Raw genomic sequence first — 209958 nt, 5'->3', positions numbered from 1 at the left:
CAGGCTGGGCCACCAAGGATGGCTGTGCTCTGCACGGTGACATCTGACTCAGGTGGCAAGTGGGGCATTAGCCCTAGCCCACACTGCCCTGCCCCAGTGCGATGCTGTGTCTGCTTGGAGGGCATGCACTAAGCGGGCTGGGACTTGCTCTGCCTCCAGGACACCCGGCGCTGGGAGAGAAGCAGCCAGCTGGGAGCCAGCGTGGCCTCCTCTACCCCTATCCTGATGCCCCCAGAGGCATGGGTGACCCACTCATCAATTCCTTTCATTCATATACACTGAGTGGCAGACACTGGGCTGAGGGTACAAAGATATAGGACACAGGTGGAGACATCGCCCTCCAGATCAGGGAGAGGAGGGCCCATGAGGTGACGCGGGCCACCTAGTGCCTAAGAGAGAGTTGGGCCAGGTGGGGCTTCCTGGAGGGGTGACCATGGCCTAATTCTTGAGAACAGGACGGAGCCAGGTATACCTAAGGGAGAAAGAGGACAGTTGCAGAGAAGGAACAGCACTGAGCATGGAAAGAAGAGTCCAGCCCCTTCCAGAAAGGGCAGACAGGCCATGATGGCTGGAGAGAGCTGCGGACAGGCAAGAGAAGGGGGCAGAGCCAAAGAGCGGGCCCGATGGCATTGAGCCTGTGTGTCAGGAAGGGGCCTGGCATCAGCCTGAAGGCAAAAGAAGCTGAAGATTCTTCAGCAGGAAAGGGACACATTTTGATCTGCATTTCCGGTCCGCTCACTCTGCAGTCAGCAGGGCGGAAGTCAGGAGACCGGAAACAGGAGGCTGGTAAGGGCGAGATGGTAAGAATTCAGAAGGAAGCTGGTGGGGGTCAGAGCTAAGGCTGTCGGGGGAGGCTGGGAGCCTTCAGGAGGCAGAGCTGCCGGCAGGACTGAGTGGCTGGCAGAACGCGGGCCAGGGGAGGAGTCACAGAAGATGTGACGGTCTAGAGGGTGCCATTCACGGAGGCAGGGCACCCAGAAGGACTAGCACGTGGACTGAAAAGTGGGGGAGTTTATCAGTCGGATTCTCCTGAGAAGTGGAACCAGTAGGGTGTGTGTGTGTGTGTGTATGCATGTGTATGATATACACGTATCATATACCTGTGAGTGTGCATATATACAGACAGACATATATATGATTTATTTCAGGGAACTGACTTACTAGTGGGAGCTGGCTGTTTTTCTGTAGGCAAGCAGGCAAGCTGGCAAGCTGGGGACGCAGGCAAGAGCTAATGCTGCAGTTTGAGGGTAGAATTTCTTCCTCAAGAAAACCTCAGTTGTGCTTTTAAAGTAATTCAACTGCTTAGATGAGGCCCACCCACATTATGGAGGGTTACTCTCTTTATTTAAAGTCACCTGATTGTAGATATTAATTTAGCTGCATCTACAAAATACCCTAAGAGCAATACCTTGTGTTTGAATATCTGGGTACTACAGCCTAGCCACATTGGCACACATAACTGAGCCTCATCGCAGGAGGGGGTTGGATGTCATGTAGGGAATGTGAAAGGCCCATGGGCATCCACATGAAGACTTCGGTGACCCAGTGCAGGTCTGAGTCCCATGTCCAAGGACCTTTCTAGGTCCTCATCACCTCTGACCATGCATGACTAGCTGGCCTCCCTGCCTCCAGGTCTGCATCAGCTCTGTGCATTCCACCTTCCCACCACTCCAAAGTGGACGGACTCAAAAATACCCATCTCGGCCGGCCTCTTGCCCACTCAGACCCCTCCAACACTTCCCCACTGTCCCAGGAGAAAGCCCCACGGGGCTCCTAAGGCTTTTGTGGGCTGACCCGGCCTTCCTTCCCCTGCAGCCTCAGCCCTTCCTTTTGCCTTCAACCACTGACATGCCAAGTCCCGCCCAAACTCATTGGGCCCTGGGCCACCTTTGCACAAGCTGCTGCTTCTCCCTGGACATGTCCTCCTTACCTCTTTCCAGTCTGTGCCACGTATCCCCAGTCCTCCTGGTGAGCTCAGAGTCTTCCCTCAGGACTCAGTCAAAACATCTCTGTTCCTGAGCCTCACCAGGCCAAGGAGGGTACCCCTCCATGACACTTTGTGCAACCTTGGAAGACAGCACTTATCAGACTGTATTTGATTATTTTTACATGTCATTACATTGTGAGCTCTTCAAGAGTACTCTAGCTGCATGTCTAGAGTGCATACCTTGTGTAGAGTATATGCCATGTGTGCTTACCATGTCTTATTCACCTCAGTATCCCCAGTACTTGGTACAGTGCTAGGTACAAGAAGTGCCCTATATTTGCTTGTTAAATGGGCAGACAGACAAATGGATAAGTGGGTGAATGGATGGAGGGATGCAATAATTTTCTAACAATATCTGGCTGTTATTTATTGAGCACTTCTTTTCTTCCAGGCACTGTGCTAGGGGCCTTAAGTCCCGAATCAAACTAGGTTCTCAGTTGCAGGCAGCAGAAGTGGACTGGAGCCACCATGAGCAGAAAAAGGCTTCACCAGAAGGCAATCAGGTGTATCACAGAATCAAAGGCTAAAAAAGCTGACTCAGAAAGGGGCAGAAACCACGGGGGTCTAGCCAGCAGAGTCATGTCAAGGTCACACCTCAGGAACTGCCTGACCGTTGCCATCAGCTTGCCATCGTTGGTATCTCCTACAACGGACACTCCCTCCAAGGATGCTAGAACCTGGGCTTCCCACTGCCCCCTTCCCCATGGTCCGACACACGTTCGTCACCTTGTCTGATACATACAACCTTTGGAGCCACATAGTCTCACTTCCATTTCACAGATGAGGAAATTGAGGCTTAGAGAGGTCTAAGGTCACACAGCCAATCAATAGAGTGGGTGGAACTGGATCAATATCTGTCTGACTCCAGAGCCCACTGCCTTCCACTCTGCACTCACTGTCTCCTTCCGGGGGCACCACTCCCTGTTCTTCTGTAAAAACATCTCCCTGGGTAGTGTGACACAGCAGCCTTGAAATTCTAATGTGCTAGCTTTTTTGCAATAGTTATTTGGGATATGTTTTTGGCCCTAAAAAATTGTGGTGGGGAATATAAAGATGGCAAAGTCAGCACAAGAAGGCTAAGTAGTTAGAAAGTGGGTCTGTGTGCTGATGTGACTCGATAGAAGCTGTTTCCAAGAGGTTAGACGTCAGACATAGAGGGATCCTGGGAAACAGCGTTCTGGCCCAGGCTCAGGGAGGCTGCAGAGTCTGGCCAAGGACTCCCAGCATCCTCACCTGCCCTGGTTCCCAAGTTCCACAGCTGCCAATCGGGTACCCTAGATAGGCTTAGTAAACAACACACACGGGCCACTGCTTTGCAGCCCAGCCCATGCCCAGAGTCACTCCTTCCCCCGACCAGGACAATCTGGTCTTGCCAGGACCAAAAGATGCCCCTGCCAGGGACACCCTTCTCAGACCCAGTGGAGTCCAGGGCAGAATTCCAGGCAGGAAAGCCAAGCACCCAGTCCTAGTCCCAGCTCTACTTTCACTGCTCTGTGACCTTGGCCCAATCAGTTGACCTTTCTGAGCTTCAATTTTCTCCATGACTCTTATCTCTCTCAGCTGGCCCTCCCCTCCCACCCTCCCACCTCGCACTTTGGCCAAATTGTTTCATAAAAAAAGAACTCAGGGTTCTCTTTGGAGAGACCACATCAATGCAGGGCATTATTAACATCATTACTATTAAATATTAATAAGGACATTAGCATTGTCTATTACAAGCCTGAAAAAGAAACTCCAAGAGCCCTGGGTTGAAATGGCTCAGAGAATAATTAGGCCCCTCCAAGCCACAGACCCCCTCCAGGCCCCCAAGTGAAATTAGGAAGGCAGATGTGGACAGTGTTGAGACGCCCCTGCCAGCACCCCCTGCTCAGTGTGACTTGGCCGCACGCAAATCATGTCCCTTCCAGTCCCCAGTACCCCATGCCAGGAGTGCGCTCCCCACCTCCTCTCTAGCCAGGCCCAGTTCCAGGTATACACCCCCCACCCACCAAAACCTTCACCCAAGCAGCTCCCTCTTCGCCATCTGAACTGTGGCCATAGTGACGCTCCTCCCTTCACTCACCCAGTTGGCAAACATTCTCTACTACGCACCAGGCTCTAAGCAGGGGTGGGGTGGGGAGGGGGTTGCAGCTGGGAAAATAGAGACATAAATGAGATAATCCCTGTTTTCAGAAACTGCACAGTTGAGGGACTAATAATCAGTATTTTGTATGGCACTTGGCCCTACAAAAGATGCTTTAAAAAGCATTGTTTAATCCACGTGTCCTCACAACCATCCTATATAGGAGTAGTATTGTTCCCATTTTACTTATGAGAAAATAGATTCTCAGAGCAATTGAGTGTCCTTCAGTGACCTGCCTAGTGTCACTCAGCTAGGAGTGACAGAGCCGAGACCGAGTCCGGTTCTTGGAGTGCAGATCCAAGGCCCCAGCAACCCTTGCGGCAAAGAAGGGCTTGGCCCCTTAGCCACCCGCCCTTGTGTTACCGATGGGGAGGCTGAACCTCACACAGGCCCAAAGAGAAGTACTGACCTTATTGGGCACCTACCATGCGCTCGGCACTGTACTGGGTACTTCCTGTATTAATTCTCATTGAGATTTGTGACTTAATCCCCATTTTCCAGATGAGGATCCCGGGGCTCTGAGGAGGCAAGTGGCTTGACAGTGACCACATGCTCCTAAAGTGGCAGAACTGAGTGTCAAACTGGTCTGATGTCAGAGCCTCGTCACTCTGCCCCAAAGCTGCAGATGGACAGTCCTGTTACCACTATCACACTGCTTCTGGAAAGGCTGCAGGTACAACGAAAATGGACCATACTTTATGGCTCTTGAGTCCCCCACTCTTCTAGGCAGAGAAGCTGTTTCAGAAACATGGTCTCCTGGGAACCTCTAGAAGAAGGCCTGAAGTCTGAAGCCAGAGGTAAATACGCTGCTGGCTGGAGAGGTCAGGAAACCCTATGTGAGGCTCTAGGTTAATAAGGAAAGAGACCTCAGTGCCAGCCGAGCCCTGTGGCTCCAGCAGGGTCTCAGCTCCCCTCCACTTGTCCCCCGGGGCTGGGCCCCAGACCCCTCCTTGACCGTGTAGAGATCCACGGACTCCTTTGGTATTGATCTGGTGGGGCTGCAAGAGGAGGGAGCAGATGGTCTGGAAGGGTTGGGTGGCCCTCGAGGTGCCTCTGGGGGTGCCCCCTCAGGGGTCACCAAATGTTTACAGGCAAATTAGTGACCCGTTTGATTAGCCACCTGATCGTCTTGCATTGGCCCCTCTCTGCCCTGTCTGGGAGTCTGTGGGCACTGGGCTGGGAGTGGAGTGGCTGCTCTGGACAGCACGGAGACATCCTGATGAGCCTCAGTGGGGAGAGATGCCCTTACAGCCAGCTGCACCGAGGGCGCCGGGGTCTGGCAGGCGCCAAATAAGACGGAACTGTCCAGTCCCCTACTTTGCTCACCCCAGAGGGCAGCCAGCAGGAGACAGTGGTCAAACCATGAACACTGGAGCCAGACCAGCAGTTTCTTCTTCACGAGTTTATAGTTTACTTTGAGCAAATTCTCTATCTCTCTGAGAATCATCTGTAAAATGGGAATAATAATAATAACACACACCCCATGGGCAGACAGTTCAGGTAAAACACTTGGCACAGCTCCTCACACTTGAAGACACTCAAATTATTATTAATAATGAATAATAGTATTATAAAATCTTTGTTTTTATAATGGACTCCACAGGCAAAACAGCCTGTATCCCCAAATGCTCACCCCACTCTCTCTTCGGGAACAGGAGCACCTTAGAAGCTGGCAGAGAGGATCCCCAGTCACCCCCCAAATCCACCTGTGCCAGGCTCAGCTGAGAGCTTCAGGTAGGTGAGGAGATGAACCTTTGAGAAATGTCTCCCCAAATCGAGGTCTAGGTTAGTAAGTACTCCTGTTTGTAAGTGTTTAGTAAGTACTCTTGCTGCGTCTGCTGGCGCCCACCTGGGTGGAGCAGGCAGGTTGCAGAGGAATCTGAGTGCATCTTTGAGAGCCAAGTCACCTGTGCTAGTGGGGAGGGAGACATGGCCCTCCCCAAGGACCCAGCCCCCACCGAAAGCGCAGCAGCTGTCCTAAAATAGACACACAGACAGCCATCTCGATCTAAAGCAATCCTTGCAAGCATTTCCACACCCTTGGTCCCTGAGTCAGCCAGTCCCCCAGCCAGTCAGTCCGATGGCAGCAGGCATGCCAGCCGCTTCCTGCTTGGAACTCGAGCCCCCCTCTCTTTAGAGCCTGAGCCCATCTGGGTGCGTCAGAGGGCAGGGTCACCTCAGAAGCTCAGGGCCAGTGTGCCAGCTCCAGGGACACATGCACACACGCAGACAGACAAGCTAATGTGGGCAGAGGCAGGAAAAGCGAGGATGTACTGGAAGGGACTTGCACAGTATTCCAAGTTATCCAAGACATCGTCAGCACCATCAGATGCCTCTTTATCAGGAACAAAGAAGACTGTCTCAGAGTTGGGAAAGCCCTCGTGGGGGTGGGGAGCGCAGGATGGGCAGGGAGAGCATATGGGACCCGGGCAGGCGCTCTGCGCCTAGGAGGCTAGGCAGCAGATGTCCCCTGCCTTCGCTGGCCCTCTCATCCTTCCCAGGTCTGTCCGAGCCCCTCCACTCAGGAAGACACGGAGCCGCACACCAGGTTTGACAGGTATGGCCATTTAAAACTGAGGTTGGCCTGACCCTGCCAGCTGTTTCAGCATCTGGACCCCTCACTGGTGTTGCCTGTGCGAGCTGGACAGCAGGCGGACCAGAGGGGGCTGAGCCAACAGTGACAGCCGATGAGGCAGCCACTGCTGCAGATGGCTGGGCCCTCCGCCTCCCAGCCCCAGCCTTCCTGGGCACACCCGCCACATGGCAGGAGCGGGCAAGAGAGATGTGTCACTGACCTGCCTGAGCACCTGGAATCTCACAGCTGGTGGGGCCTTGGCCATCTTTAACCCCTTCAGGTTACCAGTGAGGCTCAGAGAGGGCAGGGCACTTAGCCGAGCACACAGAGCCAATCAACAGAGCCCAGATTACCCTTCAAGCATTCAGACCCCAGTCTAGTGAGCTTCTCACGACATCATACAGCTGGTTGACTACAGATGGGTGTGGATTCACAAGTACTGATGTGCAAAGGTGTCCAAGAGCCATAATACAGTTTAAAAAATATTTTGCACATCATAATGTATTGTGTGATCCCATTTTCCTAAAATAATAACCTATGTAATTATATACATGAAAATAAGAAACCTGGAGGCATGGAACTCAAATTTGTTAAAGGACTTTCATTATCTGTTTTTAAATTTCCTCTGATGTCTGGACATTTTGACCCGAAGTTCACATCACTTTAACAAGCAAGAGAAACAATAAAGATGAACATGTGGGGTAGGCAACAGAAGTGCCCACCCCCTCAGTCCCACCTGCCCTGCACAGCAAGCAGGGGATTTCTAATTTGGGTGCCTTCCTCTGATAGGAGGTTTCTGGGGAAACAGGGGGTTTGTTTCCGCGGTTCCGAGGGGCTAAGGAGCAAGTGCCGCTTGCGCCGCCTGCCCACCACACCCCTCTCCGGTCCTGCGGGCTCGGGGGCAGGGGCAGGCCGGCCGGACCGTCCGCGGAGCTGCCCATGCATCATGGAAGACGCAGGCGCCCTGGCTTGCTCTCTGGTCCTTAAATGACAGCAAATGAGGCAAAGCCAGGAGGGTGGGGACGGGAAGCGGGCGGGAGGGGGGCCGAAGGGAGCCGTCTCCAGGGCCCCCGGCGCTGGCTGAGGGCCGGAGCCAGCCAGTGAGCGGGGCCCGGGAGAGGGCGGAGCACATCGTGATGCAGAGATGCTGCAGTGGCTCCGGGCGCGCACACACACACGCCGCCGCGCCAGGGCGGCTGCAGGCGGCTGAGAGCGGGGAGGACGGGCGGGCATCCTGGGGGCCCGGGCCGGGCTGGCTCCGGCCCACCGCCGCGGGTAGCGTCCACCTGCCCCAGCCAGCACCCTTCGTTCACCCCAGGTAGGTGCCGACTGTTTCTGTCTCCCTCAGCCCAGGGTCTTCCCAGGCACCGTGGTGGGCAGGGGCTCCGGGCTGTTTCCTTGCAACTTGGGAGGGGGCTGGGGCAGCGCAGGAACCCCGGCTGTCCATAGCCAGTCAGACTCCTCACCCCAGCGCCACAGTGGCCACCAGACTCCAGGTCCCCTCCACCCTGTCTATGTGGGTGGCATCCTGCAGGGACCCCAGGAAGCCAGCCCCTATCAGTATGTCCAGGAATTCCAGCCGGCCACGGGCTGCAGTGCAATTGCCTACGGGGAGGGCAGCAGCCACAGGGGCGGCCCTGGGCCTCGAGTCCTGGCAGACGGTCCACAAGGCCGGGCCCAGAGCCTGACCTGCCCCTGCAAGCCCGTGGATGGAACTGAACCGGACTGAGGTTCCCCTGAGTCCGCCTTTGCAGGGTGACCTCTTGGCAAAGTGTTGCTTCAGTTTGACAGAGGGAGCGGCTGTGGAAGAGGTGGGGAAGGTGGAACACAAGTTTGGGCAAAGGCCTGTCCGGGAGTGGGGACAGAGGGAGGAGAAAAGAGGCGAGTGGCAGCCCCAAGGGTGAGAAGCTGGGACCCCCCGGGCTGAAGTTCCTTTTCTTCCCTTCCTCCCTCCCCAGCCTCACCTTCTCCCCAGTCCCTCCCCCTCATCCTCCCCGGTGGGAAGGAAGGATTGGCATGAAGTTGGGCTTTCCGGTGAGGAAAGGGCTTGAGGGGGGAGGGGGGAGGGGCACATTTAGGGGGTTGAGAAAGAGGGGGCAATCCCGCCCAGCTCCCTGGGGCTTAAACCATGGACCAGAGATGAGGGAAGCAGCCCCACATGGTGTCCGGCGCTGAATGCTGTCACCTTCTCCAGGAGGGGTTCCCACATCTGGAGCAGATGCGGGGTGACGTGGGACGGTGGCTTGGGTGGAGACAGTCCCGCTGTTCCCTGGGACTCTTCAGCTGCAGACCCCGGGAGGCTGAGCCTGGGCCCCAGGAGGAAGAGCTGTCGGTCAAGGTTGTTTGGAGGTTTGGGAATCCAGACAGGCAGGGATGGGGTGGGCTGAGTGCCCCCGGCCCCAGCCCCGGAGAAAGGAAGGGTGGGTTTCCCGGCACCAAGACAGCTGCCCTCGGCTTCCCCCTTCCCTCTCCTTTCAGCCTGGCCCCCCGAGGCCCCCAAGCTCCCTTCCCAGCCCAGCCAGCATCCTCACTCCTCCGCTCAGAGGAGGTGGGAGGAGGAATGACTGAAGCCCTTCCCTGGGCTCCCCACCTCCTTCACGGCACCAGCCTTGGCCTCCAGTCCTAGCCTCTAACCAGAGAGCCCCTCAGTCCCCTGAGCTCCCAAGTCTCTGCCTCCCACTCCCACTCACAGGGATCGCATCAGCCATTGGAGATCAAGGGCAGGAGAGGGTGGGCCACCTGTGGGGGAGGCCAGTGTGACCATGGCTCCTGGCCCGGAGCAGGAGGTGGTGCCTGAATCTTGGCTTAGGGAGGGTGGAGTTCTGTCCTTAGGGACAGAAGCATTTATGCCCCTCCCTGGGGTGCCCCACCAGTTAGCCCCTTCCTAGCCAGGCTGCAGAACCACTCAAGCAGACTTCTGCCTCAAGGGCAAAGTTCTTCCTGATTTCCCATGGCATCTGTCAGGGGTCCTCAGCCAGCAAAGGGGAGCCAGGGTGTGAGACAGAGGCAAAGGGTCCCTGAGGCCGGGACATCAAAGGTACCAAAAATCCACTGTTGCTGGCACTCACCAGGAGCCCAGGAGATGCGTCCCCTGCTGTTTGTCCGGGCTGGCTCTGTCTCACCCCGCCCTTCCTCTACTCCCCGGGGGCCAAGCTCTTCCCGGGCACTCCCTTTCCTGGTCTAATGCACTCTCCAGCTTCAGCCTCAGCCTACACCTATATACCACTTACCCTGCCAGATCTCACTCCTTATGCAACGCCATTCCAGCACCTTCTCTGCCAGCAGTGGTTCAAATAGAGACACTGTGGAATGGGCCTCTCAGGCACAGTGTTCAACAGGATGCCTGATATGTTGTCTCTGACTGGTCCAACCTACTCAGGAGCAGGTGCACAGACAGGGTGCCCCCAAGGCAATCCTCCCGGCTCTAAGGCTTCGAGGATGCATGTCCGCCATGCCCACCCCCAGAAACTCCTCAAGCCAAATGTTTGTGGGAAAGTGCATCTCAAAGACAATCTTTAAGCCTGAGAGTAGGTGGTATTTGTATCTGGGGAGGGATTCCTAGGGCAGAACCAGGGGGCTGAGCAAGAGATGGTTGATACCCAGAGAAAGAAGAACCACAGCAAAGAGCATGCCAGTGAAGCAGGAGAGATTGAAGTTAGATTGCAGGAAGCACTTCCTCACTAGGAAGATGAGCCCTGAGGAGGTGGGGCGATCTCCTTTCCAGTGACCCTGATTGGGTGTGGACGACTGGGCTCTAGTCCAAGGTTAGGGACAGACTTGCCTGGAGGCAGAGGTTGGGCTGGACGACTGCAAATTCCCTCCAGCTTCAGGTTATCCCCGGTCAAATAGTAAGAGTGGAGGTGACTCTTACCCTCAGAAGGCAGACATGCTTTTCATTTCCTCCTGCACGTTGGCCACCTCTCACATCCTAATCTAGACCAACCCACCCCCTGCCTGGGCCAACCCACCCCCTGCCTGGGCCTGGCCCGCCTGGGACATTCATGGGAGTTTCCGCGGCTCTGCAACCATCCTGGAGCAAAGAGGTCCTTCCTCCACTTTAATGCGTTCTTCTGCTACAAGATGAGCCCATGTTTCCTTATTTACTCGAAGTTGCAAACAAAAGCAAAGGGGTGTATGTCCTCACCCCAAACTGACCACACGGTCCCAGGGCCTGTGCAGGTCCAAGCGCACCTCTAGTGAGCCACCCCACCCCCAGCTCCGCAGGGCACCCATCCGGACGAAACCGCTGGGTCTTCCCCGGCTCTGTCCCACATCCTCTCCCTGTCCGCCAGCCTCAAGGACCAAGAGGCTCCGCACACTGTGTCTGGCCGGAGGCAGCCGCCCTGCAGCACAGCCTGAGAGGTGCAGTTTATTCTGGGCCCCAGAGCAGAAAGGAGCCTGTGGGGAGGAGCAGGTTCAAACCCACCCTCACCAGGCTTGGCTCTGAGCCAGCCTGCCAGACCCGGGGTTGGGGGCAGTCTCCTCCCTGCAGATGATGGGACATGCAGGAAACGGTCCTCTAACTTCTTCCTGATCTGGTTCTTCAGACCAAGTTGAAATTGTTTGTTCTTAGTCCTGGCATCTCTGAAAGGGGCCCTCCCTCCAAAGCCCCCCCTCATTCTGCCCCATAGCACACAGGCAGGCGAGCAGGAACACGGAGGGTCTGCGTGTGGTCCCTTACCCAGGGCTCTCCCCTTCTGTTCACGCCCCTCTCCCGGGGCTCTCCCCAGCGGAGGGGCCAGGAGGGCTGCAGGTCAGGGCCATCCCCCACCCACCCCGGGTGCTGAAAGCTCTGTCAGATCCTGGGCCGGGAGTCACGGCTCTCCCCAGAGGGCACAGCAGTGCCAGCGCTGGGGCCCCAGGACCAGCTGCAAATACAAAGAGTCTGCAGAGGAAGCTGAGGGGTGGGGGGTGGGAAGGGAGGGAGCACACCGAGGGGGCTGGGAGAGACCCAGCTGCAGGGCTTCCCTGCCCCCCCCCCCAGTCCCTGTCCCTGTGGAGCCCGAGGAGGCCTGTAACCCACCCAAACCTGCCCTGAGGACCTCTTCCAGCTCAGGGCACTTCCTCACCGAGGCCTTTCACCCACAGCCCCCTCCCCCTGCCAGCTCTGGTCCCACCTGGCCCAGGGTCCCACCAGGCCACCACAGACCCCTGGGGTGGCTCAGACCTTCCTGGAGGACAGTGATCCTGTCCCAGGTGGCAATTCCCTCGGTAGGCAGAGTCCCCTCCCGTCTTGCAGGCAGGATGTGGAGGCGATCCAGAAAGACTGCCTGCTGGGGTGGGCACCCAGGCGTGTGTCCCAGCCAGGTGCTCTTCTGAACACGTGGTGCCTGGGGTGACGCTGGGTGTTCTTGTGCCCTCGTCTGGGCGGCATGCCTGTTGGAGCCTCCTGTGCCCACTGCCCCTGGAGGGCCTAAAAGGAAGAATACAACTGCCAGGGACACTGGGTGTTGGTCAGTGTCCTGAACATGAGGGTGTGGCGGAACGTCGTGACTGTGCAGGTGAGGCTGACTCACAGCCGGGCACCGCGCCCCCCAGCGTGCTGGGATCCCACTCAAGGCTCAGGGAGGACCCTCAGCGATGCCTTCTGATCCTTCCCAGGCACTGCTTGTGGGCCTGGAATGGTGCAGACCGCACAAGAGTCCCGTGAGGTGGGTCAACCCTCCTCGTCCCCATTCTGCAGATGGGAGACTGAGGCTTAGAGAGGTTGAATAAGGAATGAAAGGTCTAGGTTATACTAGTGAGTTATGCAGGGTCACAGTAACTAGTAAGGGCCAGGCCAGTGGGCAGGAGAGCCCGCCTTGCTAACTGGTGCTCTTGCTGCAGGACAGAGGAGGGTGGGATCTGAGGGGCTCCTGAGTATTTGTGAGCTTGGGATAAATCACTCCGTCTCTGCCCTCAACTGGGCCCCAAACTCCCCCTTTTCCCAGCACCACCCATCTGGAAGTTGCCAGCTCCCTTAATCCTCAAATCCCCCTTATCCAGGGAGAAGGAGAGGCGGGTCCAGGCCCACGGACTGGGTGCCCCAGGTGCCAGCATTTAGGCAGTCTGGCTGGCTCCACACAGGAGTCCTCCGCCCAGAAAACCCTGCCGCGTGCTGGAGTCCAGCTCACAGCCTTCCATTCCCCAGCTGTCCCCCGGCCCCTTTGTTTCCTGGGCCCAGCAATTCCACCCACTCCCCCTGGTGCCCCTGAACCCCCAGGCAGCCCATTCCCATGTGCTGGTGCCTCTCTGGGCCAGCCCCTGACGGTGACAGTCTGTGCCCGTCTGCGCATGAAGTCTGGATTCAATTGAAGTTTCAGAGGAGTAGGGGGATTTCTTATCCATGATGTATGGTGATGACCATGGTGAGAGAAACACATTTGACCACAGCGGGATGTTGGTGAGTGAGCCAGGGAGCCAGCCACCTCGTGGGTCACAGGGAAATAATGCATGGGCTGCACCCTCACACCCTTCGGCAGGCAGGGACACACACACACACACAGGCATACACACAAAGACCAGACATATACACAAGGACACTCACACCACACACAGACATGATATCACCTGCTGGTGGGCAGCCCACCACAGCTGCTGGGCCTCCATGTGCTTTGCTCTGGCACACTCGGGCTTAGTGCCTGGAGCCCAGGCTGCACCTGAGCTGGCACCCGGCCCCTCATAAGCTCCCAGGACTGGCAGGCAGACTGGACAGGAAGCAAATGATGACTGAGCACCTCCTCTGTGCCAAACTCCAGGAGATGCAGCCTAGCCCCAAGGGGCACTTTCAAATGTTCTGGAGCTATGAACCCTCTGTTTACAGGGAGCCTCCTGGGGAAGTCCAGTAGACACAGCAGATAGAAGGGGAGCTGCTCTGGGTGAGGCAAAGAGCCCCAGACTTCCTCCAACCCCACCGCGACCCCAAGTCAAAGCCAAACAGCCTCAAGTCTTCCCCACAGGGCACTCCATGACCTCACAGAACATGCAGGACAGCTCTGTGAAGTGGGACATGATCTTGATCTCTGCTTGGCAGATGAGAAACCTGAGTTTCCTCTAGGGAGCAACTTGTCCAGGCTCATAAGGCCATTAGGAGATGAAGTCCAAGCCGCCATCCCCCGTCTGTGGGTCCACAGCGCCCCCGGCTCCCTGTGGGAGGGGCTTCCCTGTGTTTGTGTAGCATCCAGGGCCATAATTCTGCATTCCCCCAAGACCAAACATCCTGCTAGAGACCCAAGTGTGTGAGAGTGTGTGTGAAGGTGTGTGTGACAGCATGTGTAAAAGCGCATAAGGAAGTACATGAGAGTCAGAGACAGTGTGTATGTGTGTGCATGTGTAAAAGAGAGAGCATGCCTGAGTGCATGAGTGGGAGAGTGAGTGGTGAGCAGTGAGGGAGTGAGTGGTGAGCAGTGTGGGTGTGAGTGGTGTGCGGTGTGGGTGTGAGTGGTGTGCAGTGAGGGAGTGAGTGGTGTGCAGTGAGGGAGTGAGTGGTGAGCAGTGTGGGTGTGAGTGGTGTGCAGTGTGGGTGTGAGTGGCGTGTAGTGAGGGAGTGAGTGGTGAGCAGTGTGGGTGTGTGAGTCCGAATTTGCCCGGGGTTGCCCGGGTGGACCCTGTGGACGGGGCAGCCAATCAGGTGTGAGTTGAGCCCCCATGAGCGCATGCATCCATGTGCACCATGGTGTGCGTCCCAGCTCCCAGAGGCGCATCATCACCGCTGTGCTCGGTCACCTAAATGAGACAGACAAGAAACACCTATTCCTCGCTGGACCCTTTGCCAGGCACGGGTGGTCCCGAGAGGGAGGAGTCGGGGTCTCTGAGGGGGCAGCTCACGACCTTCTGCAGTGGCAGATGCGCCTGGAGGGCAGGGTGCCCAGGGCCTGGAGGGCCTTGCCTGGGAGGGGTGCTGCAGGGGACCCAGGGGGTCACATGAGCAAAGGCACAGTGATGGGCTGTTGAGGGAGTCGGGGAGGCCAGAAGCGCCAGATTTTGGGGTTTACATGTGAAAGCGAAAGGGGCAAGGACAGGGAGAGGCAGGCAGCTGTGGGGGGGTGGCACCATCTGTTTAAATACCACTACCCCCACCCCCACCCAACACCCCGCTAAGCCCCTCCCGCCCCAACAGGCCCTGGGGCCACTCCTGCCCCTGCCTCCCACAGGGCCTTCCGGTGCCAGCTGCCGCTGCAGAGGAGGCAGAAAAAGGTTGTGGGGTGACCAGCTGTTGAGGTGTGGAGCAGGAGGGCGGGTGGAGGAGCAGAACCCCTAGTCGGGCTGGCTGGCTCCCTGTGGCACCTCTGATGGGGAGCCCTGGGGACCCAGTGACTCAGCCTCAGCCCTGAGATTCCACACTCCCCCCAGAACTCAGAAAGTCTGCCCAGAGTGGGGGAGCAGGTGGGCAGGCTGGCCCTGCCCTCAGCTCTCAGGATGAAGCCCCCTCTCTCAGACTGATGCAGGGGGCTCTGACCTGCTCTCCGTGCCGTGACCCCCCAGGGCACAGGCTCCCCGGAGCTCCACGCCTCTGCTCGCCTCTGTCCCAGGGAGTCTCCTCTAGGAGCTTGCAGCCCAGGGGCCTGTCTGGCCCATTAGCCCGTCTGGTAGGGGAGCACTGCTAATGGGGCCAAGGCTATGGCTGCACCGCGCTACAGAGGTGCCCTACCTGGGGCCCGGTGAGAGGGTGTGGATGAACCCGGAAACTCCTCCTCCCTGCTGGAAAAACAAGGCTGGCCCTGGGAGAACGGCCTCCCAGAGGGGCGCATTCCCCCGACCCAGGCAGCTGTTGGGGAGGGACGGGGGAGAATGGATCCCAGTTGGTAGAGGAAGATGTTTCCCGTTGTTCCCCAAGCCCTGCGCACCCGGGCCTTCCACCGAGGGCCCTTACTGAGTGGGCAGGAGGGTTCTTGCCTCCAGTTAGTCACTCACTCCCTGAGCAGCACCCTGCTGGCTGCAGGGGAAGTGGGGAGGGCGCCAGGCAGAGCCATTCTCCCAGGGGGCCCGAGGAGGCACTCAGCCCTCGGAAGAGCTCCTTGGTAATGGCCGAGCCGGGGGCCCAGGGGAGGGTGATGCTGGAGCGATTCTGGCCTCGCCCCAGGCTGTACAGCCCCAGGGACCCAGGCTGCCTGGAACCGGGAGGGGGGCTCCTCGGCTGAGAACCTCCCTCCCCCGCAGCGCCCACCCTTGCCCCTGCCCTGTCTCCGCAGGTCCTCAGCCTCCCCCTTCCTCCTGCTACTGGGCTGAGCCTCCTCTCCTCCGCACCCCGTCGGCCTGGGAAGCCCGCCATGGGGCCGCCCGCCAGGCGGAGGTCACACGTGCTGCTGCTGCTCGCTGTGGCCCTCGCCTCCTCTCCAGGTAAGCCGCTGGGCCCCACGCCCCCGGGCCCCACATCCTGGCGGCAGTGGTTTCATGAGAGCATCACTATTATTTCAGCGACGGCGACGGATCGTGACTCCGCACTGGCGTAGCACTTTGCGTTTCTGAGGCCGTGTCCTCGCTACAATTTTTCCATTTGTGGGTCTCACCTTCCCTTTGAAGTTAGGAGGACAGGGAATGAGGCTTTGCCATATTGTAGATGAAAGACAGAGGAGTCTAGACGAGAGGGTGAGTGGTTTGCCCTGGGCCACAGAGCAAGAGCCATGCTACCAGCCTCTAAGCTGCGCTGTCCAGTAGGGTAGCCGGAGTCACACGGGACTAGGAAAACTGAGGTTAAGAAGGATCTGGAAACCAGTTCCTCAGCGGCACGAGCCACCTCTGGGGCTGCCGGCCTTGGTGGACAGCCGGCCTTGGTGGGCAGCACTGCTCTAGCCCCCCGAGAGGAGACGGGGGTCAGCACCACACCCCTCGGGGAGGGCTCCTCGGGCCACGCCGCAGCCTAGCAAACAGGCTGAGTGCGGAGCAGGACCTGGGAGAGGGAACGCAGAGCCGGGGCTGGGGAACCGGCAGCAGGGACCCCCGCAGAGCCTCACCACCGCCCGGGTGGCGGGTGGGAAGGGGGAAGAGGAAGCCTGGCAGAGGAGATGCTGAGGAGAGGGCAGGGCAGGTGGCAGGGCAGGCGAGGGGCCCGGCTAGCGGGACCCTGGAGTGTGCCGGGAGGCGGCACCGGAGACCCAGCCTGACCGAGAGCTGGAGAGAGGCCTCCAGCCTGCTGCCCTGGGGGACGTGCTGGGGGACCCCAGCCCAGGTCCTGGGCTTTTCTCCCTGGGATCTCCGCAGGAGGAGAGGGCGGCCTCCGCCGTCCCAGGGCTTGGGCACCTCAGGTGCCACCGCCCCACCCCACAGCCCCAGCAGGCCGGGCTGCAGCCGGCACATTTAGGCTTGTGTCTCACCAGGGAAGGACTCCACTGGCATACTTTCAGATGGTCTCACTATGTTCTGACTGCCTCCCATCCTGTACCCAAGTCAGGGAGGCCGCTGGGAAATCGGGCTGGCCCAGAGGCAGGTGGGGGGAGCCTCCCAGCCCCCCACCTCCAGGCCTAGCTCGCTGCGCCAGGCCCACCGGGTGCGGGGAGCTGCTGGCGGCGGGGATTCCAGGCTGCGTGGAGCTAGAGACAGGCCCCCAGAGAGAGCAGAGCAGAGCCAGGCTGGCCCACATTGCTCCCCCTCAGGGCCAGTTCAGTGCTGGGCATGCCACCCAGGCAGGGTCCACAGAGCCAGGGGTGCGGGAAGGTCAGGGGAGGTGGCACCTGGTGGCCGTCCAGAGCCCTCTGCTCCCCGTGCTCGCTGGTGGCACATCTTCGGACTCCTGGCACCCCAGGGTAAGGATTCCCTTCACACTCCCATCCCTCTGACCCCTCCCTCTGCAAGGTGCCCAATGTCTGTGTCAGGGGAGCAGACTTGCCAGAACAGGGAATCAGGACAGAATCAGAGAGGAGGCGGAACAAGGACAACAGGAGGGGGTGGCTTTGCCTGAGACTGTGCGTGTGTGTATGTGTGTGTGTGTGTGTGTGTGGTGAGTGGGGTGGGTGTGAGGATGTTTGAGAAGGTGGAGGTGTGCGAGTTGTTGCAGGGACGGGGGCCACATTTTGGGGGTGACGGTACGCAGCACGGCGCCGTGGCCCTCAAGCTCAGCTGCCTGCAGAATGCCCCCAGGGCATTTTACAATGTGGAGTCTGGGCCTCACTTCTAGGGATTGTGATTCAATACCTCCAGGGCTTCTGATGGTTCCGATGGGAAGCTGAGGTCAAGAATCATGGTTAAGGACACCGGCCAGGGTCCAGAGCCTAGATCCGCTCCTTTCTGTGTAAATGGGGGCGAGTTATCCAACCTGCCGCAGTCTTTTTCCATGTTAGTCAAACAAGCAAATGGCAATACTTATCTTGTGAGGCGCTTATGGGAAGGAAATTCAGAGCACGGTGTCCTTGCAAGAGGAAGCACGCAGTAACAGCACCCACTCTCGGTATCATGAACGCACAGATATGTATAAGTAAGTACACGTGGACATCCATAGCTGCATGTGCGTGGGAACGGACGCGTGTGTAAAACTGTGTACTGGCTTAGAGAGGTATGTGCTATGGATGTGTAATGTGAGTGAGTGTGAGGAAGTGTGTGCAGGGCAGAGGTGGGGAAGCAGGCATACGTGGACGTTGAGGTGGGTGTGCATATGGCCGAATGCAGAGGAGAGAGCATTTTCAGGAAGAAAATCAGCTCCCAAAGCACTAGGGCACCCCAGGTCCACTCGACCACCTGCCGCCCCCCGCCCAGACGCAGTTACTGGAAGCTGCTATTGTACAAGGTCATCCCCAGCAGCCTGGCTGCCTCCACCACACTTGCCTTCTTCCCTTCGCCTCCTGGCAGTCCCAGCTGGGGCGGGGGTCCCTACCCCCCACCCCCACCATCATTAATTTAGGATTAAGCGGGGCTTTCCAGCCAAGATGATGTATGGCTTCCCCCTTCTCCGAGGCCTGAGGCAGCAATGAGGGACTGTGATGGGTGGTGGGGAGGAAGATGGGGGACCATTTCAGGGAGCCCTGCCTCCTTCCCCGCTCTGAAAGCTGTGTAACAGCTGCCCCCATTCCCCGGGGTCCAGGCCGGGCCTCAGCTGTGGCATAGGGGCCCACTCCTACCCCTGGGATAGGGCAGCAGCTGGGCGTGCTGGGAGAGAAGGCTAATTGGTTAATGGGGATACCACCACCCAGGACCCACCGAGGAGGGCCTGAATTCAGCTGCACTGAGGGGTAGGAGCCAATTAGGGGTGGCCTGGCTCTTGCCTGACACCACAAAGGCCAAGTGTACCCTGCCACGGAGGTCAGCCAGTACAGTCCCTCCCCACCCCTGTGGAATGGCAGCTGAAACACTGCCCTCCACGCCTCGGCCCCCTGCCCTGGTGCGGGTGGACAGCGGTGCAGAGAGAGGCACCTGCCCCGGGAGGGGCCAGGCATGGAAACCGTTCACCCGTGTGCTACCCATTTACTGAGCAAATTCAGGAGACCGAGGTCTAAACCTGTGCGCACCACAGACTTGCCCTGTGACTGCGGGCAGGTCATTCCCTTTCAGGGCCTCTCTTTCTTGAATTGTTTTACTGGAATTGTGTGAAAATGTCTTCAAAACAACCTGCACGCCATCCATCCACCATAAAGCCTTCTTTCTTCCCCTAATCCCACCCCACCTTGCGCTCGGGTCCAGCAGACATCTGCTGAACGCACAGCCTGTGCCAGGCTGACGGCTGCTGTGGACCCTGCCAGGTGAGTTCAGTCCTTCCATTTCACAGGTGAAGGCGTTGAGGCTAAGAAGGGCTCTTTCTGTAGCTGCTAATTAGAGGTCCAGAGCCACAGCCCTTTCCGTGGGCCCAGAAGGAGCTCCAAGCTCCGGGGACGCGTGCTCTCCCCACCTTTCCAGCCAGCGCCTTCCCATGCCCCTTTCACACGCATCTCACACCCCGCTGAGCAGCTTTCCCTGCGGCTCCCCTGCCAGCCCCAGAGAAGGGTCAGCTCCTCCACCCGAGGGCCCCCTGCACCCTGAACCCGAGCTGCTCCTTGGCTCCTCCCACCTTGTTCCTTCAGTTTCCTGCCTCCCTCCCTAGACTGCAAGCTCCTCCTTGAGGAAGAGGGGCTGTGTCTCCACAACACAGTACAACACAGTCCCTGGCCCAGTGCTGGGTACACAGCAGGTGCTCAATACCTGAATGTCGGATGGGTGGTTGACTGAACCGACGTGATCAGACGGGGCCTGCCCGACCTATTGAAACTCAAACTTTAATTAATTAAAATTGCAAAAATTAAAACTTTGGTTCTTCATCTGCACTAGCCCCACTTCGGGGGCTCAGTGTCCAGCAGCTAGTGGCTACCATACTGGTCAGTGCTGGAAGTGGAAACTTTCTACCATCCAGAAAGTTCCACTGGAGAGCACTGCCCTAGAAGCCAGGCTCCAGCTGGCTGCCAGGCCCTGAGGTCTCTGGTGGTGCCCCCCATCTGCAGCTCGGAGCTCAGCCCGGGGATCCCTGGCCACCTTTGGGCCTGTCTTTGAAGACCAGCCCCTTGGTCTGCTATTCCCAGAGGGGTCCACAGAGGAGAAGGTGACGCTGGCATGCCGTGCCAGAGCCAGCCCTCCTGCCACCTACAGGTGAGACCCCCACGGTGGGTGCTGGGAAGCCCTGGGCAGCCACACAGTTTTCCTCACATCAGCCCTGTTGCCAAGCTGGGCCCAGCCGGGCAGGCCTCAGGAGGGCCCACCTCCTCCACTCCCGCTGCAGGTGGAAGATGAACGGCACGGAGATGAAGCTGGAGCCAGGTTCCCGCCACCAGCTGGTGGGGGGCAACCTGGTGATCATGAACCCCACCAAGGCGCAGGACGCCGGCGTCTACCAGTGCCTGGTCTCCAACCCAGCGGGCACCGTTGTCAGCAGGGAGGCCGTCCTCCGCTTTGGCTGTGAGGCCCTGGGGATGGGGGCAGGGTGGGAGAAGATGTCCAGAAAGGGCGGGTGACTCCCTCCTGTGGAGGCTGGTGCCCGAGTGCCCGCCTCCTCCTCCAGTTCTGCAGGAATTCTCCAAGGAGGAGCGAGACCCGGTGAAAACGCACGAGGGCTGGGGGGTGATGTTACCCTGTGACCCACCTGCCCACTACCCAGGTGAGCCGGGCCCCTGACCCATGCTTAGACAAAGGGCACAAGAGGGGCTTCTGACCACTCAGCAGAGGAGGGATGGAGTGCAGGTGGTGAGCGACCCTTGGAAGCTCTGGTCCCTGTGTCCCCGGCTCTAGCCCCAGGCCCTGCCCATCCCTTCAGACGGAGAGGTCCCCGAGGACAGGGGCTGTGTCCCCAGCAGACAGCACACCTCGAGGGCAGGAATGAAGTCCCACTCCCCTGAAGGTCTCCTCTCAGGCCCGGCTCAAGGCCTGGGGGCTCTCAGCACAGGGTCTGCACATCCCCACCATGTGGTGGACCCCCTAGAGCTGCCCCATTAGCTCAGCACCGCAGGGTTTCCTCAAACTTCCCATGTCCTAGGCTTGTCCTACCGCTGGCTCCTCAACGAGTTCCCCAACTTCATCCCCACGGACGGGCGTCACTTCGTGTCCCAGACCACAGGAAACCTGTACATTGCCCGCACCAATGCCTCAGACCTGGGCAACTACTCCTGCCTGGCCACCAGCCACATGGACTTCTCCACCAAGAGTGTCTTCAGCAAGTTTGCTCAGCTCAACCTGGCTGCCGAAGGTCAGGGTCAGCGGGCACGGTGGGGAGGAGAGAGCCAAGGGCCAGTGAGCACTGGGGAAAGAGGTTGTGCCCTTGGAGGCTGTAAAAATCAGTGTGCTGTAAGGCTTCAGACCCTTCCCCCAGGCCTCCAAAGGGAAAGGGGGCCGAGGAAGGGCCACGCTGAGCTGTGCTGAGATTCCAAACACACCAGTGCTTGACCTGGATCCTTGTACCTGATCTGCAAAATCCCTCTCTCCCCAGATCCCAGGCTCTTTGCACCCAGCATCAAGGCCCGGTTCCCGGCAGAGACCTACGCGCTGGTGGGGCAGCAGGTCACCCTGGAGTGCTTTGCCTTTGGGAAGTGAGTGGTAGAGGAGGGAGGGAGCAGGCCAGGACACAGCCTCTCGGCCCCTCAAGGGCAAGGGTGGCCTCGAGGAGAGGATAGGCAGAGGCAGAGTCGGTCACCCTGATGGCCCTCAGAGGGTCTAGCAGAGCCCTCTGTCAATGCATGCTTGCAGAATGAATGAAAGAATGTAATTCCCATGTTGGCGCCTCTGCCCTCAAATATCTCCTACAGTTACCCAGGATGCTCCCTGCTTTGCAAAAGAGTGTTGGGCTTCCAGAAAAGCCTTATTTCAAGCACATATAAGAGTAACACATTAACCCTTTAGGACTCATTGCTACCTCAGTCCATTTAGGTACACAGATTACTAATAACTAAAGCCCCTTCGGAAAGTCAAGGCAAGGGACCCGTAAAGACCCAGGCCGCAGGCCACTGCTGAAGAGGGCAGGCCCAGAAGAGGGTCAGAGGTCAGTACGGGGTGGAGACAGGGAGGGCAAGCCGCTTCAAGATACAGGACAGGCAGACCGATGCCACTAGTGAGCGCCACAATCGTTCCAGGGGAGGGGCAGGAGGGAGCCCCACTTCCCTGTCTGCTCTGACCCTACTTGGAAGAAGCCCTCCTTTCCCTGTGTCTCTCTTCCTCTGCTCCTTCCAGGCCTGGGACACCCCCTCCCCTCCCTCTCCACATCCCCACCTGCCCAGCATCCCAGGAGGGCCTCAGAGTCTGGGCGGAGGAGCTGCGGGCACAGGGGAGCCTGCCCAGCTTAGCCCAGCCCCTCTGGCTTTGTCTTCCCTGCCAGCCCTGTCCCCCAGATCAAGTGGCGCAAAGTGGATGGTTCTTTGTCCCCTCAGTGGGCCACAGCCGAGCCTACCCTGCAGATCCCCAGCGTCAGCTTCGAGGATGAGGGAACCTATGAGTGTGAGGCCGAGAACTCCAAGGGCCGCGACAGCGTCCAGGGCCGCATCATCGTGCAGGGTACAGAGCCCGGGACACCCTCTCCCCAGTCTTCACTCTTGTCCCCGAGGAAGCCGACTCAAAATTCAGGGAGGGCACTGGGCAGCCCCGTTAAGGTTTCTTGCCCCCGGCTGGCAGCAGTAGTGGCCAGCGCAGGGCTTCAGGCAGGGCTACAGAAAGCACACGGAAGGCTTTACAAAGATTCAAGACACAGAACAGCCACTGGTACAGCCACAAACTGCCAACTTTCTGGAGCCTGCTTCTCGCCGCAACTGCACCCCAACCTCATCCAGCAGTGCCGATCGCGCCCTCTGCCGTCCGACACGGGAACGGCAGCGCCCTGGGGCTGGAGGCGGCTCCCAGCTCCTTCCCAGCCTTTCTCTCCCTTGCTCCCCACAGCTCAGCCCGAGTGGCTCAAGGTCATCTCAGACAGAGAGGCTGACATTGGCTCCAGTCTGCGCTGGGGCTGTGCAGCCGCAGGCAAGCCCCGGCCCACAGTGCGCTGGCTGCGGAACGGGGAGCCTCTGGCCTCCCAGGTAGGCCCTGGAGCTTCCTCCCAAACACAACCGTCCTCTGCTTACCTGGTCCCCCCCCTTCCAGACATTCCCCCTGCACCACAGGCAGCCCCTTGAGGACAATGAGGGTGCCACAGGGTGGTTCTAGGTGCTTCTTTCCATCCCAGTGTCACATGGCCTCAGGCAAGTCACCTGGATAGAGCGCTGACTGGAGGGTTTAGGGACCTGGGTCCAGGCACAACTCACCACAGAAACACTGTGTGGTCCCCAGGGGGTCATCTCGCCCCTCTGGCTTCAGTGTGCTGATACGCAGGGAGGCTTGGGGCATCTGAGTCCTGGGGTTCCAGGCACCCCTGACATGGCACTGGGCATGTGAGCCCGTCCCCAAGGGAGGGGCAGCCTAGAATCTCCACTGCGCCCCACCCTCCGCGACCCCTCCACCGTGGGCTCTGGCAGTCCTGATCCCCCCGCCCGTCCTGGGCCGGGCTTTTCTGCACAGCCCCGGGTAGAGGTGCTGGCCGGGGACCTGCGTTTCTCCAAGCTGAGCCTGGACGACTCGGGCATGTACCAGTGCGTTGCGGAGAACAAGCATGGCACCATCTACGCCAGTGCTGAGCTGGCCGTGCAAGGTAAGGCCCTGGGAGGCCGAGGATGTCCCCAAGGACACATGGGTGGGGGTTTTTGTAAACACACAAACACTGCAGCATTTCTAAATACACATACCAGACTGGTAGCTCCCCTTGGTTTTCCTGACAGCTTCTGAGTAGAACTCAGGGCCTTAGAAAGCGACTGAGACACTGGACCACGAGCGCCCAGAGGACAGGGTCTCTGGCTTGTTCCTTTGGGGCGTGGATAAAGTGAATGCTTGCTGTGGTGAAAAAACAGGCGGCAGAGTCACTGGAAACCAAGTCAATTAGATTTATAGTTTAAACCAGCCCCCTGAGCTATGTGACCTTTGCAACTTACTTAATCTCTGTGTCTCCATTTCATGATTTATAAAATATGGGCAATAGTAGTCCTGCCCTCAGACAGCTGTCATGAGCAGTAAATGAGACAGAGGTGAAGCATAAAGGACCTGCCCAGTACGCAACCCTGTAAATGCCCAGGAACTCTCAGCTGGCGCTGGTGTTCTCAGCTCGTGACTTGAGCACGTGCAGTCTCAGTTTCCTCATCTGTAACACAGATAAAAAACCTAACTCATCAAGTTGTAGCAAGGCTTGACTAAGATTCATTCATTCACCCAATCTTTATTCAACATCCCCTAAGAAGCGAACACAAAGGATAAGGTGTGCTGCCTACAAGTATCTTATAATCCAGTGGAGAGAGAGAGAGAGAGAATCACGAAATCAAATAATTAAATAAAATAATCTCAGATAACCATTAATGATGCAGTGTAAAGGAAGTCCATTAGAGTGGCAGGATGCAGGTGAGCCAGTTAGATGTGCTGGGCAGCAAGTGACCTGAATGTTGAGAGGGAACCAGCCATGTGAAGGTCTGGGGGACTCCCAAGCAAAACATCTGGCAAGTGCAAAGGTCCTGAGGTGGGAAAAAACTTGGCATCCTCAAAGGGCAAAAAATGGCACAGGTGACTGGAGTATCCCAAGTGAGGGAGAGTGGAGCCAGGCATGGTAGGAGAGGTGGGGCCTTATTTATGTGCCCTCGTGAGGGCTGGACTTCATTCTGATTGCCTAATTGTTTGTAAGAAGATATTCCTGGCTGCTGAGTGGTGAAGAGATTGTGGAAACAAAGTACAAAAATGAGACCAATCAGGGGGCTTTCCAATGGTCCGGCAGGAGTTTTGGTGGCTTGGACCAGCGTGGTAGCAGTGGGGGCAATGAGAAGGGGCTGGATTCTGGATGTTTTGGGGCGGCGTGGCCAGGTGCCGCTCATGGGCTGGCTGCTGAGGGCATGTAAAGTGCTTAGCATGTGGCCAGGTGACGTCTTAATCAAGGGCAACGGGTACTGTTATGACTCCTGGGGTGTTCTCCTTTCCTTCCAGCGCTGGCCCCTGACTTCAGGCTGAACCCCGTAAGGCGTCTGATCCCCGCGGCTCGTGGGGGAGAGATCATGATCCCGTGTCAGCCCCGGGCAGCTCCCAAGGCCGTTGTGCTTTGGAGCAAAGGCACCGAGATTTTGGTCAACAGCAGCAGGTACGATCCCCACCGCACCCTGAGCGATTCCCGCGCGTCCTCGTCCGCCCTGGAGGTGAGCCCCTCCCCGTGAGGACAGTGTGGGTTGGCCAGACCTGCTCTCTCTGTGCTGCAGAGTGACTGTAACTCCAGATGGCACCTTGATCATAAGGAACATCAGTCGGTCAGATGAAGGCAAATACACCTGCTTTGCTGAGAACTTCATGGGAAAAGCCAACAGCACGGGCATCCTGTCTGTGCGAGGTGAGGGATGTGCTCTGGCTGAGGCTGGTTGGCCCAGCCACACAGGGTGCCAGCTCCCTCGCCATCCTGCTCGTGTGTTGCACCTTCCTCCTAGCTTGGCTTTGAGGCTGCCCCAGCATTTGGTTTCGCTTGGGACCACCCCCTATTCACCATCCAGAATCTGCTCCTGCGTCCCTCCCACACATTCTCGGGGCTGCCAGGAGGTCAGGGTCCTGCTGGCCCCACCACCTCTTCTTTCCTGGGGCTTAGGACAAACTCTCTCCCCTGCCCTGCTGCCCCTGTCTGGGCCTGTCTCCTCCCCCACCCGCCCAGGGCCTTGTTTCTCTTGGCAGATGCAACCAAGATCACTCTAGCCCCCTCGAGTGCCGACATCAACTTGGGAGACAGCCTGACGCTGCAGTGCCACGCCTCCCACGACCCCACCATGGACCTCACCTTCATCTGGACCCTGGATGGCTACCCCATCGACCTCGACAAGCCCGGGGGTCACTATCGGAGGGCCAACGTGGTAAGGGCTGAGGCCGGAGAACCCATGGCTCCCCCACCTCCTGGATGGACCCAAGATGTTCCCCTCCGCCCCCAAAGCCTTACCCCGTTCCCTCAGCAGCGCCGTGCCTGGGAAGCTCAACCCTGGATTGATAACTACCCTCCCCTGGTGGGCAGTCCCCTGAATTCTACCTGAAGTCCATGCATCAAGAAGAGGGTTATGGACAAACCTGGAATCCAGACACGCAGCAAGACTCACTCCCTGCTGCTAGTCTTACTGCCCTGCCCCCAGTGCCCATGACATCATTCACCGGGACCATCACTGACGGTCTTCCGTGATGAAGTCCTCAGTGGTACTAAGTGGGACGGAGCTGTCACCACCCACGGAACAAAGAGGAGCACTGAGATGCAGAGAGGTCCGGCCTGGTGTCTCATGGCCCATGGCACTAGCCAGGGCCGCTTCCTTTGACCACCCTGCTTCCTGTCCCCCGTGTGCAGAAGGAGACGGTTGGGGATCTAACCATACTGAGCGCCCAGCTGCACCATGGCGGGAAGTACACGTGCATGGCCCAGACGGTGGTAGACAGTGCATCCAAGGAGGCCACAGTCCTGGTCCGAGGTGATGGGGTTTCCCACCCCAACCCCACCCCTCGGAGGCCAGCTGGGCTAGTCTGACCTTCGTTCCCTAACTCCCCTCGTCTCCCTGAAAGCTGTGGGGAAGGGCTTCTGGCAGAGGAGTCCTGAGCTGAACTCATCCTATGGTTCTTCAAGGGCCCTAAATGAATGTCCTGCAAAGACAGTTTAAAAAATCCATTCCAAACACATCCCAAGACTGGAGAACTTCGCTGGGCCAGGAGTTTTCCAAGGCTAGTGCTGGGAAATCTGTACACATCTCTGCAAGGGCCACTGTGAGCCTCAACAGCCTTGGACCCATGTCCCCCAGCAGGAGCCTCCCCCGTCCTCCACTCCCGCCCCCAGTCCTTGCCTCCCACCAGGGTCTGTTCTCTGCGCCCTCTGCTGCTCCCTCTTGGCACTGCGCCAGCCCAAGCAGGCCTGGAGGAGGTTGGCTCCAACTTGAAGCTGCTCAGTTCTAACCCCGCTGTGCTCTGATCTCTTGGTGCAGGTCCTCCAGGCCCCCCGGGAGGCGTGGTGGTGAGGAATATTGGCAACACCACTGTCCAGTTGAGCTGGAGCCGTGGCTTCGACAACCACAGCCCCATTGCCAAGTACACCCTGCAAGCCCGCATCCCACCTGCAGGGCCGTGGAAGCAGGTTCGGACCAGTAAGTGTGAGACCCCTCCTGGGCCAGGACTGATAGGCCTGGCTGTACGCTGAAGGTGGGTGGCTGGGGGTCCGGAGGGCTGGGATGAGCCTGGAGCCTCAGAGGGACTCCCTTAGGCCCTCTACCTGCAGGGAGCTCCCAGGCCACAGGGGGGACATGGTCACGTGGCCAGCAGGGCTGGGAGGGACTGGAGGAGGAGGGGCCCAGTCTGTGCCCTGGAAGCAATAGAAAGACCATCGCTGGGGCTATGAACACTTTCCTGGGGGCGCAGGCCGCAAGCAGCATCACCAGAGGCTCCAGGGCAGGGAAATCTACTAGTTCCCTGGCCATTCTGAAAGTGGCATTTAGGACTCAGTACATGGCAGGTGCCACCACGAGGGCTGGACACACGGGTGATCAGGCCCAGGGCTGCCCTTTCCATCCAGACTGATGAACGGGGACCCCAACACTGACTCCCTGGTGCCTTGCAGATCCCACTAACATCGAGGGCAACGCGGAGACGGCCCAGGTGCTGGGCCTCACACCCTGGATGGACTACGAATTCCGGGTCTTAGCCAGCAACATCCTGGGCACTGGGGAGCCCAGCGGGCCCTCCAGTAAAATCCGGACCAAGGAAGCAGGTCAGAGTCCTGGGTGTCCCAAAGAGCAGGAACGTCAGGGCACAAACGCAGCCCTCCTTCAGGGAGCCCCGTGCAAGCAGCAGTTAGGCGGCGTTCTGGCCCTGCTCGCGTGCCGGGTTTCAGTCTCCTGCAGAAGAGCTGAGGGAGGCATGCCGGTCTGGCGGGAGCTGCTGCCCCACACAGCCTGTCGCAGTGGGATGAACACTCCCCACCTCCCCACCACCCCCAACCAACCCCTTACTTAAAGCCTGGGCCGACCTTACCACTGCATATGAATCTACAGTTATCTCAAAACCAAATTTTGGAGAAGGGCAGAGTCACATTGGCAGAGTCTGGACTTGAAGCCAGCCCCGTGGGGCGATGCCCTCCCTGGAAGCACATGAGCTTCCTGATCAGTTAGTTAGGCAGGGGTGTGTGCGTGTGTGGCAGGAGGCTAGCGGAGCAGCCAGGGTCTCTAGATCCTTCTTCAGCTTTTTTATTGGGAACAGGGGAACGGACAATCTGCCCAAACCCCCAGGCCAGGAAAGGCAGGTAGGAGTCAGAGCATGAGTGAGGAAGGGAGGGGAGGGAACCCAGCAGAGAGCGGGCAGTGCCCACCCTCTGAGCCTTTCACGGAGGAAGGCCCTGAATGAGAGCCCTGGGACCCCAGACCAGCGACTGGAAACAGGACCCTACCTCCCATCCCCTGGCCACCCAGGCCTGCCCCACTGGGTGTGTCACAGGGTCTGCCTTCCTGTACCCTTAAACATGGTTTCCTGTATGCCCAGGCTTTTTCTATGCCCAGGCTTTTCCTGGAATCATTCAGCATTTAATCTGTACTTCTCCCGAGTTAGGAATTCGAGAAAGAGCACTTCTTTTGACTGAACTTCTTAGAGAGATCAATGAAGGAGGGGAGTGATCCTCACTGTAGGGCCCCAGGAGCTGATAAGCACAAAGCACAATGCTCAGGAAAGACGACGGGCTTTGCAGGCAGAACAACTGAATTCAAATTGGAATGGCGCTATTTATTAGCTATGTGACCTTAGCACGTCACCTAACCACTCTGGGCCTGTCTTTACACTCTGAGAAGGTAATAGTAACACCCACCTCATAGGATCAAACAGGCAGTGTGTTCAAATGCCCCTTGCAAATTACAAGGGCCCAATCTATCGTCCTCAGACCCAAGTGATGAGTCTCCAGTTGTTGGATTCTCTGTAGAACTATTTTGACCCTCAGCCAAGTTACCCCCTGCCAAGCTTTATGATCTGATTAAAAACATTCTTGTTTTAATATCAGTCTTGTTGAATACTAGAGACAATGAGAATTAAATCTGCCACAAAAAGAAAATATAATAAAACACTCTGCAACCCAAAAGAAATATTTTTGCATTAACTGCAAAAACTGGATTATTCCCTTTAATTTAAAGCAAACTGGAATTGGTCTCTGTTAGTTTAAATGACAGGAGGAAAGAGGACAATCATTTATGGAGTATCTAATATGTATATATGCCAGATACCGCCTTGTAATTTTATTCTTCTTACAGCCCTTTGAGAGAAACAGTATTAACCTCATCCTGTGGAGAAGGGAATCTGAGCCTCAGAGAGGTTAACTGACTTGCCCAGGGCAACACAGCTAGTAAGTGGCAGAGGTGGGATTTGATCTCCAGTCTGCCTGACTCCGGAGCCCACATCCAGAGGGATGCTGGAGGGCAAAACCGGGGCCCATCTGAACAGGTGTCCCTGTCCCAGGATACTTTGCAGGCATCAGCATGGGGTTTTTGTCCCCTCACTGCCCATTAACAAGCCACGTCTGTGTCCCCTGGCCCTGACAGCTCCCACAGTGGCACCCTCAGGACTCGGTGGAGGTGGTGGGGCCCCTGGTGAGCTCATCGTCAGCTGGACGGTAAGCTGCAGGGACAGACAGAAACATGCCTCCGGTTCTCTGGGGAGGCCAAGCCCTGCCCCTCCTCCCCAGCCCCCCCAGTCCTGACTTCCCTCGGCACTTGAGCAGCAGGCAGGGAGGACCCAGACAGGGCCACTGCGCAGTCCCAACTTGGGGGCAGACAACATCCTCCCCTCCCCCGGCACCTGCTGCGGGCACCGAGTCTTGGGTCTGCCCCTCTCGGTGGCGGGTGGGTGGGGCCGAGGACGGGCAGGGAAACGCACCCGCGGCCCCTCGCCCACGCCCCACTCTTGCCCCCCAGCCCATGTCACGGGAGTACCAGAACGGAGACGGCTTCGGCTACCTGCTGTCCTTCCGCAGGCAGGGCGGCACTAGCTGGCACACCGCCCGGGTGCCCGGCGCCGACGCGCAGCACTTCGTCTACAGCAACGACAGTGTCCGGCCCTACACGCCCTTCGAGGTCAAGATTCGCAGCTACAACCGCCGTGGGGACGGGCCTGAGAGCCTCACTGCACTGGTGTATTCAGCTGAGGAAGGTGGGCCACCCCGGGCCCCTGCGCGTCCCACCCCGCCGCTCATCCACGGGGTATAGAAGGGGAAAGTGCTGCTTGCACCCCTGCTCATTCCGCAGCCGAGGGTCAGGAGGACCCCTGGGCCCCGAGCATTGGTCTCATTTCTGGTCCTTGCTACCCTGTCCTCCCCTCAGGCCTGGGGGAGGGAGAAGGGAGGCGCTCAGGGAAAAGAAGGGGGCCTGGGGGGTGCTCTGGGAACCCCTGCATGGCCTTCATCCTGGGCCTAGACTCTAAAAACCTAAGCAAGGGGAGTCCTGGTTGGTGGGATACGGGGAGGCTCTGGGAATCCAAACCCATTTTGTATTGGTCCCCAGAGCCCAGGGTGGCCCCTACCAAGGTCTGGGCCAAGGGGATCTCATCCTCAGAGATGAACGTGACCTGGGAACCTGTGCAGCAGGACACGAATGGTATCCTCCTGGGGTACGAGGTGAGCACCGACCTGGGGCTGGGCGGGGAAGGGGCGCAGGGGCTTCATGGCCGGGGCACTCACAGCTCTCTGGTCACCCTCCTGGAATCTCTCATTCACCAACCGCAAACAGCATGCAGTCTATGCGGCACTGGGGGTACAACTTTGCCCAGCCCCCATAGCGGCTGCCCTCCCTGTTGGAGGCCTGGACATAAGTGCATGGCTAGAGCCAGCACTGGAAGCCATGCCGGGCCAGGGGAGGAAGAGCAGGTTCTGGAAGAGGTGTGGCCTGTCCCTTCATGCCAGAGCCTGGCATCCTCGGGGCTGCAGGGGACACATGGCCCCTCTATGTACCAGTTGACTGTCCCGTCCCTGGAGAACTATAGGCCTGGCAGTTTCTGTCCTGAGCCGTGGCCCACGGAGGACCAAACACAGAGGTGCGTGTGCAACAGAGGGAGAGGGAGAGGGAGCATGTGGAGAGGAAAGAAGGAAAGCAGGGAATGCCATTGCCTGGAAGAGGGGCACCGGCGGGCCACTCATGCTGCTGTAGGTCCTTGCCTGCGGAGTTAGCTCTGGGGTTCAGCCCAGTAGGTCGGGCAGGCCCCACTGAGGAGATGACTCCAAACTCTGCCCTTGATTTGGAAGAATATTTCGCAAGTCTTCATATTATAATGACTATTAAAATGGGTTTGTATTTATGGGACAGCCATGGTAGGCTTGCCAGAGGTTGGTGGACAACCTCCCAAGCACAGATATGCATTTCATACCCTTAGCAGAGTCCCCAGGGGCGTCTGAGTCAGTGACACGGGGTTGGGCCCCAGCAGGCCGCGGCTAGGCTGAGCGTGCCGCCGTCCTCCCCACCCGTTCACACGCTCCCGCACTCAGCCTGGGTACTGAGCGCCCGGAAGGCAGAGCACCTCACACTGACTGGTCCCTGATCTCTTGGAGCTTGTGGTCTAGTGACCGGGTTCTGAGCCCCGAGACTGAGTCACGGGGACCACAGTGAGCAGGAGAGGAGCAATGTAGGTGGCCAGGGTCAGCACGACCCTGAGGTCCTGGCTTGACAAGTGACCCTAGGGTACCCCTGCCCCCTCCAGATCCGTTACTGGAAAGCCGGGGACAAAGAAGCAGCCGCGGACCGAGTGAGGACAGCGGGGCTGGACACCAGTGCCCGTGTCACTGGCCTGCATCCCAACACCAAGTACCATGTGACCGTGCGGGCCTACAACCGGGCAGGCACTGGGCCCGCCAGCCCTTCCACCAATGCCACAACCCTGAAGTCCCGTGCGTCTGTGGCATGGGGGTGGGGTGGGCTGGGTGAGGGGTGCCTCTAGAACCATTCTTTCCCCAAAGAGAAGACAAATGGGCTGGACAGAAACAAGGCAGCAAGCCTAATGAAAATAAGGGAGCAGAACTCATGGCCCAGAAGCACCTCTCTCTTCTCCAACCTTTCGGTTTCCATGTGGGTTGTTAACTTAGGCAGCTGTGACAGCATGTTCTGGGTGTAACTGCCATGGGCACCCATCTAGAAAAGGGTTGGCCAGAGACAAGGGAGTGGTGGTGAGGAAATGTGTGGAAGTCTCCCCAACTCTCTCCCTTCTCTGGCAGCTCCGCGGCGACCTCCTGGCAACATCTCCTGGACTTTCTCGAGCTCCAGTCTCAGTATTAAGTGGGACCCCGTGGTGCCTCTCCGAAATGAGTCTGCCGTCACTGGCTATAAGGTAAGGGAGGGATCAACCAGGCCTTGAATGGTAAGGGATGGTCCATCCGCATGTCCGGTGAACACAGGGGACTGCAGTTTATAGCAGGACGGACCTGAGTCAGACATAAGCAAGAAGTTTGTGATTGTGAGAGGCATGGAATACAACTGGTCCCCCAGGTAGTTTTAGCAGAGACTAAGAAAGGGGATAGACGGTGTTCCTGTAGAGAGGCAGGGTGCACGGGCTGGCGATGGACTGGCTGAGGTCTGCACACCCTTCTGGCCTGAGGAGTCTGGAAAAACCATTCAGCAGCCTCCAGCTTTCCCCACAATGAGGAAGGAGCTTGTTCAAGAGCCTGGGCCTGCTCAGTGGGAAACAGGAGAGGCCGGACCCCGTGGGCCCACAACCCATGGCTCCTCCCAGTGCCCTGAGCCGGGGAGGAGGAGAATCAGCTCTGGTGAGTTAACCCACCCAGCTAACCTCCTCCTGCAGATGCTCTACCAGAATGACCTACACCCAACTCCCACGCTCCACCTCACCAGCAAGAACTGGATAGAAATTGCAGTTCCAGAAGACATCGGCCATGCCCTGGTACAGATTCGGACCACAGGGCCAGGAGGGGACGGGGTCCCAGCAGAAGTCCACATCGTGAGGAATGGAGGTGCCGTCTCTCCCACCCCATCCCCCAGGGGTCAGGGTCCACCCCGATGCCTGATGGAGGCTCATTCCCACCCAAGCCAAGCCCAACCGAGCCAGGCCCCAGGGTAAAGGGGAAGGTAGGCAGAAACCAGCGGCAGGGCAGTCCTGGATCTGCCCTGGCACCCCTCCTCCCCAGCACCCCAACGCCCCTGGGAGGTGCGTGCTCTCCTTTCTCAGTGTTAGGGGTGAACACTGGTGACCAGCAAAAGGGAAGGTCCTGCAAAATGCCATAGGAGTAAGGCTGGGAACACCTCCCAGTTGTGCAGGCGGCCCTCTGGGAACATGCTTAGGAAAGTCCGCATCTGGTTGTGAGGCTGGGAGGGCCGGGCTCGTCCGAGGCGCAGCCGACTCAGCCCACACTTCTGCCTGCTGGTTTCAGGCACGAGCATGATGGTGGAGAACTCAGCAGTCGGCCCGGCCCCTCCTCCCGGCACCATCCTCCCCCACTCCCTGGCGATGCTGGTCCTCATAGGCTGCCTGGAGCTCTGATCTCGGCACCCCTCCCTCTGCCACAGCCGGACACCCACCTCCGATGGACACAGCCAGCTGGTCCCCGTCCCTTCCTGATGCCGAAGTGGCCCAACACTGTGCCTGAGAATGGCTGGTCTTCAATACCTACTTTACACAGTGCCCTTTTTGCAGGAGGTAGGGTATTTCATATTCTGCCACAGGACAGAGCCCATGCAAGGATTTTTTTCTTTAAATCAAGAGGCACAGGGCTAACTTCCATGATGAGATTGAGCCCTATGCCTGGGCCCTCTAGGGTGCCTAGATGCAAGGAAAGGCCAATGGGAAGGAGGAGGTTTGACCCTGTATGTGCACATCAGTGAAGAAGGCACCCTGGGACCGCAGACCCTGCCCCCTGCAAGCAGAGTCCTCGGCCTGGTGGGAACTCCAGACACAAGCAGGCTCAAGTGGGACGAAGCGCTAACCCAAGCATGCCCTGGTCTAAGGGGCGGCCAGACCCTGGAGCCAAGGACACTCCTGGTTTCTCAAGGGGCAGCCCGGCTGGACCCTGACATTGTCCTGGACGACTCCTTAGAGGCCCCTGCCACCTGCCAGGTGGCTGAGAATAAGTGTCCTGATGTCTGAGGCCAGGAGCCTGAGCCCCTGCAGCTTTGGGGGGGACAGCACTCCATGCTGCTGGGGGTGGGAGCTGAAAAGGCTTTGAGAAGCTGTGACACCTGGTGGAAAGGGGCGCCAGACTTGGCCTGAGGCACAGTCACAATCGAGGTGTCACCCTCATAGCCAACACTGCCAACCCGGCCCTGTCACCCCCAGAGTGACAGGAGCCACTATATGTGGCTGGGTGACTAAAGGGCTTGTCTTGGGGAGGTGCCCCACCCAAGACCCATCCCACAGTCTCCCCAGGATTGGCCAGGAGACAGGGTAGGGGTCTGCGCCTACTGCTTCCTCCAGCTTGGCCTGCAGGCCCCAGACTCCACCCTCCCGGCACTGACTCAAGCCAGGGGAGAAATGCAGCATTAATCCCGGGTCCCCAAGTCGGGAGTCTTCTGGGAATGGCAAAGGATAACTGGTCCTGCCTGCTCCCAGGAATAAGCTGGACCACCTGGCAGGACTCGTCTCCGGCTGCCTCTGACGGCTCTTTGGCATTTCCCAGAAGAAAAGGGGTTAATAAATGGGACCGCCTACCTTGGGCTCTGGGTATACCATCAGTCACAGAACGTCAGAGCTGAAAAATGCTTTAGAGCTCAGCTGGCCCAAGTCCTTCCCTTTACAGATGAGGCAACGGAGGTCAACAGCGTTAGGGATGTCCCAAGGTCACACAGCCTGTCCTACCTTCCTGTTCCAGGCTCTGTCCAGAAGGAGGCTGTGCTGAGCGGCCACAGCCCGTTAGGAAGGGCAGTGGGCTGTGAGCATTCTGCTCCAAGAGGTGCGGGTGGGTGCGTGCCCACGGGGTGAACAGCACGACTGGGTCCCAGCCCAAGACGTGGGCAGACTCTAGGAGACATTCCGTCCTGAGCCTAGTTTCTGTAGTTTACAGTTAGAGCTCTATTTTGTTATGATTTTTTAAACATTTAGGTCCTGCTCTATTTTCCTGGCAGGTTTACATTGTTTCCCATTCCAATTTTTAAAAAGGTAAGGTCACACTTCTCTCTGCCACCGCTGTGCCCACCACCGGCCCCGGGCCCGGGCCTCCCTCCCTGCAGCTGCCTCACCTACTCCTGTCCCTCCTCCCATGCCAGGTGCTGGCGGCTCAGCTAAGCCACTGTTCTCCCGTCAACGGGGATCCCCCACTTGGCCTGGCATCCACCCTGGGCCCCCATGGCTGTGACTTGGCCTGGACCAGCTCTAACAGGAAGGGGATGCTCAAAGTAGGACACCCTCTGGGGCTTAGGGGAAGGGGAAGGGGACAGGGGTCTAGACTAAATGTGGGACCAGAGTGGGCTGGTCTGGCACAGGACCTAACCAGGGAACTGGAGGCTGCTGTCCCCAAGTGTGCCGGAGGCAAAGATACTCCCAGCTAAGTCTCCCTTCTGATGAGGCCCATTAGCAAAGCAGAGGAAGGCAGAGCCTCTGGGAGGCCCAGGAAGGGCTTTTAACTAGGAAAACTCAGCCAGGAAAACCTAACCCGGGCAGGTAAGACCTGTTTGGAGGATACAGAACTGTCCTCAGGTGGATGTTCCTGCAGCCCGAGACCTCGGGTAGGGCACTCAGTGAGGGTTAGTAAGACAGCGGGGACCTGAGGACGTGCCAGCTTGTGAAATGGCAACAGCCTCTTGCTGAGCCTTGTGCAGGAGCTTGTGAGGAGGCAGAAGATGAGACCAGGGATACTCCCAGAGTCCCTTCCTGCCCAAGGGGACTCTGATTGTCATCTCTGGTCAGATGGGCTGAGGCTTGCTCCTGCTGTGATCATGACTCGACTTTGGGCCTCTCCTCTCGGTCACACCAAGCCCCAAGGGCCACAAAGGGGAAAGCCACCAAGTACTTTACCCACAGCTTAGTGGCCAGTAAGTGCCTTGAGGACTAGGGACAGAAACAGCCTGCACACCTGCTCAGGGCTGGGGAGACATGACAGTCTCTCCATTCTGTGCACACCTGGGCTCAGCCTCCAGGGCCCTCTGCCCCTGGCCTTGGCTCCCGGGTCCTCACTGCTCTGTCTGGATCTATACCTACCCTCGAGGGGAGGGCAGCTCTCAGACAGAGTCTCAGGGCCCAGCAAGGCCAGGTGATCTACTGTCATTCCAGGCACCGATGATATACACGGTGTCGGGGAACAAGAGGGGCACGGGGTGGGGGCGTCTTTCCCTTCGATTAAGTAACAGGAGACTGAGGTTAGGCACCAGAAAAAACAGTAATGAGACCCTGGAATAAGTAAGAGGCTTTTTTTGTTTTTTCAGGACGTTGAGTAATTTTGACAGCTGTTGCTCTGGGATCTAGGTTAGATGATGGCTGGGTGGCGGGGGAGAGAAGCTCTAAGGGTCCTTCCATGGTGGAGACTCTTAGAGTCAAGCGGTGCCCAGCACAGGAGTTGTCTGGGAGCTCCTGTCTGTTGTGGCCCTGGTCACAAAGGTGGAGGGCCAACCCCTGGGCCTTCTCTTCCTGGGATACACTGCCTCTTGGCAGGCCCAGGAGCCATGTACTCCACCCTGGGCAAGAGTCCAAGCTAAGAATGTTTCTCTCTCTTCATCTCTTCCCCAGCGGAAGGATGCTTTTCTCTTCCTGGTCTCAGGAGTGACCAACTGGGCTCCTCTGGGAGGGAAAACAGTATCCCCAATTCAGGTTTGAGGCCTGCGTGTGCTGTCCTGTTCCCCCGGGTCAGACCTAACCTAACCCGGACTGCGTCCCGGGGGTGAACAAAGTTGCCAGACAGGCTCCTGGAGTGACGGGCATTCATAAGGGACTCAAAGAGCTCCATGGAAATAGGTGCTGGTAGCCGTGGTCACAGGCTTTGGGAGGGCAGGAAAATAAGGGGAAACTGGAGGGGGAAAAAATGGGTCAGCTAGCTTGGGCCCAGGAAGCCCGGTGCCTTTCGATGGGGCATAGCCTGCCTTGTCCCCGGACTCCAACTTACCCACCACATTTAGGGTCTGCACAACAGAAAGGCTCACACTAGGCAAGGGCAAGGACTTCACTGGACACTGACTGGACCCACTTTTCGTTAAAACGGAACCCCTCCCACTGGCCTATTGTCTGTCTCTCTTGTACTTCTTGTAACTGTAGTTATTTATTGACTCTGGTAGCAACAGTTCTTAAATAAAGATGGCTGCTCAGCCTGCTGAGGCAGGGGGCACCAGCTGTGGGCGTTTCTGTCATGGGGCTAAGGCATGCCTCCTTGTCCTGCTCCCTAACCCAGGCTGTTATCCAAAACCTTCACTCTCCACAAGGTCAACTCTAAGGTAAAGTCACAACACACAGGCCACATTGCTTCATTCAGCCCTGGGAAGAGGGCAGATTAGGCAGAGACTGTAAGCAGGACCCAGGAGGCATTCTGCCGGAATGAGCTGGCATTTCCTGACATACCACGGGCTGTGCAGTGCCTGTGTGACGGTGCTTCTTAGTGTTCCCTGGTTTTCAGACACTTGAGGTACTCAACAGGACCACAGGGACACCTCCTCCCTGCAGACAGAGAGTGACCCTGCTGGACGAGAAGGTGCCTCTAGTCTCTGCTCACAGCAGCCAAAAAGATTTGAACTCTCAGCCACATTTCCCAGCAGCAACATTCTCTAATGCATTCAACAAACCTTCATCACGCCATCTGGTACGCAGAGGGATACACCTGCACAGCCCTGGAAGTGCTCTTCCCGTGCTGAGCAGGTAGGGCTCCGTGCTCACAGCCTTCCTCAGAGAAGAGGGAGACAAAGGCAAGCAGAGGCCCCACGACTCCGTGCTTAGCTGCGAGCCCAGGGCCTGCTCAGCACAAGGAGCCCAGGCTGACAGCAAGCCCCCAGAAGGGGCCAGCACGACAGCAGTGCGGCACCCAACAGGCTCATTCCTTCCCTTTGCACCCAAAGGGGCTGCTGGGAACCCAACTTTTAGTCCAGTCAGCATTTCCTTGATTACACACACAGAATTTAGTACAATCAACTGGGTTTTGGTCTTTTACTAACACACCTGAGGGTCGTTTGTTCTTTTCTATGTTCAATCCTTCTGTACCCTCAGAGTCAAAATCCAAGAGCCCAGGGCACAGAGGGGTATAATCCTAGAGCAGCACAACACTCCATCCCACGCTTGACTACTGGCTGTGACAGAAAGCTGGAGAAGTTATTTAGCTCTTCTTGGGTCTCGGCTTCTCAATCTGTAATATGGGAAACTGTACCCTTCAGTCCTCCTCCCTCCTCAGCAACATAATCTTCAGTTCATTAGATACAAAGACATTAACACGCTACGGTCTTTTAAAGTGTAGCAAGGTCTCTCCTGCTTCAGCAAATTGACCAGCACTGAACAAATGACTCCTTAGTAACACATCCTAACTCACATCCAGTCCTTCAGCTGGCGGAGCTCACACACAAGATCTCACCTGATCCTCACGATCACATTTCAGAGATGAGGACGACGGGTCAGTCAGCTCACTCCGCTGCACAGTCAACGGCAGAACTGGGAACAGAACCAAGTCTTCTGAAACCCATCCTCTCAGAGGTGGAGAGAATGGGGGACAGTGTGTGGAAAATCCTAGAACTTTTCAAAGAGGATGAGTAAAGGCTCCCTAAGCATGGGCCTACTATACCAGTGGTTCTCAACCTTTGCAATACATCCACCTTTGCATTATACCTATAAAACTTCTGAAAAACAAAGATACTTTGAATTAATGATTTACATAATCTAGGACACTGAAAGGGCCTAGAAGCAATTACTCCTCATGGCAATGAGTGCATTTAGCACCTAAATCTTGGGTTTCTAAATACTACTCCCCACACTAACAGGAACCAGAGTCCCTTGAAGAAACAGCAGATTCGGGTTTGGAAGAAATAAGGTCCAAATGTGGATCCGAGTCATCTTGCTGTTCTAGAAAGAAAGGACATGCTCAAAGTCAAATGGGACCACGTCAAAAGGACAAAAGAGCTGGCTTGAAGGGATGCCTACAGACCAAAACTGGGACAATTTGAACATGAAAAATATGATCACAGTTATGGATGACATATAATTCACTGAATAAAAGAAAATCCATTGAGACCTCAAGATTAAAGAGTAATAAGTACATCTTCTTTGTAGAAAAATGCTAGCTAATAAATCTAGAAATGATGAATTTAAAGACTCACCACTTTCCGATCCTCAACATACAGTGAGGCAAGGTTTAGGGATTCCAGAACGTTGATGAACAGTTTTTAGAAAAGCAGGTAATCCCAAAATATCACTCCACACACTACTAATTACAAAGGGGAAATATATATAACATTGGAGAGATCTAGCAGTCACCACCTCAAATGATCATGCTTGTCATCCACACTGGGTCACTCTGACATCGTGCACCTCCTGAGCTGATGCAGTAAGTATATGTCGTCATTTACACAGGGCTCTTGTCAAAAATGTGTAAAATCCATTCCTCAGGAACCTAATCAAGAGGAAATGACAAATCCAGACACTATCCAAGACAGCTGGCCTAGCTAAACTCTTCAATAAAATTGATGTTATGAAAACCAGCAACAATAACTGCAGGGATCTGTTCTAAAATAAGACTTAAGAGAAATAACCAAATATAGTATGTGAATCTTCATTTGATCCTGGGCCAAAAATGAGATTAAAAAGCTCTAAGATTTTAGAAATTGTGGAAACAAAATAGCAACCAAAGAAAAGAGAAGGGAATTGTTCTCTTAGGTGTGATGGACATTGAGTTACACAGAATTTCCTTATGGGAAGACGCGAATGTTTTAAGAATAAGGGGTCACGCGAATGTTTTAAGAATAAGGGGTCACAATGTCTGTGACTGGCTTTCAAGTGGCTCAATCAAATCAGTGTGTATTTAGAGAGAAATATAACTGCAGCAAAACATTCACAGCTGGTGAATCCTGTTAAATTGTCTCTGGGTGTTATCAAACCTTTCAACTTTTCTCTGGGTTTGAAACTTTCTAAAATTAGAAATAGAGGAAATAATATAAATCCATTGACCATAATTTAAACTGAAGTAGCATCCTCAGGGTTAGTAGTGTGTGGAGTGATATTTTGGGATTACTGGCTTTTCTAAAACCTGTTCACCAACGTTCTGGAATCCCTAATCCTTGCCTCATGATATGATGAGGATTGGAAAGTGGTGAGTCTTTAAACTCATCATTTCTAGATTTATTAGCTAGCATTTTTCTACAAAGAAGATGTACTTTTTACTCTTTAATCCCGAGGTCTCAATGGATTTTCTTTTATTCAGTGAATTATATGTCATCCATAACTGTGGTCATATTTTTCAGGTTTTGAAAAATAAGGTTGAATCTTATCTTTCAAAAGCTTATTCAGGTGATTCAGACACACAGCTAAAGAGATCCACTGGTCCAAGTCTCGGCTTCCATTCATCCTTCTGCAGCTAGAACAAAGTGAGGGGGTGAGACGTTCCCTTTCTCAACAGAATGAGCTCAGCTGGTGGCCAAGAGGCTTTCCCTTGCTGATTCCACAAGCCAATGATCTCAGTCTGAATGGCCTTTAGGGTCTTCAGATTAGATTTCCTAAGGAGGAAAGAAGGTGCTAGTCCTCTCTTAGGGGGACTCGACTGTTATATGAAGACAATACACTTGACCTTCCCAGGAACACCGGCTTCAGGGTGCCGGAAGGATGGGAGCAGGGTGCACGGCAACAAACTACTCAGGGGAGACCTACCACACAAAGGATCCAGTTTGCCAGCAATCAGTTTAAAACTGAACACAGAGGGTTCACCTGGGGTGTACAGGAGGGGCAGATAATTTATTAATATTTAGTGACTATTATATACCGAAGTCAGATGTCATCACGAACCACCTTGGCTTATGACCCTCTACAAAGCAAGTTGTTCAATGTCTGTTCTAAGATATTTGAAGAAAATAAAGCCAGACCAATTACGGGTCAATTTCAACAAATCTAGGAAAATTTTAACTGAACAGCAGAAAAGCTTAAGTCTCCATGCAGCTACTGTGGATCATTTTTATTGAAGAGGAAAAAAATGTCTTCACCAGAAAAGCTACTAATATCCTCTCACGTGATTATACTGCTCAGGAGACGAGAGATGGAGGTGGAGAGGGAGGCATACAAGCCGAAAATGAACGCGAGCTTGGAAGACAGAACTCTTCGCATGGGCAGGAGCAGGGAGGTGCCCACAGTCAGGCTCCCTGGGTACCTAGAGGGCAGGGAAGATGACGAAGAGGTCCGTCTAGGACACAGAGAAGGTACGGACTACTGCTCACAGTTGCCATGCTGCCGCCTCGCTCTACATCCCCCACTCGTTCTTTTGGCAGCAGCAGCCCTTCCTCTTGACCGATCCACAATCAGGCAGCCAGAACTCTGCCCTCAAAAGCTAGCTTGGCATCTTGGGCAGCCAGCTCAGCTTCCTGGGCAGCCAGTCCAGACCCCTGGGCGGCCAGCACTTCAGGAACAAGGCCTGCAAGGCCTTCAGGCGGGCACCGCCGCAGCTCGCCATCGGCCCGCTGCACAGGACAATGCCCACCAGCACACCACCAGCTACCCCACAGGCAATTCCTATTCCCAAGGCCAGAGGCACCTTCTTTCTCCATGGTGGGTGGTGAGGCCTGGAATAGTTGCCCAGATTTACTTCCAGGCCCTTATCTACTAGCTTCTGATCCTCAGTAAGGGACTGATGGAAATTCAGGCTCACTAGGTTAGGAGGAAGGACCCTCAGCCCAAAATAGAGCCTCTTGACAAGCCTCAAGTTCTTTAACAGCAGCACATCACACCGGTAGGTCCCAGAGTCATATTCCTGAGCAGATCGAAACTTCACAAAGTGGGACCTGGCACTGAAGGGTTTGAAGACCTCATCGTCAGTTGAGATGATGCCCCGAGCAAGTCGCCAGGTGAACCAGAAAGCTTCCTGCCCGACCTCCAGGGTGTCTGCACTCAAACAGCTCAGCTCCATTTCCTCCCCTACGAGAATGGTGAAATGGAGCATTCCACAGACCCAGTTGGTCAGACATTCCAAGCGCTGAGATTTACACTTCCTCCTCACTCCATCAGGGCCCACCTCGCAGACCGTCTCCTGCTTGTAGCCAAGGCCACAGGTGACAGTGCAGGGTGTGGCACTGACCACAACTTTCCCCACAGCCTGTTGTAGCTTCTCTGGGATGGCTAGGATGTTAGGTGAAGTCACCACCAAAGGCAGACAGGCAGCCAATACCAGGCTGCCAAGGAGGAAATCCATGGCCAAAGCCTTCATATGCCAGTGGGCATTTCACCACTGTTAGCCAGCACCCCAGTGTATTCCAGCTGAATCCTCCACGAGGGTGTAACTGAACTTCAAGGCAGGAGACCCTCCCAAGCTCACAGATGGCATGCACAGGTTGGAGATGAAACTGCAGCTCACACAGAAGTCCAGTCCTTATTGACAGGTGAGGCCCCAGCAGGGAAAAGAGTCACTCTGTGGCTGCGTCACTGCCTCTGCTGGTAACCACCTTCCCAGTCCTCATTCTTTTCACATCCTTTTAATGAATTTAAGTCCACCTCTTGGGAAGACAAAGATGACAAGGCTTCTGAAGCTGACGTGAATTTCCAAATGAGCTCAAATGCCTAGTGAAGCTATAGGTTCTTCCCACCCTTTCTCCTCCCCTCCAAATTGTGGGATCTAAAAGGTTACAAAAGCTCAGTTAAATCTGACCAAATAAGAAATCAAATACCAAGTGCAAAAAAAGAGGATTAACCTGAATTATTATAGACTTTAAATGCTCCTAATATAAAATAAGAACCCTGGATTGTGAGGCAAGTGACTTATCCTTCCTGAATTTCTATTTCCTCCTTTGTAAATGAAGACCTCCTTGCCTATTTCAGGAAGGTCACTTTGGGAATCAAATGATAAACTGCACATAAGAACACTTTGTAAAGTGTAAAACACTGGTCATGTGTAAGGAATTTTAAATAGAAAATTCATGAACACAAGGACCAAGATGCCCCTGAAGACTTCGAATGTTATCAGCAAGGAGGTAATACTAAATGCAGCTCCTCTCTCCCGTCCCCGTCTGGGCACTCTTCCTTCCCCAAGGTACCGGAGGTATCTTCTAGGGGAGAGAATATGCATCTCTCTCCCCCCGTCTGTCTCCCTACTCTCTTCACCCTACAGAACAGAGGGAGTCACTGTTCACTGAGTCAAGGTTGCTAAGAAACAGCTATGATGTCAGTGATGGATTCTCAGTCACATAAAAGATTCACAAGCAGACATGCATATTTGACAGTGATTAAAGTCAAAGACTTAAATACACTTCATGAAACATCTCATTCTTTAGGAGACAATGAGTACTCCATGGGTTTTAAAACTACCTCATCTAGTAAGAAAAGGCTAATAAAGAGCAATTTAACCATACTTACACTTTAAGGAAGACCCTTGGGAAGCTGGAACTTCCTGGCACGTTTCTGTAGCCTCCAGGACGCCTCCCAGCACTGTGGTCTCTCCACAGTAGTCACATACACATACTGAGCTAAAGGATTTGAAGAGAGGTAATTTCTAGATGATCTTTTTAACGTCAACTTTCTGTTTGCACCATCTATTTATGTCCTTGGCTACAGGCAGAAGTCTGGGCTACCTGACCACTCCTGACCCCGCCAGCTCTCTTTTTCCACTCAGAGAGAAAATCTAACAGCACAGTGAGTTTTCTGTTGTACAAAGCAGTGGCCAATGAGTACCAGACGTGATTAGTGTCTGCAAACAAACGTCTACACTGTTCTTTAATAAACATCCATTTTATTTACAAAGCGTTAAAGCTTCAGCAATAAGTACCCAAGGCTAAGTCTCATCTTGTACAAAACTACAGAACATTAAAAAAAGAAACAGTGGTTGGGGGAGATGACAAAAGGAAGAGAATATGCGTATCTTGTACAAATCAAGAATATCAAACTGAAATGGACAAAAGGTTTTAGGAGCTCAAAAAAATTCCAAAAGCATAAATAATTATTAGGAGATGCTGCCAGAGATAATTTGCCAGGCTGAAGCTGATTTTCTCAGTAGCCTGTTTAGGAGGTGCACACAGCATTAACACCCAAATGCACAGGGAGAGGGCACCAAGCTACTCTGCATGTGGAAGTAAGGCAGAAATGTTTGGATCACTCGGTTTGTACACTACTGCAGTGCACGGTACAGAGAGAAGTGGAAGGGAAGGTCTACAAAATAAAAACATGCCTAGTGGGCTGCCTACCAATCTCTACCACTGCTCTGCTAAGAAATAAGAGGTGAAATTCACAAACTCAGCCTTTGAGGAAACACTAATGGCATCTAAAAATACATCTTCCAGCCATCTCAGGGACAGCTCTTGTTTCAACTACTGAATATTTTGGTTCTGAAAGATGGAATAGGAGACAGAGGCTCTTACTGGTGGGTTCTACTTTTATTTCTACCCTAAAATCCAAGAGGTCACCAACATGTGTGGTTGTATCTCCAAAAACAGTGCTTAAACTCTCCTTTGCAAATGCAGTGAAAATGATGACCCAGTCACGCGCTCCCAGCCGACGGCTCTACTCGAGGGCTAGTGTGCCTTCTCCACACCTGGTCTCTTTACTCTGGATTTTCAGAGTTTCAAATACCTAATGTACACATCCATCCAATCTGCTACTTTTTAGATAAAGCAGAGCAAAAGTACAAAGTAAAAATTTTAAAAAATTTTTTAAAAACTAAGCAACCTTTCACAGAAAGGAAGTGACTGAAAACGGAGGAAAAGGATCATGGCGACAAGGGGAAAAATGTGTGACTGATGGGAGGGACAGATATCCTCAAGCAAGGATAAAACTATTTTTTTTCCTTGATCTTTGATTTGAACTATGTTGCTGCTTTGATTTTGGCTGGTTCCACTTCAGCCGTTGGAGGGATTCCCCTACCCCAGTAAAGAAGCAGCTTGGTGAGACACCCTGGTTTTTCTCCATCTCTGGAGGCCGGCACAGACAAAGCAATATGAACTAGTGATGATTCTTGGCTGGAGACGGATGAAACTAGCTCTGTCTTCAGAAGCCATGACTGATGAGAATGGACCAATACTTGAGGGAAACATGCACCGAGAGGAAAACACAGGAGATCCACAACCCCCTTATGGCCCAGCTTCTCGAGCAAAATGTGGTATGTTAGGGCAAGGGGGCCTTTCTTATCTTTCTTCCCTTTCTGAAAATGTGAACTCTTTTGAGCACTTTCTTTTCTGCCCCCACCTTTTGTGCACATATGGAACTACAGGAGTTTTCTACTGAGTTAGTTTACAATGGAAGAATATGCAACAGAAGGTTTCCTAGGACACTGGGACTAAATTTAAGGTAAGAGCAAGTCACTCAAGGACATGCACTGAGAACGAAGGCACACAGGGGACAGGAAATGACGGGTCCAATGACGCTGGGCGCACTGAAGCAGGAGGGGCCGAGTTCTCCAGCAACATAACTTAGCATTACGGTCGAAAGTCAAAACTCCCACTTGATGTCTTCACAAATCCTCATTCCTGAGAGTCTACTGGGACTTATCCTTGCAAGGCGGGGACGTATACTCTTCTTCCATAATTCATTTCTTCATTCAAACATAATACTCATTCCATCCACCTCCAGGGCAGGAGGCAGAGGCCTTTGTTTTAAATAAAAGTCAATCTCCAATGACTGACCACAATGTCCAGAGACCATGTGACGGCGAAGTAGGGAAGGACGCGGAACTTCCAGGGTCTTCACAACAGCTCTGAGATGGCTCCTCCTGCTGGAGATCAGACACAAAAAGATTTCTTTCAGCTCAGACCAGTTACAAGAACAGGAGTGCTGGTGGGTGCCCGACAATGCACACATGGGTAACAGCCTCCTTCTTTTCCGTCATAACCAACTCAATTCCCAATTAATCCTCAATGAAGCGACAAATAATCCACACCCCACCCCAATTTTCCACAGGACTGCCTCCAAGGGAAAAGAAGTCAAAACGATCAGAGTTCTACATATTTCCTAAGATGCTGACCATTCTCCAAGGTGTTAATAAATAATGCTTTACTATCCAAAAAGCGCAGGAAGCAGAGGAAAGGAAAAGCTAGGGTACCTCATCTTTCAATCTTTCATGTATTAGACAAAATAACCACTAGATGATTAACAATGAGACATTCCTTATATGACATTCTCATCACTTCAGAATCCAAGAAATGGTGAAATGTTCATGAAAACTACTGCTGACATTTCTATGTGCCAACAGCTGATCAACAAATAAAATCCTTAATAGTAAAATCAAATGCACACTTCCCTGATTATTCCACAGAAGCTCTTCGACCTCTGAGGGACATCCTTGAGTGGGCTGCTGTGGAATATTAACTAGGGAGTGGAGAAAGAGAACACGGTCAAGAACATCCTCCCAGATGCCATCTGGAATGAGGGAGAGCATGCCACTTGAAGGGAAAACGGTTCAGGAGCAATCGTTTAACTTGTGAAAGAAAAGTACCCACTTCAACTTTGCTTTTAACCTGATTTTTAAAGTAAAAGTTCAAGCACAGATGAAAACTGGCAGTAAAAATATGTTCCCATCTGCCTGAGAGCAAATGAGAAATTAGGAGATACAGACTCTCCTGAATGCTACATTGTTAAAAATCAAATTTAAACTTCATATACATAAGATTAAAAGTTTACTTAGTTTCTCAAATCACTCAAAATATAATAAAATCAAGCTCTCAAGTTGATTTTCTAAAAAATCTTGGTATAGAAGAATTTTCTCCACAGGACTTACTACCGTGCCGTCACCACTTTAAGGCTAATGTCACTAATTCTTCCTGCAGCTACCCAACCAATCCAGTTCTTTAAGTAAATATTCACTTTTAAAAATGAACACAACGTTGACATTTTAATCCTAAGTCATGGCAGGGAAAGTAGTTGGGTCACAAATCAAAAGCATTAATGATGCACACTCTCGAGATGACTCATGAGCTACATTCCACTGACTGACTGAGTCAGTCCATGTTTCTGTATCACCCTCATTCACGTGCAGGGACAAAAGCAAGAGCGACAGAAAAGAAAAAAGGCATTGTGAGGCATCAGGCCACAAACTAAAACAGGGCAGCAACATGCGAGCAAGCAAGACACAGAGACAGCGGCACAAGAGAAGACCTGCCCTGAGGACACACGCTAGACCGCTGCAACCTCAGAGAAAGAAATCTCAGACATATAAAATTCCGGAGAAAAATTCAGCTCACGATGAAGAGCTGTTAGTGGTACCTCCCAACAGCAGCCCAAGCCAAGGGAGCCGAAGAAAACACTGGACATTAATTTTTAAACATCACCTTAGTCCTCCAGTAAGATCACAGAGTGAGAAAGACTATGCAACTAGCCATGTGATTTTAGCAGGAATTCATACATTAATCTTTGAAAGACTTATCATTAAAAAAAGAGAAGGAGGGGGTGAAAAACCCTCCCTCACTAGCAAGCATTAAAAACCAGCACAGATCTCAGGTTTCAGAGGCCAGGGTGGGGGTGGCATCTGGAGAGCAGCGGCGCGGCCAAAGGCAGGGAAGCCTGCGCAGCGCCTGCCCGCACCCAGAACCAGGCCCACGCACACTCCTCCATGCCACCCCCCGAGGCCCTTAGACCCCCCGATGTGACAGAGCACAGCCCGTCATACCCGCGACTGCTGCCGCTCACTCTCGGGCAGGCCGCAAGCAGAACAACCGGGGCGCTGGCGGCTCTGCTCACACCACAGGCCTGCCCGCCAGAGAGTATCTAGTGTGGTAACTGGGGGGAATCTGATGATGGAGCGGTGGCAATCTGGCCTTCCTGAAAGGCTGCAGACTCAGGGGGACGCTCGTCTTGCTTCACTAGTGGGACACAGGCGGTGTCCTCAAGGGTGTGGGTCGCTGGTGCGATCCAATGTAAGGAGCCGTTTGGTAAGGGAGAATTCTGTCTAGCCCCGGACGCCAGATCGCTTCTGTAGGGTCTGTGCCTCCCCAGCGTTCCCTCACAATGCACCACCTCCTGTTGCAACATGCTGCACACGTATCAGCTTTGTCAGGGCTACTCAGGGCGGGCTAACTGAACAGTTTCTTCAGTGACTGGCCCACTGCAGACATTAGCAAATAGTTGTCATTTATCTAACTTGAACAGTAACACAGCCTATACCTGTAACCCTGCCTTCAAACAGTTTGGCTCTAAGGAAAAGAAGGGCATTTGTGGGGAGGGGAGTCCATAAAGCCTTGAATCTATACATACAACCCTCAGATTGAATTGATTTTTAGACGTTCAGCCTCAGGCATTAGGAATCGGGTTTCACTTAGTATCTTTAGTATCTGGTGGAAAATGTACAATGACTGCATGCTGCTTCTTACTGAAAATCTCCAAGGTGTGGAAGAATATGAGACTCAAACAAAGAGGTTTGACCCGAGTGGCCTTGGGAGGCCGTGTGAAAATAGACAGCACATGCCAAGCCAGCCTTTGCCTGCTCTGGGCCATCCACGCCGACACAGATTTGATAGGCTGTCCTGAAACGGAGACTTCCGGTGGAGTTGTCTGGGACATCCAGCCTCACCGCTCTCCCCCAGGCGTGCAGCCTTCACGAAGATCCCAGCCACACCACAGCTAGCCAGGAAAGCTGGATGCAGCCTGTCACAGCCGGTCTGGAACCACACCACAATGCCTCTTGAGTTTTTTTAACCATCCTGTTCCCCAGCACTCTCTGGAGTTTAAGCTGGCTGCTTCAGTTATGAAGACTTCCATTCAGGGAAAGGTCAAGAAACCAAGGCCAGAGAAGAAAGGTGAAAACGGGCAGGAGAAAGTATGAATTACAGGGGAAGTATGCAGCGCGCAGCATCACGAGAAACCGGGGGAATGTCTGCCGTAAGCCATGCAGCTGCTTTGTCTGTGCGTTGCCAGAAAATGCGGCATCACCCTGGCCCTATACATGTAAGTCTCCTCCAGTCCTTTTCAAGGGTGAAGAGGGTAAAACAGTTGCCTCATACTTTAGGTTGGCCAGCTCAAGTACCCAATAAAAACAATGTAGAAAATAAAAATCCAGTTTGAAGCCCCCTGTTATTCCACGATACAATCTAGCCTTTACTGAGGTCAGCACCACATTTAACCTTGTCAGCAAAGTGAGCAGGAACTATCCATTCTTGCTAGGAAGAGCTTTGAAACACTTACTTGTACAAATACTGAAATATGTATTTTACATACAGTTCAAAATTTCAGTTCAAACTGTATTCAGTATTTTGAGAATTTCAAGGGAAAAAAAGGCCCACTCCTTTAAGGCCGAGTAAACTTTCCACCATTTTGATTTTGACTTTCATTTAGAACTTCGGAATCGCAGTTGAGAAACACCGCCGCTGCTGTCCGCCGGGCTGTGAAAGCCAGCGGTGCTTCACGGCGCCGTTCACAGAAGCCCAGTTCCGGAAAGGCCGGAGATAGTTAGCGTCAGTGACCTTATCAACTAGAACTGAAGTTGAAATCACTGTATTATAAAGAGGAAAATGTGAATTTTTAAAACCTTTAAATGGTTTATTTACCATACATATACCTACTATTAAAAAACAAATGATAAATTACACACTGGATTCAAAGAAGCTGGGAGACAACATACTGGAGTAATTCAATGTTTGGCCACATTTTAAATTACCCTGAAGCATTTCAGCTCGCTGGGTCAGGGAAACCTGCTTCCACTTGAAACTGGTTTCTCCTGGCATCAGCTTGTGCAGGGAGTAGGTTATGGACCGTTTTTATTCACATTAGCCAGTGACTGACCTGCAGTCCTTGCTGGCAATGCTCACACAACTCTCCCAGGCTATTTACAAACACATACATGGCCTGAGGGGACTGAGTGTGGGGGTGGTGACTATTATCAGTGGCACACCATAAATACTGTTGTTGGGAAAAAATGCTGGTGCTCAGTGGTACGGTAGGCTGTGAGAAGTCTAAATCTAGCCAATTTGAGGCAGAATACTCCGAATGATGAGTAACCGAGTTTGCTCCAGCTTCTATGCAGAAAGGCATCCATAAGCACTGCCACAATGACCACCTGACTGGTGGTGCGCCGTGCACAAGGAATTCTGTTACACACTGTGTTCCCCATCCTCACATTTAAATTAAAATTTTAAAGCAAGCAGGGAAAAAAACCTGAATATAACCACTGATGTTTCATCAGTCCTGCCTGAATTTACTAACCTAGCCAAGAAAATTTACAATACTGTATTAACTAAAGCAGTGCTTGTATATAATACAAAGTTCCTAAAACCTAGCATCAATTGGATTCAGAAATGGACTCTATTACGATTTTCCAAACAATGGACCACTTAGCCTGGATTCAACAAAACTTGACAGTTATTCAAAACTGTTCGCCATCCCCTAATAAAAATCCATCATATAAAAGTGAAAAAAATCAGTAAGTTTCAAATGGCTTAGGTGCTAAGAAGCTACACAGATCCTGCAGTTTCTTTCTTTTGGTAATCTCCTACTTGAAAAAACACAACCATTTCCTTCCTTAACATGAATCCTTACTTAATGGTCCTATTAACAACTTCATTATTGCTTCTAGACTATTGGGAAAGACAAAGTCACACCTCTGGGATTCAAATGACTTGGAGAGAGAGAGAGAAAAGATGCTACTGCCAAACAGGCTGTACGGAGCAAGCTTATGTTACTGGTTATCTGTCTGGCTCTTTCACATGAGACACAACAAAACCACCTCGGAGCACATACAAAGAAATGAATTAAACCAGGGGTTCTTACCCTTTTCTGGGCTGTGGATTTGTACAGGCATCTAAGGAGAGCTATGGGCATCTTCCCCACAAAAATATTCATAAAATATTTTGGATGGGAATATAGATCCCTTGAAACCCATTTATGGACCCAAGGTTAAGAGCCACTGAATTAAGCCAAATCTGGGTTAGCCTGCTCTTGGCAGCAACTTAAAACTCAGAAAACATCTGCCACTGGGACAAAGGAGGGAAGAAAGGAATAACTGCTGCAGCTACACGGAGTCAGGGGCTGTACAAAGCAAGGCCACGAAGCAAGCCAGACAGCGCTCCCAATGTGTCCTTACCTGTCAAAGGCTGGCTGAGCTCCGCCTGCACTTTACCCTTCGCTGATCCTTCCAGAGGTAAACCTCTGTCCCCTTTGTAGAGTTTCGGTTTAAATGGAGAATCTTTCTCTTTACCTTTTGATCCTTTAGGCCGGCCGGCTTGCTTCTTCTTGGATTTGCCATCCCCCTTCACACCCAGTAGTGGATGGACTTCTGCAAAAGGACAGATAAGCATGGAACAGAACCCCAGACATCCACCCGTGTCTATGGCTCCAGCCAAGCACATGCCACCTTCCCAGGGGTAAAGAATGTTGTTCTGGGCCCAGATCCACTAATACAAAGAGAAAAGCTTGCTCTGTTTACTAGTTATAGAAGAGTGGCCATTAAACAATAGTTGCTTAGCCGAAGAGCGCACAGGGCCTTAGGTGACTCACAGGAAGCACAGCAGCTCTAAACTGAAAAGCTCTAGCTGAAAGACACACTGATCACATATCACACGAAGCCAGAAGAGAAATGCACATGCACGCCCTGGAATGTGAGAGCAGAAAGGAAGCGGGCTCTGGAGCTAGACAGGGTAAGAATCTGGACTCCACCACTTCCTGAGACCTCAGGCAAGTTACATGACCTCTGAGTCTAAATGTTCTCCTCTGTAGAAGAGGGATAATAAAACAACTTGCAGAATTGGTGTAAAAGTTAGGAATGATGTATAAACCACACAAAGGTGCCTGAACAGAGTAGGCATGTAGGCACAATGGGCAGCGTCAGGGAACTGCGTCGTTAAGTAACTAACTGATCTGTAGTGAGCTGAGAACGGGGGATGCCCAACAGTAAATGCACACACACACACACACACACACACACACACACCCCTATCCCCACCCACTCCAAGACATGTTAATAAAGGCTTCCACAAGTTAGACTGTAAAGCAGATAGAAGAATGAAAAGATTATCCAGGTATGACTTGTACTTTACCACCTAATAAAATCACTCTATAGGGGGAAAAAAAGAAGAATGGTAAAAGGAAACAAACTGTGCCAGACAACCGAAGACAAAGCTGTCCTTTCAGGCAATGTACAGAATTTCCCAACTTTAAAAGAAGTCAAAGCAGAGGAAATCACTCCAATGTAATAAAGCACTACAAAAAAAGACTCGTGGGAAAACTCCCTTAAGGTAAAATCACTCAAACAGGCAATTACCAACCGGGCAAGAGGATAATAAGCAGTGTCCACCACGCAGCAGAGAACATGCGGCTCTCACCATCACTTGGGACTCCTTGAAGCTCTATGTTGGTTGTTTTGGGTTTCTTCTTAGGTGGCTGGGGCCCGTCTGCGGAAGACTGCCTCTTCTTTTCTGACCCTGCCCCTTCATCCATCAGGGATGTTTGGACCGCATCCGGTGGGGGGCCATAAGGATTTTCTTCCGGATCTTCTACCTCAGGGGCAATGGGTAAATATAATAGAGCCTTTGAATCTTCCAGCTCTTCATCACTATGTGGAACAGGATCAGACAAGGGATTGGAAAAAAGAGGAGACAGTTGCTTAAACCATGAACCCTTCCTCTACGGCAGAATCACTTATATTTACCATAAGCAACAGATACGGTTCTAGAACTTTAAGAAATCCGAGACGAATAAAAGGAAATCAGATAATACGACTAATAAAATCAGCAGTAAGAAGAAATAGTAGAAATGAATTATTTCATTTTCTTAATACGTTCAATCAGGGGAGAAGAGAAGGGATGTCTAGTACAACAAAGAGTTTTCTCTTTGAGCTAACAAGCACATGGGACCGAAGGAACAGCCGGGGGAAGGACGTACTACACCACCAGAGACCAGAGAGGAGCGCCCCAAGGCCTAGCCTTCAGGGGAGCTCACCTGCTACAGAAGGCAGCGATAGGGTCCACGCTGGTCACGTCCACTTCCTCATCCTCTGCGGCATCAGCCCCTGCACAAGAAACACAGCAGAGGTGTGAGAAGAAGTGGCAAACTGCCTTTTACTTGCAGTTTAATGATCTTCATTAACTGAAATTCAGGAGAAACAGAGGAGGGAAATCACATGGCTCATTTTACTTAATCATTCAACAAACATTGCTGCATCTCCACCATCAGCTAGGCACTGGGGATTGAACGATGACCAGGAACATTGGGAACAGTTCCTCAGTAAAAGCTTTGTGGTCTAATTGGGGAAACAGATGTAAACAATTTCAATTCAATACAGTAAGTACTACAGCGAAGGTATGTGCAATGTGCAATGTGCTAAGGAGACAAGAAGGAGGAACAGCTTATGTGGAAGTTTGGGAAGGCTTCACAGAACATAATCAATAATACCAGCACAATCCAGAATTTGCTGCATCCCTGATGGTATTCTGAAAACACACGAGGTGTTTATATTCTCTAGTATCACAAAAGTGAGGACCCACACTTTCAAACTGGAAAGAACCAACTTCAACCCCAATTCCCTGGTTCACAGCACCATAAAGTGGCCCAGTAGTCAATGACCTTTGAACTCTTTATTGTAATGACACTGGAAGTCTAAATATAAATTATTTCACCACCTTCTTATAGACTTCATTGATTAACCTTTTCTTAATTCAGGACAATTTTAAACATGAGTGTCCTCTAAGTAAGTACGGGCATTCCTATACAAAACAGAAAGACTATTATTTACTTATTTACATTATTATTACATTATTATTATTATTATTACTTATTTACATTAATTACACACTGACTGTGCCAACTGGGCATACTACATAGTCACACACACGAACCCCTACTAGATATAAAGCCCTGTGTTAGACACCTTGGGGATAAAAAGTCAAATCTTTATTTTCAAGGAGCTTCCCATCTAAAAGTTCAGAAGACAGGACAGAAAAATAATAATGACTGTCATCATAATAGCAAATAACATCCGATGCTTGTCATGGCCTAGACACTATGCTGAATGCTTTACATGAATTACTGCATTTATTCCCCACAACCCTAAAACGGAGGTTCTATTATTTCCAGATGAGGAAATTCAAGTTTAAAGAGTCAGTATTTTGCCCAAAGCAAAAACAGTCTGACTCCCAAGTCCATGCTCTCTACCTCCACCTTACTGACAAAAGAGTGACAATACATGACACATGCAGAGTACCCAGCCCACGTGGGTACTTTGCTAGGTGCTGCACATAAACTAACCCTCCCTTAATTACCTGCAGTTAATTAAGAAATACAGAATGAATGTTAAGAAAGTCTTTGAACCCCGTAACAATGCCCACATAAGCCCTCAGTCAACAGCTTACACACTGAGATTCTCAAAACACTGTCAAAACTAAGCTTAAAGAAAAAAGTTACATTTTTGACTAAATGTTGAAATAAAATTTTAACACAGATTGAAGACAAACATAGAGTAAAGCAACCATCTGTCCTTTGGGAAATACCGTCTGAACTTAGGAAGTATTACCTGTCTGCTCAGGCTCACTCTTGTCTTCATCTTCAATGTCAAACTCTGATTCCCTTTCCTCATATTCTACATTTTCATCCAACTCTTTGAAGTCTGGTGCAAATGCACTCCAATTTTCCTATACAACAAAACATACTACTTAATCATATAAGACAGCAACGGCCTATACGCTAGACCTTAATGATATAAATGAAAGCTGTGAACATGAAAGAGACTTACAATTCTGAGATCAAATTTGGCAGGTAATAAAAATTAAGTATCTATAGATTTTTTCCTATGAAGAACTAGAATTCTTTGGTAAGTAACTGCCATCCTTAATCTTTTAAAGATGTAATTCTGTGGTAAAATAATTAAATTTTCTTATAAGTACACTGATTACAAGTATAATTAAAGCTGTTTAAAATAAAAGCAAACTCTTAAGACCGAAACTAAGCTGAAATTAAGAAAAACAAAAGCAAAATCGATCTCAGATAATAGAGAAATGTAACAGAAAGTACACTAGATCTTCTCCCAGAAAACAGAGCTAGGCAATCAGCTTTGGACCAACACCTTCCCATCAAAATAAAATAAACCTAGATGCACTGGATCTATTTGATGAGGTTCCAAAGAATCATGCAAAGAAAGTAAAGAAGGTAATTTCTATCTTCCTATTTGTAAGGTTCTTTGATAGAAACCTAGTTATCTGGTTTCAAAGCAATGAAGTCAGAAAAGTACTTACTACTTGATTTTGTGCCCAGATAGATACCACTCCACTAGAAATGGATGCTATGATGGGTCGAACAGGATGCCACTAAATTTAATGAGGAAAGAAAAAATTGGCTCTAAGAATGGATCCAAGATGTTCTGTATTACCTAAGCAACAGCAGCAACCTCTCATTCCACTCACAGCCACATCCAGGAGGAGCTCTCCTCTCGTCCCATGGAGAATCTTCACCAGGTTGCCAATGCTCTTCTCCCAGATATACAGGGCATGCTGCCGGGCTGAGCCTGCCACTATGTATTCCCCATCTCCTGAGAAACAGCATTTCTTCCACGGGGTCCTGAAGGACAGGCATTACCCAAGGAGAACTAGAACCGGAGTCCAGGTCATGAATTATCCCATTTTCTTCTAGGTTGTGACACATACCTATTCACCAAGTCCTGTAATTTCTGCATGGGCTCAGGCTCTCCATCTCTCCCACAGGTTAGAATTTCTCTGCCATCATAAACCCTGATTATTCGATCCGCTGTGTTAATTAAAAAGCAACTACAGGAAGGATAAAAATAGCAATGCCAGAGGTCAAATACCTGTTTCTGTTAACATTTGCTATTACTACCTGTTACTTTGAACAGTACTGTGAAACAACTAATAAACTGAGAGACTGTGTAAACATCTAAGTAACAAGCTAGATATATCTACTCACCATCTTCCAAACCAAAATATAATCTGAAGTGAGAATATGTTTTGTATTTCCTGTGTATCTCCGAACCTTACATGCACAATCACCAGTATTTGGTTGAGATCCAAGACCTCCATGCTGAAACCAGCTTGCTAAACTTACAAGCTTACAGTTAAACGTATATAAATACCTTATTTCTCTGACCTGTTTTATACACAATATATTCTTAATGAGCTAATCAGCTAAATATGTCATTATAAAATGTTCAACTCTTTATTGTAGTGACATTGGGAATCTAAAATATAAATTATTTCATCACCTTCTAACATAATTGACTGATTAATCTTTTCTTAATTCAAGACAATTCTGAACATGAGTGTCCTCTCTAAGTATGTATGGGCATTCCTATATGAAATTGAATGCCTATTACCCCTCTTACTGATGACCTATTTCTTCTTGTTTCTAGTTGGGTAACCAAACTTAACAGAAAAATGTCTGACATTAAACAGGTTTTATGTAAGTAAAGTGTACATTATGTGAATTCTGTGACATTAATTCTGATTACAAAACTAGCTCATCTTTCCCCAGTGCCCACCATGTGCCAGGCATTTTGTTCAAATCACATACCACTCAGATACCCTTTCTGTAGAGGAACTGACTGATAATCTCAGAGAAAAATGTGACTGCTGGCTCAAAGCAGTAAATTTATGACCTTCAGAACCAGCTACTGACAGTTTCTACTTACTATTTTTTAAGCAAACTTTTAAAAAAATCTAAGTATAACAAACACAAGAACTGTGAATCTCAAAATATTTTTGCATTCTCCTCACTTTTAAAACTGTCCCTAAAAAGACAAGGTCTCACCTCCCCTTCCGGGCAAACTCTATTGACTTAATGGCCGTGGTATTGCTTGTTCCAGTCGTTACTCTGAAGGAAGCAACAAGATCCTGAGAATCTGTTTTTAGGACCAAAATCTAAAGTTTAAAGGAGAAATAAAAGTGAGAATTCTGACAACTTCAGTAAATTAAATCTGGCTTCTCTTTCTAAAATTGGGCAGACACTGGATAACAATAGAAACATCTCTGTCCCCCTGTGTTCAACCTGATTAACTGCTATTGCCTTTCACCGCTTCATATAAAGGACAATGTCTTAATCTACTCCTAAAATATGTTTAGTGGTATTCACAATAGTCAAACAGTGATGTAGCCCAAGTGGCCATCAATGAAGGCAAGAACAGAACATGGCATAACATGCAATGGAACATTACTTCCTTTTCAGCCTTGAGAAGGCGGCTATTCTGACACATGCTGTGCGCTGAACCTCGAGGACGTGATGCTAAGTGAGATATGCCAGTTACAAAAAGGCAAATACTGTAGAGTCCGTTTATACGCAGTTCCCAGAGTAGCCAAATTCACAGATAGAAAGAATAGTGGTTGCCAGGAGCTAGGGGAGAGCAGGGAATAGGAAGTTAATATTTAATGGGTACAGTGTTTCAGTTTTGCAGGATGGAAAGAGTTCTGGAGATGGATGCACGATGTGAATGTAGTTAATGCCACCGAATTGTATGACTTAAGAATGGTTAAGATTGTAAATTTTATGTTGTGTGTATCTCACCAGAATTTTTAAAAAGTGCCACTCTCTAAAGTAGCCATATTATACTAGCCATGTGCCCCAGGGAAAAAAGAAAAGAATACCAAGGTCATTAAAGCGACTATAAGCTGTGCTCAAAAGGGACCTTACAGTTCACTTAACCTGACCTCTCCCTCCACAGACTGTAGGTCAAGCTGGCCTGACACGGTATTTCAGAACTAGGTTATCAGACATTTTCATCAGCCATATTTCATTTCACAATGACTTTTAAATTCTGTAATTTAGTAAGGCCCTTCATCAACAGCATCCAATAAAGGCCCTTTCACTCTTTTTGGGGCCAAGTAATCTCTGGGCACTCTAAATTCAAAGAACAGAATCACTATTAAGGGATGAGAGAAAAACAGACTACATTTGCCACAGGCAGGACACATGCTTATCCAGGGATAAAGACACTGCAAAGGCAGTAGAACAAGAGAACAGGACATGAACGGACACGCAGGATGCCTGGTGCTCACTCCCCTAGCTTCTAAGCTTCTAGGCTTACCTTGCCTTTTGCGTTTCCTGTATAGATATATTCCCCTCGCCTATCAAAAGATGCAACCACGTTCAAGTCGGAGTCATCGTCTACCGGCAGAACAACGTGTTTGGAATCTGAAAGGGTCAACATGACAGGAGCAGATTTCATGGGACACACGAGAACCTTGTTCCTGTTTAAAAATATGAATAGTACATTGGCTGTTGCTTTGGTATCAGAAGGCTGATGCTCGTGCCCTTTTCTCTGGTCACTATCCACTATCCTCATCAACTCTCCCAGTCACAGCAAATTTAAAATAGTGAAAAAGCCTAAAATCTAAATGTCCAATAATAAGGAAATGACTGTGAGTAAATGCATGGGATCCTAGCTAGGCAAAATAAAATGTAATCATTAAAAATAATTACAAATGTAGCAAGCTAGTAAAATATATAGGAGATAAAGTAAAAAAGCAAAATATTCATTAAAATTATGTAAAAAATACATATTTATGCATGTTTAGTATGCATGTATGTGCTTTGTGATCTCTATAACTCTATTTAACCAGCTTTACACTTAAAGAGAATTTGACTAAAGAAACGGAGAGAACTTGACCAGAGAAATGAAGACAGTTGTCTGGGTAACGGAATAGTGGATTAACTCTTTTTTCTTAAATGTAGCTGTAATGTTGAACTATTTTCCTCTACTAAAGAAATTCAAATAATCAGGGGGAAAAGCTCCAGATCATGGCCCAGCTATTACAGTTACCCCTACCTTTGCCCATTTCCAAAGTCTTAATATTGGCCAGTTTTTAATCATATGATACAAGGATACTCCTTACAAGACAGAAAGGTTTCATGTAGATGATTTGAAGAGATGTGTGCTTGTGCCTCCTAAACATTCAACTGAAACTGTCACGAGTCTGGACCTAATCCATAGAGAATTCAGACCCACCCCTGGGAAGAACAGCTCAGATTAAACATACTGATCGCGTGGATGATACTGGACTTTTAAGATGGGCGAAGGGAATCGAAACCTCTGGTCGCAGTCGCCCGAAAGAACATCCCACTGTGACACTATGTTGTCAGTGGAGGCGCTCACAAGCTTATGACCATCTCGACTCCAGCTGAGAAGAGAAGAAGGGTAACTCAGCACATGCTCTGCAGTCCAAGTGTGTTGCACCGCCCAGGGACAACAGTGCATGAGGTACACATATTGCCCTAGCTGCATGGTCAACAGTATTTCTTCGTTTTACACATACTTAAACCACAACGAGGTTTTCCCAACTAAGCAATAAATAAGCATGTTTTCATATAGTTTTGTTATCTAGCAACAAGACTTCATAATAAATAGTTTAAGATAACACTGTAAGTAGTTCTGTAAAACAAGATTCAACATTTTAGAGGAATCTATGATCACCTACCTACCCCTTAAGTGCTGATTTAATAAAAAATAGGTTTTTTTCTTGGGGGCAAGGAGGGAATATCTGAGCTTTCTGAGGTTGTCCTAGAAGTAAAACCATCACAGGTAAACAAAACAATTCAGATAAGTATCTGTTATTTAAAATAACTGAAAAAAATTACTTCCTTCTGCTGAGTACAACTAGCCACCCTGCTATCACATATAAACCAAACACAGAAAAGACTCTGAGAGAAGACAGGCCGGCTAGAGCAGACGGGTATGAGGAATCAGACACCACCGATTCCTCGTATTTTCCCGGACTGAGCGGTGCAGGACCCGACAACCCAGTAACACCAATGGGCACGCACACAAACGCCATAAGAAGGGCCTGCTTTCTCCAGCTAATGGACCAAGAAGGACAGCCCAGAGAGGAAGAAAACATTTAGGTAATACCCACTCTACTCCAGCAACCACCACAGAAAAAAACTGCAACTCCACCTCCATCCCAGTCAACAAGGTCTAAATAGAGTCTAGACTTTCACGCTTGCCCAATAATAGCAAGGCACCCATCCTCCGAACTGCAACGGTGTCAACGAAAGCTCTGGGGGAAGCCTGTTCACACCCAGCAGGCTGTCAGGAGTGTTAATGGTAAAGCAGAAACAAGGGATTTCCTTCCTTCTCAGCCAGGGTGCGATCAGTCTAGGAGGCGTAGCAGGGAACCTGACCTTTCAACAGCACCCAGCATAATGAAGCCAAGTGAGAAACTTGGACTTGCAACCCATCTGTAGTAACAAGTTTGCCCCCCACCCCAACCCCAGAGCAGTATCAGAGGAGGCCTGTTAAACAGGACATTTAAATGAGCTCTACTGTCTCGCAACACAAGATGCCCAAGTTTCAACTGAAAATCACTATCAACCCAAGAACAAAGAAAATCTCAACTTCAATGAGAAAAAACAATTAACAGATACTAACACAGAGCAGACATAAATGTTAGAATTATATGACGAGGATTGATGAAGCACAAAAATGTTTCAGTGAACAATTACAAACATGCTTTAAACAAATGAAGAAACCAGAACATCTCAGCAAAGAAAGTGAAGAAACAGAGAAGAAAAACTGAAATGCAAATTTTAAAAATGAAAAATAGCTAAAACAGAAAACACAACAAATGGGCTCAGCAGCCAATGGAGAAGAAAAAGGAAAGAATCAGCAAACTAGGAGACAGAATAATAAAAATGACCCAATCTGAGCAGCAAAGAAAAACACACTGAAAAAAATGAACAGAGCCTCAGGGACATGTGGGATTATAATAAAAGATCTAATAACACCATAGCATCAGAGTCCTGTTAGGAAAGAGGAGTGGGGCTTCAAAGTATCTAAGTAAATAATGGCTGAAATTTCCCCAAATTTATCAAAAGATATAAAACTTACAGATTCAAGATGCTGAGAGAACAGCAAAGAGGATGAGCTCAGGGAAATCTGCTCTAAGACACAGAGACAAAATTCTGAAAACTAAAGGGAAAAAACTCTTGAAAACAGCAGGAGAGAAATGAAACCCTATAAGCTTAACTTATAAATTAGGCACAGTTATAGGTTAAGAACAATAACTAATAATTAAATAGAATAGTTAGAACAATATATTGGAGTAAGAGTTACGGGGATGTGGTCTCTCAAAATAGCTTGTGCCGTACTCATCCTCCTCGTGACGACATGAGATAAATGCCTACATGACATGAATGAGGTAGGCACCGTGACACGTTAGACTATTACTAACCAAAAATACAGCAGGAGGATCATCCGCTTCCTCATGGCAGTTGACGGTGGGTACCTGAAACCATGGAAAGGGAAACTGTGGGCAAGGGGGGACCACTGAGGATAAACCAGGATGGAATTCTAAAAAAGTGTTCCAGCAAGGCAGGCAAAAAAAAAAAGGAAAAGAGAATTAAACAAACAAAAAGAAATCCTAAACCAATATTTATCCAATTTCTGCAACAAAGAAGACTTGCTACTGAGGAACTCAGGAAGCAACAGACCTCTAGGGTTAAGAACACAGGCTCAAGGTCAAGACTTATGCTGAAGCCAAGACATTACCACCTTCTAGCTGTGGGATCTTGGCAAGGTAATAACCTTTCTGAGCTTCAATATCCTCACCTGTAACATGGGAGTAATAACAGTACCTACCCAATGAAGACTTCAGGGAGAATTAAAATGGAGGGATTAAGTTCAAGTCTGCATACAAAGGACTCTGGTGCCTCCCCCACCAGGTCTAATAAATCCTGTGCGGAGGCGCTCAGCCCCCAGAAGGCAACCAGAGGATCCTTCCAGCGAATGGAAACTTAACAGGAAGAGGCTGCAGATACTGCAACTTGAGGGCTCACAACAAAAAAAGCCAGCAGTTCCCCCCTCTCAGCGGACGATGTTCCATCTACACCCTCGGTCCCTGTCTCAATGGGAGGGTAAGAGGATGAGCTGAAGTTCACACACACAGTCAGGAAGTCCACGGATGGTTCTGAAATCCCAAACAAGTAATACACACGTGCTATTTAGAAATACAAAGATAAATATCAGAGGAGACAGACAAAAAAAAATGAAAGTGGGAATGGAACAATACTGGCGTGGGGACAAACAAGGGCCAGTTTTTATTGTTCTTGTAAGCCTTTTAGCACAACCCGACTACAGAATGTCAGCTGACTCCACGTTTTCTTTAATCCCTTTTGTATTCTCTCTCTCTCTCTCTCACAACAAGCTTGTATGTGTTACAGAAGAGGGAAATCTAATTTTAAGGACTGTAGACAGGTGAAAATTAAGAGGGAGTCTCCCATTTTAAAAAATAATATATTCTTGAATTTCAAATTCCATTAGCTCAAGAATTAGGGATTTTCATAGCTTCTCACATCTGACAATTTTGCCTCTTTCCAAAAGACAGATGGGGCTTTACCAAGTCTAATGGCTTAGAGTCTTAAAGATCATTTAGTCATCCAGTGTTTAATTTCTTCTGTAGCATCACCAAGCAGAGGGCAGCAAGCCCAAGCCAACAGGCCCACTACTAAGCTCTTTCCTGAGCAGTCTACCCCATCCCTGGGCACCTCTGCTCGGAAGCTCTTCCCTCCTCTCCGCTCATATTTGTTTCCCTCTAACTTCTCTTCACTACCTACCAGTCCTGCTTCTACTCACTGAGCCAGTCTTTCTGTCTTACACACATCAACTTCTTACTAGTTGAAGACAGCTATCATACCTATCTAAATCTTTTGGTGAAACTTTCCTAGTCCTTAATATCTTCAATTATGACACAACAGTTAAAATGATATGAAGTTATATTCTAAAAACGGCTGAATTAAAGAAAAACATAAAATGCATGTAACTACTAACTGTAGCTATGATGTATACCTATATATACCAAAAATTAGGGAAAAGTTAAATAATTATGACACACATATATAATATTATATATACATGTATGTACACCTATTTATGACATTAATATATGTGTACTTATATTTTTATTTATTTATTTATCAACACAGAAAAAACATCCACTGTGTATATATGGAAAAGCAAGCTATAGAACAAAATATAAAGTATATATCCATTTTGTTTAAAAACATGTATGTGGATACACTGTGTACATTTTTATATAATTAGAGAAAAGGATATATCTACACCTTATAGATAAAAGATACATTCTATACAGTAACAGTAGTTATCTCAAGGAGTACACAAAGGGCATTTATTTTTTACTTTATGTACTCATACACTGGTTGAATTTTTTTACGTTTTTAATGATCAAGTTTTGTGGTAAAAAGTTTAAAGATGGTGGTGGGGAGGGGGAAAATCTTTTACTATTCAAATTCCTTTGACCTAGTAGAAACATATTTTTGAAAGTCTACTTTAATGAAAAATCACAGATTGAATGCCTACTGGACATGTCCACTAAGACATCCCCATCCATCCAACAATTATCTGAACACCTATTATTTACCAGGTACAATGCTGGAAACTGGGAATATAGCAATAAAATGGCAGGCAAGGGTCCTATATGACAGCATTTACCCATCTTGCTGGGAAGATACTCATGCAACAAATATTTGTAATAAAATATGAGACATGCAACCATGACTTCAAACTCACCATTTCCCCCTCCAATCTTACATCAGTATCTCCAGCCAAGCCAGAAACCTGAGGACCCCCCTACCTTCTCCGCCTTACTCACCACCCCCACCTAGTTAGCTTCTCTACCGTTTCTCCGTCTCATCCCTCAGCTGTCCCTGCTGCGACCATATCAACAGCTCTAGTCCACACCACCGCAATTCTTGTTCCTTCACTCACTGTCCCCTTCCATCTCTTTCCCACATGCTGCTTCAGAGATCCTTCTAAAATAAACAAAACTCATCAAGTCACTCTCCTTCCCAAGAATGTTTAATGGCTTCACAGAACCTACAAGATGAAGTTCAGATTCAGAGGCTGGCACCCGATGCCCTCCGTGAGGCTCTCAGCTCCCCGCGGCTCCTCCGGTGTCACATCGCCCACACCACAATGCAGCTCCCCGGAAGCTTCCTCCGCCTCTTCGGAGCTGATGTGCCTTTGCCCGTGAGGCGCCCTCTGTGGAATACAACTGGCAAACACCACCCGCCTCACGAGTCTGAGGTTGGAGGGGATCCCATCTATGAAACCTTTCCCGACCACTACTCCCCTCCGCTGAAACTGATCATTTCCTCCTTTTTGACTCCACTACATCTCAAATACAGTCTCGCTCTGGCCCCGCAGAGCTTTCGCACACGCACCTATACGCACAGGTACCTGCCCCTTCCTATCCTAGAATCTCTCCGGATCTGGTTTTGTGTTCCCGATGCCTACAATACCTGGTACATACATCATGTTCAGTTTTTGCTGAATATGTCACAGAAAACGCACAAGGACATTCACTAGACATAATGTAGCAGAGAAACAAAAACTGGTTAAGTAAATTATAGTTGATCAAAAGTTATACAGCCATAAAAAGGTTTTCAAAGGCTATGCAAGCAGGAAAATGTCTGGACAGTATCAGGGAGGAAAAAAGCAAAATACAAATTAAACACAGCACAATTACAAACTCACGCTTACTAAAAATTAGGTGTTGAAACATATCAAAATATTTATAGTTGTGTATTTGGGTGGTGGGACTGGAAGACACTACTTCTTTGTACTTTACTATATTTTCTGTAATTTTCTAAATGATTTTGTTTATTCTAATAAAAACTTTTTCTAATAGGTAGGAGTTCTAAAATTAGATTGTGAGATAGGTGCACAACTATGTGAATTTTATATACCTTAATAAAGCATTTAAAAATATATCTATTTAAATCCTTACTGTAAGAACACAACAATAAAAAAATAAATGAAATGCAAAGAAGCTGGAAGGGATCTAAGAGACCACCCAGGCTGGGGCTCTCATTTTCCATGTAGAGAAAAGTTTTGACCACAGCCACCCGCTGACGAGTGGCCGACCTGGCCTGGGATTCAGGCCTCTTCCCAATCCAGTGCTTTACAATACCACTGCTGTTTCTATTTAGACAAAAGGAAATGTATTAGTTCAATATGTCTAGATCTGATTAGGTGCTTTTTTTTGGCCCCGAGATCATTTAAAAGAAGTTAAGTGCTGCCCCAAAGTAAAGTTTTCTGAAGCAAACAGAGCAGTCTCAGAGAATAAGAAAGAAATCAACAGGAATTTATATTACACCAGATTTCATCTCAGTATATTTGGTAGAAAGTCTTATTAACTGTAATTCAATGAAGGAACAGTCACTAAAATTGCTGGAATTCAAGACCCTGGACAAGGCTGGACTAGATGACTTCCAAACTTCCTTCCTAACCAAGATTTTTTATTTTAAATGAAAGGTCAATTATCACAAACATTACTCAGCTGAGATCTGTGAAGATATCATTTCAGTACTGAAATACTCCCAGACAGAACACGATATAGGTCCATTACTACAATGATATTCTCCCTACAAAGGAGCTTCAAGGACAGCATGAGTTCAAGGTCTACATAAGCTACGAAAATTGTATTACAAATGACTGAACATTTGAAACTCTAAGGTTTAAATATCTAGTACAATGAGATGAGCAATTATAGTCACCATTCATCTCCCTAACTTAACTCATATTAAAGATACTAAGAGTAAAATTCCTTACCATAAAGAACAAACCGGATGGATGTGTGCACTGATTATTTTAGCAATGCCTCTTGTCAAGAAATCCCAGATGACAATTCGGCCATCGTTACAGCCAACTGCAAGCAGTGTGCCCCACCTGTTAAAGGTGCAAGTCAGGGCCATGCTGATACAATCCAAAGTTCCATCAGCTTCCTAAAAATTAAAACAAACACAAGAATATAGACAATAAAACCCAGGTATTCAAATTATTTCTCAAAGGTTCTCTATCTATTTCTCTTAAATTTAAATTATGATGCATACCAAAATAATCTGTGTGTTCTCATACCTATCAAACTATCCAAAATGAAGAAATATTTATAAAAGCAAACACAGAATTCTAGGAAACAGATGACATCAATCCCTTACATTAGCACTATAACTTTGTACATACTCTGGAAGGCAATCAGGCAACATGTAACAAGACTCATTAAGAATTATCCTACTGACACAATAATCACAGTTCTTGGAATTTATTCCAAGAAAATAAATGAAAACAAAATCCCTAGAACTGCCTACACATGTAACAAACATTAGCAAAGTCAAATAAATTATTTTATCTTAATATCAAGCCATTTAAAATAACCACAATGACTACACTGACATATATTCCAAGTATTACAAGATATGTTTATATTTTAAAAAAGTAAAGCATATTACTATAATTTGCAATCACAATATAGGTGGGCCATGGGGAAGGCGGTCCAGCACAAAGACAAGTAGTGACTCTATAGCATCTTACTACGCTGAGGGACAGTGACTACAACAGGGTGTGTGTGGGGGACCTGAAAGTATGGATGAATGTTGAAACCACAATGTTGCTCATGTGAAACCTTCTTTAGACTATATAAATACCTTAATTTTTAAAGAAGATTAAAAAGAAAAAAGTAGAGCATATTTGTAGCATATAGATTATTATGTAACAAAAAGCTGTTCTGAAATATCTTTCAAAGTCTTTTTCTAATTTAAAGGGAAATGAACTGTAAAATTTACATTACGGTGAAATTTCCAGCCAATATGGCCTATCCTCACCCCATCCCCACTGAGAATCAAACCTTTAGTTCCTTATTACAGCAAAAGAGATATCATCACACTTAATATTTATTTAAAAAAAAAAAAAAAGGATCGAGATACATTTTCCACTCAAACCCAAGAACTGTGTTCCTAAAATCACAATGCTGTACTCTTACCTCCGGATAATTCTGCCCAAAGGACTCTGCAACAAAGCAAAGGCAGAGAGTTAACGGAGCGTGGGGAACACCCAGGAGCGCTGCAGCCCATGAACGGCGCACTGCAGTGGCCTGCGAAGTGCGGACAGGGAACCTGACGCCCTTTCAGGGGCTCCATGAGTCCCACCGATTTTCATGACATACCAAGACATTATCTGCCTTTTCAGCCTCACCTTGTTAAGTTTACAGATGAGTTCTGAGGCTGCATGACCTGTGACACTGCACAGTTAATGCAGAAGAAGGGAGAACTCTCCCAACTTCTATTTAGGCAAACATTAAAGAGTTGTAAAATGTACAACAGTGCCACTCTTCTCACTGAACATTTCTTCTTTTAGAAAATAGTTATTTTTTGTAAAACTGTTTTTTATGTAAATATCTAAGAGTTGTTATGGTTATTTTTAAATAACAAACTTTTAAAATCAAATCAGTCAAATTGTCTTAAGTCCCAACTATTCTCTACAACCTTTAGTAACAGCAGCCAACCTGCAGCAGAATCATTCACCTTCCTAATAACAGCACCTAGGTCGGAACAGAATCTTCAAGTTGGTTAAACACACAATTCCCATATTTATTTCTTAGGCAAACAACATTTTAATACAAACATCCCTGTTTTCCAATATTATAAATTTAGCATTTATATATTAGCACTAAACATTTCAGCTACAGATGATGGTACAACACTGCCCAGTAGCCCTAAGTTTACTTTCAGCAGTGATAGCATCTGTCAGTATTTACTTTTTATTACTGTGGTTTTTAAACTATACTCTGAGAACTATAGGTCCAGGAAAGTTGTTGTGCATATAGGGCATCCAAGTAAAACTTCATTTAAAAATAAGTCTAATGCTTTAGGAAAAAAAAAAAGCTTAAAAACCACTTTTATTACATTTTGTCTTTTATAAAAATTAATAGAAAATAGGCCCTACAGTTAAGAAAGCTGAAAGAAACATTAAATTAAAGGTAAATAATTGCAAAAAAGGAAGTATCTTGATTTTCTAATGAGCAGCAGACTTATGGTGGCTGACTGCATTCAACTGAAAGAAAAGAATGAAATGAAATGCTGAAAAAAGACCCAAGACAGAGACTTTGAAAGAACTTTCTGAAAGTCACATAAGTAAACAGAAATGTTATCATTAAAAAATGAGTTTCCTCCCAGCAATCCACTCACCAAGGTAAAAGCTTCCGCGTATTTCTACATGCTTATTTGTATAAGCATATATATAAGCATAATTTGTATTAGCATTCACATATTTAAGGTTTGCTTAAACACTATATATACATCTTATGTGACCTGCTTCTTTAACAAAATATCCTATACATCTTTCCAAATCAGTAAACAGATCTATACCCACACGGTTGAGAAACAAGCAAAAAGGAGCATTTATTCAAAAATTAAAAACAAAAAAACCACAACCTAAAAATATAAAGTGCTCAGGGAAAAGCAGAATGTGCCTTGCTATGTTAAGAGAAAAGAAAGTCACACCTAAGATCCTGAGAGAATCCAGGGACCACTTTAATGTATGCCTTCCTCTCAATACAGATTACCCCTGATTCATTTTTTTTTTTTTAATGTTTTGGGGTAGGTTTTTTTTTTTCTTCTTTTTTTGAGGGTTAGTTGTCCTAGTTAACAGGCTTCAATAAGGTGTTTAAGGAGCACAAAGAGAAAGTAACATATTAAAAAAAAAACAACCTAGCTAGTTTGGGGCACTTTGGTCGAAGGGCCTGAGCAAAAAGGCTGGCAAGCAGGGTTCCGGGAGCACAAGGCCATTTCCTCGGACCACCTTTACATCCTCCATCTTCCCACCACCTACCCTTTTTGTGTTACAATTAGATCACATAGGCTTGATTTTAAAGACCATGAAAGGGGAAAAGAAAGGAAAGATGGCCACAGATGTGGATGTTAAAGAGGAAAAAAAACCCTGGTCAAAGAGATCTAACTTTATAATATACTTTATAACTTAAAAAAAACATGAATAACTGATTACTATAAGTGTATATAGCAAAGTACACATTTCCAAAAGTGATTACAGAAGAAAAAAATTTGCCTGCCTCAATGAGTACAGAAGACACTAAATGACTTGTTAAAGACCTGTCACTTAAAAAAAAGAAATTAAAAGAAAAAGCAGCTGGCCCAATTTCTCCTAAATCTCAAGCATTAGATAATTACTATGTTATTCAAGCTATTTCTGAGCAGGAAAAAAAAGTATACATACACACATATATATTCATTTTTTTACAAAGCCAATATAACTGATACCAAAACTTGACAAAGAAAACAAAGAAGAAAAAAGTCCATTTCACTTAAGAACATAAATGGTACATGGTATTTCACCTTAGATTCTACAGACTTGAAAAGTAATTTCTTACACAATTATAACCAAATTCTCAACACAAAGAATCTGGAGCTTGTTATTCTATCATATAAAAATATTACGGTATAGAAGGGGGGAAAAAAAGGAACGGGATTATGCCAGAGCTCTCCAAACGCGTTCACAGCACAATGCACTCATGTATATCCTTCCTCAAGGACTCTAAAAGCCATACAATCCTATCAGTAGACACTGAAAATAATTTGCTGAAACTCAATAACCATTTCTAATAAAATAAAGACTACAATAAATGATAAAAACTACTTCCTCAAAATGCAAACAATCATCATTTCAATTAATATCAACAACCAGAAAGGGATATATCACATTCCAGTGAATGAAGTAAGAAAATGAAATAACTGGTTTAAACATTTAATATAAGGAGATAAACTGTTTTTCTTCTGCTGAAATACCTAGATACACTTCATACCTAGAAAACAGAAGACACTCTAATAAGAAATCAAAGTTAAGAAAATAAGGTGAAGTGGTTTGACGCAAGAAAAACATTCAAACATTAATAGCTTTTCTTTACATTAGCAATTTTGTATCCAGAAATGGAAATGAAGAAGAGAAATCTATTCACAATGGCTACAAACATATAAAATAATTACAGAAAAGTAGTAAGGAAGACACAGAACATGTATGAAGAAAAATTTAGTTAAGGCCATAAAAATATGAACAAAGGAAAAGACGATCTATGTTCTGGGATGGGAAAGCTTAATGGGTTTCTCCAAAAATCAGTTTTATGAAATTCCAAATGGATTAAAGACAAATGTAAAAAATAATTTCTTAAATGTACTGTTAAGGTCACTGATAACATGATCAGGTTAGCATTTCAATTTTGTGGGGAGTTTATTTAACACATAGGGATAAGCAACTGATTATCCATCCAAAAGGAAAAAAAAGTTACAGTTGCTCTCTCATATCTAATGTATAAAAATAAATTCCAGATAAATGTTTAAAAAAAACAAAAACCTTGGAAGAAAATCTAGGAGACAACATGTGTAATCCAGGGTGGGAAGACCTTAGCCTTAAGTGAGGAAAATGAAAAAGAAGAGAGAAGAATATTTGATTACATAAAAATTACAACATTTTGCATAGCCAAAGTTCACATAAATGGTCAAGAAAAAAATATGCACTGTAGATGACTGATAAAAGGTGGTATCTATACTATAAAGCAAGTTGATACAGCAGTAAGAAAAAACAAAAAGACAAAGATTATGAATAAGCAAGTCACACAAAACAAAATCATATCACCTCTAAACAAAGGAAAATATTATCAAATTCAGTTGTAGTCAGAGATACATAAAATCAAACTAAAAATGAGATGCCACCTTCATCCATCAGACAGGAAAACTGAAAGAGAACATCTAGTGCTGGGGGGACGTAGGCAAAGGGGTATTTTCACACACTGCCTGTAAGATGGAATTGTTTTAGCCTTCTGGAAAAGGAATCTGACGGCATCTATTAAAAGCAAAATCATATAGTCTTCGTCTCAGCAATTCTACAACTGGAAATCTAATCTCCATCAATGTAAGCTCAACAATGGGGCATAAACACAAAGGTATTTAACGTGGTGACAAAAAAAGCAAAAGAAAAACCCTAAAAACTGGGAACAAGGTAAAAGACCATTAGTAGTGAAACAGATGAATAAATTATGTTGTATCAAATATGGATAAATCACACTAAATTTCCTAAGAGAAAATTTCATTGATGTTACTAAGTGAAAGAAGACACAGTGTATATAATACAATCTCATTGTTTGTTAATGTGTATGTAAACATACACAAGTATAGACACAGAGAAAAATATGGGAGGAGAAACATGGGGTTATCAACAAAAAGAAGGCAAGGAGAAAGATTTGTAACAACAAGTACTTATAGTTAAAATTATGAATCATGAGTGGGTATCTACATAAATATGCATTAAAAATCTTACGACTATTATCTCCTAATGTGTAGGAATAGTATCTTATAGTGTTATGCAAAGAAAGTTGAAAATATTGTGTATAAAAAAGGTTCTATTTCTGTAATAAGCAAAAACAAAGCCCTTATGAATTTGTTTAAATATATCTATGTGAACAAGGAAAAAGATATAAAAGGCTAAACTCCAGATAGCTACCATTTGGAGAAGGGGAGGAAGATAATCTTTTCTCTATTTTGCTTGTTTCCAGCATTGTGATAAATATGTATTATATTTGTTAGTTCGAAAAGCATGAAATGAAAGAACCTTAATGAGTTTTCCAGACTTAAACATGCTGGCTTATCACTTCTCTGAAGTGCTCAAGCCTAAATTTATGTTTAATAGCTACTACTGATTCAGTGTTTATGTGTCAGACTTTGTATTAAGGCTTCTAAATATTACCTCATTCAATCCTCTCAATTCAATGTTAGTGAGTACTGTTATACTACATTCACAGATGAAGGAAGTTAGGCTGAGACTGTCACTTCCCAAGTTCAGATAAAAGCTGGCAAAATTGGAACCTGACCCAGAAAACCACACACTTAACTGTAACTACACTAAAAAAGCCTCTACAAACTTACCGGAATTTGGCCTAAAGGTTTACTAGTCTATGATTTGCAAAACACACCTGCCCTCTATTGAAAGTTAAAATCTGCTCATCTCCTTTATTTCCCCATGTCTTCCTTTCTCTCCCCGGATCTCGAAGACCACCAACAGTTACTTCACATGCACACCCCCTCAGGGCCAAGGAATGTAATTCGACCCCGAGTGAGCTAAGTGACCTACCCCAAATCTCTACCCATCGAGGGCTTTTCTTAGCAACAACCATTGCTCACTTGATTTGTTTCAAAAATCATCCTTTTCCCCATAGAAGACAAAAGAAAAATAAAAGTTTAGCATTCCACTTCCCCTTTGCCTATAAAGCCTAAAGTAGGCCCACAAAAGGTATTTGTGGAGTGCTGAATGGGTAATTTTGGTACAACATCCAGCCCAACCAAGCAGGTAACCTACTCTTCACACTCCACATTTTAAAAACCCTTCCTAGTTGCCTCACCTTTACACTCCTGACCTTCAATCACATTAACTTTACTGACACTGTTCTAAAAGCCTCCGTTCACCTTTGGCTATGTGCCCTTCTTTCATACGTGCCTTTTTGGAATCTGAGTATAGACTACTTTCAGTGCAATCACGCCAGTTTTCTGCAGGTGTCTCCTCCCCTTTTTCCTGTTAGGATCCCTTCTCCAAACTGCCTTCTCCAGGCCTTGAAGCCTTCTTCCTTCCAGTCTCATGACATGGAATAATGTCTATTCTCTAAATTGCTGAACATTCACCTCCTTAAAGACTTGATTATCATGAACTCTAAAATGTCATGGACCTTTTTTCCCAGCAGTCCTATTATTTTGTACTTGCCATCCAATTCCTTCAAGTTCAGAGAAGCAGTTTCCATTATGCTTCCCCAACACAGCAAGTGATGACACAGCTGGTTGCATTTCTTTTAGAGAAATGCAGTTTTCAGGTGACTAGATAACCGATGTCACCCTACCCCAACCTGATGCCATCAAGACAGTAATTACTACACTTTATTTCCAATCTTGCCTCCCCCATCAATCCTTCACAAAGCTGCCACAGCCAGTCTTCAAAGCCCCAAATCTCATCACGTCACACTTGTCTGCTTAAACAACCCCCTTGCTAAACAATATACTAAACTCCCAAGTATGATTTTAAAAAGCAATTTCAATCTGGCTCCAGTTATTTTCCACTTTATCTTTGATTAACTCCCCTTCAGCATCCAACACAGAGCCTCACATACCCATCCTCAGCACTGGGTTTCTATCTGGGTTTATGACACTGTCTCTGTAAAATCATTCCCAAATTGTCAACCCCAGCAACGCAGAATTCACTGCTTTTTCAGCTGGATTCGCATCATGCATTAATTTATTCTGGTTCCACATCACAACAGTTTATGCTTCTCTCCTCTTAGTTCCATGTATTTATTCAAGGCAAAGGCTGTATCTTATTTCAATGTTTTCCAAACAGTAGCACCCAATCCACCATAAATGTGTAAGTCAATTTAGTGAGCTGCAACAAGTTTTTCAATAGATTAGAACAGAAGATATCAGAGGACACCGATCACAAGGATTAAGTATAAGTCTTAGAAACTTAGTTATCTGTGTATGTGTATATATATATATATATATGTACATATATACATATAGGGTGTGATAGAAAATATATTTCTTTTGAATTGTAGTAAAAAGAAGCTTGAAGAACTCCTATTTAACTTTGTATCTCTGGTGTATACTGCCTGATAACTGCCTCAAAAGGCGGTTGCAGAAGTGAAATTAGCATCTTGAGTGTCCACAAGAGAAACATATTATCATTTCTTTCCTTTTTCCTGCCAGATATCCTGAAGCAGGCCCCACAATCAGATCCCTTTGTTCCTTTCTCCTTTTTAGCAGCAAATCTTTAGCTTTCTTGATTTAAAACTCATGAGTCATTTCCATAGATTTTTACCTTTTGGATCCAGCCTTCTTTTAAGAAGTCTAACCTTCCAATGCTAAACATTGCTTTCTGAGTACACCCTTATAAATCTTCTACAGAATTAAAAAAAAAAAAAACATTTCCCATGACTACTTACCTCTTTCAATGTACTAGCCTATCTACTACCTATCCTCCATCCTTAAACTTTTAAAAGAGTCAACTCTTTGCCTCCACTTCATCTCCCCCACTTTCCTAAAAGCACTGTAGTCCGGTTTCTGCTCAAGTTGCTAAGAGGCCCCAAGCTCGCTAAGGACTATACAGAGCAGCCCTTTCCCAGCTCTCAGCCTCAACTGCTCTCCACCTGGCTTCCATGGAAGATACCACAACAACCTGCACTTCTGTTATACCTCTACATGGATAAACGTATGGAAAGCACAAAAAAATGCCTAGCTCATAATAACCAGTACATGACTGTTTGTTAATGTGTTATTATTATTTATTCCTCCTCTTATTCCCTAAATATAGGTAACTGTCCAAGATTCTGACCTCAGCAGTTTTTTCTTCTCTGCTCCTCCCAACTTTCTCCCTTGGTCTTGTCATCTACTCACTGCGTTTCAATCAGCCTACCTGCAGGAGAATTACAACTCACTCTCGTGAATCCAAGTCCATCTCCTGAACCCCAGATCCACACCTGAGAGTCCCAATGCTGTCTTTTCCCAACATCCTTAAACATCTACTAGAAACACCGCTACTGGTTTCCATGATTTTTCACTTCGCTCTCTTACTCACGACCAGCACCACCACCATACACAATCAGTTCTCGAATTCTGTCAACTCTACCTCCTCAATGTCTTTTCTTTCCATTTCCTAGCTCAGGCCTTCTTTACAACTCACCTACTCTAGCTCTATAAACTGACTGCATACCCTCCAAGACTCAACTACACACTGCTGTCAGATAAATCTTTAAAAAATATCATAGCTCTGATTGACTGACTTACCAGGTCCAAACCCTTCGATGGATCGGCCCTATTCCTTAAAAGCACAAGCTTTTCAGTCGGGCATGCAAAGGCGTCAACAGAACAGATGGCACCAACCCCATCTTTTGGCCTTCTCATGTGCCCTTTTGGCCTTCACAGTGCCCACAACCCGGCCAAGCAGTGAATTTAGATCTTCTCATTCTCCCATGACTTAGCTCAAACATATTCCTGGTAAGCACACCTCCCCTTATCCTCATATTTCAGTCTCACTCTTTTACCAATCTTAAATATCTGCTCAAAACTCGCAAAAGTATCTTGTTCCTGATTAACTTTCTTCCCCAGCACCAAAGACGTTCATACCCCTCTTCCCAATGTTCTTAATACTTGGTAATGATTCTTAAAGGCCTGCCTATGTTCTGCCTATTTATATAATCACTTTAATCTCCGTTTAACAAAAGGCTCCTTCAAGGCCATTTCTTACATATCTTTGTAGACCTTTAGAGAGCCAGTACATTTTCTGATTTTTTTTTTTTAGCAGAAACGTAACCATTAAAGCAGAAGTTGTTTAGGAGTTCTGGAAAACCTTAGCCATCCCCAGGCTACCATGCTAAACACCTAAAGAAAGCCTAGAAGGAGCTACAGTTGTTAAACAACTTGGGCAAGGAGTAGGGAGGAAATGACTCAGAGAGAGGGTGACAAAAGGCAAATGCCTCTGTAGTTCACACCTCCGTGTTTTACACACCATCCCTGATAGTTAAGGGGCTTAAACAGAAGTCAACATAACTGATTCCAGTGCCAACTGTACCATTTACTTGCTTAGTGGCTTCAAATCAATACTCTCTGGGCCTTTTCTCATCTGTTCAACGAGGGACTTCAACAAGAAGAGCTCCACGCTACCACCACCCCCTTAGGCATTCCGTGATTTAATCCGTCCAGGTCACCAAACTCCTGACACGTCTTCAAAGCTTCACCTGGAGCCTCATTTCCTCCGATTCCCTCTTCTCCAGTAACTCTAGTTCTGCCTGCTCTGGGCTACTTCAGCACCTGTGATACCTGCCCTCGAAACTAAGCCACACACTGCCCCACGACTGATCTGAAAGTACCCTCGGGAAAGGCAATGCATTCTGCTCGGACAGAAGCTAGGCTTCCTCCTGCTGCTGCTCCAGATTAGGAACGCCCCAATGGTCCATAGCAGAACTATGTCCCCAAGGTTGCAGCTCGGGTCCCCTCCCGCTCAAGTTGCTCCTTCCCAAGACCAAAGGGCTTTCTAATCCCAAGATACAGCCCTCCTCACCCAGCAACTCGAGGTTCATCCCTGAGGACTCAGGCCGCCTGGCCTAAGCTCCAGCAACACCGCCTTGGCCCCAGCCCGCTCCCAAGACCTGCGTCTAACTGGGAGACACCGCAAACAGGCTGGCGCACGCCCCGGAGACTTTCTGTTTCAGCAGGCCCCGCGGCTTCCGCTATCTTCCCCCGCCTTCCAGGTTCGTCTCGAGTAGGCTGTCCATATATTCGCCTAACCAACGAGAAGAACAAACGCTCACGGAGATCTTTGATTACGATATTGACTAAGAGACGGAAATGCTGTCGTCACTTAGTACTTTAAAAAGTGCAGGAATTTGAGGCCCTTTCCTTCCGGATCATGTGAACTAGCTAGAGATTTCAGGCATATCGTTAGACTACTAATCCCTGCTGCGTGGTGTGTTCCGCGGCCTTGTCCGGGAGGGCTGCCTCAGATCTGCGGGAAAGGTTCCGGGCAAAATCCGACAGGCGTAGGAAAGCGGGAAAGGAGGACCCCGGCGCTGGCGCGGGGAAGCGAGCTGTAGCAGTCAAGGCGCATTCCCACCTTGTGTGGACGCTGGTTACCGTGGATCTGTCCCCGTCTCTTGCAGATGACTTCACATTTGTAAAGATACGCCATTGATCGCACGGAAATGTACGATAGCATTTGTTAGGCCTCTATCGAAGGGCTTACCGTGTACGCACTGTTGACCAGGACTCTGAAAATGAATTGAAATAAGAGGTGGGCTGAGTTCCCTGGAGCTCCATCAGACAGGACTGTGAAGTGATACTCAAAGCAATTAGAGACGGCCCGTTGATGGTCGCTAACGAAGGACCAAATTCTACATGGACAACTTTTGACCGTGGGGACTGTGGGCTAGCCCAGAAGAGGAAAGAACGGTGTAGGTTCGCGCAAAAAATAGAACACGAGCTAGTTTCCCCTATGTGGATTTAAATGCCAGCCATCTCAGCTCCGCCCCTTACTAACTCCATCCCTTGGGCAATATTTCATCCTCTCCACCTCAGTTTTCTTGTAAGTAAAATGGAGATGATAAACGCACTTACAGAATTATTATATGAAGCACTTAGGACAGCAAGTGCCCAGGAAATGTTAGCCATTATTATTTACAAATCACTTTATCCTAAATTCTCTCACTTTCCTGAGTCCATTAGGATAGATATCAGCCGCATTTGAACAATACAGCAAGTGAGGCTCGGAGACATTAGGCAATTTGCATTCTTTCACATATCCAAAACATTGCCAAAATGTTGTCCAAAATATTGTATAGGATATATAGGACAACAGGGGTATATAGGAGTATGTCTGCACACTTTTGTAATCATTCATTACTATCAATTCTTTAAAATTACGACAATTAGGTGAAAAAATGTTGCTGTTATATTTATTTTGTAATGAGGATGAACAACTTTTCACATGTATAAATGTGTATGTTTCCCTTCTGTGAGGTGGCCTGTTCATGTTCTTTGCCTATTTCTATGGAATATCTTGTAGGATTTTAAAGCAAAGAATAAAATGATCACACTGATGTTTAAAGAAAACAAGGACAGTGTGGAGTAGGGATGATTAGAGGAGTGGAAGCAGTTAGATTTCAGCCATAATCCTGTAGAGAGGTGAGTAATTAGAATGGGAAAGACCATTACTTTGGAAAGTAATAGAGAAGTAGGAATCTGGCATGATTTTCATGTTTCTATTTGCCAGGGCAGATAATGCAGAAAAAAGAGCAGCTTTGGCAAGGTAGATGGAGAATCTAGACTTGGGACACTTTTGGCTTAATGCGCCTGTGAGAAATGCAAATGCCATGTACACTTAGAATTCAAACAAGAGGTTTAGGTTAAAAATTTGTGTTTCATCAATTCTAATATGCATATTTTCCCACATTTAAAAATCTCTGAAATAGGGATATATCTTACATTTGATTATATATTTCATAATTATTTAGCAGTAGGTTTTTTTCTTAGTGCTACATAAGATGACTTTGTGTTTTACAACTCGTGGTATCTTTGATGAAAAAAGTATAATTCGTGGACTTTACCTTACTGGTGTTAGTTGGAGCTTATTAATACTATCATCTACACAGGAAGGTACCCAGATTTGTGTACTGAAGGGGAGAAAAGGAAATATAATATCTTCCTTCTTGGCCTAAAGCAACTTGTACTTGTCATTCAAACCCTATGTGAAGAAAGGAGAACTTGTTTCTTAGTTAGGTTGAACTTCCATCTCATTCAAGGCTTTTACAGGTCCTCACTAAGTGAGACCAGTTGGTACATACCTCTCCTCCACGTAAAAATCAGGACTTCTCTGAATGGAGCATTTTTCAGCCATCCAGGATATGCTCTGACAGCTGGCTTCAATCACAGGGAACTGGTGGGGTCCAAGAGTTATTAATATTTCAAGGATTTAAGCCCAGTGGTTTTCAACCTTAGCTGCACATTGGAATTTCTGGAGCACTTCAAACTAATACAGGTGCCTGAGTCCCATAATTGCAGAATCTGTGTAGAACATTCCTAGGCATTGGTATATTTAAAAGCTCCTTGGTGATTCTAATGTTCAGACAAGGTAGAGAACCACTACTGCAGCACAAGACTGGGAGTGCCAGTCAAACTATTGGCTAAGCAGGGAGTGAAGACTTTCTCAGAAGTGTACCCTTGGCCACAGTGCATGCTTATGGTCAGAGATGACAAACTTCAGAGATCATTGGAGCTAAGAAAGAAAACAGCATATGGACAGTAACATCAACAGCATTCAGTTCACTAGAGAAAAGGACTGGAAAGCAAGAAAGAAGTGTATGTCTGTGACATTCACTTCAAGACACACCTCCAACAATGGCCAAATACGAGGTAATTCATGGCAGTATCTTTGTAATTGCAAAATACTGGAAATAATCTAAGTGTTCATACGTTTTTGGTACATTACACAATGGCGTACTCAACAGCTACTTAAGAAATAAGGAAGAACTCTGAACTGGTATAAGTGGTTACCAAGACATACTGTGAAGTGAAAAATTCGAAGTGCAAAGCATTTAGAATACTGTGCTAAGAAAGAAGGAATATAAGAAAGCATACTATATCTGCCTGCTTGTGCAAAAAAATATATATATAAATATATATATACAGGAAAGATAAATCAGAAGCTAAGGATATAGGTTACCTTCAGGGGATAAGTGGGAAAAAGATGGAGAAAAGGGGCAACTGAGAATGGGGTAGTGGGGGGAGGAGGTAAGGATACTCAGTATATTTTTGTATAGCTCTGACTCTTAGAACCATAATAGTGTTTCATATACCCAAAAAACGAACAAGTAACTAAAACCAATTAGGATTTGGAGAGAACCCAAAGGGAATAAAAATACTAGCAAATGAACTTGTGTAAGTCAGTAACAACTACACTGAAAAGGATAGGAAGGAAAGAACTAATATACAAACCCTGGGAAACAGTATCTTCATCGGATGCCATAAAACTAAAGACAGAAAGAGAAACAGTAGAGGAGACAACAGGTCAGTTTCCTCTCAGTCTCTGACTCTCCAATCCAATGTCATCATTTCAATCTTTTCTGGACTGGATTCTAATATAGTTGATGAAGTTCAAATCAAAGCCTTTTAAGGACATTAGACAAAACCCTAGTAGTGTTTTCAATGCAGTTTTTTTCCCGGTTTTCAATGCAGTTTTTTTCCCCATTTACCTATTTTCCCCTGTCTATCCCCCCAATCCTACTTGGCCATTTTTTTAAAAGAAAGAAAGAAAACTTAGCTTGTTATACAAGTCAGAGATCAAGCTAAGGGCACTCAAGAAAAGAGAACAACTGTTCTGTTCATCTTTATAAGGAAATAGAACAGTGAAAAAGCTTCCCAACTGTGCCTTTATATTGTATCAGTCTCTTTTGCTGCTTTAACTTTTTGGCCAAAAGGAAAAGAAAAAGAAGGGCTCTGCTCAGCCCTGCAGCACTGCCACATAGGCTTGTTAATCATCAAAAGGAATTTTTGTAGTTTTGAGATTTCTACAAATAGTCCCTCACCTGAATCTTGCTATCCCTGAGGAGAAAGGGAAATATTATGAAAATAATGAGAGTCCTGTCAAAGACTGATAGGAACACTGTGACCAGATCTAGGTCAATGAAGAGTCAACTAACCAAGGATGTGGAGTTTCTCAGCTCTCCTTAGCCCCTTGCTGGCACCCAGATGTCTGCAGCCCTCTCAGTCACCCCCTAACCTGCTGCCCCTTTTCCCTAACGAAAAAGAAGCTTGAAATTAACCCTGAGTTAAGATGGTTCTTTAGGAGTTAGCCTCCCATCTTCTTGGTCTGCTGGCTTTCCAAATGAAGTCACTTTCCGTGCCCCAACATCTTGTCTCTCAGCTAAGTGGCCCATTGTGCAGAGAGTGGAATGAACTAGGACTGTAAAAGGAAGAAGAGCTTTTTCTCCAGTATCTCCACCCGCAGAGCTGTCTAAGCAGAGTCTGAAGTCTACCTCATCCCACGCCAGGACACAAATCTTGGGAGCTCACCTACTAGGGGTGTAGAGGCTTATGCCATGGTGCTCCCAGCATTTAAAATGCCATCTTTATCATACACTAAATTCCCATACGCTTTCAGGTCAATTTCTAGACTCTAGCTTATTGTGTTGATAGGTATGTGCCAGGACATCTTTTTTTCACCATCTTAATTTTAAAATGTTTGATGTTTGTGAGAATTAGATCCTCCCCATCATTCTTGGGTTTTTTCCCCCCACAAATATTTCTTTTCTCGTATATTTACTTCACCATGTGAACTTCAGAATGAGCTTACTTTGTTTTTCTCTCCTAATGTCATGTTGGTGCTGCTTCTGATATCCCATTACATTCATCCGCTAATTCAGTGTTTTAATGAATCACTGGAGAATTGGCATCTTCTTATTCCACTATAGATGAAGACTTGCTGTTAACTAAAGACTTGTTTTACATTTCTGTTCTCTAAATTGGCAGGTTTTGGGTATCACCCCTTCTGAGTACAGGCCACTCTCGGGTTTATATTTTAATTTCAAAAAATAGACATTTTAGGATTTCAAGAAATAGAGAGCAGGAAAGGGTTAACTGTCTTTCCGGTTTCCTACCTGGTGTAGTGCTGAATAATATTTAGCTCTGTAGGCGTCCTGACTGTGCCAATTGGGAAAAGGAGTGGAGGGAAACGAGTCTTAAAGAGAGTAAGACACATAAATGTCCATTTTAAGTGACAGGTATGATTACATAAACAGTAAAACTTAGGTAAGACAAAGTACCCTTTTGACCGAAAAGATAAACAGTCCAACAAGGTGTTTCTAACCTTGTAAGACACAAAATATCCTTATGAATAATGTGCAAAAAGCTCTTAATTTTTAGCCAGTAGACTTTCTCATATTCAAATCACTTTCCTCAAACCTAGAACATTATAATGGATACGGTCACAGGCTCTGCAGGTTCACTACTTAACTATGTCACCCTGGGGAAAGGTGGTTAGCTTTTCTGTGCCTCAGTTTTCCCACCTATAAAATGGGGCCAATTAAAGTAAATTACCTTCATGTTTACAAAATAGTGAACACAAATAAATCGGAGGTATTATTTTTTTACCACAGTTTTTTGGAGAATAGCTAATTATTATTATCAAATAAATTTATTATGTTGATTAATTCATGATAGAGAACCATATTTTGCTCTCTTTGGATAAATCTTTCTTGGTTGTGCTTACTCTTTTGAAACATTGCTGCATTTGATCTATTATTGTTCTAGCTAAAGAATTTCCATCAGTAATTGAGATTCTCTGTATAGTTCTGTTATCTTTATCACATTTTCTTACTGCCATTACATTAGGATCCTAAAATGAATTGGAGAGCTAGTGATCTTTTGTACTAGTTTAAATAATCTTTAAGTCAAAAGTATCATTTTTTTAATACAATTTATTTTTTAGAGCAGTTTTAGGTTAATGGCAATATCAAGCAGAAGGTACAGAGATTTCCCATTCAATCTCCCTTCGCACATGCGTAACTTCCCCCCTTATAAACAACCCCCACCAGAGTGGCACATTTGTGATAATTGATGAACTTACACTGACACGTCATTATCACCCAAAGTCCATAGTTTACATCAGGGTTCACGCTTGGTGCTGTACATTCTATAGGTTAATGATATGTAATCACCATTACAGTATCATGCTGATGTAAATTGTATTGTGTTTTTAATTTAAAATCCTTTTGCTCAGTGCTGGGGTATAGGAAAGCAATTGACTTTTATATATTTTTTTCAACCTTATATCTGGCAACCTAATAATCACTTATTAAGTCCAGGAGGTTTTGGCAATTCTTTCAGGTTGTCTACATAGACAATCAGCTCGTTTGCAAACAAAAAGTTTTATTTTTTCCTTCCCAATCAGTATACTTTTTATTTCCTTTTCTTCTCTTAGTTCATTAGGTAGGACTTTTAGAAATGTTGACAAGGAGTGGTCAGCGGGGACACCCTTGTCTTCTTCCTGATCTTAACGGGAAAGCCAATTTCTAGCTATTAAGAATGATGTTAGCTGTAGGTCCTTTCCAGGCATTCTGTCAAGTGAAGGAAATACCTCTCTATTCCTAGTTTGCTGAGAATTTTTCTCATAAATGGGTGTTTGGTTTTGTCAAATGCTTTTTCTGCATCTATTGATATGATCGTGTGATTTTTCTTCTATAGTCTGAGAAGCAAGAGCTCAAGTGTCCAAGGGCAGGAGAAGATGGATGTCCCAGTTCAAACAGAAAGTGAAATCGTCCTTCTTCTGCCCTCAAATGGATTCAATGACACTCGCTTACATTGGGTAGGGCCATCTGCTTTTCTCAATTCACCAATTCAAATGCTGTTCCAGAAACACCCCCATAGACACACCCAGAAATAATGTTTTACCAATTATCTGGGCATCCTTTAACCCAATCAAGTTGACACATAAAATTATCACAACTGCTGTTGGTGCCTCCCACACATTTTGATAAATTATATTTTCATTTTCATTTAGTGCGAAACATTCTAACATTTCTCGTGAAATTTCCTCTTTGACCCATGTGTTATTTAGAAGTGTGTTGTTTAATTTCCAAATCATTTGGGAATACCCAGCTATCTCTTCTGTCATTGATTTCTAGTTTAGTTCCGTTGTGGTCTGAGAGCAGACATTATATGCTTTCTATTCTTTTAAAGTTGCTAAGGTGTGCTTTGTAGTCCAGAATATGGTCTACCTTGATGAATGTTCTGTGTGAGTTTGAGAAGGATGTATATCCTGTTGTGGGATGAAATAGTCTACAGATGTCAATTATATCCAGTTGATAGATGGTACTGTTGAGTTCAACTATGTCCTGATTTTCTGCCAGCTGCACCCATTCATTTCCGATAGAGGGGTGTCTAAGTCTCCAACTATAATAGTGCATTCATTTATTTCCCCTTGCACCCTGTCAGTTTTTGCTTCATGTATTTTTATACTCTGTTATTAGGTCATACACATTAAAGATTGTTATTCTTGGAGATTTGACCCCTTTGTCATTATATAATGCCCCTAGCTATCCTAGTAAGTTTCCTTGCTCTTAAGTCTGTTCTATAATATAGCTACTCTCACTTTCTTTGATTAGTATTAAGTTGATATACAATCTTATGTTGGTTTCAACTGTATAACACAGTGGTTTAACAATTACCCATATTATTAAATCCTTACCCCATCTAGTGTGATCACTATCTATCAATGTAGCAAGATGTTACAGAACCATTAACTGTATTCTCCATGCTGTATTACCGTGCCTGTGACCCAACTTATATTGTGATTGAGAATTATTGGCCCCTTTATCCCCTTTCCCCTCCCCCTATATCAACAACCCCTCCCCCTTGGTAACTACTAGTCCCTTCTCAGTGTCCATGAGTCTACTGCTAATTTGTTCCTTCTGTTTTGCTTTGTTTTTACACTCCGTAAATAAGTGAAATCATAAGGCATTTGTCTTTTTCCACCTGGCTTATTTCACTGAACATAATACCCTACCATAATTTCACATTGCACAGAATTCAATGTGCATCCATGTTGTTGCAAATGGATTTCTTTTCCTTTTATGGCTGAGTAATATTCCATTGCATATAGTACCATGTCTTCTTTATCCATTCATCTATTGTCCATCCATTTACTTTTAATCAATATGTATCTTTATACTTAAAGTGGGTTTCTTGTAGACAACATATCTTGTTTTTGATCCACTCTGACATTATTTGTCTTTTATACTGGTGTATCCAGACCACTGATATTTAAAGTGATTATTGATAAAGTTGGATTAATATCTACCATACTTGTTACTGTTCTCTATTGATTGCCCTTGTTCTTTGTCTCTATTTTTGTTTTCTACTTTTTTGCCTTTTGTGGTATTAACTGGTTTTCCATTCTATCTCCTTCTTAAGCGTATCAGTTATACCTTTTTTGTTGTTTACTTTTTTTTAGGGGTTGTTCTAGAGTTTGCAATATACATTTACAACTAATCCAAGTCCACTTTCAAATAGCATTATACTTCTTCACAGATAGTGCAAGTACCTTATAATAGCAAAATAATCCTAATCCCTCTCTTGTCCTTGATATTACTGCTGTCATTCATTTCACTTGTACATAAGTACATTTCACTTGTACATATATACACACATATATACATACACATAATGGATTAAATTGTTGCTCTTATTATTTTGAACAAATTTTTATCTGTTAGGTCAATTAAAATATGACAAAACTTTTTATTTAAATTCACTTTTTCCTTCTCTGATGTTCTTCCTTTATTTATGTAAATCTGAGTTTGTGACCTACATCATTCCCCTTCCCCCTGAGAACTTCTAACATTTCTTGTAAGCAGCTCTATTGGAAGCACATTCCCTCGGTTTTTGTTTGTCTGAGAAAGTCTTTATTTCTCCTTCACTTTTGAAGGATAATTTCACATTGCACAGAATTCAAGCTTGGTGGGTTTTTTCTCTTAACACTTTAATTTCACTCTTTTTTTTTTTTTTTGGATTTATCCTTGAAGGGCCCCCACCCATAAGATGGCGAACTTCCTGCTTCTCTTCCGGGTCCTAGGTTCCCGCCGGCACCACCTAAACCCCAATCACCCCTCACCCCACTAATCCCAGCACCTAGCCAATAGCCACCAGCCCCGTAGAAGTGACACCACAATCACCCCATGCCCCTTCCTATATAACCCAGCACCTTTCCCTAATAAAGCGGAATTCTCCGGTGAATTGCTGCTGTGTGTCGCTCCCTTCCTTTCATTGGTGCCAAAACCTGGGAGACGGGACACCCCAACTGGGCCCCGTCTTCCCCGACACCAGCAGCAGCTTGCCCTCGTCCTCTTTTTCCGGCGCTGGCTCCTCACACTCACCACTCCTCTCTGGCCTTTGGGTAAGTTTTCCCCCAGAGTGGGCCGCTCTTCCCCGAGCTATCGCAGCACCATTGACCGTGATCGTCCGGCAAGGCCCTGACGCTCGGGGACGAGGAGGGAACTCTCCCCGCCTCAGGCCTTCACGGCTGCGGCGGACCCCCAGGCCCCTCCTCCAACAGCCATAAACGAGGTGACTCCTTTGAGGATGAGAACACTCCCTTCCCCCCCCTCCGTTTCTTCCGCTGAAAATTCCATTCCTTCCGCCGAAAATTCCTAGTACCAGGTTCCTCGGACTCCGGCATCTGCCTTCCTAGAGAAGTCGGGGTGACGACCCACACTTCCTAAGAAACCGACTTGTATACGAGTTTCCGCAGACCACCCAGGGATCATCGGGGACGCCCTTTGTCTCCCTGCCGTCTGCTCCCAGTCCGAGGGTCTCCATTCATCTTCCCCTGTTTGTCTCCTTCTCTGTCCTTTAGCCATGGGAGCCTCCTCATCCCTCCCTGGAAGCTCACCTCCTGAATGCCTGCTCAAGCATCTAGCCACCCTCTCCCTGACGCCTGATATAAAACCAAAACTTCTCCGCAAATACTGCTCCCAAGATTGGCCGACATGCCCCCTAGACAATAACAACCAGTGGCCCGCAGGGGGAGCTCTTGATCCTGACGTCACTCGCGATCTCTTTAACTACTGCCAGCGCCTGAAAAAATGGAAGGAGATTCCCTATACCGAGGCTTTCCGCCTCCTCCTCCCCCCGCCTGCCCCCAAGTTCTCCTGGCCTGCGAGCCGCCTCTCCCCCGCAGAAGCCTCCCGCCCACTCCCCTCCCCCTCCTCTCCTACAACAGCCCCTCCCCCTTCCTCCCCCACCATCTCCTCCCCCACCTCACCCCCCTGCACATCAAGCCTGAGCCTTTCAGCCCCCCTCTAAGTCCCAGGAGCCTCCTCCGTCTTTGCCCCCATCGCCTGTTTCTCCCCCACAGACTGAGCCAGAACCCTTCAGTCCCCCACCGCCATGCGTCTCCGCTCTCGAGATACCTTTGCCTGCTGCTTAATAGCAGGTCTGAAAAAGGCAGCTCGTAAAGTAGTCAATTTTCAAAAGCTCCAAGACATAATTCAAAGGAGGGAGGAGACTCCCCCCGAGTTCTTAGACAGACTCACTCAAGCCCTATTACAGTTACCAGCCTGGACCCAGAAACGCCTGACGGGAGACACGTCCTTATGACACACTTCCTGGCTCACAGCTACCCCGACATTAAAGCTAAACTCAAAAAGTTAGAACAGGCCCCGCTACCCCACAGACTGAGATCCTAACAGTGGCCTTTAAAGTCTTCCATAACCGGGATGAGGAGAAAGAACGCCGTAAACAAAAGGCTGATCAGGCCAATTTCCAAATGTTGGCCCAGCTGATAAAACCACAACCTGGGGGCCCCTTTACAAACAAGCCCCCCCCAGGAGCTTGTTTCAAGTGCGGAAAAGAGGGACATTGGTCAAAGGCGTGCCCCTCCCCCAGATCTCCTACCACCCCATGCCCCGGATGCCACAAAAAGGGTCACTGGGGGTCTGATTGCCCAGCCACCCAAAGGGGAGGCTGGACAAGCAACCCCCATCCTAAGCCCGCGGTAGTGGGGCTGGCAGAAGATTGACGGGGCCCAGGGGCTTCTCGCCCGACCATTTCCATCACCAAACAGGAGCCCAGGGTTACTTTAATAGTAGAGGGTCACCCCATCTCCTTCCTCGTAGATACAGGAGCCACCTTCTCAGTCTTGCGGGAATACCGGGGCCCTACCACGCCTGCCATTACTCCTATAGTCGGGGTAGGAGGTAAACAGATTTTCCCATTAAACACCCCCACTTTATGCACAATCCAGGACAATCCCATACCTTTCTCCCACTCCTTCCTGGTTATGCCCCAGTGTCCCATCCCCTTACTAGGACGGGACATCCTTTCTCTCCTCCATGTTTCCATAACTATATCCACTCCCACAGCCCCCAGTACCCCCTTTCTGATGGCCCTCATAGCCGACGACCCCCCTCTACCCAATGAAAGCTCCAGTTCCGCCCTCATACACCCTGTAAATCCCAAAGTTTGGGATATTACAAGCCCCTCTGTGGCTCTATGTCCTCCTGCCTCTATCAAATTACATGACCCCTCTCAGTATATCTGTCAGGCCCAATACCCCCTAACCACTTCGGCCCTCATAGGCCTCCAACCCATCATCCAAGATCTTTTAAACAAAAATTACCTCAGACCCACTCACTCCCCGTTTAATACCCCCATATTAGCTGTTAAAAAAACCAACGGATCTTTCCGCCTCGTCCAAGACCTTCGCCTCGTCAACATGGCCGTCATCCCTATCCATCCCTTAGTCCCAAATCCATACACCCTTTAATCGCAGATCCCTGCCTCGGCCTCCCACTTCTCAGTCCTAGATCTCAAGGACGCATTTTTTTTCCTATCCCTCTGGACCCCTCCTCCCAAGACTTTTTACAGAAAACGGCTCCTCTCTGACCTGCCCATTCCCAAAACCAAGACAGAAATCCTTTCCTTTCTAGGCCTGGCTGGGTATTTTAGAGCGTGGATCCCTAACTTCTCCCTGTTGGCAAGACCCCTATACGACCTCAGCAAGGGCCCCCCTGAAGAACCATTATCCTCCTCACCCTGGCACTCCTTCATTAAGCTCCGTGGAGCCCTTGTGGAAGCCCCAGCTCTCCGTCTTCCTGATTTGTCGAAGCCCTTCTCATTATACATTCATGAGAGGTCCGGTCAAGCTCTAGGAGTCCTAGGCCAATATTATGGCCCATCCTTTGCCCCAGTGGCTTATCTTTCCAAGCAATTAGACCCCACAGTTCGGGGATGGGCCCCCTGCCTACGGGCATTAGCCGCTGGACAGCTCTTGCAGAAGGAAGCTCATAACCTGACATTCGGGGCGCCCCTTACCATTCTGTCCCCACATCACCTAAAGGATCTCTTAACCTACAAAAGTTTACAGACTCTCCCTCCCTCCAGACTCCTGACCTTACTGTCCTCTTTCCTCCAAAATCCCGTTCACCCCCTTTGCCATCCATACCCAAATCATGACTTTTTCCTCCTTTACTGCTCCCTCGCTCTCTCTTGCTTTTTTTCCTCATTCTTATTGTCTTCCCCGCCACCCCAGCCTCCTTTGTATGGCGATTCAAAGTCAGACAGACTTACACACAGCATCAAACAAAAATTACTGCCCTCATTGCCACAGCAGACTGCCCTCTGCAAGGCTGCTCCGAGCCTTTATGCCTCCACTTTCCTCCCTCCCCCGAAGTGCTCACTAGCAGCTGCCTTTATTCTCCCTCCCTCTGCTTCCTCTATGGCCAAAAACAAGCCTGATGCAGGCGATGGCCAGACACCTACCGGGATGTCCCTACTGGTCTTGCGCCATTCACTACATGGGTAACTCCCGGTACCCACAGTATTACTCCTCCAACCCATTCTCTTCAATACTAACAAACCCCTTCCTCACCTGGCTCTGGCCCACTGCAGGCCCTATAATAATCATTCTTCTCGCCTGTCTCTTCTTACCTTGTATAGTAAAGTTTATCAAATCCCAAGTTGGTAAAATCTCTAATCAAACTTTCAACCAGCTTTTACTCAGAAACTACCAGCTTTTAGCCACAGAAGATCCCTCACCCTCACGTGACCTCCTCACCACACGCTGAGGTGGACCCCTCTCTCCGCTGGAAACTGTTCCTGGAAACAATGGCCGCAGACGCCTGGCTTCTGGCACCCGTATCCTCCTGGCACCATTAGAATCAACAAGTCCTCGACCTCTGGTTACAGGGAACCTTCACTGATTTCCAACCTGAAGAAGCCCACATCTACTCGTCCTTACTGTGGGGAGTCCTATCAACCCTTTCCCCCCAATCCTCAAGCCCTCACTCCCTTCTCCTCCCCCGTTCAGCAGGAAGCAGTCAGAGAGAAAGCAACGTCCACAACCCCATAGAGGAGAAAGGAGGGAATGAAGGGCCCCCACCCATAAGATGGCGAACCTCCTGCTTCTCTTCCAGGTCCTCCGTTCCCGCCGGCGCCACATGAACCCCAATCACCCCTCGCCCCCTTAATCCCAGCACCTAGCCAATAGCCACCAGCCCCGTAGAAGTAACACCACAATCACCCCCATGCCCCTTCCTATATAACCCAGCACCTTTCCCTAATAAAGCGGAATTCTCTGGTGAATTGCTGCTGTGTGTCGCTCCCTTCCTTTCAATCCTGCTCAATGTTCTCTGAGTTTCCTGGTTCTGTGATTTGGTGTCTGACATTAAATTGGGGAAATTCTTAGGCATTATTGCTTCAAATATTTCTTCTTTTCCTTCCTCTTTTTCTTCTCTTTCTGGTATTCCCATTACCTGTATATTATACCTTTTGTAGATGTCCAACAGTTCTTGGATATTCTCTTCTGGATTTTTTTTTTTTCAGTCTCTTGGCTTTTCAGTTTTAGAACTATTGACATACCCTCTGGCTCAAATTCTTCTCTCAGCTGGGTCCAGTCTCCTAATGAGTCCATCAAAGACATTCTTCTTTTCTTTGGTGTTTTTGATCTTTGATTCCTTAGAATTTCCATCTCTCTGCTTACATTGCCCACAGTTCTTGCTGTCTACTTTATCCTTTAGAGCCCCTAGCATATTAATCATAATTATTTCAAATTCTGTGGCTGATAATTCCAATATCCCTGCCACATTGAGGCTTGTTCTGATAGTTGCTCTGGCTCTTCAAACTGAGTTTTTTACCTTTCAGTATGCCTTGTATTTTTTTCTGTTTAATTGAAGTATAGCTGACCCTTGTAACCTTTCCTAGTGGTGGCCATGCTGTACTAGGTAAGAGGAATTGCGGTAAAAAGGCCTGTACTCATGTGGTGGTGAAGTGTTTTGGGAGGGGAAGCACCTAATTGTCCTGTGATTAGGTCTCAGTGTTTTAGGGAGCCTGTGCCTCTGGACTGTGAGCTTCACAACTGCTTCACAGTGACACACGCGCACACACACACACATGCACACTCCTTACGTGAGACAGGCAGGATGTCTAGAGCAGGCTCAGGTTGGATATTTCCCTTCTCCCACATGGAAAGCAGAAGTGGGCTGGAGTTGGTTAGTTCCCTTCCCCAGGCTGGTTGCGCTCTGAAAAAAACCAATAGTTCTGGCTCTGGTAAAATAATTTTTTTGAGGGCAAGCTTTGTTAAGGACAGAATGCTTGGCATATTTCAAAGTGGTTCCTATTTCCCTCCCCCTGATGGAAACACTTGGGAGTTTTTCTCCCATATTCACTGCCAACTGGTCTGGCTTCTGGAGGCGAAACTCACCAAAGTGTAGTGACCCCTCCCCCCACCATGACTGGTCCCCCTTGGAGACTTTAAGTCTCATCCTTGTCCATCCTGAGCCTCTAGTCAGGCACAGCTCAGGTTTTCCTACCTTGGCACTAGTTCCCACAGGGCTTTCTGCTCTGGTAAGTCGTGATTCCCTGTATTGGCCCGTCTGTCGCTCCAATTCTGGGGACAGTGGTTTGCGCTACGACTTCACTTCTCCGATGGCTCTCTTGATTTTTCAGTCTGTTCGGTGTTTCACCTGTTGTTAGGGCTTAGAGGTGACTTCCAGGTCCTTATGTGCCAGATTAGAAACTGCGAGTCTTGAGCTCATGTCAGAGTCTACTGCTCCTTTCCAGGCTCTCTCATCTCAGTATGGGATCCAACTGCCCAAGCCAAAACTCAAGAGCCACCCTTAATGTTCCTTCCCCAGCACCCCCACATCCAAACTAAAAGAAAACCCTGTCAGCTCAATCTCCAGAATGTACCGCGAATCCATCTACTCTGCCCCGTCTGCTAGTCTCACCACTGTCTGTCAGCACATCTCTCCGGTTCTTTTCTGTCTCCTGAGTGGCCCATCTCCACCCAGCAGGCAGCAACCTTGTAAACATAAATTAGACGTACTATTCCTCTGCTCCAGTGGTTTTTTACTGCACTTTTACTGCACTTAGAATAAAATCTAAAATCCTTACCCTGGCCGTCACAGCCCATAATAAACTGAGCCTCTCTTCCTCTCCTACCTCACCCTTAACCCACCCTCTGCTTTGCTTTCTGAGCTTCAGCTGACTTGACTTTCTCACTTTATAAATATGCCTAGTTTGTTCCCATTTAGGGCTTTTGTTGCTAGTACTGCCTAGAACATTCAGTCTCCCTTGCCATCTCTTTAGCCCTCCAATTTTGGACAGCTTTTAAGATTTTATTCATTTTTCAACTCGAATGTGACTTCCTCAGAGAGCCATTTCCTTTCCATACGGCACCTCTTGGTTTCTCATCCTCCACCTTGTTTTATTGTCTTGTGTGCACTTACCTCTTTCTGGAATTAACTTACTCTTTTATGAGTTTATATGTTATTTTATATCAACTACCACTAGACACTAAGTTCCAAGAAAGACTTTCTTATTCTCCAGTGTATGCCCAGCATCAAGAACAGGGCCTGGAGTGTCACAGTGACTCACTAAGATGGGAGAAAAGATGGAAGGAAGGAAGGAGAGAAGGGAGGAAAGGTCACATGGAAACTTCAACTGTGAAGATGCTGTAGAAACCTGGGAATCTGTTAATAAGATGATGTTAAACAAAAAAAGCCACAACACATGCAGAAATAAGATAAATGAAAAAGAATCCAAATTACAAATGAGCCCGTGGGCACAAATACTGAAAGGCACCACAGACGTGTGCTTCCAGCTCACTGCCCACCCGAAGTTCAGGGCCGTGTTCAGCTTTGAGACTCGCCCTCCCCTTCTCACCATGGTCTTTAAGCTGCTGTGGCTATTTTCGCCTCAGGCCTTTTCCAGCTGTTTCCGCAGAGCCAGTTGCCTTTCAGTTAGCTTGAAGGGGGAAGACTAGCTGCAGGCGCTCCCCTGGAGGGACTGATGGGGCAGGAGATGGTGGCCTTTTCACGCCCCTGCCTCCGGGTGCTGCTCTGTGCCCCTCCTCCCTCCTCTGGTATTGCCCTCCTGGCTTCCTCCAGCCCTGCCTCACCCTTTCCACTGATGTCCATGTTCTCTATGAAGCTGACGTCAGATGGGGTGGGGAGGGCAGGGGGACAGGAACTGAGGTGAAGGCTCCTTTTCTTCTCTTCAGCCTCAAGAACTCAGTGGCGGCCCCAGCCCACAGAGCCTGCCATCCCTCAACGGATACAGTCCACAAACCCACCCGAATGGAGCCCAACAAAGCGTCTTTGCTTGCCCAAACATTAGTCAGGCTCCCGAAGCTTCTCCAAGGCACATCTGTGCACTTACTTGTAAAATCTCGTTTTAGCAGGAACCCTGCTAAGTCAGTTTAATCGAACCCCTCACCCTTGATAACTGACCCAGTTCCTCATCTTCCACTGCCCACCAGGTGATGTCTGATCGTGCCTGTCTTCAGCAAGAATCCTGTTAGGTTGGTTTAGCCAGAATCCCTCCCCCAAGTCTCCACCTCCTGCCCCCGTTTCCTTAGTATTTTCCATCCACTGATCCCACTCAGTTCCATGGCTATAAATCCCCACCTGTCCATGCGGTGTTCGGAGTTGACCCAATCTCTTTCCCCCACTGTAAAATCCCACAGCAGCAGCCCCTATACCTATCACAATGGCCCAGAATAGAGTCTGCCTTAGCGTCTTTAACAAGTGTCACTGAATATTTTTTCTTGCTTAATCTCACTTTTTCTCTTCTTTCTGTAAATATATTCCCTACACACACACACACACACACACACGTGGACTTAACATATTATATCCCCAGTTATCACAATAACTCTGCAAAAGGTAGCCACTGACATCACTATTTTCAGATGAGGTGCTGAGGCTTAAAGAAGGGAAATGACTTGCCCAAGACACATGGTCTGGCACCAATGCCTATGCTCCTCCTAGAAACTAGACTGGTAAGGGCTGCAGTTTCCTCCACTATGCCCCAAGCCCTGTAGCAAACACTAGCCCTCTTCTGGCTCAGTCAGTTTCACCCCAGTATGGTGGGAATATCCTCCCAATTCTAGAATGTGGTGGGTAGCAGGGGGCTCCTCACCGGGAACTGCCCACTTCCTGGCAAGGAAGATCCTTGAGGTTGGGACACACGCGCCCCTTGGCCTGGTCCAGGAGGCCAAGTGCAGCTCTCTTGCTCAGGTTCTCTGGCATATATGGCGAGGGTGGGGTAGGACACGGTTGCGCATCTCTCAGAACACCTCCCATCGTGGGCCACTGCGCCTCCTGAGAACTGGCCTCTTCATCTCCCCACCCGACCCACACATTCCCCTCCCCGTGTCCCTGCCCGCTTGCAGTGCCTGTGCTCCGTCACCATGCTCTCCTCCTCCCAGTGTTAGCAGTCAGCCTTTTACCCAACAAGGTTCAGTCTAGGGAAGGGGCAGAGGGTGTGCCCGCTCACACTCGTCACTTACTCACAGCAGTGCCTCTGTCACTCTCCTTCCCCCACCTAGTACTTGATCAGGAGGATCAGGGTCCCCTTTACAAAGGACACAGTGGCTTGTTCCACGGTCAAGCCATACAAGTCTGGGCATGATACAGGCCTAAAAGTGGGGGAAGGAAGGGCAGCCAGGGGCTGCAGGTTCACCTCTCCCCAGCCCCCTTCCCCAAGGGATCCAGCACCAGGGACAGCAGCCACCTTGCCTCAGCCCCAGCTTTTTCTTTATCCAAATTCTGACATGAAAGTCTTTGTCCTCTTCCAGTGGCTTGGCTGAAGGGACAGGCCTATGACTTGTAAGACCTTCTGCATTTCTCAGAAGCATCTGTTAGGGCCACATACCAGGGACAGCATACACAGCTCTGCTGAACACAGGCTCAAAAAGTCCAGGCCCTGCAGCCAACAGCTGACAATTGAAAGCCACAAATGGCTTCCCCCAGGGTCAGACATTGACATGGTCTCCAACGTTTTGGTAATACAAATAATGATGCAATAAACACCCTTATACTTACATAGCTTTGCACATCTGTGCAAATATTTCTCTAGGTAGGGCTGCCTAGAAATCATTTCTGGAGCAAAAGATATACAATTGACCCTTAAAAACACAGGGCAAAAGGCACAGACCTCTGCACAGTCAAAAGCCTGTGTATCACTCTGGACTCCCCAAAATTAGCCTACTGCTATACAATGGGAAAAAGACAGCCTCTTCAATAACTGGTGTTGGGAAAGATGGACAGCTACATGCAAGAGAGTGAAACTGGATTACTGTCTAACCCCAGACACAAAAGCAAATTCAAAGTGGACCAAAGACCTAAATGTAAGACATGAAACCATAAAACTCTTAGAAGAAAATACAGGCAAAAATCTCTTGAACATAGGCATGAGCAGTTTTTTTCTGGACACATCTCCCTGGGCAAGAGAAACAAAATAAAAAATGAACAAGTGGGACTACATCAAACTAAAAAGCTTCTGTACAGCAAAGGATACCATCAGCAGAACAAAAAGGCAGCCTACAGTATGGGAGAATGTTTGTAAATTACTCATCCGATAAGAGGTTAAAATCCAAAATATATAAAAAGCTCATATGACTCAACACCTGTAAAAACAAATAACATAATTAAAATATGGGCAAAGGACTTGAACTGACATTTCTCCAAAGAAGAAACACAGATGGCCAACAGGCACATGAGAAGTGCTCTACATTACTGATCAGGGAAACGCAAGTCAAAACTACAATGAAATATCACCTCACACACAATTAGAACAGTCACTATCCAAAAGACAAGAAATAACAAGTGTTGGCAAGGATGTGGAGGAAAGGAAGCCCACCTACACTCCTGGTGGGCATGTAAATTAGTGCAGCCACTAGGGAAAGCAGTACAGAGGTTCCTCAGAAAACTAAAAACAGAAATACCACATGACCCAGGAATTATTCCAGTTCTAGGAATTTACCCAAAGAAAACGAAATCCCTGATTCGAAAAGATGTATGCACCCCTATGTATATTGCTACACTATTTGCAATAGCCAAGATATGGAGGAAAAAACAGTGTCCATCAACAGATGAATAAAGAAGATGGGTTACATATACACAATGGGATATTATTCAGCCATGAAAAAGAAAGAAATCCTATCATTTGCAACAACACGGATGGACCTAGAAGGTATTATGCTCAGTGAAATAAGGCAGGTAGAGAAAGATAGACACCACATGATTTCATTTACTTGTAGAATCTAAAAACAAAACAAAGTGACCAAAATAGCAGCAGACTCACAGACACTGAGAAATGACTGGTGGTTACCATTGGGGAGGAGTTTGGGATGGTGGGTGAGGAAGGTGAGGGGGAGAAAGGGGCACAAAAATCTCAATCATAATACAAGCTGGTCACTGGGATGGAAGTGCAGCATGCAGAATATAGCCAATGGTTCTGTAACATCTTCCTGTGTTGAATGATAGTAACAGCACTAGCGGGGGTGAGGGTTTAATAATGTGTATAACTGTTGAACCACTGCTTTGTATACTTGAACTCAATATAACATTGTATATCAACTATACTCCAATAAAAAAAAATAGCCTACTCCTGGGTTTTATGGTAGCAAGTGACACAACGGCTGTGAGTATCTACATGTATTTTATGCATTCATGACATCTTTTTCAATATTTCTAGGCTATAGTTTGCCTGTGAGTTTTTTCAAATTGTGAAAATCCCCAAACACTTTTCCAATATATCTACTGAAAAAAATCTACATGAGTGGACCTCCCTGGTTCAAACCCTTATTATTCAAGGGTCAACTGTATAAGTGTAAAACTTTTATAGTAGGTCTGCCAATACCCTTTGCCACTGTACCCGCTGCCCGGCAACACAGGGAGTGTTCTCACCCCCACTGATGAGTAGGTTTTACTATTTGTTTTTAGTAATTTGATACATGGAAATTATTTTTAGTTTTCACATGTATTTCCCTGATCACCAGTGAGGATGAATGAACATCTTTTTCAAATATTTAATAGCCAGTCTGCGTTTAGATTTTTTTTTCTTATTGATTTCTTCACATATCAGGAATATGAACCTTTTATCAGTTATATATTACAATTATTCTCACCAAATTAGTGATTTGTCTTAACTTTGTGATGTCCTCGGCTGTATAGTCGCTCTTTATCATTTTTTTCTTTATGGCTTCTGTGTTCCTGATCACACACTCGAGAAAGTTCTCCCTGCCCACAAACTATAAATGAACACACGTTTTTCCCCAGAGGCAGCAGTGTATTGGTTAGTCGTGGAAGCAGAGGTTCTGAAGCTGGACTTCTTAGGTTCAAATCTCAGCTCTGGCATTTATTGGGTGCGTGACCCTAGGTACTTAATTTCTCTGTCTTCATTTTCTTGTCAATAAACTGGGGTGTGGTGAAAATTGAGTGAGTTAATGTATGTAAAGCATTTAGAAGAGTGTCTACCATACAGTAAATACTCAGTGTCTGCCATTATCTAGTTCTTTTAGCTTTTAGTTTTTTACTTAGCCCTTTAGTATACCTTTTTTGAGGGGTGTGATTTGAGTTTTTTTCCCTCAGGTAGACAGCCAGTTTTGTAAACTAGTCTGTTTTTTCAGATTTGAAATGCGAGCTTGAGAATGTGCTAAGGACCAGGCCACCCCTGGAGGAGGTCACCGGGACATGGCCACTGATGAAACCTCACTGGGGAGAGGCTTACTCAGTGACTGCTTCGTGGGCTCCGGGGTCCTGCTAAGCGTAGACATCTCAAAGTTGAATTTAGTAATGTTCAGATACTTGGTTGCCTCCCCCGCTGAGCCCCACCCAAACACAGGACCAGGAAGGCCACCCTAGTTGCCCGACTCACACGACAGACCTGCTGAGGGAATGCTCTCGGAAAGCATGCCCAAACTAAAAATGTGTATACAAGTTATCCCCTTCCAAGTAATAATGGTAAGAGACGACGGTAAGGGAGCTCAGTCATATTGAACTTTGTACAAAGATAATATAGGGTCGATGCATGTAAGATGGGCTAACGTAGCTGTGAAGGGTGGCTGGAGGGACTGGAGAGCTTCACCAGTGTGAGAGGCTTATCTGCATTAACTGACTGTGTCAGGATAAGCTGAGAACCACTGAGATCCAACCTTAGCCTTTCCTTTCAGACTCAAATCGCAAACACACCGATTGCTTAGGTGTGCTGCCATCTACTGACCAAACTTGTGCTGTAGGCAAGTAACAGAGGGGTTACAGCAAAAAGTGACGCAGACACGCGAGCAGGACCTGGTAACCGAAACCAAACCAAAATAAAACAAACACACCCTGTGGGCATGCTGGTGCTGACATTCCCTGGTGACTGCAGAAAGCGTTCCTCAGCTGATGGTGGCCTAGGATGGCATCTGTCAGGGCCTGCCAGCAAGCAAACCCGAACAGCGGGGTAAGCCTACACAGAAAACTCAGATATTCCACATGCAGATACACCAGTACATGGATTCTGTCCCCAGGTTCCCTCACGGTGTAGAGAGTAGCTACTACGCTTGTGTGTGAACTGCCGTTGCTTTATGGTAATAACAAGCTGGAGAAAAGGGTGTGTGTGACACCAGGAATGGCTCTGAAAAATGAAGTGCTCTCACCTCCCCCCCCTCTTCTGGCCGCCCGTACCCCCCAGCCCCTTGCCCCACCCTCTGTCAAGCACCTGGAGAAAGCGAGCTAGAGGAGTAAGGCGTTCCAACCATCTCTAAGGCAAACTGAAACCATCTGACTGCAGGGGTCCCAGTGGGATCACAAAGGCACAGGGACGGTGAGGAAAAACAAAAAATAGAACAGATGCAAACCTAAAACGTTAATGGGATCTTTATTATACAGCACATATGGTATTTATGCATCCCAACAAGTACACAGATTCTATAAAACCAAACCCAACCATTCAAAATTACATGAAATGGAGATTGAACCCATAGTTGGGTCTCATAAAAATACAATGAACATGCTCCCACTGTTAACGTTATTATGGAAAGAAACAGGCAGCTCAAGGGAGTATGTACGGCCTGGAGCTGGTGCCAAAGTAATTTTCTCTGGTTATTGCACTTTTATTCTATACACTTAGTATGTTACACATTTAACACTGTAATAAACATTAGTCCTTTAAAACAAACAAGAACATGACACAAAGACAAAGACAACTAGCTGTCCAACCAATTTTCTTCTCAACCCTCCGGGGGCTTCCCAATGCCAGGTGTCCACACAGTCTCTAATCATCTCAACTGGACTGGATGTTAACGAAGCAGATGAAGATAAAAACGAAGCCCTCCTAAGGGCAGTAGTGCTACTCGAAACCTCCAAGGGAGCCGTCGAGTTTCTCAGTGTCACTCCCTCCTCACCCGCTTTGACAACATCCAAACCCAGACTTAGAAGGAAAAACTCTTTTTTCTTTTTAAAGGAAAAGTGGGCTGTTTGGTTCAGCAAAACCAAAAATTAAGCTTTGAAACCTCAAAGAAAGTGCCTACCCTTTGGTGGTGGACCTGAAGGCCATTCATCCCGCCCTAATGCGGCATCTCCCAGATTCGGCAGACAGGGCACCGAGCATGCTTCTCCCCAAAGCAAGGCTAGCGGGGTCTCTACTCCCAAAGGGCCACTGTAGTCGCCAATCCCTTGGGCTTCTCAGTGCTAAACAATGAGCCCGAAAATAAAGTGACGGTCAGTGAGGTTATTACCCCTCTGCAGCCCTGCCTGCCAGAACGGAACCCCCCACCCCATCAGGAAGGAACCTCCAACCCCTCTGACAGCTCCAGCAAACACGCAAAAAAAAGAAAAAAACACGCACCGGAGAGCTGCCAGACACGAGCGAGAGTTCTATCATTGCCCTACTTCTGTCCACGGCAGTAACGCATCCTTTCCTTCAGTGTTTCCTTGAATTTTAGTGTTAAAAGGCAGGAGAAGCTGCTGCTAGGCTCTGTTGCCTTGAAACTGATAGAGTCACAAGTAACTGTCTTTGGTCGGGAAGAGCCAGCACAGACCTCCCTCCCAGAGACGGGAAAGGCTTACTCAGCGAGATCCTGTCTGTGGAGGATCAGGAGCCTAGGGCACGCCTGTGGAACCTGACCTAAACGAGCACTCCTCAGTGACGCCAGACTGCGCTTGCTGCCAGCCCCCTAGGCACAGGGTCAGCTGCTCTGGGGCCCCACCATGTCTTCTGATTGCTCTGCAGGAAGGTCCCTCACTCAGTTCTGAAGCAACATAAGTGACCAGACTTTCAGCCTATTAAAAATGGCCAGGTGGTCATTTTGGGGATGGGGTAAACTGTCCTAATTAACTTGATTTGAAGGACAGAACACAGTGAGGGTACTTCTTTCACTGCATCCTTCTTCCTTCCCCAGACACAATCTCATTCACCACTTGGAAGCGAATACAACCGAGGCTAAGAGGTGAGAGAACTTTGGTCTTGCTGAGTCCTAGGGCTTAAGGGCCACTGGACTTCTTTGAATAGCTAGTGTCATCCCAAAGAGCATACAATACAGTACATTTCATGGCATTCCATCAGTTTAATAATAATGGTGCTAAGGCACAAAGAATCCAAAATTAGCTGACAATGTTATAAAACAAAAGTTAAGTACACACATTACACACATGTATTCCTGCACTCAGCCTGCTGAGTGTTCAAATGATACCTCCGAGAACCTCTGTGTGGACTCCGGCTGGCCCAGAGACTTTTAGGAATGTCCTGTACCTTTTCCTGCAGTCCTTCTTTTTAGTGAACTGTAACACAGTTACTCCCCTCCTTACTTAACAGTAGTCCCTCCCTGCCTCCTCACTCCAGCAAAACATGTGGGGAATTCTGCTAGAAAACTGGTGTCTGAGAACAGACTAAGCCACAGGGGATAAGCTGAACAGGGACTCATGGTGCAGAAAAAACTAAACTCCCATGTGTACATGGGCATATGACCGAAGACTTCCAAGGAATGTTAGGTATGTGGTCTCCCCAGTGGGAGCCAGACAGTCCTGATTACATACGGAGTTAAAAGAAGACAGTCTGGCAAAAGGAGCTATTTAAGCCCTTGCCATTTCATACGGAACAGACCAGTACTGACTTTTTGGCAAGTAGGTACTACTCACCTCTCCCTTTTGAACCAGTCCCCAGAAGGGCATGAGTTAATACTGACCAGAATAGCACTGAGCAAGGGTTAAACATTCTAAAAGATATGCTGAGCACTGCACCAACACAGCTGCAGCCTGCAGAGCCCAACGAGCCTGGGTCGGTCCCTCTATCACTTGCAAATAAAAATGTTTCTAGCACTATGTGAAATTTCTGAAGGGCTACCAGGGCTCAGGGGGCGACTTCGCTCAAACCTGTCATAACAGAGCCCAGGAAAGCCAGGGTTAAAGCTGAACTTTAAAAGTTGTATCAAAAATTTCTTGCAGACTCACTCCATTTATACCATCGGTTCCATTCAAGAGGTGGTCATTCTGTCACAAACAACCCTAGAAAATTCCAGCACAATTCCGCCCATCATCTGACACACCCACCCAGGGACCTGCTTTACAGAGTTTGGGGCTAGGCACAGGGGACAGACAGACCACAGGACTGGGGACCACGCAGATGGACGGAGGTTACTCGCCTCCACTGTCTGTTCTGTCACCTGTTTTTCTAAATCTAACAGACGTTTTTGGTTAAGGGAGGCCTGAAGCCAAGATCTGAGATGCACCAGTGTTTCACCGTTCTCCTCCTTCCTCTGCCCAGAATCAGAATCTCTTGTGTACACTTCATGACAAACTCTCCAAAAGACCCTCAGCCCACCTCCCAACTGCAAGGGCAGGGCACCCGCCCGGACCCGAATGCCCAGGTGCGAGAAGCACACAGAACTACAGAGGGTGCTCTTCTTGTTCACCTGCCTCTTTTCTTCAGGGTAAAAAGAAGGGACAAGTTGCAGAAGAAACCTAGTTAAAAAGCTCATTAATCAAGTTTAAAAACATCAGTGTGTTAGGTTCAAACACAAAAAGAAGAGTTTCTGGTTTTTTTAAGTTTTAAAAACAAGCTAGTATCCTTCCGGAAGGTTTGTGTGTTTGTGTGGAGGCTCGAGGCCTCCAGATCCCTGCGTGCTTCTGCGGTCTCACCAGACAGTTCACGCTGGGTCAGCTCTACTCAGACACTCACCCCTAAGTACTGTGTTAGCTGGGCCTCCCACATCTTGAGACTAAAAAGAAAACAAAAAAGAATAAAAATCAAGACTCAAGGGTATAAGAGATTCCGTTCTGAGGTGGTGAGCAGTAACTCGAAAGCCAAGAGCATATACGCACAGACACACACACACTCACATACAAACACACACACACGCTTCTCTTTTTCCTGTGGCCTTTTGGTGATATACCTGTGAGCCTCTCCCCCAGAAATCAAGGCTACATGGGCCTAGAAAAGGAACACACTGGTGCTGTAAGGATCAGATAACTTTGTTTCTACTTTCCTGGGGCCTCTGGCTGCTGCAGCCTAGCATCTCTGGCTGCAGATAGCAGGACCCAGATGTTCACTAGTTGTGCACTTGTGCCTATGTTCTCACAAACCCAGAAGTCATCTCAAATGTTCTAAGGGTCCTGACAACTGGATAAAACAAAACTAGTTCTACTAGAGCAAAATTATGAAAATTATGGTTTTTCATACTTTTACCACTGCAGTGTCCCCCCTGTCTCCGAAATGTATAGTGAACACACAATGGTAAAATTTGCTTCCTTTTCGGTTCTGAGGCCAGAACACTGCATTCTTCAGCTCTCACACATGTCCTGGACAATCTTTTGCTAAAGGAATAGCTCAGAGCATTGGTGAGCTAACTGCTGAATATGCCAACAGCCAGCTCTTCACTCTCCAGGAGTCCCTTCTGCCTGGGAGGGTCTCAAGTTGCCCAGCAAGCATCAGTTCCCTCGGGAGCTCTCTGTAACAAATACACGTCAAACTCTTCCCATGGCCAAAGGTGAGGGGAAGGAAAGAAATAGAGAGTGAAAGAGAAAGGTCTTTGCTTTCACGTAGAATCATCTAGTCCTCTGCTCGGCCTCTCACAATTTGACTTGCACAACCGGTCCATGATGCCCTGCAGCATGGGCTGGACGATGCCCAAAAGAGGTCTCTGAGAGGGGTCACCATCCCAACAGGCTTCCATCAACTGCCAACACTCCTCATCAAACACAGGAAGACGTTCTGGGCGGGCTCCTAGAGGAGAGTGATGGAAATAAGACCACGAGGGCGAGAGGCACCAGTGCAGCACAGAGGCAGGCCCAGCTCCCAGGCTCGTCGCCAGGTGGGGCTCAGGATGCTGAGGAAGGCAATGGGCTTTGGCTGCAACTGTAAACATCTAGCTTAGAACCAAACAGCAATGCTGATGAAAAGCTGGAACATGCATAGGAAGTCGAAGAATTGGAAAGTTAGAAGGAAAAAGCCCTTTGGAGACATGTCCTTACAATGCTGCCTAGAAGCCAAGGTTTGACTTCTATGTCTTTTCTGGATTCTGTGGCAGTTTAAATGTCTATGTGATCCCACTGTGGACTGGCCGGGCAGGGGGACAGGAGGCCCTGCCTCAGTGCCTGGTGTCAACCTGCTCTCTACAGGGAACTGAGGACAAAGTAGGTCTTGTGGTTCTCACCTCTTCGCACGTTGTTCCAGAGGTGGTCTTTACTGGCACACCTCTCAAACGCCTCAGGGAGCTTGATGGAGCCTGAGCAGATATACCAGAAAAGAATGCCAAAAGCGTAGACATCCACGGAATTATCATATTTCCCTACAACAAGAAGGAGGACAAGGAGTGAGCCAGGGAGAGAAATCAGCACGTCACCACTAACTTGCATCTGCAGAGGTCTTTACACTTTTTTTTCCCTAAAGCTTTTAGCGTTTATTCTCTTGTAACAACCCTGAGAAGCAGGACACATTTTATGGCACCATGAGGTCAAATATTAAGAAGGCCAAGACTAGAACCTGACAAGAGAAGGAAAATAGGCCTTTTATTTTAATGGAGCAGTTGAAAAGATTAATCCTGAAAGTTCGTAAGTTGGGAGATACATACAGGTGGGTGGGTAGGTTGGAACCAGAAGGTAAAGATTTTTGAAGTCAGACAGAAAAGACTGGATTCTCTGGGCAGCAGGAAGTCATTTATATTTTGCAGCAAGAGATAAATGAAGCAAATATTTCAGAAAGATTGTTCTGACAGCAAAAGAAATAATCAAAGGAATTTTAATTAGAAATAGCCAAAATAAAACAGCAGCAGTGGGAACAGAAATTTTGAAAAAAAAAAAAGTAAATCTAGAGAAAGAAAAATGGTAATGGTGCATTTGGTTCTGACGTGGGCACTGGCTGCCCAGCTCTGGTGATCCTTGTGTGCGCAGCTCAGCGAAAGGCAGAGGAAGACATGCACGTGCAGGTAATGACAGAAGTCCAAATACACTGCTAATCTTAACTACAAATACGAACGTGTGGCCCTGATTACCTTCCAATTCCCCTCAGAGATCCCAGCCCTCAGTCCCGCAGGTTCAAAACCCTGGAGTTATCACTCATTCCTGTCCATCGTCCATACCGAGTTAGTCACAAAATCCTGCCCATTCTTCCTCAGAATCAATCTCATGTCTGTTACACTGTTTTGTTTCAGCACTACTATCAACCTAATCCTGGGGACAACCGCCCCCAGTCTGCTTACCTCGGTTCCTGCCACTCGAATCTCCTCTCCCTACCGATGCTCAGCTGACCTCCCATAAACACGGCTCAGCCCTCACCTGCTCACAAGCTTGGTTCAGGTCTTCACTCCTCTGTAGGAGTTTCAGCCTCAATGTATTTTCTCTGCAACTTTGTTTGCTCTTCTTCTCGAAAAGGATTCTTTCATATCATGTTATTTCTGTTCTGCAATTTACCTCTTATTTCCCTTTTCCCAGAGTCCAGAATTTTCTCTCTTTCATAGAGACACATGGTTAGCTCTAGAGACAGCAAGAGCTGGAGTCCAATCCCAGCCCCCATTACTGCTAGCTCAGTGTTTCGGAGTCAGGTTCTTCATTAGTCTGGTGTCAGCTTAACTTTATCCAAATGCCTCAACATCACCACAGAATTGTGAGGATTAAATGGAAAAGAATATATGAAAACACATTTACTGCAAAGCTCAAAGAAATGTATGTAGTAAATGGAAATTCATCCCATGCTCTTGGCTAGGAAGAATTAATATTGTCAAAATGGCCATCCTGCCTAAAGCAATCTACAGATTCAATGCAATCCCTATCAAAATACTGACAGCATTCTCCAATGAACTGGAACAAATAGTTCTAAAATTCATATGGAACCACAAAAGACCCCAAATAGCCAAAGCAATCCTGACAAGGAAGAATAAAGCAGGAGGAATCTCGCTTCCCAACTTCAAGCTCTACTACAAAGCCACAGTAATCAAGACAATTTAGTACTGGCACAAGAACAGACCCACAGACCAGTGGAACAGAATAGAGAGTCCAGATATTAACCCAAACATATACAGTCAATTAATATACGATAAAGGAGCTATGGACATACAATGGGGAAATGACAGCCTCTTCAACAGCTGGTGTTGGCAAAACTGGACAGCTACATGTAAGAGAATGAAACTGGATCACTGTCTAACCCCATACTCAAAATTAAATTCAAAATGTATCAAAGACCTGAATGTAAGTCATGAAACCATAAAACTTTTAGAAAAAAACATAGGCAAAAATCTCTTGGACATAAACATGAGCAACTTCTTCATGAACATATCCCCCTGGGCAAGGGAAACAAAAGCAAAGATGAACAAGTGGGACTACACCAAGCTGAAAAGCTTCCATACAGCAAAAGATATCATCAATAGAAAAGACATCCTACAGTATGGGAGAATATATTCATAAATGACATTATCTGATAAAGGGCTGACATCCAAAATATATAAAGAGCTCACGCACCGCAACAAACAAAAAGCAAATAATACAATTAAAAAATGGGCAGAGGATCTGAACAGACACTTCTCCAAAGAAGAAATTCAGATGGCCAACAGGCACATGAAAAGATGCTCCACATCACTAATCATCAGAGAAATGCAAATTAAAACCACAATACAATGAGATATCACCTCACACCAGTAAGAATGGCCACCATCCAAAAGACAAAGAACAACAAATGTTGGTGAGGATGTGGAGAAAGGGGAACCCTCCTACACTGCTGGTGGGAATGTAAATTAGTTCAACCATTGAAAGCAGTATGGAGGTTCCTCAAAAAACTAAAAATAGAAATACCATTTGACCCAGGAATTCCACTCCTAGGAATTTATCCTAAGAATGCAGCAGCCTAATTTGAAAAAGACAGATGCTCCCCTATGTTTATTGCAGCACTATTTACAACAGCCAAGACATGGAAGCAACCTAAGTGTCCATCAGTAGATGAATGGATAAGAAGAGGTGGTACATATACACAATGGAATACTATTCAGCCCTAAGAAGAAAACAAATCCTACCATTTGCAACAACATGGATGGAGCTGGAGGGTATTATGCTCAGTGAAATAAACCAGGCAGAGAAAGACAAGTATCAGATGATTTCACTCATCTGTGGAGTATAAGAACAAAGAAAAAACTGAAGGAACAAAACAGCAGCAGAATCACGAATGGACTAACAGTTACCAAAGGGAAAGGGACTGGGGAGGATGGGTGGGAAGAGAGGGACAAGGAGGGAAAAGGGGCATTACAATTGGCACAAATAATGTAGGTGGGGGGGAGGACCCGGGGAAGGCAGTACAACACAGAGAAGACAAGTAGTGATTCTACAGCATCTTACTACACTGATGGACAGTGACTGTAATGGGGTATGTGGTGGGGACTTGATGATGGGGGGAGTCTAGTAAACATAATGTCACTCACGTAATTGTAAATTAATGATACCAAAATAAACAAATAAATAAAATTAAAAAATAAAAAAGAATGTATATAGTGAATATGAGTTCCCTCCCCACTTACTGATTTTTCCAATCGGGCTCAGTTCTACCCCAAATCACACCTTTACCACAAAACTGTCACACACTTCAATCTTCATTTATCCCTCTCTTAACGCCGACATTACATTATATAGTGCTAACTCACATCTTGTCTGATACTGCTTTCTAGTTGTTTTACCTTCTTAACCTACCTTAGTCATCTGCAAGTTCTCTGATGATAGGGGACCACTCCTAACATACAGGAGTAATTCAATCGATTAACATATTGGTTGATTATGGCCATTAAGGCACTTCTAGCCCAGACAGACGTCCAGTGGAATAGCAGGGGTCTCCCCTCTGCACTTGTCTTTCTCACCCCTTCACCTCATTTCCCGCTACTTGTCTTTGGAGGCTCATTCTGGTTTATTCCTTGCCTGTGCCAGATCTGCCAGTACAAGAGGATGCTCCTTAGCCCAAGGGGTAGCACTTGGGTTTAAAGTACAGAGCCATGCCCGAGCCCACTCTCTGACCTTCAGCTCACCTGTGAAAAGCTCAGGGGCCATATGGATTGGCGTGCCCACGATGCTGCCTGACATCATGGCCTCCGGCTTGCAGAATCCCAAGTCAGTGATCTTGGCACGGTTCTGCTTGTCCAACTGCCAACAAAGCAGGGCGAGAGTCACCCTGTGTCTGGTGCTGCACACAGCCCTTAGCTGCACACTCAAGCGCAGAAGTGGGTGCCCACCTCCAAGCAGTTTTCACTCAAACCTGCCTGTGGCCTCCCTGTCTCCCGATGCAGTCCCTTCCCTATCTTCTCCCAGACCATAAGCATTGTGATGCCAGGGACTATTATTTTCATCTCTGCATCCCTAGCACTTAGCACAGGGTCTGGCCCATGTCAGGAGCTCCACAACCTTGGGATGCCAAGTAAGTGAAGTGAAGTTGCTAAGTAAGAAGGCTGCGGTCCTCTGGTCAGCCAAGGAGACTTACTTGAATTCCTTGTAATTTCCTTTCCTAAAGGTCCAAGAGAATAAATATATGTCTCATTTGGCTACTTATAAGCCTCTTAGGTGTCAGCCTATAATTTTAGGAAGATCCTTCCCCAAAACTGCTGTCATCTTTATGCATCATTTAAGCATTGCCAGAGACATCTCAGTGATAATGGGATATATTTTCAAGAGGAGTATGTAAAAAAAAGATTCTTTATAATTTAGATAAAAGGACTGGTGGGTTCATTACTATCTTGCCTTTTATGGTGGATTTACCCATCTCAGCCCTCATCCAGTATCTCTGATCAACCCTAAGCAATAATAAGACCTGCAGTCCTTGCAAGTATCAATGTCACAAATGCAAAAAAAAAAAAAAAAAAAAAAAGGCACAAGGACTATTCTAGATTAAAGGAAGCTAAAGAAACATGACAACAAAATGTACTGTATGATCCTTGGACTGGAGCCTGGATCAAAAAACAAATGGACGACATTTGGGACAACTGGAAAATGTTAGTATAGACTGTATATGTAATAGTCTTAGAGCAATGTTCAATTTCTTCGGTGCGATAATGGCATTTTGATTATATCAAAGAATGTCCTTTCTCTTAGGTGATAAAGCTGAAGTATTTAGGAATGGAGTGCTATCAACAATTTACTTTCACGTAGTTCAGTAAAAAGGTGTGTGTGGAGGGGTGGGGGCTGTGTATAGAGAGAGAGAGGACGAGAGACTGCACTAGGAGAAAAAAAGAATATGAACCTGGATGAACAGTATATGGGTCTTCATTGTACCAGGCTTTTAACTTTTCTGTAAGTTAAAATTTTTTCAACAGTGTTGGGAGAAACAACCTTGAGCGATATAAGCTAGGTCTACGATGCAATTCCTTCCTAAGCTTTCAGTCTAAGATAACATCAGTCCACTGTTAACTCTACTACTTTCCCTCCAGTCTTTTCCTGTGACCAACGGACACTTACATGTACCCTCCAAAGGTCACATAACCCACAGAGGCGGGGTGCTATCTGGGGGAAACAGCTCTTACGTACCAGCACATTTTTCAGTTTGATGTCACGGTGCACAAGGCCCTGGCTGTGCAGGAAGCGGATTCCTTCCACCACATCCAGTGCTACCTGCAAACGTGTTTCCAGCATCAGTCCAGCCTGGGGAGACAAAAGGGCTTACTTGTTACAAACAAGACAACTCAATCCAGCCTGCTCACACCAACTAGGGGTTCCTCTGGCGGGCACTCAAAGACCGACTACACTAGGGTACACAAGGACAAGAACAAAAGGAGATTTAAAAAAGGGAAGAGGAAAGCAATTGGGAGGAAAAAAACAAGGACTGGTAAGGTCAGATACAATCCCTTGGAAGCTGCACCTGGGCCAGCTAGACAGTCCCCAGATGCAACTAGGAGAGGGGCAACCCAGTGGCCGAAGGTCTGCACTCATTTCTACCCTGACAAACTCTGGAGCTGCCTTGAGGCTCAAAGTATTTCTAGGTCTCTCAGGCAGATTTACTTTTGTTGCTTTGCAGGCCTGGTTAGCCAAGGTTTGATCTTATGGATTCAAAAGTCACTCATCCTATGTCTACTAAGCCTCCACTTTAGGGTCTCTTAATTCTGGAGAACATTATACACTAAGCCAAAAGTTCAAAGATGGTTCTCCAGGCCACTCTGGAAAAGCATTCGACAGTGCTGAGCTTAATTCCTCTTCCAGAAAGAGGAGCCCCTTGAAAAGTCATACTGATTTCTCATGGCTCCTGAGAATACTTCCAAGGATTCCTCTGCCTTACTTCTGGAAGCTTCCATGTAATCTGGTACAAGGTGCATCTGTGAAAAGGGATACTCAGCCCCAGTGTATGGAACAGACAAGAAACCTCTCTACTTCCCTTCGGCTGGTTGTTTTAGATGAAGGAAAGTCAACTTCCAACTGAGGGTATTTAATCTTCACTCAAAGTCTCCCATTAGCTTCTCATTGTCTAACAGAGCTAGAATTCTGTAGACATTCCTGACTTTGGTCTTCTGTAATTTGTTCCAACATTTCTTTGCACATATGTCCCCACTGTTTCCAAAACAAACCCGTTGTTCCAGCACAGCTGGTGTCCTCCAAATGCTCTGGGCCTTACGCTGGTCCTTCTCCTGGTACGGCTTCTTTCTCCAACTGCCTGCATTTTACCAGGGTGTTCTTGCAAAACTCAAATGCCACATGGGCATGAAATACTCATTGACTACAATTCCCTTCTAAGCCCCTGGGACACTCACCTCTGATACCCCTTAGGTGCCAAATACGGGGCTTTGGACAAAGTAGTCGCTAATATATATTTGTTCACTAAACAACAAAAATTGGCTTTGTCCACTGAGAGTGAAAAAGAGGAAGAATAGCAGAGTTACCGGAGGCTTTTCCACTTTCTGAGTAGCCTACATCTTACCACCACCACAAGAGGTGAAAGTGGTGAACAGCAGTGCTCCAGATATAAACTGGGCCAAAAAATGAATTCTGAGAAAGGCTTTGTGGAAATACGGGTGATGAAGCTTGATTAAGCCAGCAATGTCTTGCGAAAGCTAGAAGCTCTGAATAACCCAGAGAGGAGGAAAGGCTCAAGCAAGAGGAACCTGTGGGTCCGGCTGCCAGCCGGACCGCGCTCTCTCCTTGCCCCACCTCACCTTCAGCCCCGAGTAGAGGTCCCGGTGCAACCGCTCCATAATGAGCAGCACGGCAATGCTGGAGCCGCCCCCGTAGTTGTAGTCTATGACTGAACCGTGGAGATCCACCAGCCGCTCATGCTTTGGCAGAGACCTGGTGGGCAGGAGAAAGGCCTGGGCTCTAAGTCCGGCATAGCACGCCACCACTGGGGAGGAGTAACCTTGAGGCCCACTAAGCCCAGGTCCAGAGGTAACGGCCCTCAGGACAGAGCGGGGGTGAAAAGCACGGCCTCACCAACAGGGACAAGGAATTATGGAATGTAAACGTTGACAGGTCTCAAGGACTAAGGAAGAAAGTCAAATGGAAGGATGAGCCCGAGCCATCAGAGTGGTGGGGGCGGGCTGACAAGCACAGTACAGGCCTTGAAGGGAGCATATTTCTGGGCCAGACACAGAAATAACGGTCTACAACCTTTTGAGAGGTGGGAATGGACTGAGGTGGCATGCTGCAGCTCTTGGTACAAAAGTTACCGTATTTCTGGCTTCTACTCTGATCATTTCCCACAGAGACAGATGAGGCAGAACCTACCTCATGTAGTGAAACTCCAAAGCCAGGTCATTCCAGTGCTTCTCATCTGGGGGGACAACTGACTTGAGGGCACAGGGGAAGTGTCCCCCCCAGCTGTCACACAGGTACACCACACCATACTGGCCCCGGCCCAGTTCCTGTCCCAGTTTAGGTTTATCTACAAGGTATAGAGACAGTGATAAGGCAGGGGGATGAGACTTGCTGGGCAACCTCCCTCAGGTTCAACACATGGACATGCCTCAAAGCAGGAAGTTATAATTATGCCAGGGGAAGAAATTCTGATGCTATTCAAACCCACAGAAAGTGACCTAACTGGTTTGATTTAAATAAACTTGGGTCATGTAATTTGAACTATGCATAAATACAGTAGCAACAGATTTAGGAGTCCAAAAACACAGGGGGTGCTTACGCAGCTTCGCAAGGAAGCAACCTTAGACGCTGGGATTCTCCGAGGCTGGACGTAAGAACGTCAGGTATCCAGACCCTCCTCCAATTAGGGGAAAATAAGGACTCACGATGCAGCAGGACGTCCTGCAAAGAACGGCTTTCCAGAGAAAGGCGGGCCAGGCGGGGCGCGTGATCTTTCCGAACCCTCAACCATAGGTCTTCAGTTTTCTCCAGCCGGCCCGAGTGGCCAGCTTCCAGCTGGGAGGGAAACAGAGAAAAGATGTATGACTTAATCAACTCCCCGGCTGTGGCTTCACCACTTACCATGTAGGAATAATCATTATCTACCTCAGAGAGATAACTGTTTTTGTAACATAGACAGTGAGCTCTCAGTAAATAGCAATTTTCCTCCTGGATGCATAATGACTTCTACCCACCCTCCCCTCTACACACACAAATACCCCCCGCCCCCAAAGGGATAAGGAGATGTCACAGAATTGCAAACCAGTATGCTAGTTGGAAAGTTATCCCTAAAATACTATAACTTATACAAAATCCCTACCCCTTGATTTTTATTCCTCATGCAGTAAAATGGGGGGAAATTAACTCCAGGCATTAACTAACTGTATGAAGCCTAAGACTCCTCTCCAATCCACTGGCCAGGACAAATGGGTGCCCTGCACAAACAGAAGATCCCAGACATCAGTTTCTAATGGAGTGACTAAGATCCCTCCATCCTCCCTAGAGTTGAAAATATATATAACATGAAAAATTCATTGATGAAACTTCCTGTAATGTAATAGTATTATTTAACAGAATAGAAAGAAAACAGAGTGATGATTTTTAAAAAATTATATGGAGACCAGTGGGCAAAATATTCCCCAATGGATGAGGTTCTTCTCTGCCCGATCCAGCTTGCATCTCCTTTCCTACAAACCCACCTGCCGCAAGGAGGCTGCAAAAGCCTCATGAGAACAATTGAGCCGCGTCCGGAATTGGCTGCAAATGCTCTTGGCCAACTTGGAGGCACTGAGGCTCTCAATGGCTTCCTGGGCCACCTTCCTCTTCCAGTCCAGTGTGACGGCAGGTGGACTCACCCACGTGATGCGCAGGATGATCTGCCAGGACGATGACAGTGAGAACTTGAGGGACGGGAGAAACCACCACCAGAAGGAACCAATGCCCTTCCCTCTCCGGGTTACCCGCTCACTCGGAGCAGGCTGTTCGGGCAGGAGCTGCACGAAGCCTAAGACTTCTCTCCAGTCCACTGACCTCAGAACCAGGGCTCAGCCCTAAGGGAAACATCAAAGCCTGCGAGGCCTAGTCTACATGCTCATCGACCCTCAGTCCATTACATTCAGTCCCAGGGGGTGCCTGATAAAACCCTTTCTGAAGTCAGTAAATAGTAAGAGCCAGATCAAATTCCAGAAAAGAAACCGTACTCGTGGCCACCAGCAACAAAGCTCAGTTCTAAGAAAATGCATAAATTGGGAAAAAGAAATATGAAGAAGTTAGTGCGGTAGAGTCTTATGGCTGCATAAAATAACATTTAAACATGCTACTTCTAAGAGTTAAAGGGGACACTGTTCATTTTTTCGGGAGAAATATAAACCAGCATTCTCCTGGCAGGCAAACCAGGGCACATGGGTGCCCTACACAAACAGAGGATCCCAGACATCAGTTTCTAATGGAGTGACTGAGACCCACTGGAGCCAAGTAGGGGCTGAGACCTATTTCTCTGAGCAACATCTACCTGTTTGATTTGCTCCCACAACATCCTTGTAACCGAGGACCCTGAGTGAAAGGTGACTTCAACATGATAGGCAGCATTTAAGATCTGAAAGAGAACACACAGAAGAGAATCAATATGCCCTGAGTAGAGTGGCTGGTTAAAAATTGCAGTAAGTGATATTTACTTCAAAAACACAGTCCAGTTCCGAGGGTGCCACATTTATCCCTCAATGTGTGTGCCGAGTCAAGGCTGGTTGATCATCTGTTTTGTGACTATTTGGGCCCTTTTCCTTCACTGTCATTGTCTTGTTCGTAGACTTAACTGCAGTTGTACAGCTCACAAGCACCGCCCGCAGGCATGTCACAGTCATGTGACAGAAAAACAAAATCAAGTTCAGACTAGATTGGCAAAAGCTGAAGGGGAACTTCTTGGCTAACTTGTGGCTGGGCTTGTGTGCAGCTTCCATGTTGCGTGTAATCTGTGCCACGGTGTCTTACCCACTCTTTGAGTACCTGCTTGAGATAATTACTGGTGATGTGAACTGAGACATCCTGAGACTTCTCCAGGCTCTGCAGACACCGTTCCAGGGTGCCGACGAAGCTCTCCCGTAGGTAATCCACTGAGCTGATCAGCTTGTTAGCCACCGCCTGATTAAGCTGGGAGATGATGAGTTCCTGGATCTGTCGGATGCAGCATTTGATTTCTCTGGTGCCCACTGGTTCTCCATTCTCAGGGACAATGACATCTATGGAGACAGAGAAATAAATTACCTGGCTGTGAGGGGAGGGGGCAGCACACTGAATAAAGGCATCACCTAATTTAAGCCAAAGAGCTACCATGCAGATGGCTACAGAACATACGGTTGGCTGGTGAACTCCGCTACCTAGGTAAGCAGATCTACAAATGCGCAATGTAGTTAATGGAGCCAGACATCTGATCTCCTTGTTCCCAGTTACTCCCCCACAACTGCATCCCCAGGCACCAAGAGTGGCATCCCTGGCACACGACACAGTCAAATATTTCATTACCTGCCCAGCTTCCCTGCCCGGACCACCCTTTATCATGGGCATTATGATGCTGGCACTGAGGCTCCAGTGTCTTAAATTAAATTCAGAGACTTCCTAGGATTTCCAGTCAAAAGAGCATTTTTCAGCAACTCCTCCCTATGGTGTGGATTCACCAAAGAGGTATTTTTTTGTTCATGTTTAGAAAGACCTATAAGAAATCAGGCATCCACTGTGGCATCTTGCTGCACTGATGGGACAGTGACTGCATTGGGGTATGGGTGGGGACTTGATGATATGGGTAAATGTAGTAAGCACATTGTTTTTTCATGTGAAACCTTCATAAGAGTATCAATAATACCTTAATACAAATTTTTTAAAAAATAAAATAAAATAAAGAAATCAGGCATCCAATGCTTGCTGAAGTCGACTATATTTTGTTTGTGTCTGTAAGTGTGACACAGCCATACACCATCATTCACACTCATTCATTCTCCAAAGATACAGTTTCTGTGTTATTTGCTGCAAAGCACTGGATGATGAATGGACCCAGATTCTGTTCTCCTTCAATCTCCAGGGTTTTACAAAGTGGTTAGAACATAAATAACTATAATAAAAGACAAAGTGAAATATGCTAGAAATTTCAGTTACAGATGAAATGTCATGGAAACTCAGATGAATGCAATCACTATTAGCTACAAAAACTAAAGACAACTTCATGGGAATTGTTGTTTGAATGAGGCCTGGAAGGGTAAGTATGATTTGGAAATTCACAAATAAAAGGCATTTGGGGCTTAGGGCAGAGCTTGAGCAGATAAAAGTAAAGGAAGCATATACAGGGCAGCAAGCACTTGAGAACAACAGAAACAGAAATCAAAGGAAGGTACACAGGGGGAAATAAGACCGGGAAAGTTGGTGAGGGCCAGGCTTTGGAAGACCTTCAACAGGAGGCTCAGGAGTCTACTCAGTCTGTGGCAACAGGGAGCCAATACAGATGAACGGGAGAGAGGAGAAGACGGCAGGGAGGTCAGTTAGGCGACCGTAGTTCAGTTAGACTAAAGAGGGAATAGAAAAGCAAAGGTACACGTGAAATGGGGATGAAGACTCATCAGGACTTGGCAGCCCACTGGATGTGGGACAGGGAAAGAGAACATTAAAGCACGCGGCGGTTCTGGAGCTGGTCACCAGGAAGATGGTGGCAGCAGTGACCAGAACAGACTGAGAAGCAGGAAAGCGTGGAAATTAAGGCATGGGGTCCGGAATCAGATCGTCTAGGTTCAAATTCTGCCTCTACAATATAGTAGCTGTGTGAGCAAATTACTTCACCTGTCTAAGCCTTAGTTCCTTCATCTAGAAAATGGCAATAGACAGAATCCACCTAGGGAGGTTGTTTTTAATAAAACAGATGCCAGGTCCCATGTCAGACATTCTGATTAATAATAGGTCTGGAGTCGTCTTTAGTGGTCTTGACCATCTGCATGTTCAAAAAGCCCCCAGGTGATTTGGATATATACAGCCATGACTGAGAACCTAAAGGGTCACTTGCAAACTATGCCACTTTAATTAACAGGTAGGAGCTTCTGCAGGCACGTTTATGCAGCTGCCAGCATACAAAGCCGGCAGTACCTAAATCTCAGACGCAAATGACCTGAGTAACCACTTTGGCCCAATTTTGTTCATAGCCTTTCAAGAAGAACAGGACCACCAGGCAAGCTAAAAACACTACTTTTGGAAAAATCCTCTCAAGTTTCAGGAGCCTGCTAAAGAGAAAACGAGACCATGACACAAACTAAAGAACCAATAACGCAGCATGGGCTGCACCAAGGGGCCGAGGTTCAAGCACTGCTTGGTAGCGTTCTCTAAGCAGCTGTCCTCCAGCTCCATCAAGGTCATGAGGACACAGATATAAACTGGAGATTAAAGAGTGGTATTAGGATGAATTTATCGCAAGTTGGGCTAACAGTCCTGGCAAGGAATGACAGTGGCATCTTTCAGGAAGGTCTCTGAGAACAAGAGAGGCCGCACCGGCCAACGACTCAAGGTGGGTTCCTGACAGTGGGGTAGATGAGATCATCCTCAGGCTCCTTGGCCTTCAGAATTAATGTCCTCCTTTCCAGCTGGAAAAGGGTCAGAAGGTCCCGCAGCCCTGGCACCCGCACCAAGCTCTCGGGGACCTACCCTTAAACTCCATGTTGGCAGCGTCATCCAGAAGTTCCTCCTTCATGGTGTTAAGGGTCTCGACAATCATGTCCTTCATTTCCTCCTGCTTTCGGTTGGCAATATTCATCAATGACTCATACAGCTCGTTCTCCTTCTTTCTCGTATATTCCAGGCGTTTGGGAGTAATCTGCAAGTCCCGCTGCATGTCAAAGGCCTGGTTGATGAAGATGTCCAGGCAGCGACAGTGCACGAGGTTCAGGGCCTTGGCTGCATCCACCAGGCGTGTCTGCAGCAGCTGGTGAGAAAATGTGCTCAGGTGTCTCAGCTTCTCACTCTGCTCCACCAACATGCTCTGGGCTTTAGTGTCCTGGCCAGTGGCCCCACAGTTACAGTGACTGCTGCCCAGATAGCCCAGGTCGGTCAGCTGGCGATGAAGTGGCGATCTCTCATTCTCCACTCTTCTGCTGGAGGAGTTGATTATCTCCGAGTCCAGCTCTGGCACTTTGAAAAAGAACACGGGGAAGGGGAAACACTTGCGGATTTCCTGAAGCTCCTGCTCATCCCTCTCAGAGAGTTCATCTTTGTGGAGCGCATAGGTTATCACAGGTAAGCAATCGTTCACCAAGTCACCCAGAACATTCACTGTGGGCCGGAGGCTGTGGCACGGTGCTACGACAATGTCCACTTCCTGGAAGAGGAAGGGGGTCATGACAGCACTTCAGGGTCAGAACCAATCCTTGCCTCCCCAAAGTCCCACAGTGAGACTAATATCCAGACCCGGGATGGGGCAATGGGGCTTCAGTTGTGCCCCTGTCATTTGCCCACCTCCTTCCTCGGCTACCAACACTGCCCGGTGCAGCCTATGCAGGCAGACACTCATCTGGAGAGAGTGAAAAACACAGAAGTAGAAAGGATGCTAGTTTCTCTAGCCATTTCAGATAAAAAGAATACTCAGCCCCTGGTTTCCTTTGTTGCTTGGAAATTCCCACTGATACCCTCTCATGAAGAAATAAGACAAATAATAAAAGAAAGCAGGGCTATGGAGATCACGAGAGAGGGAGGGCATCAGCCTGGATCATTCTCCCCCTCCTGCACTGTCTCTCACCCCACCCCCACCTTTCTCACCCAGCCAACTCCCAAGCATCCTTTCAATCTCCCTGTGTAGGTCGTACCCACAGGGAGTCTTTCCTATTACACAATCCCAAGTGCTCTCTACTTCTCCTTTTCTATTGTTCTACACAGTCACAATTTATTTATTTAAAGCCCATTTCCCCCATTAGCCTGTAAACTCTTTGAGGGAAGGGTCGGTGTCTACCTCGTTCACTACCATCACTCCAGTGTAAATCCTCGATGTTGGTGAATCAATCAATCAAGCATCAACCTAAAAGCCAGGTTTGCCACACATTAGTACTGTCCTACTCTTAAGAGTTTGCAGGTGTCTCAAAGTCTTCGTAATACCTTCATTTTCATGATCACTTGGTATGGCAGACACACAGGCCTGCCTCGGATATGCCTATCCAAGATTTAGCCTCTGGATAATTGGGAAGGCAATGTCCTCTACAGAAAGAGACAGCCTAGAAGCAGGTGGAGCCACCAGGAAAGCCCCTGGGAAGGGGTCGATTCTACCAAGAAGTCTGCCCCCAGGTGTGACAGCGACAGCAGCAGTCCTCATTCTGCAGCCCCACCTGTGGGGGGGCCAGTACTAAGCCTGATGAGGCAATAAGAAACAGGGAGCTTGGTCCCTGATGACCACAGAGCTGCCACACCAGCTCACCTGCCTCGCTTCAGCCTTCTTTTATGTGAGGAAAAAAAATTAACTTCTATCTTGCTTTATGCAAGCCCCTGTTTTTCTGATGACCTGTTAAATATAACTGAACCCAATGATAATGTACCCAAGCTCCTAAAGTGAGTTTCAGGAATGATCTTTGGTTTAGAAACAAACCTGCTAGAGGTCCTTTCCCAGCCCGAAGTTTCTGCTCTGAGTTCTTCCTTCCTGGGGCCTTGAAGCACTGGAAGGCGCATGTTTCTACCCACTGCACAGGCTGCTGCTCTGTAGCTCTGACACTGTCTGCTCTGCCTGGCACTCCAGGCCTCAGGGCTGACCTGGAGACTCACCCCTCTGTCCCCACTGTGGGCACACCAACTCCCGATGCCTGGGGGTCTGCAAACTCAGTCAATTCTCCACAGAATTCTAGTATATTTCACAGAGTTATAAATGAACTTAACACAAATTTGCTCAAGTCCTTAACAGTTATCAGATGTTGCAAATTTACTTTATTTGAAATATAAAGATAAGCAATTGTTTATTTTCTTCCAGGCTAACATTCTGTTTTCATTCCTTGCCTTATATGAACAGTATTTTTTATGAAAAAAATTTTATATCAAAATCTGGGACCTTTTCCTTTTTGACCTCCTTCTCTAGATAATAAGGAAAGACTAGGGAATGCCAGCCTATTCTGTTGTTTCTTGTATACTGTTTGTGTGTGTGTAAGAGAGAAAAGAGAGATCTCTCCTTCATTCCCAAAAAAGTACAAAGGTCTCATCTTCTTTCCCAACAAGAGCTTTTTATTCTTTGTGAGGTGATTCTCAGTCTCCGGTAGGTCACCTGACTCATTCAGCTGGCCACTTGGACTCCCCAAAGCTAAAAGTGCTTTTAATCTTATTATGCTGATGGACAGTGACTACAATGGGGTGTGGGGGGGACTTGATAATATGGGTGAATGTAGTAACCACAGTGTTGCTCAGGTGAAACCTTCCTAAGATTGTATATCAATGACACCTTAATAAATAAACAAACAAATAAATAAAAGTGCTTTTAGCATCTCACCATTCTTAATTTGAGCAAACATTTAAAAAATCCACCTACTTCCCATTCAAGACTAGGCCAAGAAGAAATCTGCTATTTCTTCGTACCTCGAAATGCCTGGAGTGTTCTCTGGTTGGAAGACTGACACTCCTGCTGTTCAAAACAAACCCCTTTTCACTGCACTGAGTCACACTGCTGGAATGTGAATCACTTTATGAGGTGTATTCAAAAAGTGGGTAAGAACTTTGAAGATTTAGAGTGGCGCACACAGTTGCCTAAATGCCAACCTTATGCTTACATATAATAATTTGATAAAAACTAGAAGAGAATCCCAAGAAATAAAAGGTTATAATAAGGTATGGAATTACAGGTAAAAATGTTTTTTAAGATATTTTAAAATTGCAAACCTGTCTTAAACATACACATTTTTGAAGACATAAAACAATCAAACTTATTAAAGGAACATTATAGAAAGAACACCTAAATATTCTAAACCAATTAAATGAGTATGCTTTAGAAAATTTTCAGGAAGAATTGTATTTGATGGATTTTCTTAAAATTCTAAAATAAGTTTTCAGGTTTTTCTCAAAGGTCCATTTTGTGTGTGCAACAGAACAATTGGCCAAAGCTGCCAAGTCCATTTCTAGAACCAGTATTCCTTCTAAGAGATAGCTGACCTTATTTGCTTATAGGTGCAGATTCATTCCTTTTGAAAAATGGATTCAGGGCTTCGAATGGTAGGTATTGCCTGATATACTGGCACCTAGAAAGAAGACGTCCACTTCTAAATACATCTTGTACCAAAGAAAAATGGACAGCAAACAAGTACTATGCCCTCTTCTCCATTCCCCAGTTAGCTATCTTATGCAGCTGACTGCTGGAAGACAGGTAAAAAGGGCTGCCGGCTAAGACCCTGGCAGCTGTACAGGTCAGACTGGATTGGGCCATGCAATCCTGTAACACTTACAAGTGAGGGGATGACTCATGCCTGATGATTATAAACAAAAAGCGAAGCCAGCACTGTCTCCTGGAGACAGGGAGTGAAAAACTCATAACATAGAAAGGATGAGCCAGACCTGTTCTAGGCCCTCTGGCCACCTGAGGGAAGCCTGACTTGAGGCTGTCTGCTTCATGGGAGGTTTCATTCCTTCCTAGCACCTGGAACAGTGCCTGGCACTTAGCATCCAACAAATAATTGTGGAATGAGTGGATGAATAAACAATGCCTCTACCACTTGCTCAAAACCACTTTCAATAATCGTATGTAAAATTTTCAGTCTTTCACCCCATCCCACACGTTTGTCTGCACTTGTGTTTGCCTAATATATGCATTATTCGCAAATCTGTGGAATCTACAGAAGTTGATGTTACCGCCAATTCTCTTGGCAAGATGAAGAGACTGCAATAGAAAGGAGATTGCTACTCTGCAAACACAAGAGCACTACTCTACAATTTACCTCTTTGGTTTGTTTCTGATGTAAAATGACACTGCCTTAGATGCCAAGAAGAAACTGCTCAATCACTGAAGCCTGGCCACTTCCTAAGAATATTGGCTCTTATTGGTGAAGGCTCCTTACGTTACAGCTCAGGGCACATCACAAAAAGTCAGCTGTGACTAAGGATGATTAAATTAACTGATGATTCAAATTGAAGACATTCACATACTGAGGTACGGCACAGACGTCTTTGCTTTCTCTATAGCTCTGAAGTCTCAGGTTTCATCACACACAAATGTACACAACTACATACCAGTCCTGCCCTTCCCAGCAACTGACAGTCTCAACCTCAATTCCTGTGTCCATTCTACTTATCTTTCCTGTCAATTCTCCTCCCATGCCATTCTCACAGGGCAGCTGAGAGGTTTTCTCCTGTTTGTTTTTACATAGGGTTGATTCTTCTCCATTTTTATATAGTTCCCTGAATTCACCATCACTCTTAAATGTTAATTACATATTAAGGAAAATACCTCTCTGTTCTTGTTACAGTGTAGAAAATACCTTGACTCTTGTTGGTACAAACATTCCCTGAGCAAGAGCTGCAACTGAATGGGTTTCTAGACTATCACATGCCTCATAAGCAACTGGGACTATGTGAAGCCAGCCCAGAGCTTTATCCCAGGGGCGAACATAGAACGATGCAAGCTCACCTCCCTACCTAATAAAAGTGTCCATGTCATTAACTCAGAGGCCAGAGCCAGACTTGGGAAAAAACACTGCACCCCCAAAGCCCTAAACCAGCCACAGAGAGCATGGAGACCACCACACACTAAGAGTGGAAATGTATTTACAATCCCAAAAGCCCCCAAACAATGGCTTTCACTCGGCCCCTCAACTCATAAGCACGAAGCCCTTAAGGGTCAGAACTATCTTCTCTGTACGTCACACTGTAAGGAATCAGGTAGCAGACAAATTGACAAGAAGGTACTAGACAGCCTTTGTGCGTTCTACTCTGTGGACATTCAAATATCAGGCACCCACAGATACAGACAAAAGCAGGAATTTGGAGCTTTATTCTCCTACCACTTACTAGATTCACTGAAAGAGAGAGACAAAATAGTAGAATGGAAAAGACAAAAGGAGGGGAAAACTTTGCCTTCTAACTTTGTAACTTTAACTTTTGTAATACTTACCTTTTTATAACATCTTTTTCTCCCTTCATTTTATTACAAAAGTACTTTGTAATGAATTCTGAAGATCTCTGTTTCTCACTAGAGCAGAACTCCTTTTGACAAAGGGAGTTCAAATGTGGAAGGTTGTCAGGGAAGGGATGGGTGAGTAGGAAATCTCAAGGACACTGATTCATACATTCAGAGGGAGGAGGGAAGTGACTATACACCAGACACCGTACTAATGCCTTACATATTTGAGCCTCATACCAATCCTATACAGATTACGACCCATCTTACAAACAGGGAACTGAGCACCAGAGTCACACAGTCAGTTAAGGGACAAAGCCCAGATGTAAATACAGGCCCATTTAACCAGTCACTGAAGGTCCACTGTGCGCAGGGCCAGTCTGGGCTGGTGTCAGGGAAGTTCTGAAAGAAGAATAAAGACAAGATGGTTTCAGGCACCCTAACAATCCGAGTGCTCTGTGTCAAAATGTAAGTGCTGGTTACAAAGTAAAGGCCCTGCTCTGAAATAATCCTGCATGGATTGGGTGAGATATCAGAAAAGTCGAAAGGAAAATATTTGTAACAGCCCCAACAACAGAGTTGTTGGTACTTTCAACTTAACTGAGTCTCTGAATCAGGGAAGATTCCTATCCCCACCATCAGATCTTTGAGAGAGTGAGAACAGAGAGGGAAGCAATTGATGCAGGAAAAAGGTGGACAGGACCCCAGGAAAGAGCAGACAAAATGAGGAAGATTAAGACTCTAATACTCGTCAGATTTCCTCCCCTTGAGTTAACCTTGGGAGGCCAAAAATGAATCAGTGGGTGGTTAAGTGAGAAAATACAGCCTCACCTTCAAGTTATTCTTTTTAAGAGATATCAAGGCTACTATCGCAAGCACAGAGATTTTTATAGATCTTGCCTCTAAACCGCACATATCCCCAACTAACCTGTAATAGGTATTCCCAGATTTGTTAGTAAAGAGCAACATATGCAGGATGGTTACATTTTACTATGTATGTTAGTGTGTACTGGGGGAAAGGCATGAGGTGTTAAGAGTCAGAGAACATGGGATTATTGCCTAGAAGGAAATTATCATTTAGCATTTGCCTGAACTTCCCATATCCTTTTTTAACATAACCATTTTAGTTCCCCTTTCTTTTTGCCCCATAAAATCATGGTTTCTTTATTTTAATTCTCTCTCTAGAATATCATTCTTTATTTCTCTATCTTATATATATTACCCTAACTTCTTTTCCCTTGGAATGCCCATCTGGGGCCTAATTCCATATACCACCTCCTTCCAAAAGTATCTTGTGGCCTGACACCCTCACCAGGTTTCTTTCCTGTTTTTTAAACAATCAACCATTATCTTTCAATCTACATACATTCAAGCTGAGATATGTTACCTAACTAATGGTAAGCAACATATAAGAAATTTATAAGGTGCCATAATAAATTCCAATTACTGGACAAAAATTGAGATAAACTAGTTTTCTAGCAGCCAACTGTTTAGTAAATTTTGGTGTTAAAATTTTACATAAACTTTTGTCATTTTAAGGAAGATAAATGATTTTAAATGGTTTGGGTTGTGAAATTATTAACTGCTGAGAAATTTAAAACATCGATGTCTGTATGACATTGAAAACAGAGAATTTCCATTGACAGCTATTGATTGAGGGTATAAAGAGAAAACTTTACTACTCCGACAGGTTAAAGTTAAAATAGAAAAAAAAAAGTATATTTGCAAGTCATTAGACCTTGCCTGGAAACAGTATTCTATCTTAGTTCCCTGAAATACACCCTACCAGACATGACCGTGAGCCAATGACCATGTCTGCACGGGCAGTGTGGCTGCCAAATGACACATATATTTGTCCCAGGGGCCAGAAAACACCTGATGGGGATAAACAGGCTATTGATTAAGACCAGAACAAATGAGAGCAATGAAACGTCCCCAGTAAATGAAATGGCACTACTAGGCTGCAGGAATCTCATCTCCAGCTGAGGAGGTTTAATCACCTCTGCTCCTTTTTATTCCTTTTCTTGTTCATAGGGGAAAAAACATGCACTCACACATCAGATTAAAGCAACTCTGAGGCAGACAGGTGTGTTCCACTGGGTTTATAACAGGAAAAGTAAATGAGAAAAGAGGTGGTAGATGTGCCAGAAAGGTGGTGAACATGAGAAGGGGAAGCATGTCTCAGATGGAGACAGAACCAGCCGACAGGGTAATGGTGAAATGTGTTGCCAATTGGAAAATGACTGTTTTAACGCTATACAAACAAGGTTTCAGAAACCAACAGCTGGAGAGTGTTCCTCTATTTTGAATTATAACCTGACAATCTCAGGGGATCCAGGGCTAAAAAGCTGGGAATATCCAGCACTATGAGTCTATGAGTTGGCCTCGTCTGGAACAAACTAAAAATGACTAATTTATGGGGGCTTTAAAGACTTAGAAGAATGACCATTGTCTAAAACAGTTAGGGGGAAACTCTGCTTTGATAATTTGACAGTTGAAAATTAACATCTCATTTCCCCTAATTCAATCTTGGTTTCCTTTAGCTAAATTCCCTTTCTTTACCACCCCTTTTACAAACCAAATGGAAGGGCTGTTTAGAGCTAACTCACTGGTCCTAAATATAAGTGGAGCTAAAGAAAAAGATCTTTCTCACTACAGCAAAAAATCTTCACAGTAGCTGTGAAATGCTCCCAGCAGTGAGCTGAGCATGACTGATGTATTTAACAGAGACAGGAGCCTGATTGAAAAGACAGAGCAGGGCCTCAGCTCCACAAAGGCTGCACAGGCCCCTCTGAGGCTCAGCATCAAGGCTTCTAAACTTAGAACCGTTGGGGTCCGTTGCTATTTCTACATCAAAACCATAGGAGAATAGAGCAGATCTGGAGAAATACAGGCTAAGGAAGCCTCATAAACCACATAAAACCGAAGACAAAAGGCTAGAGAATTCCTCAGAATGATAAAAATACTCCTCAAGAAAAAGAATATATATTTCAACTGTGCGGAGAGCTGATCTGGTATCTCAACTTCCCAACTAAGTCGTCTCTTGATTGTTACCTCAGTTTGAGTGCTGAGCCCCTATCAGAAGCTGGCTTTGAGAACTCTCACCAGTAAGTCATGTGCTCAGTTATGTACCTGGAGAATGGTTCTCACTTTCCTTCCTGCGACTTTCTTGTATAACCTCAATTCATGGAACAAAATTAAATGAGCACTAAAAATTAAAACCAATAAAATGTAAGGGACACAGAGAAATCAATCAAATAATTTGCCTCTCCTGCAGATGGCTTTGTTCACATTCTAAGATTGTTTTGAAAGGTAAGAATACGAAAAATCACCACCTGACCTATAGCAGATATTTTAGCTAGTTAACAGCATTTCTTAAGCTGCAGGTCACAATATATTGTGTCATGGCATCAATTTAGTGGGTAACTACCATCTTTCTTTTAATGATGTCAATATAGAATAGGGAAGAATTTTCAGTGTATTTTGCAAGACATAAAAAATACTGTTTCATGAAACTTCATTTAAAATGTACACATGTATATATATATATATATACTGAGTTCTGATATAAAATGTTATTTCTTACAGATTAAAATCTAGAAGTATGAAAACCACTGAGCTATTGGTAACTTAAAGGAACTAGACCAGGACAGTCCTCTACAGAGATTGTCTATGGATCGGGAACTTATGAATTGTGGAGAAGCTCATGGATCACCTGAGTGACCTCAGTCATCAAACAAGGAGTACTGTCAGAGCTACTGCCAGTGTTATCCAAGAATTGTCACCCTGTCCTAGAGCTAAGAAGAGCGAGCTCTCAGTCTAAAAAATGAGGAAAGCCACCACTGAAGCTGAGCTGACAGAAAATGCTGGCTTGTATGCACAACCCCTTCTAGCATTTATCAAGATCGAAGAAATCTGGACTCTGGAAGGAAAGATGATGGTTTCCACTTCTAGAGTCATGGGCCATGGCCACAACCGAAGGATTCACTCACTGACTGAGAGATCAAGCCTTTCAGAACAGGGGTAGGTGAAGAGGTGGAAGTAAAAAGAAACAATTTCCTAGTCTTGCCAATTTAGGCCTTCCTTCCCTGGCACAGCTAACCAAGCCCGTCTGCATCCTTTCATTCCTTCCTACTCCTGACCCTGACATAGTCACACCTTTTGTTGATCCCATTCAGTCTGATCAGATAGCCCAGTCCTAGCTACACAGCATGAAAAAGAAGCTTCAAACAGGAGACGACGCCTTCCTAAGCAGAGGTAGGCGTACCAGATAGTATGAGCTCAGAGGAGATGCCACAAGACCCGTGCTCTCTGTGGGAGTTCCCTTCAAGAGAGAAGTGAAGATATTCTTCAGAGGACGGTTCCTCCATGTCTCTTCATGTTGTGTCAAACCCATCCTCATGTTCCCAAGCTCCTTAGCAAGTAGAAGACGTGATTTTTCCCACTTACTAAATAATGTCCATGTCTATGGAAAACTCACAGAGTTCTTCACATGGTCTCACTCTAGTGAGAATATTCATGATCCATCATATTATCGCTCCTTTTAGGAAGGATGGCTTAGAGACAATTCTAGCAACACCTTCCTGGTGAGAAATGAAAAAGTATTTCTAAGCCTGATCATAATTATTCTGTAAAAGCAAGTCAAGATGCAAGTATCACATTCCTCCTATTTTAGGAAGGGAGATAAGGAGGCAAGAAGTCCGCCAGCTGCTCAGACCTTGCAGCACAGGAGCTGGGGCAGGATGGGCACTGCTATGGCCTACTATGTTGTTCACCTTCCTGGGTTATATTCCTTTGACTCCAGCAGCTGATGTTCAGAGCCCAGAGCACACACTGCCAAATTACCTTCTGAGAGAGCTCGAATAAAAGAAAAGCTGGTATGTGTGTGTTGGATTGTGTAAGTATGAGCTTGGTACCTGTAAGAGGGCATGGTGCATCATCACCTCCAGTTCGGCTAAAACATGGGCAGCATCCTCACTGCCCTCTTGGACCTCCAGGTCCTCCTCAGGAATGGTCTCCCAGGTGCCCTGGTGAGCAACCAGGGTGTGCACTAGTTCGTACTGGCCGGGAAGCGCCAGGCTGACCCGAGTCTGGGTCCCATAGGTGAAGCGGAGGCGCCGAAGCTTACAGCTCTCCTCGCTGCTCAGCTTGGTGGTAGGGAGCACCTGCACCCCCAGCAGCAGGTTCAACAGCTGGCACTTGACGTGACAATCCTGGCCGAGGACTAAGATGCAGGGGAGGTGGTCCACCATCTGCTGGAGGTACTTCTCTTCCTGAGGTGGGAAGGAAATGCAGCTCAGCCGGCCTGGTTGGGGAGGGAAGGTGAAGGAGAAAGGAGTACAGAGAGAGGAGTGAGGAGAGGTAGGCAGAGACCCACACAGGACCCCATTCGGACGCCAGGCTCCTACAGAAGGAATTCTAGGAAGCTCTGGGTTGAATGAGATGCCAGGAAAACATCCCAGTCAGAAAATGCTCCTCAAGTGACAGAGTCCCCTGTCCTGGCTCACCCCCAGAGCAGTGGTTTCTCTCCAGGAAGGGGGCAGTAAATTGACCTCCCCTCCCCTCCTTTCTCATCAGTGGAGGGCCAGCCTAAGGAGTTCACAGGGACTCAGCCACAACCAGAGTCACTGAACTGATAGAGCCGGGAAGATACACCAACTGGGATGTGTGTGCACGGAGAAACCATGCCTGAATATGTCAAAATGAAACCTTCCTTGAGACAAAGGACCTGATACTTGAACATGTAAGGCTCTTTTCAATGTCTCTGCCACATGCAGTTTTCACTTATTTTCCTCGCGTTTTATAACTACATGCACGAGCTAATCTTTAAATACACATATATTGAAATAAAATGGTATTCAAGTTTGCATAAGTTAGACTCTTTCCGGTTCCTCTCTCTGATAGCTGGTGACAGCATCCCAACTCATCAGGTTTCTTAAAACTTCAGGTGCTCGATTAAGATCAGTACTTCCTAACCAAATCACATTCTTTCTGATTATGGATGACAAGACCCTGAGTGAGAAAGAACAGCCTGTTGGGATCAAATCCAGGCAAATCTAGACAATCGATCTCAAAAACATTCTCTCAGGACAACCACACTCACCTAAATGGCTAGCTCCCACAAATACATCCAACAGGAGTCAAGGGAGAACAAAAGGCTCCCTGAAGTATGAGAACCTCTGTTTGGGGAAAGGAACTGGAAATTAGCTGACTGAAGCTCTCACATTCTGAACCCGATCATTCCTCTTCTTGCTCAGTACCAGTGTCTGCCCACACCTATGACTGAGGCAAGGCCTGCTCTTTTTACAAAGACACAGATGCACAGCTCTTGGGCTGTAAGGGGGCCTATCTCTGAGCCAATACATACATCTTAATTGAATTTTACGTGGTACCACTGAAACAGTATTCACTTTAGTCACTTAATCATGAGCTTTTAATCCAATTTTAAGCTGTTGATTTGTTGATGTCAGAGAGGCCTGATTCATGTTGAGGCTGTTCTACTTCAGACTGCAACGACCCTGCTACAAATTTAACTATTTCAAATCCTCAAAGCTCCTCTTCCACAAAAGGCAGCACCGAAAGGTTTAAAGGAGTCTGCTTTTGCCCAGACTTCTCCGTGCAGCTCGTAAGCCCCTCCTTTCCTGTGTGTCAGTAAGCCCACCACCCGCTGCTGCGCATGTACATCAGAACGTCAGGCACAGAAACGAGGAAATTCACCTTCCCAGGAAAGAGAAGGGTGCCTTTGAAAAAACAAAGAGCATTAACTGAGTGCCTAATTCTGTGTAAGGTATTCACGAAGCACAAGAGTAAAACACCAACCACTGCTCTAATCTTTGACCTACAATCTAAAAGCCAATTGCTGTGTGACCACTTAGCAAGTAGCAATGGGCTGGTCCTGAGTCCCTTCATATCTTGTTCACAAATGAACAACACTTAGTGTATTCTATTCTAGTTACCTGGCTATAATTATCAAAAGCAGAAAGAACCCATCATTTTTCTCTCTATATCCTCAACACCGAACACAATGAATGACCACAGTAAGTGCTTTATGTTATGCAATTGTTTGTTCTGTTTCAGGATCCATTTATTGTGGAGAACTGTCTACAGAAAGCTCTAAGTGGTTCCACTAAGTACTCAAATAAGTCCAGGACCATGACGAACAGTTTAGACACACTCATAAAAACTTCCTTCATCGCGACATGGAGAACACATGTGGATAACAGAACAGAACCTCCCCATGCACTGGGCAGAATTTAACTATCAGAGTCTCAGCCTGAGCAGAGAAAACCCAGCTGGATTCACTCTCATCTACATTTCCCTCTTTCCTCTTTCCCAGGCCCCTCAGATTCTCAGATGTCTAAGTGTAGATACAGACTGACAACTTTTGTAATTCCTGTAACAAGAGCCGGTATGTAGTAAAAAATAATGGAGTGGATCATACAGAAGAAACCAAATAACCATTTTTCAGGACCAAAGGGAGGGATCTCCACACTTCGAAGATAGCGTCAACTACAGGAAAGTCAGTAAAACATGCAGCAGCTGCCCAAACCACAGCAGACACACCCCATTATTCATCTGACTCAGTTACACCCCCCAATCTTTGCAGCAACAAAACAGTACTACACATAAACCGACTGGTGTCAACCAACCATAGACCAGTGCAGCAGGACAGGGACAGACACTGCGCCCAGTTCTAATTTTTGCTTCTATGCATCCTGTTAGGATTCTATGTGCAACCTGCCAGACTGAAGAAGGAACTTCAATGTGGATATCGCCACCTGTTTTTCAAAATGTCATATCCAAGCCCTCTGCTTCTCCCACTAATCTTTAGTTTTCTCATTGATTGCCACTATGTCCGTGAGATTTGAACAAGGGCACGGAGAGAAACGAGTCGAAATGGGGTGGCTTCACTCCTGGCTTCTCCGGCCCACGATTCTGTGAGGGAGGCGTGTGCCATCGAAGTGGGCAGAGCACTAGTGCGGAGGGCGGGTATTCTGAGCAGCGCTGTGCCACAGACTAGCTCTGGGACCCTGGCAGTTCACTTGATTCTTCTCAGCCTTGGATTTCCCATCTGTAAACTAAGGGGGTTGGATTAGATCATCTTTAACATCCTTTCCAGTCCTAAAAGTCCAGAATTCCATCGGGTTTTAACTGTTGCAAGAAAAATCACTGGGGAGTAGAGGGATTGGGTGGCTGGTCTCCATGTCTTTTTCACATTATAGGTGAATCTAATTATGCGAGCTCTCCCTGGACTGTTAACTGCGGATCAAAAAGCCGACTGAACTAGCCAGGGGCTCTAGGGAACTACAGTGCAATTTTAAGAGTTCTCTGAAGAAGAGATTAAAAACTGTGGACTGTCAGTAGGAAGGGGGAGGAAAACCTGCGCAGAGCAGGAGCAGCTGCCTCCCTGACAGTTCAAGGGCTTCTGAGTTAATGGGTTTTCTTTGGTAATTAATACAGCGGCATCTGCACACGGGGCTGCCAGAAGCTAACAGCAGGGCCTCTCAGCTGGATGCGTTAACCTTGCCAACCGAGGGCTGCAGGAAAAGTCATTCAAGTTGTCTTCAACGCAAGCCAAGGCTGGTTTTCCCTCCATGGGTCTTAAATACAGATTATCTTGGGGGGGGGGGAGAAGAGCAACGAAAGGAGCAACCTATTTTGTTTGTTTGTTTTAGATAATTAAGGGGAGCAAAATGCACCACCACAAAATATGCCTCTTTGACGTACTGAGTCTTTGAAACTGGTTATTTTTATGAAAGAGCAGAGGCAAGTGAGACTGCAGACTGAGCAGAAATTTTTTTTACCAGAGGGCAACTTCTCTTTTACACACATAAGGGAAATCTCCATTTATAAGGGTGTCTCCCTCTGTACTAGCAAGAAAATGACAATCCTAAATTTCCAGGGCCTTCTCAAAGCAGAAGGCACCGGCTTAATCTGCATAACAACCTTACCCTTGTCTACTGCAAGGCCTGGTGGCCTCCTGTAAGTGTCCCCATCTTCTGTCTCTAGCCGTAAACCTTATTTATGGTGGTGGCTCGGGCTGTTTGAAGTTATTTGGTTTTCCAGGTCTCTCCCATGTGTACAGCTGAGTACACATGTCATTAACCTTCTGTTTGTTTTTCTGTTAATTTTTCTTTTCATCACAGAGGAGTCTCAGGGAGAACTTAGAAAGGGAGAGGGAAAATTATTTTTCCTCCCTGATGATAACATTTACTAAGCCCTCTCTAAGTACGTCCCTTTATTTGCATCATCTCATTTATGCCCACAACCCTTTCAGACAAGGACTGTTACTATCTTCATTTATAGAGGAGGAAAACAGTAGCTTAAAAAAAAAGAGAAAGAGCCCTGTTTCTCTGTTTATCTAAGCAGACAAGAGCAGGGCTGTACCTATGTCTCTGGAGGCCAACCTCACCTGGTAGACAATGTCCCTGAAGGGTGGCAGAATGCGTCATCCCAAAACATGCCACTCTGATGTAAGGATTATTTTGAGCTAAAGACACCTGGCACACAGCAGGTATAAGGAGGGCACTCTGACTTCCCATTTTTCTTCCTGAAAGCAGGAGATAAAACCCTAATTTGGAAGATGTCTTCCCTATTACCGGAAGGAAAGCAACATTCTTACCACCAGAGCCCGGGAGCGGAGGCCAAGAAAAACCTGTACAAGCAAGCCTGGCGAAACTAACCTCCCCCTTCCCGAGTTACCTGTGTGCTGTGAACAGCTCTAGTCCAAGACCCTTCGTCTCGCCATGTTTACATAACTTACTTCTTTGTCCGATTCAGTATGTAAGTGTAAGCGCTCAATTCTGTTTCTTTGGGTCCCCATTCTCTTGTGGGGATTCCCACATACATGCACAATTTAATAAAATGGGTATGCTTTTCTGTTGTTAATCTGTCTTACTCAGTTTCATTCTCAGGCCCAGCTGGAAGAGCTGAAGAGGGTAGAGGAGAAATTTTTTCTCCTCTAAACCCCCCGACACATTTTTTCCCAATCTGGGGCCAAACACAACTTAACCCTAGGACTCCAAATTTAAAGCAGACTGACAGAGTCCCTATAAAAACTGTCCCAAACCGTGAGGAATAAAACCTGGGGAGTAAAACACAGTATTCCCACCAGGTGCTGCACATATTTCAAAAGTGTGATTGTTATTATTCCACCTAAGGTGTCCAGAGTCCATTCTCTAAAAGAAACCTGTTTTCAGGGAAATGTTTCATGCTCCTCTTATCAGTCAGTGTGTATTAATTACCCTTTGAGCTGGAGTTTGAGATTATTCTAAAAAGGGAGTGGGGAGTGAAGGAATGCTAATGACCTCCTTTCATCTCTAGTGACCCATTAGGATAGATACCTTCTTTAAATTGTTTCTGGAGTAATGGCAATGCATTTATATCAACACACTCTCCTTCTTGCTTGTTTTCCATCCCAATCAATAATAGCCCCTCAATAGCCAAGGTAAGAAAGGCACCTGTGCGGAATAAGTGAAATGGAAACTCTTATCTTTGCCTTTTCATGCTATTGCAACAGAAGGTTGACAGGCCTCAGAGTTCATTTGGGTCTCAACAGTTACCACTGCATTCGTGTTCCTGGTACCGAAGGATTTCCCTCCTTCTGTAGTTTTCTACTTTACTTTTGAAACTGAACATGTAGTCCTCTCTGAAAGTGAATTAAGTACAAAGGACTTTTTAATTCACTGAACTTATCAGTGACACAAATATGCATTTCCCCAAACATGATGTATTACTTATTACAACTGTATATACCAAGAGTAAAGGACAAAACCTAAGTTGAGAAATGAATGTTACAGTCTTTCTACTAGAATTTCTACTACAAGCTTCAATCAATTCTACTACAAGCTTTCAAATACTGAGCTACAAAAACCCCAGAGCTGAGAGAGGAATAATGCCACTAAAAACATTTATTTATCATTCCCAAACAAGCCCTCTGACCTTCAGCTAATTTTAAAGGATTCAGAATTACAGAGGAGGTACCCCTATTTAAGGAAAACAGTTACTTAGGAAGTTTGGGTGGGTTTTAGAATCTTCAAGACCAAGTATTACAAAGTATTTTGGATGAAGGGGATAATTTTTGGAGTTCAGAGATAGAAATGTACTCAAGTAGCCAAAGCTCCTGTTGAAAGCTGGTAAGTAAAACTAGCAGAAACATTACTAAAGTTATCTTACCCGGTGACCACGTTAAGATCTCAAGCGGTTTTTAAGAAGTGGATAGTACTGGCACCTGGGAAGATAACCTCCACTGTGAGATTTATACCCCTTGGGAGCAATGTTAGACGAGAACTCACTCAGCAGCCTGCTGACAAGTTCCCTTCTGGACAAAACTGCCCCTGAGGCTGGCCACGCTACAAAGGGACACAACAGAAAGGCGGCTGAAAGCTGCAAGGGATGGGGTGCAACGATGGGCCCGGTTCCTGGAAAGATGCCAACCCCACGCTTCAGGGAGGGCTTAGTTTCTGTCACTGGGAAGGCAGAACCTTACAGCTAGTAGCACTAAGAACGATCCAATGGTGAGAATGAGTCAAAAGGACACAGGAACCAGTTCAAAGGAGGGTTTCCTGACCAAACTGGGGACAATTTAAGCATTAAATATTTTTTAATGATAAATGAGATTATAATCCATTGAAAAAAATTCTCAAGTCCACACTGAGACAAACAGATAAACAAATAAGCAAAGGAAAAGGAAAGCTCTCCTTACTATAGATACCGACTAAAAAATATAGAAGGAATGATGGATATAAAAACCACCACTGAGGCTGGAAACAGTTGTCAGTGGATCTGGGTCTAGTGGAAGGATGTACTTTCAGGAACAGGATTATCGGTGCCTGTAAGGTGGAGAAGCCTGGTCCAACATGGTCAGTGATCACGCTGAACACCTCCGGGGTGGAGTAGGACGCACATCACATCATTTCTGTGCCTAGTCCTGCTAAGAGTTCATGACCTGAGTCTAGTCATGAGGAAACATCAGAGAGATTCAGGTTGAGGGTCATCCTACAGAATATAAAGCCTATTCTTTAAACCTGTCAAAGGCATAAAAGATAGGGAAAGGCTGAGACACTATTCCACATTAAGGGTGTCTGAAGAGACATGGATCCTGGGTCAAAAAGAAAAAGACACTGGGACAGTTGGCAAATCCTGAACGGAGTCTGTGAACTGGACAGTGGTGCTGAACCAATGTTATTTCCCTGACTGGGAGTTGGGGCGGGGGGTTGTATGCTGGTATGTAGCAGCATGTCCTTATTTGGGAGAAATGCACACTGGAGTGTTTAAAGGAGAAGGACAACTTATCTCCGGTTTGCTTTCAAAAGGTTCAAGAAAGAAGTAGATATAACAGAGAGAGAGTGATGGCGTGATGGAGCAAATGCAATAAAATGTTAACAAATGAGAAATCTCTATGAAGCAGGTATGAGACCTCTTTGTACTATTCTGGCAACATTTATGTAAACCTGAAATTATCTCAAAATAATTTTTTTTAAAGAGCCGAAAGGAAACCTAGCAAAGGGTACCCAATTCTAGATCTTAGAGGAAAGGGGATGACAGAATTTTACTTGATAAAAAAGCACAGCATGTAAAAAATACATCAAAAATGGTAATAGAATTTAAACAATGACAGCTTCGTCACTGTCCCCACGTTGGCCCTGCACATTACCTTCTGTCTCTAGTTTACTTCTGCCAGTTTGGAGTCTGGGGAGCTCCAGGCACTAATCTAAGCAAATATCAGGGGCAGATTTTGAACCCAAATCCTCAAGGCCAAGCAATACAGACAAAGGTCATGCTCTAGGGACAGGACATTCTGGTAAGTTCCCTAAGCCATCCAGTTCACTGACCACGAAGCCACCAGAAGCAGCCTGACCTTGCACTGCCTGTGGCGACCCCTCGTTCCACTCAGCAGTGGGGAGCACACGTCCACCCCCTCTGCAGTGTAGGCCTCCTCACCATACACTAACAAGTTACTCCTGTCCTGTACTCACAAACCACTTTCCAAGTTGGAGCAGGAGAACTTCTCTATTTCTCACCATGGAATGAGAGCGGGCAGGGCAGGCCAATCGCTCAGTCAGGAGAAGCTGAATTAGATTTCCCCAGGGAGGCTCTTGGATGCCAAAAGAGTAAGAATGACCTTTCTCCTCCTACTTGTTCTCCCCCACATTCCTCCTTGCACCTACATTATCTCCACGATATTCAAAGTTAAGGCTAGAGTATGCTGTACAGCACATTCCTAAAAGGTAAACTCCATAGTGCTTCCGTCACTGTCCCCCTAACTGAATAGAGAGAGAGCCTTTTTTCAAAACAGTCCTGCAATCTAACTGTATTTATGACTTGATAAAAAAAAAATCCTCACAGATGTAATTCTCTCCCCATTGTATGGACTGAAGAGGGTGAAACACACCAAGCTAACATCTGTCTGGCATGAACAAGACACTAAAGTTCCAGATCTGATGAAACTGAAGTTAGGACTTTTTTTCACATCTGAGTAAAAGAAAGGGATTAAAGCATGCTTTTTAAAAAAGTATGTTTTTTTTCAGTCAAAGGCTTTTATGAATACATAACATCATCAATCTTTGGCATAGTTTTGATGTATTATTGGTTAGGCAAGTGAACAGCAAAACAATCCTCAAGTCCCATTTCCCATCTTCCTGCCCAGGGAATACCATGCCAGGGAACGGAAGCACATCATAAAGCCCAACTCTAAAGACAGCTGTGCTCAAAAGGTTCCCACAGCCACAGGGCGCAAGGCTGGGGAATGCGTCCAAACTACTCAAGCTGCCTGCTCAAGACCACAGCAAATGGCACTGCATATGATGGGCACTTCAACCGGGGGCCCTCAGGGGACACTACCGAGTCCCCATGCCATACCAACTCCCTCGGAGTTCTGGTATGGACTTCGGAGGAATACTATATACAAGGGGACTTTCTCAGAGAGACTGATTTGCAGCTCCAAGCCAGGTGGCTGGCACGTATCTTAACTAAGTAATGGCACTACATCTGTTCTCCTCTGCTAAGGAGTCAAGTTCCAGGATCCCCAAGATTACCAGACACCCCATTTGGCAAAGAAATGAATCAACTTTCAAGCATGGGGTGACATATACTTAGACTTGAAATCCTACAGGGACTCCAGTCAGACCTTTGAGAGTCAAGACAAATAAAGATGCATCTTCCACATGGACTCACCCTCCATGCTTGGTACAAATGACACCATTCGTCCCCAGACCATGTAGGAAGCAAAACCCATCATCCCTAAAAGTGAATTCTTTTCCTGTAAGAAGTAAGGAGTAAATTCCTGTCAGGTCTTAAAACTGTTAGGGAAAAAAACCACACATACCCCCACACTTCATACTCTTCATACTGGCCTCCCTGCGCATTACCTCTGAGGAAGAAATGAAGAAGGATGTGCTAATGATAGTTTCCATGAGTACATTCTACTTTTGAACCATACAAACAAGATAATTATAATTACTCCGTCAAAGACAGATTGGGGCTAACTTTCCTGTACTTATCAGGAAGTCAGTAAAGTACCTCAACTTCTGTTTTTACCAATGCCATTTAGTCTTACAACTTCCTGTACGTCTTATCCCCATGCCCCCAAAGACAACTAATGGTTAAGTAGGAAACTAATTTGCAGAAACTCCTGGAGAGGGGCCATGACAAAACGTGACTCCTTGTATAACATCAACTGGGAATTAATAAGTTGGATAGTGAGGGATTCACATTGTGTACCCTGTGCCCAGTACAGGGTCAGGCATTAGTAAAGATTTGCTGAGTGAATGAATATTAAGGATTCCCTTCCCATATCATGGTGAAGCTCTGGTATATGGGTATTGCATGTAATTCATTCTTTCAGGCATGACAATCATTCTTTGGGATACTGGCATAGAAGGGTAACTCTAACTCCAGTCTTCTCAGTCATCTATCAAAGGCGTATCATTGTTCTTTTTTTAGGGTAAAAATAAGATAGTAAAATGTGGGCAAATCTACAAAAATCCTTATCTTTTACTAGGGGGAAATTACCCTTCTGAAGTGGGAAAACATCATTCCTCTATCTACCAGTCACAGAAATAATTCCACAGATAGTTATTTGCCTGTTATGCACAAAGCACTACAGTAGGCATTGCAGGGGATCCAGAGAGGAGTAAAGCATGGTCTCTAGCCTGGGAATTCACTATCTAGTAAGTGGGATCAGCCAAATCTATCCATAGCTAGCACACAAATTAATTAATTAACTAAAGCATGAGCATATGTCCAGAGTCTACAGGAATTGAGTAATAAATAAGTACAGGTGAGATTCATATTCTCCTTTACTTCAATAACATAGTTTTGGAGGTTTTATTTTCAAAGTACTTTTTTTTGAGAAGTGCAATTACTGCAGGACGATTATTTGTTCCCTTAACCTTGTGAGACAGAGTAAGCAGGAAGAAATAAAAGGAGATGCTGGGAAAGTGAAGAAAGTGAACAGAACAAAACAAAATTTAAAGACCAAAATGGGTCTTTAGTTAAGTCCATGCTTTCTTTTAAAACTCCTTGCAAGGCTGAAGAACTCAGCATACTGCAATCAGGAATGAGTTACTGCAAATGATGATCATTTTGAAGGTGATAATGTCTTTTAATAGCAGGAAGAATTTATCCAAGCCTTTTTTTTTTTTTCAGTCTGCTCTGCTCAGAGCCCTTGGTGGGTCCAGGACCCCTGAGAGGCAGAGATGCCAAGCCTTGTCCAAGCCTTTTTAATAGTGCACTGCCCTGTGCCATAGTGAACAGATTATCCTAGGAAGGGGAGATTAGGAAGGGGAGAGGCTGTAAAGAGAAAGGGTACAAAGAGAAAGTGTTTGGGAAGGCCATTTCCTCTCAGAGATCCCCCAGGGAGCTGGAGGAGAAACAGCAGAGGCGCCTGGTGCCCTAAACGTGAGGCACTGGCACTCGGAGCAAGAGGGAGAGAGTGGAATCAAGCAGGTAGTGTCACATTACACTCATTCAATCAGATAAGGCCTCCCCCTGAAGTAAATCACGGTTCCAGGGCAAGCTGTGGAGCCTGGGTTATGACTCATCTGTAACAGAGTCTCTCCACTGGTAGGGGGGCATTTTATATTCCCGTGGCCAGGTCAGAAAAGAACAGAGGAGGAGCCACAGAAGCAGAATTGGACTGGGAGCTTAGAGAACTGGGCCCAAATCTGGCTCTGGCTCAAAACTGTTCTGTCTCATATACCATCTTCCTGCTCCTTTCATTCTTCCGTCGGCCCACCATGTCTCAGCTGCCTAGTGGTCACCAGCTACGTACAGGCTCAGACAGCCACATATACTGAGCACTGACTATGTGCCTGAGCTACGTGCTCTCATTGTATGTTGTCTCTAAATGTCACAACTTTGTGAGGTAGATATTATCACTCCCATTTTACTTATTTAGATATAATTCACCCATTTAAAGTGTGAATTCAGTGGGTTTTAGTATACTCACAAAGTTGTCCAACCATCACCACTATCTAAATCCAGAACATTTTTATTCCCCCAAAAGAAACCCCATACCCATTAGCAGTCATGCCTCATTTTCCTCTCTTCCATCCCCTGGCATTCTACCTTTGTGAATATGACTATTTTGGACACTTTGTATAGGTGGAATCATACAGTATGTGGCATTGTATATTACTCCCATGTTATATATGAAGAAACCAAGACTCAAACAGGTTAACTAACTTGCCCTGAGTCACACAGTGAATAAGAGGCTGAACTAGAACAAGAACACAGGGCTGACCTACATGCTTGTACCTGCTTTTGGCCACTATATGCTGCATCCATAGGGGAAGAAAATTGAGAAAGTCAAAGTTTTAGATATGCTTGGAGAAATGGGGTTTTGTTAATCTAAGGTAACAGAAGTGATCAATAAGAACCACAATTAAGCACCACATCTGCTGAGCTTATGTTGAAATGCTGAAACAGCTCAGAAACAGCTATGGCAGAAAGCACGCCCACCCCGGGCTGTCATTTCACCCCACAACCCCAACTTCTCCCCACCCCACAGCCCCATGAAGATGGCAGCTATATGAAACCAGGCTGTAAAGAACCTCCCCTCTCCCCATTTTGTGTCCCTTTCCCAGATATCACTCTGCCACCTAAACCTCATTATCCACATAAATTTCTATCTAAGGGGTCCAAGAAAAACATCTACTTTAAATAGGTGCACCAAGGCTTCTCCTCTTCTTAATTCTAGCCACCAGCTTATACTTGGTGTAAAAGAAAATGGGGAAGAATGTTGGAGGAACTAAGCTGTTAGCTGACCAAAGGCACAGAGCTATAAAAACTGAAGAATATAACTCATATAAAATGCCTATCAGCTAGCCATACCTTAGCTTCCCGCCATTTTTTCTGCTCTGTGTGTTGCATAGGTACACAGCTGAGATGAGATCACACCTTTCTAGGGGACCAAGTTCAGGTCTTCCTGGTTCTTTTCACCCCTCACCCAATGTATAAACAAACAGGTGTGCTGTAATGATGATGTAATTATAATTTGTTTCTTTCTTAGGAGAAAACTATAGGCAGGACTGACCTCCACTAACCCAAGGCCAAGGTCAGTGTCTTTACTTGATGCTTTATTCTCCAAACTAAGCTCAAACATTTACTGAATAACAATAGCTAACCCTTACACAGCACCTTACCAGGCACCGTTCTAAGCATGTATGTTATCTCCCAACAACCCATTTCCGTAAGAGGAAACTGTGGCACAGGGCAGTTATGGAGCCTGGGTGATGAGCCCAAGGTCATTCAGTCATTAAGGAGTGGTACCAAGATTGAAGGAATGCAGCCAAGACTAGAGCATTCCAACGAGACACATTTGAGTCATTCCAGTTCCTTAAAATTGAGAGGATTATGATACATTGCAATACCTAAGAACTCCACTGGATCATACAACAAATACTTTTCCTTTCTGCCTATCTTCATTGCTTTCACTGCCTTTTGTCATGCTCCATTCGGCCTTCAGAAGTACTCAAAGCCTTTTGTCGCAGTTCTTGTGAACCTTCTAACAGGAGCTCTCATCCCTATAGTTGAAGTGAAAAGAAGGTCAATGATTTGGGCAGAAGGAGGTGAATCAGGAAACTTCACTTATAACTCAGTTTTCTCTGTACAGGTCAAGCTATTCTCATCTTCATGTTCTATCTACATTTTAACTTATAAAACATCATATACAATATATACTCCCTACACTGCCCCCAGTGAATACAAAACTGTCAAAATTAAAAAGCATTATTTTAGAGTCCATCCCATCTCCTCTATGGTTAAAAGTGAAGTAATAAAAACCTTGAGTTAATCCATGATCTTCAGGATTGCTCAAATACCATGCTACATCCATCCCAGAGGCACACTTCCATTCTGAAATGATGGTTAAAACCTGGTAGAGATTTTGGTGGGTTACGAATTGAATGTTCCTTCCCTTAACAGGCCAAGCTTCTACTAATCGATCAGAAAACAACATTCACTCAAGAAAAGAGTCTCTGAATGAACCTGACCTTTTAAAGAGAGCCTGTAAAAGGAGACAAGAAACAGCCCTAGTTGTCTTTTATGAAGTGGTTTCTACTTTCTAACACAATTACCTAAACAGCTGAGACCCTGGCACCCCCAAAATATACACAGTTAAGTGCTACCTCATTAATTTTCCATGATGTTCACTTCACCTTCAAAGATAAAACTCTCCACACTGAAAGGAATGGAAGCATTTTATGGAACAAAATCAAATTGCTTAATATTGTATGTCAACAATATTTCTATTATAAATACATAAGTATATAAATAACATAGCTCCCAGTCCTGTCATCTGCACTCTACCCTGGTTTTTATATCAGATGGAAAGACTCCAGAGGGTAAAGAGAGTTAAATACAGCATGCAAAGATTAGTTTATGGTGCGGTCAACTAGAAAAGCCAATGAGGCAAAATACAAAGGTACATTTGTATTTCTTAAGTTGGCTTTTAAAGAAAAAAACAAGAAAACCTAGATCTCTTTGGGGGTCAGTCTACTCTCTGATTTTTTTTCAGCAGTAATCCTAAAATAAACAGTTGTTATAAAATATATCAGCAATAGAAGGCTTTTCTAGATAAGCTATCAGGAAAACTTGTGAGTAGGGAAAGTATCTGGGGAGCATTGCTAAGTCAGGGTGAAAGTACACACTCTGGTGATCACCTCTGACAGCATGAGCCCTTCTCACGTTGTTTTTGGGCAGCCTCACAGCAAGCAGTCCCCTCTACAGGTCCATTATCAGAATAGCAAATTTCTGAGCATAAGATGTCAAAACCAGAACTTCAGAAAAGTTAGTCACTTATTCCATGAGGTAAAATAAAAGATTTTGTTTACATCCAGGCCAACTAAATGGAATAGTACCATTTAGGACTGTATCCGAATCTTACTATCTTGTTTTTGTCACCATTTCTGGGGTCTCAGACAAATTTAGGATATTAAATACACAACTTTGGAAATACAGGGACTAACACACAAACTCTGAATTCAGAGTTTAACAACTCATGCCGTTCGAAGCTTCATATTCCTGTTTGCTATCCGCCTCCAAATTTCTGTTTCTGAAAGTCGCTTGCAGACCACTTGCATGAGAACCCCAGGGACTTTTTATGTTTAGGTTCTTGGGATCCACCCACTGGACCTGTGGCAGAGAGCCTGAGACTTTTTAAAAATCGTAATTTGATTTGAATACACACGTAAGTCTGAGAATCAGTAAATTAAACCCACTGACTTCTTTTCTATATTGCTCCCAAGATATGTGGGTGTCAGTCCTTCTCTCCTCCACCTAAGTTATTCCCTAACTAGTAGTTAGCAAACCCACCCGATTCCCACCAAAAACAGTTTAAGAGGAAGCAAGAAATTTGCAACGATCCAAGATCCTGCACGATTTTAAGTGCTTCTGGACCTCTAACACATCCCAGAGAGAACCCAGTGAAGAAGTCTCAGGATCAAAAACCGACCCCTTCCCTCTCTTACTTCTTCACTGTAAGGCAACACCTCTGGCGATTCCCTGGCTCCCACCGGGTATCATTTCCTTTAGCGATACCGGCTCCATTCAGAGCGCACTCCTTATTCACATAGCTGCCTCACGATCGGTGTAAAAGCCTTTCACACACATGATCAAACGTGCACCCAGGCAGTCCACTACAGCGCCCCGGCCTCCTCCAACCCTAAACGGCGGCTCGGACGCACAACTGCCAAGCTCCCTAACTCAGAGCAACGCTCCCTCCCCTTCAGGTCAATAACCTCCCTCTGGAGACACGGGCCCTCCCCGCTCCCGCGCGAGCAGAGTCGGGCGCCCCGGATCCTGCTCCTGGAACCCCCGCCTCGGCGCGCCCCTTGCCCCCAGGTCCCCGCGCCCGGGCCTCGGCGCCCTCCCCTCCCCCCAGCCAGAGGGATGTCCGCCCACGGCATCTCGGATCCGGCCGGCCCCGGCCCAGGGGCCCCGCCGCGCGGCCCATCTCCCACTTCCCGCCTCCCCGGGGTTGTTTTGCAGGGCCAGGGCTGCGGTCCGCCCTCCGGCGGGCTTCTCCAGCCCCCTCTCCCTCGTGGCCGCCCTCCTTACCCGCCTGCAGCCCGGTCTCGGCGACATCGCCGGCAGGGCCGCGCTCGCCGCCGCCGCCGCCCGTGGGGGCGGAGTGACGACTGTGGTGGTGGGCGCACTTGATGTCGCGGAAGAACTTCTGGGTTTCGCGCAGGTTCTGCTTCAAGCGACCCAGGTAGCGGCGGTAGCGCCCCAAGCTCCGGCACAGCTCGCGGATCATTCCGCCGCCTCCCGGCCCGGGCTCGCTCCCCCACGGCACGCCGTCGCCCTCCATCTCCTCAGCCTGCTCGGTCGTCGCGGCTGGGTCCCCGGCCCGCTGGCCCAGCTTCCCTCCTCCCCGCCCCACAGAGCTGAAGGGAGGAGGGACCCGCCTCCGGTCGCCCCCTCCAGCAGTCGGCCGGGCTCCCACTCTCCGTCACCGTCGCTGAAAACAAACCAACGCGCAGTGCGCCGCGGGAGGAACCTTTCTCTCACCCTTCAGAAGAGTGAGGGAAGGATTACTGCAGCGCGCCGATACCGCGGGGTCTCCTGGGACCTGTAGGCTGGGCCGAGCTCCAAAGCCCGGAGTCTGGTTGGGATTGATTTCCTTTTGGTATAAACCTCACCCATTCTTGTGCTTACACACTATCCTCATTTAAAAACAGGTTCCTGCTTTCTGCGAAAGTGTCCCTGAGGAGAGAGAGGAACTGCAGGATCCGGACGCCCGCAGAAGTGGGGTGCCTTACTGAAATCAGAGCGAAAGATTTTAATAGCAAAGAAAAGGAAGGAAACAAGAGGCCAGTAATATCTCCATGGCTACCCTAAATGGCTCTCCCTTTCCGGAGGCAGTAGATACAGGGGAACCAGCTGAAAAGACCCTGGAAATTAAAAACCCCTCATGTTTGTATCGTGTCCTCCTTTTCTGACTTTTGCTCTCCGGGTGTGGATAAAGGGATTGTGAAAGGGTCAGTCAGGAGTTTTAACTGAAGTTCAGTTGATTTCTTGAATTAGAGAGACCAAACAGGTTAAGGGGAAGTTGAGGTTTGTAGCCTTGCAAATCAGTTATGATTATCTCAGCGTGGCTCTTGCAAATGTAGAAGACTTTTATTGACACAAACTGTCACAGAGCCCTGGACACAATTACAAAGGAGACAAAACTTAACAACTACCTCTTATTAGCCTCCTGCTTTTTCCTCCCCTCTTCTCCAGACACAGAGCCCTCCTGTCTCTTACTGTGGAAAGACCTCATCTTTCACCCAGGCCAAACCTCTTCTCCGACAGGCTAGATGGTGTTGTTCCTCAGCTGAATTTAAGAGGAGACTTGAATTTGAGGCTGAACTCATTTTATAAAAAGGGGCCAGTAATCCACTTGAATCTCTACTTGAATGTGTGTAAGGAGGTAGAGACGTAAAGAGGAAGCCTCAAGCTCCTTCTCACTCCTTTTACTTGTTCACATATTCTCCACTGGCCACTCCTCATTTTTGCAAGATCCCCATGCAGACCCTAAAAGCCTCAGTAAACAAAACGAAAATATTAAAGTTTAATGCAAGGTGGTTGATACTATTTTTAAAAAGAAGCAACACTGTAGCAAAGCAATGTGTGATGATTTGCCACACACAGTAATTTCTAGCAAAGGAGATCAGATGGAGCTGTCTAGAAGAAATTGGGAATTAATATCTTGAAGAAAAAATAAACTTTGCATTGGTGGAAATAATGGAGGGCATTACGTCAGGTAAAAGTCACGGAGCTCATCCTTTAAAAAACCATTCTTTAGTACTTTATTTTTTAAATAATATAAGATTGTGGTATAAAAGACAAATGATGCAGAGGGTATGCATGAGAAAACCAAGTCTTCCTTCTTCTCCCTGTCAGTCACCTAGTTCCCCTCCCAGGAGGTAACCACTGTTGCAGATATAGATAATGTATTTTTAGACACAAATGATAGCCTACTAGACTTGTACTATTCTGCCCTTACAGACTCTTCCACACTAGAACATAAAGATACGACTCATTCTTTTTAACTGTTTATGTATTACCATATGGGTTAACATGTTTTAACAAGTCCTCTGTTGATAGACCTTTAGGTTTTTTGGCAGTCTTTTGGTATTACATACAATGCTGCAGCAACTAACCTTATACATAGGTAATTTTCTAAATTGAAATAGTGTTGACATAATATGTTAGTTTCAGATGTACAACATAGTGATTTGAGATTTATAAACATTACCAAATGCCTACCATACATGCCAGCATACAAAGTTATTACAATATTGACACTATTCCCCATGCTATAACTTTCATCCCTGTGACATATTTATTTTATAATTGTAACTCTATCCCCTTCACTTATTTTGCTTGTCCCCCCACCCGCTCTAAATACATCATTAAAAAATTTTAATATGTGTATTAAATGCATCCCCATTTTTGATCTGCTGGAAAACAATCATTTGTTTCCTGCTATTTAAAATCTTAAGGGGTGTTAGTGACAGTGAACTCTTCCTAAATCATAATCACATGCAAGTAAAAATACCAATTTTTTAAAATGTCTAATTGCAAGGACAAATGGGGGAGAATAAGGGTTTCAATGGTTACAAGAAAAGATTTAACTTAATATAGGAAAGCGTTTCCTGAAAGTGATAAGAGTAAGCAGTTAATGAAGGTGAACATACAGATCTACTTTTGCTCCTGTCTAGAAACCAGAAAAATAACAGTCACAGGTTTTTTTATAATTAAGGTATCATTGATATACAATCTTAGTGCAACATTGTGGTTACAACATTCATCCATGTTATCAGGTCCCCCCCCACGCCCCATTGCCGTCACTGTCCATCAGTGTAGTGAGATGCTATAGAGTCTGCTTGTCTTCTCCGTGCTATACTGCCTTTCCCGTGACCCACTTATATTATGTGGACTGTCACAGGATTTTTACAGGCATAAACCCACAACAAAAGAGAGAAGCCAGTAGCGAAAAAAAAAAAGAGGAAGAAGAAACTGGAGAACAGACAGACAGACAGACAAGCATTAATTTAAAGTTACCAACTTGGAGAAACCTGAAACCTGAATCCTGAATCCAAAGTGGGAAAAGCTGAGACCCAGCCTGACTTACACGGCAGAATCCCTCGAGTCTTGGCTCCCCTCACTGCCTGCTGAGGACGTATAGGACAGCAGGGCTGCCAGGTACAGGTTGTACCTTTGGCAGGATTAAAACAAGCATTCTGAAAGCTGTTTAAGAACAGTTAGATCCCCAGGTCACTCCTTCTTCAACTGTCCCACCCCACAATTCTCCCCAAAGAAAGCTAAAGTATTTCTTCTCCAAACAGGGTTAAATAGGAGATCTCTATATAAACAAGGAGATTAAGTGAATTTATGGATATTGGATGCTAAGAGTCTCAGCCCTCTTCCTCAATTCAATTCTACCAGATGTTTATCCTCCAGAGAGGAAATCCGAAGTGTCTTTTTCAAGGAATCTGACCAGCCCAAGAAGAAAGGCCCAATGATACTGACATCAGAGATTTTTTTAATCGAGGTATAATTGGCATACATTATATTAGTTTCAGATATATGACATAATGATTGGATATTTGTATATATTGCAAGAGGAGCACCCCCACAAGTCCAGTTAACACCCACCACCACACAGTTAGAGCATTCTTCATTATTACTAAAGTATAGTTGACATAATCTATTAAGTTCAGGTGTACAACATAGTGATTCAACATTTATATATACTATGAAATGCTCACCACAGTAAGTGTAGTTGCCATCTGATGACTTTTTCTTGTGATTAAACTTTTAAGATTTACTCTTTCAAAAGTTGCTTATCTTTTGAAAGATTTAGCAACTTTCAAATGTGCAGTACAGCATTATTGTCTAGTTGTCATGCTGTATATCACATCTCCATGACTTTTTAATTTGATAACCGGAAGTTTGTACCTGTTGACTCCCTTCACCCATTTTGCCCATTCCCCACCCCCAGCCCCCTGCCTGCGGTAACCACCAATCCAGAAGAAGGGTTTTTGTCTGGCTTATTCACTGCTGTATCTCCAGACCCTAAAACAGTGCCTGTCACTTAGTAGGTGCTCATTAGATTTTGGATGAAGGAATAAATGTTCACTGTAGATATTTTGGAATATTCAGAAAAGCACAAAGGTACATAAAAACCACTCATATTTCCACTATCCAGAAAGAGCCAGAAGGTTGTAGTTGTATCTAATGTTGATTCTCACTGGAAGAAGAGGGGTAGGTGAGAAATACATTAGTCTTCCTAACTTTATTTTTCTATGACTAGTTCCTCTTGGTTAGATGATTTCTAGAGAGATCCTAAAGCATTGATCCTTATGTTCATGTATGTGGGAATCAGATGCTTTCTGTGGAACAGCGGATGACATTAACGTTTAATTCTGCAATGTGAATTATGAGCAAGTTTACTAAGGAAAAATATGGCTATATTATGCAACATAAAATCACAATCACAAACTCCAAAATTAAAAGACCCCCAAATTAAAGAAAAAATTACAATGAACAATTAAACAACATTTCTGTGTTTTCCATAGATATTTCTTCACTACTGTTCAATGGCTGTCATCTTCTAAGGTTACTAATGGGCAAGTGATATTCAGCTCCAAAGAAGAGAGGAAAAATGATGGGAGATGAGAAAATACAATTCATTAACTTAGCTTTACCTATGAATTGGGAAAAGATCGCCATTATCAATTTTAACAGCAGAACATACCTTCTTCTAGCTCAAAACTGATTTCCAAAGGAACATGTTGGAGAATCCCTGTTCCAGACAACCTTGCTCTCTTCTCTGCTTATTCTGTATATTGCTGTCAGTGTTGCACAGCCATGTTTCTCAAACTTTAAGGTGCACAAGAACACGTGGGCATCTTGTCAAGAATACACATCTGACTTGGTAATTCTGGGGCGGGTTTTGGGATTCCACATGTATAACAAGCTCCTAGGTGATGCCAGTGCTGTTGGTCTGTGGACCACACTTTGGGTAGCAAAGATGTACAGAGACAGAACAGGAGTCAGCAAAGCCTCACAGTTAAAGAAAAAGGTCTTGGAATCAAAGAGACCTGTGTTCAAATCCTAGGTCTACCCCTTCCCACTTGTATGCCCTTGGAGACATTATTTATTCTCTGTCTTACTTCTTCATCTGTAAAATGAGGATAGCAGTACCTTCTTCACACAGTTATTGTGAGCATTGAAAGAGCAAAGCCAACTGTAAATCTCAAAGTATGTTGAAATTAAAAAAAAAAATTAAAGCAGTGTCTGACACATGCTAAGCTCTCAATAAATGGCAACTGCTTTTATCAATGGTGTTATTATTATTACAAATCTGAGTTCTAGTCCTGACCTGCTACTGTATAATCTTGGGCAAGTGGTTGGTCCTTCTAGGTCTTTGTTTTCTCATCCATCTAATGGGATAGTAAGAGTGCCCACCTCATGAAGTTCCTATGAGGACTGAAATGGGAGAAAATGTGTATAAAAATTGCTTAGCACAGATACTAGCACCTAGAAGACACTTAGTAAAAGGTAACTGAGATGATGATGATTGCTGTAAGCCTAAATTCTAATCCTGACTCTGTGACTCCTGTTAAAAGGGAGAGAATCCTAGGATCATGCTCAAGATCACTGTGTTGTCAGGAGGAATGAGCTACAGAAAATGAAAGTGCTTTGGAAACAAAATCCTGTAAATATTTAGGGAAGAGCATGGGAGTCAGAGAGAAATCAGACCCATTTCAGTCCTGGCTGTGCTGTTACTTAATTTGTGATCTTAAGCAAATGACTTGGCTTCTTGGAGCCTCAGTTAGTTCCTCTGTATAGTGGAGCTAATAATACCTACCTCACAGGGTTGCAAAGATTAAATGACAATGTATTAAGCAGTTAGTACCTTGCCTGGCACATAGAAATGCTTAATAAATGTTTTCTTTTCTAGCTATAGTAATTACTCACATTCAAGATTATGTGTTTTTCCAAGGAGGATAGTATTTCCAAGAATATTTTAGTTTTGTTTATGAGATTCTCTACATGAAGGTTTATTAATTTGAAGATTAAAGGTCTATAAAACGGAACTGCTAAATGCATTCTATTTAATTATACATCAAGTATCACTCCAATGCTGAATATTTCATCAGTGGCCTCCTGGCTGTTAGGATGCAGAGCATGGGGAGGAAAAACAGTCAATTAAAGGGAACTCAGTATAGCCCCAAACAGACATAATCTTTGCCTTACTGCTAAGTAGAAGAACAAAGTTTCCAAGAAATTTTTAGAGTAATTGATCCAAGCTTTCTAGAGGAAACCCTGAGCATAGTTTTGTCACAATTCATTTTTTATCAGTAAGATTAGAATATTGGTATTGCTTTTCCAAGTCTGAATGGTTTTGATCATTTTTGGTTAATTTCCTTACTTATCCAGAATACAATTATTTTTGTGTCTCTTGGCTGATCTTGGATACAAAAAGATGGATAGATGAAAAGCTACCAATACTCTTTTCTATGTCAAGATTATCCTGGTAAATGTTTTCTAGAAGATTCTGAAAGCTTTGTTCTAAAACATTCCAACTAGCTTAATATGTATCTATCCATATGTGCCAACCACAATGCCTGTCACAAAGAGTGTGCTTAGTATGTTTCTTTCATATATTGAGTGCTCAAAATATTTCTTTCATACCATCCTCTTGCTTACTTCCTTTCTCACCAATCTAGTTCTGCAGGGAGGTGGTTTAATGGAGGTTGAAGGTTAGGATTCTGAAGCAAAGGTGGATGGAAGGTATTGTGTTCATGAGAACATTCCTTATCCCCCAACTGTAGAAGACAGAGGGACCTCTAAATAAGAAGCCTCACATAAAACTCTGTGTTTGGCATAATGTAGTGGGCGTGAGGAACACAGGAAAGGCAGTATAGCACAGAGAAGACAAGTAATGATTCTATAGCATCTTACTATGCTGATGGATAGTGACTGTAATGGGGTATGTGGTGGGGACTTGATAATAGGGGCAGTCTAGTAACCATAATGTTGTTCAAGTAATTGTACATTAACAATACCAAAGAAAAAAACAAAACCCCTCTATGTGTTTGAAAAACAGGCCCTGGAACCTAGCTGAGCCCCCTTCCTATGTGTCTGGGTTTGGGGTCCCTATTATTTTCTTAGAGCTGACTTCAGAAGCACTGATCTAGGACCCCTCTCCAAGTAGGGCTTAGAAGTCCACTTAGGCAAGTTTCCCAGTGACATGCACATACAATTCCTGCATAGGGAGTATGAGAATGTTTAAGGGTGTGCAGGAATAAAAGAAAAAAATATTATTCAATCTAAAACATCCTAAAAATAAATTCATTTCAAAGTTTTCAATGGTCCCATATCCCATCATAAAATTTATGATTATTTTTACCTATGGTTTATATCCAGTGTTATCCACATGGTTTATATCATCTTTAATAATCACAACTACCCTGGAAGGATGAATAGTTTTACCTTGATTTTATATGTGAGGAAACTGAGACTCAAGTGATTTGTCTAAATCCATAAAGTTAATAACACAGGTTTGTCCAACCCCGAGGCCTTTATTTTAGCTCAACACAATTTTGCATTCTAATGCTTTCATTTTATATTACTTTTAAAAGGCTTTTTGTGTTTCTATATACTTATCACGTCTCTTTTAATAGCAGCATAACATTCTGTTATGCCACTGTTACTTATCTACTCCCTATTCTTGGGCATTTAGGTTGTTTCAGGTTTTTTTACTGTTGTAAACAATGCTGTTATAATCTTGTTGTGTTATTACTTGTCTTCTTCCTTTGAATTATTTCCCAGGAAGGTATTACTGGGTGAAAAGATACAGACATTTATGTTTTTAGCTATATATTACTGAACTGTGCTATGTTATTGCATCTTGAAAGAGAATATTCTTTTTCATCAGGACCCTGTGAAAGGCATAAGGCAATCCTGGGTGGACTCACTGATGAAAACAGCCCTTTGTCCCTCTATCTGCTTGGGTCTGTCCCGAGGCCATATGAGCCTCCCTGAAAGTGACTTATGATGTAAGTATGCATTCTCCAGAATAAGATCTTACATGGGATGGTCTGATTCCCCTTTCCCAGGAGAGGCTTCCCTATTTAAGTTGACTTTTTCTCTGTGTAGTCACAAGATCAGCAGGTTTTTCAAGTCATTGATACCTCTCTCGATTCAGGCTGTAGCTCTCTATTTCTGTGTGGAGCAAAGGTGTGGTAGATGTTAGAAAGTCTAGATTTCAACTCATTGTTCGCCAGCCCAAACTGGGTACAAAAGGGTAGGGATAAATTACACCAAGGAAAGGAAGTCTCGACCGTGCCGAAAAAGGTTTTAGGAACTGTCAGGAGGAAATAAAATGAGGAAAGGTCGTACTAGAATAAGAAAGCCCTGTTCCAACTGGTAGAAGGTAACTTTGAGATATATATTGATATCTCTGCATTTTTGTTAGCTTACATTGTAAAGTACCATGTGAAGTTATTGAAAGGTTTTAGCTGAAATTATATGGCACATAATAGGCTCTCCAACGATAGCTGTTATCTTTATTAGTGAGTGTGGTAGCCATAGTATAGCTGAGGAATGGTGCAGCAGGCACTGAGGGAAAGGGACAGACAGTAACGGCAAGCACAACTGGCCTGGCCAGCTCTTTCTAGCCAGGTGACCTCAGGTAAATTTTTCATCTGCTTCAGCCACAGTTTCCTTATCTGTAAAATGAAGGTTAGGATACTTACCTACAGAGTTTGTATTACAAGGAGCTTGTGCCAGGCAGATAGTAAATGCTCAATAAATAGGAGCTGCTAGTACTTCACAAATCTATCAATAAAGGTGATCAAGCAAATCTTCCACTACGTCAGTGGTTCTCAAACTTTAATGTGCATAAGAATTACCTCCTATGCTTCTTTAAAGTGCAGATTTTCAGTCTCCACCCCCTGGAAATTCTGTTTCCATCCCTTTCGGTATGGTGCCCAAGAATCTGCATGTATAACTAAATTCCAAGGTGATTTATGTTGCTGGTAGTCCATGAATCATATTGTGAGAAACACCATCATATGGTTTCAGAGAATAAAAAGAAAAAAATGTTTTTTCCCATCACTAATATTGCCATAAAATTCTCTAATATGCAGATGTAAAATTACAGAGATCTAAAAATGGAATGATTCTATTTTCAGGTGATTTATATAATTCTCACCTACTTAAAGGCTTCAGAATCATCCCCAAACAACATTTTATCCTTTTAATACTTTCGATATGGATGTAAACACTTCTCCTTTGGAGTCATCTCGGTCCCTCGCAGGGATCTCTCTGGACTATAGTACTTAATTATCTCCCCCTTGGGAGTGGTGACAGATGTTACCATTTCAACCGGGTACTGTTGTTTTACATTTCATTTGTGGCTCATTTCCCCAGCTGGACTTTAAGTCCAAAAGCAGGGATCAATGTCTCTTATTATTCTCTATCTTCTAAAAGCATCTTGTAAGCCTTGTACACGATATGTATTTCATAAATATACGTGAATGAATGTGGGTATATTTAACTGCAGACTAGTACTCATTGATAAATCCTTTATCACAGAGTGGTACATTCATGAAAGGGTAAGCTCTTGGGCTTTTAAGTCTGGAGGCAGACAGAGCAGCGTGCAGATCTCTGACCTATGAAAAGTGCTATACGCTCTCTGAGCCTGTGTTCACATTTGTGGAGTGGGAATAACAATTACCTTGCACATTTGTTTTAGGGATTAAGTAGAGTATTCACGAGGTTCCCGGCAAAATGCCTAATTAATATCTGTGGTTCTCCTTAAATGGTAGCTGCTTGTTATTAGTATTATAGCTAAAAGTACCACACAGAATAATAGATGGGGCTGCTGTAAATATTTATCTTCAGATGTAAAATAACTGACTCTCTCTGAGCAAAGTGATATTCTTTCTTCCTTTTCTCTTTTGTATTTTTTTTTAATGTCTAGTATTTTCAGCTTTAAGTAACAGATTATCCAGAGGTTTGTATGGATTCCCTATAAAGATGAGAAGAGACACAAACAGCCATTTGACCAGTCGCAGGCTCCAGGCTTGCACCCAGAGCAGTACAATCAGGGTTTAAGTTTATGCTGCACAAACCTCCTCTGTTCACAGCCGTGATTATTGAGACTTTTCTCCTACTACTGAGGAGCAAGAAGCACCCAGAATGAAGAGTACTCATCCTACCTGAAATGAGAAGTAGAAACTTCCAGCTTTTTGTACTACGGGTAGGAGATTCACCAGTCCCCAAGAATGAGCCAGACACTGGGATCTCCCAATGCACGTCTTAGGGACGCTGCGAGAGAAACAGTCACAAAAGTGGCAATTTGATTTGTTTACTCCTTTAAAACATTGTCAGTTAGGTTATCAGAGATTCTGTGCTATGGAGGAAATAATAAATACAATTTCTGAATACAAATAGTAATCACAGTTTTATTTCTGAAGGCAAAAAATTGCAACAACAAAGTATCTAAGAATAAGGTGGATAGTGATAAACCATAATATATTCACTTGATAGAATGGTAAGCAGTCATTTAAAATATGTTCTTAGATATATGGGAATATATCTAAGTAATAGAATATGGAATATCATGGAAAAATGTAATAACATATGGAAAAATTTTCTGAGTACATTTTAAGTAAAAAATAAAAAAGGATAAAATTTAGTTTAGATTCAGAGCTTTCTCTAGCTCACGAGTGACGCAGACAGAGCCTTCCCAGTCTTGCCTGTCTCTTACAATAGCCAATAAAAAGCCTGTACTTAGGTGGTGGGATTGTGACATCATCAACAATCCAGCCAATCTCCCTGATGATTATTTGCATGGCTTGCTTCTCCTAATCCAACGGAACCCAATTTCTTTTAAGGAGAGTATTGAGTGAAAGTGAAATCTCCAAAACAAAGCAGAGAAAATTACATTAACAAAGGAGTATTTGTAATGATGTTGGTATCAGAATCCAGTGGTAAAAATTGTTATAACTAGTCTCTCTAGAGTATTTTTACCTTCTAAGCGAAGCACTCAGTATGTTAAATCTTAAAACAGCTCTCTGACAACTGCCTACCCATTTGATGTGTCAAATGTTCTTTAAAGAATTCTGACAGAGTAAGAAACAATTTTCTTGGATGATCTACAAGCTTCTTCCTATTGGGAAACAGAGAAGCCTTTTATTTCTCAGACTTACCGGCTTTTATAAAAAGAAAAAAGAAACCCTACTCAATGCCTACCTGTTGATCTTGGCACCATATCCACTATAATTAAAGCTTTGTAAGTTTATCAAGCTAAATGAATTGGCTGTTGACAAGGGAATGAGATTCCATAACCCTGATCTTTGTCCTGCATGGTTATACAGTTACTGATGTAGCAAATTTGATAAACTAGGAGTGTTCCCTGTCATTAGCCTAACTGGGATTTCCTCTCACAAAAAGCATTAAGCTTTGCGGGATAATTCGGCTTTTCTCATGTGGCAGACAGGGTGCTTAGACAAGCTATTTATTTTTGTTTCATTCAGGTTTACTGAGCCCATCTGTATGTCAAGCATTTTCATATGCGTTTCTAATTTAATCCTTACAATAACCATGTGGAGATGGATATTATTAGTCCCTGTTTATAGATGAGAAAACCAAGAGTGAGAGACATTAAGTGATTTGGTTGCCCAAGAACACACTGGAACGACAGAACCAGAATTCTTATAAGGATTTTTTTTTTAAACCAAAACCAGTCAGTGTTCTTCCCACTATACCACGTTATTTATTTGTAATTAATAGTGATACCAAAGCAGAATCGAAAACGCTACTCGCATACCATATCTAATCTGCACTGTAACTTTGTAAATTTTTGTCTTACCTTGAACATCAAAACATAGTATATACCTGTATTTTTCCAAGGAAGCCAAGAATAATAGAACAATCCAATCCTTTCAACAGAATTTCCAAGTACTTTCAAGTTCTACTTATCTTAGGTACTCAAGAACTTACTATGGCTACTGAAAATCTGCTCTCTGCTAAAAACTGGCAGTTGTAGGTTACATAGGTCTCTACACAGAATTCCCAGTGAAATCTCTTTGCCAGCAGTCTGTTTGGGCTATAACATGACCCTCAGAGAAAGTCAGAAATGGGTGAAAAACATTTGAACTCCCAAGGATAGAAACAATGGAGTGTACAAGAGTTTTGAAACTGAATGACATCTCTGATAATAGCTACGGCCAGGTGATGTCTAAGTGCACCCTGTAAGATAGGTACTTTCATTAGCCACAGTTTAAATTAGAAACTGGGGCATAATGAGGTGAGATTACTTGCCCCCAGTCACATGGTAAATGGGAAGCAGAGCCAGGATTTGTCCCCAAGCAGTCTGGTCACAGAGTCTGAGCCCTTAACCACTACGCTATATGGCCTCTTTAAAATGGAATGTAAAGTACAGCTGATTTCATGAAACACACCACGGATTTTTTTGCTGATCTGCATTATAACTTGCTAAATATGGCCACAAATAGGAAATTTGGCCATCATGCTATGTGTATATGGTAATATAAACATCAAACCTAGTGAGAAATGAGACATAATTAAAAATAATAATGGGCTCTGCTTCTTAAAACTTCACACTGATTCCCCTCCACTGTTTTCAGCTTAGAGTCAGGTCATGAACGTGTGTCCACCTGTACTCACCATTTGTTGCCCACAACTTGTGGCCCAAGACTTGCCCCAGGGTCTGTGCAGCCCCTGCACTTCTCTGGGGCAGGTCAAGCAGGGGTCAGCAGACCCCTCTGTCTGATGTCTAGCACCAGGGCAATCTCCTCCGCTGGCTCTGTCTAGTCCTGCCACCGTCTTCACTGGCATGTTGCCTCTCCCTCACCACTAAAAATGCTAAAAGCTTGCAGCTCATGTTTCCTCATTGTGCCTGATATGGTGTAGTGGATGTGGGAGGTGGTTCTATATTCCCAGCCCATCCTAAATTCCTATCTTCTAAAAATGGAGATGCGTAGTTTGGTAAGTAGCTGCCTGACTGAACGAAATTCTTAACAACTTAGGCTTTTCTAGGATACACATTCAAATGAGTGGCTGGCATGGGAAAAATACGGGACAGTCAGAAAACTCACAGCCCTAGTAAGACTGAAGTGAGGCTAGAATGGCATGATGGCTGTAAAGATTGGTAAACTGGAAAATGCTTTAGAGCTGACCACTGTGACTCACAGACTGAGTGGCCCTTCACTACAGTCTAAGCCAATAGTTCTCAAATGTTAGCTCACATCAGAATTACCTGGAGGGCCCAGTATTTCTGATTCAGCAGGTCTTGCTGGTGGTCAGTAATTCGCATTTCTATCAAGTTTCCAGGAGCTGCTCCTGCTGGTTCCAGGGCCATAACCGAGAACCCTTTGGTCTAGACTGCGGGAGAGGCGACACTGTCATATCCACTGTAAGCATACACGGGCTCTCAGATGGGGTTGCTACTCTGCTTTGTATCTTGGTAACCCAATAATTTGCTCTCTTCTGCCTGCAGATTACTCAGGGCAGTTTGGCTGAGATTTATGGGAAAAGAGATTGCATTCTTTTTCTTCTCTTTCATATGTATCAACCTCCTGCCGTCAGTATCCCTTCTTATTTAAAAGCAGCTTCAGTTTGCAAGGGACTCTCACATTGAAATTACCTTCTAATACCTGAGCAAAAGCTAAAACTCCTAAGAGATAGTTACTTAAAGTGGGGGAAAGGGCAATGGGGCAGAAGATACCCCACTTCCACCCCCTTGCATTTGCAGTTATGAATGTAGGAGGTATAGATTTGTCTTTCAAACCAAGCATGCTAGGGGGTTCATCGTTTTTCTCGTTGAAGGGATGTAGGTACGTAACATGCAAAGTTAGGTCAAAAAAGCAGTGATGATAATAAACATCCCTACTGCGCCCCACCCTGCCAGATAAAACGAGTGTGTGGGAGAAACCTCCAGAGAGCCTTTCCAGGGAGGGTCCCTCACGCCTCGCTGAGACCGCGTGTCGGGTGGCGCGTCGTCCCCGCCTCTACTCGGCAGCCGGCTCTCCGCAATGCTAAGACGCAGCAGCTCAGCGCGCCAGACCTCTCTTGGGGGATCGCGCGGTGCAACCAACCCTAAAAGCGTAGCCGCGCGACGGCCCCCCTCCAGCCCTCCCATTGGCCCGCTGCCGTTGTCACTCGCTCCTCGCCTGGCCTGCGGCTCCCGGGAGGAGGTGCTGGGCGGGGTAGGTTGCGCGCGCCGCGGGCTCGGGTCCCGGCTTTGCAGCAGGCGGCGCGGCGGGCGCGCGGGCCGGGGAGCGGGCCGGGCACGCTGCGGGCTCCGCGGCCCGCCGGGGCGGGGCGGGGTCCGGCGGCAGGGCCGGGGGCTGAGGGCGGCTGACGAGGACCCGCCCGGCCGGCTGCCCCATGCCTTGCCTCGCCCAGCAGCCCGGCCGGCCGGGAGGGATGCGCTGTGCCGCCCAGCTCCCCTGCACCCTGCCCGTGCCCTGAAGCAGAAAGTTTGGGGGCCGGGGGCTGCCTTCCCTCTCCGGCTGCAATGACTGCCCCAGGACTCCTGCTGTCAAGCCTCGACCACGACCTGCCTCCGCTCCCCAGGTCGTAATGAACTATTCCAAGCTGTCACCAAGGATCCCCTTCTTTGCCCCTCCCTCACCCTCTTGTAAAAAGATTTATTTTTAAATTCAAGAAATTGTGATCAGCCGAGTCCGCTCCTCGTTAATAATTTAGACCCCTGGCCGCGTTTCTGAGTATAAGACAGGGTGCGGTCCCCCCCAAGACGGCGCGCTGGAAGGACAGATTCCCCTTGCCGACCCACATACACCATGAAGAGGTGCAAATCGGACGACCTGCAGCAACAGCAGGGCGAGGAGGATGGAGCTGGGCTCGACGATGCCGCTTGCCACCTCCCGGGCGCGGACCTCCGGCCAGGGGAGGCCACGGGTGCTAACTCTGCTGGCGGGCCAACTTCAGATGTGGGCGCTGCCGCGGCACCCAACCCGGGTCCCCGAAGCAAGCCTCCTGATTTAAAGGTGAGCGCAGACCCTCCCCTGGCAAGCCCAGCCATGCACTTAGCTTTCCCCGTCCTACGCAGAAGTGCCTTACTTGGGGATGCCAGGCAAAGGTCAGAGAGGATGTTCGGCCAGAGCGCTGGGAGGGACCTCAGGTACCATTTGTGCCTGTCCGTCTTTCAGCTCCATTTCAGGCCTCTGTGTTTGTTCCTTATTATTCAGCAGACGTTCTAGTGATTCACCCTTCCGAGATGGTTTGAATGATGTGTCTGAAGTGCTATTCGCAGACAAAGGGCTGGAGAAATCCAAGATGCTAAATAAAAAGCTAACATCACTTTCTCGCCCATAAGATGGCAGGGGAAGAAAATAGCGCGGGAGGCCAAGCAGAGGACCATTAGTTTCCTTTGCTGAGTGAGTTTCCTGCTTCTGAGACCTTCCTGGATGAAGCTCAGTTTGTTCATCTGTGAAAGGGGAGTGTGGACTTCTTGCCGTTAGGTGGAGCCAGAGGTTAAGCTAGTGCTTGGAGATCGCTGCCTGCCTGCTGAACCCCTAGGGTGGAGAACTGACAGGTGGCCAAGTGACGCTTGGGCTGGTTTGGGGCACACAGGCTGAGCCGGCAGTTAGAACCACAAACCCAAAAAGAGGATCACACGCAGCTGGGAGCTGTTTATTTTCCTGCCTGAGGTTACGGAGACAATTATCAAGCTGTATTGAGTACGTCTCCAAATTAAAACGACAGCCCAGATAAATAATGCACGATTGCTGGAGCTCGCACAGGGACTGCAGGCTCGGGCTTCTCAAGCCAGCTCACCATGGGACTGAGCAAGATGTCAGACCAAGGAAGGAACTTAGATGCCTTGGAGATTGATGCCTCGGGGAGATTTTCTCTGGAGGGGGTGCAAGGTCTGGGCTAGGGGAGCCAAAGGACTCCGTTATGTTAAATAAAGCCTGTATCCTATGGCAGCAGCCACTAAGGAGCTCACCAGAATAAGCCAATGACATTCCTCGTCTGGCCTGAGGAGCTCAGAGTCAGGAAGCCAGAGTGCAGGTGAGTGTGCTCTTACCTGTGTGTGTTACCTGCGTGCCGTGGGGAGCGGTGAGAAGGGGGACAGCTAGCTCCTTGTGTGGACTTTAAAAAGAATTACGGTGATTATTCACATGTGAACCCTGGGTCTACTCTGCCCTTCTCAGAGGCTTGGGGCAGCCTTGCGCATGCAGCTGAGCTACCCTGGGTAGGCTCTGCACGGGAAGCTTGTGCTTCAGTCAAGCCCGAGGAGTCCTTGGTGCCTGTCCCAGCTGTCACCCCTGAGCCCACTCTGTGACGGGAAACAGGTGCCTTAATGCTGATGTGGGGCTGTGGGCGAGCCTTGTGCTGCAGACCTTTACTGCACCTGGGCAGATCCTGATGAGCAGCCAGCAAACTGGATCCTGTGACCAGGTGGGCCCCTTGCCCTGAGTCCATGAGAAGCAGCCCTGGACACCCCCCTACCCTCCAACTCAAGCCAACAGAGGCAACTGCCGGCTCCATGCATTTCCCCCGGTCGCCTTGAGGAGAGAAGGTGGGCCGGCTGTGGTGAGGGGGCTGCAGTATCTTTGTCTCTGTAGAGAAAGCTGCCTTCAGAAGCTTGTCCTTCACCTTTCTGTATCATTTCTCTCCCTCGTGTGTGTGTGTGTGTGTGTGTGTGTGCGCGCGCGCGCGCGCATGTGTGTATGAAAGACAACTTTCTTCTGGCCCCGGGCAGATATAGTAAAACTGTTCATCTGCTATTAACTGCTGAATTTTCCTGAATCAGAATTGAGATCAGGCGTGAGAAAAGGAGCCTCCAAAACAACAATGACAAAACATACCACTGAGGTTGGTCACAGCCATGTGGACCCACGCTGGCAACAAAGAGGAGAAACATGGCTGCTGCCGGCACAGTGGGAGCATGGGGAGAGAGGAGCAGGGCCTTTCCCTGCTTTATCACAACATGTTTACCGTATAGGGACTTCAGAGCCAGCCATGAACTTGGGAGCCATTGTAACTTTGATTTGCTGTGTGATCTCAGGCAAATCACTCAACTTTTCTGAGCCTTTTTCTGGGAAAGGTGCTAGGATTAGTGACGTGTTCCAGTGCTGGGAAAGTTGTTTTCCAATGATGGAAAAATTTCTTTACTGGCTCTAGTAACTAAGTAGAAGCTGACTTGTTTTATTTAGATTTGCTGGTGGTGCCAGAGAGGGGCAAGTTTAATTTTTAGCACCCCCATCCCATACCTGTGGTTGGCCTAGGGAGACCAGCAGTTCTGGCTTACTTTTGTTCTCATTTTAGATTTGGGAGATAAGGACTGTTGGTCCCTTAGCTTCACTACTATTTTCTTATTACAGCTTCAGGCGTTGTGATGGAGGAAATCGTTTTAAAAAGGGAGCAAAAAATAAGGGGCTTTGTCTGAAGTACCTGAATGCAACTTGAGAGTGGGGAGAATTTTAATCTTTGCCACAGAGATCTGAATGGTGCCCTCACTAGGGGCAGCCAGAGGGTTCAAGGGCTCTGTGGTCCTCCTGAACTGTGGAGCATATTACTCCATTCTTCAAATTTCTGCTATAGTGGCCTGGGATCTGTGATTATGGGGTGGGAAGAGCCAATGAAAAGGAAAAACAGTTAAGCAGCAAACTTAAAGGAGCAGTTATAAAATCATTACTGAAAAATAACCTGAAAATGGACAGTGGACTTTGTCACAGGAACTGGAACTTTGGGGGCCTTCTCCACCACCCCACACACGTGATGTGACCTTGCAGGCAGAGCTCAGCAGAGGCTCCTGCAACAGGAGCTCAACAATTCATTCTCGTTGCCCAGCCCCTGGTGGCTTGGTTTCCTCTCTGACCACTTGAGTTCATGTCTGGATTCATTTGTCATCACTATCTAGTCCTTTGCTGCTACCAGATTCCCTGCTAGTTGGAAGGAGATGCCAGGATTGCTGGTAATGGAGAGAGTTGGCTGACCAAAAGTACATGGAATTCTCCAGCAAGAAAACCCAGCTCCAGTGAGAATGGGAGTGGGGAAGAGCTCAAGAAAACTGCAGAAAGGGACGTGGAGCACACATTCCCATTACAAATACAGCACGTGGTAGTTATTGCTAAGGCCTGGGGGGAGTGGCTGAGCACAGCAGTCAGCTGGTTCTGTCCTGATGAGATTTAGAAGCCTGAAAGCAGGGGACGAAATCGCCGACCTCCCCGTCTCTCCCACCCCCTGTACAGCTGGAAGAACTGTGCCTTTCCTGAAGGGAAGATTCTGGGTGTGCTGACCAGAGGCCTTCCCCCGGACCTCCCCCCAGCTTCTCTTTCTCCTCACAGAAGCCCCTGTGAATACTTACCACAGGGGACTTCTAAGCAGGATTAATATTTTCCCCAGAAGAGAAAAGGGACATTCTGAATTCCAGTATTTCCGTTCTGGCTCCAGGACTCAAAACTTTTGACTGAAAACTCATGTGGCTTCTATTCACATCATGGCCCTGATCGTTCTGCCTGAAGATCAGGAAAAGCAATAAGGAGCCAAATAGCTGAGGGAGAGTCACAGCGAATCCTATAGGATTCTCCTACTGTCTCACCACCTTTACTGGCTGCACAGAGGCTCCGGCCCCCACTGAATGCCCCAAGTTCCTTCATCACTCCTGTAGGGGACCCCCCGGAGAAGGGATCATGGGTCAGCAGATACTGAGCGCCCTCAGTGGGAAAGGCACTATTTTAAATTGTGAAATATGACATGCCTATAAAAGTGTCTGAAAACATATATGTACAGTTTAAGTAACAACAGCATAACAGACACCCCATCTACCTACCTACCACCCAAGTCAAGAGAGAGAACATTGACTTTCCCAAGAAGCTTCTGTTTGATTTTCATTTCTTTTATTAGTTTTCCTTTTTTTGAAAAAAAAGGCCCAGGATTTTGATTAAATGTATGGGTCTCAGTTTCTCCAAGCTACTTCATGGGAATGTGGGTGGGATGAAGGAGTGTGTGTGATCTGCATGTCTGTGCTACATCCTGAGGCTCCCAGTTCTAGTGGGATGTTCGGGCTTGAGATGCCTGCTATCTCGGGTGGGAGCTGGGCTCTGGGACAGGTTTCATCAGAGGAGGAGGAATGGAAGCAGACCTGAGAACAGAAAAAGGGGAACTTGGTTCTGTGGCAGCAGGTACTGCCTTTGTCTCCAGGGGAGCTCCCAGTTGAACAGGATGAAATGCTTGCAAGAAAATCATACAACAGGGACACATAGATTTAACGGTGCTGCAAGTATCATTCAGTGGAATTAGAAATCTATAGAATTCACCAGAAGAGGTGGGTTTAGAGCATGATATTAAAGAAAGGGAGGAATGCTAATTACCAAACAGGAGGAGAGGGGCTTTCTAAATGGGGGAAGTGAAATGCAAAGTGCCAAGTCTTTTGTCTTGCCAGTGTCCTTTTTGACTGGAAGAGCAGTTTTCCTTGTAAATAGTCAGGAACAGTGGAAGGTGGTGAAGAACGCTGAGGTTGCCTGTTTTTATTCCTCCTGCACCTGTGTGAGGAGGACAGTGGGTCCTGAGGCCTGGGATTGGCCCGTCCCCTCCCACTGCCTTCAGGAATATTCAGAGCAACCCCCTGTGTGGGCTTGGGAGGAACCATGCCCCGATGGGAAAGCATGTGGCAATCGAAGCTCTCTGTTCTCCTGCCACATTTGGGGTTCTAGATGAATTCCCAGCTGTCCTAGTTGTTCTAGTGGGAACCATCTTGCAGGCTTAGTATTTACAGAATGTGCTTCTTTTTGTGAATCTAATTGTGCCTTAGCTGCCAATTCGATTAACAGGAATCCCTCAACAAGGGACTAAAACATCCAATAGGACTTGAATTTTGCTTTGGTTAAAAAAAAAATGTGGGTGTCAGGAGCTGAGGAAAGCAGCTCAGGTGACTTCTCAGTGGTTGTCTTGGAGGACAACTCAAAACTCATCTCTCCTCTAAGAAGTGGCATTTCCCTTGGAAATCCTCATAGACCAGGATGGTACATCCTTAGAATGAGGCTATGCCTGGACAGGGTCCATCTTCATCAGCTAACCACATGAGCCTCTATCCAGGTTAAGAAATTAGAAAAAAGCTGTTGAGGATGGCAGGTATATCTTGTGTTTGTGTGAGAAGAACAGTATTTGGCTTTTTGAACCAAAAGGCTAAAGGCCTCCTTATTCCGGCCAAGTTGTGTGATGTTCACCTGGAAAACAAAGCTGGCTGTAAGGGTGTGAGCCCCGATCCAAGCTGTGTGGGAAGACGGTAAACAAGTCTGGGTACTTGCTTCTGTGTTCACTGCCTTCCAAGCCAGCTCAATCTTAGCAGTTTCTGAGGTGACAGACGAGGGTTTAAAGTGCAACAGGAGGCATCCAGGTTAGGTACAAGAAAAGCTGCCTGACTGAGCATTTTGTTTTTTTTATTCTGCTTTTACCTTTATTTGCATTTAGCTTAATGCTGAACTTTTTCCTGGGCCCTAAGTTCCTGTTTCTTCCGTTTCTTCTGGGATAAGTTCTGTGCAACCTCCTCTTCTGGTTTAGGAACAATCTACTCTTTTTCAGTAAGGATCATCACAGTGTGGCAGGAAGAGCTCATGGAGGGGTTAAGACATGAACTCATCTTGGGGGGCCTTATTCACCTGGATATGCTCAATGACCAGAGACTCTACCGCGAAGCTCTTACGTTCAGCATTACTCGGCATTTTTAAGCATGTGCGGTAAAAATCCAGCACTCTTTTTGGGTCACTGACCCTGTGTGCATCTCCACTGTTTGGTCTGGCCACAAGCCACCAACTCCACCCTTGCAGCAACGGACTGGCACATATTGCTTCTGTAAAGTGGCATCCTCCAGATACTTGGTGGCTTTTTTGGATACACATACCCTCGATGGCCTCGCAGTTTCATGAGTGTTCTTAAAGTGAACACGAAGATTTGAACCTCTTGATCTGCATGATTTCTGAGGTTTTCTGGGTCAAGTGAACAACAAATCACTTCAGGGATCGCCTTAGGCCATTGACTGAGCACTTTAAATCTTTGGAAAAGGTAGTTTTCTGAGGACTAAATAACCTTTTGAAGGTGGTTTTGTAGACTGGGGTTGTTTATTTATTGTCTACTCAGAAAATAAATAAGTAGGCCATCATCATGTTTGTGTTGAGGTCTCTGCTAGGTAATCTTAAGGACACAAAGATAAAGATGATTGGACTTCTGCCTTCCACTTGCTCATATTCTCATCAAGAATTATAAACAAGTGAGAAGTTGGATAACACTTTGAGAGAGGACTAGAAGCCATGGCAGAGGCTGTACATGATTAATTGCAAGGTGAGTGGTGCAGATAATGAGCTCTCTCGAGTTCAGAGCAGGGCGGAGAGGTCACTGCCTACTGATGTGGTCAGAGGGGCTTTGTGGAAGGGGAGGCAGTGCAACGGGGGTGGTATGAGAAGAGGCAGAGGGCACGCACGCAGGTAACTTTAATAAAAATCTTCTCTGCTGGGATATATTGAATCAGTTCTGCCTAAAGCCCAGGTGGATGGTGCCACCTTTTCTGACTTGCATGGGCTCCAGGCAGAATTCTCTAAGCAATAAAGGAACAAGGAATTAAAATAAAATTGGGAATGGGGAAATCATTCCCCCTGAGTTGAGATCGGTTGTTTGTTTGTTTTTTTTATGTCAGCTGTGATGCTAGGGAAGAAAAATATGATGCCAAAAATTTTTCATAACTGTATTTCTAATAGCAGCCCCAAACAGGCCTGCAGGGTTGTAGCAGTTCCCTCTTGTCCATCACTGTGGCCGTTAATGCCAAGCCTAGGGTGATGGCTCCTCTCCAGCTCCAACCTCAGGTTCCCCACCCAAAGCCTCTTAAGGGCAATAGGAGACTTCTGCAATCCACGATGTATCCTGAGAGTAGGACTCTGTGGGTTTTTATAGCGATTAGCTCTCTAATGCTGGTCCTGTTTCCATAGAGACCCTATAAATAGAGGAACGTTGGCGACCTAGGCTTGCTAAGGCTCACAGTGACCCAGTCACCCCCACTGAACCCTCCCAGCCGAAGGTGTGGTAGGGATAGAGAGAGAGTTTCAGCCCACGTGGGAGGAAGGGCTATTCAGTCAGCTGCCTGGTAGGATAATACGCTATAGGTTAGTGTGACTTTTTAAAGATCCTTTCAGCTTTTCTGAGAGTTGTTAACAACACAGGGACCTGTAGGAATTTGAAGCCACTTTTGGCTATTTTTAACCAGATGGTGCTAAAGACGCTGTACCCAGAACATTTTACTCTTGGCCTTCACGCAGCTGTGTTTGCAGATCTTGCAGCAGACTTCCCCTTTGGGGGACCCACACCCCGGGAGGAAAACGGATGAAGCCTAACTGTTCACAGACCACAGCCCTCTCTGGAAAGATATTTCAGAAACCATCTAGTTCATCCTTTCTTCCTGAGAGAGATGGCACCTAAGAAGACGGGTCCTTCCTGCCCTTAAAGATAGTTCCAGGGCAGGAGACAGCAGCCTTTCCTCCCGCCGCTCCACAGGGTCTCGGGCACCCAACTCCAGGGAAGCTCTCCTTTCTGGAACGTTCTGGGGCCGTTGTTGCTCATTCTCATGGGTTAGGAGAGCTCTGTTTGCATCCCACCTCAACTCCAAAACATCACTGCTCTCTTCCTATACACAGCTCCCTTTGGCCCCCAAAACGGTTTCTGGCAGCTGGGGAAAAGCAAAAGTCAACGGGGAAAAGCAAGTGACATTTAGGCTCTGGAACCTGTTAGTCAGAGCAGGTGGTGATTTCTGCTGCGTTGGTGGCAAAGTTCCCTCAAGCTAGTCACCATGGTTTTCCTCATCCCAAAACTTGTGGCTGGTTATAGTATGTGCTGAGTTTTGTTTTTTTTTAAACGCTGTCAAACCTCTTTAACCATTTCCTCCCAGAAACCCACAGGCAGAAGCAGCCCTGCCCATGTGTCACCCTGCTTTCTGGCCTTGCGCCTTGTAAGGGAGGAAGAACCGGTTCATTTGGAGCAACACCCCTCTGCCCTTGTTCTCTGACCTCGTGTTTGTCCTTTTTCCTCATGCCTAGACCTCAGCAGGTGCCTTGGGACTGCTGGGGCAAAGGTCCTGTGGTCACCTGGTCACCATCCCTGGGTTTTTCCCTCACCTACAGACCAGGTGGGAAGGTGGGCTATGAAGGCCCATAGTGGTTAAAGGTCTCACCTGAGTCCTACGATGTGGCACGGGCAGACCTGCCGCTGCAGTTCAGGGGACTAAACCGCCCTGGCCAAGGCATTTTTGTTTGTTTTGCTCCTGCCCATGATACTGTTCGGGGACACATGGAAACACCCTAGCTACTTCAGTCTTGGCATCAGTGCATCAGCCAGTGAAGGTAAATAAGACTAAAAGTTGGGATTCGTCTGTGTAGTATGAATGAGCCACTCAACCGTGCTGTGCCTCATTTTCTTCATCTGCAAAATGGAGACACTAATACTATATCTGTCATGTCCTACCTCCTGGGGTGAGGCTACCATACAGGCTAGAATGACATCATAAATTAGAAAGCACGTTGAAAAATGCTGTATAATTTTAAAAACAATTGACCAAGGATTTTAGGATCCCAGGCAATATGGCAGACAGAATGCTATCCACAGCACCTCCACCTATTTCCGGGGCTTAAGGAGAGGAAATGCCTCTCACGAAGTTCTTTGAAGGGAACTCGTTTTTACCTGAGGAAATACAGAAGACAGGTGAAGAAGCCAGGTTAGGAATGGTGGGGAGAGGAGAAGGAGACCTGGAATAGAATGCTAGAAAGATGTAATGTGACCGCTTGGCGGAAGCAGCTGGGCAAAGGCCAGAGCTAGCTGGCCCCGTCCTTGATGCCTGGAGGGAGGTCTGGTGTCAGCTTGGGCCTGAGAAGGGACGGCGGGCCCAGGCTCATCCCTCGGGGAGGCCACAGGATCTGGCCATTTCCAAGTCCGTGGCAGGGCGCCCTCCCCAGGCCGTCTGCCTTGGCCTTGCGGTCCTACCCGGAGCAGATTCAGGTGGGTCTCTTGGCCCTGCCTTCAGCTGGCCCTGAGGGGATAGTGACTCCGTGGGAAAACCCGGCCCTGGGTAACCTAAGGTCTCCAGGGCCGCCCCAGAATTAAATTCCTAAGAAGGAGTGGTGGTAGCCTTAATTTTCTCACCTGGAAGTGGAAAGTGCTGCTGTTCTTCTGTTAGTGTCCGGGAAGCTCAAGCGAGGTAATGCAGGAGAACAAGCACCGTGAAGATAGACTCATTGGTTCCTGGTGATACGTGATGATGTGACTTAACGTGATGATGTGAAATAGGTGATGTAAAGGCCCCGCCTTCTTTGAGAATTGTGGGGAGACTCAAGTGAGGTGAAAAATGAAAATCTGAAGCTTTTACACAAATATATGTATATAGTTCCTAACTAACATCCAGATGTATGAGCACAGCCATCTACACAAACAGTGCTGCGGTGTAAAGTAACTGCAGGGTCAGCTAACTCGGAAGGTCGAAGGTGGTTCTCTCTGGGTTTTTTCATGGTCTAAGTTTTCTACTCTGTAAGTTTGTTCCTAAAAAAAAATGAAAGTCCAGTACATGAAATGCTTTGGGCTGTTTTTTTTAAAGGACTGAGGCTTCCTCATGAGATTGTGGGTCGTTCCTCACAGATGAAGACCTGATTTGGCTCATTAAGCCCCAAATGGCTGAGTTCTGAGTCTCATTTTAGGGATAACAGAATACAGGTTCTCACGCGGTCCTCCAGGTCCCAGCCTGCCTCCCACTGGCTCCAAAGCTGTCTGCCGAGGGCCCGGGCTGGCCTGATCAGCCACCCCAATAGAAGCGGCTGGTTGGAATCACATCACATGTCTCGTGCTGGCCAGGTGGTCCCGCCCCTCTCTGAGCAGTCTTGCCTGGAGAGCAGGTGGAGAATCTCAGAGCTGAGAGAGAAGGCTGGGGCCGGGGCCCTGCTGGGCTCCATGGCCTCTTTGGTTTGTTCCAGTCTGAGGAGAAAGACACGCATTTGGATAGCTGGTTCTGATATTTTTGCAAAAGAAGGCATCACATTACTGACTGCATGGCACAGAATGCCCATAGAAGTCAAGTTTGTTTATTTTTTATATTTTCTAGTTTATTATAAAGGATATTATAAAGGATACAGATGAACAGCCAGATGAAGAAGTGCACAGGATGAGGTCCAGAAGAGTTCCGAGTGCAGGAGCTTCTGTCCTGCTGGAACCAGCATGCGCCATCCTTGGCCTATGGACGTGCTCACCAACTCAGAAGTGCCAAAGTTTTTTTTTTTTTGCTAACTATTATCAGGAATGAAATTGGCTACAAATAGAAAATTGTATAGACAAAGATAGGTTTATTAATCTTGTACAGCAAGAATGCCAGGATAGGCTTCACAACCGGCTTGGCGGCTCCATAGGGCCATCAAGTTCCCATGCCTGTCCCTTGGAGCTGTGTTGTGTTGTAGGCCTTCATCATCATGCCAGTCATTGTGTGGTTGCAGGATGGCTGCTGCATCTCCAGGCATTACCTCCACATTCCAGATGAGAAGAAGTAAGCAGGGCCAGTGCTTTTATCAAGAAGGCAAAAGCATTGGTTCTAGTTAAACTCTCACCTTGGTTTTATTGGTCAAACCGTGGTATATGGCTACTCCCGGCTGCAAGGAAGTCTGATGAAGCAAGAATTTTTAGCACGGTGCATCAAGGTCATGAGGTTTTTTTGATAAGAAAGAAAGGGAATTGGTATTATTTAATATTAATTGAAATTAAGAAAGCAATTAGGCAATTAGTGTCTGCTACAACAGGGTAACCTGATCGTATGACCCTGGCTCTCTCAGAGGGCGTTGCAGTCTGTGGAAATGGATCTAAAAGAGCAGCGCAGCTTGAAGGAGGGCCTGAGTTAGGAGAGGGGCTGGAGGTCAGGGGAGAGCCCGTTCAGCAGGCTGCAGCCCCATGGCCAGGTGCGGCCTGCTTGAGCCGCTGAACGCCAGAACAGACACGAGAATATCGTGACCAGTGACCCCGAACCCAGGTGGTGACTGAGAATGTCTGTGGGGCCATAGGGGTGCGGTGCTTTGGGAATGAAAGGTGGGTCTCAGCTGCCACCTTTCTGCAAGGTGACCTCTTAGTCCTGATGGGCCCTTCATAGGGATCTTCCAGATTCAGACAGCTGTAGTAACTACACTGATCTCCCGGGAAAAGACCCCTCACCTCTGCCTACACCAGCTAGGCACTGAGAGCTTCCCACCCACCAGGGTTCTTCCTCTCTCCCTCTTCAGAAAATCCAGCAGCTCTCAGAGGGCTCCATGTTCGGCCACGGCCTGAAGCACCTGTTCCATAGCCGCCGCCGGTCGAGGGAAAGGGAGCACCAGACGTCTCAGGATTCGCAGCAGCAGCAGGGCATGTCTGACCATGACTCCCCAGACGAGAAGGAGCGTTCCCCAGAGATGCACCGCGTCTCCTATGCCATGTCTCTGCACGACCTGCCCGCCCGGCCCACCGCCTTCAACCGCGTGCTGCAGCAGATCCGCTCCCGGCCCTCCATCAAGCGGGGCGCCAGCCTGCACAGCAGCAGCGGGGGCGGGGGTAGCAGTGGGGGCGGCAGCCGGCGCACCAAGAGCAGCTCCCTGGAGCCCCAGCGTGGCAGCCCCCATCTGCTGCGCAAGGCCCCCCAGGACAGCAGCCTGGCTGCCATCCTGCACCAGCACCAGTGCCGCCCCCGCTCCTCCTCCACAACCGACACGGCCCTGCTGCTGGCTGATGCCAGCAGCGTGTACCTCCTGGCCGAGGAGGCCGAGGGTGTGAGCGACAAGGTGAGGTGGGGCGAGAGGAGGGCTTTCAGGGGCACCTGCTAGGGCCTTAGACCTAGGGAGCTGAGTGGGGGCCCTGCCTTTGAGGAATCAGAGGTAGAACTCAGCCAAAAGCAAGAGATGATCCCCCAAGGTCTAATTTCTGTTTGTTTAGGGGCTTTTCAGTATTATATTTGCTCAGGCTGATACTAATTTTAGTTTGTGTTCCTTAAATATGCTACCAAGAAGCGGTAGTACAGTGGTTTAGAGCACAGACTGGCACCGACCCGGCTTCTGCCTGCCACTTATAGCTGCACTGGTCGCTCAACCTCTTTGTACCTCAGTTTCTCAATTGAAAATGGGCTTAATCATAGTAGAGTGGCCCTAGGGAGAAATGGGTTCATATATGTAAAATACTTGGAATGGAGTCTCGCACAGTATCGTTCTTATTATTATTACCAATCGCAGAGGAAGACGGGAAGATCCACGGAGGGTTGTTTGGTTAGGAGAAAATATAGTTTGGTACTTCCTGGATTTCTATATTCATTCTTTTATTCATGTAGCAAGTATTTATCAAATACCTGTCACGCACACTATGAATGAACAAGTCAGAGGTGCTGTCCTCATGGAGGTCACCACAGAGGGGAGACAGGTGGCTGAACGGGCAGAAAAGGGATTAAAACTGTGACCGAAGTTCTGGGAGCCTGGGGTGGGGAGGGAGGTTTGGCAAAGAAGGAAGCCATTGAACTGACTCTTGGGGAAGGAGGATGATTGAGCCAGGGAAGCCCTGGGGAGAGCGGAGCAGGGAGGGCGGATGTAGCACGTACAAAAGCAGACAAGCCCCCTAGTGTTGGGGGCTAATAGTGGCTCATTGTGTGCGGAGTTTCCAGCACTTTGCCGGGGCTGACAGGTAAACAGAGGCCAGATCGCAAGGGTAATTTGGAGCTCTCAAAGGGTATTAGGCAGGAGAAAGTCACTCTGGGTCTCAAGGTAGGCGATGGTTTGGGAAGGGGGACAGGTGTAGCCTCAAGGAAACCATTTTTGGAGCTCCTGCAGAAGTGAAGGCTGGAGCAGAGAGCTGGAAAGGAGCAGACAAGTTTAGGAGACACTTGGAAGTTAGAATCAATAGTACTGTCTGTAAAACCCAAGAACATTGTGGAAATAAACAAAGCCCACGCAAATGAAAAAAAAAAAAAAAGAATCAAGAGTACTAGGTGAGAGTGTGGACGTGGAAGACAGAGGAATGGAAGGAGCAGAGGATGATTCTAGTGTTTCTGGCTTGGCAGCTGTAGGAATGGGGCGTTCTTCAGTGAGGAAATGGGACAAGGAGCATGTTTGTGGAGGGATGTGATGGCTTCAGTTTTGGACTCACTGAGTTGCAGGTGCCTTTGGGAGCTGTCCCGCCGAAGAGTCGGGTTCCTGGGGGACAGGTCTGGAAGGGGACCAGTACTCTGGGAGCCAGCACCGAGCTAGAAAGCATGGGTGTGGACGAGACCCTCAAAGGGTCAAGTGAGATACATCACGTGAGGAGGAGGCCAAGGATGCATCCGACATCTAAGGGACAGAGCAGCAGATACGTAGGAGTACACCTGGGGACAGATGATGGAAGCAAAAGGAGGAAGGAGTTTAAAGGACGTACTGAGCAGGAGCACCTGGTCGGGTCTGGTTTGGAATGTGCACAGACACTACAAGCGGGGGAGGGAAGTGGGGGTCACTGGTAACTGGTGAGAAACCAGTGTCAGTGCATTGAGGAGATGGTGGAATTGGGGGCATCCCTGCAGCTCTCCTGAGGAGAAAGGACAGCAGATATGGGGGGTTGGGGCCGTTTAGTTTTTGTTGGGTTTTTGAAAGATGGGTGGGGAAGGTGGCAGATCACATAGGGCCTAGTAGGCCTGGAAAGGGGGTTTTGCTTTCTTCTTAAGTAGGTGGGAAGTTATCAGAAGGTTTTGTAAAGATGAGTCTGAACACACCCTTTAGGAAGATCACTCTGGCTGCTGTGCGGAGTGTAGGCGGCGAGCCAGGTCGTGAGCACCAAGTACAGCTAGAAGCTGCTGGAATACTCCAGGGCCGACATGATGGTGGCTTGCAGCCGGGTGGGAGAGGTGGAGGCGGGGAGAAATGGCTGGATCCTGGATTTGCTTCGGGGATCCAGCTGCGTTTCCAGGGGACGTGGGGCATCCCAGAAAGGGCACAGGCAAAGATGGCGCACAGGTGTTTGGCCTGGCAGTTGGAAAGAAGAAATTGCCATTAACTGATTTGGGGAAAATAGCCATCGGCATAGATGATCTGGCAGGGACTGTTGGGGGAGGGCAGAAATCAGAGCTAGGCTTTGGATATGTTATGTTTGGTGGCTGCTAAACATCTATGTGGAAATGCCAAATAAGCCGTCAGATGCATCAGTCTGGAGTCTCGGGGAGAGATGCAGGCTGGAGACGTATATTTGGGAGTGGTCGTTGCATGGACAGTACTTAAATGCTGGCCCTGGGTCATTTGCAAGCCTAATTCCAGCTGTGGAGAAGTCTGTTCCAAGAGTGAAATCTGGGTGTGTCGGCTGAACAGCTAACGTGGTTCTGCGGGTTGGAGACCCAGAGCTGCCCTGCGCAGGGAACCGAGTTGCTCAGCCCTTAACGAGCACGTGGTGTGTGTGAAGCCGCCGCTAGGCCCACCTGTCACGGCCGAGTCAGCGGATACATTTAAAAATTCAGGAGCATTTCTGTCAAGCAAGGGTCTCTAGTACAACAGCTGTTTTAGCGGAAGGGAGACTGTGAACCTTGTACTGGCTGCCTGAGCAGACGGAGCGGGTGGGCGGGGGGCGCCCGTAAGCTGCCGGAGGGCTGTGGATGTTTGCCGACCGGGAACTCGGCGGGGCTGGGGGTGGGGGCGCGGGGGCGGGCGCCTCGGCAGGGCAGTTTCTGCGCCAGGCTTCCCCACGGGGCTCGGTCGGTCTTCACACGCCGCCGAGGTATCCGGAGGGCAGGCAGGGCTCTCTTCGTGCTGCCGGAAGACCAGACCCAGGCGCTCGTGGGTGAGCTGGGGTGGGGGGCGACTCCCTGTTCAGGATGGTAGTGGGGGAAATGGTTATTCCTATGGCTGTACCGTGAAACGATGCTGTACCGCGTGTTTAGAACTTTCAGTTTTCTAAAGCTCTGTGTCTGTGCTGTTTGCTACATCTTAATAACAGCCCTGTGAAGTTACCTCCATTTTACAGATGAGCAGCCTGAGAACTTAGAGGAATCAGCAAGCCGCCTGCCTGAGGCACCCAGCCTAGTTCATGGTAGAGAGGAGACGAGATCCCCTGCTTCTAGCGTGTGGACGAGCCCTGAGGTCCAAAGTCACTAACACAAGCAGGGACCGTTTTATGCAGTGTGCACGTCTGTCTCACCCGAGGAGGGTGACTATCTCTGGGTTGCCACTCCCCCTCCAGTGATGCGGTTTTCCTGATGTGGAGCTGTCCCTCCAGGGATGGGTTTGGCCCCGGGGGTGCTGAGGAGAGGGTGTAGGTCCATGTCTCCAGGAAAGGGGTCTTCCAGCCGTCAGTAAACCCTGCTCTGTCAGCTGCGTCCCCCAGCCCCAGAGGTCACTGCTTGGTGTGAGAAGCCGTGGTGTTCCACCCCGGTCTCTGCGCATGAATAGAAGGTATTCTTCTCCCTAGTAAACACAGCCGCACATGCTCGCAGCAAGCTCCCTGGCGATTACTAGCATCTATTTTTAATTCATAAGCCTCCCCCACTGCCCACACCCCTTGCCATTGTTTAGAACTCACCAGCTGGCTTTCAGACCAGGGCCAGGCCCTGTCAGCAGTTGAGTTACTGAAACACCCTGGAGGCAGCTAAAGTTCCTCAGCTGTCCCAGAGAGGCTCACCCCAGCCCCCACCCTGAGAAAGTAGGAGGCCTGGGGCCCCAAAGAGAACAGGGGTGCAACAGAGGGACAGAGGGGCCCACAGTTCCGGGAAGCAGCTCAGCCGCGAGGCCATAGTTTGGCTGTTACTTGATCCCTCCAGACCCAGTTAGCTGTCTTTGAGGTTGTGCCTTAAATGATTTCCCTTTAAAACTGAAAACAGTCGTTATCTTAGCCTCCCCATTCTGCTTTCTGCTATTTGTGTGATGCTAAGCAAGGTAACTAGTCTCTGTTCTTTATATCCATAAAGTGGAAAAAAAGTTGTCATCATTTGTTGGTGCACTGGCGCGTTGGCAGGTAGATACAGAATGCAGGTGGCACCTGAGTTCTCCATCTGTGTGTGGCCTTAACCTCTGGGACCCCGGGCCTGGAGGCCACAGCAGGTGACCTGTGTACACACTGGCTATGGAGTTGGGCTGCCTGATTCCTCAGCAGATGATTCCCCCCCGACACACACATACCCTTTTTTTTTGCTTAGTAGCAGTTCATAGAAAATGTGTATTCTCCAGAAAATCTAGTAACTCTGTCCTGCCTTCATTACCTGCTTCCAGACTTTCTGGGAGTAAACTAGCCCCTGCAGGGGTCAGAGGCTGGTATCCCCTTTCTCCCATTTCTTCCACGTCTGGCTTGGTCATTGCTTCCCTCTTGGCCTTGTTCAAAACCTCTCCCCCACTGTCACTGTGTTCCTCGTGCACCCCTTGTGGCTTATGCAAGGTGCACCCAGTAGGAGGGTCTGCGAGAGGGGTGGAGCAGGAGTGCCCCTCTTCCATGCAGAGTGGCTGTTCCCCTCTGAGGACAAAGAGCAGCATGGGGTGGGAGCCAGGAGCTCACAGGGCATCTGAACAGCTTTAGGAGCCTAGCACAGAGGTGCTCAGGGGCGGGCAGGGTGGGAGAGCGGGCCAGGTGCTGCAGGATGAGGTGGAGAGCGTGGAGAGATGTCATGCCTGGATGCTTCCCTGTGGCCTCGTGGACATCTTATCTCCAGCCCCAGACAAGGAAATCAGTGGTGTTCAGCTCCTCACCTAAGCCAGCAGGCTCTGCATATCCTGACTTTTGCATTCCTCCACCAGACGTATCCAACAAGATTTCTTCTCTGCCATGGTATAGATAAGCACCCCTGTTTACGCTGAGGGATGGCAAGTGAGGGACTACCCTTAGACCTAGGCTCATCTTGGCAGGTGCCAAGGAGCCCTGTTGTATTTATGTCTGGGAGCCTGTGGGCCCAGAGGTGGGTGGGGCTGGCTCTCCCGAGAGAGGTTTTCAAACGTGGCCCTGTGGCAGCTGGGACAGGCCAGCTCCTGATGTGTCTGAGCTTGGAGGCCAGGTGACATGGGAGGCTGAAGGGACCGTGCTCTAGGGTCCAGCTAGGTCCCTCAGCCTGCCCACTCAGACGCAGCCACCATAGGAGGCACGTGACACTCTGCTGATTCACCATCCCCCCTGTTTGTGCTTGGGTCTGTGCCAGCCTGAACGCACACCCAGTTGCCGAGGAGGACAGCTGCCTTCTCTGTTCCCCTCCTGCACCCCATCTCATCTCCTCTTCCCTTCTGTCTCCCTCTCTGCATGGAAAGGCTGCTTAGGCAGAGAGAGAGCCAGAGGCCGTAGCTTGAGGCCAAGCCTATGCTGCCAGATGCTCTCCTGGCCAGGGCGGGCAGCTCTGTGGTTTCCCATGAACCCTCACTGCCTGTCTCAGTGATTAAAAGCCCATTTGCCAGTGTGTCTTGTGGTACCTGGCAAGTCAACAAGAGAAGTTCTTCCTTTAGTCTGACTTGAGTTCCTCATGTTGAAGTGAAGCCCCTTACCTTGTAGGAGTCTTGTCCAATCAGGAAAGGGGCCAGAAAGTGAGGACTCTGCCCCTTACCTAAGGCCTGGACAACTGAGCTCACAAGCACCAGCTTCTTCCGGACTTGACTTAGAACAGGACTGGGGGCTCAGCCAGTGCCCCAGCAGGGAGCTGGCCTCCGGAATCAGCCCTGATTCATCGCTTCCCCACTGATCCAGGACTGACTTCCTAGGCAGAAGTTCCCAGTGTTCTCCAATTAGCTCTGGGTTCTGGGAGTACAGAATTCCCTGGCTCCACGGGGTGAGGTTAGATAACATCCAAGTTACCTTGCAAGGCCTGACGTCCTAACTCTGAGCTCAGGCCAGAAGCTGTGGGGGACCCCGTGGCTCTCTGCAGCCCCTGGCGGCTAAGCTGATGCCAGCCCAGACCCAGGCGGGAGGCGCCAGTCAGGCCCCCAGCCTTCGCTCAGCATCGTCAACCTCAGCTCTCTCAGACACGCCCCCGCGGAAGGTGTGCTCCGTCATGGACGTCCCCCCACCAACGACCGCGTGCCGGGGATGGTAGCAACAGCAGCCTGGCCATCCGGCTCCAGACAGTGAGGAGCCGGTGCTGGCGTTGCCAGTGTGGGCCTGGGAGCTGGCACAGGTCTCCCGAGCCACCAGGCACAGTCCTTCCTGGATCCTCCACATGCCTGTGATGCGAAACGTGACTCTGGCCCCCTGTGGTGCCAAATGATGCAGTGGAAATACAGTATCATTAACCTGATCCCTGCTCCTGCCTCTTCTTTCTCTTCACAGGCGCAGTTTGGGCTTTCTCTGTCTCTACCCCACGTGGCCAAGGGCTCTGGAGTAGTAGTGGTGGTGAATGCACACACCCCATTGCATGCCTTCTAGGCTCCCTGCTCTGCAGTGGAGGGCTGGAGGCAACGAGTGAAGTTTCTGGAAACGGTAGCCTTCTGTGAACTCCCTTCTCTCTCCAGCGACAGGCACTGGGGTGTTGCAGTTTGTCTGGCTGTCCCCCAGCCCCTGTTTCCTTCATGCTCCAGAGGCTGACTCACATGCCTCCTTATTTTGTCCTCTTTGACCTTCACTCAGGTCTGGACCTGGGCAGTTCTCACTGCATCTTAACTACCTCTCCAGATTCGCCACCACTGGGACCCCAGAGCTGGGCCAGTATCCATAGCTGGTGAATAATTCAGCATGCTTAGCCAAAGCTAAAGCAGATCCAAGTGACTCTGTGACTACGAGGCCTCCGTTGGGTGGCTGGAAAGGTGAACCGTGCCCTGGAAAGACAAGTGTTCTGTAGTATTAACTTCATCATATAAGGTTTCTTCAGACCCAAATATTATCTCAGCCCCAAGCCTGCCTACTGACTCCTCAGGGCCTCAGTGGCATCCTGGGCATGCCCCTGGGACTTGCTGGCCATGTCCCTTTGGTGTGTCCCTTTGTGCCTTCCTGGTGTTGACACTCGACTGGACGGTATGCCGCAGTTTACAGAGGGCTATCACCTGTCAGCTCGTGGCCAGCACGGAGCCCTCGAGTCAGCAGGATGCCCCAAGCGTTCTGTTGCAGTCCTCTGCTTTTGGGAATCATTCTTAATTATTCTTGGCCAATAGAGTGGGCAGAGGGGGCTCTGCTTCTTCTCTGGGCCACTTTCTTTGGGACGTGTCCTCAGTGTCCACTCCCAGGAAAATAGAGTAGCTATGCAAGGCATGAAATTGTCTGTCTTTTCTACCCACCTGGCACTGATTTTGATATTCCTAAAAATGACCTAGGTGATTGGTGGTTTCCATTGCCTAGCATCTGGCTCATGACTGTGCCCAAGGAGGACTCCCTACACAGGAGTGTCTTTGGCATTAGACGGCAAAGGATCCGTGGGTAGAGGAGGCCTCCACTCTCTCTGAGAGTAGCTGAAAGGGGGCATAGTGTGTGCACGCTAACGTCACCCTGTGGCTTTCTCCACTCTGGCCTTTTCTGCCTGTTTTTCCAGCTGATAAGGCCAAGCCTCTCCTGTGCTCCTAGGAAACGGGCCCACCTTGGTTGCTTTAAGTCACTGTGAAGAATATGAGCCTTCCTCTCACATTTCCCCAGGGGAAGCAGGGCTCTTTGAGAACATGAGTTTCTAAGAAAATGCATGTTCTGGCTGGGTCTGCAACTGAGTGTTGGGGGGACCTCTGAATACTAACCATTTCCCAAACCCCCACTTCCAAGAGGTGAGTGTTGGAGATGTGGCAGCCTTTCATGGAGGAATCCTAACTGGGAGATTTTCACGGCACATTTGGAGCCTGAGATTTTTTAAGGCCTCACCTTGTATTCTAAGCTACTAAATTTAGCTGCTTTTGAGCGTTAGTCTTTGCTCCTAAAGCCTATGACTTCTCAGGTTTTCCATCCTTCAGAATGTGTGGTTTGTGCTTTTTTTCCCGAGAGATAAAAGTAAGTAGGAAGATTTTTAAAAGTTAGGGTAGGGGGGGAACTGAAGAACAATAAGAAGAGCAAAGGAAGAGATAAGAGAAAATTTAATATTTGGAATATTAAAGAAAAAAGAGTCATGACATGGCAATTGAGGGGGAAGAAAATGGAGGGAACCCAGTTTCCCAGAGACTGAGGGCTGTCCAGACATGCAGAGAGGACAGCCTTGTGGGCAGGACCTGGGCCTCCTTCCAGGGTCCTCTCCGGGACCGCAGGAGCCCATCTGTTGCCCCGGACTCAGCCTGACTGGAGAAGTGGAACGAGTCAGGCCAGAGACACCTGTGCGGCTCAGCTGCCTGAGCCTCTGAACGACAGCAATGCCCTGCCTGGGCCGAGAGGGGGCCTGCTTCTCCGTCAGGCCAGAGAGGAGGCGGCGGGGGGCTGGGACGGCCAGGACTTGTCCGGAAGTCCACCTGATGGCACTTACCTGGCAGCACCTTCTCTTTGCAGGAGGATAGATGTTTTGTGGCTTCTTCCAGCACCCACTGCAGCTCTTTGTGTGTCCCCCAGCCACCCTCTCCTCTTTGCTCCATATGGCAGTTACTTCTCTGGCTTTTTCTGTCCCAGGCAAAGCCAGGGGCCATTTGGAATGACTGGTATGTGTGTGTCTACATGTATGTGAACATGAGGGAGCCTCCAGATTAGTCATTGTTTTCAATAAAGCCCACAGTGTGTGTCAGGCCCTTTGCTCATGCTCCCATTCTATCTTCACTAGAGCCTGGGGAGATGACGATCACAGGTACTACTGCAGCTAGGGAAACCGAGGCTGGGCTGCAAAGAGAGTCTCCAGCGCTTGGCTCGTTCACGCCCTCCTCCGCCTCCCAACGCCACGGGCCCCTCCCAAAGGCCCCTTCCTCTGGGCCACTGCTCCGCAGAGCCCACTGCCTCTTGCACTTATGAAGAAACAGGGACAGAGCCTGTGCGGACGGAGAGCTTAGCCAGCGCCCCCGGAGCCCACCTTGGCACGTCTTCCTGCCACACATTCCCCTTCAGCCAGGGCTTTCCAAGGCCCTGCTCTTCACACAGTCCTCCTGCTGCCCTTGTGGACAGAGCCTCAGGGCCCACCGGCCCATAGCAAGTATGGAAGTGAGACCCAGACCCGGGGCTCACATCACTTACCCCACCTCGTCTCAGTGCTCTGGGCTCCCTGGTGCCCGTCCCCAGAGCAGGGAGCTCTGCATTCTTGTGGGGACATTTCATACATGTAAATACAGGAGCAGCCTCTAGAGGAGAAGGGCTCTCTTTCCTGCTGGCTGTCTGGCAGACATGATCCTTGTTCCTGTCTGTTCCTTTTCTCTTAGCAGGCATTTGGCTCACCCCCGAGCTCCCCCTGCCTTTTCCTGATGTTCAGTTATGGTGCTGTTGGCTTGGTTGTCCCCAGAGGGGAGCTGCCGGATGCCTGTATGGCAGGTGATCTCAGGGTCATCTTGGTGGTACAATGCGGTCTTGCAGGAACCTGTTTCTGGTGCTTCTGAGTCTTCCTGATCCCATAGTCCCGGGAGCAAGACCTGATGAGGGAGCCCCAGGGCTCAGCTTTCTCAGCCCCATCCTGCCTCCAACCTGCTGCCACCGCCTTCTCTTTTTCTGTTCGTAAAGAAAGGGTACAAATCTTAGCGTGGTAGAGCCTAGAAAGGAGAGAGGCGGGGGAGGGATGTCTTGAGGCAGGAAGACCAGGCCGTCTCTGTGAGCGCCAAGGACAGAACAGGGTAGATGGACTGCCTTCGACTGCAGCTCAGGGGGATGGATCTGTCATTCTACGGGTGTAAACACTGGGTCAGTCTTATGTTCAGCACTGATGTATTTACGCAGGGCCTTGACATAATCTGATCTCTGCCTTCCTAGGGGCAGTGGGACCTAAGGCCTATTTCCCTGTTGTGCAAGAGGAAAGTGCATGGTGCCCAGGCATAAAGTAAAAATCAAGCACTACAGGAAGGAGGTCATTTACAGATGTGCTGCCCTGCTGGGTACGTTCCCCGACCCCATGTGTCACTGGCCACCCAGACATCGGGACCTGCGTGCTGTGCTTTTGCTAGGTTCCTGCCCTCACAAACCCCAAGTCATTGGCCACCACAAATATTTGTAAAGTTTCCATGAGCCCAGAGTGTGGGGATTCCCGCTGTTGGTGTTTTTGGCTGCAAACCCTGGCATTGGGCCCCAGAGATAGCGCTAGGACCTTCCTATCTCTCTGTGCCTTCTGGGCACCGCCCCGTCAGCATGATCAGCACCCACCCTCAGTATTTAAGCCCTGAGTTCCTCGTCAGGCTCAAGTGGGTGCAGAAGTTGCGTCTTTGGTGATTCTGTCGCAGGCAGCTTCCCTACGAGACACCCAACAGGCCCCAGCTCTGCGGGGTCTCCTGTCACCAGCCTCGCACCTTGCTCTCCTCAACTGTGGGCCTCTCGCGCCCCCTGCTGGCCACTCATAGGATTTCCTGCTGGGACTGTCAGGATGAAGTCCAGGGAGGAAGAGACCGCTGTGAGTTTGCCAGCCAGGTTTTCTCTTGGTGTCTCTGCCTGGGCAGACCTCGGGGGAGTGGGGTGTGAGGGCGAGGAACAGTGGGCAGTGGGGAGTGGGAAGCAGAAGCTAGTGGAGAAGTAGCCGCAGTGATGTGCAGAGCTGAGAGTGGATTTCCAGGAGAGGGTCTCAGAGCAGAGGAATTCCTGGGGTGAAGCTGGCTGTGGTCTGATTCCTCCAGGGGGTTCTTGCCTTGGGAGCAATGGTACCATAAGCCAGTGAGCAGGGCAGCAGGGAGAGAGGCAGAGGACTCTGGGCTGTGTGGGGCCCGACAAGGAACCCCCTCCGGGCTCCAGCCTTTTGGGGTTTGGAGAGCTCCTCTCCATCCTGGAAGCCTGGCTGGGAGACCCGCCCCCATTATGAGGCTGGACAAGGGAGTCAGTGGACTGTGCCTGTATCTGTGAGAGGGCTTCTGACGGTGGGAGGCATTTCCAGGCATGCACGGTGAGAGGGATGGCAGTGTACCCGTCTGGGTAGGTCAATGATGTTGGTATGCCAGGGCCGGGGCTACTGCCTGTCACACCTGAGTGTCCTCATGTGCACCGATCTCACAGTGGCAGTCGCTGGACTTAGAGATGGGCAGGGCGGGGTGGGAGACACCTCATTAGAGCTTGGTCTACCCTCTGGGTCATCCTCTCTCTCCTCCCAGATGGGAAGGAGTGGCCTGTGAGCCCTAGGGAGGGCGAAATCTCCCAGAGCAATCCACCCCTAATCCCTGGGCTGGCCTCAGCCTGGAGATGGCGGCTGCAGAGCCTGGGAGCTTGGGTACCCCTGCTCGCAGACCCCGGCTTCCCTTGGCAAGCCCGGGGCTGCTCAGGAACTCTGACCCTGGGGGCCTGGCCCAGCCCACAGAAAGCTGGACTCTCAGGGCCCCTGGCACCCCATTGCCAGCACGGCTCCGGGAAGCGCTCCCCACACAGGTGAGGCCCCTGGTGGGTGGAGGGAGAGTTCACCAGGACGGGAAAGCCATTTCTGCAGTTTGTCTAGGGGGCTTTGCTCTCCCTCTGGTCTCAGCCTGGGCCCCTCTGCTCTCTGTTGAGGAAAACTCTTCATGGAAGGAGGGGGAGGGAGGGAGGAGGCGGCAAACACCAAGCCTCCAGGCTCAGGCTGAAGAGTGCGGGGAGAGGCCCAGGGTCGGGCGAGGGTGTCTTGTGCAGGATGGGTGAGCCCTGGCACAGGCGCCCCCAGAAACCAGTGGCCGTGTGTTACTCCACTTGGGCCAGAGAAGCTGACGTGGAATTCAGGGGAAGGGATGTTCCCTGTTGTGGTCACTTCTGTCTTCAGAGAAACAGTGACGAGGGGAGAGGAGCATGAAGGTCCAGGGAGCAGTGGCTCCAGGTGGACAGCTGGAGAGCCCAGGTGGGGCCTAGTGCCGGGGGCTCAGAGGCTTTGCAGAATGCAGAGGAGAGGGCAGGGAGGGGACCTGAAGTGGGACGGGGCTCCGGGGTACAGCCTGGGCTCTGTGGGGTGAGAAGGAGAGGAGAGCGCAGGGTATTTGGGTGGACAAAGGGCATTGGTCTCAGTGGGCCAGGGATGAGGCCACAGAGGGGAGGGTGTGGTTTTGACAGAACTGGAAAGGACTGGCAGCCCAGGGCTAGAGGAGAGGAGAGTCCCTGAGAAGGGGGAGCAGCCCTGAAGGTCAGGGAGGGAAGAGTCCATGACCTCACAGATGAGCACATTTCCACATCTGTACGGACTGTGCACCCCACTCCCTGCGGCAGCAGGACATTCCTTGTACATTCGCGGGCATGCCACACGGGAAGGGGCAGTGCGGGAGGAGCCAGCTGCCTCGGGCAGCTGCCCCTCGAAGCCTCTGGGTGGTGCCGGGGCCTCGCCCCACTCTGCCCTGGTGGACGGACAGACGCGGGTGTACAGACCGCCCCGTGTGGACTCCATTAAACGCCTACGTGTTTGCCTGCCTGCCTTCTGGGGAAAAGCTGCATAGGCTTCCAGGCACCAGTGGGACGGCCGGGTGGGCCGAGACCCCCCGCACCCCACCGAGGCACTCCGGTGCTCCGTGTAGAGCCGGGTCGAGTCATCTCAGTTTGCCCGCATATCCCGCCAGGGAGGGAAAGCACCAAGAGACGGCAGGCTGTGCCCGCTGGCCTGGGGGTGTGGGGGCAGCCCCGGATCCAGGCGCGAGGGTTGGAATGATTTTTCTGGCTAAAATGTCAGATTGGTGGTGGGGACGTCGGGGTCCCCTCCTCCCAGTTTCACCATGAGGTCAAACTGCCTCTTTGGGCAGAAGGCTTCTAGCTGACCGTGGATTCTCCTCTCTGCGTGGCCTGGCCGATCTCCCTGTCCCTCTGGGGAATCTGAGTGTTCCCCATCCCAGGAGGGCTGCTGCAGCCAGTCGCAGGGCCGGAGGCCGGCGGACAGGAACACCTCTGCTGAGCCCCCGGGCCCGACAGCCCCCGTCACACTCACTTGCTGGGCTCTTGGCCACTGGGAGCCCGGGTTCTGCCCAGGAGTGACATCTTGTGGGGACTTTAGCCCACTTGGCCAGACCCACAAACAGGTCAGGATTGACTCCTGAGGGCTCCCTTGTTCTCACCCACCCCCCGAGAGGGGACCTGCGGGCCACCTGTCCCAGGATAATGACTGGCCTGTTTTCCTAAAAGGAAGCGTAGGTCTTTTCCTTTCTTTTCTTTTCTGTCTAAGAGTAACCTTAGCATTGGCTTCCGACACCCAAGCGGATGACGGGGACAGGAGGGCCCCGTCTTCTGCGTCAGCCCACCCTGAGCACCCTGACAGGGGCACCGAGTCAATCTAGGAAGGGGTTTCTTGTCCCTTGGAGTGGGGAAGCAGGCAGGGTGCCCCCTGCAATCTCCCAGGACCCTGGGAGCACCAGTGTGGAGCACCCTGTCCATGCAAGAAGTGATCACTGACATGGTGCACATGGATCAGGGCTTCGTGTATGTGTACTACTGCTGAACACCTGGAACCACAGTCCGGTTTCACGATCCACAGAGCAAGCGCCCTTGCCCTCCCTGAACAGGGCTTCGCCCACGGAAGCCTGGAAGGTCTGCGTCTGGACAGTCCCCACAGTGTGCTTGTGGCAGCAGGGATCCTGGCTGCCAGGCCAGGGCGAGAGAGGAAGAGCTGCCTGTGCCTGGGGCAGGTCAGCACGAGGATATAAGCTCAGGTCTGGGAGGAGGTGGAGGCCCAGGGGAGCCGGGCTGGGGAACTCCTGGGGTCTGGCAGGGTGCCTAATCCGGCTTTGTTTAGAGTTGCTGGAAGGGGGCAGAAAGGAGAGCCTGTGATGCTTCCAGACCTGAGGAGGGGGTGCTCCTTGGCATGTGGGGGCCACAGCCAGCCCCCACCAGAGCAGGGAGAGGAATAGGGAGAGTTGCACTCCGCACTTGACATCCCAGATCTGGCTCTTCCAGAATATTCATCAGTACTTCTTGGACCTCCACCTTTGTATAGAATAAGGGCTCTGACCTCAGCCCTGGCTGGTGGGCACCCTGAGCTGGAGCAACATGGGACCTAGTTGCCTGGCGAGGAGGCGATCATGGAATCAGCATGCCGCCTCACGGTCCTCCTCTTAGCGCTTGCCCAGCCTGTGCACAGGATTGATCCTGGGGGCGGGGACCTGTGGAGTGTCCAGCCCCTCACAGGCAGGAGAGTGAGGAGCCGTGGTGCTGGGGCAACAGCCCAGGTGTGCTGCTGGCAGCTGGGCACAGAGATGGGTCTGGGTGGGCTGGCTGTACGAGGCTCTGTGACCATTTTGAGAGAGGAACAGTGGTCCTGGGTCCAGCCATGCTCTGTGCTGGGACCCTGGGGGTTTTTGCCTGCTGGTGATGGGGAGTTGAGTGATCTGCTTTGCTCCAATTTGTAGTCACCCAGCCCCAAGAAAAGGGGTGGGCGTGCATTAGAAGGAGCTTCTGCTCTCCTGAAAATGAGGCAGTGGGACCAGGGTCCCTGATAGCCTCCCGCAGACCCACTCTGTCATAGGACATTGGTCGGGGCTGTAGCCCAAGCCGACAGGTTGTGCACCATCATTTCTATCTAGTTCTAGAACATTGTCATCTCCTCCAAAGGTAACCATGTGCATAATTTATCATTCCCCATTTATTCCTCTCCCAGCTCCTGGCAACCACTGGTCTCCCTTCTGTCTCTATGGATTTAACCATTCCAGACATTGTGTACAAATGGAATCCTTCAATATGTGACCTTTTGTGATTGGCTTCTTTTACTTCGTGTAATGTTCTTGTAGCTCGTCCATGTTGTAGCATGGATCAATACTTTATTCCTTTTATTGCCAAAATAATATTCCACTTGTGGATGTACCACTGTTGTTCATCCGTTCACTGCTTGTCACCCATGGACATTTGAGTTGTGGCCCTTTTGGCTCCCACAAACAGCACTGCTGTCAACATTGGTGTACAAGCATTTGAGTACCCGTTTTCCATTCTTCTGGGTACGTACCTAGGAGTAGGTTTGCTGGGTCATATGATAATTCTGTTTAACGGTCGAAGCACTGCCAAACGGTTGTCCACAGCTGCTGCCCCATTTTGGATTCCCACCAGCAATGTATGAGGGTTCTAATTTCCCCATTTTATTTTCCATTTTAAAATGATAGCCATCTTAGCAGGAGTGAAGTTTCACTTTATTTTTGTTTGTTTTTGAGCACCTGCTGTATGCCCTGAGACTGTACTCATTTCATCTTCCTGACAGCTCTTTGAGGTAGGTAGAATCATCCCCCTTTTCTAGGTGAGAAAACTGAGTCCCAGAAAAGCTAACGACATATCTGAGGGCACACTGCTGGTGAGGGACAGAGCCAGGATTCTAAATCGGTGTCTCACTCCAAATTCGGTGTCCTTTCCATTGCCCCGCACAGGTTTTGTCTCCTTCTCATTGCTATTCTTTTGTTTTTTGGAGGCAAATCTCATCTCCTCTTCTCATACGCTGCCTGTTCCTTCCCTCTTAACAGCTTTCTTATCTTTTGCTTCTTACGCTCTAATTTTTCTTCCTTTGTTAAAGCACAATCCCTCTTTGCACCTCGGCCTGACTTCCATCCACCTCCTTGGCACTCTTCCCCTGGGCCAGCCTGTCTCCCTCCTGTCCTGAAAGGCCACAGCTGCTGAGGCAGGGTGAGCCTGGGGAGGGAAGGGCACAGGGAACTCTCCGCCTTCCTCCTCTGTGGGAGAGGAAGACAGAGTGGGCATACTGTGGACTGGGGGCCACCAGCAAGACCCAGGCATGGTGAACCTCAGGAAAGAGCTGGCGTCCTGCTGTGGGACCTCCAGCCTCTAGTCTGGGCCCCAGGGCAGAGGAGAAGAGTGGGCGAGGGGGCCAGGATCTCAGCCCTGGGCCGCTCCAGCCCACCACCAGGCCCCCACTGGCTTTCCTGGGAGCATCTGTTCTCTCATTCACAGGGATTTCACTGCCAGCTTCAACTCATTTTTCCACTTGTAAGCCAACCGACTCCAAATCGAGGGAGGAGAGACACCAGGCTGCCAAAGTAGAGCTGTGACAGGCAGGGAATTTGCTATTTTACACTTCGCAGTCCTGATTGCTTTTCACACCGTGTTCACATCATGTCTCATTAGCGCCCCCTACTCCCTCCAGATCGGTGGGCAGCCGCCCGCCTCCTTGGGGAGAGCTATGCTTCTCATTACTGTTCGCTAGGTTAACCGCCGAGCACAGAGCATCACACGGCATGCAGCCAGAGCCAGAACTCGGTTCCTGGACATTTCCCCCGCCAGAGCGAATGGAAGAAAAGAACTGAGCCTCTTTGGAAAGCACAGAGGCCGTCTAAGAGGGCTGGGGTTCTTTAACATCAACAGCCGTGTGTTCATATAGAACTTAATTTTGTGTAGTTCAATATCTATATTGTTATATCAATATTGAGTAAATTTGTTGGTATAATCTCTTAAGTAAACTTCTTTTCCTCGCCCCCCAAAGAAGAACTGTGCTTGCCTAGATTCAGACAGCGTTTATGAGTGCCTTCTGTATGCCTTCTGTGCTCAGTGCCTGCTAGACATCATCTTGTGTAACTCTCCCAAAAGGCCCCAGTGGAGGTATGATCACCCTCTATTCACAGCGGGGACGGCCTTTGCCATCACTGCAGGGAACAGTGCAGGAGGGAGGGGTTTTAAGTCAGACTGGGGCGACAGTTCTACCCTGGGACAGACCATTTAAGGGAGATGGTGGAATTGACGTCTCTGGTATATGAGATGAGACATTCCGAGGAGCAGGTCCTGAGCTCCTGGCAGGAGGGTGAGAGGGGGACCCTAGGCAAATGTAGGAGGAGAGTCCTGACTTCAGGAGAGACTGGGGAATGCATCGCTGTCACCCCTAACATCCCCAATGGAAATGTGACCTGGAAAGGCCCAGGAGGGAGCCCCCAGAGGAGCCACCCTCCCCCGGCTCCTGATTTTGGCAGGCTGGCTATTTCAATGGTGTTTTCCAATAACTTTGCACCTCGGCAGAAATTGAGTCCGGTGACTTCTGCCTGTAATTGGCACAGGCTGTTTCCTGTTCCAGTGTGTGTGATGGGGCCACTTGCTTTGTGTTTAACCCCCTCCCCACACATACCCCACCCTGCCCCCTCCACCCCCCATATAAGAGCCAGTGACCTGACCGGCCTCCTGGGATGTGCTGTGTGTAAAAATACATGAGGTTGAGCCATTTCCTGCTGCTTCCGCTGTTGCATGGCGATAAGACGCTGGGGACTCAGCTGGGGACAGAGATCCCCCACCAGGCCACGGGGAAGCTGGCCCTGGGAGAGGGGGGCTCCAGGCCCACCCGCTTGTGTCTGACCTTGCATTTCCCACCTTTCCTATCTTCTGTGACCTCCCCTCCTTTCTTTCCCTGCCCCCATCCCTTCTTAGTCTCTCTCTTCTCCTCCCTTTGTGCCACCTGATGCCCTCTGGAAGCCTGCCTGCCTGCCCGCTGGTGAGGAAAAGGGGCCGTCATCGCCTTCCCGCGCGTTTGCTCCCTTCCAAGCTGGGCACTGGTTCCCGCAGGCCCCCGGACTGGTCCCTACTCCCTTTGGCCCTCGAGTTGCCTCTGGGCCTGAGTCCTCAGGACCCGGTGGGCAGGGCGGCTGGGGTGCGCCTCTTGCCCCGTGCAGGGTGCTTCCACCCTCATGAAGCGGAAGAGGTTGCTGACGACTCCAGAGAGCTGGAAGGTAACAGAGGGGCTGGGAGAGGTGTCAGCAGAGGCGGGGGGCCCCACCGGACTGCCCTGGGAAGCCTGGCCGGGGAGGCTCCCTGGCCTGCAAGGGCCAACTGCAGGCTTCCGTCAGCGCCAAGGGAGACGCCCACTCATGGCAGGAGCCCCATGGGGGAGGTTGAGTCCAGAGCGTCGGTTTCTCTCATCTCTGAGAAATCCACCCTGTGACTCTGCTGAAGCCCCAGGCCTGCTTAGCGCCCGTGGTGGAGCAACAGGAGCTCTGGCCTGGAGCTCTGAGTCTTCGTTGTGTGTGTCCCTGAGCAACTTGCTTGACCTGGGCCCAGGGAGGTGCTCAGACTGCATTTGAGGGCTGTTGGGGGATCGGGCAGACGGCAGATGCAAGAGCCCTTCCTCGGTGGCAGCTGTAAAGAAGTACCGTCCTCACTGTTATTCTTTTGGACTCTTTCCTTGAACTTTCCTGTTCACCCTGCAACCATTTTCCAAGCAGAGAAACCAAGTCCAGAGGAGGCCAGGGGCGCAGGAGAGAATCCTGCTGTACCCGCCCCCCACCCCCAATGTTCTCATGATTTACCCATCCTTCCTCTGCCGGCCTTCTTCCCCAGGTTGACAAGGGAGACCTCGTGGCCCTGAGCCTCCCCGGCGGCCCCGGCCATGGGGACACCGACGGCCCCATCAGCCTGGATGTGCCGGACGGGGCCCCAGACCCCCAGCGGACCAAGGCCGCCATCGACCACCTGCACCAGAAGATCCTCAAGATCACCGAGCAGATCAAGATCGAGCAGGAGGCCCGGGATGACAACGTGGCGGAGTACCTGAAGCTGGCCAACAACGCCGACAAACAGCAGGTGTCACGCATCAAGCAGGTATTCGAGAAGAAGAACCAGAAGTCGGCGCAGACCATCGCCCAGCTGCACAAGAAGCTGGAGCACTACCGCCGGCGCCTGAAGGAGATTGAGCAGAACGGGCCCTCGCGGCAGCCCAAGGACGTGCTGCGGGACATGCAGCAGGGGCTGAAGGACGTGGGCGCCAACATGCGCGCGGGCATCAGCGGCTTTGGGGGTGGCGTGGTGGAGGGCGTCAAGGGCAGCCTCTCAGGCCTCTCGCAGGCCACCCACACCGCCGTGGTGTCCAAGCCCCGGGAGTTTGCCAGCCTCATCCGCAACAAGTTCGGCAGCGCTGACAACATTGCCCACCTGAAGGACCCCCTGGAGGACGGGCCCCCCGAGGAGGCGGCCCGGGCGCTGAGCGGCAGCGCCACGCTCGTGTCGAGCCCCAAGTACGGCAGCGACGACGAGTGCTCAAGCGCCAGCGCCAGCTCGGCAGGGGCGGGCAGCAACTCCGGGGCTGGGCCCGCCGGGGCGCTGGGGAGCCCCAAGTCGAACACACTGTACGGGGCCCCGGGAAACCTGGACACTCTACTGGAAGAGCTGCGGGAGATCAAGGAGGGACAGTCACACCTGGAGGACTCGATGGAGGACCTGAAGGCTCAGCTGCAGAGGGACTACACCTACATGACCCAGTGCCTGCAGGAGGAGCGCTACAGGTGGGTGCTGCCCCGTCCCGGGCCCCAGCGGACCCCTGGCATGAGCGACCACACCAGGTCTCCACGTCAGGGCTGTGGAGGAGCATCTAGAAGGGACCTGGGCTGGTGAAAGGGGCAGGCAGGGGCCCTGAGAAGCCTTCCTCCAGACTGGTCAGAGCAGCTGGGCTCCCGGGACCCGTGGGAAGCTGCTGCCTGTGTCTGCAGGTGTGAGCAGTCTTACTGGATGGTTATGTGGTCAGTGGCAGAAGGGGAAACTGAGGCAGGGATCAGCTCCATGACCTCTCACCTGGAGAGACTGGAGCCAGGTCACTGGGGTTCAGCTCCCAGCTCTCCTATTTACTGTTTACCTTGAGCAAAGCACTTCCTGCTCAGCATACCTGGCTTCCTCATCTGTGAAGCGTGACTGCCATGAACCCCTGCTCTCAGGGTTCATGAAGATTACGTGAGTCCAAACCTGTAAAGTCAGGGTATGTCGGTATCTGGTTGGTTTGAACGTCCAGCTGAGGCTCTGGCATCGGAGTCCCCGCTCCTGCTCAGCCCACTCAGCCCTGTGCTCTGCACTTCCCCCATGGCATGTGGCACTTGCTCTCTGGGATTCTTGTGGATATTTTCCTCACTTGGCACTTTTCCTTTACATATATATATATATATATATATATATGAAGAAGGCTTGGAAATTTGAGGGGGAACGCTGCCTGAAAACAACCACCCCCACGTAATAGGCATCTTTTGGTACTTGTGCCTTCAGAGCAGGGATCATGTCTCTATCCCTGTGTCCCTGGTACCCAGGAGAGCATCTCAGCCCAGGGCTTACTGGCCCAGGTTGAGACCAGTCAGTCCCTGACTCCTTCAGTCATGAGCCCTGTGATCTTAGGGAATTTATTTAATCTCTCTATGCCTCAGTCTTCCCAGCTATAAAATGGGATGACACTGTTACTATCTCATGGGGCCGTGGAGGGCATTCTATGAGAGAATGTAGAAAAAGTGCTTCCTTAGCACAGTGCCTGCACATGAAAAGTGCTGTATAAATAGTAGCTTTCATTGTTGTTGCTGTTAAAATTGGAACAGGGCTGAACACATGGGGTGGGTGGTCATTGCTGAGAACATGTGAAATCGATCCTTGGAAGAGAAGGGAGGCTCGGGCAGCCAGGACCGGCGTCATACCTTCTCCTTCCGCCAGGTACGAGCGGCTGGAGGAGCAGCTCAATGACCTGACCGAGCTTCACCAGAACGAGATGACCAACCTGAAGCAGGAGCTGGCCAGCATGGAGGAGAAGGTGGCCTACCAGTCCTATGAGAGGGCTCGGGACATCCAGGTACAGCCAGGGCCTGACCGTGGGGAGGGTGACCGTGGGGAGGGTGACCGTGGGGAGGGCCCAGGTGTGCTGACAGAGCTGACAGCAGCCACAGGAGGAGGGTTTTACCAAGCCGGAAGCTCCAGCTGTTCAGTTGGCTGGGGCAGATGGGCACGTGGATGAAGGGGGCAGCTTGGGGTGGGGCAGAGATAAGAGTGAGGCAGGCTGGGGGCAGAGTGTGCATGGTGCAAAGACAAGCCAGCTGGGGAGGGCCGCACAGCCCCCCAGCACTTTGATGGCAGCCTTGCCAACAAATCATTGGAGTCTCCAGGCTCTAGGCTGCCTCGGCAGGTGTCTGGGATGGGGCCAGCTCCTCCCCTTCCCACATTAACAACCCAGACCCCCACGTCCTACCGTCGCCCCACATAGCCGTCATGAAGGGGCTCTGCTCCTGGCTGCAGCAGGCCGGCCTGTGCCCCGCATCGCCCTTCTCTGGAGCGCGGAGCGCTCAGCCGGGGCTCACCCTGCCGCCCTGTGCCCGCAGGAGGCCGTGGAGTCCTGCCTGACCCGGGTCACCAAGCTGGAGCTGCAGCAGCAGCAGCAGGTGGTGCAGCTGGAGGGCGTGGAGAACGCCAACGCGCGGGCGCTGCTGGGCAAGCTCATCAACGTGATCCTGGCCCTCATGGCCGTGCTGCTGGTCTTCGTCTCCACCGTCGCCAACTTCATCACGCCCCTCATGAAGACACGGCTACGCATCGCCAGCACCGCCCTCCTGGTCCTCGTGCTCTTCCTCCTCTGGAAGCACCGGGACTCCCTCGCCTACCTCCTGGAGCAGGGGCTGCTGCCCGGCTGAACGGCCAGCCTGCCCTCCCCACGCTGCCCCGGCCCCCGGGTGGCCACGCTTCTCCAGGAGGGACCCTGGGACTCCGAGGCCCTTGGACTGTATGTGTCTGGGTCGGCCTGTTGCCCAAACTGTCCATTCCAGCAGCTCCTGCCCCCTTCTCTGTTCTTGCTCCTGCCTGATGCCTTCTCCCTGTTGGCCTAAAGGGAGCCTCGAGGGCAGCCCCGGCTGGAGACAGTGGGGACGTCTGTGACCAAATGGAGCAGAGAAGGACACCAGGACGGACTCTTTTGATTATTTACAGTCACACAAGGATTTGTCCCAGCCGACTGGGGACGCCATGGGTCAGGAAGGCCACTGAGAATAGTGGCGGGGGGGGCCGTGGTTCTGCCCTCCTAGGGAAAAGCCTACCCGGGAGGCCGCTACGGTTCCCCCCTGTGGAAATGGGCACGAGGGCGAGGGGAGGGGCGCCTGCTGGGCCAGAGAGCAGGCTCAGCCTTACCCCCCTCTCCTCCAGAGCCCTTCGGAGGCTGGGTTCCGGGCTGGGCCTCTCTAGGGTCTGAAGGATGTAGCCTCTGGAGGCCAGGTGGAACGTGGCTTTGAACTTGTGTTTTCCCTGTTGTTCTTTCTGCCTGTTACTGGATCTGCTCTTTTCAGGGAAACAGGTCCCAGGGCCCCTGAGCCTAAGCCCTTACACGTCTGGGAGCACATTGGGTTCTATTTATTTATTTATTTGGTCCTATGTACCTTATTCCTCCTGAGCTTCAGGGAGAGGGCCCTCCCTGCCCCCCATCCTCTGAAGCCAGGGCTGGTTTTGGCTGTCAGGCCCTTCCCGACCACTTAGCCTCTGAGTAATCCTGGCTGGGAGAACTGGGCCAAAGCCGCCAACCCCAAAGCAGCCCCTCAGCCCGGGCGGGAGGCGCGGAGCCTCTTTTATACATGTGTTTGTTTTGTACGTGTGTATTTGTGTGGAGGAGGTTGTTGCTTTATTTTTTTAAGGCTCTGGAGTGTTGTGTATGATTTATCTTTACATCCCAGCCTCCCCGTGGCCACTTCCAAGAAGAGAGGGGATTTCTCAGAAAAGGAGAGAGAAATCCCCCAGAACAGGGGAGGGAAGTACCTGTCAGCTGTTGTGGACCATCCTGGGAAATAAATATCCTCTACATTTTCAAACCATCCTGCCTAGTGTTGACTGATCAGGCTGGCACCGTGGAAACCACCAAGTCTCCCCACGCCCAGGCGTTCTGGGTAACAGACTGGCCCTCACCCACCGGCTTCCTGAGAAGGAAGGCCACCCTGAGACCTGCTTCCTAGGATCCAACATTGAACAAGGCGTCATCCGCTCTTCCCATGCTGCTGTGCGCAGCCAAAGCGCTGGCCTAGGCGACAGGGAGGGGACATGATGCCCGCATCACCCAGCCCCTCTGAAGCACTTTCCAGGAGGAGGGGAATTGGGGGAGCGATTTCCTGAGCTTGGAGACGAGCTGCGGGAGCAGTCATGCCCAGATGTGGCCATGAGGGGGCAGCAGAGTCCTTACTAAATCTTTTCCCGGGTTCAGTCCCAAAGTGGGGCTTCTGCTGGAGTTACCTTGGCTTTATCAATGCTGCGCCACGGGAGAACAGATCACCTGCCCACCAGGAGCTGGGGTGGTGGCCTTGAGCACCGAGGCCAAGCCCTCAGCATCTACTCTGTGGCTGTGGCTCTCACCGCTAGCAGTTAATGCACTGGATTCCCAGCAGGAACCCTGGAGGGGAGTGGGGAGCCCCCTCAAGTCTCCCACTGGGAGGGCGTCTTCCATGATGCTGAAGCATGGGTATGGGAGAGGGTGTGAGAGAAGCACCCACACCATAGGCCTGAGCTGTAATTAATGCACCTGTGGCCAACTCCCAGCCCTCTCTGGGCCTCAGTTTCCACATCTGTAGTAGGGGATGGAAGCAGTCGCTAACTTCAAGGGGCTCTGACATCCCGTGGTTCTGTGGGTCTGAGAAGCCACAAGTTGTAGCTGTATCCATGGCCTAAGGCTTGAGGGGGCTGCAGGAGTCAGGGGCCGTGTCCTAACTGGATCAGAGCGGGCCCTGTGCCGGCATCCCGAGGAGGACCGCACTGATGATTCATCTTCTCCTCTAACCACAGAGCAGTTTACATGTAACCATGTAGCAGGTGACCTTATGGGGCTTCTAACAGTGTCACTCCTGGGCCCAGCACCCTCCTTTTCTTCTAACCACACACACACACACACACCTCCCTTGGGGGCCACAGGCTGCTGGGCCAGGAGCCCACATTCCTGGGGCCCAGGTGGGGGGTGGCTGCTCCAGGCTGCAGACATTTCCCACATTCCTCCCCAAGGTCAGGTGCCTTCCCTGAACTGGCTTTTAAGTGTCACTGCCAGCCACAGTCCACACTGAAAGGAAGGGAGGGCAAGGGTCATTCTCAGCTAATCCTGAGGCTGCAAAGAAAACAGTCCAAGAAGAGGGGGGAGATCAGCCTTAGCTGCAGAGTCATCTGCAAAGATGGAACAGTGCAGGCCCCATGTTGGTTTCATCCTGACAGTGGGAGCATCTAGAAAAGTCCTGCCCCGACTACACAGTGGGGCAGCTGAGAATTCATCTTTGCCTGGAGCTGGGGCCTTGCAGCTCCAAGAGCACTTGGCAGGCAGGTGGCTGGTCTGGACTGGGCACGTTTACCGTGCCCATGCAGTGGAACTGCAGCAGATGCGAGCTGGGCAAACACAGAGGCAGATGGAAGTGACGTGGCCGCCACCGCTCCAGGTTACTTGGTGTGATTCAAGATGGGGAGGGAAGGAGCTACGGAGGAGAGCCCTGGGGCCACAGGGTGGGAGAGGAGGGGAGCTGGGGCTTGGGCACCTGGAGGGATCCTCGTGGCAGGCTTCAGTCCCCCATCAGTGGCAGGGCCCGTAAGTGCAGTCCAGATCCTGCTATTAAGAGCGCCAGCTTTGGAGCCAGCAGACCTGAGCTCGAATCCCAGCACTTCCACTCACCTTAGACAAGGTTCCAGCTGTCTCGGATCGGTCTCCCCTCTGCCATTGGGAACGCAAATGACCCCTGGGTCACAAGTTTGGGCTGCAGGAGAGGTGACATTCTGCATGTCAGGATTTTAGCACAGGGCCTAGAACATAACATGGGCCCAACTCGAGGCAGTTACCGCTTCTCCTCATTAGAACCGAGGAATGTTCCAGTGTGAAAGAACTGCACAGTCTAAGGCCTGCAGAAACGTACAAGGCTGAGGGGGCTGAGGGAGTCTTGGCCTCCAACCCGATGACCCAGGAGAGGCCCCCACAGGTCCCCTTCCCAGGAGCTGAGAGCCTGCTTCTTCCAGAGGCCTTCCCCTAAGTCACAGACAATGCCCCCCAGCCCCACGGGCTCTGGCCCTAGGTTGAGGGCACTGGCTGGGGTCTGCTTGGCCATGGCCTGCTGTCTCCACCCCAGTCCCGTGAGTATGTCCATGCGTGAGGCCTTCCCTCCTCCAGACCGGGGGCCAGGCATGGGCCCAGGGATCAGCATTGAGAGTTCCCGGTTTGAGTCAAGACTCAGCCACTGGCCACCTGTGACGTCATGGGCCTCCGTTTCCTCATCTGAAACGTGGTGGTGGTGAGCTAGCCAGGTGGCAAGCTTTTTGTGAGGCTCAGAGGAGCTGCTGGATGTGGGTGCCTACTGTAGGCTGCCCCCAGCTCACCCCTAGGTGCGATACCTGTTAGGATGCTGCTGAGCCATCCCCCCGGGGAGGGCTCTGACCTGGATAGGGCTTGAGCCGGTGGCTGGCATGGCCTTCCAGCCTGAGGGTTGGAGCCAACCACACGGAGGTGGAAGGAGGAAGCTCGGCTGGCCAGGCATGCTGGGGCAGCATGTGGGGAGGGAGGGGGGCTGGGACTTGCACCAGCACATCCAGACCTGCCAGTGGGTCCTGAGTCACCCAGCCAGCCAGATGGGCAGTCCAGGCAGTGATGGCAGCACGGCCTCCCACGCTCAGGTCCCCCCAGAGCACCCTCCCTCTCTGGCAGCCGACCCCTGCCTTTGGTTCCCGTGTGCTCCCAAGGCCGACAGTCCAGATGAGGTGTCCTGGGCCCAGTGGTGCTGGACAGGCCACCTCCACCGTGCCCCTGCCTCCAGGCAGCCACCCACCAAGTTGACTGTGCTTCCAAAAAGCACCCGGAGGCCATTCCCCAAGGTCTGGGTGCCTGGGCTCCACAGTCCACAAGCACCAGCCTAAAGGCTCTTCTACTGCCTTACTTTGGTTGATCTTGCAGTTTTGGCTTCCTGGAGGTAAGCCTGAAGTGCGTGCTTTGGAAAGATCTGGGGGTCTCCCTGGTTGGTCTGGGGGCTCCACTCTCTGGTCTCCTACAGGAAGGCTGAGTTTTCTTGTTACCTTTTTTGTGAGTCCCCAGTTCTAGGTACAAAACCGCCTACTTTTACCTGGAGTTGGGTCCCCTTGTTTTTCTAGGTGAAGTCAGCCCCAAGCAACCAGTGAGGAGGAGAGCGTTTCCCACGGAACTGGTCCTTAAATGCACTCATGCAAGAGACAAGTCACCACCATAGACCTGCTAAGTCCCTCCAGCTGGTCCCCGCCTGCTCATCTTCTCAGCCAGGTGGGGCCAGGCCAGGCCACTGGTGGGGAGACCTGAGAGACAGCAGACGTGGCTGCTGAGGAGGAAGGGGCCAAGGGCAGGTCCCATTCCTTCCGCCCTGTCCCCCTCTGCTGGTCCTGGAGCTCTCGTCAGTTTGGCAGCCTAGAGTCCAGGTGTGTGACCCCGAAACCACCCAACTTTAGGTTCAATTAAATTCAAGAAACATGGTTTAGAGCACTTGCTCTGTGCTAGGCATTGGGGACACAAAGCAAAGCAACACACGGACCACGCCTTCGTGGAGCTCACAGACTAGGGGACACACACACACACACACACACACACACACACACACACGCTTCTCCGATACAGAGGGAGGCAGAGAGAAGGGCTGCAAGAGAGGCTGGGGTAGGGGGACTGGGGAAGGAGAGCGTCACCTGATGGGAGCTGGGCAGGTCTCACGGAGCGCTGCAGGATAGGGGAGAGGGGAGAGGGGAGAGGGTCCTACAGCAGGATGGATTCTGGGGGTCCCGGGTTTACCAGTGGGATAGAAGGCATCATTCCACGGCGTGAGGAGCTATACGGTCCTTTCCGGCAGCTGTACTGCCCAGCCCACACCCCAGAGGGCAGGACTCCTGGGGAAGGGGCTTCTAAGTCCACCCCAGTGAGGAAGAGCAGGAATGAGGACATCTTCAGGCAGGGAAGGAAACCCCCACCCGAGAACTTCTAGGAGGAGTTGTTTGGACTTGCAAAACAAAAGGGCAACTTGGGGAGAGGAGGAAAAGGAAGAGCATCCCCACAGAAAGAACTAGAACAATCTGGAATTCCAGGGACTTGGGGACTAACACTCAGCTATGCTGTGTGACATGGAGCAGGTCCTGTAACCTCTCTGAGCCTCTGTCCCCATCTCCACACAAAAGGAGAACTTAGGATGGAGAGCTTGCCATGGCTGATGAGGCTCTGGGAAGATCTAGGCTGTCTCGGCATGAATCTGACTTGAGTGGAGGATCCCTGTGCGAGGGGAGGCCTGACTTAGGTGAGGTCTGTGAGCAGCAAGACCTGCCCAGAAAGGAGTCGGGGACCAACGAGAGGTCTGGGACCCTGTTCTAGCCCCCGAGGGACCTTCACTGCTGAATGCCCAGGCCTGGGGCAGCGGGGAGCCCAGGTGCCTGGTGGTGTGTGAGCAGAGCAGGCCTGGCCTCCCTTTCACTGTCTTTTGGTGGGGTGGGGCTAAAGATGAAAGAGACACAGGTTCTCTGCTTGGCAGCTATAAGTAGATTAAAAAGTAGGCGGCTTCCATGCACAGCCATCTACTCAGGGATGATTTGAGGGTGTGCAAGGGCCCCACCCCGGCCCAAAGTCATGGCAATTTCAATCCCTTTTTCCGTCTAGGACCTTACACCTAACAAATGATTTTGTGTGCACTGATTCACTTTATCTTCACTGCAACCCTAGAAGGAGGCTAGAGAGGGGTTATTAGACCCCATTTTATAGGCGAGCAAACTGGGTCTCAGAAAGATGGGGGGAACTTACTCATGGACACAGCTGGTGAAAGGCAGACCCAGGACAAACCCAGGCTTTGCTAGCAATGCCACTGCCCATAACTGAAGCCTGATAGCCACGGTGAGGTTAAGCACTGCTTCGTGTACAAATGCAGATGCTTCTCTGGAGGGGTAAAACCTGAAGCCATTCACATCTTAGTATGAATTAGTTTATCCCATTGAAGACTTTCTCTGCTCTGCCACAGAAAGAAAAGGTTAGGGTTTGGGGCTGGGGAGAGTTGAGGAAAAATCACTTTCAAAGAGTTAGAAGTAGAAGACAGAACTTCAACAAATTTTACTGACGTCCCATTTCCCCCCAAAGCTGGGACTTAAATTTTAAGCCTTGGAGCTTAACACCAACCCTAAAGGGGAAAGGTTAGGGGGGGTCCAAAGAAACCGTTCATTTGTCGTTCAGCAAACCCGTATGAACATCGGCTTGGTGTGGGAGATGGAGGATGCTGAGGTGAGCCAGACAAACCCTTCCTCGTTGAACATGTCGAAATGCAACCTGAAAAACCAAGATATAAACAGGCAAATGACACTATAGCTCCGTAACTGCTGAATCATGATCTAAGAGCAACTAGGTGCCGGAGGGGAGCTGGACTGGCAGTCTCTGCACTTGATGACGCACCCTTCCTCACACATTTTCACCCATCCCAGTGCTTCACAAGCCTCCCAGCCCGCAGGCCCTCTTCATCGCCTCGCTTAAGTCCCTCCTGCCCAGCAGTGCCACCTGTGCCTGGCCATGCCCAGTGATCCCGACGTGTGACTGCAGCAGCTAGGTGAAGGGCCATGGAGCCTTTTGACTCTCTGGCCAATACTCCCATTATATAGATGAGGAAACTGAGGCCCAGAACAGAGAGGTGATTCACCCAAGTTCACCAGGGTGAGGTGGTGCTAAGCCTGGGCTCTCCCCTGCAGCTGTCTGCACCATGACATACACACCTGGAGGGTTCTGACTGAGGAGCACCCATGCTCTGCACACGGGTGGAGATAGGACATGAGGAGGAGCGCAGGGAGGCCGAGGGGGCCCTGACTCCGCCCTGAAGAGAGGAAGCTCTGAAGCCAGGAGGAGTGAGAGGGTAGGGGGAGCACCATAGGAGGGGCTCAGGTGGCGACGGGGCGCTCACTCCAGGCCCGGCGTCACCATTCAGGCTGTCTGACTGGACCCTCACGAGCCAGGGCTGTTTAAAGTGAAATTTAAATTGGTCAACATTATATTTAAAAAATCAATTTCCTCGGCTGCATTAGCCACATTTCAAGTGCTCAGTAGCCACATGTGGAGAGAACAGAAAACATTTCCATCGTGCTAATGATAAAAGGCATGTGAGTAAATAGAGGGGATAATAGAGGTGAAACATTTCCCACCTCGAGGTGGTTATTATTGTCATTTTACAGATGAGAAAACCAACACTCAGTGAGATCTAGTCTCAAGGTCCCGCCGGCAGGAGGTGGCAGGACCCAGGGCCTGCTGGCAGGAGGTCCGCCCCGCTGCTCCCGAGCCGCAGTCCCTGCCTTGAGCTGGCCCTGGAACTCCACACCCCATTCAGGCCCACAGAGGGATGAGGACGCAAGGGAGGCTGCTGCAGAACCGGAAGGGGTGCGAACCTCAGACTCTTCCTGAGTTGGAGGCCCACTGGGACCTGGGAGGGCACCAGCCCCCTACTACAGGGTCCGCCCTCTGCCGCCTGCCCACTGCAGATTGGACGCCCACTGCATGTCTCTGCTCTCTGGGCTTCAGTCCTGCTGACTGAGCCCTGACGGCCTCATTCTGGGCTTCTGTGATCTGCAGCCCCAGGAGACATCAGCGGACCAGACTCAGGCTCGACTTGGGGCAGGAGCCCATGGTGAGGGGCGGGGGGGCACTTACAGGCACCAACCTGGAGTTACCTCGCTCTTCAAGGCTCCCCTGGAGCCCCAAGCTAGGGTGGGGCACTGGATGGGCCTGCTCCGTGAAAGCAGGTTAGAAGGGACTTCAGGAAGGGTGCGGTGGGGAGGGTGTGCCTCTCAGGCTTGGGTGTGATCACTGGCAAGGGGGTACGCCTGCCAGCTTCCTCTGACGGGCCAGACGGGGCAGGGCAGCCTCTCTCTCAGCCCAGGCCTCTGGGCCCCACTGTGTGGCCACCCTAAGCCCTCAGCCATGATGGGCAGAGTTGGGCATCTTCCCCTTCAACATCTGTCCAGTGCCAGCTCGCCAGCCCTGCCTTGCTGGGTGGTGCACAAGGAGGGCCAGGGATCCCAAGTTTTGCCCTCCCCCCAGGCTGTGAGGACAGGCATGGAGAACCTGCCCTCGCAGACCCGGTTGGCCAGAAGCCTCGCCTCCCTGAGCCGCGCCCCCCGCCCCCACACCTATCCCCACCCCTAGAGAGCAAAAGCAGACAATGGCCACAGGTGACTCACCAACGAGCCATTTCTCCTTCCAACCCCTCTGGCCCAGGCCGTGACAGCCCAACTCGGCCTCCAAGGGAGCTGGAGACCTGCCTTCCTGGGCCACCAGCTTCCCTTCCCCTCATCCAGCCTGTTCCCCACGCCACGCAGCAGCACACCAGGAGCCAGAGAGCGAGGGCTCGGCCGCTGCAGATCCAGGCAGCCCGGGCAGACTCCCTTCAGCAGACATATTTGGCCTGCTCTCCTGGGCCCTCTGCCTGAGTCCCAGGGGAGTGGTCATTGTCATTTCTTCATTTCCTACTTGGATAGACCTTGGACGTTCCCTGCAATTCATTCCCTTCCAAAGGACCAAATATGCCCAACAGTGGGGAGTCTCAGTTCCTTACTACGCAGGGCAGAGCTCACAGTTAGAAAGTATTTCCTTTTGCTGAGTTACTATCTTCCTCCCTGTACAATCCATTAGATAGCCCTTCAAGTATTTAATGTCTACTCCCAATCCCTAACTACTCTATAATTCTTTTGTCTGAACCAAATACCCTCAGTTCTTTCGGTCATTCCTACTAAGACTGGTTTTAAGAACTTTGATACCTTAGCCTGGCAACATATCCATTTACCCCCCTTGTTCTTACAACACGGTGTCTAGAATGGGCGTGGTGCTCCAGCCACGCTCAGGCCAGCATAGGGAGCTGCACAGAAACGTCACCTCCTAGACTCTGGCGTGATGCAGATCCTGTGAGCTCTGCTGTCTTTTCGGCCTGCACTGCTGACCTCCTTGGCGTTTTGGGCCCCACGTGGCTGTTTAGCCATGTCCATGTTGAATGGGTGTGCGTGGGCCACCCCAGCCTACGTGACTACTGCCTCCCAGGATTTGGAGGTCCTTCTGCTTGCCTGGGGTTGGGGGTTTCCCTGGCAGACAACCCCCCAGTGGAGGGAGCCCAGGGCCCAGGCCGTGGTTCTTAACAGGTTTTCACTTATGGACTCTCTTGAGGGTTGAATGGAAAACTGCATTCTTTTCCCCAAAAAATATACCTACTTAAAAATTCTGCAAATGACACCAGGAGTTCCTGCAGGCCATCCCTGGAGCCAGGTCAGGAATCTCCCTCTGGAAGCTGATGCCTGAGAAACAAACTCTGAGACAGCCTCCCTGTTCAAACTGTGGGGCTCAGGGCAAATTCAAAGTGACACATCGCATTTGACAGCTCACAAAGCATGTTCACATGCATCTCCTTGGACAGACCCCAGAGGATGGATTATGGGAGGTCAAGGCCCAGAGAGGCCCAGTGTCTTGCCCCAGACCACACAGCCAGTCTGGGCCGAGTCACATCAGCCTCTCACCGACATGTGGCCTCAGAGCAGCCCAGCACAGTCTGCCTGCTAGTGAGGAAGACACACAGGGAAGCTGTACTTGCAGGCTGGGGAGACTGGTCCTGGCTGTGCCCACTGGGCTCTCGCTGCTGCCCCCCAGGCACACGCAGCCTGGCCTCTGTGATGAGCTGTGCTTCTCACAGCCTCTTGCCCCACAAAGGCAGAGAAGGGCCAGGCTGCTAGGCTGTGGCTTAGGAGAAGGGACACGGGGCAGAAACCAGGCGGGGAGCCTAAAGCCCAGGAGCTCAGGGAACAAAGAAACAGGCCCTGGCCCCAGGCTCTCCCAAGAGTGCAGATAACTCAGTTGGAGGGAACGTATACCCAGGAAAATAAAATGTGGCCAGGGAGGGAGTGGGAGTCAGGATACAAAGCATATCTGAGTGCATGAGGTTTACATACAGGCACCAGACCTGACTATTTGAGGTCAGGGTTTAAGTTTCCAAGGAATTCTTGTTCCCTAAGTCCCCCACCCCTAGACCCAGAACAATGCTCAGGCTGCAAGGCCCAGGTCACTCCCTCTAAGACGTTTTCCCCAGTATCGCCCTCGGAGGCCTTGCTCCCTCCCCGTGCCCTGTGTTCAGACCCTGCTCAGGTACGGCTGGGTCATTATCTGACCGACCCCTCTACAGACTGCGCCCCGAGCAGGCTGGAGCTCTGGACTCACCCAAGTAGCCCACCCTGGCCCTGGCACTAGTGGCTCCATCCATGTGTGTTCACTAAGCTCTAGATAACAGGAATGATGAACTGACTTTTGCCTCCCCTTGTTCTGTGACTTCAAACTGAGTCCCAAACCTCCAGGGTCAAAGAAGGCCCACCCCCTCCCACCCCTTCCCTCTGACTTGGAAGCCAATAATGGTGTTTAGAAACCCTCTGAAGAAGCATCCCGCAGCTTTTCCCAGGCTGTGACGGGTCTGGGAGAAGGTCCCAGAAGGAAAACTGTCATTTTTATGTCTTTTCCCAAACTGGATTATTTTTCTTTGCTCCAAACACTTGGCAAAGATGTCTAGGCAGAGAAGGGGTCTGGAGCGCTGCTCTGCGGGCAGCCTGGTGTTCCCCGTCCTCCCTGGGTCTGCTGGCTGGGCCAGGGCTGGGCAGCGGCTGAGGGGGAGGCCCAGGTTTGCTTGGACCTTCGATGATTAACTCTTTTTTTTTTCTGACTTTCTAGTATTTAATTTTTATTAAGGTATGATTAATATACACTCTTACGAAGCTTTCACATGAAAAAACAATGTGGTTACTACATTTACCCATATCATCAAGCCCCCACCCACACCCCAATGCAGTCCCTGTCCATCAGCGCAGCAAGATGCCACAGATGATGATTAACTCTTATCTCAACGAATCCATACATTCTTACTGGTTTTATGCTTTTGTCTCCTCCACTGGACTCCCAGGTTCTGTGGGACAGAAATCACATTTTATTCAGTTCAGGATCCTCAGGGCTGGGTACCATGCTGAGTACACAGCAGATGCTCAATACCTGTTAAAGAAAAAAAATGCACTGCAACCTCCACACCCGTTTTCTTTCCGGGGAGCACCCTTGCCTCTTTCTGGGGTCGCGGGCAGGGGGGAGGGGCTCCTCAGACCTTCCCCAGGCTGATGGGAGAGGCGGGACCCACCCTAGGCCCCTCCTCCCCGCATTTTTTGGAGAGGAAAGGACCCTTCTCTGGGCCGCTCCCGAGGCCAGTTCTTTATCTCTTGTATATTTCCAGCCCCAAATAGGCTTCCTAGATTTTCCTGCCACCTGGCCTGAAGCCCCGACCCCTCCAGCTGTACCTCAGCACAGGCCCACCTAGACCTTGACATTCACCCCCCGGCTTCCGGACAATGCCCATCTCAAGCACAGCTATTTGTAGCAGAGCAGGTGGGGGAAGGGAAGGGGAGCCACATGACCTCATTGCCTTATGTTTTTGACATCCTCCCCATCCACCCTTCACCCACCCGGTGTCATTTCCTCCTCTGAGTAACAACGGTAGGCTGTGTTTCACTTTCTAGCATTTCGCTCAGCTCCTGCTGCCTGCGCTTCTTGGGGGTGGGTGAATTGTTGCCCCACCCAGGGAAGATTATTTGTTCCCCGAGGCCCTAATAGCCCGAAGCCCTCAGAAGTCTGCTTCAAAGGTTCTCAGACACATTCATTCTTCCTAAAGCCTTTCAGAACAGGGAGGTGTCCATCCTTTCCTGGGTCAGAATCCCAATGTCTGACCCAAATTTTCAGTCGGAACCGAAACCTTCCCTGCTGTTGGGGTTGCCAGATTCAGCAAGCAACGAGTACAGACATACCCATTTAAATTTGAATTTCAGATAAACAATAATTTTTTAGTTCAGCAGGTTCTGGGCAATATTAGACTTAAAAATTATTTGTTGTTTATCTGAAATTCAAGTTTAACTGGCAGCCTGTATTTTATATGGTCGCCCCACCTGCTGTATCCCTTCTCCTGGGGCAGCAGTTTTCAAATGTCTTGGTCTCAGGATCACTTTACTCTCTTAAAAAGTATTGAAAACACTTAAAGAGCTTGTATGTGGCTGAGCTGATGTTTATCATAGTGGAAATTAGAAGAGAAATTTAAAAGATATGAATTTATATTAAAATAACAGTTAAAAATAACGGTAATAACTACATGCTCATAGAAACAAACCATTTTTACAAAATGTTTTCTACAAACTTTATCAAAATACAGAAAATAACTATTTTCCAAACCGAAAAAATATATATATTGGTGAGAAGAGTACCATTGTTTGGTATATTTTTGGCAAATGTTTCTAATACTTGGCTTCATGAGAGCTGGATTCTTTTCTAAAAAGTTTTTAAAAATTTAAGTTGTGGTAAAAAAATATGTAACAAAATTTACCATCTGAACCATTTTTAAGTGTACAGTTTAATGGCGTTAAGTACATTCACATTTTTGTGGCAGGTTAGATCCATCAGTATCCAGTCTGTTTTAATATTTACACACCACGACGCCCCTGGAAAATTTCACCAGACACTCTGAGAGAATGAGAGGGAAAAGGCGAACAATGCTTTCATATTGTTAGTAAAACAGTTTTAGTATCCTCTGCGAGAATTCGGGGAACGCCGTAGGAGACTCCAGGCCACACTTTGAGAACTGGTGCTCTTGACTGAGCAACCCCAAAGACTTCAGTGGTACCAACCAGTTTCCTTGCCCTTTAAATTACTTTGGGGTGGGGATGGCGTGCCACTACACACATGAGTTAATGTTATTCCAGGCTGGTTCTTATTTCCGAGATAAGTAAGGCATGTAAGGAGGCTGAGGCTGGATCTTGCCTTAGTGCCTTAGGGGTGGAAAAATGGATGTAGAAAGACTCTGACCCCAGGGGCTTGGGCATGGGACGCAGGTGGACAAGATGACTCAGCTGAGGAACAGAGAGCTGCAACTCTGGTTCATCAGAGGCTTTAAGAGGCTCAAAGAAGATAAACCCCTCCACGGTGGGGAGAAAAGAATGGACGAGCCTGGTTCCTAGGAAACAGGGCCGCTGAGCCAGCTGCTTGCTGCCCCAGCTGGACTGTCACATTTCAGCTGAACGGCTGCAAGTTTTGAGACCCTGCCTCAGGACCGAGGGCCTAGAGCCCCTGGTGAGGGGGGCTGTCTTGCCCATGGGCTTCAGCCCCAGACAAGTTCACTATGGATTCAATGAGACCAAAGAAATGGCAGTGGAATGCTCTTGGGGTGAAAGGGTTATACCCAACTTTATCCCCACGGTGGCAGGTCAATCTTGTCTAGACTCTTGTCCGCTCAGAGAGAGCCTGCATGCAGCAAGCCAGTCTCTGCTTCTGGGACTCTGCTCTCCCTCAGCCTTACAGCCGTGCCACCATGTTGCCCAGAGCACTGGGCGGAGCTCTTTAAATAGAGTCAATAACCACACATTGCCCACATGTGTGTAGTGAGCTAGCTGACCAGGGCCAGGTGAGAATCCTGGCCATAGGAACTTTGCTTTATCTATGGGGGCTTATCCCTGTACTGACCAAAGAATAGGGACTCAGAACAGCCAGTGGTCTATCCCCATCCACACAAGTGGACCCATTTCAACCAAATCCAATGGGACTTGAGCGTCTTACACATTTTCTGTCAGACACACGCCCTTAGCACGCTCACCTTTGTGCTGTTCACGATCATCCTGTAGGTGTTTATTTATAGCTTCATCTTTATTATATATAAATTCTTTGAGAGAGAAACCCTGCCTTTATTGCTTCTGTATTTTTCTACTAGAGCAATAGTCAGGTCTTAATATATGTTGATGGGCTTATTAGGGGATAGGTTTTCACTGATTTAACTATGAGATTCCCCTTTACAAGGGGCTGGGGCCAGGAGAGCAGGTGGAGGCCCTAATTAAACATTTATTGAGGACCTACTCTTACTCCCTCGGTTTTCTCTGCTGAGGTGTCGCTTACAGAGCACGTCCACGTGCCATCTTTTAATCCCTGCAACAATATGACTGGTGTGAGTGGACTGTGACAGTGACTCTAAATAATTGCTGTGCACTCTGCCTAAAGAAAGAATGTGCTTAGCCAGGGAGGTTGCCTCTGTAGCGCCAAATACGTGTGTGGGGTGCTCTCCAGAGCTGCACTGGGAAAGGGTTTATCCCGAACATGACTAGCTGGTGTATCCTGGCGGGTCCTTGAGGACCATTCGGCTGGCATTCCTCACCCAGTTTTTCTGCTTTCTGAGTAAACTCCCCACTGAACTTGGACTTCCCCTGTGGAATTACCAGACATGACAGTGAAGGCACTCATCAGCAAATTCAAGTTGTGTTTTTCACTATAAACTAGTGAATTGCATTTTGATTGTAGATGTTTATCCCTTGGAGCTTTGTGATCTGCCTGAGTCTCCTGGGCCTGTTGCAAAGTAAGACCCCACCCTGGAATTGTGGAAAGGTCTCAGGGAAAACTTGTTCACCATGTAAGGCTCTGCAGGAGGGCCAGAGGGCTGTCCTCCCCAACCCGCCTGGCCTCTCTAGTGGCTTTTCCATCCGCAGAGAACCGTGGCTGGGCAGGGAGGCCGAGCAGGCCAGGGGTCCCTTAGTGGAGGGGAGATCTTTGCCTGTGGTGGGCCTGTTTGAAGTTGCTACCAACCAAGGGCCTACCTGCTTGATGGACACAACAGTGACCACAGTCAGGGATCAGGAAGGCGGACAGACACTGCAGGCCAGGCCAGGAGGGTAATTCAGAACCCAGCCAAGGAGCTCTGAAACGTCATCGCGTCCCTTCCCCAGCTGGCCGGGCGGGCCACGTGGTCAGTCCTGCTGCGAGGGCGGAGTGCCCTGAGCGCCCAGGTCACGGCAGCCTGGGGCTGGTATTCTCATCACGAGGAGAAAAGAGTGAACATAGGGAGGACATGGCGCTGGCTGGGCCCTCAGCTCCAAAGGCAGAGCTGGTCACTTCCACCCGGAAATGGATTTGGGCCTCTTGGACTGGGAAAATCCTGGCCGGCAGTGTCTGTTTATCAGGGAAGTTGAATCAGACTCAGAACCTGTCTCCTAAAAAGCTCTTCTGTTTCTAGAATTCCGTGAGTCAAGCCAGCCCTGGGTGCCTTCCTCTTTTCTGGGGAATTCCTTTGGGGCAGGGGGACAGGGGGCGGAAGGCTGACCCTTCCAGGAAACTGAAACCTGAAATCAGTTTTTGCCCATTTATGGACTTGAAGTCCCCTCCCCCAACCTAGGATGACTCATATTCCCAGTTTGACCTAAATGCCCCCAGAGGGGAAAGGGTGACTTTGAGAAGGTGGGATTAGCTCAGGGAGAGGGCCTGGGGCTGGAGAGAGAAGGGATGGGAGGGCCGAGAAGCTTGGGGAATTCCTTTGCTTAGCAACTGCTGTGGGAGGATTTCCAGCCAAAAGGAGGCAGAATGAGAGAAAGGAGGCGGCTTCTGTTCCGGAGAGAAGCTGCGCTGCGTGCCCAGGTGGCTTTTCCTACAGAGAATTCCCTCTATAGAGGCAGCAGCTCCTGACAGGTCGGTTAAGGGCCTCAGCTGGAGTAAGTTCTCAAACTCTGGCGTGTTTAGAACCACTCGCCAGGCTTGTTAGAAGGCAGATGGCGCCGCCCTCGGCGGTTCTGCTCAGGAGCCCCAGTGGTCTGAAAGCAGGAAGCTCAGAAACTGAGGAAGAGCCCTGGGAACAGGGAGCCGGCTTTTTCTCCCAGCCTCGGTTGGACAAGGCAACTCCCATTCCCTCTGCCTATGTCCCTGGCCCAAGCGTCACATCCCCCAGTGTTCTTACAGAATCTGTGAAAGCCTTTGAGGTTGTGCAGTCACGAAGCTCAGAGCGGCAGGGTCTCCAGGAGTTGTTAGCACAGCAGTCTCATCGCACCGATAGGAAAATGGAGTCTCTGGAAGGTTCAACAGGTCAAAGGACCACTTTCCCCCAACTTTTCCTCCCAGCCCTAAGGGAAGTCTTTCTCAGGAGGAGAAGGCTGAGCACCACCCACCTCCTCCACGTTGAAGCTTTCACAAGAAGCGATCAGCTACGGAAATACCCGCTTTCCTATTCAATAAAATCCTAGAATCCTTCCAACTCAGAGACTTCAGGAATCATCTAGTCTGGTTTTTCACCCGAAGCAGAGATTCCTTCTAGGAACAACACCCAAATCTGTCTCCAATGCACATCTCTTTCCTGAATTCCAGACTCCTTATACCTCTTAATTCCACTCAAGGTCTAAGGGCTCCCTCGCTTTCCCTCTCCCCTGACAACCCTTCCTCATCTCAGCTGAGGAACTGTCCGTCCTTCAAGTCCTTCAGGCCAAAAGTCATGGAGTTGAACCCTACCCTCATCCCAGAAGCTATTCTCAACAAGCAGCTAGTGGGATTTTTTAAAATCCTAAGACCATGCCACTCCCTTTGCTCAAAACCTCCCACTTGTTCCCCATTTTACTCAGAATCAAGGCTATAGCCTGTGTAATTGCTCACAAGGCCCTGTGGGATCAACCCCTGACCCCCTTTACCTCTTCTGGTCAGATCTCTGCTACTCTGTCTTTCACTCACTCTGCCTGGGCTGCTCCCCGTTTCCGGTCTTTGTATTGGCTGTTCCTTCCACCTGGAACACCGTTCCCCAAATATTCACATGGCTAACTCCCAGCCCTCCTTTAGGTCCTTGCACAAATGCCACCTTGTCAATGAGCCTTTCTCTAATCTCCCCTATTTAAAATGTTATTCCCAATCCCCTCCATCCCTGCACTCCATCCCCATTCTCCTAATACTTATGACCTGTTCATATATCATTTACTTATTTATTATACCCATTCTTTTGTCTCTCTCCACAAGAATGGAAGCCCGGTGAGGATAGAGGTTTTTGTCAGTTTTGTTCACAAATGTAAGCCCACAGCCTAGAACAGTGTAGAGACAGTCCCTGATTTTATTTCAACCTATGAGTTCTCTACCTTATGATAGTGTGAAAGTGATACACATTCAGTAGAAAATATATTTCAAATTTTGAAGGTGGGTCTTTTCCTGGGCTAGCGATATGCAGCCCGATCCACCTCCCGGCCCGACACGCGGGGCAGGTGCAGCGAGCCACCGCTCCGGTCAGCCACGCGGTCACGGGGGAAACACCCGACACACCACCATTCCGTTTTTCACTCTCAGTACAGGAGTCAATATAAGAGATTCAACACTTTATTATAAAACAGGCTTTGTGTCAGATGACTCTGCCCAACTGCAGGCTAAATGGGAGTGTTCTGGGCACGTTTAAGGTAGGCCAGGCTAAGCGGTGATGTGGGGTAGGTTAGGTGCAGTAAATGCATTTTCAACTTAGGATATTTGTAATTTATCGTAGGGTTATCAGGACACAACACCACTGTAAATCTGTACACCGTAGGCGCTCAGTAAATAAGAACTTACTGAAGGAATTCATGAATATGCATTGCGCAGGTGATGGCCTCCTCAAGCTGAATCCTGCATCTCAGTACCCCCGTTCGTGGGTCCTGGTCCTGCTCTCTGAGCCATGAGCCCACAAGTCTGTTCCCTTTTTCAGGAGACCGGCCCTGGCATCTTTTATATGGTTCCCCCCCCTAGTCTCTTCTGCTTAAAATGCCCAGGCTGTTCAGCCACCCCTGCCCTGGGCCCATCCCAGTCCTCCAGACATGCTCTGGCTGTCAGTCAGCCTTGAGATTCTGACTCACAGCTGGAAAGAGAAGCCTAGCAGGGGCGGGGGCACTGTGCCTTGCTGGGGACTGCTGCTCCCCGTGCACCTGAATCATCGGTTCCCCTTCACGTGGGCCCGCCAGGACCCTCGGCAGACCAGCCCCGCTGAAGGCGGCGGAGGGAGAAGAGAAAGGGCTGTCCGGTGGGGACAGGCTAACAAGCCACAAGGGTTTCCCTCCCTCCACAGAGAGGAGCCTCAGGACGAGCCAGGGAGGGTGTTTCCACTCAGGCACAGCCCCAGGGAAGGAGGATGAGGAGAGGATTCTGACCGAGAAGTTTGTGCTCTTGGTCTCAGAATGCCCTCTCCTGTGTCCCAAGGTTGCTCCTGGTTGTTGTCTGGGTTATTCACATTCCAGAAGCGCCGAGCTGGCACTAAATATTCCTAGGGCTCCAGCCTTATCCCCCAGGGCCCAGGAGTCATCTATACGAACCTGCTTTTTGGAATGTTTTTGCCATGAAGCATCCTGGCAGGTTAGGGGAAGCACGAAGCAGCGTGGGGTCCATAGTGTAAGCCTAGGTCTCTTGGGACCTGGGTAATAGACATTCTCTTCCACCCAGATTCCCCTTCCCCAGTAGGCTCCCCCCATGCCCACCCCGTTCCCGAGCCTCTGGCTTAGAAGAGGTTACGCAGACCACAAACAGGACAAAGATCTCAGGACCAAACACCCTAGTGTTCCCTCTTCTTCCCAGAAATTCCATTCCCTAGGCTGCCCCCCATCATGCCCCCCACGCCCCCCCACTTGCGCTTCTCCTGCCCCCGCTCACCCTTGTTCCCAGCTCCCTTTTGGGGCTTGTGGAGACGGTGGGGGAAGGTATTTCAGGCGGGGGGAATTGCCATATTCCTTGTGCCTGGAAAAGAGGCTGGCATCATGTAGCATAAGCTCCAGGAGTCCTGGTAGTTGTATTCGCTCATACTTCCAGCTAACTCTCCAAAGCCAATCCAGTGGAGGTGATTAGACGGCCCCCCACCCCGCCACCAACCTCCATCTGGCATACCACAGACCTGGATGTGAATTCTGGTTTTCCCACTTGCTAGCTAGGCAAGCTACTTAACATTCTTGAGTCTTTAATTTCTTCTGTAACACGGGAATGATGAAAACTGTATCAAATAAGGCTGTCACTGGCATTAAAGAACAAAGACCTGATACGCAGGCTCTTAATAAATGGTAGCCCCTATTACTATCTCTTAAATTGCAGTCCCTTTCCTGTTATCCAAATTCCCCTTCAGCATCATCTGAACTGATAACCGTTTCACTATTGAATTTCACTTATTTTTATGCATGCTATCTTGCCATCCAGTCTGCAACCTTTTTGAAGCTGAGATCCTATGCGTTGCACCAAGGACAGAGCGATTACCTCTGTCTTCCACAGAGGCTTGATCCCCGAGTTGAATGAATAGATGAGCACAGCCCACTCGGCAGCTCTGTGCTTATGGAGGGTAAAGACCCTCATATTTTCCTGGTGTCTACCCCTACCCCAGAGCTCCAGCACTCAGTAGGGCCCTAAAGACATCAGGCCAAAATACCCCATTGTAGGATAAGCAATTTTTTGCTCTCTAGCCCCAACCCCATAGTTGCCTCTCCAGACTCAGCAACTTTGCCAGCTTCCCAGATGCAGGGCCGGGGAGGGAAGGTCCAGATGCAGTACCCAGGCAGGCACCATTGGGGGCAGGAGGAGGGGTGTGCAGCGGAGCGCAGAGCTGGAGCGGGGCCTGCGAGCACCAGCTGCAGGAGGGCGAGGGGGAGGGCGCCCGCGAGAAGCCGGAGCCAGCCGGCTGCCTGCCTGCTCTTTGTCCTTCTCCTCCCTTTCATCCGGGCCCTCGGAGCCTGGGAGTTTCTCAATGGAGCAGGCGTGAGGGGAATGCTCTGCAGGGGGCTGAGAAGCACGGCCTCCGAGGGGGGCATTCCAAGCATTCTTCACTTCCTCGAGTCTGGCGGAGGTGTAGGGGGGCTGGCAAGCAGGGAGCAGCCGACCAACACAGGCAG

General features: G+C 48.5%; 4 protein-coding genes, 3 long non-coding RNA genes and 1 pseudogene across 17 annotated transcripts; 3 read left to right on the top strand and 5 right to left on the bottom strand.

Annotated features, from left to right (window-relative positions):
- Nucleotides 1-7740: 7740 nt before the first annotated feature.
- On the top strand, nucleotides 7741-37389 carry CNTN2 (contactin 2). Its single transcript, XM_036909705.2, has 23 exons — nucleotides 7741-8002; nucleotides 15855-16002; nucleotides 20064-20208; nucleotides 20339-20514; nucleotides 20618-20713; nucleotides 21089-21298; nucleotides 21539-21638; nucleotides 22421-22596; nucleotides 22975-23111; nucleotides 23590-23719; nucleotides 25090-25240; nucleotides 25356-25483; nucleotides 25816-25991; nucleotides 26468-26588; nucleotides 27093-27251; nucleotides 27722-27871; nucleotides 29682-29752; nucleotides 30054-30288; nucleotides 30639-30751; nucleotides 31828-32014; nucleotides 32339-32451; nucleotides 32923-33091; nucleotides 33509-37389. The coding sequence occupies exons 2-23, from the start codon at nucleotides 15933-15935 to the stop codon at nucleotides 33616-33618; spliced, it is 3123 nt and encodes a 1040-aa protein (XP_036765600.2). The 5' UTR covers nucleotides 7741-8002; nucleotides 15855-15932; the 3' UTR covers nucleotides 33619-37389.
- Nucleotides 25028-26458, bottom strand: LOC118924687 (uncharacterized). The gene is made up of 3 exons (XR_005029711.2): nucleotides 26200-26458; nucleotides 25336-25470; nucleotides 25028-25199 (listed from the first exon to the last, which is right to left on the bottom strand). It is a non-coding gene; the product is annotated as an uncharacterized LOC118924687 (long non-coding RNA).
- A 2646-nt stretch (nucleotides 37390-40035) lies between the features above and the next one.
- Nucleotides 40036-43803, bottom strand: TMEM81 (transmembrane protein 81). The gene has a single exon (XM_036909709.2). It carries the CDS (start codon nucleotides 42434-42436, stop codon nucleotides 41564-41566), a length of 873 nt encoding a protein of 290 aa, XP_036765604.1. The 5' UTR covers nucleotides 42437-43803; the 3' UTR covers nucleotides 40036-41563.
- Nucleotides 43804-44203: 400 nt separating this feature from the next.
- LOC118924685 (retinoblastoma-binding protein 5) lies at nucleotides 44204-142547 on the bottom strand. Of its 7 annotated transcripts, none has more exons than XM_057508067.1 (25): nucleotides 141724-142543; nucleotides 126081-126469; nucleotides 115743-116412; nucleotides 113073-113305; nucleotides 112582-112665; nucleotides 111770-111946; nucleotides 110957-111086; nucleotides 110442-110598; nucleotides 109874-110006; nucleotides 108258-108371; nucleotides 106769-106883; nucleotides 102926-103060; nucleotides 66903-66928; nucleotides 65696-65868; nucleotides 59109-59249; nucleotides 58157-58319; nucleotides 56887-56996; nucleotides 55770-55889; nucleotides 55530-55683; nucleotides 55362-55433; nucleotides 54644-54761; nucleotides 53074-53143; nucleotides 52458-52687; nucleotides 51221-51412; nucleotides 44204-45925 (listed from the first exon to the last, which is right to left on the bottom strand). In XM_057508067.1, exons 1-25 carry the CDS (start codon nucleotides 141974-141976, stop codon nucleotides 45897-45899), a joined length of 4188 nt encoding a protein of 1395 aa, XP_057364050.1. In that variant the 5' UTR covers nucleotides 141977-142543; the 3' UTR covers nucleotides 44204-45896. The 7 variants fall into 7 exon arrangements, 6 of the variants coding, with proteins under 6 accessions (XP_057364050.1, XP_057364051.1, XP_057364052.1 ...); XM_057508068.1 differs by having other exon boundaries at nucleotides 51335-51412; nucleotides 141724-142541; XR_008999442.1 differs by lacking the exon at nucleotides 44204-45925 and having other exon boundaries at nucleotides 51259-51412; nucleotides 52458-52628; nucleotides 141724-142545.
- LOC130684974 (uncharacterized) lies at nucleotides 76299-85233 on the top strand. 2 transcript variants are annotated; one of them, XR_008999444.1, is made up of 3 exons: nucleotides 76299-78867; nucleotides 82696-82816; nucleotides 85035-85233. It is a non-coding gene; the product is annotated as an uncharacterized LOC130684974 (long non-coding RNA). The 2 variants fall into 2 exon arrangements; XR_008999443.1 differs by having other exon boundaries at nucleotides 76419-77041; nucleotides 85035-85229.
- Nucleotides 142548-155961: 13414 nt separating the features above from the next.
- On the top strand, nucleotides 155962-191126 carry TMCC2 (transmembrane and coiled-coil domain family 2). Of its 4 annotated transcripts, none has more exons than XM_036909712.2 (5): nucleotides 155962-156707; nucleotides 167958-168491; nucleotides 186874-187814; nucleotides 188995-189130; nucleotides 189654-191126. In XM_036909712.2, exons 1-5 carry the CDS (start codon nucleotides 156501-156503, stop codon nucleotides 189960-189962), a joined length of 2127 nt encoding a protein of 708 aa, XP_036765607.2. In that variant the 5' UTR covers nucleotides 155962-156500; the 3' UTR covers nucleotides 189963-191126. The 4 variants fall into 4 exon arrangements, with proteins under 4 accessions (XP_036765607.2, XP_036765608.2, XP_057364048.1 ...); XM_036909713.2 differs by lacking the exon at nucleotides 155962-156707 and adding an exon at nucleotides 156793-157734; XM_057508065.1 differs by lacking the exons at nucleotides 155962-156707; nucleotides 167958-168491 and adding an exon at nucleotides 178027-179089.
- LOC118924747 (60S ribosomal protein L17-like) lies at nucleotides 162043-162640 on the bottom strand (annotated as a pseudogene).
- On the bottom strand, nucleotides 162775-165951 carry LOC130684973 (uncharacterized). Its single transcript, XR_008999441.1, has 3 exons — nucleotides 165850-165951; nucleotides 164224-164383; nucleotides 162775-163654 (listed from the first exon to the last, which is right to left on the bottom strand). It is a non-coding gene; the product is annotated as an uncharacterized LOC130684973 (long non-coding RNA).
- Nucleotides 191127-209958: the final 18832 nt, after the last annotated feature.

The sequence above is a fragment of the Manis pentadactyla genome, chromosome 9 (assembly GCF_030020395.1).
Source record: "Manis pentadactyla isolate mManPen7 chromosome 9, mManPen7.hap1, whole genome shotgun sequence".
In the NCBI taxonomy this organism is placed as follows: domain Eukaryota; kingdom Metazoa; phylum Chordata; class Mammalia; order Pholidota; family Manidae; genus Manis; species Manis pentadactyla.
The sequence above is the reverse complement of the archived record's forward strand: the minus strand, read 5'-3'. Positions and strand labels throughout refer to the sequence as shown.

Excerpts from the sequence above, each read along its gene's own strand:
- TMEM81 (XM_036909709.2), bottom strand. The coding sequence starts at position 42,436 with ATGAAGGCTTTGGCCATGGATTTCCTCCTTGGCAGCCTGGTATTGGCT.
- LOC118924685 (XM_057508067.1), bottom strand. The coding sequence starts at position 141,976 with ATGGAGGGCGACGGCGTGCCGTGGGGGAGCGAGCCCGGGCCGGGAGGC. Across the intron at positions 110,007-110,441 it reads TTGGAGTTTCACTACATGAG|GTCTCTGCCAAAGCATGAGC; the intron begins GTAGGTTCTGCC and ends CCTGCCCACCAG. Across the intron at positions 55,434-55,529 it reads AGCTCCTCCTGGATGTGGCT|TGGCATCCTGTTCGACCCAT; the intron begins GTGAGTGGAATG and ends CATTAAATTTAG.
- TMCC2 (XM_036909712.2), top strand. The coding sequence starts at position 156,501 with ATGAAGAGGTGCAAATCGGACGACCTGCAGCAACAGCAGGGCGAGGAG. Across the intron at positions 187,815-188,994 it reads CTGCAGGAGGAGCGCTACAG|GTACGAGCGGCTGGAGGAGC; the intron begins GTGGGTGCTGCC and ends TCCTTCCGCCAG. Across the intron at positions 189,131-189,653 it reads AGAGGGCTCGGGACATCCAG|GAGGCCGTGGAGTCCTGCCT; the intron begins GTACAGCCAGGG and ends CTGTGCCCGCAG.
- CNTN2 (XM_036909705.2), top strand. The coding sequence starts at position 15,933 with ATGGGGCCGCCCGCCAGGCGGAGGTCACACGTGCTGCTGCTGCTCGCT. Across the intron at positions 21,299-21,538 it reads GCTCAACCTGGCTGCCGAAG|ATCCCAGGCTCTTTGCACCC; the intron begins GTCAGGGTCAGC and ends CTCTCTCCCCAG. Across the intron at positions 27,252-27,721 it reads GTGGAAGCAGGTTCGGACCA|ATCCCACTAACATCGAGGGC; the intron begins GTAAGTGTGAGA and ends GGTGCCTTGCAG.